Raw genomic sequence first — 233147 nt, forward strand, 5'->3', positions numbered from 1 at the left:
ACAGGGTGTGAGAGAGACAGTATCCCAAAAGTTGGGAACAGCATCTCAAATAGCCCGGGCTAGCTTCAAACTCACTATATATAATAGTTGAAAGGCTAGCTCTGAACTCCTGGTCCTCTTACCTCAGCCTCCACAGTACTGGTATCACAGGTACACACTCCCACACCCAGGCTGAGAGGGTGATTCTTCTCAGAGGAATGGAGAGCAGAAAGGACTGGGTGGGCAAAGCTGAGAGATGAACCCTGATACAGACACAAAGGCTTCTTCCCATCCATTCTGTTATGACTCCCACAGCCCAAACCAAATTCCCTGCTTAGAGAGGGCCATACCTAATACCCAATACCAACTACTAAATCTAATGGGAACAAAGAGGCTGCCTTTTTTTCCGTAGTCAGGAACCAGAACCATGGTTTTTCAGTTTAGTCATAATCTCACTTTGAAATCCTGTACTCTGTGAGCTAACTGGTAAGATTAACCAAATTCAACCAAAATTATAGAACCTCCTGGATTTTGGTCTCTTGGACTCAGTTCTCAAGTCTGGCCCCCTAGGAGTCTTGCCTGTGTGACAGGACCTTCTGCTGGACATGAGAGTGCCAGAAGCACCCTAGGAATCTCCAGCTTCATCTTCCTGCCCAGTGTTATGGCAGCAAGTTTACTTCCCCCTACAGAGATCCTGCTAGCTGTGTCTTTTTTACACAGTGCTGGGGTATAAGGACCATGAAGGGCAGGTGGCTACCGTGGTTCCCAGTTGAGCCATTACTGTATCTTTGAGGATTAGTATTCTCCTTGGGGACCTAGTGGCCATCCAGAGAGGATTTTCTCAGAGCATAATAGTTATTTGTTGACCAAAGCATCACTTGGTTTCAAATTCTGGACACTCCTACCATATTTTTCTTCATAAGGCTTAACCATAAGCTCTCTAGGGCTGCCTGTCACAGGCTCCATGTAATTTCCCAGTGTGCCACAGACAGCCACCTCAAGTACTGTTGGATCTGGAAACCTAGTGGCAGAGCTAGTTATATCAGTAGCTTTCCAGACTGGAGACCTGGCACTTACTCTTTTCCAGACCAGATGTGGCAGCCTTCTTGATCCATCAGTCAAAAACTGGGGCTCAATAGCAAGGAGTTTGAGCCACAGTACGAAGAGACAAGAAAGTAAAATAAAACAAAGGACTATCCTGACCTCAACAGACATTTACACCAAAACATTCTCAAGGAGCAAGTGTCTGCTGCTTGCATTTTCAAGTCATGTATTACTATCTCTGTGTTTTATAAGCACAACATATGATATACACACGTGTGCTTGTGAGGACTTAAGTTTGAATCCCCATCGTACATGTAAAAAAAAAAAAAATGGCATGCACCAACAACTCCCTAATTGGACTTAAAACCAACCCAACAAGAGGGCAACTGTGCCTGGTACTAGAATCCCAGCTGAATACTCAGTGTTAGAGACATCACGGTCATTGGAGGAGCATCTATAACCAACCACTAATGTGCATACTCCCTAACAACAATCTATAAACATTTGTCCTTGTACCCATAGATAAGTGTCTTCACCCCTCATCTAGGAAACTTCTCTTAGCAACAGACAGAGAGTAGTGCTACAGAGAACCACAGCCAATCAAATCGCAGAGCTGTGGAGCCCAGTCCCAATGGATACATCTACAAAACACTTTAAGGCACAGGGAATGCTGTGGCAGAGAAGATGTGGCAGAGCCACAGGATCAGAGAGGTTGCTATGAGCTTGGGTCTCCTAGTAACATCAGCAGCCACACCCATAAGCCTCACCAACATGACAGCCCCAAAGCAAGCTGAGCAGGCATGACCCCAGTGGACGTGTCAAACTGGATGGTGAAAAGCCTGTGAGACCACAACGCTGCACAGAGAACTGTAGGCTAAGCAACTCAGGCTACCGAGGAAATCTGGGACTGAGAGAGGTGGTCTTCCCCAGGGAAGAGCACACCAATTGGTGGTCCAGTGCCCAATGGTCAGCCCTCAAAAATATACAAGTAACACTATATGGATACAATAGGTTTTATTTAATAATATACATGTATATACATACACATATATACTCATGCAATAACAATTTATGAGAAAAGAGGCCATGGATTTGAAGGAGGAGAATGAAGAGGGATACATACATGGGAGGGTTTGGAGGAGGGGAAGAGAAGGGAGGAATGTTGTAATTAAATTATAATCTCAGAAAAAAATTGGGTGTGGTCAAGAGCACCCACCTGTAATCCCAGTTCTTGGGGGCGGGGCAGAGACAAGAATCATTGGGACTCATTGGCTTCCAGCGTAACTCCAGGTTCAGTGGGAGACCCTGTCTCAAAGGAATAAGATGGGGCAGTGATGGAACATGTCACCCAACATCATCCTCTGGCCTCTGCATGCACACTCACAGGGGCATACATATGTGTGCACACCCCCAGAAACCCAAACGACCCTTCACAATTATACAATTAAGAGTGCGTCATGTTGGGGTCACTTGGCCTTTTGTGGCTTTGTAGATGCCACTGTCTCTGGGCAGGAAGAGCCTCCTACTGGTCCTAGAGATCCTGGAATCAATAAAGATTACAGATAGTTTCTAAATGGCAAAGGAGGGAGTGGCTGCTCCCTTACACACAGCCTCCTGAGGAAGGACCCTCACCCTGGAACTGAGACCTGGAGTAGACAGTGGAGTTATAACAGGAGAAGATTATATAGATTTCTGAGCTGAGGTAATGGTCTCAGCCACTACTCCATTCTGCCTTTTAATAATTTAGTAGTAACCTGGGCAGAGGGTTAATCCTCCAGAGACAGAGGCAGACAGGTCTCTGAATTCGAATGGACAGCCAAGTCCATGTCTTGAAAGGAAGAAGGGGTTTCACGTGTGGCATCATGTCTTGAAAAACCAATAATAATAATAATAATAATAATAATAATAATAATAATAATAATAATAATCCAGGACATCACAGAGAAACCCTGTCCTAGCTGTCCTAGGCTTATAGTGAAATATGTTCCTATGAATTTAATCAGCTGACAGTTCTGACCAGATTAAATGCCCTGGTTGCATGATAAACCTTTTCAGTTCTACCAATCCCTGATAAAGATTCTGAAAGGAGCAGCCAGGGCTCAGGGCCTCTCTGGGATTCCTGAGGCAGGCAGGGTCCCCGTGAGAAGAGACTGTCTGGTCTTGGCCTATGTTATGGAAGCCTGTATTCTGCTTCTTGCTCCTAGGAAGCCAGAAATGCCCAAGAAGCAATTGATTTCCATTTGTCACACAACCTAAGCCCCCTTTGCTGTGGACAACCACAACAGAGAAGGTGGTGGCTCACATCTGTTCTTCTGGAAGCAAAGTCACATGGGAGACAATATCAACTCCCTGCCCCCAACCCCCACTGCTGGCCCATGGCTGTCAGAGGGTTTGACAGGCAGCAGGATTTGTTCTACATTTCCCCTGTGTAGTCAAACCAGGGCCAGGCTCCAGCTGAGAGAGTACATTTTGGCTTCTCATCCTTCCCAGATCTGTGCCCCCTCCCCCATCTTCCACTCACAAGAGCCTCCCATCTCAGGCTACAGAGCACGCCTCAGACCTGGCAGGCATTGTGCTACACTGATTCTCTTAGGAACAGAAATGTCACAGGGGCCATCCAGGCAAACTGTGTTCTTGGAGTAGCCGGGGACTTACTCAGGATATTGGGCTGACTGCCCAGTATAGTCATCCCTTGCAGAATTAACACTGGGATTCGCTTGGAAAGACATTCAGGGACACAATGTCCTTCACAGTACAAATTGTGAGCAGAGACTGTAATTCATCATGGGGGGCTGGGAGGCCCAAGTTTGGGCCCAGAATCCATCCTGCCCACTAAGCAGCAGACAACACAGAACCATGTTAGATACCTCAAAAGACACTCAGATTCCCCAAATCCCAGCTCAGGGCACAGCTGCCTGCTCAGTCCGACTCAGGTTGTTTCTCCTCCAACCAGTAGGTCTCCAACCAGTCAGTCTCCAACCAGTCTGTGCTTGTTCCCTGTCACACCTCCGTGGACAGCCAGAAAGACGGTGGCCAGCACCTACTTCACTGAGTCATTGTGACTGAGGGTTTATTGACACGGCAGGCGGAGCTCTGAGGTTGTCACTATCTCCTAGATTGTCTCAGGACTACCCTCCACCCCCCTAACCCCACACACTGGTTCTTCAGTGCCTGTAGGGAAGCAACTAGCAAAATCTCTCTATCCCTGACCCTGAACTTTGACTTTCCAGCTCTCATCTGTCCAGGAGGAAACAGTCAGCTCTGTCCTAGGAACAGAGGACTGGTAGGAGCCACAGGAAAGGCTGCAGGAGCCTGATGGCTACAAGCCGGCCAGTGCTTAGCCCTGAGGTGGCCGGCTTCACCTACACACTCTCCCAGTCATGGAGCTGATGGAGTGGGCTGGTGCGACCTGCCTCTGGAGACATGACAACGTAGGAAGGAGTGTGTCCAAATGGGTCATGTGATCTGGGCACAGAGCTCAGTTGGTAGAGTGCTTGCCTAGCATGTGTGAGGCTCTGAGTTTGATCCCTGGCAGTGCATAAGGTAGGCATGGTGGCAGCCTGTAATCCCTGCCTTAGGGCATTGACGCCAGGAGGTTCTAACTACAAGGTGAGTTCCAGGCCATCATGGGATACTTAAAATCACGTCTCAATTTTGTTGTTTTGGTTTTTTTTTTTTTTTTTTTTTTTTTTTTTTTTTTCAAGACAGGGTTTCTCTGTGTAACCTTGGCTGTCCTAGAACTTGCTCTGCAGAGCAGCTGGCCTAGAACTCAGAGCTTCTGCCTCCCAAGTACTGGGATTTAAAGGCATGTGCCACTCACTACTCCTGGCTCAATTTTTTTTTAATATAATTAAAAAAAAAAAAAAAGCACATTAACCGAGTCTGTAGCACATCAGTCAACTTCTCTCATAGGAAGCAAAGTGAGGGACTAAACAAGAAAGGTATCATTTTTTGAGTCTAACAAACAAAACCACCCACAGGTAGAGAACTCTCAGCTAACAAGGCAATAGAAACCCAAATTAACAGCCACCTCACGTCCTCACCAGTGATGGCAGGAAACTGGCACTCTCAGAAGGATGAGTAAATCCATGAAATCCAGGCACCCCATCCTGGAACCTTCAGAATGGCTCTAGAGAAGGCTGGTCTTGGTTTTCAGAATATCTTAACTTGCCCATGTTGAGGGAAATATTAAAAAAGACATCAAGTTTCCGAGTTACACTCCGATACTCTCTGCCCTGGTGGGCAATGGCTGGCCTGTTCTTATCTCGTGGAGACTCTGACTCAGAGCTCCAAAATCTCTCACTAAGCTCCCACTGGCAGGTCACTACCACACCAGCCATGCTTCAAAACCCTCACGGCTTTTTGTGGTGCACATCTGGCAAACTCACACTTGGCACCGTACCTTCCTTTCTCTCTTGAACTCAGCAGAACCACGTCGGGGAGGAAAACACCACACAAACTTAGTTCAGAAACAATGGTAACTCAATTGCTGGGTGAAACAACTAGAATCCTAATCTCGTAAGCTACATTAAATCTAAATCCTCCGGTGGAGAATCCTGGTGGATCCACCATTGAAACCGGGAGACACTAGTAGCTACCTCTTGTCTTCCCGCTATCCCTGTGAAAAGGCCCTCTCTCCTGCCTTCTCTCTTCCCCTCTCCAACCTGGAAGTCCTGCCTACTCGCCCAGTGATTGGCTCCTTTATTCATTAGTGGATGGTTCACAAGAAGTCACCTGACTCATTCCTCATTCCAGACAACCCCTCCTGGGAAAGCGGAATTACCATCAAAATTCAAACAACACCAGGGCCATCCACGACAAGCTAGGACTGAAGAGGAAGCACCTTAGTTACCTCTCTGTGTGGAGAGTACAAGATAGAGCCAAGCCAGATGGGAAGTAAGACCTGATCAAGAAGCAGCCATTCCAAAGCTCCAGCCAATCAATTAGAGATTTGCAAACAGTGACCTCTAGTTTTGTTTTTTTGTTTTGTTTTTCAAGACAGGGTTTCTCTGTGTAGCCCTGGCTGTCCTGGAACTCACTCTGTAGACCAGGCTGGCCTCGAACTCAGAAATTTGCCTGCCTCTGCCTCCCAAGTGCTGTGGCTGATGGCCTTGACCCTGCAGGGCATGGGACCAGGTGTCCCTGCTCTAACCAGCCCTACACTGTGACTGAGGTCAGTGAGTGGCAGACCGGTTCTTTCCCTTTAAACTGTGGCCATGAACATGCCGAGTAAGAGGAAGGGCTCTTTGCCAGCTCTTTGGCTAAGTGCAGCTGTGAATTAGTTAACCCACTTTGGCTCCTGGTTGGTTGTGTGCATGTTGCACTGGCCCAAGAGCTCTCTGGATTCGAAAGTGAAAGACACACACACACACACACACCAGCTAACTTTGATATGCCTTGACAATCAATGGCTGTGCACTTCTAAATCTCCCCATGGCTAACACACACTCCCCTCTGGTATTCCCGAGTTAACATCTTTTGAAGTCTATATTTCATCTCTGTTAACCCAGACACAATGGGGGAGTGGCTCCTAAGGCTGCTTTCCCTCATTCTTACATGGTGGCGGGCTCTTTAAGTCTGCTCTCTTCCCCATCATGGCGATTCTGCCTGTTCTGTCCTGGTCTCTTGCCAAGCTAAAAGTCCTGCCTCTGTCTCCATGCCCAGCCATTGGCTGTATGGCAATTCTTTATTACTAATTGAAGCCAGCTGGGGGCAGGAACCCTCAGCGTCTGAAAGTGTGACTTTGGGGAGCTGAATTAATACAAAGTATTAGAACCAATTCCCAACAACTGTTTTCCTGAAATGCAGCTAAAGTGCTGTCTCCAAGGAGCATCCCGGGGCTGGCAGTTGGTGTACCAGCAGCTTCTTTGAGGCCGTTGTGATCTCAGGGAGGTTACATGTGTAGTCATCTGATCTTCTCCAAAGTGTTCCATGATCCAGCACCCTAGTTCCTCATGCCTGTGCCTCCCGCAGCTGGCCTGTCAGGGTAAGTGGGACCTCAGAGAACCATTCCCTCAGGAAACAGACAGCAGCACAGGGGGGCTGTGAGGCATTACAGGAAGAAGCAGAAGCAGGACAGCCCACCCATCCTCCAGCTCTCTGTCCTTCCTTGTCTGCATCCCAATCCCACAGTCTCCCAAGCCTCTGTGCCCCAGAGAGATTTGACTTTCTGGGTGAGATCCCTGGTGGCCACTCCATCACTGAGGGGAGCAGCCTGGGAAGAGCACAGGGCATCCTGGGCAGTAAGTGGGGAGGAGGGTGCCAAGACAGTCCAGGATGGGCCTGGGACAGCAAAGGCAGCTGCCAGTCTCACAGCGCTGGGCTCCCTGCCAAGTGCTTGGTTTAATCCTCAATTTGTTCCCACCCACAGCAGTTCACAGATTAGGGAATAAGTTAATTTAAGAGTCCAGGGTGAATCTAGATCTTTGGGCTCCCAGCTCAAGGTTCATCTTGTGACGTGTATAACACTAAATCCTTGTTTAGAAAGCCAGAGCCCCAGAAGCTGCAGTGTAAGGTAAACTGTGAAACAGCCTGCTGACTCAGTGTGCCTCTGCTTACTTCTGGGCAACAAGAGGAAGAAAGGGCGGTGTGTGTGGGTGGTGCACAAGAGGAGCCACTGAGGACAGAGGCATCAAAGCAGATAAGATCCTTTCTCTTCATCGAGACTAGGGGGTCCTTCAGTATCTACTCTGGCCCCATCCCGGTCTTGCTCAAGGTAAACATTTATTCACAAGGGGACCCAATGACCTGAAAGTGGGTATTGTATCTCCAGATGCAATATATGTATACATGTATGTGTATATGTATATCTAGATAAGCAAGGTTTGAAAACCCTGGAACAGGCCGAGTGGTGGTGGCACACGCCTTTAATCCCAGCACTTGGGAGGCAGAGGCAGGCAGATTTCTGAGTTCGAGGCCAGCCTGGTCTACAGAGTGAGTTCCAGGACATCCAGGGCTACACAGAGAAACCCTGTCTCGAAAAACAAGACAAAACAAAAAAAAATTCTTATGCTCTGTATATTTCTATAGCACCTTCATGTTTCATTCCACATGACTGAAGGCCTGGTGTGGAGACACACACCTGTAATGCAGAGGCTGGAGGATTGGGTGTTTAAGGCTACCTTCAGCTCCAAAGCAGGTTCAAAGTCAGGCTGGGCTAGATGTGACAATGTTCCCCAACCCCAATAGAAAAAGATGCTTGCCACGAGCAGGGGGTACCACTATGTCCGGCCTCTTCTTTTCTATTTCTCCAAGACAGCCAGTGTACACCTCTGCGTGAGGAGCATCTTTTGTATCATAAAAGATCATTAATTAGTAAACAGCGTGTATCATTAATTATTAAACCCTGTCAAGTTTGAGGACTAAAGATGAAAGTGTTGTCCCTCAACTTTGCATGTGTAACTCGGGTGTCACTGTAGAAAGAAAGGGGAGAAGGAAATGGTGTGATTTGGGCTTGTTTTTGCAACTGTGTGATGCTTAGTCTTGAGCCACCTCCTGTTTGTGACAGAGACGGCGATTTCTGTATCTTCTAGTTTTGGAAAACAAGTCACCGATACTGTGAGAGAGGGAGGCTCAGCCACAACAGGAAGACACGTTTCCAGGATGTTGACAGAAAGAGGAGGAGGGTGAGGAGATCCAAGGTGGCTTCCTAGAGGAGGAAGACCTGGAGCAAGGCCAGGAAGAGGTTGGCTTGGGAAAGGGCGGCAGACAGAGGCCAAGACCACAGAGGACCTGGCTGGAGTGAGCCAGGTTACCCCATCACATTTTTCTGAAACAGGGCTGGGGTCCCTGCCCCCACGGTGGCCCTGAGCTCTGGGGAAGCCCAACCTACTTCAGTTTTGGACTCTGCCCAGGAATTTCCGCAGAAGTGAACAGGCCAAAGCCCAAGCAGGTTGGACCCAGCCCTCCCCACCGTAACCTGTGCTTCAGTCAGTCCTTCCTGACGCTGCCTTCTCACTGCAAATAAGTGAGTAGTACAGGATCCTCTCCTCTCTCCGTGCAGCTGCGTGTCTGCGAGTGCCCAGGTAGCAGGCATTCCCCAGCTCTGGCTGCATGCTCCACATGCCCTCGTGAGGGTATGTGTCTGGGAAGATCCGCTTAGCCAGCTCCTGTTCGGATAGAGTAGGAAACGCCTAAGGTGTGGGCAAGAGAGGGACCGAAGTGAGGAGACGGGAGTTTGGGCTCCTATTTACACCTGAGCTAACATCTAAAAGCAGCGTCACTGAGAATGAAGAATATTGGGTTTTGAATGGAACAGCCCTGGGTAGCACTGGCCTTCAGATAGATTCGGACCCAGGGGCTGAAACTATGTTTCCAAGATGGATGAAATGAACACTTCCTCCCCTGGCAATGATTTTCACCTGTTGTAGGAAGAGCACTGGGGCCTCTTTTCTGAGCAGTGCCCACTCCAGGCACCTACACCAGTCCCTCTTTCCCTTCCTAGTGACTGGTGACTAAGGGACAGCTCACTATTGGAGCTTACAAGGACTTGCCTCTCCCAGGATCAGGAGTGAGGGCAGAAAGGGTCTCTGTTTCACTCTCCCTCTCCCTCCCCTTCCCCTCCCCCTCCCCCTCTTCCTCTCTGGTTCCTCTTCTCTCACCTTCAGCTTTGGACCCCGTGACTTCTTTGTCTTTCAGCTGAAGAGCCTAGCACATGGCAGACAACACTCGGAGGCAAAGAGAGTCCATTTCTCTCACACCTGTGACCCACGGCCTGGAGAACATGGGGGCTGACTTCCTGGAAAGCATGGTCTGTTCCCTTCTCCTATAGCACCTCCTCAGCTTGACTGGCAGCTTATGGGGCTGGGAAACTGTGTGTTCACTTCACTCTGTCCTCTCTCGGCTCTGCTTGCATAGTGCCTCCCCAGAACAAAGCATCCCCCTGTATTTCACCCCTTAAACATGTCCTAAGTACCCACTGTGTGCTGTACCCACTGTGTGCTGTTAGCAAAGGTCCCAGGAGGGAAGAACATTTGGTCTACAAGATGAGAAGAGAAGCAGATGATGGGGTTGGGTGTCCTTGGCTTTCAAAGAACTTGCAGTCTTGTCTTGGCTCCCCAAAGGCCGAGTGGAGGATTGTAAAGCCTAACATGATGCCATGTGTCCCCCCTCTCTTCCCTAACAAGGCTCCCTCTCCTTTACTAAATGTTCCCCTCCCCAGCTCCCCCAAATAACGACTTGGGTATCAAGTCGCAAGAGGCACCCTGGAGTCATGCAATGGGAGGGGGCCTACCTGGGACCTTCCTTGGAGTACTTCTGGTCTCCAGGAAGTCACAGTGAAATTCTGAGGCAGGATGTGTCTGTACATAGTAGATGCTCAATGCATGCATTGAAGAATTTAATTATGTAGCCCCCTATTTCCCAAGCAGAAGTCCAGTCTCTACCTCAGTCTTCTCACGAGGTGCCTGTATGTGCATGGGGCTGCCAGGGTCTTTCCTGTCTCTTCCTATTTCTTTCCTGTCCCTTCGGCCATAGGGGGAAGGTTGGCCCTGACTGCTCCCTGTTGGCTTTAGGAGGAGGGTCGACTCCCACACAGGCACTCAAGCCTGTCAGAGACTGGAGGCAGCTGGGACAAAGCAGAGCGGAAACCCTTCTCCCGATGGTAGGTGAGCTCTGTGAGGGCACAGGAAAGAAGGTAGAAGTCTGACCAAGGGAAGTCAAGGGGCAAGTGAGCTTTACAAGTCTTGGGGCGAGCCAGTCCAGGTGCTTGTAACCAGCTAGGGTGTAATCCCGATGCATACACAGGGCTTCTCAGGCCCTGACTGGCTGGGTCTCCCTGCATCCTCCTTCATTGGCCTGCTATCCCATTCAGTTGTTGAGCTACTGTGGGAACGCCAGGGTTCAGTTTGTAACACTCCTGGACCCGACCAGACTTCCACTATACACAGAGGTGAAGGGACCAGCCAACAGGGTCTGGTGTGGTCCTGGCTGGAGGAATTCTGCTCTGAGCAGAGCAGGTAGGACACCCCAAGGACAGGGTTGTGACGGTGGTAGGACCTCCAGCTCCTTAGGGGACTTGAGAAGGTGCCCTCTCCCATCCCCTCCCCTGCATGAGAAGCCCTTGCAGCAGCAGCAGAGGGTCGAATTTCATGAACACCAAGTGTGCATCTGTTGTTGCTTGACCAACAGGACCTTCGAGATTTGGGTAGCAGCCCTTCCTCCAGGGACAAACAAGTGACCAATTGACCCTAGGACTAGAGTCCATTCTGGATACTGGAGGCAATGGGGATGGCCAGCTGCATGCTTTTATATGTCCTTTCAAGCACTGAGGACTTGGACAATAAATGTCCCTGTCCAAGGGGAACCAATACAGAGTTGAGAAGCTTTTGGCCTTGCTCAATGGGCAGATGGAAATGAGGAGGAAGAGGTCGGACAGCCACGAATCTGTTCTTCAGAATGGCCATAAGCCTCTACCTATGAGTTGGTTCCTTCCCTCACCCAAGATCAGAGGTGGTCCTGTGGAGTGGCCTCAAGCCTCAACATGTGCAGAACCATGGCTTATGTCTTTGGACTGTGGTTGCTTTTCAGCCTTGTCAGGTAGCAAGGGCAGCCCTGCCTTAATCCATTACCACACTGGGAATATACCTGAGTAGCTTCTACCTGCAGGTTTTGGGGCTCCCCAATGGGGGTGAAAGTTGGGGATGGACACTTATGAATCCTGATGGTCTTCTCCTCAGGAGGAGTCTGCAGCCCACTGTGCAAGCGAGAAGCTTCTGCAGGGAGCACCGGCAGCTGTTTGGGTGGATCTGCAAAGGCCTGCTCTCTACTGGTAAGCATGGCTCATCCTGCCCCATTCAGGAGACAGTTACTGACCCTCTGGTCCCCATATCATGAAGCAGGCTTATTCACTCACCCAGTCAACCAAGAAAGTTTGTGGAGCACCAACTCAGCCAACTCAAGATAGGAGCTCAGGTCTATCAAGCCACACTAGAACCCATTCCCAAGTCCTTCCCCAGGAGTAAGGGAAAGGCCTAAATATGCTCACACAAAACAACAAGCCATCCGGGAGGATGCTTACTTTCAGAGTTCATGGTCTTGGGTCACCCGGATAGAAGGGAGGGCAATGAGTGTTGAGACCCTCCCATACCCCACCCCTCAGAGGACAAAGGTCAGGGAGCAAAGGTCAAGTCAAGCAGGGTGTGGGCTTTGATAGTCTAGTTTAGCTGGAGCTAGGTTTCTGAAGGGTGCCCAGCCTGAGTCTCCTGAGACTGGAGGACTCTGAAAGGCCCGGTAATCAGGAGTGAGGAAGGTAATTGATATATTCAGGAACTTGGATTTAACTCTGAAGTCCAGAGGTTTGCATGGAAGAATTTAAACTGAGGAGTGTCCGGGTTGGCATCATACTGTGAGACCAAAAATGGCTGCAGGAGACAGAAAAGACAGTGAGGCCCCAGTGTGCATGAGAATGCAGTAAAGGGCAGACTGGCTGATCTGAGAATGGAGGGACCAATCAATGCTTGCCGACCCTGGGAAATGTCCGGAGGTGTACAGGATGGAGGAGTTCTTAGGTTAAGGCTGGCCCAGCTTCCTGATGGGATGATGGGGACATGATGGTCCCTTCTACAGAGCACAGGTGAAGGAGCCGGTCTCCACAGGGAAGGAAAGACAGGAAACACTTGCTAGGGGTAGAATGTCTAAGCCATGGGCAGATGAAGTTGTTTCCAAAGGATAGTTGTAGAATGAATTGAGAAATAAGTCAGGGACAGAAAGCCTTGGACCAGCTACATGTAAAGAACTTGCAAAGCCAGTGACTTCAAAAAAGGAAGGGAAGGGCTGAGGGCTGAGCAGTGCCCACTGACATAGGGACAGGGATGTGAGAGGTTCTCGTCTTTAATTCTAATGCTCAGAAAGCAGAGGTGGGCTCATCTCCGAGTTCTATGCCAGCCAGAGCTACATGGTGAGGCCCTGCATTTAAAAAAGAAAAAGAAACTGACAGCTTGGCCTACATAGAGAAACCCTGTCTTAAAAAAAAACAAAACCCCAACCCAAAGAAGAGGAGGAAGAAGAAGGAGGAGGAGGAAGAGGAGGAAGAGGAGGTGGTAGAGGAGGAGGAGGAGGAAGAGGAGAAAGAGGAGGAGGAGAAGGAGAAGAAGGAGAAGGAGGAGGAGGAAGAAGAAGGAGGGGGAGGAGGAGGAGAAGGAGGAGGAAGAGGAGGAGGAAGAAGAAGAAGGGTAGTTTGTTTGTTTTTGAGACAGGCTTACTTTGTAGCTTAGGCTAGCCTAAAGTTCACTGTATAGCATAGGCTAGCCTCAAACTCATGGCTGTCCTCCTGCCTTAGACTCCTAAGTGCTGAGATGATAGGCATGAACCACCATTCCCTGCTGAGAGATTTTTGTTCATTTGTTTTTTATGAGAACAAGAAGGGGCTCCCAGGACTCAGTTCGTGGCAGAGGTGAAGGCGCCAGGTGTTATTAACGGGAGACGTTGAACACATTTTTGAGCTGAGGGTACATTTTAGAAAGAAGATGAAGAAATGGCCCACTGGTGCCTGGAAGATCGAGAGGAAAGGCTAACCTCATCTAGATAGTGGATTGGAGGCCAGCTTGGGTTTCATTAGACTTTGTATCCTAAACCAGCTTGGTCAGGGAGATGATAGCTCAGTGGCTAAAAGCATTTGTCACACAACCCGAGGCCTTGAGTTCTGTCTGCACCACCCAGGTAGCTGTGGAAGGAAGGAACAGGCTCCTAAAAGTTGTCCCCTGAGCTTCCCACCAGCATGCCACCCCCATGATAAACTGCAATTTTCTTTTTAAATGGGCGGGGGCTGTAGCTCTATTAGGTTGGTAGAGTTCTCACCTAGTGTACACAGAGCTGCGTGTTCACTCCTGCACTGCTCAAAACTGGGAATGTCGGCATGTCCTGTATCCCAGCACTCGGGAGATGGAGGAGGCTAGATCAGAATTCCAGGTTGTCAGGCACAGGGTAAACTTTTTGCCCTTATGGTATGACATCCTGGGTTTGTTGTTATTGTTTGGTTGGTTTTATGGTTATAATTCAAGGTTTTCTTGGCTCTGGGAGGGACAGAGGGAGGGAGGGGGAGGAGGGAGAGAGATGGGGAAGGAGGGAAGAGGGAGTCTTACTGCTGGAAGGAGAGCCCTGCTCTCAGGAGCTCCTAGTGAGAGACAAGGAACTTTATCTCTACAACTTGACACAAACTTCAATTTTGTCATCCTTTGAATGATGGCAGGAGCTTGATTTCTGTCACTCTGGACTATCCATTCTTCAGCAGGCCTTAACTACTGTCCCACTGACCTGTCTGCTTCTCAACTGTCCTAGCTTCTCTCAGGGCAGATGACTCTGATGTCCCTTTTCTCCACTGTGCACCTGCCCTGGGCCCCCCATCTTTTCCCTTTCTGCACCCCTTTGCAGGGACAGGGGTGTTTCTCCCAGAGCTCATGAGTTCTGCCTACCCACAGGCCACACACAACATTCCTCGATGAAGGCCTGTGCCCTGATGGTACTTCTCTCAGGAAGCAAGGCCTGGGTTCCTCAGCTTGCCAAGCCACAGAAGCCCTGGGCTTTGTCCAGTTTGTGAGGGTCAAGCTTCAGTCTTCCCCTGGCCCCAGGAACATTGTCATGTCCTAAGTAATGTCCTGTTCTAAGTCATTTGCTAACAGGTGGCAGGCGAGGTGAGACTCATATTTCTATGAACTGCTTCCTCATGTTTTCCTTTGATTGGCTAAGCCCTTTCCACTCTTTGAGGCCCTGGATTCTGAAACTCAAAGGCCAGGAAGAAGCATTCCTCCCCCCACCCCCCTACTCCCACCTCTACCCCCCCCACCCCCACCCCCACCCCTGGCTTCCACCATGTTTCTTTCTTTTTTCTTTCTTTCTTTCTTTTTTTTTTTTTTTTTTTTTGAGACAGGGTTTCTCTATGTAGCCCTGGCTGTCCTGAAACCCACTCTGTAGACCAGGCTGGCTTTAAACTCAGAAATCCACCTGCCTCTGCCTCCCAAGTGCTGGGATTAAAGGCGTGTGCCACCACCGCCCAGCCTGCCATGTTCCTTTTGTGAGGCAACAGCTCAGACTGGCTCAGTGGCTCACAGGAGAGCCAGGCTACAGAAGAGGGAACTCTAGGAAGAAAACTGTCATTGGTGAGGCTGGGAGATGGCTCCATCAGTAAAGGGCTTGACACACAAGCACAGGTCTTTAATACCCATATAAAATCTCCAGCATGAGTCTGATTGTCATTTTGGGTAGGAGATGTATTAATGGTGTGGGGTATTCATCAAAGAAGACTACTCGGACACAGGTTCAAGCCAATAGACCTGGTGACTACTCTGAATGTTTCAGGATCCCAGTGTAGCCCCCCAAGGCATTCTGATATAATTAGCCATGGCCCCGAATAATAGTTTTGTGTTTGATCCCTGGAGTCCATGGTAGAAGGAGAGAACAGACTCCCAAAAGTTTTCCTTTGACCTTCACATGCATGTGTGCGCGCACACACACACCAGTAATAAATCATTTTTAAATGAAACATTCTTTTAATAGTCCTAGAGTACAAGAAATGGCTTGGTGGTTAAAAAAAAAAAAAAAAAAAAAAAAGCTACCACTCTTGCAGAGGACCCTTGTTTAGTTCCAAGCACCCACAGTGGATGGTTTACAACTGCCTATAATTCAAATACTCAGGCCTCAGCAGTGAGTGTTTAAGCACGAACATTATGTCCTGAACTGACATACTTCAGTTAACAAGAACATTTAGCCAGAAGCAGAACTACAGAAGCTAAAAAGCAAAGTTAATACATTTAGAGACTTTCCCAGAACTATGGACTTTGGTGAATTAGATCTTTGTTTTACTTTTGGCAGGTGGTGCTGTCTATGTGCTGAGTTTTATGGCTTGAACGATGCTTCTATCATGGAGTCAGTTATGCTAAGGTCTAGGGGCCTACTAAGGTCTAGAGCCCAGTTACAGCAGAGTTCTTAACTCCATGGGCAGGCAGCATGGCAGGGACTGTATGAGTTCCAGGCCAGGAGACAGAGTCAAGTTCCCTTTCTTAGAGGTTTCAGAGAGAGGAGGATAGTCATGTGCCATGTAGTGAATGAGTAGTTCATAGCAAGTGCTTGTAGTCAGGTTGCCTGGGCAGCAAGGGAATGGGAGAAGCTATCCTCCTCAGTGACCGTGGGGTCACAGCAGGGGGCTTATCAAGTTCCCAGAGGCGTAACCTGAGCTTGCTGAACTCTTAGAAGTGAGGATCACAGACCCACAGACACAGTAGGGCGCCTGCCATTTCTTTTATAGCAGCTGTGAGGATAGAGGAAGAAAGAGGCTGTTGTAGGTTAGTGTGGCCTAACTCAAACCTAGCAATGCAGTGCACATGCAACACACACACACACACACACACACCCCACAGCGCGGGGGGTGGGGGTGTCATTGATTAACACATAGGATGGAGGTACAATCTGGAGTCACATAGAGTCACTGACTTATCCAGTCTGGTCCTCTGTAGATCTACCATGGCTCTGCCAGGCCTGTTCATCTCTCAGTCTCTGCCACCACTTTATAATGTGCAGAGGCCCTTTTCACACATTTGCCAGGGCCTCAGGCATGCTGGGCAAGCCACCACCACTGAGTGGCATCCTCAGCTCCCTAATAACCTTGTGACCCAGGAGGGACAGGTGTTTTCACTTCTAGATTCGGAAAGTGAGGCTGGGAGTGAGTTTCCTGCCCTTAACACACTGGGTGGACAAGGCAGAGCCAGGGGACTGGGCCACAGGGTTTAAGAGCAATGTTTTCTTCTGACGAGCCTGTCAATGACTCCTCCTGCAGCATATATTGGCTTCCTGATCGTTGCCTGCCTCCTGGACTTCCAGAGGGCCCTGGCGCTGTTCATCATCACCTGTGTGGTTCTTGTCTTTCTGGCCTACGGTCTGCTAAAGAGACTTCTGGGGTCCAAGCTAAGGAGGTGTGTGAAGTTTCAAGGCCAGTCTTGCCTGAGCCTCTGGCTGAAAAGGTGAGTACACCCTCAGCCTCAGATGTGTTCCACCCTGCTTGTCCCCTGGAGCCCTGGGCAGAGGTGCTGGGTGACTTCAAAACCATTAACCAGCTCTGTTTCAACAGGTTTTGTTGTTGTTGTTGTTAGTTTCTTTGTTTTGATTGTTGCAAGGGGTAACTGAAGGCTAAAGCCAGACTTGTGAGAATTTCCTATATTCAAAGAGTCTGGACACCAAGCACAGAGGCCTTTCCTAGATGTCTTATAAGGCGGATCCCCTGGGGCTAGCTTAACTCCCCACTACCGAGATTATGGATACCTAGGGACATCCCTGGAGCCCAGTTCAACAGGGTAGGTTGGGCCAAGTGCCAACACTTTAAATTAGCCCCCAGGGCATTCTGATATAATTAGCCATAGCCTGAATAATAGTTTTTGTGTTTGATCCCTGGAGGGATCCATGGTGGAAGGAGAGAACAGACTCCCAAAGCGCGTGTGTGTGTGTGCGCGCACACACACACACACCAGTAATAAACAATTTTTAAATAAAACATTCTTTTAATAGTCCTAGAGTACAAGAAATGGCTTGGTGGTTAAAAAAAAAAAGCTACCACTCTTGCAGAGGACCCTTGTTTAGTTCCAAGTACCCACAGTGGATGGTTTAAAACCGCCTATAATTCTAGCAAACACTCAGGCCTCAGTAGGCACCTGCACTCACATCTCCACTCCTCCCACATACATACATAATTAAAAATAAAATAAATCTTAAAAAAAAAATAGCTCTGGAAACCACAAACCACAGAGATACCATAGAGAGGAAAGAGAGGCTAGAGTGTCAAACCCCTGCCATTCTTTTCTGTTGCTATAACTAAGCACCACAGACAGAACAATTTATAAAGAGTAGAGGTTTACTTTGGCTCGTGGTTCTGGAATCTGAGAAGTCCAAGAGCTCGGGGTTGGCATCTGTTTGGCCTTATGCTCCAGCTCATGGTAGCAGAAGGGCAAACAAGGACTGGTGAAGAGATAAAATACGAGAGGCCGCCTTGATTTATACTACCCTCCTGCTATCCACAGTGACTAATCCAGACATGTGAGTGAGCATTCACTGGGGTCCCCTAGGATTAATTAACCTGTTTCTTCGAGGAAGGACCTAATTATCTCTTAAAGGCCTCTCCTTCTGGCACAGTGACAGTTGAATTTCACCATGAAAGACCAGACATGGTGGTGAGCACTTACAAACCCAGTGCTTTGGAAATGGAAGCAGGAGTTTGAAGCCGGCTTGGGCAGCATGAGACTGTCTCAGACCAAAATAAATTCAACGTGAGTTTTGATGAGAACAATCACACCCAAGCCACAGCACCCCCGACCCCTGGCCCAAACCCTTGCTTCTCACATACACAGCGTGGCTTCGCATCCGAATTGTTCAGAGTCTTTGCTTGGATAGGCATCAACAGGAGAGTTCAGAGTCAAAAGTCTCACCTGACGGTCAGGGCAAACTCCTCTTAGCTGTGAGTCTGTACATGAAAACAAGTGTTCACTTCCAAAACACTGCAGACGGATAGGGACACAGTCCAACAGGGTGAGAGAGATAAGAAGGTGGGGTAACAGGACCCAAGCAAGTACGAAGGTCAAGAAGGTGAGACCCTCATTGTTTAAAAAAAAAAAATTGTGTGTGTGTGTGTGTGTGTGTGTGTGTGTGTGCATGTGTGCATGATAGATGTGGGTAGGTGTGAATGTGCATGTGTTAATGTCAGAAGACAACTTTTGCGAGTCTGTTCTATCTTTCCACCATGGGGGGTTGGATTCAGATCATCAGATTTATCTGCTGAGCCATCTTGCCAGCTCTAGACCTTAAATCTTCAGACTCCAGCGTCATTTTTCACTCTAGGTGCTGCATCTTGGGCACCCTGGGGTGCCTAGACAACTCAGCCTTGTGGCTTGGCTGGGCTCAGTCTACAGAGATGTTCCTATGGGTTGGATTGTACATTAATACCTGTGGCTGTCCTAGGCCAATGTTGCCTGTTTCCCCATAGATCTACTGATATGGGGTCTCCAGGATAGTCTTATTCCTGCCACATGCTTCTACATTCAAGACTGTTCCCAGGATCCCTTGCAGTCTACTGGAGGAAGCCAGCCCCATAGTTTTTGCATCCTATGTATCTAAAGAAGCAGCCCCATGTGGACAGCTAGGATTCCGCTAAGGATTATTATCTGTGCTTTCAGCAGTGGTGGCATATTGAACCAGCTATGAGTCTAAGAGAGCAAACTCCAGAGAGCTGCAAGGTTTCTCTAGCACATCCAGCTGAGTTCTGGTTGGTGAATACCTCTGAGAAAACTATACCAAATAACCACCCAAATGAATGAGAAGGGACTGGGCTTGGAATTGCCAAGAACCAGGAAGATGATCTGTGCCCAACAGAGTAAAGAACCTATAACCTTCAGGGCATTAGGTAGAGTCTCTGGACCACTAAGTGTGTGTGTGTGTGTGTGTGTGTGTGTGTGTGTGAGAGAGAGAGAGAGAGAGAGAGAGAGAGAGAGAGAGAGAGAGAGAGAGAGAGAGGGTGAGGAGAGATGTTAGTTAAGGCTTTTTATCTCTCTTGTCTTTCTCCTGCAGAGGTCTAGCCCTTGCTGCTGGCCTGGGTGTGATCTTGTGGTTATCTCTGGACACTGCCCAGCGGCCTGAACAGTTGGTGTCCTTTGCAGGGATCTGTGTGTTTCTTGCTCTTCTCTTTGCTGGCTCAAAGCATCACCGTGCGGTAAGTGTTCAGCTGGTTACCCAGGCTGGAAGCCAGTGGATGCTCCCTGTGGGCTGGGGCAGGGGTGAGATGGATGCTCCTGCTGGGAGAACACCTGAGGTCCAGCTGGGGAAGAGCAGTGTGCACTGGGATAAGTTCCCTAGGCACTGTTGAGGGACATATCAGGACTGGAGACCCTAAGTGGGAAGTTATCCATCTAACCTTGCATTCTTCAGGGGACAGGGAGCTTTCTGGGGAGGACTGCTATATTTCTCCAAACTCACAGGCTGCTGGGGCTATTTATGTCCTTGGTGATATGTTTCTCAGGTCTTTAGGCTCAGGAACCACCTTACCCCAGAAAATAGGGAATCTAAGCTTCTAGTTCCATTAGAGAATACAAGGTATCCTGAAATCATTAGCTTAAAATAGTAGTCTGAGGTCAGCTTCCCTAACCAGGAGTCACAACATTTCCCTGGAATATACTAGAAACACTAACTCTTGGGCTTGACTCCTCACATATTGAGTTAGAAACTCTGGGGCAAGGCTGGCCCAGCAAGCCCTCCAGGTAACTGGTATACACTGTGTTCTGCCTGTGAGGGAAGTCCCTGCTGTACTGGATGCAAGGGCTCTTCTTCCATTGTCTCCATAGCAACCATAGAGCAACCATGCCCCAGAATCAGGACCCCTGTGTGCTTTACAGCATGGCTGCAAAGGGTCTGATGCTGTCCTGTGAGGGAAGATTCAAGGATTCATTCTGTGCTGAGTGAAAAAAATGCAGCCCTAGGGACTGGGCTCTTCTTTGTCACACAGGCCATCAAGAGACCTGAGGTCAGGGTTGCTAAGAGTTCATAGAGGTCAGACAGTAAGGGTCCAGGCAGACAGAAATCGTACACTGAGCTGGAGAGGAGCTGGGCTTGGGCAGCCTCCTGCCTATATCCTAAGGCCCTGGTCTGAGAAGCGAATACCATGTCATGCTGGAGACCAGGCTAACTACACATCAGCCTGCAGAGCGTTGTACTGTTTCTGTTTCACCTGCCAAGAGCCTGGCCTAGTGAATTCTGTGTAACTGTTGGCAGCAGGCCCAATGCTAGGCAGAACCCCTACGACTACAGGCAGGACAGAGCTCATTGTGTCTTTCCTGCGCCCACTACCTTATCCCATACCCTGCAGTGGACCTGTGGATCCCCCCTAGCTGCTGAGCTCACTAGGACCTTTCTGTTGGCTGGCAGGTGTCATGGCGGGCTGTGTCCTGGGGCCTTGGCCTGCAGTTTGTGCTTGGACTCTTCGTCATCAGAACAGAACCCGGGTTCGTTGCTTTCCAGTGGCTAGGTGACCAGATTCAGGTATGCATGTTAGGCCCTGCTTCTGAGGTGGTAGGGAGAGGCCACTTGATTCAGGGAAGGTCCATGTGGAGGTCACAGAGATGGCTTGGGGCTAGAAAGACTAGGGCCCCATATCTGGGGTTGGCCAGGAGCTTGCAGGGGCCACCAGCCCAAGGACCCCAATCACTCTCATCCTTTCAGAAGTTGGGTCTAGTGATGGAATGGATTCCCAGATGGTGAGGTTCTTAGGGCATACAAACGCAAGGTCATGTGACCTGCTGTGTTTCAGTGCCTTGGGATGTAAGTGAGTTAAAATTGCTAACAACAGAAAACTTTAAAAATTATCCACTTGGCATTTGAATTTAGAAACATTTATTGAAATCATACTTGTTTTTTTTTCTTTTATTTTTTAGCTGGTTTTTAAAGACAAGCTCTCATTATGTATCCATTGCTGGTCTGTATCTCATTATATAGACCAGGCTGGCCTCAAATTCACAAAGATCTGCCTGCCTCTGCTTTCTAAGTACTGGGATTAAAAGCATATGCTGTCATGCCCGGCTTACATCATCTGGTTCTTATTATTCTGAGTCATTCCACTTAAAAATTTTGGGAGCCAGCCTGGCTTAGTTTGTGTGCACATGTGCCTGTGTATGTATATTTTCATGGTGTGTAGCTGTAAGTGTACATGTCTGTAAAGGTCAGAAGGCAATCTTGCATGTTGTTCATCAGGCATTGTCCACTTTCTTTTGAGGCAGGGTCTCTCACTGCTCTGGAGCTTGTCAAGTAGGATGGCTGGCCAGAGATCCCGAGGGACCCACCTGTGCCCACCTCCCAGCACTGGGTTCTAAGCATCTGCCACCACACCTGGCTTTTTTAAAAGCTATAGATTCTGGGGATCAAAATGTAGGTTCTTGTTATGAGGCAAACACTACCAACTGAGCCATCCCCTTAAATTTCAGAGGTTGTTGTTTGTTTTACTTTGTTGTTGTTGTTGTTTTCCGAGACAGGGTTTCTCTGTGTAGCCCTGGCTGTCCTGGAACTCACTCTGTAGACCAGGCTGGCCTCGAACTCAGAAATCTGCCTGCCTCTGCCTCTGCCTCCCAAGTGCTGGGATTAAAGGCGTGCGCCACCACTGCCCGGCATTTGTTTTACTTTTTGAGGTAGTACCACTGCATAGCCCAGGATTGCCTTGAATACCTGGCAATCCTCCTGCCTCAGTTTCTCAACTGAGATTATAGGCATGAGCTGCTACTTCTAGCTCTGTAAATTGTATGTCTGGTTTTGGGGGTTTTTTGTTTTTCTATTTGTGTTGGTGGTGGTGGTGGTACTGGTGGTAGTGGTTTTGGGGTTTTTTGTTTGTTTGTTTGTTTTGTTTTTGACTGTGTCCTATGTAGTTCAGGTTAGCCTCTTTATCACTATGATAAAGATACATAACATAAAGTCTACTATTATGACTCTTTGTCTCCTTAACTTTATGCACACAAGTTGGAGGAAGCACAAAGGGACCGTGATTCAGAGGTATATGTTGAGGCAGGAAGGCCTGTAGCCTTGGCATCCTTCTTCCTGAGCTGGACTGAAGCTCTTGCTCACCCTAGCCTGGGTTCCTGGCCATGGTCCCTGCCTCCCTTCCTAGCCCCACTCCTTGTATTTGTGTTCCCTCCAGGTCTTCCTGAGTTACACTGAAGCCGGCTCTAGCTTCGTCTTTGGAGAGGCTCTGGTCAAGAATGTCTTTGCCTTTCAGGTCAGTTGACTGTTGCCTCAGCAAGGGTTGGCACTTGCTGCTCAGGTCCCAGCTGTGGGAGCCAGCTAAGCTGAGAGGAGGTGAGCTCAGGTGGCTGAGGGCTCCTGTGGGCACAGACGAGTCCCTAGGATAATGATGAAGTCAGAGCTGGGGGTGCCCTGTTTATTGGTTGATGTTTGGTAAAATGTTGGGAAGTTCACTGTTTCTGCATTATTTTTCTTAAGCATGAATCACCACTTGGCATAGCTGCTAGAAGACTGAGAGCAAGAAGTGGAGGGGGTGAGGGATGCTGAGAAACAGCCCCCAAGAAGCCTAACTCTCCTAACTTGCTGCAGGGACACTGAATCCATACATGCAGTTTCCTTCAGCCAACCTCCTCCACAGGCTTTTTCTTTTCTTTCTTTTTTTTTTTTTAAGTTTTATTTATTTAATGTATATTTGCATGTACACCTACATACCAGAAGGGGGCATTTGTTGTGAGCCATCATGTGGTTGCTGGGAATTGAACTCAGGACCTCTAGAAGAGCAGCTCTTAATCTCCAGCCCCCCTCCACAGACTCTTATTCTAGCCGGAAGGCTATAGTGCCTTTCCTCTTTCCTCTCTTTCTTCTCCCTCTCCCTCTGCTCACTCAACACTACATCTACAGTCATGTAAAATATTATAGGAAACATTAAGGATAAAGCCACCCTTCTGTTTTAAAGACGGCATTGTCCCATGGCAGAGCCCAGCCATAGTTTAAAACAGAGCCATTCATGCTGGAGACACTACTGATGTGCCCCACCCACCCCCTCTGCTGTTCTGTATGGAGCTGTGATTCTATTTCTTCTCCCTCTGGTCACCTGGTTAAGCCTCTGAAATACCTTGGTTAGTACAGTCCCCCCCCCCCCGCCCCCTTTAGTATAGCCAGCTTCACAGTCTGTTTAGAGACCCTGAAGCCCACTCCAAACTTACACTGCATTTCCAAAAGGCCGGCAGAGAGAGTGGCAGCCGAGTTCCAGTGTCCTGCCTCTGGTACCAAAGTAACAAGGAGCTGAATCATGGCTGCCTGTCTAGACCACTAAAGCTGTGCACAGGCGATGTGAGGAGGTTCTGGAGTTTCTGCCGTTAATTCTTTCTCTGTCACTGTCCCCAGATCCTTTGTACTTTGCTGGGGATGATTGACCCAGGAGGCTTCCAGCTTCCACTATAGACTTCTGGGCTCACACAGAGACAAATGAAGTCCAGGCCATCCTTCTGGGCATGAACTCTGACCTCTTACTAGTTTTTCTTAGAGCTCAGTGCCTATTGTGCCAGTGACTCCTTGAGGAAGATCCAGCCTGTCCAAAGAGTTTGAATGATGCCAGTGCTGTAGGGAAAGGGAGGGCTCCAGGTTCTTAGAATCTGTCTGGCCCTGGGCAGATTTGCCCCCAAAGAACTATTGTGTATAAAGATATCGAGAGGGCAGCCTTGGCTATCCTACAAGCTCACCCAAATACCGTTCCCATAGGGTGTGGGGACTGTTCTCTCTCTATCTGCATAACCAAGTAGCAGGCACCCAAAGGTCCAAGGGGAAGAGGTGAACATCTGCTGAGGATGACTTCTTGAAGGGATCTCATGGTAAAGCCCGACAGCTTCTCAACTTTAAATAGCGCACAGTGGCTCTACCTCCAGTGTGCAGGGGTCATGTGTGAGACAGACGCAGAACCTGTAGCAGAGAATTTGTGACTAGGAATGGCGAGGAAGACTCCCTAAGGACGTGGAAGAGCTCCACGACATGGAGGATCAGGAGGTCCTGGAGCTGGAAGCAGGAAGATGCAATAATGAGAGCAAAGGCTCAGAGGGAAGCTGGGATGTGAAAACATCTGGAGGGAAGCTGGGAGATGGCCTCTGGGTTCAGCGGGACTCTGTCTTGAACAGTCTTAATGCCAGGTTGAGGCATCTGAAGATCTTTTGTTGAGTCTGTGTTTTGGGTTGTGTTTTGTTTTGAAACAGGTCCTGGATGTAGTTCAAACTGGCCTCAAACTTGTGATCCTCCTGAGTTCTGGGATAACAGCCATGTACCACCATGGGTGTCCTGCATCTGGGCTTTTTTCTCTAACAGAGGCTCCATTGAAGAGTTTTGAGCAGTTTTGACTATGGCATCGGTTGCTTAACATGTCAACAGCAGATATGAAAGACATTAGTAGGATACTGGTGTGTGTGCTGGAGAGAGGCCCAGCAAAGGAGATACTTTGTATAGTCTAGGGATGCCAGGTAAGGGGAAGACATATGTCACCCCTCAATTCCATAGTTGCTGTCATGAGCATTTAACATTTGAGGTCAAGGCATGATCTTACTTTGCATCCTTCACATAGCCTTGAGCCCCACAAAGCCACGGCCAGAGACTCGGCTGAATGAATGAAATAAATAAGTGATGGTTCCGGAGTGGTCATGGAGACAGGGAGTGAGCATGCTCAGTGAGCCCCATGGAGACGGGGTGTGCTCAGTGAACCCCATGGAGACTCAGTGCTGGATATTCTGGTGTAGCTGTTCTCAACCTGTGGGTCTCCACCCTTTTGGGTTTAAGGACTCTTTCACAGGGGTCACCTGCCTATCAGATATTTATATTGCAATTCATAACAGTAGCAAAATTTACAGCTAGGAAATTCCAACAAAAATAACTTTATGGCTGGGGGTCACCACAACGTGAGGCACTGTACTCAAAGGTCACAGCATTAGGAAGGCCAAGAACTGCTCTAGTGGAAAAGAAAAGAAAAGCCCAGGCAAGGGGAAGAAAGTGCTGATGATGGCTACAGCTTATGGAGAGGAGCTGCGGCCAGACTTCATTTTAGTTTTCAGAGAAAACACGATGATTACCCCTTTATAGGTGAGGAGCCTGATCCTCAGGGTGGCTGATGTTTGTGCAAAATCTCGGGGCTAATGAGTCTAGACTGAAGCCCCAGCACAATGTCCTTGCTCTTTTAGTCTCTGTGCCCCGACATTAGAGCCTTTCCTTAGGCAACAAGAGGCTCTGGGTCTCAGAATATTTGTTCTCCTCCTGGCTTATAAGAGGTTATGTTCTTTGCAATTGTTGGCTGAGGGTGGCAGAAACACGCTTGCACCTAGCTTCCCAGGGAGGAGGAGACTTTTTGGCTCACACACTAGAAGGTCAGGTGGGGCCGGCAAAGGCCAGAACCAGGGTCCAGAGCAGCTGCGGCCTCGTCCTCTCCTCTCTGCTTAGCCTTCAGGGTCAGCCTTATCCCTCACACCATGTTTACCCCATCAATCAACACCAGATGTTCATGAACCAGATGTTCATGCTTACAGCACATCGGCTAGCATGAACAACTCTCTTCTGTAGCCAGACAAGTCCCGGGCAGAATTCTGATTGGGCTGCTTAGATAATATGAGCATGCTTGAACCAGTTACCCTGTACCCAGCAACTGGGGTAACTGAGCTCTTGTTCTGAGGTGAAGCTGGGGCCACGGAGATGAGTCACTGATTGAATGGAAGCAACCCTTAGAAATATATCCTTCAGCCAGGCAGTGGTGGTGGTGCAAACCTTTGATCTCAGAGATCAATAGGGAAGCAGAGGCAGGAGGATCTCAGTGTGTAAGCCAATGGCTGCCTTAGCAAGACACATACACACACTCACACACAACCCCCCCACACACACACCACATACATACACACCACTTACACACACCACATACACACACCACACACACTACATACCACACATACACACAACATTACACACATACCACATACACTACATACACATACACCCACCACACACCCACCACACGCACTACATACCATATACACACACTGCACACACACACCACATACACACACTACACCCCACTACACACACTACACACACACCCCACATACATACACACACAGTACACACACACACAACCCCCCCACACCACATACATACACACCACATCCACACACCACATACACATACCACACACACACCATACCACACACACACCATACTACACACATGCCACATATACTACATACACATACACCCACCACATACACACCACACATACTACATACCATATACACACTGCACACACACACCACATACACACACTATACACCCCCCACATATACACACACAATACACTCACACCCCATATATACACACATACACAATAAACACACACACTGCACACACACACACACACACACCACATACACCACACACACCTCTTTCAGTCTTGAGACTTGCCCACAAGGCAGGGTGGCAAGTGTGTTGGGTACTGAGTTGAACTCAAGCCTCTTCCCATGCCTCTCAGACTCTAGTCTAAGTCTCTGGCCAGTGTCTATGCTGGGAAGCCTTCCCTGAGCTCCTGCAGATTTTTAGAACCTAGGCTGTCTCCTGCTGGGACCTAGTCCAAGTGATCTTTTCTCCAGGAAGTAGAATCACCCTGGGACTTTTTAGTCCTCTGCTTCTCCTTGGCCCAGAGCTCTGCACCGTCCATGTGGTGTCCTCCTCCTCCTGGCTGTATCTGGTTGATTAGTCACCCTCCCAACCCTGTCCCCACCCCTGCTTTGGCTCCATCTCCCTTCTAGTAACTTTCCACTGACCCCCCCAGCCCCCCCTCCTCACACCCCCAGCTCCTGCTTTCTTGCTGGGTCTGGCTGACCCAGGATCACACTCCCTCCACCTCTCACAATGGATGGTTCCAGCCTCTGGCACAGGCCCCACCTCAGCTAAGCAATGTTCAACTGCTCCCCATGAGGAGCCCCAAAGGTGAAAAAAAAACCCTTTTTATCTCCTGAGAGTTTGGGGTTCCTGCCTAAGGCAGACCTTAATCCCCTCAGTAAACAGTACTGTTTTCAGAGATGGGGTGGGAAGAGAGCAGAGACTGAGAGGGAAGGCTGGAAAGAAGGACTTGGGATGGCCGAGGAAAGAGAGCCAGTTTGGATAGGTTTGATTTCCAGGCAGGATGAAATTGTTCCAAGGGTGTGGTGCAGTGGAGACTCTGGAGCCATGGTCCTCAGAGCATGGGATACTATGATTAAAAACTGTAAGTGTGCTGGCTCACAAACAACAGGACCCCCACTCCTTAATGTTCTAGAAGCTGGAAAGGAAAGCAGAGTCATGTTCTAATGAGGAATCCCTCTTCCTGGTCACAATCAACTCCTCTCCCACCCTTACATGTTTGAAGACAGAGGGAGACTCCAGGGCCTCTTGTATAAGAGAAACTGACCCCATTTATGAGAGCGTCACCTCCTGATGGTTCACCTAAGCCTGTCATCCGGGCTTTGGTTTTATCATGTGAATCTGGAAGATTCAGCCTCTAGCAGGGACACATGCTGCCATGAATGCAGAGAATCAAGCTTTCTCCAGGGCACACACCTTAGCTGTACAGGACTTTGGCAACCTTCCTGGCATCTGAGTGGTCTCTGCCCATTCTCAGCTGTGTGACCTTGGATGGATAGCCCACACCTCAGAGCCTCAGTGTACCCAGTGGTTAAATGGAAATCATTACAGCCACCTCACTTGCTTTGAGAATCAATGAGCCATCACATACCAATGAGTATCTGGCACACAGTAGGACTTGTTCCAGGCACATAGTAGGAGTTAATAGTCCTTCCTCTGTTGCGCTGCCCTGAGTTACACACACTGCTTGTCTACCATCCCAGGCACTGCAGGCCCAAAGGTAGTTCCTGGGCTGTGAGATCATACTTGCCACAGGGACATTATTATGTACCCTACCTTAGAAAATTGGAGCCTCCCTGCCTTCCCCCTTCCCTTTATCCATCCCTTTCTTCCCCTCCTTTCCTTTCCCTTCTTTTTTCTTATTTTCCTTTATGCTTCTCTTCTTTGTGGTACAATGGTTCCTGGGCTTCATGTGCTAAGCAAATGCTTTATCACTGAGCATCTAGAGACCCCCCTCCCTTCTCGGCTGTCTCCCTTTCCTCCTCCTCACCGTTCACTACTTCACCCCAAATGCAGCTTCTGTTTCACCAACAGCCTCCACCTATAGTTAGAACATGCCTTCTGATGCCCACTCTGCCATCCTGGGCATGTCCTCCTAGCTTGAGCCCGAGGGCTGTAGCCAGCCAGTTGCCCTGGAGTCCCTCACATAGTCAACTGCACCAGCTGACTGGACTCACATCTGGCTTCTGGGAGAGCAGAATGATGTCACCACCTGGGGCTGTGAGTAGTTCCAGCTCCAAGCATTAGCAAGGAGGAGTTATAAGGCAGAAATGAAGCTTCTGAATCCAGGATCTACGCTCCCTGTCATGTGATGCCCCAGCAGCAGGCAAGCTACAGCATTGGTGTGAAGTGGAACAAGTCTAGAGAAGGCGGGTGGTGTTGGCTGGGGAGAGGAAGGGGATCCAAGCCACATCGTTTTCTTTCTCATCCCCACAGCTGGGCTGTGGGAGCAGATCTTTGCTGCCACCTAGGACCATCTACTTGTTCTGAGAGATTGTGCAAGACTCTCCCTTTTCAAAACACAAATAGCCACCTCCTGCCCTTCGGCCCTCCCTGCTAGCCTGGCCTTCCGGTAGTGCTGCCTGTCTGTGCCATCTCTGGGTCTCTTGCTCCCTCTCAATGTTATTTGGCTTCTGGTTGGTGTCCACACCCCTCCTCTGACACCACTCTTACCTAGCAAGGCTTCTTCCTGAGTGCTGTAGTCTGTCTCAAGACTCGTCTTGTCCGAGTGCAGAGGTTCCTTCACAGATGATGGCTGTGCCTGCCGGGTCTTTGTCCCCCTCCCTTCGGTCATTCTGACGGGTGTCCTAGACTCTATTCTCCTCTCCAGAGTCCTGCTCTGCACACTTCAGCAGGGCTCTGTGAGTAGTGTTTGTTCTGTTGCTTCAGCTGGACCACACCATCTTTTTTTTTCTTTTACTTTTAATTAATTAATTTACTGGGTATATGTGTTGGGGGGTACATGTGTGACACAGTGTAAATGTGGAAGTCAGAGGACAGCTTGTGGGAGCTGCTTCTATCCTACCCTGTGGGGCTCTCAAGGGTAGATCTCAGGTCAACAAGCTTGGTAGCAAGCCTTTCCTTACCTGCTGAGCTATCTCAAAGGCCCCAAGTGCATTTCTCATGGGCCAAGTTCCAAATCCAGTCACCATCCAGAGTTCCCTCAAACCCTAGACCCTTTTATCCAGTGGGACATTCCACTTGGAGATTACGTGGACCTCCCATACCCACTAAGCTCAAAACTAAATAGATGATCCCGAGGCTCTCTTCTGCTTTGTTCCCTCCTTGAGAAACATTACAGGAACAGGGGACCCAGACTGAGCATGTAGCAGGTGCTTACAGAGAATGCACTAAGTCCTGGGTTGGATCCTTAGCACCCACAAAATAAAAAGGAAGAAAAAAATATAGAGGAACAGATGGAAAGTTCAGAAAAGAAAGAAAGAAAGAGAGAGAGAGAGAGAGAGAGAGAGAGAGAAAGAAAGAAAGAAAGAAAGAAAACCAAATTCTCCACAGCCCTGGCATACAGCATATAAGTGTTTGGGAATAATGCCTTCTTTTCCTTTTTAAAGGCATTTATTCAGTATTTGTGTGTCTGTGTGTATGTGTGAGAGTACAGGCACACATATGCCTTGGTATCAGTGTTAAAGTCAGAAAATAATGTTGATTCCCTCTTGTACCTTGTGGGTCCTGGAGACTCAGGTGGCCAGGTTGGTGGTAAGCATCCTTATTGGCTGAACCATTTAGCTAGCTCCCTTTCCTGATGTTTTTATATTCCAGCTTTCCCATTTTTGTTTTGTTTTGTTTTTCCAGACAGGTTTTCTCTGTCCTGGAACTCACTATGCATTCTAGACTGGCCATAAACTCACAGAGGTCTGCCTGCTGGGATTAAAGGTGTGCACCACCACCACCTGGCCCAACTTTCTCACTTTTTTGGAAAAAAAAGAATTATGTATTTATTTGATGTATATGAGTACACTGTAGCTGTCCTCAAACACACTCGAAGAGGGCATTAGATCCCATTACAGATGGTTGAGAACCACCATGTGGTTTGCCAGGAATTGAACTCAGGACCTCTGGAAGAACAGTCAGTGCTCTTAACCACTGAGCCATCTCTCTAGCCTGTCTTACCCTTTTTTTTTTTTTTTTTTTGGTTTTGGTTTTTCTAGACAGGGTTTCTCTGTGTAGCCCTGGCTGTCCTGGAACTCACTCTGTAGACCAGGCTGGCCTCGAACTCAGAAATCTGCCTGTCTCTGCCTCCCAAGTGCTGGGATTAAAGGCGTGCGCCACCACTGCCTGGCTCTTCCTCACTTTTTAATGAGAGAGAATTCCCATAGTCTTAGCACCTCTGCCAGACTATTTGAAGTATTTGAAAAGAAAAACATGGGCAGGACAAACACTCCAATGGGAAGAAGAACCCAAGAGCCACATGTCCCCCAAGCCCTGGCCCTCAGCCACTCACTTTCAGATGCCTGCTGTCACTTGGCCCTGCAAACCCTTGAATGATGTCTCTGGTCCACACAGACTTCCAGCCTTTCCCTCATGTAATAACACAGACCCTGTCCATGGTGAGAATCTCGCTTCTCACGTTCCTACAGGGAGCTTCTTTCTCCTTTTCTGTTTCCTATTTTAATTTTCTTTCCAGCATGAGCAGGAAGGAGCGAGAAGGGCTTAGGAAAGTGGCATATACTCAAGACGTGGGTGCAAGCTTCTCAAGAGACTCCAAGAGCTTTCTTGTTCTCCTTTCCTGACAGCTCACCATGGGTGGCCATGCTGTGGGCTACTAAACCAGCCCTCTGTCAAAAGACATGCAAGCCCTGCTACTACAGATGAGCTGCAGCTAGGGCTGGAGAGGTGGCTCAGCAGTTAAGGGCAGACACTGCTCTTGCAGAGGACCCCAGTTTGGTTCCCAGCACCTGTGTCAGGTGGTTCATTGCGACCACCTGTAATCCTAGCTCCAGGGCATGTGATGCCCTCTTTTGGCTTCTGCTAACACCTGTACTCATATGCTTGCACCAAAATAAATAAATTAAAGGGCTATAGCAAGAAAACCCTGGGGTGGGCTGTGGACCTGGAAAGGAAGGGATGGCTATGAAGGTCCTAGCATGATTGAAAAGGAAACAGGGTGACAAGATAAGATGCTAATTGCAAGGCTGGGATACGTCTGCTCCAAGCCTGATATCCCTGAACAGAAGGAGAAAGCCACATGAAGGAGGTTCCCCAGGCCAGAGTCATAGACCAGAACTGAGCTTATGCAGAAGTAGGAGAGTCCATGAGTGTGCTACACATGAGCCAGCTCCTTTAGCCTTCATGACAATCCTGAAGGATTTCTCCTCATGATAGAGATGAAGAAGCAGGTGGTGAAAGGCAGGCCCTCTCACAGCCCAGTGCGGGCTTGTGTTGGGGATCACCTGGGACTCTTAGACAGATCTCAGAGCTTCTCCCTGCACCTGGCAGACCTCTTCGAGAAGGCTTTGGAAGAGTGGGCTGTCACCTGGCCCTGACACACCTCTAACCCAGGACCTTGTCTCCCGGCAGGTTTTGCCCATCGTCATCTTCTTCAGCTGCGTCATGTCAGTTCTGTACTATCTGGGCCTCATGCAGTGGGTGATCCTGAAGGTGAGTCCTCAGGCCTGGGTGTGCTGCTTCTGAGCCACCAGCTCCCGGGCACAGCCTTCCAGCGTCCATACTCTCCCAGAGTTGCATGACTCAAGGTCTACCTCTCTACCCTAGAATTTCTTGCTTTCTGGATCCATGCCTTTCCAGAATCCTCTGCCTTCCCAGAATCCTCTGCTATCAGCGTCCATACCCTCCTAGAGCCTCTTGCTCCTGAAGCCCATACCTTCCTAGAATGCTTTCCTCCCACACTTTACATTCTCTCCGAATCTATTGCTAACCAAATATCCCTTCCTAAGGTCTCTCGTCCTGACACTAGGGAAAATGGCACAAAATCTAGTGCTATCTCTATGGGAGGGAGGGTTGGGGGTCTAGAAGACAACATAGGATTTAGGGAGGAAATTATTTATACCAAAATGAGATTATAATACCAGGCCCGATAGGCCAGACTTAGCTGGTATAAATATGCTTACTTTAAAAAGATTATTAAACCAGGCGTTGGTGGCGCACGCCTTTAATCCTAGCACTTGGGAGGCAGAGGCAGGTGGATTTCTGAGTTCGAGGCTAGCCTGGTCTACAGAGTGAGTTCCAGGACAGCCAGGGCTACACAGAGAAACCCTGTCTCGAAAAACAAAAACAAAAACAAACAAACAAAAACAAACAAACAAACAAACAAAAGGATTATTAAGTTGTTTGTTTGTTTACTTGCTGGATTTATTTGCTTATTGTGTGTACATGTGTGCATGCATGCATACCCGGATGCACATGTGGAGGTCAGAAGGCACCTTGCAGGAGCTGGTTTCCTCTCTCAGCCATGTGGGACCTGGGGATTAAACTCAGGTTGTCAGACTTGGCACTGAGCACCTTTGGCAACCCAACCATTCTTAGGTTTACAAAAGCTGCATATGACTAGAATGTAGGAGTCAGCACTGCACAGCATTTGTCAGCATCAGACCTGGCAAAAGATTCCGAGGTTTTAGGCAACAGAGTTCAGAATAAATCAGCACCTTTGGATGACAGCAAGAATAAAAAGTGACCTATGCTTATGTTAACCTGCAGAGTCCAGAGGAGGTGACTGTCCCTGGGTCTGGAGCATGTGTTCAATCGTGGGTGTGGACAAATGGTGCTATAAGCAGGAAAGAATCCATATCCTCCACAGCCAGGCAGGAGGGATGGAGAACGATGAGCCTGGACCAGAGGAAGAGAGGAGGGAAGGTGCTTATTAAGATGCTTATGAAGGAAGGCTAGCCGAGGACAGGCTGGGAGGCATCAGCAGCACAGAAACATTCCAGAGGAGAACTTTCTAGAAAGTACAATATGTCCCACACCCTTTCCACTAAACTCCAGACCCTGGCGTGCTACCAAATGTTACTTGGAAAAGAAAGTCTCTAGTTAAATAACTGAGGAAAACCAGGTTAGACGTTATAGTGAATTAATTCTTCTATTAATTTACTTATTTATTTGCTTTATCAAAGGCCCCTCCTTCCTCTCCTCCCAGTCCCACCCTTACAAGTCCCTCCTCCAACTACCATCTACCCTTCTCCTCAGAGAAGAAGCCCCTCTTGGGTATCACCCCACCCTGGGACATCTAGTCCCAGCAGGACTAGGCACATCCTCTCCCACTGAGGCCTAACCAGACAGTACAGTTACGGGCAACAAAGTCAGACAGCCCCTGCTCCAATTGCGAGGGGACTCACATGAAGACCCAGCTGCATATCTGCTAAAAATGTGTAGGGGGCCTAGGTACAGTTCCTGCATGCTCTTCGATTGGTGGTCCAGCCTCTGTGAGCCCCCATGGGCCCAGGTTAGTTGACTCTGTATGTCTTATGGTATTCTTGGCTCCTCCAGCTCTCTCAATCCAATCCTCCACTCTTCCACAAGCCTCCCTGGACTCTTCCTGATATTTAGCTGTGGGTTTCTGCATCTGTTTCCACCAGCTGCTGGATGAACCCTCTCAGAGGACAGTTATGTTAGGCTTTTGTCTGTATGCATAACAGAATATCATTAATAGTGTCATGGGGTTGGTTCTCTCCCATGGCATGGGTCTCAAGTTGGGACCGTCATTGGCTGGCCATTCCTTCAATCTCTGCTCCATTTTTATCCCTGTGCATCTAGTAGGCAGGGCAAATTTTGAGTTGAAGGTTTCATGGGTGGATTAGTGCTCTTACCTCTCCACTGGAAGTCCTGCCTCGCTACAAAAGGTGGCCACTTCAGGATCCATATCTCCAGCAGCTAGGAGTCTTAGCTGGCGTCACATCCATAGACTCCCAGAACCTCCCCCTCCTACTATGCCTCCAGCTCATCCCAAAGATGCCCCCATCAATTTCCCTTCTCCTTTTCCCAGACCCCTCTCAGCCATTCTGAGAGGTCTAAGATGGAGTCTCAGAGTCATTTGGATTTGCATTTCCCTGATGGCTAAGAATGTTGAACATTTAATTAAGTTCTTCTCAGCCATTAGAGAGTCCTCTGTTGAGAATTCTCTGTTTAACACTGCCTCGTTTTTAATTGGGTTATTTGGTTTGTTGGTATCTAATTTCTTGAGTTCTTTATATATTTTGGATATCAGTCCTCTGTCTGATATAGGGTTGGTTAAGATCTTTTCCCATTCTGTAGGCTGCATTATGATGAATGACTTTTTAATTTTTATTTATTTATTTATTTATTTATTTATTTATTTATTGAGGCAAGGTCTTATTTTGTAGTCCTGAAACTCACTGTGTAGACCAGGCTGTCTTTGAACTGACAGAATCTGCTTGCCTCTGCCTCCTGAGTCCTGGACTTAAAAATGTGTGACACCATGTCCAGCTAACAAGGTTTTGTTTTTGTTGTTGTTTTAAAATTATTTATCTAGGGGCTGGAACAATGGCTCAGCAGCAGTTAAGAACTGCCCTTGCAGAAGACCTAGTTGAGTTCCCATTATTCACCTTGGAAGCTCATAACTCTTTGAACCTCCAGCTTCCGGGGATCTGATCCCTTTTTCTCTAAGCCTCAGGCACCTGCACACACGTATACATAAAACAAACAAATACATATAAATATGGATATATTTATGCACACCACAGATTGTGTAGCAGTCAGAGGACATCTTGCAGGAATGAATTCTCTGGGGTGTGGGTCCTGGAAATCAAACCAGGTCATCAGGCTTGGTGACAAATGTCTTACCTAGTTTGCTTACTTACCTTAGCTAGTTTGCTGACCCTTCACTTCGTTTTCTGAGATAGGATCTCTCACTGAACCAGGAGCACACTGACTTGGGTAGACTGGCTGGCTAGCAAGCCCCAGGGATCCTTCCTATTTCTGCCTCCCCAGCACTGAGATTACAGGTGGATGCTTTTACATGGGTCCTGGGACTCTACCTGACTGATGGAGCTGTAGTACAGCCAATTTAAGCTTATCCCTGACTAGCTTACAAATAAACAAGACTCAGACTATGGTTATTTTATTTGACTTTGACAATTACTGGGAGTTACCCCTAATCTTTTCTAACTGCTGACCTGGCTACCTCCCTAGCAGTGTACCCCAGATGCTTGCTGTTTCTCCTGGCCACATGCTTTATGGTTCAGCTCCCCTCATGGCAGCTTCCTCCTCTCCTCTCATTCTTTCTCCTTCTCCTCCTCAGCAATCCTCCACCCCTAACCAGGTCACTCTAAACTCACCTACCTCTAATCTCTCCAGTAATTGGCTGTGGCAACTTTATTTAACCAATAGTTTTAAAGCAAGGAACAAGGGTTGCACAACAAAAGCTTTTAAAGAATTCTCTCGTACAGAATTTTAGCATTACAATATGTAGCAACAGATCAAACCTTAACATCGAGCCATCTCCACAGTCCCCTGATCACCTCTTAATACTCCTCCAATGCTAATTAAATTTCAACATGAGTTTTGGAGGAGACATTCGAACCATTGAGGGGGGGTGGGGGGGTGGGCTTTCTGACTCTGTCTTGCTAACATCCACTCATGAGTACTCTGGTTTTTTCCAGATTGCCTGGTTGATGCAGGTTACCATGGGCACCTCAGCCACTGAGACTCTAAGTGTGGCAGGAAACATCTTTGTGAGCCAGGTGGGTACTGCAGCCACCCCAAAGAGACTGGAGGTGGGCAGAGATCCCATCTAATTCAAGGGAGAGCCATTTAACCTGTTTCCAGGTTCACAGAAGGCTGCTGCTGCCCAGGGAAGCTGTGTGTCCTGCCTATGTCATGCCAAACCCAGACATGGTCTATTTGGCACCTCTATCACTTCAGTCTGGACTGTTGTCGTCAGCTTAGATACCGACAGGTTAAGTGGACAAACAAGCTAGGGAGATATGAATGGTTTAGCCAAGATCCTGCCTGGATAAGAAAGGTCCCATTTAGTTGGTTGGTTTTTGTGTTTGTTTGTTTGTTTGTTTTTCCTTAATCAGGCTTCTTCCCTCTCTATCAGTTTGTCTTAGTTTTCCTCTGCCTGAAATGTGTTTCTTAAAATAATATAGTTCTGAAGTCACTTGAGTCTCTTCAGGCTTCACCTTCCCAAGAAGGAAACTGTAGAAGTCGGGGAGTCACTAAGAGATACCGTTGCCCAGTGATTTCTTATTTCATTGGGTAGTTTACAGTTTTGTTGTTCTTGTTGTTTGTTTGTTTTAGAAAATATTGGCCTGTTTTTTGTTATGGTGCAAGATGTAAAAGTAACTTTTATCCATCTGATAGAATTACCATCTCAGAGGCTTACTATCTTATCTGCTAACCTAGGCCTAGTCCTGGAAGCTTCTAGCCTCCATACAATCTAATCTAAGCCTGGAATGTTTTTAGCCCTGAGACTGCTGAATAAGTTCACTCTAGTGAGTTTCCTATGTCTTTCTGAGCTCTGGCTGATCAACTCAGCTGTTCTGCTCAAGTCCTCTCAGCTGACTGATTCAATCTGGCTTGTCTCAGTTTCTCACTGAATTGCTCTGCTTGGCCTCATACTAACTTTGGAAATGTGTTCTAATCTTCTGTCTCTTTCTCATTCTCTGGTCTAGCTTGTTTTCTCTCTGCAGTCTATCTCTCTATGACTGTGCAAGTAAAACTGCCTCCTTTCCTTTTTTCCACTGCTCTCTCTTAAGTAGCTTCCCTTTCCTTTCTCGTGAGAGTTGGGCATATCCTATTCTGTCAAATCTTTCTCTGATTTACCACTTTGTCTGCCACTCATTTAGATGAAAATGGTCATTTTCAACCATGGGTGTTTCTTTCTACAAACTAACTTTACCTTCATTGTTTGTGATTAAAGGTGTGTACTAAGGGCGTGTCTGTTTTTCAGCCAGAGGGATTAAAGGTGTGTGCTAAGGCTGAGCCACACCACACACAACTAGTAGCAGGTTTTTACTGTAAACAACACAATCTTGTGGCTCATAGTGTAATTAAATATCCTGCAACAGCAAATATGTTAATTTCACAAAGGGTTTTATAGTTTGTATATTTGGTGTAATAAAGAGATGTGCTTACAGATAAGTTGTTTCCAAAATCAACCTCCCCCCACCCTGTCTCTCTGCCTCTTCTCTCTCTCTCTCTCTCTCTCTCTCTCTCTCTCTCTCTCTCTCTCTCTCTCTCTCGGCTTTTTTGTTTTGTTTTGTTTTGTTTTTCGAGACAGGGTTTCTCTGTGTAAGCCTGGCTGTCCTGGAACTCACTCTGTAGGCCAGGCTGGCCTCAAACTCAGAAATCCACTCCACCTGCCTCTGCCTCCCAAGTGCTGGGATTAAAGGTGTGTGCCACCACTGCTTTTATTTTTTGAAGAGAGTCTTATGTAGCCCAGATTGGCCTCCAGCTACTGATCCTCCTGATCAAGAGGTAGAGACCTCTTGAGTATTCCCATTACAGGTATGGGCTACCACCCAAATCTCTTTAAAATGTTCAAACAGAGGTGCAAGAGGAGGATCAGTTACTACAGAAGCCTACATATTATGAAACCTTAAAGATACAGCCTGTGTTTGCAGAGAAAACATACATAGCAGTGATGTAACTCTGGCTGCCGTAAAGCTCCCAGAGCACATTAGTGTGTCTACGTTCTTGGTCCGATTGCCTCCTTTCCATCAAAGGGAGAGACAGAATAAGGAGGTTTTCAAGGTTTACTCTGCAGGCCTAGACCACCTATGCAGTCCACACTTCCTTCCCAAGGTTTTTATACCTGCCCCATGGCTGTAAATGCTTTAAATATGCCCTGATCTGGAGCCCTGAGCCCATTCTTCCTCCCTGAACTCTGGACTGGTGGTCTGACAGGTCTGTTACCCCACCAGCTCAATACCTCAGAGATGTCTCAAATTTACCGAACAGGACCTGAAGTCCTTCCCCTGTCGCAGCTGCACATTTCTGAGACTCTGAGGAAACACTAACATCTCCCATGAGTCGTTCAGACCACTCAGAATGCCATCTTGCCTTCCTCAGTCTCCTCTACCCGTGCATCCCACCTGGTACCAGGTATCTCAGCTCTGCCTTTGCATCTACCCACTGCTGGTTCTGCCCTTCTTCCTTGATGTGTGCCATGTTGTCAGTCTCCTGGACCACTGCAATCACTTTCTGTTCTCCCTGCTCCCAACCTCACTCCTGACATTCATCCTGAGACATATCTCTAGTAACCCAATCAAAAACATGTATGAGGACCTAGGGGTGCGACTCAGTGGTAGAATGTTTGTCTAACATGGGCAAAACTCTAGAGGTTCCATCCTAGACACACACACACACACAATATCCCCCATGCCATGTCCTATCCAAACATGTGAACTTCTTCTCCAGAGCCTGTCTATCCTCTTCTGCCTCCATGTCAAACAAGTCCCCACACATGCAGCACTCAGTGACAGACACATTATCCTCCTCAACACTTCTCAGGTCAAGCTTATTCCTGTCTCAGGGTCTTGGTTTTATATGGATGGCTGAGCCACCAGTCTGTGTAGTTGGCTCCTTCCAGTCTCAGTTAACATTGACCCAGTGCCATACCCTCTAGGAGGCCTTTGCTGATATTCCCTGACCACGAGGCTTTTTTGGTCACATATCTTCATAGATTCCATCATCCTCTAAATTGGCATCCTCTAATTGGGGCCCCAGAATGAATACAAAGTACAAAGTTGTAGGAGATGTTAAGTCAATCCTGGGAAGGAAAAAGTGGGATGGAAAGCGAGGTGCCTCAGGCTCCTGTGACTCCTCAAAGACTCCTGGTCTGCTGCACATGGCATTAGATCTAAGATGGCTCCCAGCACACCAGTGAAACAGCAGAAAGAAGTCCTAACTCCTCCCACTTCTGAGTAACCTCATCAGGCAGGACTTTCATTGGAACCCAGTGACAATGTGATGAGATATGATTGGCCAAGGATTTAGGGGCTTGGGATTGGCTCAAACACTGTATATAAGCATATGGGCTGAGCAATAATCCCAGATATGCACCCTGATGCTGGTCTCCAGAGCCTGATTGCCTGGGATTCATCACGTGACTCTGTTGCCTCTCACCCCTTCCCCATCCTCAGTCCTATACCCACAGACAGTAAGGTAGAGCACATTTGTCTCACACCCCTTCCCACAATGTGACCAGCTGCCTCACACCCCCACTGCCATGCCCTCTCTACCATGATAGACTGTACCTCTAAACTGTGAGTCAAAACAGGCAGCTCCTTCCTTCCTTACGTTGTTTCTGTAGGATGTTTCATCACAGAGAAAAGAAAAGTAACCAATACCCAGAAATGACAAGGACGTCTTCCTGGGAGCAGGAAGTATGTGTAGGGATTGACTTACCATCATACCCATCCTGCAAAGCAGTACCGGGAATGCCGGGGGCTCCATAGCTGGACTGGACAAATAAAGAGTGGTCCAGACTTCCCCACAAGCCCCAAAGCAAATGCTCACTTCAAGCCCAGCCCCCCTTTTTGGTGATACTCTCTGGGATCATTAGAAGCTCGGGCTTGCTTCCCCTCCCAAGCTTCTGCTTGCTTCCCTGGAAAATGAGGGTCCTTTCTGTCTCAGGTTGTAAGCACTGAGGGGGAGGTGCCTGGGTGTGAGGCACGTGGTGTCAACACACAGGGTGGGGTGGAGTGGCAGTATGTAGGTCCTGTCACAGAGGTGGAAGGACAATGATTTTCAGAGAGGCTCAGCTGAATAGGAACCCACGCTCTGTTTCCTCCTCTGAGATTCTCCGTTAAGAACTGTGACCATCACTCCCACCACAAGGACAGGGAACACAGTGCCCAGCCGCCGGCCGCTGCTGCAGCTCACTGTTTGCCTTCTGACTTGTTTGTAGACTGAAGCTCCGCTGCTGATCCGGCCCTATCTGGCAGACATGACACTCTCTGAAGTTCACGTTGTCATGACTGGAGGCTATGCTACTATTGCTGGCAGCCTCCTGGGCGCCTACATCTCCTTTGGGGTAGGTATAACCTTTTTCTGCTTGGCTATGCCAAAGCCCTAATGTTGCCTTTCTGGAAGCCCCACATGCTCTTAGTCACAGCAGCAGCCATGGGGTATGCCCGTCTCTGTCTCAAAGCCCAGCTTTGCCTGAGCAAGTCTACTTGGTTAGACTTTTCAAATGGGTGCTGGGACAGATTCTAGAATTACCTTTACTAAGCTCTTATGTATCAGGCACTATGCTGGGTACTTTAATATTCCCATTTTATAGATTAGCAAATTGAGGCTCAGAGAATAAATTAATGGCTAAAGCCAGGATCTGAACCCAGATCTGACTTCAAAATGCATGCTCACTTTCCCATAGTCCCACATGTAGGCTTTCCCTGGGGATCTGCCCTCCTAAATGATATATAACATAGTCCTCTCATGGGACGATCCAGTATTATGAATTGGGCTCTTAATTCTCAATACAATAGCATAGGCAGAAAAAAATATCTACTTCCACATGTGTGGAATTACTTATTTATTTTATGTGTATGAGTACACTGTAGCTGTCTTCAGACACACCAGGAGAGGGCATCAGATCCCATTACAGATGGTTGTGAGCCACCATGTGGTTGCTGGGAATTGAACTCAGGTCCTCTGGAAGAGCAGTCAGTGCTCTTTACCACTGAGCCATCTCTCCAGCCCCAATTTCCTTTTTAAAAAGAGCTGTAATCCTAGCACTTGAGAGGCTTAGGCACGAGGATCAGAAGTCCTAGGTCATTAACTACATGTGGAACCGAAGGCTATCCTGCCTCAAACGTCAAAGAAAAAAACTAAACATACAAAATTTGAAACACCAAACTTTATTGGTAGAACTGTTTCTCACTAGTGACATATTAGACACACTACTTGCACATCTTAAGGTCTTTAAACATCTTAACTTTGCTCTGGGCCTTGTGATCAGTTTTAAGAATCGTCCCCATGTTCGTTCTAGACACATGGGCTTTGTAGACACCTCCAGTCATTAACTAGGACTTAAAGGCAAAGGTTGTATCTTACCACACTAAAAGAAATAAAATAAAGCCAAAGGACGTGGTGGCGTACGCCTTTAGTCCCAGCACTTGGGAGGCAGAGGCAGGTGGATCTCTGAGTTTGAGGCCAGCCTGGTCTACAGAGTGAGTTCCAGGACAGCCAGGGCTATACAGATAAACCCTATCTTATAAACAAACAAACAAACAAACATCAGTCACCACCTGTGATCTCAGTACTCCTGAAGCTGAGGCAGGAGGATCAAAAGTTCAAGGCCAACCATGGTCACATAGTGAAACCCCATTTTAAACAAAGTTAAAACAAAACAAACAAACAAAAAAAAAAAAAAAAAAACCCCACGGATGTACAGCAGGGCTATGCCCAGTGAACACACCAATAAATGTATCTTAAGTTGAAAATACCAGCTCCATCACAGACAGTCCACTGTCAGCACCAAGCTTCCCCTGGCCCTGTGGGCAGTCCTGGACCTGGGGCTTGACTGGCTGCAGCTGCCAGCATCACAAGAAAACATCCCACTGCATTCGGCCAGCCTGGGAAGGATCACAATTCAAAAAGCCAAGTGAAGTTCCTGCAGAATGCTTATCACTTTATTACCACCTTGATGTAGAATTATCCGTTTAAGCTGTTAAGTCAGAGACCGTCTACACTGTAAGACTTTTGTCCATTTTATAGCATCTGGCTTAAAACTCAGCTCCTTCCTTCTCGTCAGTCTGGAGCCCAGGTCCAGCCCCAGAACGTTTCCCTCCCAGGTGACAGCCTGGCTACATCTGTAGGCTACAGGATGTGTGGCCACAGGGCTGGGAGGAGGCAGGGGAGGGAAGCCCCAGGCTGCAACCATAGCAGGGTTTGGGAGAGCACCATACAGTAAGGACCTTCCTTCTCTTCACACTCTACTTCTTCTGTCCCTGGCTGCAGAGAAGCTCTCTTCTGCCCCCTACCCGCCCTCAACTGTCACTGCCTGGCCTCCGGCACTGTTTCTTCTCCCTTCCCAGGGAGCCTCTCAGATTCTTTTTCTTTGTTTTGTACAGCTGGCTTTTAAACCCAGGACCCCATATGTGCTAGGCAGGTCACTGAGCTACACTCCCAGTTCATAGATTCTTTATTTTCAAAACATTTTTGCTATTATCATTTGTGTATGAGCAAGGGAGCACACATGGCAAAGGTTTGCGTGTCACATGTGGGTTAGGGAGGAGTCAGTTCTCTTCCCTCCACCATGGGTTCTGGGGATTGAACAGAATCTTGTTATGACAAATCCTGTTACCTACTGAGCCATCTCACTGGTCCTCAGCCCACAGACTTCTCTTTGTGACTCAGCTTCTGACCCTTTGTCACATCCTTCCTATTGCAGGTATTTGGATAGCAGTAGGACCTGTCCAACACCGTAGTCATGAGCTACTGAGCAGGTGAAACATGGACAGTTTAAAAAGAGGTGTCCAGTATTCTTTCTTCAGTGCTAAAGAGCAAACCCAGGGCTTCAGTCCCAAATGCTAGGCAAGCTCCGTACCACTGAGCCAAGGTCCCATTTTTTTTTTTTTTTAATGTCTAAGTTACTTAGACTGCTCTTGAACTGGTGACCTCCTGCATCAGCCTCCCAAATAGCTAGCATTACAGACTTGTACCCCCCAGGGCTGGCTTTCTTTGCACTTTTAAACATGTGGCTGCTGGCCACAGTAAACGGTTGGTGCTTTTCTGGGTGGTGTTTTATGCCCTGTAGGCCCATCCCGTGGGAGGCAGGGGAGAAGGATCACAAACTTGAGGTCACCATCAACTGCACAGCAACTTTGAGGCCAGCCTGGGCTACACACAACCGTATCTAAAGACTGTAGCAGGAATAAAATTATAGATGTGGTCCCTGTCATGTTTGTATTGGACAGAGCCAGCCTAGGTCCTCTCTTTTGTCACACAGCCACAAGTGTCATTTGACTGAATCGTTTTGTTGTGACCTCCACATACATTTCCAACTTTGCTGTTGTTTCAAAGGCTCTAGGGTAGATACAGGTTTTCACCAAAAATCCAAACAAACTGGTCTCTTGGTGCAGGAGTCTCTGAACCCAGGTCATGGTAGCATTCAGGAGTTGGCCACTCATGTTTCTTATTGAATTGTCCCCAAGGGAAACAAGGTCTGCAAGATCCTGAGTGGGCAAAGTGACTCTGTTGCTTAGTTTCCACATCTGTAAAATGGGCAGACGTACTGGTTGCCTAGCCATAAAAGATAGACTGAAGATGGTCAGGAAATACTTAGCATGGTGCTGAAAAGAGACCATATTAAGATCAGAAGGTGGGCTGGGCAGTGATGGCGCATGCCTTTAATCCCAGCACTTGGGAGGCAGAGGCAGGTGGATCTCTGTATTTGAGACCAGCCTGGTCTACAGAGTGAGTTCCAGGACAGCCAAGGCTATACAGAGAACCAAAAAAAAAAAAAAAAAAAAAAAACAGGCAAACAACCCTCTTTCCCCAAAAGCTCAAAAACCAGAAATCTCTCCTTTGTTTCCTTTCTCACTAAATACCTTTCAGAAAGGTGATGTGTTCTTGTCCTATTTGTAGAGGGTAGAGGGAGGCCTAGGTGGCTGAGATGGAAGGCATTCTTGACTGTGCCCCTGGACGCAGGGCTGGGGGAGGTACAAAGGGGCCACAATAGATTAGTTAGTGTGGGATGAACCAGCACCGGCTTCACCGCCTGCATGCTGGAGTCCTGCATCTCCATCAAGAACAGGAACTGCCACTGTGGCATTTGAGGCTGTGGCTGAAATGGCTCTGGAATATGTGTCCCTCCTAAGATCCAAGCTTACTGAGTGTACTCTTCAAGCTGAAGGAAAAGGTTGGGGGTCTAGGTTGGTAGACAGAGAAGCCCCAGATTCCAGGTGTGACGGTGTCCACTCTGGAGCTGAGCAGCCAGGGAGAAGACAATGGGAGCCCTGAAATCTCTAAGAGGGCATCCACCCAGACTGCCCCTTATCCGGGAGGGATCAGGGTGCTGGGCTTGCCATCTAGTGCTGGTGACAGAGAAGAGGAGCTGGGCTTCTTGCTGGTTTGTTTTCATGGTATGCATGTGAGCTTTCTGTTTTTAGGACAGAGCACCCCAGAGGAAGAGTTAAAACGTGGAGATGTGTTTTATTTATTATCATGCCTTTAGAAGTTTCCACCCACTTTGCCCATCACTGTGGGCTTGTGCAGAGATGGATCATCATGGCAGAGAGGGTGTTGTAGAATAGTGCTGTCTACCTTAGGGCAGTCAAGGACACGGAGAGACAAAGAGGAGGTGGAAGAGTCTGGGTGCAAGATATACCCTTAAAGGCATGCCCCAGTGACCTACTTCTCCCAGCTAGGCTTTCCTTCCTGCAGTCAGTGTGGATGGATTAACTAATTGGTGAACTCAGCTCCCTCCAGGCTCTGAGGCAGCTGAGGACCAAGCCTTTGTGAGGTGAGGGATTCTTCATTTTCACACCTTGGGTGGTTTCTGCTTCTGAGTAAGGAGAAACAAGTAGGGTTTAGAAAAAGAAGGAGGATTTCAGGGCCGAAAGACCTCCAGGCCTTCTTCAGCTGCCACACTTCATGTCTGTTCCCTGTCTGCCCTCTGCCTTTATTAGCCTGAGCCTCTGTAAACCCACTTCCTGTCCTCTCCCTGCTTCCTCTTGAGGCAGGGGGTTCACTGTGTAGCTCTGAGTAGCCTGGAATTATAGATTAGGCTGGTCTTAACTCACAGAGATTTGCCTGCCTCTGCTGAGACTAAAGGTGTATGCCACCATGTCCAGAACTGAACTCAGGTCCTCTTGTGGAATTGTGGAGGCATCTCTCCATCCCCCTTCCCCCCACCCTGCCATTTTAAAAACAGAGTCTCAAGTTTCTAGGCTAGTCTCAAACTCACTACATAACCAAGGATGACCTTGAATTTCTGATTCTTCCATCTTGAGTGCTAGATTTACAGGACGGTACTACCCCTAACTGGGAATAGAACCCTGTGCTCCCTGCACATCAGACAAAAACTCTGCCTGAGCTGCATCCCAGACTGCCTTCCTTTCTACTTAAAATTTAAAAACTGCTCTTGGCTTACTACAAAATTCTAAGGAGAAAAGATCTATTTTGCATTTCTGGTTTTTTAAAAAATAGTATAGAGTTATGTACCTATTTTTTTGTTTTGGTTTGGTGTTTTGTTTTGTTTTGTTTTGTTTTTTGAGACAGGGTTTCTCTGTGTAGCCCTGGCTGTCCTGGAACTCACTCTGTGGATCAGGCTGGCCTCGAACTCAGAAATCTACCTGCCTCTGCCTCCCAAGTGCTGGGATTAAAGGCGTGCACCACCACCGCCCGGCTGTTATGGACCTATTGAAAGATATCAAAAAGCACCAAGAAAGAAAATCACTTCAAACCCAGTTCACCAGGGACAGCCAGTGTGCTGACAACTAGGGGACTCCTTCCCAGACCTCTTCTAGGCAATTTGGTGTTTGTTTTCCTCATAGTCACAGTCCTGTTCTTCACACAATTTTGTGTACATTTTCCCATGTTGCACGACTCTGAGAAGCATCATTTTCAGGACCATTCTCAGGATGGAGTGATGGCTCAGTGGGTGAGAATGCTGGTTGCCCTTACAAGATAAATTTAAAGGAAAAGCTATTTGCACATTGTCAGATGGCTGATTCTGATGTCAGTTTGGTGAGTAGTGCAGTGGAGCGATGGCTGTTCATCTGTCTCTGGAGCAGTGAGGGTATGTGTTTTGAAAGTGTCTCTCTCCCCACCCCTCAGAGTTGGTGGTGGTTACAATCTTGCTGGAGTACTTGTCCAGTGTGATTTCCAGAGTTAGACCCAGTGCCTCCTGGCTGTTGAGGGAGGCTGACTCCTTAATACAGGAGTGAGGGAGACAAGTTGCCTTGAAGTGGTGAGTTCCCTGTCCCCCTAGGTATTCAAAAATAGAGCATAAGGGTTACACTCCATTACCTCATATAAGCTATGCAGAGACAGGGATGGGCTACCTGCTTTATCCATTTTAATTCTCAGTTCTTGTAAAGGAATTTTAATCCAGCAACATGGCTGCTCTGACAAGGGATTCCATCTAAAGACCTCCTAGGTTTGATCCAGCTGGAATAACACACCTTTAATCCTTCTGACTGGAATACAGATACTCCCTTAGTACACACTGTTTATCCCAAAAAATAAAAGTAAAATTAGTTTGTCAAAGGAAGCAGCCATATTTGAAAGTGACATCTAATTGAGGGGCAGACAAAGTGACGAATCAGAGAAAGATTTGACAGAATGTGGCAGAGATAGGATACGCCCAACTCTCTTAAGAGAGGAAGAGGAAGAAAGGCTACTTAAGAGCAGTGCAGGAAGAGATGGGAAGGGGAGACTGTGGTTTTACTGAGATAGTTTTCCAAAGACAGGTTGCAAATGAAGACAAGATAAGCCAGAGAATGAGAAGAAGCCAGAAGATTAAAACATATTGTCAGAGTTAGTTTGAGGCCAAGCAGAGCAATTCAGTCAGAAGCTGAGAGAAGCTGATTAAATTGTATGGAGGCTAGAAGCTTCCAGGACTAAACCTAGGATAGGTACATCAGAGAAAAAACCCCTCTGGTCTTAGCCCAAGCTGTGTATCCACATAGCCTGGGTATGGCTCTCATTTCATCCCATCATCCAAGAAACTGTCACAAACTCTTCAGCCAGAAGGGAATTAGTGGTCAAAGAGAGACAGCCTAGGTGAGGAGAACCTGTGAAATAAGAGCCAAAGGCCATGTTGGATTTTAATTCTTCTCCCTTTATTTTGAGCAAGTCATAGTTATTCCTCTGGGGTCTCAGTTTCTTAGTCACTAGATGGGGTAGTGTCACTTGCTTGGCCTACCTTGCAGAAGTATTGTTTTTAAAACAAAACAGTGACCATTCTTTTGTTTGTTTGTTTGTTTGTTTTTTGGTTTTTCAAGATGGGGTTTCTTTGTGTAGTCCTGGTTGTCGTGGAACTCACTCTGTAGACCAGGCTGGCCTCAAACTCAGACATCTGCCTGTCTTTGCCTCCTAAGTGCTGAGCTTAAAGGTGTGTGCCACCACTGCCCAGTGTGAACCATTCTTTTTTGTTGTTGTTTTTTTATGTGTATTTTATATGTGGTATATATATGTGTGTATATATATGTGTATATGTGTGTATATATGTGCATATATGTGTATATATATGTGCATATATTTATATATGTGTGTGTTTATATATGTGTGTATATATGTGTGTGCATATATGTGTATATGTGTGTGTATATATGTGTGTTATATATGTGTGTATATATGTGTTATATATATATGTGTGTGTGTATGTGTGTATATGTGTTCGTGTGTAGAAGAGAACAGCTCACAGGAGTCAGTTCTCACCTTCTACCATGTCAGTTCCAGAGACTGAACTCAGGTTTTCAGGTTTAGCAGCAAGCCCCTTTAATAGCTCAGCCATCTCATGGGCCCTTGCAGAAGTACTGGGAAATCATCTGAACATAAAAGGGATTATTAATGACCATGCCAGCGAAGAACAGTGAAGTCATACTTATAAGAACATATCACAAACATAAATACATGTTCCTCTGCCACCACATTTTTTCTACCTGTCCCTCAGTTATTTATTTATTTATTTATTTATTTATTTATTTATTTATTTATTTTTTGAGACAGGGTCTCAGACTGACCTTGACCTCACTGTTGTAGCTGAGCAGGACCTTGAATTTCTAGTCCTCCTGTTTCTACTTCCTGAGTATAGGGATTACAAACATGCACCTCCATGCCTGGTCGTGTGGTTCTGGAGATCAAACCCAGGGCTTCATGCATGCTAGGCAAACATTCCACTCTTACCAGCCCCAGACCATCTCTGCTGTTCTTGCAGATTGACGCTGCCTCCTTAATTGCTGCCTCTGTCATGGCGGCCCCTTGTGCTTTGGCCCTCTCCAAGCTGGTCTATCCAGAGGTGGAAGAGTCCAAGTTCCGGAGCCAGGAAGGCGTGAAGCTGACATATGGGTGAGTGTAGCAGAGGGCTTTCTGAAGGGCACTAGGGCCAGGTGTGGGGACAGAGGTGTTGAAGAACAGTGCTGTCCTTGATTTGTTTCTTTCTTCCATGGAACTTGGGCCTGTTCTCTCCCATCTCTGCCTTGGTGCAGCTTCATATACAAACACACACTTTTTAAAAAAAGATTTATAGCCGGGCAGTGGTGGCGCATGCCTTTAATCCTGGCACTTGGGAGGCAAAGGCAGGCAGATTTCTGAGTTCGAGGCCAGCCTGGTCTACAGAGTGAGTTCCAGGACTACACAGAGAAACCCTGTCTTGAAAACCAAACAACAACAACAACAAACAAAAACAAAAAAAGCCCAAAAGATTTATTCATGTATTTTATGTTCATGAGTGCTCGGTCTTCATGCATGTAAGAAGAGGGCATCAGATCCCATTATACATAGTTGTGAGCCACCATGTGGTTGCTGGGAATTGAACTCAGGACCTAGAAAGAGCACTCAAGTGCTCTTAACCTCTGAGTCTTAACACACTCTTTTACACTAATTTATTTATTTAATATGCATGATATTTGCTTGTGTGTATGTATCCACACTGATAGACGTTCATGTGTGGCTTAGAACAGACCACAGCAGACCAAACGGTTCCAAGTGGGGTTTATTCAGGAGATAGGGCAAAGATGGAGGTGGGGGAGAAGAAGAGAGGGAGAAAGAAAGAAGAAGGAGGTCGGGGGTTCTGCCTGCAGGGGTTCTGCCTGGGCAGTGATGTAGCCTCTCCCAGGTGAAGGTAGGGGGTAGCTAGGTGGATTCTGGGAATGTATGGCGGTTGCCTTGGCAACAACGTGGGGGTCGCCTAGATGTGATGTTACTGGGTTCAGAGCCTGATACCAACACACACCATACGCTTGAGGAAGCCAGAAGAGGGTGTAGAGTTCCCTGGCACATGGATGGCTGTGAGCCTCCACGTGGGTGCTGGGAATCGAACAACTTGGGACCTCTAAAATCACAGCTAGTTACTCTTTTTGTTTGGTTGGTTTTTCTTTTCTTTCTTTCTTTTGTTTTCTTTTCTTTTTTTTTTTTTTTTTTTTTTTTTTTTTTCTCGAGACAGGGTTTCTCTGTGTAGCCCTGGCTGTCCTGGAAGTTGCTCTGTGGACCAGGCTCACAGAGACCTACCTGTCTCTGCCTCCTGACTACTTGGATTAAAGACATAAGCCACTCCCACCCTGCTCAGTTACCTTTAATCTGTGATCCATTTCTCCAGCCTGAGCACCCTTGATGAGGTGATTGATTTAGGCAATTGATTCAGTGCCAGCCTGGCTGTATAGCAAGATCAAGGCCAACTTAGGCTACATAGGGCGATTTGTTCAACAGACCAAAACAAAGAAAACACCAGCAGCAACAACAAGCACTGACTTCACTTTTCTAACCAGCAAGAAAAAAGGGGCTGGTCAAGGTTCACTAGGGTGGCTCAGCTTTCCGTGTGGCCTGGTGTTGCTCCCTGCCACCTTCTCTGCATTTCTGACATCTGACCACCAGGTGGCAGCCTCACATTGGCAAGGGGAATGCCAGGTTCCTAACATGCCTTTGTCACAGTCTTATCACCACCATTAACAAACAAACCTTTAAAAATGTTCAGAAGAAGCTGGGTGCGGTGTCATATGTTGGTAGTCCCAGTCCCTGGAGATAGAGGCAGGAAGGTTAGGAACTGGAGGCCATCATGACTACACAGTAAAGTCCAGGCCTGCCCAGGCTCCATAAGGCTCGTCTTAACACTCCCCATGCTCAGACACTGAAAAGACAGCCCAAGGAGTAATCCAAACCTCACACCACCTGAGGCTCTGGGGTTGCTCTGTCCTATGGAAATAGACTTCAAACCATCTTTATCACCCCCACACCTCCTCTTCCCCCACCCACCCCCACTTTTTCTTTCTTTCCTCTTTTTCTTTTCTTTCTTCCTTTTTTTCTTTTTTCTTTTTTCTTTTTTCTTTTTTTTTTTGAGACCAAGTGTTGAGTATCTCATCTGGTCTCAGACTGTAAACTGGCTGTATATCTGAGGACGACTTTGAACTTGTGATCCTTCTGCCCCTCCAGCCTCCACTACTTGAATGTTGGGATTATAAGCATATACTATCACTCCCAATTTATGGGGTTCTGCGGAATCAAACCCAGGGCTTTGCACATGCTAGGCAAGTGCTCTACCAATCGATTTATATCCCTAACCTTTATATATATGCTTATTTCTCTTTTTTATGTATATGAGTGGTTTTGCCAGCCTGTACATAAGTATACTGCATTCAAGTCTAGTGCCATGGAGATCAGAAGGCACCAGATTCCCCCAGAGCTAGAGACAATGTAAGCTGCCAAGTAGGAGCTGGGAACTGAACCTGGGTCTTCTGCAAGCAGCCAGTGCTCTTAGCTGCTGAGCCATCTCTCCAACCCCTAGACATCTTTTTATTGCGTTTTATTTATTGTATGTGTGTGTGGGATGCATGTGTGCCACAGCACTTGTTTGGAGGTTACAGGACAATCAGAGGGGCCCCATTTCCTTTCTGAGACAGAGAAAGAAAAGAGGGAAAGGGGACTGCTGATCACAGAGGTGAGAAAGATGCAGATTTCTGGGCTGACCTATAAGATAAGGCAGCAGTTGAGAGCTCAGTGCATCCTAAAAGCAGGCCAGTCCCAACAAACTCTGGTGGAAGCTCGTTCTCTGCTTCTACCATGTGAGCTCAAAGCATCAGGCTTGGGTTGTTAGCCTTAGCAGCAAGTATCTTCTTTTTTAGACATAGTCTTCTTTCCTAGCTGGCCTAGAGTTCTGCTGGCCCGCATGCCTGGCTTCTGGCCTGGTTTTTGTTTGTTTGTTTGTTTGTTAAATATAAGAGAAACATGTGCTCTTAATAAAATCTTTTGCTTAGTCCAGTATATCAAAAACATTTTCATTTCATCATGTGAGCAATAAAAATAGTAAGGCCAGACATGGTAGCACAGGTCTTTAATCTCAGCATCTGGGAGGCAGGTGGATCTCTGTGAGTTTTAAGCCAGCCTGGTCTAAATAATGAGTTCCAGGATAACTAGGAACCATGATACATGGAGAGACCATGTCTCAAAATAAATAAATAAATAAATAAATAAATAAATAAATAAATAAAACGAAACAAAATAAAACAAAAAAACCAAGATACCCTCTTCTCCTTCTCCTTCTCCTCCTCCTCCTCCTCCTCCTCCTCCTCCTCCTCCTCCTCCTCCTCCTCCTCCTCCTCCTCCTTCTTCTCCTTCTCCTTTTCCCTCCCCCTCTCCCTCCCCCATCCGTCTTCTCAAATCCTCAAAATCTGAGGGTATACTACATTTACAACACGACTTGGTTAGGACCAGCTTGCTTTCAATCGGCCAGAGACACATTGAACTATCAACTTCTATCCTGTAGCACAGCCCAGAAACATGAGTGCTTTCTCATCCGTTGGCCAACAGGCCCCCCTTCCCTCTCTCCTTATCTCAGAAAGAAAGCAAGCCTCCTTGGTTTTGAAGCCCTCTGTCCCAGGTTCCCCTTTGAGTCTGTAAGGTGGGGGCATTCACTGCTTAGAGACATGCTAGTAATGACACCTGTTGATCCCAATGGTAGAGACGCTCAGAACCTCGTGGAAGCAGCCAGTGCTGGGGCTGCCATCTCAGTGAAAGTCGTTGCCAACATTGCTGCCAATCTGATTGCCTTCCTGGCTGTACTGGCCTTCATCAACGCTGCCCTCGCCTGGCTGGGGGACATGGTGGATATCCAGGGACTGAGCTTCCAGGTGTGGCTGTGGTGGAGGGGGATGGTCTCAGGACAGGGAATGATTGGTGGACACCTGGAAGAGCCCTCTGTCCCACCCAACTCTCTTGCCCTTTTATTCTCAGCTCATCTGCTCCTATGTCCTGCGGCCTGTGGCCTTCTTGATGGGTGTGGCCTGGGAGGACTGTCCGGTAGTGGCTGAGCTGCTGGGCATCAAGCTGTTTCTCAATGAGTTTGTGGCCTATGAAGCACTTTCCCAGTATAAGCAACGGCGCCTGGCAGGGGCTGAGGAGTGGCTTGGTGGCAAAAAACAGTGGATCTCTGTGAGTATCCTGATCCTCTCCTTGTAGCACGGGATGGCACAGCGCTACCCAGGCCCCTGACCGCTGTTTTGTGTTTCCTGGGCCTGCCTGAGACACTGAGACACACTGAGGTGGCGCTTAGGCACTCTTATCCTGCTATCCTGGGAAACCAGACAGGCTTGGTTGCCCCGTCTCTCTAGCAGCAGAACTGCACTATGGGCTCCAGAAAGAGCGTTGTCTGAAGCCAAGTTCCAGATGGGTCACTGCTAGCTTTGGCCTTGAGTGAGCTACTGTGCCTTGCCTCTATTTTGAAAAACAGGGGTTATTAGCATTTATTCTAAAAACACTACCAGGAACAAAATTATGTAAGCCATGTAATTATGAAATTGGCCTTTCTAAAAGAATACAGAGTCATAACTTTTCTTTTCTTTTTTTTTTTTTTTTTTTTTTTTTTTTTTTTTTTTTTTTTTGGTTTTTCGAGACAGGGTTTCTCTGTGTAGCCTTGGCTGTCCTGGAACTCACTCTGTAGACCAGGCTGGCCTCGAACTCAGAAATCCGCCTGCCTCTGCCTCCTAAGTGCTGGGATTAAAGGCGTGCGCCACCACCACCCGGCCAGAGTCATAACTTAATGTTGGGAATTTTTAAAAAAAAGTCTATAGTAATCTCGATATCCTAAGATAACAGCTATTGCTTTTATCTGTTTTATTCCTTTTTGTGTGTTGTTTTGGGGATATGGATTCATGTAGCCCAGGCTGGCCAAAGACATATGGAAGAATGGCCTTGAACTCCTTCTGCTTCTGCCTTCCAAGTGCTGGGGTTACAGGTGTGAGCCTTCATGACCAGCTTCTCTTGTTCTTTCTAAGACAGAACTGCACAGCTGCTGTCCACAGTACACTGTAGCCAGCTCCCCCCGTCATTATGATGCATGGAGCTTTTTATTTTCAATGCATGAGGTTGTATTAGGCCCTCATGCGCACTAAACACTGAGCTATACACCACTGGAAATGTACTTTTTTGTTTGGTTGTTTATTTTGATTTTGGTTTTGGTTTATAGAGACAGGGTTTTGCTCTGTGGCCTTGGCTGGCCTGGAACTCTCTCTGTAGACTAGGCCACCAGCCTTTGCCTCCTGAATGCTGGGCTTAAAAGTGTTTGCCACCATGCTTGTCTCCAAAATTCATGTATCTTTAAAATATATGATAATAGTTATTTCAGTGTGTGTATGTATAAGTGTTTTTGTGAGTATGTGTATGCCTGCATCTCTCTCTGTGTGTATGTGTGTGTGTATATATACATATGTATATATGTATATATATACATATGCCTGCCCCTACCTGTGTGTCTGTGTGTGTGTGTAGCATGTCACATGTATAGAAGCCAGACGACAATTTATAGGACTTGATTGAACTTAGAATGTCATGCATAGTGACAGCATTTCACCGGCTGAGTGATCTCACAGCCCATATTTGAGAATCTACCTTATTTATCACTTATTTATCAGCCTTGTGCTGTTGGGTCATCAACTGAACTCCTTATCTGGCTGCACGTATGATGGTGTTGAAATGAATATCTCAGTGTAGAACTTTCCCTACTTCCTGGCTCATTCCTTCAGGAGTTTCTTGAGATGTAGCTAAGCAGAACCTCATGCTGGGCCCTCCTGGAGCAACTTTTCTGTCTATTGTGGTAGTGGTTAAGTGCAGCCTTCATGCACCTGACTGCAGTCACCACCGGAAGTCTGTGTTTGAAGGCATGTTTGGGGGCTGAAGACAGCGCTCACTTGGCAGTGTTTGAATAGCATGCGCAAAGCCCTGGGTTTGGTCCCCAGCATTGCATCAACTGTTAATCCCAGTCCCCAGTTAGTAGAGGCAGGAGGATCGGAAGTTCAGGGCCTTACTTGACTACTTAGAGAGTACCAAGAGGGCTGGAGAGATGGCTCAGCCAGTTAAGAGCACTGGTTGCTCTTCCAGAAGACCCTGGTTCAATTTCCAGCACCCACATGACAGCTATGTATAACTCCAGTTCCAGGAGATCTGATACCCTCATATAGATATATGTGCAGGCATAACATCAAAGCATTTATTTTTTAAAAATGATATTTAAAAAAAAGAATTCCATTCCAGGACAGCCAGGGCTACACAGAGAAACCCTGTCTCAAAAGACAAAAAACAAAAAACAAACAAACAAACAAACAAACAAAAAAGAAAAGAAAGAAAGAAAGAAAAGAATTTCAGAAACACTTTCTTACTTTTAGAAATATTTCCCAGTTTTGTTTTGAGACAAAGTGTCATTAAGTTACCCAGGGAAGCCTGAAATTCACAGTCTTCCTGCCTCCACCTAACTAGGAGCACATTCTTTCTGTTATGGTTTTCCCTATTTCCTCTCCTTCATTTTGTTTGAAAGAATTTAATTTTTAAACATCAATTTTTATACCTATACCAAATCTTTCTCTCTGAAAGATTTCCGTTTTTTTCATCCCCCTTTTATGATCTTATATAGTGGTCATGTAGGTATCAAATTCCAGAAACAATAAGACAAAATGTTCAGACCATGAGCTGAGCCTACAGAACTGGATCCCGTCTCTGACCCAGCTGCTTTGTTATGTGAACTTCAGCTACTGGACTTTGTGAGCCTCAGTGTATTTAGTCAGCCCTAAAAATGCGTAGGACACTACTACCTTGAAGCTGTAGTCATTATTGTCCTATGTATCCTGTGATTTTATGTTTAAAACACTTATTTTCTTCAGTGGTATAAAATTTACTTTATCTATGTTGTGAGGCACAAGTGGCAAGCAATTATTTTTTCAAAGTATATTATTTTTGTTTGTTTGTTTTCTTTTTAAGCTCATAATAAGGAGAGGTTTTTATCTTTTTTGTTTAGATGTGTTTGCTTTATGTATATAAGTGCTCTGTCTGCATGTACACCTGCAGGCCAGAAGAGGGCATCAGACGCCATTGTAGATGGCTGTGAGCCACCATATGGTTGCTAGGAATTGAACTCAGGACCTCTGGAAGAACAGCCAGTGCTCTTAACCACTGAGCCATCTCTCCAGCCCCCAAAGTACAGGTATATGCAGTGACCAGAAAGAAGCAAGAGACTGCAGAGATAGGAGAAAGGGTGGCCTTTGGCACACTGAACCAGCCTGAATTAGAACCCAAAAAGCTGGTAATTGGGCAGGGGATGTAGCTCAGTTGGTAGAGGGCTTGCCTAGCATAAAGAAAGCCCTGGGTTCAATTTCCAGCGCTGCACAAATTGGGCACGGTGCTGTAGATTACTGTCTGTAACTTCAGAGGTGGAAGCAGGAAGATCAGGAGTTCGAGACCATCCTTGGTATAATGAGCCTAAGGACAGCTTAGGACGATCTGAAGTTCTGTTTCCGAAACACAAAACAAAAGGTGGGTCTTAAGGATGCAGGCTGAAGGTCAGCTGAAGAGAGGCTGTGTTTCCTGGTAGTGAAGTAGGAGCTGACGTAAAGAGGGAGCACGTGGCCAGCAAAGCTGCATCACCAGGGGCTCCAAGGCCAAGGCCATAAAGGAACAGAGTGAATTAAGGCCAGGGATGCTTCATGTCCTGCGGTGAGGCCTCCTTGGAATCTGCATTTTCAGGTCAGAGCAGAAATCCTGACGACATATGCCCTCTGTGGATTCGCCAACTTCAGCTCCATTGGGATCATGCTGGGAGGCCTGAGTGAGTCCCTGGGCTGGACAGGAGGACTCCTAGGGATGGCGGAGAGGGGCGGTGTAAAGCAGAGTAAAGGGTAGGAGGTCACAGGTAAATGGAGGACAGACACCCTCACCCAGGCCCCTTTCTGCTACCCTGCTTTCTTTTCCCCCTACTCCCCCAGAAATCTTAGTTTTCTGGCTTACCCCTGCTTTCCACTATGCCCTCACAGCCAGCCAGGGAGTAGAGGGCCCTCGTGAATGTGGCTCTGAATGCAGCAGCCTTTCAGGGTACAGGGCCTGGTTTAGAGAGAAGTGAAGTGATGGCCAGGAGGGGCTCAATCTGTACTTGGTCCTTGATTTGCCACACCGGGACTCATCTTCCTAGCTGGGCATAAGTGACACACACATCTATAACCCCAGCACCCAGAAGAATGAAATAAGTGAATTCTGACTTTAAGCTGAGGCTGGACTTAAAGACCAGACCTTGACACAAACCAAACAATAACACACACCCCAGGGGCTGGGGTGTAGCTCAGTTGCTATTGTGGTTGCTTCACATGCTCAGGGCCCTGTGTTATATCACCACATACACAGTGGCTTGTGCCTGAAATCTCAACATTTGGGAGGTAGCAGCAGGAAGATCAGGACAAAAGTGGGGGGGGGAGGGAGAGGGAGAGGGAGAGAGAAAGAGAGAGAGTGGGGAAGAAGGAAAGGGAGAGGGAAGAGAGGGAGAGAGAGGGAAAGAGGGAGAGAGAGAGAGAGAGAGAGAGAGAGAGAGAGAGCACAACGATCATCTTCTATCCCTCCTCCTCCTCCAGTGGGTGTGGTGAAGGGGACATCACTGGATGCTGTGAGCTGGGCCAGGAGAGCAATGCCAGGAGGGCAGTGTCAGAGCTTCAGGAGGTGGGCAGAGGGGTGGGTGGCCTCCTTGGCCCTAAGCTCTCTTGCTCCCCTACAGCCTCCCTGGTCCCCCATCGGAGGAGTGACTTCTCCCAGATCGTGCTCAGGGCGCTGACCACAGGGGCCTTCGTGTCCCTGGTAAATGCCTGTGTGGCAGGTGAGCGCTGGTCCAGCGGCCTCAGAATTCTGACCCCTTGCTTTCTAGCCTCTCTCAGGCAGGGCTGGCCCCTGAGCCAAGCCTCAAATTACTTCCTTCCACAGGGATCCTCTATGTGCCCAGGGGGGTCGAGGTGGACTGTGTGTCTCTTCTGAACCAAACTGTCAGCAGCAGCAGCTTTGAGGTTTACCTGTGCTGTCGCCAAGTCTTCCAGAAGTGAGTGCCTGCCTGGGCTGTGTGTGAGAGTCATAGAGCAGAAAGCCCAAGTACCCTCGTGCTTTTGGCCCTTGGGGCCAGGATACCAGGGTAGGAATGTTATGGCTGTGGCAACTGTGACCAAGGAAGATATGAAGGCTTTAGGGTAAAGGCTGGGGAGGAAAGCTGGACCAGAGATGTGGAGGGACTTTCCCAGAGCTGCACAGCCTATTAACTGCTACAGAAGTGGCCTGGATATTCTACTTCTTTCTTTTCAGCACCAGCTTGGAGTTCGGCCAAGAGGCACTGGACAACTGCTGTGGGTTCTACAACCACACAATCTGCACATAGCTGGGTCTGAACATCTTCCTGACCTCAGGGCTCGTCCATCCCAGAGAGGCCATGGGGCTCAGCACTACTTCCATGCCACAACTGGGAACGGTGCTACAGTGAATGAAAGATGCTACCCACCCTGGTCCCATCACTGCTCACATGTCCTACCTCTCCAAGTGTGAGTTCTCAGTGTGGTCGGCCCCCTTGCCCTCCGAGAGCCGACATTCTGGTCCTCTCTACTCCTCTTTCCCTGGGACCCTCATGTGCGCCTGGCCAAAGCCTCCTCCCTGCTCCCTCCCAAGCTTCCAAATTGCTGGATGGCCCCAGAAACTGTCTTTAGAGACACCTTCCCATCACCCAATCCCCGAGAGGGCTTTCCAGACTGGTGTCCTGCAGGACATCATCTCATTAGGTGTGGTGTCAGAGTGGCCCAGAATCCACTGGTTTGGAGCACTGCACTCAGTATAGTTAGATGGGGGTTGGTTGGTTTGTTGGGTTTTTAGATGGCTCTCGTGTGGCTCACTCTGGCCTTGAGCTCATTTGGTAGCTGAGGTAACACTATTCCTCATTCCTCCTGCTGTCACCCCTGAGCGTGGGGAGTTCAGGTGTGCACCATCACACCGGGCCATAAGGGCTTCTTATCTGGGCTGTCAAGAGATCTCAGTGGGTGAAGGCATCTGCTGCTAAGTTTGATGAACTGACTCTGATCCCCGGGGCCTCAAGGTGAAAGAGAAGAATAATCTCTGCATGTGTGGGTGGCACATACTCTGCCCCTCCCAACGGAAAACAATAAAATGTAACTTAAAACCTTTACTATTTGTGTGCATGGTGTGTATGTAAGTGCCACCATAGAGGTGTGGCAATCAGAGAACAACTTTTGAGACTTGTCTCTCTTCTACTTTATATGGGTTCTGGGGGAGTTCTTTACCCGCTAAGCCATCTGGCTCCCCAAGAGCTTTCTTTATTGTGTTTTGCTTGTTTGTTTGTGACAAGGTCTTACTATGCAGCCCTGGCTGGCCTGGAACTATATAAACCAGGCTGATCTCCGACTAACAAAGTCCCACTGGCTTCTGTCTCCTGAGTGCAGGGATTAAGGGCATGCACCATTGTAACTTTTTGTAAAAATGTTGCTTTTTGTTTATAATTCTTTGTCTTTATATTCTTCTATCTACTTTGTGGGCCCTTCCTGGGTTCTTCTTTTATTCGTCTCCTAACAATGTCTTCTCTGGCTCAGCTCAGCTTCTCCTGGCTCAACTGTCACCAGCTGTCATCTCTTCATAGTCTGCTAGTTAACTCACTTTCATGTGTCTCTCATTTTCACTCTTCAGAGTCTCTTCTCCTGTCCTTTCCTCTCCCCTCCCTTCCCCTCCTCTCCTCTCCCCTCCCCTCCCTTCCCCTCCCCTCTCCCTCCCCTCTCCCTCCCCTCTCCCTCCCCTCTCCCCTCCCCCTCTCCCTCCCCTCTCTCATCCCCTCCCCCCCTCCCTTCCCCTCCCCTCTCCTGCCCTCCCCTCTCCCTTCCTCTCCCCTCTCCTGCCCTTCCCTCTCCCCTCCTCTTCCCTCCCCTCCCCTCCCCTCTCCCCTCCCCTCCCCTCTCCTGCCTTCCCCTCCCTTCCCCTCTCCCTCCCCTCCCTTCCCCTCTCCTGCCCTCCCCTCCCCTCCCCTCCTCTCTCCTGCCCTCCCCTTCCCTTCCCTCCCCTCCCCTCTCCTGCCCTCCCCTCTCCCTCCCCTCCTCTCCTTTTCCCTCCCCTCTCCTCCCTTCCCCTCCTCTCCCCTCCCTTCCCTTCCTCTCCCCTCCCCTCTCCTCCCTTCCCTTCCTCTCTCCTCCCTTCCCCTCCCCGTCTCTCCCCCCACCCAATCTTCTTCTACTCTGACCCCACTCCTCTGTCCTCCGTCCTCTGCCTGCTGCTCAGTCCTACTACTCTCTTCTACATCTCCTAACTCCATCTCCTCCCAGCCTCTGATGGCCTTTTACATCCTCTCCTGTTTCCAGAAGTACAAGAGCCAACTGTCACTGAGGAGCACGGGGTCATTTTAAAGGGCCAGGCATATAAAATATTTCATACAACATATCATCTCCTAGCTCCAGGACCTTTTCGTGACAGAAACATCTTTTTGAAGGTTTCATGGAATCTACTTGGGCAAATATCTGAGTCACACTGCTTTATTTCCCCCGACTGTGATATAAGCCAATGTTTGCACACACTGGGATCCATCATGGCGCTGGTGCTTTAACTGTTTTCATTCAGTCCTCACAATACTCCTGTGGGGTTGGCACTGTTGTCATCCATAGTTGAAAAATCAGAGGCCCAGAGCAGTTAAGTAACCTGCCCAAAGAAACACAGCTAGAGAGAAAAAGCAGATTTAAGTCCAGGGCATCAAATTCTGTATTCTGTGACATGTAACTTCTCCACTAGACTACTAGTGTTGGAGGAACTCTGATGGGGGAGCAGACTGTTCCTCCTTCCTGCCTCTTCTCAGTCAGTCAGGTCTGGATATTTGTTTCTAGCCTGCGCTCGTTAGTTTTTGTCAACTTGACATAAACCAGAGTCATATGGCAAGAGGGACCCTCAACAGAGGAGTTGCCTCCACCTGCCGTTGGGCAAGTCTGTGGGGCATTCTTTTGATTGTTTATTAATATGGAAGGGCCCAACCCACTATGGATGGCTCCATCCCTAGGCAGGTAGTCTGGGTTGCATAGGAAAGCAGACAGGGCAAGGTGTGCAGAACAAGTGGTCTTTGCTTCAGTTCCTGCCTCAGCTTCCCTGCAAGGGGGGCGGGTTAAAGGCCTATGATTGATACACAAAAACCAAATAAACTCTTCCCAAGATGGTTTTGGTCAATTTTATCACAACAACAAAAGGAAACTAAAGAAACTGGTATCAGAGAGTAGGATTTTGTGGGTTTCAGAAAGGACTGTGGAAATCTTTGGAACTTAATGGGCTGTTCTGTGGGAACATGGAAGACAAGAATATTGAGAGAAATGCAGATGATGGAGACCTGGTTTATGAAGCTTCTGAGTCCCTCAAAGACTATCAGGGCTATTTGTATAATATTTTGAATTAAAGAGTCAATAGAAATAAAACCTTTAGCTTACTGGGACAATCAATGCTGGTCAGGTGGCATGAAAAATCAGCCGAGATTAATACGAAGCCAGCATCATTGAGGCTGTTGCACTGTGGCCCACTGGAGTGTCAAGGCTGAACATCAATATGGCAGCAGAATGTGACAATGTGAGAGTCTTATACATCATACTGAAGGCCTGATGGGGTCAGAGAGCAACAAGGAGTCCATGAGGCTAGGGACGGTGTGGGCTAAAAGACATCATTGGTGAAGGTGCAGCCTCAGTTACAGTGGCAACCTTAGGACTAAAAGATTCATGGAGAGCAGCTGAGGCAAGTACCATATGCCAGAGTCAGAGTCCCTGAAGAGGCCAGGAGAGGACATTGGTGAAGGTGCAGCCTCAGCTGCAGTGGAAACCCCAACATATGGGAGATGCCAGGACTGTGGGATAGGCACCAAGGACAGCCATCAGGGTGGAGTGAACTGGCCTAAGCCTATGAGACAAGCTGTGCATGTTGGAAATGGCAGAGCTGGGACAACAGGACTGCCCAAGCCCTTTGAAACCCAGAAGATTATAAATGAGTCCCAAATGTCAGACATTGAGCTTTGCACGCTGTTGGATTTGGGGTTTACTTTGGTCTGGTTACAACCATGTCCTGTTTCTTCCCTTTTGGAATAAGAAAGTACGCGGTTTATTTTGGATTTTATAGGAGTCCATAGTTAAGAAACTCTGAATATTTAAATTTAAATTTAAATTTATTTATCGCCTATGTGTGTAGGATGTGTGTTTATGGGCACATATATACTACAGTGTGTGTGTGTGTGTGTGTGTGTGTGTGTGTGTAAGTCAGCAGACAACCTTGTACAGCCCATTTTCTCCTTTCACCTTTATGTGGGCTCAAGGGATTAACCCAGGTCATCAGACTTGTGTGCCATGCTCTTTACTTCATGAGCTGTTTTACTGGTTCTGACTTAGGGTACTTTAAAAAATAATTTATCTTTATTTTGTGTGCAAGTATTTGTCTGCCTGTATTTATGTGTACTATAAATATGTCCAGTGCCCTCAGAGGTCAGAAGAAGGCATTGTCAATGCTGGGAACCTGGGTCCTGTGCAAGAATACAAAGTACTTTTAACCTGTGACCCATCTCTCCAGCCTCAACTTGAAGTATTTTAAAGAGATATTAAACTTTTTTTTTTTTTTTTTTTTTTTTTTTTTTGAGACAGGGTTTTTCTGTGTAGTCCAGGCTGTCCTGGAACTCACTCTGTAGACCAGGCTGGCCTCGAACTCAGAAATCCACCTGCCTCTGCCTCCCAAGTGCTGGGATTAAAACGTGCACCACCACTGCCCGGCAATATTAAACTTTTATTTTATTTTATTTTATTTTATTTATTTATTTATTTTTGCCTCTACTAAATAAAGGTTTATTTACAGAAGTTAAAAAGCACCATTTACATTGCAGGAGATGTGTGTGCTGAAGAGATGAAATAGGGAAAACATGTCAGTCAGAGTCACAGGCCTCTTGTTCAATGTTGGCAGCCGCTGCAGAGTCCAGGCTGTCCTCCTGGCCTTTCAGCCGTTCACGGATCAGCTCTGCAATGGCTCTCTGGGTCCGCTTCTCCAGCTTCTCCAGCTTCTTGGCCACATCTCTCTTGAGATCCCTTGCACCCAGCTTGCTCCCGGAAGGCCTTCAGCCATTCTTTCCGCCGCAGCGCCTCTTCTTCCAGGCAGCCCATACCAGCAGGAGCAGCCACCATCTTTTCAGAGGCCCCCCTCCAATATTAAACTTTTAAATGATAGAATTTTTAAAGACTGTGGAACTTTCAAGAGTTGAACTGTATTTTTATTTCAATCTTAATGTCAACATGAGATCTTGGAGACAGAAAATCCTTAAGGATTATGTTTCAATAATAATGTATTTATACATCAAGTTGATAAGGGGTACTTTGTGCTCATTAGTCTTTGTTAACTTGACAGAAATTAGAGTCATCTGGGAAGAAGAACCCTTAACAGAAGAACTGTCACCATCAGATTAGCCCATGGGAATGTTTTCAGAACATTTTCTTGCTTGTTAACTAATATGGAAGGCCCAGCCCACTGTGGGCAGAGCCAACCCTAGGCAGGTGGTCCTGGATTGTATAGAAACACAAGCCGAACAAGCCAGTAAGCAGCGTTCCTCACGGCCTCTGCTTTAGCTCCTGCCTTGAGCTCTGCCTTGGCTCTGTCAAGGATGGACTGTGATCAGGGCATGTAAGACAAACAAACCCTTTCTTCCCCAGGTTGATTTTGGCCAGTCTCTTATCTCAGCAGAAAAAGCAAATGAGGACACCTGTTCTTGCTGCTGAAATTTGTCTCTAGTGCTCCCAACCCTGTCCCTCCTGCTCAGGCTGCTGCCACCTCAATGCTCATTGACCCCAGTAAATGGCTTCAGGGGCCTTTATGCACACATTTCTTCATCCCTACCTGCCACCTCCTCCTTCCCTCCCAGCTAGGACTAGACTCGCCTGAGGCAGAGGGAACTTGGAGTCCTGTGTGGCAGTAACTGGTTCTACTGCATGGCTGGGCCCTGTTTGGCTCTGCTATAGATGTTTTGTTCCAAGGGCACCTTCTTTGCCCTGTAGGCCCCGTAGCTGACCCGAGTCTCAGTCCTCTGGGCCCTTAGCTCTGCAGCATGGAGGCTTGGTTTGCCTCTTGTACCCCACGGCTATGGTCCTGGCCGTTTCCCCTGCAACTCTCCATTCAACCTCCAAACCCCACTCCCACTGCCCTTGAGCACGGCACTCTGCTGACTTTCTGTGCACAGCCATCTTTCCAAGATCAAACCCCTACCTCTTCCTCTCTTACTGTTGGGTCTAGCTGTCCTTGTCCTGATGCTCTGGACTCCGTGCATACTCACTACATAGCCAAGGATGTTCCTGGTAAAATGGCAGCCTCTTGGTAAAATGGCATTACAGTACTTTTATTTTTCTTCAGTACCTAGTGTACAGTACCTAGTGTGGTGCTGGGCTTAAGTCTGTGGGAATGAAGCACAGCTTCTCTGAGAGCTGGTACTTCTTCTATGTGGAGATGGTACTGCTGGTCGGGGGTTTCACACCACGTTCGGGGCTCCTTAGTTGCAGAGCAGTGAACTTTAACATCTCTTACTCACACTGAGCTCTTCATTTGCACCCACAGAAGCCGGGTGCCCGTGAGGATGAGGCCACCAGTATGTACTGCTTAGAGGAGTCATGGCTGCTGATGCCCAATGTCCATGCTCAACCTCATCCTAGGCAAAAGCCTCTAGGCTGAGTATAAAGGTCCATGCCTATAAAACTCACTTGTCAGCTGGGCAGTGGTGGCGCACACCTTTAATCCCAGCACTTGGGAGGCAGAGGCAGGCAGATTTCTGAGTTCGAGGCCAGCCTGGTCCACAGAGTGAGTTCCAGGACAGCCAGGCTTACACAGGGAAACCCTGTCTTGAAAAACCAAAAACCAAACCAAACCAAACCAAACAAACAAACAAAAAACCAAACCTCACTTGTGTGAGGTGGAATTCAAGAATATTCAGGAATTCAGGCATATAATAAGCTAAAGGCCAGCCTGGGCTACACAAGTTCCTCTCTCTCTCAAAAACAAAAACAAACAAAAAAATAAGCTCGGCAGTGGTGGCACACACCTTTAACGCCAGCACTTGGGCAAATTTCTGAGTTCAAGCGAGGCCAGCCTGGCCTACAGACTGAGTTCCAGGACAGCCAGGACTATACAGAGAAACCCTGTCTTGAAAAAACAAAAGAAAAAACAAAAACAAAACAAAACAAAAACAAAACAAACAAAAAACCTGAACAACAGCAACAACAGAAAAGAAAGAAAAACAGAACAGCTTTTAAACTAGGTTGGCACAGGTGCCTTCTCCTGTCCATCAGTCACGACAGGCATTGCTAATGGATCCCAGCATTCCGCTCACTGTGTGCAGAAGGGTTACTGCTACAAGAGCCCACCACCAAGTAGCTCAAGGTTCCTTTTCAGGAGAAAAACATTTTTACCTCAGTTTGAAGAAAATAAGCTAAAACTTGTCACCAAGGATATGGGATTTGGAAAAAGACTCTAGAAATTAGGGGCAGTATAAAGCAGAGAGACGGTTTCCTGCAAAAGATGGGGTCTATGTAGGTGAAGCTGTCTATGCCACATCAATGAACTGTGTGGTCTATAGATTTATATGTTGACATTGTAACCTCTGAGGTGACATTGGGAGATGGGGCCATAGGATGTGCTGAGGTCATCAGGGTGGAGCCCTTTTACAAGAGACCCTAGAGAGTTCTTCTGCTGTGAGGTTAGGGTCAGAAGGCACCACACAGTGAGAATGGGGTCCTCAGGAGAGTTCAGCCATGTGGCACCTTGATATTGAACTTCTGGCCCCAAACCTGTGAGAAATAAATTCTTGTCGTTTATAAGTCACTCTGTTTATAGTATTTTGTAACAGAGACTGATGTAAGACAGAGCCCCACCCTCCTGACCTCATCTGAACCTACTGACCACCCAGAAGCCCCACCTCCAAGTACTTCACACTGGGAACCAGGGCTTTCTCACAGGACGAAGGGGATAGAACCTAGTCCATAGTACCTACTATGCACCAGACTCCGAGTGCAGTGACACAGACCCTATAGGAAGCCAAAGGATTGGATTCTTCTTTAGAGCAGAGGGAGTGGGAGGAGCTGACCCTCTTGTCCCCACTTCCCTCCCGAGTGCTGGGGTTACAACTGTGTGCTGTGTGAGCCACTATGTCTTGACCCAGTGCCATACCATTTATTTATTTATTTATTTATTTAACTTAATTTTATGTGTTATAGTGTCTAAACGTATGCCTGTCATACCTGGTCCTCCAGAAGAGCAGCCAGTGCTCTTAACCACTAAGCTATCTCTCCAGCCCCTGGCAAGCTTTTTGAGACTGATTCTATATTACAAAGTTAAATACTGCTAGATGGGTTATTGAAATTTCATTTATATCAAGGGCTATCTATTTAAACATACAATATGCTGCAATATTTGGATTGTCTACAAGATAATAACAGTATTTATTCATACATTTTTATCTAAAGCCCAATTTAATAATTCAAAAAACTTTTTTTATTTATATCAAATATGGGACTGTGGTTGCAGATTTTCCATAAGCATGTAGGCTCTGTGTTCTTCTGTAGTTGATATAGCAATAATAAATATATGTATTATTTTACATTAACTTGTGGTGGTCTGGTAATTAACTCCTGTTAGCCCCATGACCATATGAATGGCTTACTTTAGAGATCTTAGCAAAAGCTCTATATTGGCAGCCCAGTCCCCTTTTGCTATATCCCCTGCATGCACCAGCAATGCCTCGGGCATCATAAGCTTAGCATGGGCAAGAGCCCTCCAAGACAGACCTGTCAGTGGCCTTATGAGCTGACTGAAGCAGGCTGGAGTGGCCAGAGAGAGGCTGTCCTACTTTGTATGTTGGACAGGACCTGCAAGTGAGAGGCAGGACAAACGCACCCTGGGGAGGAAAGTCACGGGCAAGAACTTAGTGCAGTAAAGCCGGGGCAGTGGCCCGTTGCTGCCTCGATGTCGTATCTAGAGAACAGGGGGCATGTTGGTGAGGTGACAGCACAGAACATCCAAACCAGTATGGGGCACAGCTGGCCTGCTGCCCACAGCTCCCGCAGTGCTCCTTCTCCACCCTTGGTGCTGGAGTAAGTTCCTAGGGAGACAATAGAACGAATGACTGCAAGATATTAACAAAGGCATGTGACGATGCTTGTCAGGGATTGGCCCAAATTACAGACGCTCAAGCTCCTTGTATAAAATGGTGTTGGCTCTGTGGGAACACGCCTCTAATCCCAGTACCCAGCAAGTGTGAGGCCAGCCTGGGTGACATGAGACACAATCTCAAAAAAAAAAAAATACACCAAACTAAATAAAAATAAAATGCTGTTCATTTGCATACAGCCTAAATATATCCTGCTCTGCATCAGCTATAACATGCAACACAACACAGGTGTGTGTAAGCAGATGTGATACTGTGTTGTTTACAGACTCATGACAAGAGAAAGAGGTTTGTGCTCAGTACACACGCAATACCCCCATCCCTTGTAGTTTTGCCTTTTTAGAATGTTTTCAATTTACAGTTGTTGGAATCCACGGGTATAGAAACCACAGATACGGAGGGTGAAGTGTATATGACTCAGTTATTTTTCTTTTTATCGTGTGTGTGTGTGTGTGTGTGTGTGTGTACACACGAGCACAGCACACGAGCATGCCTGCACCTGCAAATGCCTGCATGCCAGAGCTTTGGCAGGGTCAGAGGATAACCTCAGGTGTCCTTGCTTTCCACCTTATTTGAGGTGGTGTCTCTTTGTTGTGCTTTAGTGTGGAATACAGGGCGGGCTGGAGTTTGAGGGGATCCTTCTGTCTCTGCTTCAAGTCTTGCATTAGGAGTGCTGTGGTTATAGATGTGTGAGCTGTTGAGTCGAGCTTTAGATAGGCTCTGGGGATTGAATTCAGGGCCTCGTATTTTCACCACAAGAAGTTCAATCACTGAGCCGTCTCCCCAACCCAGACCTCAGTTGTTTTTTAAAGCCTCAATTCTTAATTGTTGGAGCTAATAAACTTACTCTTTAAATTGTCATGAAATTGTCTGCATATTACTCCCAGTTTCTGTACCTACATCATTACAGATGTGAAACAACTACTCCATGGCCTACATTTCAGTTTTATAAATATTTATTTATGTGGGAGCATGCATGCATTACAGCATGGACATAAACGTCTGAGGACAACCTGAGGGAGTGGGTTATCTTCTACCATGTGGTTCAAGAGAGCAAACTCAGGTTGTCAGGCTTGGTGGCAAACACCCTCACCTGTGGAGCCAGCTCCTCAGCCCCACGAATTACATTCTGCACAGCTTTATCCATAGAGTGCTTTTAGTTAGCTAAAACTACTCAGAGATTTCTGTGCTCAGGGCTGGGCCTGTATTTGAAATTCTCTCCAGAGAGCTGGAACAAGGCAGATTGTGTGTGTGTGTGTGTGTGTGTGTGTGTGTGTGTGTGTGTGTGTGTGTGATTTTTTTATTTTTGACACTGGGTTTTATATATACTGTGCCTGCCTTGAGCTTCCTATGTAGCCAAGGATGAAGTTGAATTTCTGATTCTCCTGCCTCTGCCTCCTGAGCAATGAGATCATAAGTGTGCACCACCAGATCCAGGTCACGTGGTTCTGAGGATCAGAGGCTCTGTGATTGCAAGGCAAGCACTCCTGCTACCTGAGCGGCAGCCGCTTTCCTGTGCGAGAATGTGTACAAGACTTTGAAGACAATGGCAGAAGTCTGAATAATCTATACAAATAAGCCTTGTGGGGACAGCGGCGTGGGCGACACTTCCAAGTCACATGTGGTTCCAAGGAACACAGCATGGAAGCAGAACAGGCAGGAAGGGAAGTTGGCAGAAGAGGGGCCTCCTGGGTATGGTTAACACCAGTGGGGGGGGGGGGGGAGATGAGGTACCTCATGCTCTCCAGAGGCAGTGCCCTTCCCCTCTGTGGTCTCCCTCCCTCAGCCTAGAACCTCAGTCTAAACAGGAGAAAAACATTGAACAAACTCAAACCATGACATAATCTACAAAACATCTAACCACGATGCCACAGAACTGTCAGAGCCTTCGCCCACAAGGAAAACCTGCCCAGTGGAACCTAGGGAGACATCATGACTAAGTGTGATATTGTGGTGGTTAAATTGTGTTGTCGTCCCTCCCCCCAGAGCTAGAGTAGCATCTGCGAGTGCAGCCTTATTTGGAAATAGAATGCTATAGTTTGGACCTAGAGTATTTTCCTGAAGGTAAAATGTGGGAGGCTAGGTCTTCAGCCTGTGAGATGGTGGAAATGGGGCCTAGTGGGAAGAAGTCAGTTCACTGGGGAGCTACTTCGGTGGAGAAGATATCAGGACCCTACTGCCTTCCTATTTCTCTTTCTTTGCCTTCTGATCACCTTGCAGTGACTCCAAACAACAGAGCCACATGACCACAGACCAAAACTTCTAAAACCGTGATCCAAATAAGCCTTCTTCCTAGCAAGTGGGTTATCCCGGACATTTTTGTCATAGTGACAGATGTGACTAACACATAGGTCCTGCAGATGTAAGTTACGGATCTAGGATGAAATCATCCTGGATTTAGGAATGACAGGTATGAAGACAGGGAGATCTGACACTCTCAGACACAGAAACACACACAGAGGAAAGCTGCCCTGTGAATATAGAGGGAGATTAGAGCCCTGGTTCCACAAGCTGGGGTAGGGCTGGGGCCAGCAGGAGCTGAGGGGCAGAGAAGGAGCCTCTGTTCTCTGCGGAGCTTAGCAGATTGCCAACTTCTGCCCTCTAGAACCCCGAGGATACACCTCTGTTGTACTAAGCCAACTTCATTATGGCACTCAGCTAAGGCAGCCCTGGGAGACTGATAAAGGCGTCCTGCATGCAATCCTGGGACAAAACACAAACAAGCAAACAAACAAACCCATCAGTGTGGGAATCTTTCTGACCAGCATGACCAGCAGAGTAATGATCCGCCAGAGGCGAGACGGCAGTTCAGTTCAACACAACGAAGTAGCCGGCGTTGGTTCAAACTTCAGGAATCTGACCTGGAGTAGCTTATTTCAGGCATGTTCAAGCACAGCACAGTTTGGTGAAAGAGTTCCTGGTGTTAATTAACTCACACCCATGTACACAACAAAGCTTAAGATGTGACCACCTCAAAACTCTTTTTGAAGCACATGTGACACCTTCCATAAAGACAAAGGTTACCAGGCTATTAACCTTGTGTGTTTAAAATTCCTGGTTACCGTAGTTCAGTGGTTCTCAGCCTTCCTCCTGCTGCGACCCTTTAACACAGTTCCTCATGTTGTGCCGACCACAACCATAACATTATTTCACTGCTACCTTATAACTACTTTTGCTACGGTTATGAATCGTAATGTAAAATACCTGTGTTTTCCAATGGTCTTAGGTGACCCCTGTGAAAAGGCCATTTAACCCTTAAGGGGTCTCAACCCACTTGATCGACTGCTTATCTGAGTGCAAGGACCCCTGTGCCTCCCATACATCAGGAGAAGATTAATGAAGTCCAAGTCAGATATGGAGTACAGCTCTTACAACATCTTGCTAATGCTTCATTGGCTGTAACAGCCGCAGTGTCTCGTTCTACTTGGGAAGAACACAAACTGCATGGCTTACAAAGCCCAGGAAGTTTCCTCTCACCATTTCAGAGCCTCTAAAATCCAAGATCAGATCTACCATCTGGTGATGGTCAGTTTTTCAAACATAGCCATCCTGCTGCGTTCTCAAAAGGTGGAAAAAGCCAGTGATCTAAGTAGTCCGAGCCTCTTATCGGGATGCCAAGCCCATTTATGGAGGGTCTGTTTTCATTATATAACCACCGCCCAGAGACCCTACTCCCCCATATGATCACCTGGAGGCATGAAATTCAGTCTAGCAGCACACAGTGAAGCCTGGCATTAACAATGGGGAAACTGGGACATATGGGAACTCTGGATTATTTGGTCAACTCCTTTTTGTAAATCTAAATTTCTGAAACTTGAAAGCTTACTTTACTGAATTTTTATTTATATATTTATTTATTTTACATTTTGTTTTTCGGATACACATGTTCTATGTCAGGTGCATGAAGGTTAGAGGACATCTTGCAGGAGTTGGTTCTCTCCTACCACATGGGTCTCACAGATCGGACTCCTGTCCTCAGGTGTGGTGGCAGGCACTTTTTTTTTTTTTAACCTGCTGAGCCATCCTGCTGGCATCTATTTTATATTCTTGAGAGAATTCCACTGTGCTTGTGTTCAGACTGGCTTTAAACTCAATCCTTTTGCCTTGGCTTCCTGGGTGCTGGCATGGTAGCTCTGTGCTGCCATGCCACACCAAGCTCCCAAGAGTCTATTTTTAAATTGTCATGGAGGAGAAACGTGTGTGGACAACTTGTAATTTAGCCTGGAGTCTCTCCAGCCTTGACAATGACACCCCAGGTCCACAGTGGTGTCTTTCTGTCCTTCTTCCTATGGTTCCATTCTCTCCTCTGCTTCCCTCACTAACTCCAGCTCATGCCTTCGGCTGAATATGAATGAGACCTGACCTCTTTCCAACCATGTGGTAAACATCATTTGCACAAGGTTACTGTGACTCACAACTGGTGAGCCCCAAGTTTTTAGGCGGGCTCTTAAGCATCGTTTTAAGGGTGACCACACCCCCGACTTGCAGTACTTCTGAGAACTTTACACCCATGACATGGAGGGTGTCTGTCACCATGTTCTGTTTGGGGTTTTGTTTTGTATTTTAATTTTAAGATTCCACTCCTAAGAGTGATTCACTGATTAAACAGGACCAGTGCCTGACCCAGGAAGAGCCAAGTCCATATTCTTGCCAATGGCCTTTCAGATTCATGAAAAAGAATATGAATTATAAAACCCAGAGACTGCGAGCTGGGAGCTGAGTCACCACCACGGGGCTGTCTGTGAGCTGAGCTCACCCCTGTCTTCCTGCAGCTCACTTGTTCAGCTTTGCTTTGAGGCTGATGAGAGCTGAATTGTTGCTTAGGTTTTGGTTTTGAGACAGAGTCTCCCTCTATGTACAGACTGGAAGGCTGAATTCTTTGCAGAAACTTCCTTTAACCCCAGGAAATGGAAGAAGCCTTCTCTCTGCAATGGAAAAGACATTGTTAAAGCACTCACCTGGTTAGCTTTCTCCATGATGCTGGGAATCACTTGGCTATTTACTCTTTGCTTAAATCCCATCAAAGACAAGACCTCTCAGTGTGACCATCCCACACTGGAGGATTCTTCATCTTAGACCTTGTTGGGCTTGGTTTCACATAACAAAGAGTCCTGTTTTGATCTGTCTTGCTGTTCTGGTTTGTTCAAACTCCCCTCCTGCCTGTAACTTTGCCATTCTTTTTCTCTAGTTACCAAAATAATATTTTGTTCATTAATTTTATTTATTCACTTAAAGGTTTACTTATTTATTTTCCGTCTGTGAGTACACTGTCCCTTTCTTCAGACAGAAGAGGGCATCAGACCCCATTGCAGATGGTTGTGAGCCACTCTGTGGTTGCTGGGAATTGAACTCAGGACCTCTGGAAGAGCAGCCAGTGCTCTTAACCCTTGAGACATCTCTCCAGCCCTTTCTTCATTAATTTTAAAAAGCCAAATCTTATAGCTACCCCTGATTTTATTTATTTATTTATAATTTTTTATGTGTTGAGACAGGTTGTCATTCTGGCCTGGTACTTACTAGGTAGAACAAGCTGTCCTCAAAGTCAGGGCTATCCTCCTGTCTCAGCCTGCTGAGTACTTGGATTACAGACCTCTACTACCACACCTGACTTTTATAGATATACTATAAGAATATTTAGTCTTTTTCTCTTGTGATATTTTTTCAACAGTTTTTGTACAATTTAAAAAATTTAACTTAAATAAAAAAAATACTTTTATCTGTTTATCCATGTGTGAAGGTGTGTGCAGGGGCACATGTGGAGGCCAGGGGGAAATTTGCAAGAGACAGTTCTCATCTTCCACCATGGGGTCAAACTTAAATCTTCAGGTTTGGCAGTAAGCAAAGCTTAGCCATCTTGCCAATGAGTCCTTCAACCATTTAAAGATGGTGGCCATCGAGATTCCCTCTCTCGGAGGCAAGGACCTTTAGTTCTTTCAATTGTTCCTCAAGTAACTCACAACAAAGTTTCAAAAGTCCCCCAGACCTGATTTTACCTATTCTGAATCCCAACACAGGCAGCTTATGAGTCACAAGCGAGTCTGCAATGAAGCCAGGGCATAGTGCGGTAAAGATGACCTCATGGGTGTAACCAAGATGATGTAATGGGGCTAAACACTGGATATGGCCTTAGCAGGTCCTCAGAAGAGCAGACTTCTCAGGAGAAGACTGTGGAGAGGCCACTGACTGCTGCTGAAGCTGCTCAACCCTCGGGCTTTGCATGTGGACAGTGAACTCAGGAGGAGTTGTCATGTGGGATGAAGTTCTGGCTTAGATTACACAAAGGTCTGGAGATATGATGGTGCAGGGATGGAGTGAATAGAACTTTATGTATTAGGATGTCCTGCTTGGCTACCATTCAAGGTCATAACCAATTCCTAATTTACCTGGGAAAGTAGTCATTCCCAAAGGTGGAGGGTTGTTGCCACTTTGGACAAGTTCTGACAACAACGTGGAATAGTGAAGTGGGGGATGGGGATTGGGCCAATAAGGACTTGATTTTTAATCGTGTGTGTGTGCATGTGCATATGTGTACGTGTGTCTGTATGTGTGTCTGTGTATGGGTATATGAACATGAGTGCAATTGCCTGCAAAGGCCAGAAGAGGGCTCTGAATCTCCTTGTGCTGGAGTTATAGGCAGTCTGAGCTACCTAATACGACTCCTGGGAATTGAACTCAAGTCCTCTGCAAGAGCAGTTGTGGGGCAGTGGGCTGTGAGAGGCAGCTGAGTACCTGGACGAGTAGGCCTTGAATCCTGGAGACCCTCCAGAGATGGAAGGAGTTTGGCCTTGCTCCTGGACCCCTGGTTCCTTTCACATAGCAACAGCACCTTCCACAGAGAGGTTTGTGGTCATCAAGTAGCGCAGGTAAAGGGAGTGACACAGGCCACAGAGCCTCAAGACATCTCCATATTCATGAGTTACCTAAAGGTCAGAGGACATAGCCAATTAAGCATTCCTTCCCAGGCCCTCCTCCTTGTAAAAGGTATTTGACCTCAGGCTCGCCCTGAGAATACAGGGTATAGCCTCATCCATTTTCTGCCATGACAATAAATACCATAGCCTAAGACCATGGACTACCTCTCTTCTTCGGGGCCCACAATGGGGAACCATGGAGAAGATCTTCAACTACCGAGCTGCCTTCTAGCCTTCCAACCTCCACCGATGACCTACTGAGGCCACCAACTCAAGAGAGCTAGCCGAGCCAGCCATGACCTGTCAGCAGGGCCTGAGAGCCCAAGGGCTGAGACCAGTCGGTTCCTGGCCCGGGGACCCCCAACCCAAGAGCTCTGGCTCCTTGTGGGACCTTAGACTGTGTTCTTTCACCCCTGGAGCGGAGCCCCACGAGGCTTCCCATAACCTGACCTCTGCCAGGTGCTGTGTGAATTTGAACACAGTCAAATTCCTGTGCCTCTGTCTCTCTGGGCTTCGGCTCCAGACATGAAGATGGCAGACAGAAGACCTACAATTTAACCCAATAGGACCCATGCCCACATGCACCTCACAGCCCAACAAGCAGTGAGTGCTCTTAACTGCTGAACCATCTCTCAGCCCCCAAGGGAGACTTTATAATAGGAAAAGAAGGGGAGACCAGCATGGGTAGGTATTTATTCCACACTTTAGGATATAAGCTTTCAGGAAGGACACGAAGGGAAGCCAGATGTTGCACAGACACATTCCAGTGAGGAAGGAAAGGCAGAAAGGCAGCAGTGACCAGAGAACCTAAGAATTAGTGTGTGTGTGTACACCTTGGTACCCATACCCACCCCTCCTCACAAAACACAAAAGCAAGCCCTACTTCGTCGACCCTTCCTTAGACGGAGGCTCGATGTCCGTACTCCTGCTCTGTCCTGCATCTGTGCTTCACAGAAGTTGGAATGCAGGTAGGAAGGCAAGCCATCTTGTATGAGGAGAAGGACCGAATGCTAGGGATGGAGCAGACTCATGTGAGGAGTCGAATCTCTGAAGTGAGGCTGCCACAAGGATGTGCTCCGAGCTCTTCCTCATTACTCCGCACAGTACCTGAGACACACAGCCTTTGAGGGGAAAGGCATGGAACCTGACTTCAGAGGTGTCTGTCCAAGGATGCTTGGTGTGACTGTCATGGGCTTGTGTTGAGGCAGAGCATGTACCAAAGAAAGCATGGTGGGGCAAAGCCACTTACCTAGTGGCAAGAAAACACAGGGATAGGAAGCCATCAGGGACAAGGTTCACCCATTGCTTTCTCAATGGTGACTCACTTACTCTAATCAGAATCTACCTCCTAGTATCCACCACCTTCCAATAATGGCATGGAATTGGACTCCATCAATGCACTGTTCATTGATAAGGTTAGAGGCCTCTGGATCCAATTATATCTTCATGATTGGCTCTATGTACTGGGGACCAAACCTTCAGCACATGGGCCGTTGGAAGGATAGTTCATATTCGAACCCTAATAGACTACTTATTCAGCCTAAAAGACAGTGTAGACCAGTGGTTCTTAACTTGTGGGTCATGACCCTTTCATGGGGGTCACATGTCAAATATCCTGTATATCAGATATTTACATTACAGTTCATAACAGCAGCAGGATTACAGTTATGAAGTTGCAATGAAGAAAATTTTATGATTAGGGTCACCAGAACATGAGGAACTGTATTAAAGGGTTGCAGCATTAGGAAGGTTGGGAACCACTGCTCTAGACTAACAGACTATCTAAACCTTATTTGAGAGGAATACGTGCCTGACTTGAATTTTGGAATCTCTGCTACGTCTATCCTGCCGGTGGACAAGAAGGACAAACAAAACAGAGAATGTCGATACATGTAATGGACGAAGGGGGAAGAGAATATTATTAACTCAGTGCCCATCTCCCATGCTCTGCTGGTTTTATATTAACATGGGGCTGATGGGGTTAATGGAGGTCCTATATGGGACCACTCTAGTGGTCCATGAAAGTCTGACCCACGAGGGAGGGGATGTGGGGCGAGAGCCAGATGGAGTATAGCTGCTGCTTCAAGCCTCAGACTCACTGGAGAAAGAGCTGGGAAAAGGCAGGTCTACTGTGGAGAACCTTGCAGCATGCAGTGACCCTGGTTAGGGTTACTAGCAACTGGCCATAAATTAGAATCACCTGAGTAGGGAGCCTCATCTGGGAAATTGTCCTGATTGGCTTAATTGATGTGGCAATACCCACAACCAATGTGGGCAGCACCTTCTGTTAGCTGCCTTGATAAATCAGAAGGAAGAATGTTGACCTTTTATATGGTTGGCCTTCTCTCATGTCCCTGAGCTGATTTATCCCATAGCTGCTGCTGCTTCTTTCCCTGGCCTAGAACTGTGTTTCCAGGCTTCTTATGCTAATGAGGACCTGTGGCTCTTCAAAAGCCTCCTGGTTTTCTAAGCCTGCTTGGGACTTCTGAGCAAACCAGTAAACAGCATTCCGTCAAGGTGTCTGCTTCATTTCCTGCCTCCAGGTTTCTGCCTCCAGGTTCCTGGCTTGACTTCCTTCAGAGATGGACTGTGAATTGGTGATGTAAGATGAAGTAAATTCCTTTCTCCCCAAGTTGCTTTTGTTTAGAAGGGTTTATCAGAGCAACAGAGAAGCTAACTAGGCACTGGTCCAATCTAACTAATCAAATATCTGTCATCTCCTTGTAGAGATCAGCAAGATGTCACCAAAAGAGGTACTCTCAGTTCTCCTAAAAAGCCCTCCTACCTGTCAACCCTTACAACCAGTGTTCAAAGCCAGAAGAGAAAGATTGTTTACCTAGAACTGTTTGGAACATTGTTCAATTCCTCACACAGTCATGTTGTCATCTACACAAACACCTTTCCTGTCATTGCAAGGTGAGACTCCTCATCTCTGGGTGTAAGACAGGTGATGTTCCACAGATTGGGGCTGCTCACTGTCACATGCAAAGCTGCAGACTCCTAACGGCCAGGAAATACGTCGCATGACCTGTCAAATGGCTGAATCTGGTGGAGGTCTCCAGGTCACAAAGCTTCCTTTAGACAGCTTCAGCCAGCCAGCTCCAGCTGACACCTAGACATAATCCCCCCCCTCCACCCCCACCCCATAGCTTCTTTCTTTTTCCTGGAAAGACAGAATTCCTTTAGGAATGGGAAACCTGTGCCTGGTGTGGAAGTTAATGCCTGTAATCCCAGCACTCAGGACTTCCAAGAGCTGCCTGGACTACCCAGTCTGTGGATTATGGTGTGTGATACCATCTAACAACAAAGGGCAGAGAGCAGACAGAGATAGCTCAGCAGGGAAGAACTCTCACCTCCAGGCCTGCCTGAATCTGGAGTGTGATGCACAGGACTCACTTGGTAAAGGAAGGAACCTGATTTCTGGGGGTTGTTAACCTCCTCACTGGTGCTGTAATTTGGTTTTTATTCCCTGAAACAGCTTCCTCACTAAGATTCATTTGTACTTTTAGAGGAAACACTTGTTTATATTATCAGTAGTTTTTTTTAAAACTAGGTCTTCTCTGTTTTCTGTCAATGGGCTGAACTAGAGAAGAAACAAACTATCAAAGCATGCTACTTTCAAGGGAACTAACTGTTTTTTGAGCAGTGCCTGGAGGGCAGAGAGCTCTAATCTGCTTTGTTTGTGCCTAGAGCTTGCCTTTACTTTAGTGTCAGCTGCTCGCTGGGAGCCAGAGTTTGGCCCTAGGGTAGGAACAGAAGCCAGAGGTGAGGATTTGTAATGGCCTGTATGGAAAAGGATTGCAAACAGTTTGCCCCTCAGCTAAAGCTGAGATGAGTTTGCAGACAGTTTGTGTTGGTGGCTCTCACCACGCTACTGATTTTCTCTAGTTACACAGAAGGCCACGGTCATTGTTTCTCACACTGTGACCTGCTCTCAGTCACTCCACGCCATGTGGAACATGAGACTTCAAGTCATGCCTTGCCCTATGTCATTCTATTTTCCAAAGCAAGCTTGCTCCCTGCTGAGGGCATGTGGGTTTTGTAAGTGAACATCCATCATTTGGTGAGCATAGGCACAAGGCGCAGACTGGTAACTTATTTATACAAATAAAAATGGCCAAGTCAGATTAAGACCACGTGTACCAAATCAAGTGCACGAGGGCTTAGAGTTTGGCCCAGCACTGCAAGACAAACAAAAATGTTTTCTTATAAAAAGCAACTCTCCTGCCTCTGTCTTCCTAGTGCTGAGATGACAGACTTAGCCACCTTGTAGGCTTCTGTTCCACCTCATGTCATTGAATTAGTTTCTTTTCATTGGTCCTGAATGCTGTGTACCATTTTTTAAATGCATACTGATATTTTGGCTTTGTACACACAATAATGGGTCCCTGGAGGTGATTGTCAGAGTACTAGGGATGGAGCATGGGGATACTAGAGGTATCACTGTCTGGTAATTGGGCTGGGACCATCCATTTCACCCAAGAAGGGGATTCCCTGAATGCCAATGCCTTTAGGTATCTTTTGTAAGAGTGTTGTATGTTTGTTTGTTTGTTCAGCGGACGTCTCCCACTGGAGGGGCATGTTTAGGGAGGAAAGATTTCGGACTCTTTTTTTAAAAATGTATTACATTTATTTGTGTGTGCACATGCATGCTGGCACCGGTACATGTACAGATGACAGAAATCAATCTGGGGAATTGCTTCACTCCTACTACATGGATCCTGGAAACTGAACTTAAGTCGTCAGACACGGCAGCAAGCATCTTTACCTGTTGAGGCATCTTGCCAGCCCCAGGAACAGATTCTAACTTAATCACCTGCATACAAAACGGAAGCAGTCCTCCATAAACCTTCTGCCTCATTCCTGTGGCTGATTCTCCTAGGTGTGCTGCCTCGCTGTCACCCTGACTCTGGGTGCATCCAAGAGAATTCCAACAGAACTCATAAGCTCCCCTTGATTCCTCCCTCGCACACAGTCCTCTCCTCCACTACCCTGCATCGTTGCTTCCACCTCCACAGGAGTGAAGCTGAGATCAGTAGTCACATCCCCTGGCTCCGGGGGTGCCCTTAACCAAGCTCCACTTCCAGTATTCCTTGTATAGTAATAGTTCCCTCCATTTTGTTTGTTTGTTTGTTTGTTGAAGAAAAAAATTAAGGGGTCTGTTGGATGGTGTTTTGCTGGGGCAAACATGTGAAGGAATGCTTCGTTAAAGTGGACACAGGTGTGAAAGGCTAAGGCAGACTTGTGAAGGAACGTTTAGCTGAAGCAGACACAGGAGAGAGGATGTTCTGCTAAAGCAAGCACGTGAAGAGACACATGATGAAGGATTCTTTGCTAACAACATGCATGTATTGGTCTGCCTTACATTGAATAGCTGAGCTGCATTTTTTGGGACTCCATAGAGAGAAACACACTGAAAACCTTCTGGTGGTGTGCTGCAATTTCTCGCCACTTCCTCGGACTCGGGCTGATTGGCAGAGTGATGTCAGCAGAGGCAAGACCCATGGAGGACATGTAATATTTAGAGGGTATATATAAAACATGACAGAAAGTGAGGTAGGCTTGCTTATGGAGCTAGCTGTGCAACGCTTGTGGTCTCCACTTCCCTGATCTTCACTTCCCTGAGAGGCACAGCCCAGAACTTCTCCTGGTGTTCCTGCTGGTCCCTCCTGCTACTTGTGCCAGGTGTAAGAAATCCGACCGACCGCAGTTCAGAACAGACCACTCCAGACCACAAGGTTCCAAGGGGGAGGAGGTTTATTCAAGGGAAAGGGCAAAGGTGGGGAGAGGAAGATGGAAGAGATAAGAGAGAAGAGAAGTAGAGGCCGGCCATGACCACGTGGAGAGAGAGGAAGGTGGGGGAGGGGACAGAGAGGCAAGAGGGTAAGAGAGAGAGAGTAAGAGAGTAAGAGAATAAGAGAGAGGGGGCAAGCAGCCCCTTTTATAGTGGATCGCCTACCTGGCGGTTGCCAGGTAATTGTGGGGAGGAGCATACCTGGCTGTTGCCAGGTAACTGGGGAGGTGGAGTTTAGACAGAATCCTAACACCAGGGCTGAAGCCTGGCTGTCTCTGCTAGGTCATGCCACTGCTGCTGACACACTGCTGCTGTGTTTGCTATCCTCACTCTACCAAACTGACTGCTGGTGTATCTGTGAAGTGTTTGCTAGTGGATCGAGCTGCTGCTGCTGACCTGTGAACTGAACTGCCGATTTCCAGGCAACATGGGAGTTTCTCTAAAGAACCCCTCTTAACAGGTCCACCCCCACCCCACCCCTGTATCCTTTCTCTCCCACTACCTCTGGTGGGTGGTAGGTTAAAAGGGAGGTTAAAATGTTTAAGATCATCATTAAAAATAGGTTTTAAAAAATTCAAGTTACACTTTGTTTGGTTTTGGTTTGTTGTTGTTGTTGGTGGTGGTGGTGGTGGTGGTGTGTGTGTGTGCAGGGTTTCTCTGTGCAGCCCTGGCTGTTCTGGAAAACCAGGCTGACCTTGAACTCAGAGATTTGCCTGCCTCTGCCTCCTGAGTGCTGGGATTAAAGGTACGAGCCACCACCGCTCAGCTAGCTCAGCTAGTTACCTCTGTTTTGGTTCGGGCATTCTGATTTCACAGTTCTACCGCCTCTCATCCCCCACACCCCTACACCCACCCACCCCACCCCCATCTTCTTCGTATCTTCCAGTGTTACACTCTGCCCACTTCACCACTCCTCGTTGCTTCCTTTGCTATGAACTTTCTATGCCTTCAATCTTTTCTAAAGCAGGTTTTTAGAGAGAGAAAGGTCAAATGTATGTGTTCATTGCACTTTGTCTAACTGGCAAGTCCAAAGTCTCTTTTGCAGGAACAGGAAAGTGCGGGTTGGGGGTGGAAGGGTTTCAGAGCCATGCAGAGCTACAGGATGTGTGAACTAATGGAATGACCACTTCATGGTATGGTTAAGGGAAGGTTCTTATTGTACATAGAACAGCCAGAGACATCTGAAGGAGTGTAGAACAGAGAGAGAAAAAAGTAGACTAGACATGGCCATGAGAGAAGCTGGAGCAGAGCAGATGGAGAGAGAGAGAGAGAGAGAGAGAGAGAGAGAGAGAGAGAGAGAGAGAGAGAGAGCTGAAAGTAAGCAAAGAGGAGGAGAGGAGGAAGAGGAGAAAATGAGAAGACAGAGGAGGAGAGAGAGAGATACAAAGAGATATAAAAAGAAACAAAGAGATACAAAGTAGCAGGGTTATGAGTAGCTGGGGGGAGGGACGCAGGTGAGCTGAACAGAATTTAGAATGGGGGGGGGAGGTGGGAAGAGCCAGGATGCTAGCAAGCATAGAGTTTGAGATGTATACCGAGATGTATACTAGGTGCTTGTGATATTGAAGGAGCCTGGAGCCAGTATGCACTTTAGTATGCTACTAGGCACCACAGCCGTTCATCCTTTTGGAACTTGGGGAAACTGAGCTGCCTCTGGACCTGACACAGGTGAATTTCAGTTTCACTTCCTATTCCTTTGTGTCTTTGGGTAAGAAAATGAATTCTGAACCTCCAATGTCTCACCTCTAAAGTAAGAATAATATCACCTGTTGACTCGAAAGAGTATTGTGAACATAGACTCTGATAAAGCAGAAGGATTTGCTCAGGTTTTTCCATGCAAGACCATTGTCTTAGTTTGGGTTTTATCGTTGTGAAGAGACACCATAACCAAGGCAACTCTTATAGAAGACAACATTTATTTGGGGCTGCTAGCTTACAGTTTCAGAGGTTTAGTCCAGTATCATCATAGCAGGAAGCGTGGTAGCACACAGGCAGACATGGTGGTAGAGAAGGAGCTGAGAGTTTTACATCTTGATCCAAATGCACCCAGGAGAAGACTGGCATCCTCAGGCAGCTAGGAAGAAGCTCTCTTCCACAGTGGGTAGAGTCTGAGCATAGGAGAAGCCCACCTCCACAGTGACACACTTTCTCCAACAAGCCACACCTCCTAACAGTACCACTCCCTATGGGCCAAGCATATTCAAACCACCACAGCCATGCTCTAGATTATCAGACTAATCTGCTTAGAGACCAGCATGACTCAGAAACTGGCTATTTTCTCCCTGGATCTTAGGACAAAGGTAATGTGTCCAACACAGCCACCTCGGCTGATTCGGGCCATGAGAAGTGAATCTTGATGGTTGTTAGTGAGATTGCATGGCTTAGTGAAAGTTGACAGATACAACAGTAGTCTACCACTCTGGGAAGATTCTGGGTGAGGAAAACTCAAGGCCACCAAGTAATGTTGCCAGATAGAGGACCAGGAAGTGTGTGAAATTGACAACAGAGTCTGTGACCGTCTGAGACACACCCCTCATCTCACGGCAGATGCAGGATGACTGATGGAGATACTAGCTTTCATCAGCTTCCTAATTCCTCTTCCCCTGACTCTTACCAGCAGAGTCAATCCCTAGGTATTCCTTGCCTTGCTTATCTTCTGTGGCCAGAACCCAGAAACCATAATTGGTGACTGACTTTAGTAATAATCTTGATTCTCTGTTCTGTGGGATGTCCTGGAGGGAGAAAGATGAAGGGTGGCCTGTGAGAGCAGCAAGAAGACAATGGGAGGTTTTGCCACAGAGAGGGGAGAGGTAAGTGCAGTAGCTGCAGCTGGAGACAAAGGGGAAAGGTTCAGGCCCCTGTGGTGATCTGGTGATCCGGCCCCTGGAGAGATCTGTGTGGTACACCCAGGGAGGATGGGTATCAGCAAGGAGCCTGTATCCTCCTCTGCAGTCTCTACATCCCTAGGAGGCTCCAGATCAGTGGAGCCATGCCTGCGCTAGGGTGACCAACTTGTCCCACTTTGCCTGGGGCTTTGTTGGTTTTAGCATTGAAAGGCCTGAAGCCTGGAAAGTTGCTTATTCCTGGGCAAATGTGACTTGGTCACATTCATCCCTTCTGGCTAAACTGAGCATGTGCTGCCCACAATCTTGGCACACTCAGTATACTTCATTCTGATTATTTCTACAGACCTCCAATTATGTTGTTTGTCTAAACAAAAATAAGACGGGAACCAACCGTCTGTCATAGGAAGTTTCTGTCACAAGTTGCTACACATGGTTTCTGGCTCACGCAGAAGCAGCACTAAGCCTGGGCAGATACTGGGTGCTGGGGATTTGCTTTTTATGTTGCCAGCTGAACATGTGTTGGGGAGAAGGTGTTAGTCTTGAAATTATAACATTTTTCACAGCGTTGCCTCTGGAGACTGTACCCCAGGGGATCCAGGGGCTAACATTCTGGTTCAGTTTCTGCCCTGTCCTGGTTGTTATATACAACACTGGACAGAATCTTTGCTGTAATGTAATTTCAAAGCTACTGGGTCTTAAGGTGATGGCAAGGACTCTGACTTTTCCTTCCTGGCAATTCAGCCACCTCTTTCTTATTTATATATGAACTACACACAGTTCACTCAAAGACAAAACAATGAACATAAAGTCCAAAGAGAAAGAGGAAGTTAAGTCCTAGAAAAAAATTGCATAAGCCTAACCCCAGGAGACCCCATACCCGACAGTGTCGACAGTGTCGCTGGCAGCAGTTGGGTATAGGAACTGCTGCTCTAGGGACTCCTCCCGGGCCACTTCGGTAGGGAACCTACAAGACTCAGGGGTGTTACATCACCCCCCAAAGGACTGTTCTTTCTAACAAAGCACAGCAGTTCCTGGAAATCCTGGCCTCAGGTGCTCAAGGATTCTTGCGTTTGTAGATGAGTGTGTGTATAGGGGTGGGGACAAGAAGGCTGCCTGCTCTGGGAACAAGAACTTGAGTCAGGGGGTGTGTGCTGAAGGGGGATTGATATTAGGGAAGCTAGGAGGCAGCACTGCTGTCACATGGCTAGAAGGTCCAAATAGCCCTGAACTTGAGGAACACATCAGAGTAGAGGCACCCAAAGCAACTAGCACAGACCAGGGAGAAATGTGCTGTCTTTCTTCCTCCCTCTCTTCCTCTTCCTTACTCCCCTCTACCTCTGGATAGGGTCTCATGTATCCCAGGCTAGCCTCAAATATGTAGCTGAGGATGACTTTGAACTCCTGATTCTCCTGATTCCACCTTCTGAGTGCTAGGATTACATGTTGCTGTCTGGTGCTGGGGATCTGAGTTCCAGTCCAGCTTAATAAGGGGATTTCTGAAGTACGTGGAGATGCACAAAGCTTAGCTGTTCCCCCCACCCAAATCTTTGAAGAGAGGTCTTTGCTGTCCTCCATCCCTGCACTTTTTATGCCTTGTTTTCCTCTTTTGCAGCATGGAGTAACCACTAATAACTAATAAAGCCCCCTTAATGGGTGTTTTGAAGGCGTGATGTAAAACCTCCATTCATTCTCCAGCGAGGCACAGCTAGGAGTCCCTCGTGGAGCTGCAGAGGAACCCTCAGCAGGCCTGTAAGCCTTAAGGACATTAGTGGCAAATCTTGGTTCACTTGCAGATCTTGATAGGGAGCTTCAGTTTCTGTACCCATGTCTTTGTGACTTCATGATGGGTTGGCTGCTTCCTCCAGAGTGTGGGAAAGGGAGAGGCTGGGTGAAAGCCACAGGTCTTCTATAGCCTACCCATCCGCTGCAATCATGGCCATGGCTGCTGCTGAGCACATTGGGCAGAAGTCCTCACCTGACTGTTACGTCTCCTCAGAAGTGCTTGTGCAGCATCACATGTAGCCCATGGTATCCTGCTACTCCTTCTGGAAAGTTCCTTTTCTTGCTAAAGTAGCCAGACATGGGTTCGGTTTGACCCAGAATCAAAGCCCTTGACTGAGATCAGTGAGGAGTCCCAGACTGTCTGCCTTGTTAAGAGACTAAGGAGAGGGGCCTCCTGGCCTGAACCTTACAAACATGACCCTGTCTCCTAGGGTTCAAGAGCAAGCACTGTGAGGAAAGGGGGGCATGCTTATACATGCTCTTACATATGTAAACAGTCATAGTTAGAAGAACGCCTAACTCACTGATCTAACTAACCCTGCCTGCCACTGAGGCTGGTTCTGTGGCTGAGCCTCAGCAGGGCACAGGGTCTTTTTTTTACTCTGTCTCTCCCTTACTAGGCTTCCTCCTGCTTAACTTTGGGGTTGGGCAAATTTCAACAGAGTCCCGTTGACCCTGCTGCTGCTTGGATGGCTAGCCACAAGGAAACTCTGCAAGGTTGCAAGCATGAGCCAGAAGAAAATTGAATGTACACCGGTTTGGTCTCCTACCAAAAGTAGGCCAGGAAACCAGGGCTCACAGAGCCTTCCGTTGCCTGCATGTGGGTACTGGCGACTGCCCACATTTCCAAAGAAAGAGGTGCCTTTTGAACTCATCCCCTTCTGGTCTTCCACATCAGCTGCAGCTGTGAGCACAGTTGCTGGGTGGCCAAGAACAGCTGGCAGCACTGTGGCTGGCAAGCACGGTAATTATGTGCTGGGAAGGCAGTGCCCTGCCCCCTTTCCAGGCTGGGTCCCAAGGGCACACATGGGCGGGGCAGGCTACAGTATGAAATGATGGAGGGCCACGGTTGCTCCATCTCATCCTAGCCTGCAGTTCAGGGAAGGGATAGGTGCATGAGAAAATGAAGCATTTCTTAGAAACAAGTTCTGTTTAGCAATTCTCTCCAACATTGTGTAAAGGGGGCTTGGGCAGAGGGCTGGGGCAGGAGCTGTGTAGCAGAATGGAGGTTCTGGCCCCGCCATCTTCTCCCCCTGCTGAATGAGCCTTGTTTTCCTTCTTGGAAAAGAGAACAAACTGAATCACAAGGTGGCTCATGTGAGAAGGATCCAGGATCTGTTTGGTGGCCTTATGAGTAAAGGAGAACATTTCTGGGAACAGGTAACAGCCCCAGCTACAATTAGTTTGAACCACAAATGTGTGTTTTACCCCACAACAAGGAGCTCAGAGGCTGGGCGGCTTCACAGTCTGTGGATTTCACAGTTCTGTGGTTACATTTCAGGCAGGATGTCATAGGTTCGCCCGAGCTTTCCACTTGGCCTTCCTTCGGTGTTGACAGACCCCTATCATGGAGGTCAAGTTTCTGAAATAGTTCCAGGTTATTGAAAAAATGGCTTCCTTCCTTCTTTCCTTCCTTCCTTCCTTCCTTCCTTCCTTCCTTCCTTCCTCCCTCCCTCCCTTTCTCCCTTGTTCCCTCCCTTCCTCCCTCCCTCCCTTTCTCCCTTGTTCCCTCCCTCCCTCCCTCCCTCCCTCCCTCCCTCCCTCCCTCCCTCCCTCCCTCTCCCCTCTCTTCTACCGTATTAGAAAAATGATATAGGTGGTGGTGGTGCACACCTTTATCCCAGCACTTGGAGAAAGAGGCAGGTAAATTTCTGAGTTTGAGGCAAACCTGGTCTGTAGAGCAACTTCAAGGACAGCCAGGGCTACACTGAGAAACCCTGTCTTGAAAAAAACCAACAACAAACTAAACTAAACCAAACCAAACAACCAACCAAATGAAGAAGAAGGAGGAGGAGGAAGAAGAGGAAGAAGGAGGAGAAGGAGAAGGAGAAGGAGAAGGAGAAGGAGAAGGAGGAGAAGAAGAAGAAGAAGAAGAAGAAGAAGAAGAAGAAGAAGAAGAAGAAGAAGAAGAAGAAGAAGAAGAAGAAGAAGAAGAGTGATGTTCTTATAAAAAAAACAAAAAACAAAAAAAAAAAACCTCTTTATATCACTTCTTGGCAAACACATCTCCTTGACCAGAGTTGTATCACATGCATACGATTAAACCAATTCCTGACATGGGGTCAAGAATGATGGTTTTTAGCTGAAAGCAAGCAATCCTCACACCTTGGGTGTGGGAAGAGTCCACAAAGCCCAGGAGGAACATGGGGAGACAGCGAGGGGGTGGAAGCCAGTGCCACAGCTCACTTCCTCTTATGCACTGGACTGGGGCTGCCAAGTCCCACAGGGTTCGGTGGCAGCCGTGAACACGGCCCTGCCTTTCAGACAAACAGTTTCATTGCAACTTGTTGCTTTTAGTTTTGATGATCTCCAGCCTGGAACTAAACTTTTGATTCCCTTAAAATAGTCGCCCCTCCATAATCACCCTAAGTGACAGCTAGCCTATGAAGTTTGTATGTCTAAGCTCGGATCCTTAGTGAGGGGGCACAGTGGCATCGAGGCAGAGAGAGCTCTTCCAGCTCACAGTGGTTTCCAGGGCCCCTCTGGCCTCCTCCACTCTCAGCTGATCCATCAGAACTCACTCTGGCGGGCGAGGGTAGCGATGCCCTTGGCTGGTATTGAATCTGTATCATCATGTGCCAGCTGGGAAAATGGAAAGCACTGGAGACGTTTCAAACTGAACAATTTAAAGAAAGGGACTGGTCACAAAAGTATAGGAAAGCTGAGAGGAGAAGGCATGAAAAGGATGTCACCCAAAGATCAGAAAGCCTGTGTGTCTCAGTGCCATCACCAGGAGTCTTGCCGAACACTCCCCTTGCTCTCCTACTGGTGTGAAGAAAGGGCTGTGACATGCGGATCTCACAGGAGTGTTATGGAGGCTCAAGAAGACTGTCACCATGAAGGACTTTAGCATAGTGTCTTACGGTGTAGGAGGGGTGCAAAAACAGAATTAGGATTAGGTTCACCACTACCACTGCCACCATCATCTTTGCCACCATCCTTTCCCTACCATGATTATCATAATTGTCACCACCACCTTTATCATATCACTATCACCACCACCCAACATCCCAGCAGAACAGCAGCACACCATCATCACCATCACCACCACCATCATCACCATCATCATCATCACCATCACCACCATCACCACCACCACCACCACACCACCACCATCATCACCATCATCATCATCACCACCACCACCACCACCATCATCATCACCATCATCATCACCATCATCATCACCACCACCACCACCATCACCACCACACTACCATCATCATCACCACCACCATCATCACCATCACCACCACCACCACCATCATCACCATCACCACCACCACCACCACCACCACCACCACCACCATCATCACCACCACCACCACCACCACTACCATCACCACCACCACCACCACCACCACCACCACCATCATCATCATCATCACCATCACCATCATCACCATGGTCACCACTAACATCATCATCACCTCTCCCAGTAGCAGCAGTCATCCCAATGGCACAGCTCTTACTACAACTTCTCCCTAGGCCCCTTCACACCAGGACAAATGAGGAGGAGCCCATGGGTCTTTTATGAGGACCCCTTTGACTTTCTCCAAAGTTCTCACATGAGACCAGCCATGCTTCCTGTCTTATGACTGAGAAAACATGATGTGACAGAACCTCCCATGAACTGAACTGCACCTTTGAATGACCTCATTCATTGTATTTCCTACAGACTAACAGAGTCCTCAAAGCACTGTCCCCCAGCCGGGGCCACTTCCTTCACATGGGGAAACTTCCTTACTTGGGAGAAAATCCTCACAGCTCTGAGGCCAGAGAGCTTGCCAGGCTGGTGAGGCCTCGCACGGTCTGACCACTGTCCACCGATGTCATCTCCAGGCTCTCAATACCAGGCATACATCTCCCCTTCCCTCCTTCTCTCTCCCTCCCTCCCTCCCTCCCTCCCTCCTTTCTTTTCTCCCTCCCTCCCTCCCTCCCTCCCTCCCTCCCTCCCTCCCTCCCTCCCTCCTTCCCTCCCTCTCTTCTGGTAAGGGTTCACTGTGTTTCCCAGACTGGCCTGGAATCCTTGGATCCAGTGATGCTTCTGTCTCAGCCTCTGAAGTACCTGTGACTACAGTCATGTGCCACCCCTCACAGAGCCATGTTGCCCTTTGGTAGACACACACCCAGCTCCTCCTTCAGAGCCTTCCTCCCATTTCGCTGTCTTTATAATTTTGCTTACCTCTTCCTGGAATGGGCTACAATGTTCTTTCATTCATATATACTCATGTATATCATTACATGACTCACCCTTCTAGCACAGATATTTTGGGTTGTAGTCAATCAAAACCCAGACCCAAAGGGATGTTAGCAAACCAGAAGTGACCAGTTAGTGAAGCTGAGAAGTCTGACTTCAGGTATGGCTTGATCAGGAATTCAAACAATCACATGAATACTTGTTCACTCTGGATTGGGTCATGTGCCCATCTTAACCAATCACTGTGGCCAGGGAAGTGACAAACACTAAAGATTCTACCACAGTAACTTGAGCTGATACTAGAGGTGACTGCGGCCTGCCTTGGTCCCCACAGGTTATTTGACAGTCCTATGATACATTTCTCAGTACTCTGCTGGGGTGGACACAGAAGTAAACGGGGAGAACGGGAGGAGGCCTCTGGCCACTCGGGATGTTCCGAGGTCTGCTCAGGCAGCTCGTGTTGTGGTCAATAACGAGAGTCCTCCCCTCACTGAACCCAGCCCCTGCCCTAGCTTAGCCCTATGCCTCCCTAGCTGCCCTCACTGGGAGGGATTTCAGAACCATGCCCTCAGGAAATTGGCACCAGAAGCACTGTGGGGTATAAAGATGGCACATCAGGGAGACAAAGGCAGGACCCCTACTCCTTCCTGGTGTCTCCACTCAAAATTCTAGCTTTCCAACTGCCCAGACTATGGCCATCTGAAACATTTCACCTGGGTGAGATTTCTGCTGACCATCTGTGAAGAGAGGAGCAGGAGTGGGTCTCCCACCTTAGAGAGGAGAAGCTGTGTGTCAAAAATAGCCCAGGATGGACCTAGGACAACAGTGACACCTACTATCTTTCTTTTCTTTTTTTTTTGGGGGGGGGGGCGTTCAAGCCAGGGTTTCTCTGTGTATCCCTGGCTGTCCTGGAACTTATTCTGTAGACCAGGCTGGCCTTGAACTCAGAAATCCACCTGCCTCTGCCTTCCAAGTGCTGGGATTAAAGGCATGCGCCACCACCGCCTGGCCTATCTTTCTTTAATTCTCTCTCTGTTTCTCTCTCTCTCTCTCTCTCTCTCTCTCTCTCTGTGTGTGTGTCTGTCTGTCTTTCTGTATGTCTGTCTGTATCTCTAAGTGTGTGTCTGTCTCTGTTTCTGTGTGGTGTGTGTGTGTGTGTGTTTATGAGAGAGAGAGTGCATGGGCATACTATAATATATGTGTGAAGATCAGAGGAAAATTTACAGGAGTTGGTTCTCTCCCTCTACCATGTGGGACCTGGGGATCAAACTCAGGTAGTCAGGCTTGCCTTTACCCACTAAGACATCTTTCTCATCTGACACCTGCTCTGTGATAGCACCAGACTCCCTGCCAATCTTATACCATGCCCATGTGTTAGCTCACTTTGTTCACAAAGCTGCCCTGTGACATAGTTACTGTTATCCCTCCACTCCACAGCCCCATCACTCCATTTCCACAGATAAGTACACTGAAATTTTTAGAATATAGGACGCACATCTTTAGTAAGATCTAACATGACCCACCCTTTCCAAGGACCTCCCCCTGCTTACCTTGTAGTGGGGCTTGAACCCAGGGCTTTCTGCATGCTAGGGAAGCATGCTGCCACTGAGACATCCGCCCTCTTTTCACCTCCTTTTATTTTGATTTTAAAAGTCGCACTAAGTTGCCAAGCCTGACCTTTGAACTTGTGATGTTCTTCTTTCAGACTCCCAGGTAGCCAGGATTATAGGCCTGCACCACCAGCCCCAGATACATGGTTTACAAGTAAAAGGGTGCTTCCCAAACACAATAAGGCTATCTATTTCCCACTAAGAGCTTCAAGGTTTTTTAATATGGAAACCTGAACTCAGTCCCACGGCTGAGGCTCACCAGGTGTACTTCTGAAGGGTTGCAACACCAAAACCTCTCAGAGCATTCCTAATGGAGTCAGAAATAAACAGCACAACAGGGATCCCTGCCACATTCCATACTGCCCTCTTGTTCTGAGAAGTGCAGGGAGCCATGGCTGAGTCACTAGGGTATATTTGTAGACACCTTATCATCCTAACAGACGACACAGCCTTATATCCAAGATTCCAAGATAATCAACTCAGAGGTTACTAAGAAAAAATATTTTTCCAGATTCGAAGTAAAATTATATTGCTAGGTATTAGAAAAACAATTTAAAAATGCAATGACGAACATCACTGGGCCTGGTGACACAAACGTGTGACCTCAGCACTGAACGCTAAGGCAGGACAAGCTCTACAATGAAGCCAGGCTGGGCTGCAGATCAAGAGCCTGTCGAAAGAAAGAAAGGAAGAAAGAAAGAAAGAAAGAAAGCAAGAAAGAGAGAGAGAGAGAAAGGATGAAAGAATAAAAAAAGCAGTGAGTTCCAGGTGCTATGTGCACCCTCGGGAGGCAGAACCTCCTTTTCCCTGGCTCTTCCCCTACTTGTTGACCAGCTACTTACTTTGGGGCATGTGAAGGGTGGTGAGTCATCTCTGGCCCCCTCTGCCCCTGGTGGCCTACACCAGGCTGGTGATCTACACCGGGCTGTGTTGGTCTGCACCAGGCTGGGGGTGGGGGATGAGGCCCCAAGCACTGACTCCTGGTACTGGGTAAATTGTAGTCCTGAAGGTTGGGAGTACGGAAGCCCCTCGGGGTTCCAGACACAAGCAAGGGAAAAGTTACAGGGTGGCAAAGGAACCAACACTCAGGTTTTAACACTGTTAGTCTTTCATGTGTTAGGAAAGTCCCATAGTCCCAGACAACCCAAGCTGGTTGGCTACCTTGTACCCCCTTCACGACCTCTCTCTTCTCACAGCACACACACACACACACACGCACAAACACACACACACACACACACACACACACACACACACACACACACACACTTCACATTGTTACCTTGGACAGGAAACCCTGTGTTTTACATCTGGGTAACCAACCCTCCCAGCTCTGTCCACACACCTTCTCACAGGGACTCAGACCCGTGCCTGTGCCCGTGCCTGTGCCCGTGCCTGTGCCCGTGCCACAGGGAGGGGGATATCCACCATTGCATCATAGTTAGAGCCAAAACCTAGAGTCTGTATACGCAGAGACATTCCGTGTAAGTCCCTTCTGGTACGCCATGAGATGGCAGCCAATGCTGCCCTCGCATCATTGAACAGGGAACAGGGCCTCAGAGAAGTTAAATAACCTATCCTTAGTCACACAGCAGATGGCAAAAGCAAGTTACCAGCTCTAATCTGACACCAAAGCCTAATGTATCTACCCTGTATAAGAACTTCTGTAAAAACAAACAAACAACTCCCAGAATAATAAGCTAAATATGGGCAGCTAAAAAGGCAAAAATCACTGAGGCTTGAGAAGCAAAAAGTGCAATATGATATACCTCAGAGCCACTGTGGGCTGCTCTGCTCCCAGGATAAATGCAAGGCAGCATGCTGGTTACCAAAAGTATGTGGTGCTTTTGAAATGTCAGCCACAACCATCATGAATCACTCTTTTTTAAAGCTCTTAATCTAAAGCACCCTCCTTTTTCTCCTGGCTCTTTTCCTAATTTATCAGTTCTCCCCTCTCCAGGTCCTGGGACTCAGGCCTGCCGGGTCTCATGGGAACTGTGTCACCTCTCTGGGAACATGTGCCTATGTGTGATTTCCAAGCTGCTTCACACGCATAGACATCTCACAGAGAGACTGTTACATGCTGTCACCAGGCCCCACATGGGGAACACAGGACAACTAAAGAGCCCCTGCCCCCTAGGAGTGCAGAATGTGGTGGGGGAGGGGAGGTATGCTAACATCAAGGCAGCAATCAGTGCCATGGCATGGGACAAGCTCTACATGTGTGTCCCAAGAGGAAAGGGCTTCATCTTGGACAGGGAAAGACTTAACTCCCACAAGGCCTGCCCTGATGTAAGACATGAGAAACAGCATTTTTAATTCACACCCCCTCACCCTTCTTAAAACTGTATCTGGTTTTCCTCTGAGAAGCCACAGTCACCTCTGGTATCAGCTCAAGTTACTGTGGTAGAATCTTTAGTGTTTGTCACTTCCCTGGCCACAGTGATTGGTTAAGATGGGCACATGAACCAATCCAGAGTGAACAAGTATTCATGTGATTGTTTGAATTCCTGATCAAGCCATACCTGAAGTCAGACTTCTCAGCTTCACTAACTGGTCACTTCTGGTTTGCTAACATCCCTTTGGGTCTGGGTTTTGATTGACTACAACCCAAAATATCTGTGCTAGAAGGGTGAGTCATGTAATGATATACATGAGTATATATGAATGAAAGAACATTGTAGCCCATTCCAGGAAGAGGTAAGCAAAATTATAAAGACAGCGAAATGGGAGGAAGGCTCTGAAGGAGGAGCTGGGTGTGTGTCTACCAAAGGGCAACATGGCTCTGTGAGGGGTGGCACATGACTGTAGTCACAGGTACTTCAGAGGCTGAGACAGAAGCATCACTGGATCCAAGGATTCCAGGCCAGTCTGGGAAACACAGTGAACCCTTACCAGAAGAGAGGGAGGGAAGGAGGGAGGGAGGGAGGGAGGGAGGGAGGGAGGGAGGGAGGGAGAAAAGAAAGGAGGGAGGGAGGGAGGGAGGGAGGGAGGGAGGGAGGGAGAGAGAAGGAGGGAAGGGGAGATGTATGCCTGGTATTGAGAGCCTGGAGATGACATCGGTGGACAGTGGTCAGACCGTGCGAGGCCTCACCAGCCTGGCAAGCTCTCTGGCCTCAGAGCTGTGAGGATTTTCTCCCAAGTAAGGAAGTTTCCCCATGTGAAGGAAGTGGCCCCGGCTGGGGGACAGTGCTTTGAGGACTCTGTTAGTCTGTAGGAAATACAATGAATGAGGTCATTCAAAGGTGCAGTTCAGTTCATGGGAGGTTCTGTCACATCATGTTTTCTCAGTCATAAGACAGGAAGCATGGCTGGTCTCATGTGAGAACTTTGGAGAAAGTCAAAGGGGTCCTCATAAAAGACCCATGGGCTCTTCCTCATTTGTCCTGGTGTGAAGGGGCCTAGGGAGAAGTTGTAGTAAGAGCTGTGCCATTGGGATGACTGCTGCTACTGGGAGAGGTGATGATGATGTTAGTGGTGACCATGGTGATGATGGTGGTGATGATGATGATGGTGGTAGTGGTGGTGGTAGTGATGGTGATGATGATGGTGATGATTGTGGTGATGGTGGTGGTGGTGATGGTGATGATGATGATGGTGGTGTTGGTGGTGGTGGTGATGGTGGTGGTGGTGGTGATGTGCTGCTGTTCTGCTGGGATGTTGGGTGGTGGTGATATCAATGATGGTGGTAATGATATGATAAAGGTGGTGATGCTGACGATTATGATATTCCTAGTGGGGTGGTGATGATGGTGATGGTGGTGACAATGATGCTGATGCTGATAGTGGTGGTGGTCAACCTAATCTCAGAGCCTTTGCTCCATAACTATTAAGAGTTTTCAGTGGGGGTAAGAAGATGCACACCTGTAAACCCAGGACTCAGGAGTCTGAGTCAGGAAGATAGAAAAGTTCCAGTCTAGCTTGGGCTACACAGACAAGATCTCAGAAAAGAGTCAAGGAGATGGCTCAGTCTGTAAAGTGCTTGCCATGCAATCATGAGGACCTGAGTTCTCATCCCCTGCCCTCTCTGTAGTTCTAGTGCTGAGGAGGGAGAGACAGAAAGATCCCTGGGGCTTGCTGCCTGGCTAATCCAGTTAATCAGCTAGCTCCAGGTTCAGCAAGAGAATGCCATCTCACAAAATATAATGGAGAATGATTGAGGAAGACACCCAACATTGACCTCTGACCTCCACAGACACACTCATCTGTACATGTAGCTGCATATGCACATACATGTTTTGTTTTGCCTTTTAGAGGAGGAAAAGAGAAAAAAAAATCTAAAGTAGAGATTGTGGTGGTTGGTTTGGTCAACTAGAAGGACTTAGAATCAACCTAGCAGACAACCTCTGGGCCTGTCTGTGGGAATGTTTACAGAGCGTTAAATGAGGTGGAAAGACTGAATGGGGTGGCTTCATCCCCTGGGCTGGAGTCCCGGATGGAATGAAGAGGAGAAACGGAGCTTAGGATATGCTTCCGTCTTCCTGTGTCCTGACTATAGAGAACAGTGTGACCTGCCTCACACCTCGGAAGCCAGCCCCTCTCTCCACTTGGATCTCTCAAATTATGGGTCAATAAACCCCCCTTATGTCACTTCTATCAGCTTGCCCTAGTTTGCTTTTCTGTTACTGTGATAAACACCATGACCAGAAGCAGGTTGGGGAAAGAAAGGGTTTGTTTTATCTTACAACTTTAAGGTCACACACCACAGCTCGTGGGACTGGAGGCAGGGCCTGAAGCCCATGTCAGGCAGGAATGCTGCTCCCAGGCTCATATGTAGCTATTTCTCTATTTTTTAAAAAGATTTATTTCATGTGTTTGAGTGTTTCATATGCATGTATTTGTGTCCTATGTGCACACCTGGTATGCCAGAAGTTGGAAGTGGGCATCAGATTCCCTGAGATTGGAGTTACAGATGGTTGTGAGATACCATGTGTGTGCTGGGAATTAAGCCTGGATCCTTTAAGAACAAGCACTATTAACAACCAAGCCCTCAGACCCAGACCCACTTGCTTAAGGATGGTGCTCCCCACAGTGGTTTGGGCCCTCATAGATCAGCTAGCAATAAAAAACAATACCCCAGAAACATGCCCATGAAACCTTGCAAAGTACCTGTGACTACCCTGGTCTAGGTATAGGGACAGATACCCCTGTAACACCACAAGTTAAGAATTTGGGGTAGGGAAGTCAGGCATGGTGGTATAGGCTTGGAGTCTCAGCAAGTGAGAGGTAAAAGCAGGGGGATCAGAATTGCAAGTTTACTCTTGACTACGTATCTAGTTTGAGGCCAGCCTGGACTACAAGAGGCCTTGTCTCAAACAACAACAAATTAAAGAGAAACTGGGTCAAGTACTTCCGAGTTGGAGTGGAATTCCTTAGGTTCTAGGGCTGGACAGATGGAGGCTGGGGATTCCTGAGGCCTAACAGAAAAATGTCTTCTGGGTGGTCAAGAGGGTAAGTTTTGGTGGCTTCTGGTCCTTGGCAATGTGCTCCTTTTCCTGTGTTTGGTGTGAGACCTTGGTTTCCTAAGCATCTGCCTCCCGGGACAATGATATTAAGAATGTTGCTTTTTATCCAGTAGATGAAAGACCGGTGAGTTCCTGCCCTTGCAGGAAGGGGTGGATGTAACCATAGAGAAAAGCATGAAGGTGAGCTGTGGGAACCAAAGACTTCTGAGACTGTGAGACTCAGTATGACCATTTTGAGAAATTGAGTCCACATTGAGTTGTTACTTCAGGGTCTCAGGTGAATGACAAGAACCAAGCAAATTGAAAAGGGAACCTCAGGCACACAGGAAAGCCCTTGAGGACCAGAACTACTGGGGTCTTACTCCTCTATTCTGGCCTCCAGAGGGTGCTCCTCCCTCCTTGTGGTTTCTGTTTGAAGGTGGTCACCTGATCCTCTTATCTGAGAAATGCTGGGATAGTCAGGGGATAAGAGACCAGGGGATAACCAAGAAACAATGATGAATCTGAGGGGGTGACTCAGAAAGGCTTTGATTCAGGGGCTGGCAAGCAGGGTGGTTGGTGCGGCTCCTAGTCCTCCCTCAGTGGCAGCTAAGGCTGAATGTCTCTGATTTCATTTCTCTTCACCCCTACTGGAGCAGAGGAGTAGGGTACAGACTTCTAGATAAATTAATCTCACAAAGATTTTTGATATGTCCACTGTAGCCTTCTTTGCAATATTGTAATAGGCGTGTGCTACTTACACAGATACAACATGTTCTGACTAGAAATAGCCAAAACCTTTAACAAGAGTTATCCTTGGAGAAGGGAGAAGGGGAGGGGTTTTTTTTTTTTTTTTTTTTTTTTGTCTTTTCTTTCTGTAGGACAAATTCTCACTACATACCACTGAATGGTCTGCAGCTTACTATGTAGCTCAGGCTGGCTTCCAGCTCACAGAGATCTGCCTGCCTCTGCCTGCATATGGAGTGCCAGGATTAAAAGGCATGGCATGGTGCTGGCCTTTTTTTTTTCTTCTCTTTTCTTTCTTTCTTTTTTTTTTTTTTTTAAACTTTTCTCCTGTGTATACTATATGCCTCTGCTTAGTTCAAGTGTTTTACTATTGTATATTTGTATATAAATGTATAGGATGAACAATTTGAAAGCAATGATAATTAGAGATACTGTCTCAACAACAAAAATGATGTAATTAAAAAAACTCATATGAGACCTTGAAAGGTAAGGGGGAGAACTTGATAAAGTAGAAGCCATAGATTTGTTTGTAAGTCCATTTCTTCTTATTTTGTTAGCAGTTGGTAGCTAGGACTGAAGGAAGGAGTGCTGAGTGAACCCAGAGGAAGGTGGATGCTGAGGTTATAGGACACAGTGGTTATCACAGGCACCTGACATGGGTCAGCCCATCTAATCTCTGAGAGGCAGATATCTTAATCCTAGATCTACAGTAGAGAAAAGCAGCTCACAGAGGTAAAGTTGGCAGTCCAAGGTCTAGGAAAGGGCAAGGCTGGGTGTCAGATCAGCCAAGTCCAACCTGGAAGGAAGGAAAGGAGTGGAGGAGCCTAGGGAAACATCTGCTGCCGTAGTCTTTGGAAATGGCTGGCCCCTGGGTGGAGGAGGAAGGCAGGTTCCAGAACTGCCAAGTGGGATCACCTTTGGGGAAGCAGGAAAACAAAAAAAGGGTTGGGTTTAGACAGCAAAGCAGCTCCTGCCTCTCAGGAACTGAAGATCTTCTCTCTCCCAACTCCCAGGACTGTGGAGTCTCCTGAGAATGGCTGATCTGTAAACTGCAGCCACCAGGAAGGAGATTGGAAGTTACTGAAGTTATCTATCCTCTGCTGGACCTCATGCTTGAGTCCTGGGAGTGAGAACTAAAATGGATGTTCAGTTACAAGTCTGAGCCACTCTGTTCAGAGTTCTAATGCCCACCAAGAATGGGTGGGGATGCTGGTAGATTCTGCTTGTGTTAGAGAGGCTCTTGCTGGCCAGCACTGTTGGGGGCAGGGTGTCTGCTCTGTACAGGACTCAGATAGTTCATGAGTTACCTGGAACTGTTGGTAGAAATTTTTTTTTTTTAGCTTTAAAAAAAACCATGTATGAATGTATATATGTGCACCATATGCATGCCTGGTGCCTTTGGAGGTCAGAAGAAGGTATCTAATCCCTCAAAGCTGGAGTTACAGATGGTTATGAGCCACCATGGTGGTAGGAGAGGAAACAAACCAGGTCCTCTGCAAGAGCTGCAAGTGCTTTTAGCCTCTGAGCCAAGTCTGTAGGCCTCCTTTTTTTTTTTTAAATTAAATTTTAGACAGAGACTTGTTATATAGACTGGGCTGGCCCCAAATTCATGGCAACCTTCCTGCCTCAGTCTGCGATATAAGCCACCACTCCCAGCACTAGTGGGATTCTTTTAAAATGTATTTTGCATGCAGGTCTGTGTATGTATGTGTGCAGGACAGAAAAGGGAACCAGATCCCCTAGAAATGGAGTCACAGGTGGCTGTAAGACACCTGACATGGGTGCTGGGAATCAAACTTAAGTTCTCTGCAAGTACCCCACTGGCTCAAAACCACTGAGCCATCTTTACAGCCCATGGTGTGATTTTTTTTTTTTTTTCTTTTTACCTGCCCAGGAAGTCCTGGGGACATCAGGAAGGTTTAGGTTGTTTCTGTCAGTGTGACCCCCTTTTATAGTCCCATTCACAGGTTTCATAGGTTATGTTAAAGACCTACAGGTGCATATTCCAGCCAGAAGAGGGGTGGGACGAACAACTGTCCACAGCTCCAACACTGTGACCCTGGCTAAGGTCACAGAGAATAAGAAAAATGGGCTCCTTCTACAAGACCCAGGAGTAAACAGATGGCTCCAGTTGCTGGAGTGTCTTTCTTAGCCTCAGGTTCCAAATCTGTGGGTTCCTAAATTGCAGGGCGAGAAATCAGTTTCCAAATGAGAAAGGGGGTGGGGGTGGGGGAGACAGACAGAATCCAACTCAGGATCACAGAGAGATTGGGGAGGGCACCATCAGTCTTTGGTCTCCAGCTAGCCTCCTTTCCTCAGCCCCACCCTGCTATTGACATCAAACTCAAGGATCCCTAAGACAAAGCAGGGCCGTTGAGAGCCAGCCTGTGAGGGGAGGGCCAGGAGGGCCCGGGCTTCCTGGAGCTTCACCAGCAAGGTCAGTGTGGAGTCCTCAAGGCCAGACTTTTGGTGGGCGGAGAGAAGAGCCTTAGACTAGTATGCGCATCAGTGGCTAAGGCAATTTCTCCAGGGATCCAGCTGCCAGCTGAAAACGCTACCCTCTAAGATTGCTAGTCGAAAACACCAGAGTCTGGGTGGAATAACGGGTGGTATTACAAAAGCTTTTCCTGTTTTCAAGACACCTTGGAGGAGCCAGTGATGCTTTTATAGGACAGCGTGCTTTAACTTGACAAAAGAGCCGCGTGCCAATGGCCAGAAAAGACACGTTTCTAAAGCCGCTCCAGCCTTATCCGCTCCGGAAGCCGCCCTGTATCCTCCTTTGGTGCCGAAGATCGATGCTCAAGGACGCTGCAGCTGCCACAGGGACCAAGCACCTGTGTGCGTCTCAAAAGGGACTTCAGCCCGGAGCACATCTCCGGGTTTTAACAATAGCCAGTCCGCAGGCGGGAGTCTCAGCCTCTCAGGGTCGCACCCGGTGCCTGTAGGAAAGGTGTGGACAGAGGAAAGGAAGCTACGGTCCCGCCAGCGTCCCGGTGGACCAGGAGAGCAAAGAAGGGCGGGAAAGCCCCCGAAGCGACTGGCTCTGGGTATCACAATGCACACCCAGGGGCGTCGCCCTCCAGTTAGAGGTTAAGAGACTCATCTGGAGTCACACAAGCTAGCTAGCTGGCAGCACTTGGGGGCTGCAGTTTTAATTCCTGCTGGACGGGCGCACACCTCTTCCCTTGGTTCTGATCCTTGGGACTGTCGAACCTAGGATCGTTCTTTGGTTAAGAGGACCGGCCTCCCACAAACTAGCTTCGAAGCATTGCAGTCGCACCGGTTCAAGTGCAGCCAAAGGCGTGACGTGCCAGGTCTTGGAGCAAAGGCTATCCCTGGTAATAACGCCTGGGACCTGGAGTGTGGTGTTCCCATGGTCTTCTGACCGCTTCGGAGTGAGGTCCCTCCAACTGGTCTCCTAACGAATGATAGCTCCAAATCTCAAACACAGTGATCTGACAGTGAACTAACTCGGTAGCCCCTGCAGCAGAATGGCTATGTATCCTTGAGCAAGTCCCTTCCTTTCCCTGGACGGGCTGGCAGGGTGCCCCTGCGGTCGCGGCCGCGCATGCTCTTGGACGGGCGGTACTGGGAGCAGGCGGCGGGCGCCCCAGCTGCTTTGCATTGACGCCAGCAGCCGCTGGAGGTCACCGCTGGGGGCTGGGCGCGGCGAGTTGCCCACAAGACGCGGTCCGGAGCACGGAGCGGGAGCCTCGGCCGTTCAACTCCCGGCTCGCGCAGGCGCCTCGGCGCTTCTCGACGGCGCGGCCGGACCGGAGCCGAGGCGCTCGCTCCCTCAACGCGCCGGTCCTCACGCGCGCGCGTCTTCCACCTAGTAGCTCGGAGTGCCAGCGCCGAGGGCTGGGCTCCCCTACGGTAGCCCTACTAGGGGAGCTTCCCCAGCCGCCCTCTGGGCTGAGGAGCGGGCGCCGCCAGGCGATCGCCCGTTTCCTCGAGAGTCAGACGAGGCGAGGGCGGCGGTGCAAACGCGGCGCGGGCTCGCGGCTCCCGGTGGCGAGAGCGCAAATCTCCTCCCCCGACATTCCCCGGAAGCGCGGCGGCCGCGGCGCGCGCGGCTATGTGAGGGAGACGGCTCCCGCCTCAGGAAGGGCATGTTCGGAGGGGCGTCCGCGGCGCGCCTCTCGCCCCAGCGCCCCCTCTTCACGGCCGCCGCCGCCGCCGCGCCCGCAGCGAGATAAAAGGGGCAACCGCGCTTCCTGACGCGAGACCCGCGCTCGCCGCCGCCCGCCCGCTCAGGCCGCGATGACACGGCGCCCGCGGCGGCCCCGAGGCGCCGGGCGGGCCGTTTGCTGACCGGATCGCGGCTGCCCGCCAGCGTGTCCGCGGTGCCGCCGCCGCCAGTATGGGCTGCGCCCCGAGCATTCACATTTCCGACAACCGAGGGTTGAGCCACAGCGACGACGACGAGGACGTGGACGTCCCGGGCCCCGCGCCGAGGTCTAGACAGCGATGGTCGACCGCGCCCGCGCTCGTGGAGCCCCAGCCTCGCGACAACGGCGCCTCGAAGGTGAGCCGCACCGGGAGGGCGGGCAAACGCGGGGCCCGTGGGGTGCACTAGGCGGCCGCCGAGGCGTTGACCGACGCCAGCCGCCCGCGTTTGCGGGCTGTCGCGGATCGAGGCTTAACGGGCTATGACGCGGCGCCGCCAGATTCGCGGCGTCCGTTGGTTCCCCGGCCGGGTCGGACGCCGCGAGTCAGTTTTCTCCCAGCGGAGTGGGTGGGAGACCCCGTGGGTGGGGGACCCGGGATATTCTGGCACGCCCCTGACGTGGTAAACCAGGGTGCACTTTGCTCTTGCGGTTCTCCGAGTAGAAAGGCAAGGGTTGTCCGGTCTGGGGCTCTGGGATGCCACAATTCCCCCATCTCACCCCCTGCCTAGCTTATCCCAACCTCTGTCCCCTCTTTGCACAAGCAGTTTCACTTTTCCACTTCTTTGGGGCCATTGAAATGTAACCTGGAACATAGGTTTGGCTTCACTGCACGCGTTATCTGAAGTTCAGGTTTATTAGCGTACGTGTGGTATTTAAAGCTTGTGTAATTAGAAAATACTACTGGAGACGTGATCTTTGAAGGATTCGGCAGGGTATAGTTAATCTTTTATGGAGGCAGTTTGACTGGGATTTGCAGGGTTTTTTGTTTTGTTGTTCGTTGTGTGGCTTCTCCAGTGCCTTTTGCCTCAGCTTTTATCAAAAGTTTCCAGGGCTAAGGTTTTCTGAAGGAAAGATAAAAGTTCACAGAGGCACCCGCAGGAGCTTTCCACTTTGGGCTTTTGGAGTGACGTCTCATGCATTGTAAAACAAACTGGTATGCTGGACTGCAGTGTTTGAACATATATTCCTCGTTACTAGGAAGTTTGAAGTATTTTTGCAATTTTTAAAAGTATTATTGTTTACTGAATACTGCAGATCCTCCCAAATTTGAACAATGTAGTTGATTTACTTAATGGTCTTAAATTTCTGGCAATCATTCTGGTACTTTTTCTGTATGAAAGAGAAGATCTTGTTCAGGTTTCCACACTGGAGTGTTTGCCTGCCCTACCAATACTCTAAGTGAAAATTTAACCTTGTTCTGATTATCCACAGATGAATTCTTTCTCCTGGGGTTTCTTTAAAGAAACCCGCGATGGCTAGAGTTTAGACGGTTAGGCCAAACTGCTTTTAATGGCAACAAGCAGCTTATATAATTAAGTCTAACAGGCTTACAAGTAAACAAGACACTACAGATAAAGTTGAATCAGGGAACCTTGACAACTGTCACATTTCTTACCCAAATCTAACATTGTTTTTTTTTTTCATTAACCAATATTAAATTCCAAAATCATCCTTTCAGTGAGACACCTTTGTTCTTACAGGCCTTTTTGTGGTGGCCTGGATGTCTTAGACTTCCTATTAGGCATCTTGTAAGCCTCTCCTGTGGAGCAGTTCACCTTTCTGCCCTCCACAGAGTTCCTATCCAAGTACTGCTGTGCCGACAGACTTCCTGTGTCAGGACCTAGACAGTGCGTTGGTCCTCATAGCGGCTAGCCTCGTGGCATACATAGACGAGGTGATAAAGAACTGTCGGCATTATTTTTTACTGTTTACTCATTCATACTTCTGTCTCTGCAATTTGTGTCTGTAGAACATTTAAGATAGACTTAAAAGTAACATAGCTACAGAGGAGGAGTCAAATTACAAATTAACAGTAGCACAGCCAATAGGAATGAAAGTCCCTCCCATACTTTTGTCTGTGAGTTGTCCATACTGATACCTCATCTCAGTTACAGATGGGTGAATTTAGGCATATCATGTAAATAGATCAGAGCTAATTACAGCTTTTCTTTAATTCAGGTTTTTTTTTTTTAAATTAAGATCTAAATGTACTCTGGAAATTGAAAAATACATGTTAGAGAAGAAAGAAAAGCTTTAGCAAGATCAAATTACAAGTAATTTGCTTCTTTATTAATCAATATCTTGTGAGCCTATTCTAGTTCATTAAAAATTCTTGGAGCTGGGAACTTGGAGATAGCTTGAACGATAGCTTGGATGGTAGCTTGCCTGTCAGGCAGGAATGAGGACCTAGTTTGGATTCCCAATACCCATATGAAAGCTGGCATGTTTCATCACCCTAGTGTTGAGGCTAGGTTGCATTGGAGACAAGCAGATCTCCTGAGCTTGCTGCCCAGAGTGTCCTCCTATGCAGTCAGTGAGCTCTGGGTTCAGTGAGAGACCCTGTCTCAAAAACCAAAGTAGAAACCATAGAGATGGCCTTTCTGCCTCTACATGTAGGCATGTAGGCGTATGAACACACACACACACACAGACACACACACACACACACACAAGCTTGTTTTGCTGTGTTACTCACAGTGGTCTGGAACTTGGGGTCCTGATGACATAGCTTCTCACCTTTCTGTGATCACCAGGTGGTAGCCCATGTCTTTAATCCCAGCTCTTGGGAGGCAGAGGCAGGTGGATCTGTGAATTAGGGGCCAGCTTGGTCTTAAGTTCCAGGACTGCCAAAGCTACACAGAAAAGCGCTGTCTTGAAAACAACACTATGCCTATATCTATAGATACATCTCTTGTGATCTTCCAAAGGGTGTGTAGAGTTGTATTTCCTAGACCTTTTTGATTATACACCCCTTTCTTTGGGTTCTGTTGTAGGCAAACTATGGTAGGCTCTGATATCTTCTGTGGATAACAGTATTCAAAGTACAAGAAATATGCTTTACAGTAGAACTCAACCCATATGATTTAGTTCTTAATTCCAAAGGCACTTTAAGCTCTGGTAATACACTGGGGAGGTGAGTGTATGAGCCTATTTAAGTATTACTGAAAATACTCTGGCTGTTTGTTTATCCAGGAGGTATATAGCCTATGTGGTCACAGATAATGAATGCTGTGTTCAGCTTGAACACTTAGGCTTTATTTTTAATTGGTGTGAGTTCCAACTGACATTTCAATATTGTCTTGTCAGTTTTTAGATTGACTCTGTTTCCCCTTTCCTTAGCTGGGACTTGAGGTGTCCTTGAAACATTTGTGCATGGGGAAAGGAGCGATAGGGATGTATTCACAGACACCCAGGGGGCTGCTGCTGCTCGGCGGGCGCCTCTGCAGTCAGCCTTCCTCATCAGCTGTGTGATGGTCAGTCTGTTTGCTGTCTCTCTTAGGCCTTCCATAAACAGTTGTTGAATTATAGGATTGTGTGAAACAGACTGTAGAAGTGCAAAATTTTCCCTGTTCATGTAAAGGGACTAGTTTTAACCAGATTGGAGGCTGTGAAACTCAGATTGCTTTTGTGGGAGTCTCTGGAGAATTTTCCCCAGGGGATAAAATATATCCACGATAATGAGAATTGTTGGTTTTTTATTTTTGTTTTGTGGGTTTTTTTTTTTTTTTTTTTTTTTTTTTTTTTTTTTTTTTTTTGAGATCGGGTCTTACTATGTAGCCCTGGTTGTTCTAGAACTCACCATGTAGACCAGGCTGTCCTTGAACTCACAGAGATCCACCTGCCTCCGCCTCCTGAGTGCTGGAATCAAGGGTTTGCATTACTGTCCTTGGCTTGATGTTGGTTTTTACAATTGTAAGGATAGTGCATGCTATGGGCAGCACACAGTAGGACTATGCAGCTGCACACTCACTATGACCAAACGTCTGTGTCACCGTCAGAGCTCTCACAGGAGTCGCAGATGTGCTCCTCTGATTCTCCTTTTCTCTTCTTGCCTTCCTCTGACCTTTCACCATCTTCTTTTCCCTCTCCCAGGTCTTCGACCTTGTTTCTTTGCACCACTCCCTTCCTCCATAGACTGGCTAAACTAGTCATTTTGTGTCAACCAAACTAAACTGGTGTCTTAACTATAGAATAATTAATATCATTTATACTAGAATAAAATTGGGTTGCCTGATGTTAATTTATTAAAAGATTAATTACATCTTATGTTTGTTAAGTAAAAGCAGTTTTCTCCTGGTATGTTGCCTGATTTTGCTTTTTCACTGAAGTCACCAGCAGTTCTCTCGGCAGGTATGGTTGAGAAAGTGAGATTTAACTTTGTGCTCTACTGGGATATGATAAGTCCATCTCTGGAGGGCAGGTGGTGAGTTGCTCACTGTTGTGTTCTGATAGCTTTCCATATATAGAATCTTTTGCCAGGCTTAACTATGAAGAATTAAAAAGATATTTTCTTGAACTCTTGCTATACACATTAAGTGCTTTGCATCTGTATCATCTATATCATAATATGTTAAAAACATTTCCCACTTTCAGAGGAAAGCAGTAACTTGGCAGAGTAAAAAAATCAGATAACACAGAGAAAATTGCTTTAATTTAGGCAAATATAAACACATGTAAATTAAGGTCAGGCAACAAGCTTTACTCTAAAATATGTCTATATCAAGTTACTGTAACTCGAGTGTGTGTGTGTGTGTGTATAAATACAATATTTACTCTCATTACCAACATAAATTTACATGTAATTCTTAAAGAGATATTATGTCAAAATTCCACCAGTTTCCCTGAGTGAACCTTGACCTTTTCCATACTGAAGTAAAGGTTATGACGGGGCCTATAGTCCCGTCTGGTGCTTACATTGCTCTTGAAATGGTGTGGGGACACTGGTTCTCTCTTACACGATTTACTCGTTTGGATTGAGTACTGAACCAGGGAGAGGTTCATGATCGAGGCTGACTCTCAGAATAACCTTAAAGTTCAGAATATTTCAGAAAGTTAAAACAACAAATAAAATTAAAGAGCAGAAGTTAGGATCGGAGGAAGCCTCAGTCTGGCCCAAGGTCAGCGGCTTCTCAGTGGAGTGAGGTACTGTGAGGCGAGGGCCTTATTCTTAGAGTGCAGGCTGTTTCTGTCAGTCACCCTTGTCGTTTCTTAGATGTGCTCTTCTTGTAAGCCTTGTACTTGTACTAGATATGTTATAGATGGTATCTCCTTTAATCCTTGCAACCTTGTGAGAGGGCTCATGCCATTTTCTCTTTTAAAGATAAGGCACCAGAGGTTTGAGACTCACCCAGGGCCATATAATCAAGCTGGGATCAGAACACATTCTTGACTCTCAACTTCTAGACTGCTGCTCTCTTAGCTGCCTATTGCATCCCCACCCATGGATTGGCCTTCCATTATTAGGCCAGCAGTTCTTAACCTTCTGGGGGTCAAACAACCCTTTTACAAGGGTTACCTGAGACCACTGGAAAACACAGATATTTACGTTCTGATTCATAACAGTAGCAAAATTACACTTAGGAAGTAGCAACAAAAATAATTTTGTGGCTAGGTCACCACAACTGTATTAAAGGGTTGTGGCATTGGGAAGGTTGAGAACCACTGCATTAGGCTATAAATGAATTAAGTCACTTTTTTTTGGGGGGTGGGTGGGGGGGGACAGGGTTTGTCTGTATAGCCCTGGCTGTCCTGGAACTCACTCTGTAGACCAGGCTGGCCTCAAACTCAGAAATTTGCCTGCCTCTGCCTCCCAAGTGCTGGGATTAAAGGTGTGTGTGCTACCACTGCCCGGCAAGTCACTTTTAAAAAAAATCATTTGTTTAATGTGTTGTAAGCCACACATTATGGTATGGATGGCTAGGAACTGAACTTGGATCCTTTGACAGATCCTGTGTTCTTAACCATTGAGCCATCTCTCTGGCCCCAGTCACCTGAATTTCTATTATCATGATGTTGTTAGGCCTTCACTTACTGAGGAAGGTGATTATGGCTCTGCTAATTTCCTGTGTTTGTGGAAGTTGTTCAGTGCTGTCCCAGCTATTTACAGAATTGCTCCTTGGGGCCCATGCCTGGAGGATAGGTGCTTGAGGACAAGGTGTCCTATTCTCATGACAAGTTCTATATGCCGGGCATACTCTAAAGTATTGGGAGGCTGATAGGGCTTTTTCCTTCACATTCCTTGGATCTATCTCATTTAAAGTTAACAAAAATTGTTAGGGTGTGTTGCATGTGTTTTAACAAAAAGCCAAAATCTCCTTGAGCAGGTGATTAATCTGTCAGGTTATTAGTAAAGCCTTTCCCAGTTTTGTCCATGCTCAAGGTGAGCAATGTTTCTGGGTCTGCTCTTTCTGTCCTACTTTTGTTCTGCTCTGTTTGGTAGGAAGTGGTGGAATATCATGTCAGAGCATTGTTTTGACAAGTTTGATGTTGCTGTTTCTCGGCTACAGGCATGAAATGTAGTCTGCCCATCCACCCATACAGGAAGGATGTTGCAAATTTCCCTGAACCTTGGTGTGACTTCAGAGGACTTGGGTGGGGGGCTCAACAGTACTTTTACTCTGTTTGGGTTGGAAACATAACTTACTGTTCCTCGAGCTCCTCTGCTTTCATTCTATGTAATCTCCTACATGACGGCTTCAGCTCTTTCCCTTTGCTAGCGGGATAGCCCAATGCCTCTCCCATGCTGTCCTTAAGGTGTTTGGAGTGGATGACAGCTTGCAGGGAGGTGGTATTGAAAGAGTATAGGAGAAGCTAGAGCCATGGCTGACATCCACGTCATCAGGAGTTGGTAATGAATTGATAAGCCCTGATCTTGCATTTCTCAGCTGTTAAGAACAGAGAGGGATAAGGGCACGGCTCCATGGCTCAGTGGTAAGGCAGCTGTCTAGCATGTGGTAGGATCTGGGTTCAGTCTCCAGCAACTCTTCTCACACACAGATAAAGAAAAGGCAAGGAGTCAAGAATACCTGCTGTCTTGGTTAGGGCTTCCATTGCTGTGAAGAGACACCATGATATAAGGACATTATATTATAAGTATATTATAAAGGACAATATTTAATTGAGGCTAGCTTACAAATTCAGAGGTTCAGTCCATTATCATCAAGTTGGGAAGCGTGGCAGCATTCAGGCAGTCATAGCATTGAGGAGCTGAGAGTTGTACATTATCTAAAGGAAGCCAGGAACAGACTGTCTTCCAGGCAGCTAGGAGAAGGGTCTCAAGGCCCACCCCCACAGCGACACACTTCTTCCAACAAGGCCACTCCTAATAATGCCACTCTCTGGGCCAAGCATATTCACACTACCACACTTGCCTTGTGGTGAGATTACTTGGCGTCTTTGAAAGTGTTTTAGTATAGCATGTAAGGACTATTTTCATTTCTTTTTCCTCTGTCAGTGCAGGTGAGTAAACCTAGGATGTTGTACATGCTAAGACAGATTTCCCCCACCCCCTTCAATGATAATAAGCAGCCAAATAGCTGCATTGTGTGTGTGTGCGTGCGCACGTGCGTGTGTGCTTGTGTATTTAATTATTTATTTACATTCCAGTCATTGCTCTCCCCCCTTGGTCCCCCTCCACAGTTCTTCATCCCATTCTTTCTTCCCCTTGCCTCTGAGAGGATGCCCCCTGCCTCCAGGTCTTTCCCTTCCTTGGAGTCTCAAGTCTCTCAAGCATTAAGCTCAGCCTCTCCCACCGAGGCCAGACCAGGCAGACCTCTGCTATATATTTGCTGGGGGCCTTGGGCTGGCCTGTGTGTGCACCTGCTTAGTAGTTCTGTCTCTGGGAGCTCCCTGGGGTCTGGGTTAGTTGACACTGCTGGTCTTCCAATGGAGTCACTCTCACCTTCAACTTTTTCAGTGCTTCCCCTAATTCAACCCTAGGGGGCAGTCCAGTGGTTGGACGTAAGTATCTGCATCTGTCTCAGTCAGCTGCTGGTAGGGCAGCAAAATGTTAAAAAAAATTTTTTTTTCGTGTTTGTGTTTCTGCACACCATGGAATGCTTGTGGAGGTCAGAGGACAGATTATGGGTATTGATGTTCTTCCATCATGTGGACCTCAGGGACTAAGCTTAGACTTAGCAGCAAGTGCAGATGACTTGCGCTCTCTCTTTCTTTTTAAAAGATTTATTTAGGCTAGAAGTGGTGATGCACGCCTTTAATCCTGGCATTTTAGGCACAGGCAGAGGTAGGCATATCTCTGTGAGTTCAAGGCTAGCCTGGTCTACGTAGTGAGTTCCAGGTGTGCCACTGCACATAATGAGACCCTGTCTCAGAAACAGTTTTTTAAAAATTATGTATACATGTGAGTCTGTGTGCACCTGAGTGCGGGTATAAGAGGCAGCCAGAGGCACTGGATCCTTGGAAGCTGTAGTTACAGGTAGTTGTGAGCTACCTGGCATAGGTGATAGGAATTGAACTTGGGTCCTTGCGAGAACAGTACTTGCTCTTAGTTTCTGAGTCATCTCACCAGCCCTTTCTTAACTACACCTTTCTTAAAGATATATATTTCTTCTTAAAAAAAAAAAAAGATTTGGGGGCTGGAGAGATAGCTCAGTGATTAAGAGCATTCATGGTTCTTCTAGAGGTGCTGAGTTCAATTCCTAGCAACCACATGGTGGCTCACAACCATCTGTAATGGGATCTGATGCCCTCTTCTGTGTCTGAAGACAGCTGCAGTGTAGTCATAAAAATAAATGTGTGTAGGTTTTTTTGTGTGTGTAGTTTTTTTTTTGTGTGTGTGTAGTTATTTTGCCTGGATATCTATCTGCTATTTGTGTGCAGTGACTGTAGATGCCAGAAGAGGGTGTTAGATGAAGGAAAAGTTGCTGAAATTCAACTAAATTAAAAATACAGATTTCATCAAAGGAGAATGAAAAGCAGTGCCACCAATTCAAAGATATTTACAATGCATAGTATCAATAAAGGATTAGTATTCAAAATATGTATGCGATTCTTCCAAGTCAATAAGAAAAGATGGCTATTTTGAAGTGGAAACTTCTGGTTTCTTTGGAAAGTCAGTTATGTCAAATGATGTTTTGCTGGGGCACACAGGTGAAAGGATGTTTTGCTAAAGTAGACACATGAAAGAATGTTTTCCTGAAGCAGACACAGGTTAAGGGATGTTTTGCTATAGCAGACATGTGAAAGGACACATGATGAAGGGATATAAATGTGACTCCACAGACAGTGGGAGGTGGAGCTTGCTTTGCTTTGCTCCACCTTCTCTTCTTCATTAACTACACGCATGTATTGGTTTGCCATATATTGTCATTGTTGAGCTCTGCTTTTCAAGGCAGAGAAACTCACAAAGGACTTCTCGTGAGATTCCTGCGGATTCCTCAGCCTTCGGCTGGTTGGTGAGCCTTGTGGCGTCTTCAGGATGAGCTGCTGATGCTGCTGGTTTATGCATGGTGTCTGCCTGCAGAGAGGACTGGACTACAGCTGCTGGTTAGCATTTGGTGTTTGCTCCAAGACTGAACTGCTGATATATCCTGACAACAAAGATTGAGTTCCCCCCCCACCAAAGAACTATATACCCATAAGTTTCCATATGCTGGATTATATGGTAACTCTCCTTAATTTCTAAAGGTACCACCTTCAAATAAATACATATTGTTTTGTATTATATATTTTTAATAATCTGCATATTTCTATTTCATTAATTTATCAAAATAGTATTTACTGTCTATATCATACCTTACTAATATCCTCTATATTCATAAATGTACTGGATTGCATCTGCTTACGATTCTTTACTTCTTTAATCTGGAACATACAACTATTCTTCTTAAGGAAACCCTATCAGTCATGCCCCAAGTTATCATATATCTTGTATTCTACCTCCAGTAATTCTCTTTTTTAGAAACTGCTTTTCTAATTCTTTGTGTGTGCAGTATATGTACATGTGTGTGTGCTGGTGTGCAAGGCTATGTGTGAGCAGACTTGGTGAGTCATTCCATCGAAGAAAGGCCTCTCCCTGAACCTGGAGTTTGCTTTTTTAGCTAGGCTGGCAACCAACAAATCCTAGCAATCCTCCTGTCCCTTCCCCTACATAGCATGGGTTTTACAGCATGTGTGAGACCATCCCTAGCTTCTAGTGGGTACTGGAATCTGAATTTGGATCCTCATAGTTGGCACAGCAAATTCTGCTAACCACTGAGTTCTCTTTTTCAGTCCCATACTTCTGTATTTCTTATAAATTGAAAGTTGTATCTAAAATCGATTAAAGTTAAATATTTTTGTTTAAACTATATTGTTGGTACTTCATGAATTATATCAGAAGGCAAAATCTGGTTGAGCCAGTATTATAGATGCTCAGGTTGAGTGGCTTAGCATGGCTGCTATACATCTTCTACTGTCAAGTCTGTTCCTGTTCCAGTTTGTAAAGCTGCCTCCTAAGACACACTTATTAAAGATTTGGTCAGTGGTGTCTGGTGTTCTTGAAGTGATAGAACCTGTAGGAGGTAAGGATTTAGGAGAAAGGTGGGCAGTGAAGGTGTGCCCTTGGAGGAGATGTTGGACTCAGCCTTCCTTTTCTTATTTGTTCTTTTTGTCTTGGCTACCAGAGGTGAACAGTGTGCTCCTCCTCTGCCACACCGATGTACTGCCTCCCCACTAGCCTACAAGTGGTAGTGTCAACTGGCCATGAATGGAAACCTATCAAACCATAAGCCAAAGTAATCCTTCAACCTTAAGAGTTATTTGTTTCAAGTATTTTGTCACAGTTGCATTTGGCACTATGTGAATATTCTCACTAGCTCCTCACCTTATCGAAAGTAATTCTGATTAGAGTTCATGAATGATGTTTCTTTAATTCAGTTACTTTTCTACAAAGCTTTTTCTTTTTTTATATTTTATCTGTGTATACATATATAATATATTCATATTAATAATACCTTTTATTTTTCCTATGTGTGCATAGACATTTTAAATTAAAATAATGTTGTTGTTTTGGTGCTGGGAAGGCTTGAAGTGAGCTGTATCACCAGACCTACATGTAAAATTTGAGTAAATACTGCTGTGTGGCTTTATGTCTTGGCTTTAAAATTTAGCAATAAATTGCAGCTATAATGTATATCATTATTTTTTCTTTTTTATAAAGTTATATAAGTGTATATGCCTGTATGGAGTTTTTAAAAAATATTTTTATTTGTTTATATGAGTATATTGGTGCTGTCTTCTGACACACCAGAAAAGGGCATCAGATCCCATTACAGATGGTTGTGAGCCACCATGTGGTTGCTGGGAATTGAACTCAGGACCTCTGGAAGAGCAGCCAGTGCTCTTATCTGCTGAACCATCTCTCCAGCCCTCTATTATTTCTTTTTTCCCCCTTCCCTTCTTCTGCTCCCTCTGGCCCCGATTTTGTTAGGTCAAATTTTAAAACATTTTGGTGCAGTCTAATGAAAAACTTTACATTTTATTTAAAAGTTGTATTTGTCAGCTCAGATGAGTTATATTTTATTGGATTATTTCATTTTTATAAGAAATTTATTTTTTAATAGAACCTTTGGCTTGACCATATTTGAGAGGAAACTGAAACTGTAAAGTGTTTAGAATCACACATATCTAGAATCACACTGCATGTAATGAGGAGCTGGGGTAAAACCTCATGCTAACACTGTCTGGTGCCTCCTGGTGCTTTGTGTGTTGATGGGAAATGGACCAAGACTGTTATCTCCTCTCGATCCCTAACATTTCTTTAAAATGTTAGGGATAGAGGGTAGGATGTCAGGCACATGAGACAGGCACTCTGCTCTAGCACCCCTAATAGACCAGGTACTCTCCTATGTGGTTTTTTTTTTTTTTTTTTTTTTTTTTTTTTGGATATAGGGTTTCTCTGTGTGGCTCTGGCTGTCCTGGAATTCAGTCTGTAGACCAGTGCTACCCTGCATTCTTTTTTACTTTTGTTTTTTAAAGCAATGTGAAGACGAATAGCTAACTAAACTCAGAAGAAGACAAGTTTGACTCTCCCCTACCCCTGATTCTGCTCTGTATGTTCATAAATATTGTTGTTACTGTGGTCAAAAAAGGCAGATAAGGTGGAGTTGGAAGACTCAGGTTTGAGTTCTGGCTTTGGCTTATTTAACTGTAGGCTGGACAAAAGCATGTAATTCTTTTGTGAGCCATAGTTTTCTGTATTAAAATGCAGTATGAGAGAGGGTGTGGGGACATACCTCTGATGTGTTCCACTCCATAAAGCAGCAGTTTATCTGTGTGCACAGTCACTGTTGCTGACCAGTGAGTCAGTGGAGAAGGATGCCCGACTGGAACCCTTCTAGTGCTGCTGAATATTCTGATGATGGAAATGCAAACGAGTATGTGCTAGGGTCTGGACTGTAAGCCAAAAAAATAATTTTCAATGCCAACGACTATGTTAGCCTTGAGATGCCAAAACTGTTTCTGCAGTGCAGGATAACTTCAGGCCCCACAGCCAATCTCTGGGTAATCACATGGCTTTGGTTCAGCCTCATTTGTTTATGAAATGAATTTTGTTATGGGCTCCTGGCGTGGAGGTGGTCTTTGGTCAGGGCAAGTGTGAACTGAAAGTGTTCTGTCAGTGTGCAGACCCTCAGAAATCAGAATAATGTACCTGTCCTGGGGCCAGGCCCCAAGCAGGCCCCAGGTGTGTCATGTGAGTTGTGCCTGACATTTCCCTGCCTGGCTGATTTGGAGTCAGCAGTTTCTAAATGGTGGCAATGAAGGCAGCTCTGCTTCTCAGCCACCATGGAATGAACAGATTTTCCTGGGATGTTTCTATCTTGTAACAAACAGGCCTAAAGCAACTGAGTCAGCTGACCATGGACGCAATCTGGACCTATGATCCAGCTTTAACACCTCCTTTGTTAAGGTGTATTTTTATATGTGTTTTGATGCAATGACAGGAAAACCAACATGGGCATAGCATGGATGTATTCTGTTTAAAGAATTTGGAAACATGCTCCAAGAATGGCAGCACTCAGACATCCGTGGTGCAGAAGGAGGAGCTGAGAGTTCTGCATCTGGATCCTTGGGCAGCAAAAAGAACCAGACACTGGGCCTGGCTTGAGCTTTTGAAACCTCAAAACCCATCCCCAGTGGTCACACCCTCTTCCAAGAAGATCCTGCCTAATCTTCAAGTAGTGCCACTCCCCGATGACTAAGCATTCAAATATATTAGCCTGTGGGGGCCATTCTTATTCAAAAAAATCTCCCTTCACTTCTTTTCTCCTCACCCCTCTTCTCTCAGAGTGGAGCTTGAAAATTTCAACCCTTTCGTCACATGTTTGGTTCCCCTGGCAACTAGCTTCCTGTCTAAAGGCTTTTCATAAGTCATCTCCTAACGTAAAATTCAGGTGCAACTTTAAGAGGCTCACTATGAATAACACAAAACATTTTTTATACCTCTATTTTATTTTTTTATATCTTTATTTTTATCAAATTGGGACACACACTTTTATCCCAGCTGGTCTTTAATTTAGGTCTTCTCACCTTAGCTTCCTAAGTGCCGGGATTACAGGTCTTTGTTGCCACATCTAACTTTTTGCCTTTGCTTTTATTTTCCTGGAGCTGCTCCAGAGCTGTTACAGGACAAAAGACCAACCAAATAAAACAAAAGCTATGAACCAGTGATGGCACTCACTCACTCACTTCTCATTATATCACAGCTATACTTTGCTGTGTCTGTCTATATTTTTCACTTGGCTTTTTTGAGCTTTGTGAGATATATCACAGTTTTTTTTTTTTTTTTTTTTTTTTGCCTTGTTTTGAGACTGTTTCCAGCTCACAGTCCTCTCTCCTTATGAAAGGGCATTGGTTCCAACACCTTAGCAGGTCTGTGAACAAGGCCCTTGTATGTGTGTTCCCCCATACACTTTAAATCATTCTTAGATGACTTACATATAATTCAATGTAAGTGCTGTGCAAATAGTTATTATTTGTGTAGGGAGTAACAACAAGAAAGAGAAGTCTGCACATGTTTAGTACAGGTTGATTTTTTTTTTTTTTCATGTAGTTCCTATCCAAGGTTGTTTAAGTTTGCAAGTTTAGAGCCTACAGATAGAGGGGGCACCAACTGTAAACTGATCAGGATTTTTCTGAATGCTAGTGAGGCCAAAGGAGGAACTTGTGTGCCACTGTAGCCTGGCTTGGGTAACTGAAGGAAGACACGGATATGGTATGTTGGCCTCTGACAAGTGATATCATATCTTCTGCCTTCTACACTTGCCTTATGTTATTCAGCAGACAGGGATGCCAGCTCGCTTGTTTTCCATAGTTTTATTAATGGAATGTCTCTTTTCTCCAAATTCCAGTTTGAAAATTCCTAGGAGGAAACAAGATGAGCCTGCCTGGCGTTACTACTTTCAGTGGCCAGTGAGTAGCCTCCATAACTGGCAGCAGTATTCTTGGAAAGTAGGCAGTTGGAATGGGAACACACCTTACAGGAAGAAGGGATGCAGGCCAGAGAGGCCAGTGTTGCCCTGTATTGGGGTTTAGGCCTCCTAGTGCTTGTCAGTTTAAGAATTAATTCTACTTTCATAATGACCATTATTCCTTCTGACTCTGAAGTAGCTTGCATGTTGCGTTGCCAGAGAAACTTTCCATTTAGTCTGTCTGCTAAGAGAAGACTGCATAGTAACAAGGGAAAACTTCATCTGGGGTTGACATAAAAGGAGTGTGTGTCCCAATTTGACCTTTCTTCTTTCTTGGGAAGACCTTAACCCTCCTAAAACATACTCAGTTATTTTTCCTTCCTCCTTCCCTTCTCCCTCCCCACATCCTCCTTCCTATCCCCTGGTGAGCACTGTATCCTCAGCTCTCCTTTTTATTTTGAAAAGAGCCTCACTAAATTGCCCAGGTTCTTTGAACCTACTGTGTAGCCCAGGCAGATCTTGAACTTGTGATTTTCCTCTTAGTCTCAAGAGTATCTAGGATTACAGGTCGTTACTTCTCATTTTATCAGTACTTTCATAGTCACTGCCGGCTACTTTTGCATTCCAGTGGCAGTGTCATTGCATGCTGTGTTCTAATGAATCTGCAGACTGTCATGTGAATTATGCATCTTAATTTCATTACCTGGTAGGCTGGGCTGATTTTTGTGATGGACCAAACAAAACACAAAAGAATCAGCTGTGAGAGAAGTACCCTAAAGTTTAAAATTGATGTTCTTGATTCATGGGGTCCTCTTTTTAAAGTAGATTCAGGAACTAAGCCTGAATCTAACCACTGAAACTTCTATCAGTGGTTCAATCAACTTTAATACGTGGGTGTCAAGGTCACTTCATGTCTCTATTCATGGGCAGACAGAATGAGGAAAAGCCTTGAGGATGATGGGAGAGAGGTTTTCCAGTGTGGGGAAAAGTCTATGGAATGGATCTGTGTTTGTTTGCTTGCTTGTGTTTTCTTGATCACAGTCGCACCTCACATCACCAAAAGCTGGAAAGTGCAATTTTGCCTAGCACCCAGGAAAAGGAGACACAAGATTTGAAGGGGTAGCATGCATCATTAAATTCACTTCATCACATGATAATTTGAGGTTATTTTTTTTTTTTAACTTGCAAGTACAAGCTTCCTAACTGACACAGATTATAGGAGAAAGATCAAGGGAGGGAAAGGATAGAGCCTGGTTCCCCCACCTCCACTGTCTGGCCCTACTAACATTCCTGTGATGGTTTTAGAGCTTGCCCAAGCAGGGTTTGAATTGATGCTATCTTAAACTTTTCAAACTCTTGAATTCCAGGTAGGATTATGGCAACTTCTCTTCTTCTTCCTCCTCTTCCTCCTCCTCTTCTTCCTCTTCCCCTCCCCCTTTCAAGTTTACACAATGATTTCTCTCTGAATTGAATAATACGAATTTCTTTTTTCCTTTTAAAAGGTTTCACATATCCCAGGTTAGCCTCAAACTAAGTGTGTTTGGTTGCCTGTTCTAAACTGTTTTTGAATGGTTTGTGGTGTTTGTTGATTTTATAATTTATAGCACATCCAACTTGAGAAAAATGCTACGTGACACTTCTGAAAGAATACTGACAGAATTATGTGGTGTTCTTTAAGTTCATTGGAAATAACCTGGTAAGTATGTAGGGACTGTTGCTCAAGAGGCTTGCTTGCACAACCGAAAGCTGTTGGCACAGTCCACAGACACCTTATCCACCTTTGGTGACAAATGTAAACTGTGGAAGTCCAGCCTGACTCACTTCTGTCAGAATGTGGAGGAGAGCAGAGGGGTGAGAGCCTCAGCACAGGACTGCTCTGCCTAGGCTGGGTTCAAAGAGTTTGAAGCAACTTAAAGACTATGGAGAGAGAGACAGAGAGAGAGAGAGGGAAGGAGAGGAGGGAGGGCAGAGAGAAGGGTGGGGTGGGCTGGGGAGAGGTGAAATCAGGGCCAAGAGAGCACAAAGGTGGACTGATCAAAAGGTGGAGTGATGAGGTAAGTCAGGTGCCAGGGCATTGTGTGGAAATGCATGCCACAGGGATGTGCATGGTTGCCTGGGGCTGGTCACATACTCGTCTCCAAGCTTTCCACAGACACACTAAATAAGAAAACTAGAAGTAACTTAGGAGAGCAGCTTCTGGGCTGAGGACTAAACAAGTTACTCTTGAGCTCTTTGGAAGGGTCAGGATTCTTAATAATGTTTCCTAAGTTGTGTGCTGGTGAGTGTGTGAGGGGCTGAGGAAGCAGTGGCAAGGACATAGAGGCAGTTGGAGCCCTGCTGCTGTGGGAGGTTTGCATTGAGGTGCCGTCCCACAAACTCTGTGATACCTTTCTCCAGCAGGGCTCCAACTCTTATGTTTTCTTGCCATAATTGGATCTAGATCTAGAGTTTTGTGTTTTACAGAATATCTGTTAGCTAACTATTGAGGTTGCAGATTGAGGGAACAAGAGATAGGTGGGTCTGGTGGAAGTGACAGACATAAGAGGGGACTAAGGGACTACAAGAACAAGTGAAGGAAGGACCAGTAAGCATTATTTAAAGAGGACAATAGTGATGTGCTTAAGAAGTACAATGCCCTAAAAGGTGGAACTGCCCAGTACTGTTAATTGCACATGTGGCGTGTGGCGGTGAAGACTGCAGAAGTCAGCTAGGCAGCCACAGAGGCCTAGCAACAGGCAACTGACCCACGCCCTTAGACGCCAGCATGGTGTGCTGCAGGCAGGGGGAATAACACAGGCATAAATTGCTTCTTCCTCTGGGTGCTGGCTACACAGAGGTATTCAGTTTAGAAGATGCACTGTGAGTGCACTGAGGCTATATGCACCTTGTGTCTATTGAGTGGAGTGTAGCAAACAGAGTGAAATGGTGTGCATTTTGGTTACACATCACTTATTTTTACATCCCAGTTTTACCACTTTATACTTGTGGGATCTTAGCAAATTACTTAACCTTTTTGTGCCCTAGATTTTAGTTCAGGCAAAAAAGAAAAATCTACATCAGCGGAGTGCTCTAAGGATTGAATAAATTAATATTCTTCTAGCACATGAGTGGTGCCTAGTACCTATGGAATATTCCTTGAGTATTACATGTTGCTAGTTACATTTATTCAGACTTGTTCTTATAAATGAGAATATATATTTACAGACACATACAAATGCATATGTATGTATGGATTGAATTGCATATAGACATTTTCCTTGGATGTCCTGAGTGTGGCCGTGCAGTGGGAAATGGTCCACAGGCCCCAGAATTTAATGTAGGGAACTGTGAGGGAGAGCTGTTGCCCTATGAATCTTGAAGTTGCCTGGGTAAAACTTAGAGAAAAGAAGGCTAAGCATGGGGTGCTGAGATCTTTAATGGAACAGGTGACCCAGAGGTCAAGTGACATGGTGACACTGTTGGATGATGTGTTCCCAGAAGACTAGGTTGGGGGGCAATTTGTCTGAAAGCTAGAGTTGGGTAACAAGGAATAGGAGTCTGGAAGAGATAGCTTGGATAGTTCTGGATAGCTGTTCCAGAACTTTCCTGGAAGCCTATGTATGTAGTAGCCTAGTCACTGTGTTGTGACCTTATAATACTGGTTAATTACTGTTTCCATGCTTTTAGAATTGTAGTCTCAGTCTGCTGGGACCTGCTGTGGTCAGCTTGGTTCTTTGCTTCCTTCTTTCTTCTTGAACCTTGGCTGGGTTTGTTCTCCAGACACTCTTTCCAAGTCCTCCCCTCCACTCCCAGTTAAGCTGGTGGAAGTTAAAGTCCTAACTCCACACGCTGGGTCTTAGCCCTGTTCTTAATGCCTGTACTTTGTGGCTGCACACATCCCATGGGAACATCTCCAGCCTTATCATTCCTGTGCCCCTGTCATCTCTGGTCTCCACACTCTTGAGGTTGTCTCTGTGTGTTTGCTAACTAATGTTCTGACCATAGACCTGATGGCTGAGAGCCTGTCACCTGACTTGGAGTTCGTTCCTTTTCCTGACTCTTCTACTTGAGTCCTTCACTTCTTTCTTCATCCCACCCCACCCTATTTATTCCATCCTGCCCCTGCCTGCTAGGACACTGGCCTTTGCTGACTCTCTTTGAGGCCTGTCAGCCCCACTGTCTCCTGTCTGGCCTCCCTTTCCTTACTGGAGTAATTAAGTACCTGCCCACTTCAGTGAGCCTGTGAAGACTACTTGGGCATGTCCTCCTGTGTCTAGCCTGCCCTTCTTCTCCAGAACCTCTGTCCTAACAGTGAACACACTTGAGGGACAGAGTTTCAGTCCTGCAAAAGAAAAGAGAGAGCCAGAAAGAGGGCTCAGCATGTAAGGGTGCTCTTGATGCCCTGAGTTTGATCTCTAGAACTCACTGGAAGGAGAGAACCAGCTCCCACAAGCTGTCCTGCAAACTCCACACATGCTGTGGTAGGCACACACAGACGTGTCCCACCAGCAGGTATATATTGAAATATTTGTTTGGTTTTGTTTAAAGGAAGTGTTTTTCATACAACTTGTTTTTCATACAACTTTCTCCTTATTCTTCTTGTTAGTCATTTTTTGTTTTTTGACTTGCATGATGTTTAGTTAGTATGAAGATATTCAAAGTGAAGAAGGATAGGAGAGCTGAACGCTAATTTTTATTTTATTACTAAGGCAAAGGAAATCTACTCTAGTTCTTTTACCTACTAATATAGAATAGGTGACATAAAAATGACTGTTAGAAAGTTCTTGGGCTTGTAAGTGATATAAAATGGCTTATAATCATATACCACCCTTATGTGTTTAGCCTGTTACCTAGAAATAATGATAGTTCAGTCTTTCTCTGTAATGACAGTTGTTTTCTAATAGCTTACAAATTGTAAAGTTTAGGAAGTGTGGGTGGTAAACATGGAATTTATGTAAAGGAATGCACTTAAGAATTTGAGGCCAGAGAAGGGACCATGGGCCAGTTTTCATCAAAGCTTTAGTTCTCCAGACCATGAGAGATTATCTTGTCTGTTACTTTAATCCTCCACTAACCAGAGAACAGATGTTGCCTGCTATTAGTAGGAATGTATGTGAGTGAAGTTACTTGGGAAAACGGTTGGCATTATTTAATGAACTTTAGCACAGTCATTTTCTCTCACCTACCAGTTCTCTCTGTAGGCATGTAGGTAACAGAAATGTGTAAATATGCTCACTACAAAGTCACAAACTAGAGTGTTAATACACTGTCATTCATACTAGTTAACAAAGCAGAGATAAGCATATGATGAAGTGCCTTATAACAATGGGAATGACAGAACCTTTACACATGAAGGCATGGGTAGATTTTATAAGTGGTGTTGAGTGAAGGAGGCCAGACAACACCTTGTATCTTCTGTGATTTGTTTTGTACACATCTCAAAAGCTGGCAGGTGGTTTTAGGAAGTCAGGAGGCTCCTGACTTTGGGGAGGAGGAGAGGGAGTGAGAAGACACAAAGGCTTCTGGGTTCTGGTAATGTTCTATTTCTTGACATGGTGGTAGTTACACACATGAGGTCACCTAAGCCGTAGTTTAGGACATACTTTTTAACTGTATATTAACCTCCAGGTCAAATTTCTGTTGAAACCGTGTAGTACACACTTCAGCTGGGCTGTTTTCATACATATGTCCCCTCTGTTCTCAAACTCAGCTGCTCTCTCTTGATCATTTTTGTACCATTCCCACTCTTCCCTTGGAAACATTCCCTGGTAAGTGGCCCCTTCCTATCCCCACTGGGATCTGTTTCCCTGATGTATGCCCTATTGACACCGGAGCCCCAAAGGTACCTGTGGTGTGTAGTTGATTTCTGGCTTCCTGATTTGTGAGGCTCAGGAGAGTAGAAGTTGCATGGGTTGTGCCAGTCATTGTGTCTCCTGGTGCTGCCAAGGTGCCAGTGCTCAGCTACTTGTCACAGGGAGCACTGTTTTTCCTCTACCTTTCAACTTTTAGTATGGGGGACACAAGCTTGAAGGAACATTAAGCTTGAAGCCCTATGATGTTGCATAAAGTGTTTTTGAGGATATGGTCATTTTAATAGTCTTAAAATGCAACCTGTAGGAAGATGGGAGTTACAGCGGAAAATGGCTGCACCATCAGTGTTCTGTAACTCGGTTCTGTGACCACTAGGCATGTTCTTATGAAAGAATAATTTATATATAATGACTTCATTTGTTCTGCCTTTGCTCATGACAGTTCTATGGCCAAGACTATTTTAAGCCTGGGAAATATGTCCTGAAAGTCAGTTCTAGAGTCCTTATTTTCTTTTTATTTAGTCTTGGTCATCCTTCCCAACTCCGCCCCTGAAAAAGGTTGTATTATAGATATTCTCTATTTGGATTTTCTTTGCACTTCTGTTTTCTTTTTCAATTAGATCTGGAAAATGGCATATTCTCATTTAGTGTACTTACTTCAAAGAACTGGCCAAAAGACTATTCCAGCTAATACAGTAGGAAAAAGAGATATTTAGATTGCTTTCTTGGGTGGTTTTGTGGGTTTTTTCCTTGTGTATGTGGTTAGTGTCAGGTCAGGGATCAGGTGGTACTAGTCCATCTCAGCCTTACCATGCCCTACTTTTTGCTTTTGGCAAGTCACATAACCCCAGCTTGCTTTTCTTTCTCTCTCTCTCTCTCTCTCTCTCTCTCTCTCTCTCTCTCTCTCTCTCTCTCCCTCCCTCCCTCCCTCCCTTCCTTCCTTCCTTCCTTTTTGTAAAATCAGGTAGTTATAAGATCTAATGAATTAACTTAAATGCTCTGCTCAGTGTATAAAAATTGTAAAAATTTAAGGGAGAAAGTTCAAACTTTATTGTTTTCTAAACAAATGATTCAAATATACAATGTTGAGGCTAGAGATAAGTCACAGTGGCTAACAGCATTTCCTGTTCTTGTGGAGAACCTGGGCTTGGTTCCCAGCACCCACATAACTGCTTACAATTGCTCATAACTCTAGTTGCAGGGGATCCAGTGTCTTCTTTTGTCCTCTTTGGGTTTTACACAATACCCATTTTATAATGCACACTTTACCACTGAGGATGAAGGAAGACATTATATTATATTTATCTATAATTATCTGTATTGATTCACTGCATCTCTGTTTTGCTTTAGGACCAATGGATGGGGAAGCAGAGAGATAATTTTAGAGAACCTTATTCTCTCTAATAATAATAAACACAACCAAAGAAGAGCCCCATCCAGAATTGCAGCCAAAAGCTGAGGATATTCAGTGGAGCCTTGAATTCTTACCAGTTTTTCATTTCTTCAGCAGTGTCTTACAAATAGCTTCATTAGCAAAGACCACACTAAATAACCTTGTATTTTTTTTCAGTGAGAAAGAGGTAAACAACATTGTTTTTCAAAAGATAGAAATGTATATATACATACAACTCTGGCTTTAAAGGACTTGATGGATAAATGAGATCAGAAGGGCTTTAAGATGTATTGGAAAGAACAGGGGTTCCTTTTTCTCTCTCCACAACTGCACAATAACAAGGCACTGGCTTCTTTGAGTCAGCATTCCAATCTCCTCCTTCTGTCTCCCCCTAGAGTAGTCCAGAGTCCAGGTTGGCCTTGAACCATGCCCAGCTTGGGTGGATTAGCATATTCTCTCTCTCTCTCTCTCTCTCTCTCTCTCTCTCTCTCTCTCTCTCTCTCTCTCTCTCTCTTTTCCCTCTTCCCTCTTCCCTCTTCCCTTCCTCCTTCCCTCTCTTCCCTTCCCCTTCCTCTCTTCCCCTACTTATTGCAAAGCACAAAGTTTATTGAGAAGGAGCAGGGAGAGGTCTTAAATGAATTGTGTGGCTTTGCTTTCTTTATAAAATGGAGACAAATTGAGAAGTTTCATTTTATATATTTGTTTGTTTTGTGGTTTAATATATTTGTTTGTTTTTGTGGGGTGTTTTTTTTTTTTTTTTTTTTTTTTTTTTTTTTTTTTTTTGAGACAGGGTCTTTCCATGTAGCTCTGGCTGTCCTGGAACTTACTCTGTAGATCAGGCTGGTCTCGAACTCAGAGATTCTCCTGCCTTTGTCTCCCTAGTGCTAGGATTAAAGGCCTATGCCACCACTGCCCAGCTTTTATAGTTTTTGAGATAATATGATGAATTATACTTCTATAAGAGACGTGAGATTGATAAATATAAAGGAGTGAGTTTTTATTAACTCCTTCATCTATTCCTTTAACTTAGCCTATTGCATACTTTGGCAAGAAAAGACATTTAAAAATTGTTATTAGTTTATTTAGTATTTTGAAGTATTTTATTGTATAGAATTTATAATAGAGACAATATTTTAGTATAAAAATTATTCCCAAATGTGTTGGCTAAAGCAATAGTAACCATTATTTTTCAGTGTTTGTGGGTCAGGAATTTGAGAGTTGGCCAGGCTTGGATTCTAGCTCTCAGTCTCATAATGTTGCTGTCAATTGATACTTAGAATGTAGTTATCCTTGGACTTGGCTGAACTGAAGCATTTTATTTCCAAGGTAGTTAGTTCACTTGCATGACTGGCCAATTAGTACAGGACTCTTGGGAGTGTGGCATGGGTCCAGTTTCTGTCCCTGTGGACTAGATTCTTAGGGTGCTGCATAAATGTTCTCATAGCATGAGCCCCCAGAGGGGCAGGTAAGAGACCCAGACAACTGAGAAGTTTGATATCAAATATTCTGTTGTTCACATAGACTTGGTGATAGTATATACTACACAGGATCTTGTGATAGGGGCTGGAGAGATGTCTCTGTAGTTAGAGATCACCGGTTGCTCTTCTAACTAGTACTTTACTGGGTTAATATGTCTGCATCCTAGTCAACCTCCAGATTGGTGAGTATTTGAGCTGTTTCAGGATCACATGCATTCCTTTTTTTTGTGAATCACCTGTTTCTGCCTATAGACTGTTTCTCCAAAGAAAATGTTTGTTAAATTCTGAGCTTCTTTTTTTGTATTGGAAATTGGAGACAAAGTCTCTCATATAGCCCAGGCTGGCCTTGAATTTCTTTCTTTCTATCTACCTATCTATCTATCTATCTATCTATCTATCTATCTATCTATCTAATCAGGCATGCCTGGAATTTATTCTTTAGCAGTAAAGGTATGAGCTACTACACCAGCTAAGGAGTTTTCAATTAATTATTTTTTTTTAAAATTACATTTGAGTCTAGGTTCCCATGGAGGCTAAAAGAGTGTTTGATTCCCTGACTTGTACCTTTTCCATCAATTCTATTGGGTTTCACAGTACATTATTTTAAAATAGGTTTTTTAAAACCTCTTTTAATGTTTTATTATTATAATATGTATATTTTAAAAGTTATTCCATTTTTCAAAACATTTATTTTATGTGTATGGGTGTTTTGACTGCATGTGTGTCTGTGTACCTTGTATGACTGGTGCATAAGGAGGCCAGAAGAAGGCACTGAATTACCTGGGACTCTAGTTAAATGGTTGTGAGTTGCCATGTGGGTACTGGGAATCAAACCTGGGTTCTCTGCAGGACCAGCACTTAACTGCGGAGCCATTTCTCTAGCCCCTTATAGGTTACTTTTTGAAGATAATTTGTTTTAATGTTGATTACAGGTTTGTGTGTGTGTGTGTGTGTGTGAGAGAGAGAGAGAGAGAGAGTGTGTGTGTGTGTGATGTGTTTGTGAATTCAGGTGCCTAGTCAGGGTTTGGTGTTATCAGTAGAGGTGCAGGGTAGAAGCAAGTGTGTGTCTATTCTGCAAGCAGACTTTGTATCAGTGCCATTCAGGAGTTGTGTAGACAACCCATTTCTTCATGGTTTTGGAGAAAGAAAGGAGTCTGTGCTGGATAAGTCAGCACACTGATTTCCCCATCAGAATGTCTTGCTGTTAAAATTTTACCATGGTTGATTCATATTCTGGCATAAAGGCTTTATTTCATTGTGGACTACTAACATTTGGTTTTTGGACCAGAGAAGCTATACCAATTTAGTACTTCCACTTTAGGGGCGAGCCATGGTTTATTTAACCAGTCTCTTACTTTTGGAAATTTAGGTAGTTAACCTTCATATCATTGTTTTGATATTGGAAATATTGGTATGAAATCCATATATATAATTACATATTTCTTTGATTTCTTTAGGTTAATTCCTGGGAATAGAATAAGGATTTTAGAACAATTTATTTTCTTGGAAGGTCTCATCTTCTACAGAGCCATATTTTAGCCAATACTGAATTTTTTTTTTGACAAAAACTTTGATGGTTTTGATGACAGATAGTAAGTTCTTATTTAAATATGTACTTATCTGATTACTAGTAGGATTATTTAAGTCTATTTTAATTGGTATTTCTGTCTTTGCTAACTGCTGTGCTCTTTATTTTTATTTTGAGGAATAGATACCCTTTACATTAAGGACATTTGCTCTTTGATCCTGTAATAAAAATACTTTCTCTTTGTTTTAAAAATAGAATTTTGTGTTTTGCCATATGTAGAAAGTTGTTCTGATTGGCAGACTCTGATTATTGGAGTATGAGGGAGGGCCTTTAGGCTTATTACTGCCTCTTTTCCCATCAATGAAGAGGCAGGAACTTAAAGTTGGTACATGGTACTCAGGTAATGGCTTTTTGTGTGAAGAATTTAGGACTTGACTTAAAACTTCTTGTGTCAGAAAATATGTATGGGTGTTAGGTAATATAAGCATTATTTTAAATTGTGTTAGGTATAATTATGGAATTGTGGTTGGGTTGGAAAAAGTATGTACACAAGCAGGAACATTTAGAAGTGAAAGTTATCAGAGATTCTCTGGAAAATAATACAGAAAAAAGAAAAAAGCAGATGGATAAATATGATAATTATTGAATTTATGTGATTATGGAGAGTTTAGTATTCTTTATTTTGGTGTGCTTGCAAACTCTCATTTTAAACAGCATCTGGGACTTTGTCGGGATGTGGAGGCAGTTGCTTTTCTTTGGCTTCCCTGCTGGCAGGGTCTCTGTTATGCCCTTTTGCCTGGCACTCTGAGGGTGGGATAGTAGTTTATATCACAGAAGTCCTCATTTAAATGTCCACATTTAATATTAATGCCCACAATTTAACATTGTGAATATTTTATCAGGTGCAAAGTTTTAAGTAGATGAGTTAAAAATACACTAATTTTCTGTATCTTGTATCCATATTTATTTTGTATGAACTCTTCTCTACCACAATGAATGAAACTTATGAGACTGTGAGCTGAGATAAATGTTTTTCTTGGACCAGTGAGATGGCTCAGTAGGTAAAGCCACTTGTCATTAAGTCTGACAAGCTGTGCTCAGTTCCTGTTAATCATGCCAACGCCCATAAGTTGTCCTCTTCCTACTATGTGCGCACTATAGCATTTGTGTGCCCATCCACATACACATGTGTAGGCTTAGATTTTTCAAAACCTACTTTAATAAGGGTTCTCAAATGCTTTGACCTCCCTTCTAGCCCACTGTCCTAAGGTAGGGGAGAGAAGAAGGCAAACAAGGACAAGGGGATGTGGACCTGTTTAGAAGTAGTTCTTTGGGGGCGATTCCAATCTCCATTGTCAGGATACCAGTAGTGCAGTTCAGTAGTGTCAGGATATCAAAAGTCCAGTTCAAAAGTGTTACCAAACGCAAATCAGCAATGGGGGCACAATCCAGCAAAAACTGCCGGGCCTCCACCAAATTGGCAGGAGTCTACAAGAGGGACAGGGCCAGCAGGAATGCCAGGAGTTCTCTGCCATGCCTCTCTGAATGGGGTGAAGATCAGCAGACAGGAGATCAATGAAGAGCTGCACAGTTAACTATTCGAGCACCCTGTCACTGCTGTTGAGTTCTATTTATACTCTCTCCAAACATCCTGTGTTCTCTCATGGGTCTTGCCTCAGCAGAATACCACGAGTCTGCATCACATGACACAACCAGAAACTTCCATTTCACACACATAGGCATATAAATGTAAACAGTTAAATATTTCCTCCATTCAGTTACTTTTCTCTGGTGTTTTCTCACAGTGATGAATATCTAACAGTTGCTAATGGTACGTTTTAGCTCATAGACAACACATTTTGGCAGTTTGTCAGCCGCCTGAGTCTGTCTTTTAAGTCTATTTTGGTTGAGACATAGAGCAGCTTTATGGAAATGAGCAGCTAGGTCTCAAGAATGTTCTAGATACCTGGTGCTTGACAGTTCTGTTGCACATCCTATCCTCAGAGAGGATCTTAGCTCTCAGTGCTTAGTGGATGTTTCAAACAAACTGCTTTTGCCTCCCTGCTATCCTCTAGACAGTAGGTAGCTAAGTCAGGATATTAGAAGTGGTGTGTATGTGTTACCTGTAGCATAGATCATATCAACTAGACTAAGAGTCAAGATTGCTCTTTAAAGAGTGGATGATGGCATGGTAGCAATCAAAGATTTATGAATAATAAAATCAAGAAAAGATTTACTATTCTGAATGGGAGATTTATTAGGTACGTTTCTCATCCATTGCTGATAAATGTAAAAAGAAATTTTCTCCTGGAAAAGAGAAGAATTTTTGTGTGGGAATCATTGTTTGAGAGGTTGCAGCTCATCAAGGGGGAAGGCATGGCAGCAAGCGCTTGCTCACACATGGGTAAGTCATCAGCCAGCCAAGGGATGCTTCCTCCATCTACTGTTCTGCTTTTCCAGAACCCTTTTATCCAGTCTTCCAGCTTATGGATATCAGTCAGATTCATGGTGGGTGTTCCCTCTTTAGTTAATCTTTTTAGGAAACACATTCATAGGCTTCACAGACATAACCAGAGGTATTTCTCCCAAGTGACTCTAAATCCAATCAGTTGACAATGAGGATTAGCATATACATATGTTCACATTCCTTGGTGTTTAAAGAGTCATAGGAGGAGAAAGAAATTAGTGAAATATGTAGGATTAGCTGTAGGAGAAAGGATTTTTTGAACACCTTGGAAGGAAGTGAATACTATTATTTCAATAGGTTACACGTAAGTACAAGTTTAAAGAAGTTGCCTCATCTTAATTTTCCTTGTCAAGTAGGAGTGAGTTCATGCCTTAAGAGTTAAAGAAGCTCAGTCCCTGAGGCCACTATTGACTAGGGAAAGAGTTGTGAGAAATAAGTTGTTTGGGCTCCTTGAAAGATTTTCAGGAATTTGATGATAGACCATGGATTTTTTGTGTCCCACCCCCCTTTAAGGTTATGTGGATTTGTCCAGCAGCCCAGGTATAGACACAGAGGAAATGAAGGTAATTGGATGAGGGGTGTACGGTGTAGGCTTTGGCACATACTGTGTGAGATGGTTTTTAATCAGCTTGATAATAAGCTAGGGCCATCTGTTAAGAAGGAATTTTAATTGAGAATGACTCTTACTAGATTGGTGTGTAGGTGAGTTTGTGGGGAGCATTTTCTTTATTAATAATAGGTATGAGAGGCTCAGCCCACTGTGGGCAGAGCCATTCCTGGGCAGGTAGTCCTATGTTCTATAAGAAAGCAGACAGAGTAAGCCATGGAGAGAAAGCACAGTAGTAGCACTCCCAATGGCCTCTGCTTCAGTTCCTGTTTGCAGGTTCCTGCCCAGTTACTGTTGTGGCTTCCCACAGTGATGCACTGTAACCTATAAGCCATAAACACTTTCTTCCCTAGATTTTGGTCATAGTGTTTTACCACAGCAGTAGAAAGCAAACTAAGACCTTGTGTAAAAGGGAGAAGTGGAGAGAAGGTAGACTAGGAAAGGTTTGAATCAATCATGGCTCAAGATCCCTTGGTTTATAGAGGATGGGGAAGGGCAGGTGAGAGAACAGATGAGGGAAAGGACTGGAGGTCAGGTAATAATAGAGAGGAGTAGGGTTCAGGATTAATGGCAGAGAGGTATGTTGGTCAGAGAGCAGGGTATTGGAGTTTAGCATTTCCAGCCTGAGACACTTGTGGATTATTGAGGTATGAGGAAATTGGTTGAAATTTCTGGGTGTTCACACAAACACGGACAACACTAATTTGATGTCAGAGCATTGGTAGGAGAGCTGACTATATTTCAGAAGTATTCAGGGGAGTAAGAAAGAATGAAATACAGACAAATGGTATGATCATCCTTCAGAAGAAGTGGGCTTCCAGGGGGTCAAGTGTGGCTGGATATTGAGGTTTGCTTAGACCATCTGTCCATAGTCTCTAGCTAATGGAGGGTGGAACAAGAGATTATATGATTTCTTCCTGTGGCTTGGCTCTCCCCTCCCCTCCTCTCCCTTTCCTTCTCCTCCCCCTCACATCTTCTCCCTGTCTCTTCCCCTTCTCTTTTTTCTTCTCTTCTCTTCCTCCCCTCCCCTGCTCAGCTTCTCTGCTTGGCTTACTCTTGCCAACCCTACAAGAACGAGCTATTTCTAGAAATCATTTCTTTTGAATCCTTGTGATTTGTATCTCTATGCCCTTTACTCCTCGGGTGTCCTGTTTATTTATAAGGAAGCATACTCTATTGCCACCATCTGCTGTCCTTCTGAAAAGACCTGATGTATGTGGTCCTGTATTATGTTGGCTTAGTTGTATGGAATTTCCATGTAGTAAGTGAATTTGGTCTCATTTGTTACTAATCTCCCTTAATAGCTGACCCTCCTTTGTCAACTCATCTTTAATGTTCTGAAATCAAAGTCTTTAGTTTGTTTGGCCTTAGTCCTAAATTCCATGTAGGTGAATGAAGCTGCTTCTTAGTTATCAACATGTGTCCACATGGACCATGGTCATTCTGCCTAGATTTTGCTGGGCTGATGTCCCTTTTACTTTTCTCTATAATTGGTAGACGAGTTCAAAAGAAACTACCTTGCAATCAGCTGCCAAAGGTTATTCAATCAATTTTTAATTAAAATATTTTGGAGAATTTTATATATGAGTCCTATATTTACATCAGCACCCCTCCCTATATCAATACCGACATATAAATGCTACTGAGTCCATTTAGTATTGCTCATATGTGTGTGTTAGTGATAACCCTTGGGATTGGATAATGTATTGGGGTTTGTCTCCAGAGAGCCTGACTCTCCCCTTCTCAGCAGTCATTAGTTGCCTGTAACTCTTCATCTCTGAGTTGTCATGTCAGCTGGTGTTTTGTCACTATGCAGGTCTTGTTTAGGTAACTATATTGTTGAGATTTCTGTCTCTCTCTTGCATAATGTTCCCTGAGCCTTAAGTATAGCTAAATAGAACTGCAGTGTGTGTGTGTGTGTGTGTGTGTGTGTGTGTGTGTGTGTGTGACACTTTTTTTTTTTTTTTTTGGTTTCTCGAGACAGGGTTTGTCTGTATAGCCCTGGCTGTCCTGGAACTCACTCTGTAGACCAGGCTGGCCTCAAACTCAGAAATCCACCTGCCTCTGCCTCCCAAGTGCGGGAATTAAAGGCGTGTGTGACACTTTTATTGTGCATTCATCAGTGAAGAACATTTAGGTTGTTTCTGTCTCCTAGTTATTATAAATAGATCAGTGAACATGGCTGAGTAAGTGTCTGTGGAGTAGGATGTTGAGTCCTTTGGGCACATGCCAAGGAGTGGTTGGTACACCTGGGTCATTTGGCAGACCTATTTTTGGCTTTTTGAGAATTCTCTATGCTGATTTTCCTAGTGGCTCCACCAGTTTACAGTCCTGTCAACAGTGAATGAGGCTTCCCTGTCTCCAGATCCTCACCAGCTCTGGTTTTTTGTTTCTCAGTTATTTGTTGGTCATTTCATCTTTCTTTAGATTTCCTCTTCTCACTTTAGATTCTTTTCTTTCCTTCTCTTTCCTTTTCTTCTTTCTTCTTTTTCTGAGTACTGGGTCTCACTATGTAGCAGCCTAGGCTGGCCTGGAATGTACTTTTTTTCTTCTCTCTCCTGGATCTCACATGGCCTAGGCTGACCTTGAACCCACTGTGCTGCTGAGGGCAGTGAGCTTCTGATGCTCCTGTCTTCAGTTCCCAAGTATTTGGAGTTTACGTGATGCTGTAAACCAAGCCCAGGCTTTCATATATACTTGTCAAGCACTGCATTAATTGAACTTTGTCCTCGGATCCTAGTTTCTTTCTTTCTAATGTGTCTCATAGTGGAATCTGTTGGCTTAAATATGGCAATGAGGATACTCTTACTATTGTATCAATAACTCTTTTAAATGATGATTATAGCTTACTAATTATACCAGATAGTTTCTACAAGCCTATAATAGTCTACGGGTGTTATCTACTGAAGAGGACCTTGCAGTGGCATATCCAGACTAAAAATCACACATCAGATTTAGATGATGTCATAGTTAAGTTTTTTTCATGGTTGGATTATCATGCCTTGATAAAATCAGGTATGTCCTTGTCAATTTAGGCTTTTGGAGTAGATTCCCACTTAGCCTTCCTCATCAGTCCTGTTGTCTGGTCCAGAGAGTGTGTGTGTCCATTTGTCTCCGCCACTTAAACTCAGAACTGTTTGTTCTTGCTTTTGTGTTTACTAAGAGTGTAACATGAATATGTTCTTCACATCCCAAGTCCATTTTGTCTTCCGGATGACACCTCTTCCCTTTGCAGTCACCTGAATTCTGATAAAGGCTTTTCTTTTTTTTTTCTTTCTTTCTTCTTTTTCTTTTTTTTTTTTTTTCTGCCCTCATTGCAACAGCTTTTCTGAATTAAGCCTTCTATTTTAAGGGGAATTTCCTTTAGGTCAGTTTCCTGAGTTGACCTGCTTTCCGGAGGACCTTACTTAAAGAACTTCCTCTTCATTGGAGAGTTTTCCTCAGTGCCCCCATTCCCAGGCTGCCCTCCCTGGGAGTCTAGCCATAAATTTTCCTTTTGACCTCAGTGCTAGTTCTTTATTAGCTTGACTAGTGACACTTAAGGAGCCTCCAGTGAATCCATTGCACCTAAGTTCTCTGGTTGGACGTTAGCTGGACACTCTGCCTCTGCCAGAAATATGGAAGGTCCTGAGATGGGATGGCTTATCTCTGTTCCATGACAGCTGATGGACCTGGCTGGTTTGTCACTTAATATTGATGACTAGCGTGTCTGTAGTCTTTCCAAGTGGTTGGAGCCTCCCAGAGTGTGGGGACTGGGTTCCACGAGAGGATCCTAGAAGAACCATTCAGAGCCAGTGTTCTAAGAACAGAAGGTAGATATTTGCACAACGCTAAATAGCTGTGGCATCACCTCTGCTGTTCTTGACAGAAATGGAAAGTACACAAGTCTTCTGCTTTCATGGTAGGGATCAAAGCATTTGGGGCTCTTTTAAAAATCACTCAGACTTTGTTTTAGAAGAATGTTGAATAGAAACAGTGCCTGTGTCGGGAAAGACTAAGGATTATGGAGTGTGTTTTAGCTATAACATACACATTCTGGTGTTTTCCTTCTATTGAATACAAAAAACTTGTAAACATTACTCAACTATAGCTAATTGGCTTATTAATACCAAATTTTATTTGCTAATACTTAATTAGTAGATTTCTACTATGTAATCCCAGTTGTAAAGATGAAAACTTAAGGGATTAATTGTCATTGCCTATAGAAAGACAAAAGGACGCCTTTCCTTTGAAAACTCATTTTCTCACCCACCAGGAGGCCCTCAAAGCCCCATTTAACTGTAGGATAAACTTGGGCAGTCCCTGCATTGCAAGGGGGCTGTGGTCCAGACCAGCTGTCAGAACTTCACCAGAAATGAAGTCTAATCTTTGCAAGTTTCCTGAAGGAGCAAACATGTGAAATGAAGAGGGTGTACTGCTTGTTGCTTTGTTTTGTTTTGTCTTTTTGAGATGGAACATCACTGTGTAGGCCTGGAACTTGCTCTGTAGACCAGGCTGGCTTCCAACTCAAGAGACCTGCCTGCCTCTGCTACCCAAGTCCTGGTATTAAAGGTTTATTTTCATGCCTGGTCATAACTGCATTCTTTATGGCTGAAAAAAATTGTTGCATAACTATGCCATAGTTTGTCTATCCATCCTTTGTTGAAGGACACAGGTAGGTTGGTCTCATGCTTTAGCTCTTGTGAGCAGGGCTGGAATCCACGATGATGTGCAGGTTATCTCTGCGGTATGCTGACTGAGGAATGGTCAATCTGAGTCATATTGTAGGTCTATTTTTAGTGTTTTTGAGGAACCTCCATACTCCCACTGTAGTAGCTGGGTTAGCTTACATCCCTGCCTAGCAAGTGTACAAGAGTTCTTTTTTTTTTTTGTCCACAATTATTGTTTTCTTAATGACTGCCATTCTGATTGGGATGAGATGGAATCTCAGTGTAGTTTAATTTAAATGTTTCTGCTAGCTAATAAAGTTGAACATTTTCATGTGTTTATTGGCCATTTGACTGGAACTTGCTTTTATCATACAAATTAATATTCTTCCATTATTATAAACACTTTGTAAGCTGGGCGGTGGTGGTGCACACCTTTAATCCCAGCACTTGGGAGGCAGAGGCAGGAGGATTTCTGAGTTCGAGGCCAGCCTGGTCTATAGAATGAGTTCCAGGACAACCAGGACTACACAGAGAAACCCTGTCTCGAAAAAACAAAAACAAAAAACAAAACAAAACAAAACAACAAACAAACAAAAAAACAAAACCACTTTGTAGTCTTTATATTCTATAGAAATAGTTAGACATTTAACATTACTGACAACATTTAACTATTATTAACAGTGCTGTTGAAAACATCCATATAACTCCTTAGTCCATACTACAATTATTCTTAAATATTTTGGCTTTTAAATATATAATGTGTACATGGTGCAAAATTTGATCTTTTTTGGATGTTTGTGTAACTTGAACTACTAAACCTAGAGTGGACATTTAAAAAGGTTCATGTGTACAATGCAGAACTGTCCTTTACAACTGTCCCTTTTACGCTTCTGCCCAAAGTGTTATTTGTTCCTAGCGTGTCCCAACTGAATAGAGAAAAAACAAACAAGACTCATTCTTTGCTTGTGAACCTGTGTCATTTGTTTGTACTTATCCTTCTCGTTGACACCTTTTCCTCTCATATCCTCCCTGCCCTTTAAGCCCTGTCTGCACGCGGCCTCCTGTCCCTCACACTGAGTACACAGCAAAGACCCTTCTTGTTTCTTCTGTTTGGCAGTGTGTTTTTCTCTTTTCCACCACAAGTTAGAAGCATAACCAAATCTTAGCCAGCAATGGTGGCTCAAAGCTGAAGTCCCAGCAGAGGGAGACTGAGGCTGAGGACCCCCTAAGTTCAAAGTCAGCCTACCTGGGCTACTGCACAGCAAGACCCTGTCTCAAGCAAACAATCAAAACATTGTGTCTTGCAGATTTCTTCTCTTGTCTTCTTTGCAATGTAGCAACTTTGATAGGTTTAGACTCAGTAAATACTGAGGTGAGTTAGAGTTTGCCAAATTGATAATGGTAGAAAATAGCTTACTGAGAGGAATGTGAGGAATAAAAATGGGCATCAGACGGAGTGCAGAGTATACAGAGCGCTCTCTCTCTCTCTCTCTCTCTCTCTCTCTCTCTCTCTCTCTCTCTCTCTCTCTGTGTGTGTGTGTGTGAGTACATGCAAACCTGAGTGTGTTCATGTTTGTATGAGACCAGAAGTCAGTGGCAGGTATCTTCCTTATGAATTGCCACCTTTGTTTTTTCCTCTGAGATAGGGTCTCTCACTGAAGCAGGAGCTTACTGATTGTCCAGTGAGCCCCAGGAGGCCTTCTAGCTCTGTCTCTCTTACTCGGAGGTTATGAGTCCTTCACTAAGAGCAGAGTTTTACGTGGGTAATTAGTTTTATTTGAACTAATGTTCTTAGGCTTCCATCACAAGTACTTTATATATGGAGCCATCTTTTGTCAATATTCTCATTTTACCTATATGTAGAAGGAGTTCCCTCCAAACCAAGATTCTTTAAATAGCCTTTCTATTACAAGATATTAGCTCAATAAATCAGTATGGGCTATGGTCAGGTAGTTACTTTTCCTATTTGTATTGCCTTTCTTACTTCCTTTTCTCCATGCTATGTTCACTTTAAACTCTTTAGATTACTTCTGTTCTCATGAGCCTTGCCTCCTCCTCCTCTGCTTTTTCTTCTTCTGACTCCCCTTTAAATCTTTTCCCTTCAATTTTTCTCCCTTCTACTATGTAGCCCAGGTTGGCCTTGAAGAGTTGGGATTATAGGTGCGTGCTACCCTGGTGTTAATAACTTAAATTTTAGAATGCTGTTCACACATTTACAGAGATAATGGCTCTTTTACTTTATTATTTCTAACCAAAGGCTTTTCTATATTCGTAATTCAGCTTATGATCCTTCACCTCTTTTACAAATATGTAGCATTTTAATTCCATTTATTAATTTCCCCCTAGTATGTGTGTGTGTTGTTTAGTGAAATTGAGAGTACATTAGTAGCATAAGCTCATTAAACTTGAGATATTCTCTGGTGCCTGACTGCACTGTATAGTTTACTTGCCTAAGCTTTGCCAGGGCCTTTGAAGCTGTCCATCTTGTCATTGCCCAGCCCTGAGAGGTAGACAGTCAGGGCTCCAGTTATAAGAACATTCACTATTAAAAAGCAGCTTAGTCTCTTTACCTAATAAGCAATCTTGAGGAAAGACTATAGACAGTTAGCTCCACAGCCCTAGAATGACTTCTCTTTCCTTGGCTGTGAGACAGCAGTTCACACACTCACATGACAGTGTAACAGGCAGGAAAGGACACTCATCTTCATTTAACAGGAAAGAAGAAACTGCCTATTAAACCACCCCCAGCCCCGGCAGGTCTCACTGCCTATGCTATGTTTCACAGAAGGAATGAGCATGTGCATCTGGTAGTATCCTGCCATCAAAGGAGGGTGCAGGGCAAGAGAGTCTGCTGATCATGGGACACATAGAAGGTGTGCAGGTGAATTCTCTCATAGCTCTCCTTCCTTCTGTGAAGCTGTAGAAATATTAGAAAACAGCTCTGGCTCTCCCTGAGTTTGTCCCCTCCTTGGAATGTCTTTAGCTCCTTGAATCTGTGCTGTGGTTTTATCTTATCTCCATTGACTCAGCCTTACTGCCTCCTTGTTCCCAGCCAATCTCTGTTTCCTTTTGTGGGGAATGAGAATTATTACTCTACCTTAAAACCCAGCTAAACCACTCCTGGGTGTATACCCAAAAGATGCTCTACTGTACCACAAGGACATGTGCTCAACTATGTTTATAGCAGCCTTATTTGTAATAGCCAGAAACTGGAAACAACCCAGATGTCCCTCAACTGAAGACCAGATAAAGAAAATGTGGTTCATTTATATAATGGAATACTAGTATTCACTATTAAAAACAAGGGCACCATGAAATTTGCAGGCAAATGGATAGAACTAGAAAATATCCTGAGTGAGGTAACCCAGATATGGAAAGACATGCATGGTATGTACTCCTAAGTGTTATTAGCCATCAACTACAGGATAACCATGCTATAATCCATAGGCTTAAATAAGTTAAGTGGCAAGGAAGGCCCAAGGGAGGATGCTTGAATCTCACTCAGAAGGAAAAATAAAATAAACATTGGAGGTGGAGAGAGGGAGGAAGGGAACTGGGCGGGAGAGGGGGTAGGGATGGGAACAGGTGTGGGGAGGGGTGGGGCGAGAGGGCTAGGAGACAGAAGGGAAATTGGTATGGGGGCATTTCTGGGATGAGCCAGAGACTAGGCTGGGGAGTGCAGAAGTTAGGTCTGGTTCTTCTTTCCAGCCCCATGTTCTCAGAAATAAGACTCAGACTTAAAATATATTTACAGATACCTTGGCCATATAGCTACATTCTTCTCTGACTAAATCATAACTAAGATAACTCATTTATTTTAACCTATATTCTGCCATGTGGCTGGTTACCTGTGCTCAGGTACCATGAGTCTGTTTCCTCACATCTTCCCAAGAAGATCTCCCATGCCTGACTCTTTCCCAGAATTCTTCCTGCCTCCGGATATCCCACCTTCTATTCTACCCTTTCCTATAGGCCATAGGTTTTAAAATTAATATCCATACAATGCACATGATATTCTCTGTACAGGGGAGGCCCCCGAGAGTCTATGGGGGTAACCCTAGCTGAAACTCCTAGCAGTGGTGGGGTGGGAGGTGGTATGGAGCCTGAAGACTGCCATCTCCTGTAGCCAGACAGGACTTTTAGTGGAGGGATGGAGACACCACACACCCACAAAACCTTCAACCCAAAATTTGTCCTGCTTACAAGATGTGAAGGGATAAAGATAGAGCAGAGATTGAGGGAATCACCAACTAATGATTGGCTCAACTTGAGACCCATTCCATGGTTGAGAGCCAACCCCTGACACTATTAATGATATTCTGCTATGCTTCAAAACAGGAGCCTAGCATAACCGTCCTCTCAGAGGTTTCATCCAGCAGCTGATAGATGCAAAGACCTACAGCCAAACATCGAGCAGAGCTGGGGAGTCTTGTGGAAGAGTGGGTATAGGATTGTGAGAGCTGGAGGGGACAAATACACCACAAGACCTACAGAGTCAACTAACCTGAGCCCATGGGGCTCAAAGAGACTGAACCACCAACCAAAGAGCATGCATGGGTTGGACCTAGGCCTTCTACACATATGTAGCAGATGTGCAGCATGGTCTCTATGTGTGTCCTCTAAAATTGGAGCAGGTCTCTGACTCTGCTGCCTGCTTTTGGATCTCTTTCCCCATCCTGGCTGCCTTGTCTGGCCTCAGTGGGAGAGGATGTGCCTAGTCCTGCTGGGACTTGATATGACAGAGTGGATTGGTACCCATGGTAGGGGCTTTCCCTTTCAGAAGAAAAGGGGAGGGGTGTGAGGATGGGACTAGGAGGAGGTTGGCTGTGATGAGGATGTTAACCAAGTGATGGCTGGCGATAGAGCAGCCTTGCATGTAAGCCGCCGGGTCTATAACTTGTATTTGCACCCCAGTGCTTAAGTGCTCACCTGGCTGAGGCACTGTTAACAGGAGACTCATGGTGCAGCAGGCCCTCTGTCATCTGGCCCTCCATAGCCTCATCTCAGCCACCCTTTCCCATTTACTGTTCTTGAGCATGCCTGGTAGATTCGTCCTCCCATATGTTTGTACATGTTTTCTCTTTCTAGAATGCTCTTCCTGCTTGGCAGAGCTATACTTTTTCTTCAAGGTCTAGCTCTACAGGAATGCTCTAAAAACTTGTATGTGTGTTGTGTTTCCCCACCCCCACATCTTAGGCAGAGTTAATCAGTCACTTTTTAGTCACACTCTGTACAAGTTCTCGTGGTTAAACATTTACAGAATGTTGTAATTGTCTGTTTGTATTTGCCTTCTGTGTTTAGCTCCTAGAAGATAGGATCCATATTCCTAATTCTATATTAATACTCATAATAATAATTCCATATTAACACATAAAAGGTACTCTATGAATGTTAGAGCAAGTGAATGAATGAGTGATGATTTCACAGCTAACTGTGCTAGCAACAATTATCTTTATGATAGCAAGTCTGTATCAAAGCATTAGAAATTATAAAACATATAACTATGTTTATATGTTATATATAAAACATATAACTAGATAACATGTACTATGTTATCTAAAGCTGAGCTTGATAGCCTATACAGTTTTTAGTTGGTAGGCTAGATTCAGCCCAGGCTGTCTGGCCTTCACTCTTCTTGATTTTTGCCTCTTAAGACTTGTCTCTCATTTTCTGTAACAATTTGCATCACAGGTATGGCTATCAGAGACTTGCCTTTGCTCTCCTCTGCTGCATGCTTTTGCGTGTGTGACCCTTTCTCCACCTTTATACTTGCCAGAGTCTTGCCTGCCCTTAGACTCACCTTGACTGTTGCCTTTTCTTTACTGCTCCAGCCCAAATCACACACTCCTCTGACTGTCTTTGCTTTAGCATATGTAGTAATACAGTATAATAAATAACTGAACTTGTCTTGCAAGGCACACAGGCTTAGGTCCAGGTTCCACACTCCAATTAGGAGCAGTGTGATTGATGAACAGGTGAACTCAGAGTCTCTTTCCAAATCCTTACCTGGAAGTGATAACACCACTTCTTTTTAGGGTTGGTTAAGGAGTTCTCAGAAACAATAAATACTCAGGTATGACAGACTGTAGTGTTGCTGTTGGCAGCTGGGTAAGTCATGGTGCCTGATTCCTGGCCTTGAGTTCTTGCTGAATGAGGGCTATGCAGTTTTGTAAGGAACATGTTCTAAACCTACAGGCTACCCTCAACTGCTTGTTTGGATATTTTTGTAAAAATAACATTAATTTATAGTTTTTGTTCCTTGGCATACACCACTTCTTTGCCATCCTGTAGGTTTGTTCTTTTATGTACTAGATGTCTCTTTGAAAAAGTGTGTCTGAGGTCTGTCTGCTTTGAACGAGGACAGGATGCTGCTTCTCTCTGCTTCATAGATATGACCAGCTTTGAGCTTGAGTGTTTGTATAGCTCAAAGTCTCCACTAATTAAAGACATGGATTAGATGAGACAGTTTGATTAAAACCCATGGGCTGTAAGTGGTTTGTACAGATTCTCTTGCTGGATACCATCGTACCAGTTTATCTGTGTATGCTCTCTTCCTGATCAATAGTACTTGGAGATCATACATCCACGACAGAAGACTTGGGTCATTTTGCTGCTTAAATTTTACCCATTTTGTGAATGAGAAACCAAGATAATACAGTGTGTTTATTACACAAGGAACAAAGGTCTTAGAAACTAACTTTTTAAAAAGAGCCCATCATTAGCTTTTAAAGACCTACGCCCGTTTTATTCCAAAATACTTCTGGGATAAATCCCTTATTTCGTCTGTTTTACAAAGAACTAAAAGGTGGGAAATTTGATCTTTAAGAGGCATGGTTCATGGTAGTTTTAAGTTTAAACATTTTAGTGTCTCTTGATACACTTGGTTAAAGGTAGTTCTCTTGAATGTCATGTAGCTACTGAAATATATAATTTAGATCTACATTTACAAACTTAAAAGATTTTGTTTTATTTTTTTAAAATTATGTGTATATGTGTGTGTCGGTGTATGGGTATGTGTACACGAGTGCAGGTGAAGATGTGATATCTTCTGCGGGTGAAGTTACAAGGGGCTTTGAGCTGCATGATGTGGGTGCTAAGAACCAAACTCAGGACCTCTGCAAGAACAGCCAGTGCTCTTAACTGCTGAGCCATCTCTCCAGTCCAACGGTCTCTGTTAAAGGGTAATAGGTTGATTTCTATGTGCTGGGAAGAAAAAAAAGAGGTGCAAGCTCTAACACAAACATCATCTAGGTCTTTCAGTGAGTGTGTATTGATTTATATTAAAACTATTTTAAGGGCATTTTGGTTTGGAGTTGAAAAAATATTGAAAACAATAAAGCCATCCTTTCTTCACCTTGCCAGGGAAATTACCCTAAGCAATGAGACGACAATGAGAACAAATGAAAATTCTAACTTTGAAGAAATGAGGAATGTCTAAAATTCCAGGCCAGAAAATAGACAGTTTTTAAAGGAGTAGGAAAGAAAGTAGACAAAACACTTGAGGCTACAGAATTCAGGAAAAGAGAAACAGTAAAGCAAGATTCCATCTAGCTAAAGGCATTTTCCATAGTGAAAGGTGTACCCTGGAACCGAGAACCAAAGCTCTGTGCTTATAATCGTGGGAATGAGCACATGAGCCAGTGGCCTGGGCTTCTGAGTGGCCAGCTTCATTCCAAAAGGCAGAGGCGGCTGGCTGGCTGGCTGGATTGGATCTTAGACGAGCAGCACTTAGAAGTCTCACTGTATAGTGGCAGGAAGAGACTGTGCACAGCCCACTGCTGTGAAGGAGCTTCATCTTGGGAGAGAGAACAGCTGAGGAATACCTTCCACCTGTGTGCACACACACGGTGCCTGAACCATGACTGGAACTCAGCCAGGAGAGGTACTTGCCACCAACCCTAATGACCTAATATTAATCCCTGCGACCATATGATAGAAGGAAAGAATTGTCATCTGGCTTCACACATGTACTGAGCCAATTTTTAGTAATTGGTAGAACTAAGGGTAGGATCTGTCATAACTGCAAATATAAGTGGGACAGGGTGGGGAATAGGGTCACAAGATGACAGCTACTAATGTGTTGGTTTTCATTGCTGTGACCAAAATACCTGACAAACAACTTAAAGGAGGAAACATTTGTTTAACTCATAACTTGGAGGGTTTAGTTCATGGTTGCTTAGTCCCATGTGCTTGTGCAGGACATGGCAGCAAGATCGTACAGCAGAGGACAGAGTTTGATTCATGACTGAGACAGGAAGCAGCCAGGGATACATCAACTTCCAGGAACACCCCCCTCCCCCCACAGTGACATACTTCCTCTAGCTCAGTCCCATCTCCTGTTTCTACAGTCTCTCTAAATGGTGCTTTTCCTGGGAGCCAGGCATTCAAATCATGAGATTATGGAGGACAGTACATACTCAAACTGTAACAACCATTGATCCTAGGTTGTCACATCATCCAATCTGCTAAGGCAGTTCCCTAGAAGACAGAGGTCTGTAGGAGCACCACCTCACAGCTGGGTGTTCTCATTAAACATCTTTACTCAGCCAACTGTAGTGCACATGCTTAGTATTTGTCTTAAGGTAAGCAGCTTTTCTTTGAAGAAGTTAAAAACTCCCAATTAATAAATGAACAAAAACAATAACCACAAAGGGCTGAGTTATAATCTATTTGAATAGTTATGTTGGAAGTTTTGGAAATTCTTTCCTTAGAAATATGACTAGGTGACAAGGGAACATGAGTATTTTAATTTTGGAAAGTCTTGGAAAATATTTACTTATTTGTGGTGGTGGTGGGACCTCTCTCTCTCTCTCTCTCTCTCTCCCTCTCCCTCTCCCTCTCCCTCTCCCTCTCCCTCTCCCTCTCCCTCTCCCTCTTCTCCCTCTCCCTCTCTCCCTCTCTCCCTCTCTCCCTCTCTCCCTCTCTCCCTCTCCCTCTCTCCCCTAAAGCTAGTGAACTCATACCACTATTGGTCAGCACCCTGCACACACACACGCACCCCCCCCCCCCAAACCAGTTCTCGGCAAGGCTGTGAACACACACTTGGCTCTGAGTATGTGCTGAATCTAGACAGGCTGTTAAGCTGGGGCTGTTCTCAGAGTTCTGCCCAGGATTTTAGCCTACAAAGTTGAGCAGACCCCAGAACCAAAGGTGATGTGTGGTCTGTATGCTTTGATAAGATATGGAGAATAAGCTGAGAAATGCTAGATAAAAGAGACTTTGCTCATCTAATGGGAGTTGTAGAAGAAGGGATAGAAGAATCTCTGGAGAAACCACAAAAATGTACCCCATAAGACATAGTTTTAAAAATCTGCCAGGCTCCAAGAACGCAAATCTACCTGTACTGGTCAAGAACTTCCCTGGCCCTTTCCTGTCTTCCCTACCTCAGAAACAGAAGCCAGTATGTAGAAGAAGCCAGGAAAGAGGGACTCCTTTTCCCCTGAGGGCGGGCTATCTACCCCTGGGGCCCTGCCTACAGGGGTTCACTTTCTACCAGTGAAAATGCTGACAAGATTGAACTGATCATTTTTGCTTAAAGGTGAACTTATGTTTTGAAACTTTAACTTGTAAGAACTGCTATATAACTCATTAATTAGTACAAATTAGTGAATTATTAAAATGTAGTAATCGCTCAGGTCAGGAACTATTCTTGGCCTTCCTATTCTCACAGAATCTTTTTTTTGTTGTTGTTTTGTTTTTTTGTTTTTTTCAAGACAGGGTTTCTCTGTGTAGCCCTGGCTGTCCTGGAACTCACTCTGTAGACCAGGCTGGCCTCGAACTCAGAAATCCACCTGCCTCTGCCTCCCAAGTGCTGGGATTAAAGGTGTGTGCCACCACTGCCTGGCCAGAATCTTCTTTTATTAGCTCTTCTTGATTGAACCTAATTTAAATGAACTGATGTGCTTTAGCTGTGAACTGGGCTGAGTCTATGAGCTGATGATGCCTGTACTGGGGATCCCCTGGAGCTCATTTCCACTAAAACTCAAAGTGTGTTCTTACTTGGAAATGGACCTTTGCCAGTAGTTAAGATGAAGTCATACTGGATGAGGGTGGGCCCTAAGTGGGATGATTAGTGGAAGACAGTGTGATGACAGAGACAGAGGCTGGAATGGCGCAGCCACAAGCCAAGGAAACTGAAGCTAGGACAGGTGCATGAGATAGGTCCACCTCAGAGCTTCCAGAAGACGCAACTCTGCCTATGCTTTTATTTTATTTTATTTATTTATTTTTTTAGTCAAAATGCAATAGGCATGTATCTGTTTCACACCTAGAAACACCATGACTATGCCAAAGGTCCATACGAGTCACATCACCATAAAAACCACTCTGTGCTTCCATTATGGTTTATGCCATTGTGGACATTGTCTATATTGACCATTACGATAACTATGATTACTTTACCTTTGGCAGCTCAGTGTTGCCACCTGGTCCCTGCTACTTTGAGGCCCAAATAAACCTATCACATTTAATTCATCCAACTGAGCAGCAGCATCTCTGACCCTGAGGGCTGGCACAAGGAAAAGAGCAACAACAAAACTCTTCAAATGTGCTGGTGCCCCTTTCACCATTTTGTGTCTTAGGATTAATGAAGGGCCTGTCTGTCTTCTGGGCCTTCCCGTTGTAGAGGATTAGATACACAGAATACCCATTCTAGCATTGCAGTTTTCTTGAACCTTAAAACTCCTTTATCAGCTAAGCCAAAGGATATCAGGCATCTCTAATTCTTTTTTAATAGGGCCATCTTTTGACAAATGCTTCAGCTAACCAAACTTTTGACATCTTTTTAACTGCGAGCTTCCAGATTAAACCTAGACTCATCACTCAGTGGGCCCATGTCAGCACACTCAGGTAGATTTGGTTTCAGGTTCATCAACCATTTTCTCACAGCTTAAATCCATCTCCACACACATTCCCCAGATTTTTGTTTGACTCAGTTAGCAAAATCATTAAGTTCTTTAGTGGTATAGCATACCTCTTCATAGACTACACTTTCTATCTCCCTTCCTGGAGCCTTAAGAAAAGGTTTTATGTAGTCCTGGCTGGCCTAAAACTCAGCTGGTTTGTAAAGTAGGCTGGCCTTGAACTCACAGAGATCAATTTGCCTCTGCCTCCCAGGTGCTGGAATTAAAGGCATACACTATTCATATCCAGTTATACTTTGATTCTTGGATATGTAGGTCTCTTGAACTGCAAGTGAATAATTTCCCTTTTTACAGTCACACAGCTCATACTAAGTTACTGTATGGTCCTAGGAGATGAGTACAAAACAATTCTAGGAGAGCGGGTTAGAAAGAGATGTGAGCTGTGGTGGCTCCTACCTGTGATGTCAGCATTCAAGTTCTGGGGGAGCCTGGGTGGCATAGCTAAACTCTTCTCAGTAAGCAAGAAATGGAGATGTAGCCCAGTGGTAGAGCTCTTGCCTACTGTGTGCAAGGCCCTGGGTTCTATACCTAGCATAGAAAAGTTCTGAAACTTCAGATTTGAAAGTAGAGGAAGCACCAGTCCTACTGAACAGGTTTTGTTTATTTTTTTTAAAGATTTATTATTTATGTCTATGGGTACAAATGTCTGTGTACCACATGCTTGAAGTACTGAAGAAGGTCAGAAGAAAATATAGAATATCTCAGAATTGGAGTTACAGACAGTTGTTTTTGTTTGTTTGTTTGTTTTTTAAGAATTTATTTATTTATTTTGTGTAAGTACACTGTAGCTGTCTTCAGACACCCATATGAGGGCATCAGATCTCATTATGGATGGTTGTGAGCCACCATGTGGTTGTTGGGATTTGAACTCATGACCTCTGGAAGAGCAGTCAGTGCTCTTAACCACTGAGCCATCTCACCAGCCCATGGAGTTACAGACAGTTGTAAGCCACTGTGTAGGTGTTGGGAATCAAACCCAGATCTTCTGGAAGGGCAGACACTGCTATTAACTGCTGAGTCATCTCCCCAGCCCCCTGAACAGGTTTGAAGTAATAAAATCACTTAAAATTAATTTTCAAACCCTTCAAGGACTTTGTTTATCCAGTCAACCAATTACAGAGCAACTCGCCAGCTAACGTGAATATGGGATCCTGAGGGGCAGTGAATGTGAAGCCTTCTCCAGATTTATTTTGTCTGTTGCTATTTATTGCTTAGCTCCTTTTTTTTTTTCCTCTCAGTGAGTCAAAGTACATTCACCTCTGAAGTAGAGAAGTTTTCTGCTCTTACACCCACTGAAGCTCAAATGCTGCCAAGTGATTGATCGCTCTGCCTTGGAGCAGTAGGGCAAGTCAAAGTTAAAAGGTTATAAAAAAACAAACACACACATCCAAACTTCTCCTCAGTTGATAGTCTTTTTTTTTTTTTTTTCCCATATCTCCTCTGATAAGGGGAATAATTCAGCCTACTGTGCTTAGCTTATTTCAGAGTCCTTCCATGGAGGAGAGCAGGGAATCCATGCACTTCCTCATTTCCCTCAGCCACTGTTTACAGAAAAGTGCTTAGCAAAAATTAGCATGTAGTAAGTAAAAACACAGGTGGCCTGCCTCATTTCACTTTCTGAGAACAATTATAACTTTTCTTTTAGGTTTATTACACATTTCTACCATCTATGTTCAATCCTTTATTTCTGATAAGTTCTAAGTGGGAACAGTTCTGATGGCTATTAAATCAGCATCATGAAATTAAAATTATACTGTAGCTTCGATGGATTGTAAAAGCAACTTTAAAGAAAGTGTGTGTGTATGTGTGTGTGTGTGTGAATCTGGGTGCATTTTTGCCATGGTTGTGTGTTTGGAGATCAGAGGACAACTTCGGGAGTTTGTTCTTGCCTTCTTTTTTGAATCAGGGTCTCTCTTGTTTCACCTGCTGGACTGTGTGTTTCAAAGTGGCTGGCCTGGGATCTTGTAGGTAGTCTTGCATCTGCCCTCTGTGTTACCACAGGAGTGCTAGAGTTATAGGTGCACACACTACATCTGGCTTCTACATAAGCCCCAGGGACTGAACTCTGGCAGTCAGGCTTGTCAACTGGTTCTCCCTCCACCCAGACATCTCCCCAGCCTCAGGCCTTGTCTTTTAAAGATAGATGTCTTAAGTATGCATTCATACTTTATTATTAATCCCATAAATATTTGTTCTTTGCTTTTATATTGGTTTTAAATATTTTCCTACAAAATCATGATATTAACCTAACATTTCGATGTAAAAATTGTGCCTTTTATTGAACTGGAGGGCTGATTTTCTATATTGTTTTATTTTTATCTTTCCAATCATGTATTTCAAAACCAATACAGTCTTTCATTTATAGGTTATAATTTAAATGAAAAAAAGGCTTCAAAAAGGAATCCAAACACTTTGTGATCTCTGCCTAAAACTCAGTTGAAAATACCAGTTGGTATGGAAAGCTAAAATGCCCAAAGTTGCAACAAAATAAAAGACTAATCAAGTAAACCTTGAATATTAAGGTAAGTCAAAGTTAAGTCAAGGAAATACTCAACTGAAACAAAAATGAAGAGATAATATCATTTCCTTATAGATTTTTGAGAATGAGATAGAGTATCTATTCAGTAGAATAGTTCAAAGTGAAGTTAGAAATTGAGTAGAATGATTTATAATAGCCTATCTAGGATTGTTTGTCTTAAAAAATTGTATGTGAGTGTTAGTACATGCACTGACAGCCACATGGTGCGTGCTGGCCAGAGGATAACTCCTGTGTTCCACTGCAGGGTCCAGACATCAAGCAGGACTTCAGGTTTGCATAGCTATCAGCTTTGTCTATGGAGCCTCCTCATTGGCCCCATGTTTCCTCCCCTTAGATATTAACTTTAAATGGCAGGCCAGATGGCTCATAGGTAAAGGCACTTGCTGTCAAGTGATGACCTGAGTAATTTGATCCTCAGGACCACAATGTAGAAGGAGAGAATCGACTCCACTTTTCCTCTAGTGTACACACACACACACACACACACACACACACACACACACACACACACTAAATGAATACATGTAATTAAAAAATAAATTTAGAAACATTTTAAAAGCATGGGAAAATGTTAGGAACTTCATTTATTCAAGAATTAATTGATTCTGTTAGTAGCAGCAAGTCTGGGACACAACTCCAAGCTGATGGCAGTAGCAATCTTCTCAGGATATTTACTCAGGAAAGCCAGGAAAGAATTTCAGGATACAAGCCAGAGTTGGAGTTTATTAAGAAGACATTTTAATGTAGATTAATGTGGGAAGCAACAGAGAAAAGAAAGGGAGGGCTTATGTGTCTTTATATAGCCTATATGATTTTATTTTTTAAATTTTCTGTGAACTGAAGTTTATTCATTACAGCTATTTATTTATTTATTTATTTATTCATTTCACTTTATATCCCGATTGCAGCCCCTTCTCCTTTTTCTAGTCCCACCCTCACAACCCCCTCCCCCATGAGGACATACCGTTTGTGTCTTTCTGGATTGGGTTACCTCACTCAGGATATTTTGTAGTTTCATCCATGTCTACAAATTTCATGATGCTTTTGTTTTTAATAGCCATATGTATAAATGTACCATATTTTCTTTATCCATTCTTCAGTTGAGAGACATCTAGATTGTTTCCAATTTCTGGCTATTGTGAATAAAACTGCTATGAACATAGTTGAGCAAGTGTCCTTGTGGTATGGTGGGGCATCTTTTGGTCATATAGTTAGGAGTGGTATAGCTAGATCATGAGGTAGAACTAGTCCCAATTTTCTGAGGGTCTGCCAAATTGATTTCTAAAATGGTTATACAAGTTTGCACTCCCACCAGAAATGGAGGAAAAGAGAAAACATCTTCAACAAATGGTGCTAGTCTAACTGGAGGTCTACATGTGGAAGAATACAAATGGATCCGTATTTATCACCTTGCACAAAACTCAAGTCCAAATGGATCAAAGACCTCAATATAAAAACAGACACACTAAATCTAATAGGAGAGAAAGTAGGGAATAGTCTTGTAACAGGAGATATTTTAAAAACTGCGCCCAGACCAGCTTGTTCCCAGACTGCCACCATTTTCTCACTGCTCCTTGGCTCTGACCCGGGCTCCAGCTAGCTAGATGCGCAGGCCCTGGCACCCACGAGATACCAGCGTGGGGGATGGCTCTGCCAATCCACCATGCTGCATCCACAAAGCTCGGCTGAACCACAGACAATACCTGCCATTCTCGAGGTACCCGGTAGAATGGAGACTCTTAAAGCTTAAAGGTTATCCAGTTGGCTTATATGTTTGGAAATGCTCAAGTAACAAGATGCCCACACGATTAGAATTGTTACCCAAAATCTAACCTTTTGATAAGTTGCTACCCAGGACTGCTCTGAACTATCCGTGGTTCTCCATGCCACTAGCCTCCTTCTCCCTTAGTTAGTCTCCTCCCCTTCCTCGCCTTCTCTCCTCCTGACTCCTCACTCCACCTACCTGGCATACAGCCCAGTCACAGAGCTTTATTACAAATGTAGTGGGAAACCATCCTGCTACATAGCCTTAAATGCATTGGTACAGGAGACAACTTCCTGAACAGAACACCATCAGCTCAGGCTCCAAGATCAACAGTTGATAGATAAATGGGACCTCATGAAACTGAAAAGCTCCTGTAAGGCAAAGAACACTGTCAAAGGACAAAACAGCAGCCTACAGAACAGGAAAAGATCCTCATCAGCTCTACATCTGACAGAGGGCTAATATCCAAAATATATTCCAAGAACTCAGGAAATTAGACACCAACAAATCAAATAACCCAATTAAAAAATGGGGTACAGAATTAAACAGAATTCTCATGAGAAGAATCTCTAATGGGCAAGAAACACTGAAATAAATGTTCAACATCCTTAGTCTTCAGGGAAATGCAAATCAAAACAACTCTGAGATTCCATCAGACCAGTCAGAATGACTGTGATAAAAAACCCAAGTGAAAGCACTTGCTGGAGGATGTGAAACACGTCTGATTTTAATGGCTACCGAAGTTAGATCTCAAAGGGTTGCTAAGGAACTTTTTCAGTAAGTGAGATCATAGGGTGTTTTCTGATGCGGGATGGATAAGATTACAGCTGGTAAGGTAAAACCATAGCTTGGAAGGTTGTGGGACTTTAAGATGTTTTTACTGTCAACAAAAGTTTACTTTGAAGGTGTTATCATGCAGTATCAAATATTCAACCAAGGTCTAATTCTTCATCTAAAAATAAACAGGCACATGTATCTCTTGAAAACAAACAAAAGACATGTTTATCTTCTTGTTGGTTGGATTCCCAGACAGTCTCAGGTTTCACCTCAGCAAGGAGTGAGGCTGGGAAAGCTTAACTCTAAGAATGGGTCACTGCTATTCAACGTTCTTATCTGACACCTCCATAGCATCTCTAGAACTTTTGACTCAAGAGTCTCCTTTTCCTTTCCATGTCCCCTTAGTTTCCCCTGACGTTCTATCCTGCCTCAATTCAACAGATAGCTAGTGAGCACAGTCCTTTGAGTTCTGGTTTTATGCAAGAGAATAAGACAGGAGTTTGGTTTGGTAGGAGAAAAAAGCAACTCGTGATCAGAATCCCACTGCAATGAAAACCAATCTAGGAAACACAAAGGTTGGGACCATAGGCCTAGGAGGTTTCCTCTACACATAAGACCTGAAGGCTGAGGAGAAACTGTGGGGGTGGGGTGGGGAGGAAGAAGACAGGAGTTTTCTAGGCCTGTGGTACTACAGGGTCTTCAAGGAATTTTCTAAGTGTTTTGGGGAAGGTGAATTCAAGCTTCAAGGAGTTCTGAACTTTAAATGCCACATCGTGTCATCTGGGCTTTAGCTAGGGCAGTATGGAGTCCCTGAGGGATTTACCCATGTTGCATTTATGAGTTGTAACATTCTAATGTTTTGTGCTTTGTGCTACACCCAGTTCTCCCTCCTCTGTTGGATCCAGGTGCCAATGCTGAGGAAGCAGCTGGGATCAGTTTGTCTTCTTTCAGATTCTAAAGAATGCTTACATGTATGAGGTGAAATGAGCGGGCAGAGAGAATGCACTGTCCTCTGTTTGCTCTTTTTGGTTGGTATTCTTATACATCCTGTAAGAATATGTCATTTGCTGTATTTTCAGGCATTTGTGAGATTGGGGGTATAATTTCCTTTTAGAGCTTGTGTAGATGTATTATTTCTAACTGTTACTGAAGTAAAGAGGAAATGATGCCATCAGATGTACGGAGCATTTATTCACACTGAACACACTCACTGTTCATTTAAACAAAAAGATCATTTCTCAATTCAAATCGGAATATTCTAATTTAAGGCCTAAATCAGTTGTGTCATAATCTCCATGGAAACAAAGCATTCTACTGTGTAGTAGTTGCATAAGTAACTTCTTTTTCTTTGTAGATGCACAAATTGTTGAAGTAAATACTTTCCCCATTCTTCTCTTAAGAACTGTCTTTAAATAGAGACTTTAGTCAGTGATACTTGCTTAATATGTCTTGGGAAGTTTAAGATTTCCATTCAACCGCACTGTCTGCCCAGTTTAGTTCAGGTGAAGAAGAACAAATTATCTGGTTCAGTTTATATAGAGCTACTGACTCTGTCTGAGGCACTATCTAGTAGGATTGTTTCTTCTTATTGATCTTCCAGGGTCCTTTATATATAAGTCTTTTGTCAGTTTTGCAGATATTAATCTGTTTTTCAGATTATCTTCACATTTGGGGTTCACCACCTTTTCTGTCTTAGGTCTTTTGATGAATGAAATCTTTAATTTAAAGTCTAATTGTCAGTCCTTCCCAAGTTAGTGCTCACTTGTTCGTACCTGGTTATGTATCCTTTACAATGAAAGTAAAATACACACAAATGATTTTTCATCAAATGAAGTATTCTTTTTTTTTTAAGATTTATTTTTATTTATGAGTACTCTGTCACTCTTCAAACACACCAGAAGAGGGCATTGGATCCCGTTTCAGATGGTTGTGAGCCACCATGTGGTTGCTGGGAATTGAACTCAGGACCTCTGGAAGAGCAGTCAGTACTCTTAACCTCTGAGCCATTTCAGCAGCCCGAAGTATTCTTCATAGCAAAGAAAGAATAAAGAGATGACCTGAAGAATGGAAGAAATAGTTACAAATCATGTATCAGCTAAGGTGCTAATACCTAAAATATACGGGAACTCAGGCTCCTCAGTAGCAAGAAAAGAAACAGTCCTAATAAAAAGTAGGCAAGGGTCGCCGGGCGGTGGTGGCACACGCCTTTAATCCCAGCACTTGGGAGGCAGAGGCAGAGGCAGGTGGATTTCTGAGTTTGAGGCCAGCCTGATCTACAGAATGAGTTCCAGGACAGCCTGGGCTACACAGAGACACCCTGTCTCGAAAAAATCAAAATCAAAATTAAAAAAAAAAAAAAAAAAAAAAGAAGGTAGGCAAGGAACCAGAGCAGACATGGCTCAAAAAGAGATACTGAGTAACGGGCATGTGACAACAAACAATGCTGGCTGTAGTGGCACATGCCTTATCTCCCCCACCCCCCTACCCCCACACTCGGGAGGCAGAGGCAGGCAAAGGCTGAGTTCCAGGCCAGCAGCGTCGTCTAAATTGTGACTTCTAGGGTACCCAGGGCAACACAGAGAAAACCTGTTTCAAAAAAATCAAAATAAATACAAACAAACAGAAAACCTTAACACATTGAATTGTCAGGGAAATGCAACCATAGTGAACTATTATTAGACTGGCTATTACCTGAAGGATGAATGGTTAAGTGTTGGCTCAGATGTGGAGGAAAAGATTAGACACTGTTGGAGACATTGTAAATTAGTCTAACACTTTGGAAACACTGGAACCCAGCAGCCTCACTTCTGGATATATACTCAAAGGAACTGGAATTAGTGATTGCTGAAGATAGCTGCATGCCTATCTTCACTGCAGAATTATTCACAGTAGCTAAGGTGTGGAAACATTGAAGGGCCCACTAATGAAGGAATGGATGGATTAAAGAATATAGTCTGTATACACAATGGAGTATCACCCAGTCCTTAAAAAGCAGGAAATCCTGCCATTTGTGATAATATAGATGGACCTAGGAGATAATATGCTGAGCAAAATAAGGCAGACAAATACCATAAAAAAGATCTCACTTCTATCTAAAGAGGCAGAACTCAGAAGCACAGAGTAGAATGATGGATGCTGGGCTCTGTGTGGGGAGTAGGCAGGGAAAGGGAGACAGGCATAAATTCTAGTTTAATGGTGAGTAGGTTCTGGTGATCTGGCATGCAGCAGGGTAGTAACTACTAATGCACCATGTTAGTCCTGTGCATTTGAGGGGGACTGAAAGAGGATGTGCTACCACAGAACCGAGAAGTACCTGAGGTAATGGTTGTTGTAAATCCTGCATTAAAGCCACTTTCTTTTGTTTGTGATTCTTGACTCACTTTCTTTTGTGTTTCCCGTGGGCACCCATTCCAATGTGCTTGGTACAGTACTTTGTTTTAATGTGTTTTTATAAAGTATATCTTAAGTGTTTATGTGTGTGGTTTATGCGTATGTAGGTACTTCTGTGTGTGCACATGTGAGCACACGTGAAGAGCACAGAACTGATAATGGTCTTCACCCATTACTCTGCACCTTCTCTCTCTCTCTCTCTCTCTCTCTCTCTCTCTCTCTCTCTCTCTCTCTCTCCCTCCCTCCCTCCCTCCCTCCCTCCCTCCCTCCCTTCCTCCCTCCCTCCCTCTCCCTCTCCTCTTTTCTTTTATCAGGGTATTGTATTGTCCTCTGGGCCTGGAGCTTTCTGTGGCTTGGAACTCAGTGAGATCCACTTCCTGTTACCTCCCTAGTGCTGAGATTAAAGACATGGTCCACCATACCTGGTTTGACCTTATCTTTTGAGATAGGGTCTCTCACAATGAACTTGGAGTTTGCCAATTTTGATAGACTGTCTAGCAAGCCCTGGAATCCTCCTGGATCACCTTCCCAGTCCTAGGTGTGTACACCACCACACAGAGATCCTCTATAGGCTGCTGGGGATCCAGGCTTGGTTCCTCATGCTTGCACAGCCTTTTACTGACTTAGCCTTTACCCCAGGCCAGTGCTTACACAGTTTTAATTTATTAGATGACATTGTATTACTAGCCTCATTGTTTTTCTTCTTTTCACAAGGCAGTTGTTTTTAAGATCCATGTGTCCCCCCCCCCCCCCCCCAGCTAACTAGACTTCAAATTCCACAACTGGCTGCTGTCACCCATAACTCTGGACAGAGATTTTTGCATGTTCCCTTTTGTGAATAGGCACAGGCTTACTACTTCTGGGTCATAGTTTGGCAATACAGCTACAAGCATTTTGTGTGTGCATGTGTGTTTTGTAATTTGTCTTATTAAACATGTTCTTATTGAAAATTTCAACCAGGAGTCATTTATTATTTTTTTTAAAAACTTTTATTGGTTCCTTGCAAATTTTACATCATACATCCCAATACCACTCATCTCTCCCTCCTATTGTACCCACTCTTCATCCATGTAAAATCCCCCCACAAAAGAGAAAAAAGCATGTCGTAGCGGAAGCTAGAGTGTGTCCCAGTGTGTCTCACGGTATCCCCTTTTGGACACACTTCTTTGCTTACAAATGCTCATTGCAATGACTTGTTAGTCTGGTAGGAGGCCTCTGGCTTCTGCTACTCTACTAAAACTGGAACCTCACTGGGACTCCTGTTGGATAGCCTGAAGTCACCCAGTGTCATGGAGATCCTGTAGTTTTGGATCCGTAGGACCAGATTCTTCTTTGTACATTTCAGCAGTTATCTGTGGAGTAGACTTGGGTAGGCCAATTCAAAACCCTGGATTTGGGTTTGAGAGGAATCTGAGCTAGTCAGCCTGACTTGGGACTGTTCACTGGCAATCCCCCTAACACACACACACACACACACACACACACACACACACACACATACACACATACACACACACACACACACACACACACACACACACACACACACACACACACTCTTCCACTCCATGCCCTGCAGTTAGGGCCAGCTCTACCCTGCTGCCCAGGCAAGATGCAGGGTCCACTCTACAGAGTGTTACATCTGGTGAGGGACATGGCCAGTTCTCCCACTGTCATGGGCCAACTCTCCCAACTGCCATAGGTGGCAAGGGATGAGGTTAGGGGAGGAGGACATTTCTCCCTCATCTGTGCTACTGCCATGGCACAGCAGACATGAGAGCCAGGGCCTGCTCACCTACAACCTCCACATTCAGGGCCACTCTCTGTGTAATCTGCCTTGTATCTCATTGAGCCTTATTAGCTAGCCTTGAAAACCCCAGGCTCCCTTTGCTGTCAGAAGGCTAGGGGTTTTGTAATTTGTCTTAAACATATTCTTTAAGGTGGGTAGCCCGCCACTGTAGAACCTTGTGAGTGAGGCTCACTGCTGTATGGGAAGTCTGTTGTAGGATGACCAGATCCCCTGGCAGTAAGACCTGAGAATCCTTGATTCAATAGTGGTTCATATACATGACTGACAAGTGTAAATGTGCCTGAAATCATGAGGCAGGGGGAGAGAAGAAAATGTTTGTTTTTTGTTTTTATTATTACCATTCTTTCTGTTGTTTGGAGACAGGGTCATTGAAAGCACTGTGTATCTCAGATTGGCCTCGAATCCTCCTGTCTCAGCTTCACCAGTGCTGAGATTACACGCTTGCACTACCACATCTGGTGCTGACTTGTGAATTGACTATCAGGAGTATGCTCCTTCAATATCCAGACGGTCTATTTCTGCTGTGTTCTGTTTCCCTTGGTGAGAAATCCATAAATAGCAGGATTTTCCATCTCTGGGGGGACCTGTAAATTCTTCTTTTTTATCTGACAAGACCATAAGCCGGTGACCCCTTTGCACTTTTTAGGGATCATGGGTAGCTTCTAGGCTGCACTTCAGGGCATTGCATCTCAGATTCCCCTACTGTATCTGAGCGTTCTCAGCTCTTACTGTCATGGGATCTGATCATCCTACAACAAACTTCCCATTTTTTGTTGTTTGTTTGTTTGTTTGGTTGGTTAGTTTTTTTGTTTGTTTGTTTGTTTGTTTTTCGAGACAGGGTTTCTCTGTGTATCCCTGGCTGTCCTGGAACTCACTCTGTAGACCAGGCTGGCCTCCCAGAAACCCGCCTGCCTCTGCCTCCCAAGTGCTGGGATTAAAGGTGTGTGCCACCACTGCCCGGCTGTGTGTTTGTTTTTAAAGATTTGTTTATTTTATGAGTATGGGTACTTTGCCTGTCTGTTTGTCTGTGCACCATATGTGTGCCTGGTGTCTATGAGGTTGGGGGTTGGCATTGGAGGCCCTGGAACTAGAGTTACAAATGGTATGAGTCATCATGTGGTTTTCTGAGGTCTGAACATTAGTCTTCAGCAAGGCAATAATTGCTTTAACTGCTATGCCGTCTCTGTAGCCCTGCTTCCATTTTTATTAATGGGTTCATTCTTAATAGAAAAATTTACTCTCGAAGCTGATTTTACTTTAATATTTCTGGAAAGCCTTTAGTTGTCTCCTATAACAAATGCATTAACGTTTCTAAAGTTGAGATTCCATTTTGTATAATATTCCACATTATGAACTTAATGGCTTTTATTAGAAGTTATTGCCTTAGTCATAGAAAAGAACTATCTCTCTAGGAAAATACTGTTTATAAAATGCCTTATAATGTGTTTGCATAAAGAATTACAGTTCATAGCCAAACTCTCTTAGAATGTCTTTGCTGTAAATATTCAGTTACTCACTGTCAGGCACTGTGTTGAGCACCTGAAATAATTCATTTAATCCAGACACTTTGTTTGCTCAGCACTGTAGCTTCTAGGGGAAGGACCTGAATGGCTTCACTCTAGCATGAAGTTCTTTGAATCTGAATTTGAATGAGATGACATAAAAGACTTGCAGTAAATATTTGCCATTGAAGTTGACTGAGAGGAAAAGTGGCAACAGGTAAATGGAGAAAAAAGGAATTAGGGGGACAGGATGGCTGTTAAGATGGGAGAAGGTCCTGGGAAAGCACCTGGAATTTGCCTCAGGATAGTTCTTATGCCATCTTGTGGGTAGATCTGGCAAGGACCAAGGAAACTCACATCATCTACTAGGATGCCTAGCAGAATGGCAGATTTCCACACTTTGATATCAGAGCTTTGGTCTAGGAACCAGTGGTTTCAGATCCTGTATTTTCATCAGCAAGTCCTGATTATGTCAGTTCCACACCCCAAAGCCATACCATCTCCATGGCAACTGCTAGGCCAGGCCCCCACTTCCTCTCTGGTCGCCTCTCTGGTTGCCTCTCTGTTCTTACCTTCCGACAGCCTATTCTCCATAGACAACCAAAGGGACTTTTATTTTGTTAAAGTCAGACTATACCATAGAAGGACAAAGAATATGATCGATATATTGCATGAAAAAATTAATAACAAATAGATCAGACTGTATGGCTACTTTATAATAATATCCTGTAGCTTTTCATGAAATTTAGAGTAAAATGCAGATGTCTTGGCTTACAAAGCTCTGTTTGATATGACCTCTGCTTACCTAGGGCCTCATCTCCTGACTTCTAGTGCCTCACCCGGTTCCCATACGCCCTCTCCCTGCTACTCTTCACTGGCTGGCGCTTGGTCATTCAGCTTTCACTTCCACAGCATTGTCCCAGGGAGGCCCTCCTCAACCTCTCATTCATTATAGCAGCCAAGTTCTCAGAAGCACAGCTCTCCCTGTAGAGGTATTACCTATCCACTATGGTCTCTGTTGATCTCCAAAGCCTAGGAAAATCCTTGGGCACAGTACATATGCTCAGTTACAATTTGTCAAATAGGTAAGGGCTATAGGCCAGTTTCTTATTTCATCTTGATATAGATTAGGTGATTTAAGACCTTGCCCTATAGAACATGAAAGAACTACAGAAATTAAATGCAGACAGAATTAAGTTTTGTTCCTGCAATTGTTGCTTCCCAGTTACTTGCTTGTTCAGTTCTAAACTTCAGTTTCTTCATCGCTAAAGTGGAGTTAATGAACTTAACTTACAGAGTAAGAGTTTGGGCATGGGTTGTATTTGCCTAGTATGTATGAAAGCCTCTGTTCTGTCCCTGGCATTGGTAATCTGAGCACTTAGGAGGTTGAAGCTTGAGAATCCCCAAGAAGCTCAGGGTTACCCTTGGCTACGTACTATGTTCAGAGCATAGTAAATGCGTGCTGTCTCAATGGTGATTGGGACCTAAGAAGAAAAAATAAAAGCAGGCAAGGGATAGGAGAGAAAGTTACAGGAGTAGACATTTCTAAAGCATTGGGATTACTGTCTTCCCTCCCGCTCCCTGCTTCCCCTTTCCTTCTCCCACTCCCTCTCCCTCTCTAGGATCCTGCTATGTAGTCCACCCTGGCCTCAGACTTCAGGCAATCGTCCTGAAACCTCCCAAGTGTTGGGATTGCAGGTGTGTGCCATACCCCTGCTTTCCCTTTTTACTTCAAGTCCTCAACTCATAACAGGCTTGCCTTCAAGTGTCACATGTAACCACTATTAAGTCAGTCAGATATTCAAAAAAACATCTGATATGGTTCATCAAAACTAATAATTATTTTTGTCATTTAAAAAGTTTTATTTATGTATAATAGCACTTTATTTGCATTTATGCCTGAATGACAGAAGAGAGGATCAGACAGAAAAGGGCATCGGATCGTGTTACAGATGGTTGTGAGCTACCATGTGGTTGCTGGGAATTGAACTTAGGACCTCTGGACAAGCAGCCAGCACTCTTAACTGCTAAGCTATCTCTCTAGCCCAATTCTTGGCATTTCTAATCAGGCATATTTGTCGAAAAATATTTTAAGTTGTTAGGATACAAATATATGTCTTTGTTTTCTGACACTCTAGTATTACTGTGTGTGTGTGTGTGTGTGTGTGTGTGTGTGTTTATAAGTAGGTATGTATTTAGAAACAGGGCCTCATTATATAGCTCTGGCTGTCTTGGAACTCACAGAGATTTGCCTGCTGCCTCCCAAGTGCTGGGGTTAAAGGCATGTGCCACCACATAGTCTTAAATTTTAATTGTGTGTATTTGTTTATGTGTCATGGCATCCGTATGGAGATCAAAGGACAAATTTGTAGATTCAGTTCTTTTTCTACCTTTACCTGGTCCTGAGGATTAAGCTCAGGCCATCAGGCCTTCAGGGTATGCATTTGACCTATGGGGCCATCTTGCTGCCCCAATTTTACAATCTTTTAAAAACAAATCTTTTTTTAAATTAAAATTAACTAACTAACTAACTAACATTACATCCTGATCACAGCTTCCTATCCCATCCCTCTGCCCAGTCCCTTCCTTTCCCTTCCCCACCTTTCTCCTCAGAAGGGGAGGCCTCCCATGGATATCAACCCACCTTGACATATCAAGTTGCAGTAGGACTAGGCACATCTCCTATTGAGCGTAGACAAGGCAGCCCAGTCAGGGGAAAGGGATCCAAAGGCTGGCAACAGAATCAGAGACAGCCCCTGCTCCTGCTGAAAACAATAAATCTTAATAAATTAAAAAATATTTAAAATCTAAAAGACTAAACTCAAAAATCTGATTTTTGTTTTGTTTTCAGACAGGGACTCCTGTAGCCCAGGCTAGCCTCAAACTCACTATGTAATCAAGGCTGGCTTTGAACTCTTCATCCTTTTATCTCCTGAATGCTTCAGGTTACAGGTGTGTACCACCACACTTGTCTTCAGTAACTTGTATAATTAATCATATTAATTTGTGACTAATATTTTGTCAACTTGACACAAACTGACAATTTGTGTCTGGGAAGAGGAAAATGCCTCTCTAACACTGGCCTGTAGGGAAATCTGTTAGTGGTGGTTTTGACTGATGGTTGATGTGGGAGGGGCCAGCCCACTAGGTGGTTCTTCCCCTCAGCAGACGGTCCTGGGTTGTTTGATAAAGTAAGCTGAGCTAGCCATGGAGAGCAAGCTGGTCGATAGCCTCCCTCTATAGTCTCTGCTGCAATTCCTGCCTTGAGTTCCTGCCGAACTGCAAACTTCTTGGTGAACTAAACCCTATCCTTTCCCCACAAAGTACTTTGGTCATGGTTTTTGGTTTTTTGAGACAGGATTTCTCTGTGTAGTCCTGACTGTCTTGGAACTCACTCTGTAGACCAAACTCACCTCGAACTTACAGAGATCCACCTGCCTCTGCTTCCCAAGTGCTGCTGGGGTCAAAGGGGTGTGCTGCCACCACCACAGCTGGCATGTTTACAGTTTGGATCACAATAATAAAACACAAATTAAGACACACTCTTTATTGTTGTTAGTAGTGGTTTTTAGAGATAGGGCTTCTCTGTGTAGCTCAGGCTGTCCTGGAACTTGCTCTGTAGCTGGCCTCGAACTCAGAAATCTGCCTCCCTCTGCTTCTCTGCTACAGTGGTTAAAGGCATTGTAGGACACAACTCTTGAACATACTGTTGTTTCTTATTATCTAAAAACAATCTAAAAGTGTCAGCTACATTTGAAGCTGAAAGATAAAATGAAAACTATGTTATTAAAATTGATTTGGAAAATGACTATTTTATTATAAGTAGTAATGTCAAACCTAAATTAAAGGGGCTGTGACCTAAAGTACTAAGTCAGTTTGATTTTGATTTTGAGGCTCGAGAAAAGGATGGAGGCAGGAAATCCAGTGGTCCCTCCCTTTTCTGGAGCAGACAGGAAGGTGTTTATGCTGAGGACCTGTCCCTTACATCTGCTTACTGAGTGATGTCATCAGATTTGCTGGTGGAGGTTATTTTTTTGTTAGGTGGTAATGGTGGGGAAGGAGATGGGCACAGGGGTGAGTAGTTGTCTGATTGTCTGGCTGGACTGATATTCTGCTCACAGAGGGCCTAAGATCCGGACATTCCCTGTAGACAGGATGTAGAGCTAAACACAGCCTAGTTAAGTCAATAAGTCAAATGTATTTGCTGAAACATGGGCCTTTTAAAATGATGCTGCTAGAACTTTAGAGTGTCTGAAATTTGATCTTAAATCTTTTAAAGAGTAAACATATTACTCTCTTTATTTTTCAAAGTTACTCTGGTGGATGGGTTAGGTTTATAAGTTGAGACCATATAGTTATGGCTTCTTTGATAAAAGTTATTTCACCAACTTTTTCAAAGATTTTTATAAAAAATGTATGTTTATATATGTGAGTGTGTTTATACATTTATGTAGGAGCCTACAGAGGCAGGAAGGTGGTGTCAGATCCTCTGAAATTGGAATTAAAGGCAGTTGCAAGCCACAATGTGCTAGGAACCAAATCTAGGCCCTCAGTAACAAGAGCAGTAAGCACTGTAAACCACTGAGCAGTTTGCTTTTGAGACAAGGTTTCTCTCTAGCCGTGGTTTTCCTGAACTTGCCTGTAGACCGTACTGGCCTGGAACTCAGGGACCTGTCTGTCTGTCTGTCTGTCTGTCTCCCCATTGCTGCTTGCCAGCTTCTGGAGTGGGTTGTGCACTCAGTGTCATTTGCCTCCATGCTTCTATCTTGACTCTCAGCTTGACTTATCAAAGTAAATTTATTTTATTTTGTGTTTTTTTGTTTTGTTTTGTTTTGTTTTTTTTTGAGACAGGATCACACTAAATAGGCTGAGCTGGCTTGAACTCTGAATCCTACCTCCCTCCTAGGCCCCTAGGTACTAGGATTACAGGCATGACATCAGGTCCAGCTATGTGTTTTACTTATGCATTTTCTCTAAGCATTAGCACTTAAACATTTTATTAATTGATAACTTTGATTTTCTTATAATTTTCTTAAGCAATCTGCCTACCATCCTCCTCTCACCCTTCCCCCACCTGTCCCCCTTACCCTTCCTTCTTCTTTCTTCCCATTTTCTTTTCTTTGGAATGCAGGGGATTGAACCCAGAGCCTAAAGTATCTAGGAAGCCAAATTTTTTAACTTTTTACTTTTTTTTTTTTTTTTTTTTTGAGACAAGGTTTTACTATATAGCCCTGGCTGGCCTGGAAATAGTGATGTAGACCAGGCTAGTTTCGAACTCATAAAGATCTGCTTGCCTCTGCCTCCCCAGTGCTAGACTGAAGGTGTGTGCCACCACACCCAGCAGCTTTTTTCTTAAAAACATACATTTACTCATTAGCTATGTGTAAGCACATGTGTGGCACAGCACACAGGTGGCGGTCAGAGAGCAGCTTTGGGAATCAGTTCTCTCCTTCCACCACGTGCTTCCCAGGGATTGGGCTCAGGTGGTCAGGCTTTATGTTTACATAAGCATAATCATTACTTAACACCAATGTTAGTGCCTTTACCCGGACCCATCTAGCTGGCCCCAGTGATCCGACAGCTCAGTGTGCTTACTTATTTAATACACTGAGTTTCTCTGTGTAGACCAAGTTAGCCACAAACTCACAACCCTCCTATCTCAGCCTCCCAAATATTGGGATTATAGGTGTGCACCAACCATACAAAGCTAGCTCTAGAAAATTTAAGTGTGATTATTGCCTCTGAATGTAATGTAATAATTTCCTATAAATTTTATTGCACAATGTTTTCAAGTAATCTCTATGTACATATTTCCCACTTTCTGATTTAGGAATAGTTAATGCAAATCAATATTTTAAATGTTTACGGTATGGGTGTTGGAGTGATGGCTCAGTAGTTAAGAGTACTTACTATTACAGAAGACCCAAATTTGGTTCCTAGCACCCAGACCACATGTTATACAGCTTACAGCCACCTGTACTTTCATCTCCAGAGTATCTGATGTCCTCTTCCGACCTCCATAGTCCCCTGTATGCCTGCACACAGACACATCAATATGTAGTAAAAGAAATCTCTCTTCTTTAATTAAAAATTTATATTTTATATACCTGGCTGTTTTTGCTTGTGTGTGTTTGTGTACCATGTGTTTTCAGTGCCAATGGAGATCAGAAGGAGGGGCATTGGATCCCTAGAACAGCAAAGCCACCATGTGAGTGCTGGGAACCAAGACAGGGGCCCCAGTAAGAGCAGTAAGTGCTTTTAACTCCTGAGCCACCTCTCTAGCTCCAGTAAAAGAAATCTTAAAAATAAATAATAACAAAAAATAAAAGCCCAACATTTGGGATCCCAACATTCTGGAGTCTGAAGCATGAAGGTCATGAGTTTGAGGCTACTTAGGTTGAGAGTTTCAGGCTGGCAGGAATGGTCTAGCAAGACCCTATCTCAAAAACAAAGCTAATGCATGGCTGCCATAGTGGTGAGCATAGTTGCCTTCTAAAACAAAATAAAGCTGTTGCATCGATGGAGGTTTGCTGCTTTTACTTAGACTCATGTTTTTGTGTACTTCTTTTGGAACTAGTATTGAGACCAGACCTATGCTTCCTCACAGAGTTGCATCCCTAAGTCCTCAGCCTTCCTTCTTAGTTTCTGGTTCACTCCACTGTGGTTGGAGAATAACCAGAGTTTTGACTTGATGACTGTTTTTAAGGTTTTAGATCATCTGTTACAATCATCATGTTGTGGAGAAATTACACACACACACACACACACACACACACACACACACACACACCTGCTTAAACTGTGTTTCTTTACTTGACCCTTTATAGCAGAATTCACCAGCACTGTCTGTCAGGGGCTGACAGCTGAAGCACAGGACACAGAGCTTGGTAACTGCTCTGCCTTGTGTAGCAGAAGCATCTGTGCTATTGGTGCTTTTGTACTTTGTTATGAAACTGCTCTATCCTGTAGAGCATGAAGGTGACCTCTGTCTTTACCCCTGCTGAGTAGTTCCTACACAGCTGTCAGCATGTCAGTCTCTGTTGTTTGTTTGTTGGCCTTTCATTCATTTCTTGCTTTAAATTTCACTCGTAAAAAGCAACAAATAAGAATTCATTATTCACACTGGTCTCTGGCCCTTTGCTTCCCTTCTTACTGTGTGGAGAGAGTAACTGCATAAACTAGTCCCCCTCCTCTGGTTTCTAAAAGTGTCATAAAACAGCCATAAAACTTATTACTTTATTTTTAAATGTGCAGTTCAGAGGCATTAAACAAAATTCATAATATGCACTCATCACCACCACCCATCTTCAGAACTTAAAAACCTAATCCATCCAGTATCAGTGTCCTATTCCCCACCCCCAAGGAGCCCTCCCTTGCTTTCTCTGTGGTATTGATTGCTCCTAAAAATCTTGTAAGTATAACCATGAAGAGTTGATCCTTTCATGACTGTATTTCACTTACTGTCCTATCCCCAAGGTTCTTCCATGTTAAAGCATGTCAGCATTTCTTTCCTTGATCAGCTTGGACATTCTGTTGCATTTATGTGCATCTATCTGCTTGTCCACTCACCTAATGGCTATTTAGGTCGCTTCCATGTGTCAGCTATGCTGACTGACTCTGCTGTAAACATGAGTGCACAGTTCTCTGTTCCAATTACTGCTTTCAGTGCTTTTGAGCATAAGCCAGAAATGGAGCAGGTAGATCATATGATAGTCCTATTTTTGATCTTTGTGGAGTTGCCATACTCTTTTCCACTGTAGCGGGGCCATTTTATATTTCTACCAACAGTGCTCAGGTTTCCCACATTCTCTACACCCTCATGGACACTTAGTTTTTGCTTTAAAAACTTGTTGCCATATTAATAAGAGTGAGGTGATATCTTGTACTTTTAATTTCCATATTTTAAGTCAATTTTAAGATTTATTTCTGTTATGTATGTGTTTGCTGCCACACATGTATGTGCACCACATGTATGCCTGCAGAGGCTCAAAGAGTGTGTTGGATTCCTTAGAATTGGAGCTACAGATGGTTGTGAGCCACCATCTGTGGCTTCTGGGTATCCAACCTAGGACTTCTGGAAGAGTAGTAAGGGCTATTAACCACTAAGACAATCACTCTTTAAAAATTTACATTTTAAAAATGATTGGTAATGTTGAACATCTTTGCTTGCATTTCTTATTTTTATATCTCCTTTGAGAAATGTCTATGGGAGTTCTTTACCCTTTTTTAAAAGAAAGCTTTTATTAGAGTTACTGACTTTATTTTACATGTTAGTGTTTTGCCCACATGTATACATGTTTGGTGCCTGCTTAAGTTGGAAGAGGACATTTTAGTCAGGGTCAGTTGAACTGTTGTGTTCCTTATGCTTTGGGTCTCAAAAATCTTATCAAATGATTTGCAAATATTTTCTCTCCTCAGGTGAGTCACCTACCTGACTCTGTCAGTATTGTCTTTTGTTGCACATTTTTCTTGCTGCTGCTTGTTTCTCTAATGTCACATCTGACACATTGTTGCCAAATCCAGGATGGAGTGCTTTTGTTCTGCTTTCTTCTATGAGTTTACATTTTGTATCTTACTTAGGTCCTTAGCTTTGTTAGTGTTTGACCATGGCTTTAGGCAAGCACCAACTTCCTTACTTGTGTCTGAGTGTCCAGTTACGTCATCATTTGTTAAAAAGACTGTCTTCTTTCCTGTGAGTTGTCTTGGCATCTTTGTTAAAGATTTGAGAATGTGTGCTAGATCTCTCTCTAGCCTCTCTGTTCATCTCAGTATCTGTCTACGCCAGCATCACTTCACTTTGACTGCTGTAGTTTTGTATTAAGTTTTGAAATTAGGAAATATCAGTCTTGTAGGTCATTCATTCATTCATTTGCAAGATGGTTTTGGCTATGAGCAATCTCCTGAGTTTCCATATGAGTTCTAGAATGTACATTTCTCTTTCTGCCAAAAAGAAAAGAAAGGAAAATCATTGAGATTTTAATAAGGACCCTGATGACTATGTAGATTGCTTTAGGTAGCATTGGCATCTTAGTAATGTTGTCTTTTAATCTATAAACATGAGATGTGTTTGCATTTAGTGAAAAGTTTTTGGTGTGTATGTGGTGTGTGTGATTGTGTGTGATTGTGTGTGTGAGAGCGTGCACGAGTGTGTATTTGTATTAACACTGGAGGTCTCAGTTGGTACTGCCTCTGTCACCCTCCTCCTCTTCCTACTCCTCCTCTTCTTCCTCCTCCTTTTTCTCCTCATTATACTGTATAGCCCTGTATAGTTCTGGCTGGCCTGGAACTCACTGTGTAGAGTGGGATTGATTAAAGGTTTGTGCCGCCACACCCAGCTTTTCTACTTTTTTTTTTTTTTTTTTTTTAAGATGCTGTCTCCCTGAACCTGGAGCTTACTATTTCAGTTAAACTGGTTGGCAAGTGAGTCCCTAGGATCCACTTGTCTCGCTGTCCCTACCCAGTACTTGGGTTATCAATGTACGCCACTTGCCCAATTGTCTATGCTACAAATCCAAGCTGAGGTCCTCAGTCATGGCACAGAAGGCATCTGCCAGCCCAGCCATCTCTCCAGCTGAATGTTTTTTTCACTTCTCTATCAAGTGTGTCCTTTCCGGTTACTAAGTACAGTAACGTATTGATTTTTACAGCGTGTATGCTGCTGGATTCCTTCACTAGTCCTAGCAGTTTTCTTGTGGGATCTATTTAAGTTTGTGTATCTGTGAGTAAAGATAACTTTCTCCTTTTCTATTTTGAATGGCTCATTTATTTTCCTTGCCTAATTGTATTGTTTAGAAACTTCAGTGATCGTTGAACAAACGTGTAGAAGCAGGTTTCTCTCCTTGTTCCTAACTTTAGAAGAACTGCTTCCTTTCTCTTCCTGCTGGGTGTGCTTGCTGTGGCTTTATCATGGCTGGTTACTCCAGGTTAACCAATGTTGTCATGAAGAGGTCAGTCTCACTGTTTTTCTTCAGGAGCTGTCCAACTTGGGTTTTGTTTGCTTGTTTGTTATTCTTTTTATTTGCTATTTGTGTGTGGGCATGCGCACATGGGCAGAGGCAGACATTTAGCTGTCTAAGAACTATGTCATAGAACAGTTCAGCAGACTGTACCTTTCTCCTTCTGCCTCTCTGTGGGTTCTGAGGCTCCAGCTCAGGTCACTGAGTTGTGTGGTAACATCTCACCTTATGAGATAGATTCATCAGTTTGTCTAGACCAGTGAGCACTAGGGATTCACCTGTCTGCCTTTCCAGTGTTGGCTTTTTGTTTTTTAAGGAGGATGCTTGGTATCAAACTCAGGTACTCATGCCTGTGCAGCTACCACTTTACCCACTGAGCTGCCAGCCCAGGTATGATCATGTGACCAGACTTTGGGCTACTTTGTGGGTTCCTTTTCTACCACCTTTCTGCACCCTTACTCCACCTTTCCAACATCCCAACACTAAGTAGGAGAGGAAGAAGGCTAGAAGGGAAAGGGAGTGTTGATATCTTTACTGATTAGGGACTTTGAGTTCCTTGGGGCAAGTTTGGTCTTTGCTGTCAGGATATCCAGTTTCTTCTTATCCTCATCTCTTTGTACATGACCACTAGACAAACCACAGCAACAGCAACCAGCAGTTAGCAGTCACCATCACCATCTTCACCACCACCACCACCGTCATCAGTAGCAGCAGCCATTGCTGTTGTACCCCTCTCCGGGCTCTAGCATTTGTATAACCCTCTCAAGAGACCCCAGAATTTCAGATGTCATACACTTGCAGAAACTATCTGCAGCTGAAATCATGTTCCTGCTAGAGCCTGAAGCAAATCATAGTCAGCTGCTGTGGACAATTTACGGCAGCCTCATAGCCCACACCTGGGATTAAAATGAAAATACATTTCTATAACATTTCTGTGTTTTTAAAGAAACCAAATTTCTCACTCTGTTACCAATTTAATATGCTACTGGTTTGAGTTTGCTAGTACTTGTTGAGAATTTTCTCGTATCTCTGTCTGGTTTGGGTGTCAGAGTAATACTACATTTATAGGATAACTTGGGAAATATTTCCATCTCTTTCGTTGTTTGGGAAACTTTGAAGAAGATTGGTATTAATTCTTTAAATGCTAGAATTCATCCATGAAGCCATCAAGCCTAGGATTTTTGTCTATTCAGGTTTTCTGTATTGATGTAATTTAATCTCAGTAGATTTTGTGTTTCTAGAAACGTGTCCGTTAGATCCAGGTTATACATAATTAAATAAAGGTGCATAATTCCTCATTGTATTTCTATAATCATTTTTATTGCCAGATAATTTCAAGTGATATCTCCACTTTCATTTGGGATTTAGTAATTTGAGTCTTCTCTTTTCCTTTTGTCTATCTAACTAAAGGTTCATCAACGTGTTTTTTTCTTAATAATCATATCTTGACTTTATTGGTTCCTTCTATCGTCTATTCTTATTTCACTTTATACCTACACTAATCTTTATTATTTGCTTTCTCCTGAAAGCTTTACTAATGTATTTTTTAGTTCCTTAAAAATATAGTTTGATAATTTGAGATCTACTGTGATATTTAATTTTTAAAAATACTTTTAACACTGTAGCTGTCTTCAGACACACCAGAAGGGGGCATCAGATCCCATTACAGATGAGCCACTATGTGGTTGCTGGGAATTGAACTCAGGACCTCTGGAAGAGCAGTCAGTTCTCTTAACCACTGAGCCATCTCTCCAGCCCCCGATACTTAATTTTTTAAAAATGTGGGCATGCGTGCTTGTGTAAGTGCAGGTGCCCGTGGAGGCCAGGGCAGCATATAGATCCCCTGGAGCTGGAGTCACAGGCGGTTGTAAGCTGCCTGATCTGAGTGCTGGGAACCAAACTCAGGTCCTCTGCAAGAACACTATGGACTCTTAACCCCCTGTGACTCTTAATGTAAATGTATATAGATAAAAATGTGCCCATAACAATGTTTTTACTGATACCTGGTTGGTCAGAAGTCAGTGATCATAAGCAACAGTTGTGATTGGAACACCAGTTTCTGAGATTTGCAGGGAAGAGGCCTGTATGACCATGCTCTTTCCTGACATTTATATTCAGATTGGTCCAGAAACCTGTGCACACTGCCTGCCAAGGAGTTAGGTCTGGCAGGCTGGCACTACGAGTGAAATTGACTGAAAGTAACTGTACAGAATTATCCTAGACACATTTTACCAGAGCAGTATTGCTTAGGAAACAGCTTCCTGCTGTTTCCCACACTGCCATGTTCCCCTAGTCGGTCATTTAGGCTGTCCTGGACCATATTCTCTTTAAAAAAAAAAAAAAAAAAAGGCTTATCATTCATTTGTGCCCGTTGTTACCATGGTATCCCATGGTGACACGTCCCAGGACAGTAGATGGCTCCTCCTGCACCTGGGCTCCTTACCTTTCACTTTTCCAGAAGGCTTTCTGTTCTTCAGTCTTAGGTCTGAAATAGTGATCTTTGCTCCTCCAAAAGGAATTACCTTTTGATAAACAAAATTATCACAAGGCAGATCAGGAACTTAATCCGTGGTTCATAATTAGTGAACATTGGTGTCCTAGTTAGTGTTTCTACCACTGCGATAAACACCATGGCCAAAAGTAACTTGGGGAGGAAAGAGTTTGTTTTACTTTACAGCTTACAAGTCCATCATTCAGGAAGGTCAGGGCAGGAACTGATGCAGAAGGCATGGAAGAGCACTGCTCATTGGCTTGCTCACTCTTGGTTTGCTTAGCTTGCTTTCTTATAGCACCAAGAACCGTCAGGCCAGGGGTGGTACCAGCCTCAATGGGCTGGGCCTTCTCACATCAATCACTAATTTAGACTTGCTGCCTACAGGAGGCATTTTCTCAATTAAAAGTCTCTTCCCAAATGACCTGGCTTATATAAAATGGACAGAAAGCTAGCCAGGACAATCAGCTTTTCATAGTTAAAATTATATGTGGGTCACTTAAGCATGTTTTGTTATATATTTTTGTACTTGGTTTATGGCTTGAGAAGAGTGATTGGCAGGAGATACTTTATAGAAGTATCTAGTTTTTAGGTGGTTGTTATATATATGGAATCACAGCCTCACCCAGGGGGTGGGGATCTCTTCAGCACAGAGAACCTCAGGTTAGATTCTAAAGTCTATCTCTTGCTCTAGGCCAGGCTTTGTTTCTGGACAGAAGTCTAGTATAGAATATGTATTAGAATATATATGTCTATATTTTTTTTCTAGAAGACTTGTACAGTATATATGTGTTTGTGTGTGTGTGTGTGTGTGTGTGTGTGTGTGTGTGTGTGTTTCAGCCTCAACTTCTCCCACTCTTAGGTTTCTTTGTGGAAAGCATAGACTACACAAACCTTTCAGTGACTCTGAGTTTGCATCTTGGGGTCTGGAGCTAAACAGAGAATGGCAAACATGCCACATCCTAGCCTTGTGGCCTTAAGCAAAGGACTTAGTACCTGTTTCCTGCTGTATGCATATTCTGCCTCCCCCAACCCCCTTTCTGGCTTTTGGATTTTTTTGAGACAGGGTTTCTCTGTGTAGCTCTGGCTGTCCTGGAACTCACTCTGTAGACCAGGCTGGCCTCAAACTTAGAGGTCTGCCTGCCTCTGCCTCCCAAGTGCTGGGATTGAAGGCATGTGCTACCAATGCTCAGTAATTACATCCCTTAAAGTTGTAGCACTCTAGCAAAAGACAGATATCAGATAGAATTTTTTTCTCCTTTGCTATTTTTTCCACAATCTACAACTTACAAAATATCCTGTGTTTGTGTGTTTGTATGTGTGTGTGTGTGTATGGGAGGGGCAGATACCATCCCATGTCACATCTGTAGAAATGAGAGGACAACCCTGTGAAGCTAGTTCTTTTCTCATTTACATGGGGCCAGGGATCAAATTCTGTTTGTCAGGCTTACATAGCAAGTGCCACCACCCGCTGTCATAGTCCTCCACCTTACTTTTTTGAAGCAATAGTTCTCAATGACCCTAGAGCACATTGATTCAGCTAAACCGGCTGGCCAGTGAGCCCCAGGATTGCCTGTCTCCATCCCTCTGGTGCTGGTATCACAGACACATCCAGAGTTTTATGTAGTTGCTGAAGCTCTCAGGTCCTTATTCTCTTCCAGCAAGGAGTTTACTAACTGAATTATCTTCCCAGGCCTGATGCTGTGTGTATTAGTGTCTGATGTTTAAAGTCAGTCTCTTCTATAGTTAAGAATGGGTTAACCCCTTGGTTAATGCTCCTCTGTAAAAGAAGAGTCCACTATTTCTCAGGAAGCTTCTTTGACATCCATTGTTCTGATTACTAGATTGCATTAGATTCATGTGCCATTTTGGATGTAAGATTTCATTTTCCTCCAGGAAAAGGTGGGAATGGTCTATAAGAGCTATCAGTGTTTATTTAGTATCTACTCTTGTATTATAATCTTTCTTGATCTTTGTAACAAATGAGAAACTGGCTGAGGAAGGATGAGTAATTGTCTGGAAGTTCCACCGGGCCAGGAGATAGCCACCCTGGGATCAGATACATTTGCATTCTGCTTTTCTGTTTTAATTTCTCCTAGGAGTCTTCAAGTGTGGTTGCAGTTCTTCTTAACTTAGCTAATATTTATATAAATTTTAGAGTAGATATTTTACTTTTGTCTGTGACACTGAGTAGAGAGACTAATAGAAGCAAATCTCTTTCTTACAGGTATCAGTAGCTGATGTGCAGTTTGGCCCCATGAGATTCCATCAAGACCAACTTCAGGTATTATGCTGTAGTGATCACAGTTCAATTTTCTCTAATGAGGAGGGTATTTAAAATGATACATTTAAGATAATTTGTTTTTCTATTTAGATACTAGCACTAGGTCATAGTTAAATCTCTTGGACTTGGTAACAATGTTATAATCCTTTCCTCAGGAATACACAGTGAGGTTAAAATTTAGGGTTTCAATAGAGGGGGAAGTGTATAATTGTGCATGCACTCACGTGTGTGTATACATTGAGAGAAGGGAAAACCAAAGTGATGAAAGGCCAAGGGCTGATTAATCTAGAGGAAGACTATTTAAGGCATTGTCATTCAGAATTTTTCTGTAAGTTTGAATTTTTCCAAAACGAAAAGTTAAAACACAGCCTCTTCCATTACACCAAGTTTGTTGTTTTGGGGACAAGGTCTTATATATCCCATGTTGGTATCAGGGGACTGGAGAGACGACTCTGTGGTTAAGAGCACTTATTGCTCTTGCAGAGGACCTAGGTTCAGTTCTAAGTGTACACATAGTTGCTTACAGCTGTCTGTTACTCTGTGCTAAAGGATCTGACACTTTCTTCTGGGACTCTGTGGGCACTTTTACAGGTGGTGCACATATGTACATGCAGGAAAAACATCTGTACCCAGTAATAAAAATAAAGAAATCTTTAAAAAGGGATCAAATGCATCCAAGTTCTTTGAAGCTTCCTGCACATGAACTATTTTTGCTGTTGTATTTCAACCTTGTGAAGGAGGCTGACAGAGGCATGTGTTCTTGGTTCCTTACATCTGTGGTATTTGAACAGTTGGGCAAACTTTGAAGGAAGTAAAGGATATCTTTCAAGTTTATAGTCAACTTCTGTCTGCAAGGCTGCTGTTCCATCACCATACAACCTCTGTCTTCTATGGAGTCCAGCCCTGGAGAGTATGAAGCAGAGATGCTTTGAACCTGATGTGGCTGGGAGGCCTGGTTGAACAGGGGAAAGGCAAGCAGATCCGGGCTTTACAGGGTGTAGGCCAGGCACCAAGACAAGCAGTCATCGGCCTGCATTGGCACAGATGGTATGCAGGTTGTCTGAGCTCTGTGGCCATGTCACTCACCCAGCAGACCTTACCTGTAACATTGTAGTCCTCAAGTCTTCTCTCATCTTCAGATGACTTTTCAACATGGAGGCATTGCGTAACATTTGAGTCAAACATGTTAAGTACATCACTTAAGGATTATGTGTCCCAACAGTTTCACTAAAATACTTGCATTTACCATCTGAGGTATTTCACTAGAATACCATCCTTGTCAGACTTAGTTAACTTTCTGTTTGCTAACGTAGATTTGTATTTTGGTTCAATTTTAAAATAAAATGTTCTGACAAGTCTTTATTGAGTCCTATCAATGGCGTTATCAGCAAAAGGAATAAGCGTATGTTCCAAGTGCTTGGACTTCCAGCCTAGACATTTTAGCATTGACTCAGCTATTTGAATGCTAATGTCCCTGAGTTATATGTAAGAAAAGAATATGTATTTACTGATGTTATGTTCATATCTTGTGTCCTAAACATTTAAGAATTTTTGAGGCTTCTTTAAAAAATGACAGTATAACAAGATTTTTAAAAATGTGTTTGTGCTCTTCTGATCCAGGTACTTTTAGTGTTTACCAAAGAAGATAACCAGTGTAATGGATTCTACAGGGCATGTGAAAAAGCCGGGTTTAAGTGCACAGTCACCAAGGAGGTGCATGCTGTCCTTGCCTGTTTCCAGGACAAACTCCATGACATCATCATCATAGATCACAGAAATCCCCGACAGATGGATGCAGAGGCTCTATGCAGGTAAACCAGCAGTCCAGCGATAGTCCCGTGGGTCCTTATGACAGTAGATGCAGGCTGTAAACACACTAAGTTAAATTCAATCTCCCTTTCCTTGTATGCAACATAAGCAAGGCATTATAATTTTGTTGTTTCTAGGACTAATCTTTACTTTTCAATTGCCTTGCTTACTCTATTTAAAACAATAAGAAATTGTTTTGCATACACAAAGCCCTGGGCTTGCTCCCCAACTTTACAAAAAAAATCAAACCAACAACAATAAAAAAACAATACCAGGCTGGTGAGATGGGGGTGGTTAAGAGCACTGACTGCTCTTCTGGAGGTCATGAGTTCAGATCCCAGCAACCACATGGTGGCTCACAACCATCCATAAAGAGATCTGATGCCCTAATATGGGTGTCTGAAGGCAGCTACAGTGTACTTACATATAATAAAACAAATGGTAAGAAAATATAAATGACAACCATTAGGGTTAAGATGAAACCAATATTTATTTAATCCAAACTACCACTTGAATATTACTTAAAAAAGGAATGATTATCATTTTCTAGACCCAAACTACCACTTGAATATTACTTAAAAAAGGAATGATTATCATTTTCTAGACTATTTTAAAAGAATCTTTTCATGTGGTATATATGTGTATGCTCGTGTGAAAGTATCTACTTGGATGCCTGAGGTCAGCATAGGTGTCTTCTTGCATTTGCCACTTGTTTTATTATTGAGACAGGATCTCTCACTGGCCCTGAGTCTCATCTTTTCAGGTTGACAGTCCAGTAAGTTCTAGGGATCCGCCTCTTTCTACCTTTCCCAAGTTCTGGGCTTATATATGCATGCTGTCATGTCAGGTTTTTATACTTGGGTAGTGGGGATTCAAACGTGGGTCCTCATGATTATATGACAAGCCCTCTAAAAACTGGTAGCTCTTGGGTAACTCCAGAACTGAACAGTACACAGCAGGCTTGACTGGCCAGTGAGGAACAGACCTTTAAAAAAATATGGTCTCTGATCATATTATTTTTTTTCTGACAGGCTCTGGCCAAGAATCTCGTGTCTTTCTTGTTAGCTTTCTACCATTTTATCTTGTCGGGTGACAGTTTTGGGGGGGGGGGGTCTTTGTGTCATCCCTAGTGACTTTCCTAGAGGCAAGAGCAGGCCCTGATGGTTTTTTATACCAGCTTCATATTGGTTTCAACCTCTATCTGGTTTGTCTCTCTTAAGATCATCTCTGCAAAGGCACCTGCCAAGAATGAACTGTTTGATCAAGAAGTTTCTCCAGAATCCCATTCCTCAACTGACCCTCCTTGCTTTCAGCAGATCTTTGAAGCCCATGAAATCTTAGCCTGACAGGGCTCTGTTCTTCCTTTATCCTCTGTTGAAAGGTACTTATGCAATACCAGCTTGTGAAAAGTATTCCATTAGTGGCTGACCTGCCCAATTTATCATTCACCTGTAGCTCTTTACTGGGTGTTTGGAACTCCTTCTATTCCCGTGCAGTATCTTCTTGAAGGCCAAATACTTTTGTCAGTTGCATTTTCAAAGCCTGTTTCAGAGCCTTACTTTGTGAGTATTGGTTTGGGTACTACATGTGGTACTATAGCCGTAAGGATGAACAAAGCATGCATCCTGCCTCCGAAGGACTGATGATCTAGTTGCAGAGTGTGGTGGTAAATTTCAGCCTGTCAACCTGTCAGCCTGACCCAATTAAGGCATGCTGTGGGCATTAGTAAGTTATCTTTGTGAGTGTCGGTGTGGGCATTTCCAAAAAGGATTAATTGAGAGGGGTAAGACACACTCTGAGTGTGGGTGGTCCTGTGGCCTGGGTTGGAGTCCTGGAGTAAGTAAAAAGGGAAAAGGAAGAGCCACTGAGCTCTAGAATTCCTCCTCTCTGCTTCCTGATTTGCAAGATGTAAGTTCTCTTTGCCACAGCTCTGATGCTCCTGCACAGGCTCCCCACTGTGATGGACTGTAACTTCTGAACCATCAATAAAAATGAACCACTTTTTCCTTAAGTTGCTTCTTGTCAGGTAATTGGTCATAGCACAAGAAAAGTAATTCATACATAGAGTATCTTTGTTTCATGTGACTATAACAAAAAACTTGAGACGAGATAATTGATAAAGAACAGAAACTGGGCATTTGGAAAGATGGCTCAGTGGCTAAGAGCACCTGTTGCTCTTCCAGAAGTCCTGAGGGTAATTCTCTGAACCCAAGTCAGGTGGCTCACAACTGCTCACAAAGTTCCCCTCACCCCTACCCCACTAGAAACAGAGTCTCACTGTGTAGCTTTGGCTGTCCTGGAACTCACTCTGCAGACTAGGCTGGCCTTGAACTCACAGAGATCTGCCTGCTTCTGCCTCCATGTGCTGGGATTAAAGGTGTGTGTCACCACGTTCCTCTGACTGCCTGTAACTTTAACTGGGGGATGGGGTGGGGGAATCCAAGCTTTTTCTTGGCTCCACTGTCTCCTATGCATGCATGGCACACACAAGATACACATGTATACACATAAATAATAAAATAAAAACAAGTAATAACAACAACACAGAACAAAAATTATTTTTTCATAGTTCTCAAGACTGAGAAAACCAGGCTAAAGGTAGTACTAGTAGGTCCAGTTGCCTGGCTGCATCCTCTGGCTATGTGAAATCTCCTTTATAAGGGCCTTGATCTCGTTAACCAGAGAGCAGCCTGAATGGCTAAAGTGCTTCAGGCCCTACTTCTTGATACTATCGCATTGGCAACACATAGATTTTGGAGGGCATGTAGTCAAGCCATACAGAGACAGGCAGGTGAGTTCACAGAAGAGATTTAAGAGGGAAAGGGAGCTGGAGAGAAGACATATGAGTTAATAGTGAGGGTGGACAGGAGCTTTGAAAAGAATAATGGTGGAGGAAGGGCAGCAGGAGGAGCAGCAGCAGGGTGCCTAGGTCCTCCTCAGGTGCTCATAGCTGCTGGTCAGACTACTGTTTGGTGGCTCAAGCGAGGTCTGGGCTGCAGAGAAGTTGCAGATGCAAAGGCCCAGTGTGCTGAGCCAGTCTTTGGACTCTACTCTAGGTAGTTAAGACACTGATACTCTGGCATGGTAGCACATGCTTCTCATCCTCCATGTAGGAGGTAGAGGCAGACATTCAGAATTTTGAGCCCAGGCTAAGCTATGTAGTGAGCCTCTGTAACTGTCTCTGCTGTGTTGTAGAGACCAATCAGGAGCAACCTGTACACGTTGCTCAGCATACACAGTCTCTGCAGCTAAAGTACCAACGAAGGGAGGTGGGGGGAAGGAGCTTTTATTCCTTCCCACTGCTGTCTGCTCTACTAGGATGCTGAGGTGCATGTGCTCTAGCTCCTGATGCCCCTTCAAGACAGGCCGATCAGCTAGCTGTGGTTTCCCAACCATGTTGGCAGGAGGGACAGAGTAAAAACTGCTTCACACTGTGCAGTTGCAGTTCAGCAAGCCATGATTCTAGGTGTGGTTTGAGAGCTGAGAAACAGGCCAGGTGCCATTTGCAGCAGACACTACTGCACACAGTGCATTCCAAGCCTGTTGACCTGAGAGGAAGGTGGCTCTGTCAGGTCCCCAGAACCTATGTAAATGCCAGCTATGCATGGCTCACCTGTAATCTCAGCCTTAGAGGGCAGAGACGGGATCCCTGGAACAAGCTGGTTATCTAGTTAAGCTGAAGCAGTGAGCTTCAGGTCCAACTGAGAGACCTTGCCTCAGTGAACAAGGTGGAGAGTGACTGAGGAGGACCCCCAGCATTGGTTTGGGACTACACACATCCCACAAACAGAATTGTGTTCCTCACCTCAAAAAAATAGGACAGTGTCAGACACATTCATACAATTTCTTGATTCACCTTGCTCTGAAGATCAAGATCATTGTGTACCTCCACCAGGTAATCTTTTCTTCAGTGTTAATGCTGTGACCGTTATCAGAATCATTTGGAGTTCCCTCATGTGACTAGAGACTGGTAGTTTCCCCAGTACACATTTCTCGTTCTTTACATAATAACATATTCTCAGCTATTTTCACAGGGCATGTAGCCACCTAAAAAGTAAGTTGTCTTCTTTAGCTTTTCTTATAGCTATCCATTGGAACTATTATGTGCTTTCTAGAAAGTATCCCTGACAGGAGTGGGCATGCTGTTTTTCCTAATGTCTAGAATGTGGACATTATGACTAACGTTCAGATAATTGTAAACCACAGAGACTAAATCTTATATAGACAATAACAGTGAAAAATCCAGGTTCCTGGTTCTGCAGAGTTCACGGCAGCTCTGTGTGAACAGGAGATAGATCTATCTCCTGAGGTTTTTGGTATTTAGAGTCTCCTGACTTTGAAATCTGTCTTCCTAGTGTCCATTTTGACTATGCCAAGTCATTTCTTTCCTAGTTTCATGATTTTTGATGAAAGAATATTAGTTTTTAAGGCCATTGTTTTTCATGCCAGGTTCTGTGCCTGCTATTTCTATTTCTAGCCAGTTGTTCATTTTCACTAGAGAAGGTCAGATGTTTACTTCTATCTTCATATGCTGCTTTGATGGGCTTGTGGCTAGGTGGACATGCTCCCTCTCACGCTTCTTCCTTGACACAGCCCTTTGTTTCCTCCAGCGGTGCGCAGGTTGTCCAGAACTCCTCCCTTGTATGTTACTTGCATGGTTGCCTACTTGCCACTATATTACTGTAACTGTTTCCCCCACTAAAATGCTGAGAGTGTATTTAACATGGCCGGCTGGAAACTTAAGTCTCTCTTTCCCTCTCCATCCCTGTTCTGATAAAGGGCATGATGGGAACCTGTAAGAACAGATGCAGGGTCCCTAGAGTCACAGGCACAGGATGAACAAGTCTGTGCTCTTTCTTCACCACTGGAGATTAGAGTCAGCATGGGTTTTGTTACCAGGAGTTCACTGGCTTTGTACAAATGAGGGTCTGCTGCACCCATGACCCTTCTGGACCTGGGAGACTCTTCCCTGGCCTTTCTCTCCAGAAACTGAGTCTGGTCTTCTCCAGGCAGGAAGACCAGGGTTGGACTCCTAGCCAGCGAGCCCTGCAGTGATCTGTGTGGAAAGTCTTTTCCAGCAGTGTTCCACAGTGTCCTTTAGGTTGGCTTCTGTGGAGAAGAACAGATGAGAGCTAGTGGAGTCCAGTGGACACTAGGAAACACAAAAAATGTTGAAAACGGTGTGGAGAGCTGCGTGCCCATGAGAGAGATTGGCTGGGCTTAAGGCTGCTTTTCATTTTGAGCAGCTCTCACTGAGAACCAGTCTCACCTTCAAGCACACAGGAAACTGCAGGCCGAATGCCCCAAAGTAAGGGTAAGCAAAGGATAAAAGTTTTGTCTATTCTGTGATCACATTCCTGCTCTAAGGGTAGGGTATTATTTTAGTTTCATTTCTGTTGCTGTGATAAAATAGCCTGACAATAGTAATTTAGTGGAGAAAGGGTTTATTTCAGCTCACAATTCCATGTTATAGTCTATCACCGTGGTGAAGTCAAGGTGACAGGAACTCGAAACAGATAGATACATTAAACCCACAGTCAGAAGCAGAGAAAAATGAATGCATATTTGCATGCTTGAGTGCTTGCTTGCTTTGTGCTCAGCACTTAAGACAAGCCCCTACAGACAAGGCTATAGGTTAACAGAGTGTACACAATCTCTTACTGATAAATTTTCTTTCCAGGACATTGTGGGTTGTGTTGAGTTAACAATAAAGCTAACCATCACTAGTGGTTAATTGGGACAAAATACACATGGATACAGATAGCCTGCAAATGTTAAAATAGTTGCTCTCTGGCTCTTTGCAGGAGAGTTTGTGAGGATCAACACACCTGCTGTATATTATAATTCCCTCATAGACGTCTAGAGTAGCTGTGTTATGTACCATCTTGGGAGAAATTGGGAAGTAGCCGCTCAATTTTTTTGTGTTCTGTGATTCAGAAGTGGGTCCGCCTTTTTTTTTTTTTTTTTTTTTTAAATAGAGCTGAAGTCATGTAGTCTGCCTTGGCTGGTTTCTGTCCCATCTTGAATACATCATTCTCCAAGAGGCTAGTGTGATTCTCTCTTAGCTAGGACAGCCTGAATATGGCGTTCTTTACTGCTCCCATCCAAGACCCCTCTTCTTCTTCCAGTGGCTGGGTCTTCTTAGACAACTCGCCTTCTTCTCAGTGAAAGATAAGTTCAAAGCTGTGGTATGCCTCCAGCAGAGTGTTCCTTTTGCTACCCCTCTGTATCTCATATATACCTTCTTTCTGATCTCTTGGCTAGATTGTCATCACTCATGGTCTATATAACTGCTTCCCCTAAAGAGTTGTATTCCTGGTTGGGTAGAGAGCCTCATACTTCTTGGGTGATGTCGATGGAACAGTGTCTCATACTCTTCCCCACCAAACCTCCATCTTAACCTTCAATCACAGGTGGTGGTTCTCTTCACTGTGACTGACAGCAGTATCTTGTATTTTCTGGTCTTAGTTTTGTGGTGGTGTGCTTCTGTCTCCAGTTTATCTTAGAATTCTTCATTCTTGTTAGGGAACCCACATGGAGACATTTGTCACATATGTGCAAGGGGCCTATGTCTAGCCCGTGCATGCTCTCTGGTTGGTGGTTCAATCGCTGTGAGCTCCCATGGGCCCAGGTTAGTTGACTCTGTAGGTCTTCTTGAGGTGTTCTTGACTGTTCCGATTCCCTCAGTCCTTCCTCCACTCTTCCACAAGACTCCCTCTGGAGTGGGGGCTTTGACTCTGTTGCCTGTCTTTGGATCCCTTCCCTATAGCTGGACGTCCTTGTCTGGCCTCTCAGTGGGAGAGGATGCACCCAGCTTGATGTGCCAGGGCAGGTTGGTACCCACGGGGGCCCTTCCCTTCTCAGAGGAGAATGGGAAGGGGAACTGGGGGTCTAGAGAGGAGAAAGGGGGGACTATGATTGGGATGTAAAGCAAATGAGTAAATAAGGAGAGAAAAAAAGAATTCTTCATTCTTTGACAAGCTTACCCCTGGTTGCTGTGACCCCCACAGTCTGCACAGGCAGGAGAAGCTTGCACTTCCTTCCTAGGAGGAGACAAGTGATTGTGGCCCCTTTCTAGTAAGTACAGTGTAGGGGAGAGTGTCCCCTGGGTTGTTACTGTTCACTGATGAGGAGTTTGTCCCCAGGAAAGATCAAGTAGCTGAGACGGTGAATCCACAGTGTAAAGGGAGCCCTTCCTCTTCTTGTTTCCCTCCCTACTGTAATTAATTGTACAGCTAAAACTATGAAAGTACATTTATTTTTAAGAACTGTTTTTATATTTATTTAAAACTTTGTTTTTTTAAGGTCTATCAGATCATCAAAATTCTCAGAAAACACAGTTATTGTTGGTGTAGTACGCAGGTAAACATTTTTTTAATGTTGAAATTTATATATCAATGCAGTGTTATCACCAGATGGCAGAATAAGGGCTTGCCTGTGACAGGAGAGCCCCTTTGAAGTCTGGCTTTCATCACTCTGAGCATTTTATTTTTCTGCTTTGCTTGGCCTCAGAGAGGGAGTTCAGCTCTCAGATTTAGTTTTCTGACTTTGAACTGCCATTTGCAGGCAAACTATTAAGAAAACTCCATTCTCTTAAGTGTGACGGTTGTGAAGAGGGGCCTTTGTAGGACCTTTAATTCAAGTATCCATAAGGATTCCGGTGACACGTAAATGCAGGGAATCTTCTCAACTTATAGCAAGGAGAGGGGACTACACAAGGAAGAACAAACCCTTAAGTGTGCACGATTTCTAATCAGTATAGACAGACGTGCTTCCGTGACCTTTAGTCTTTTCAGCGTGGAAGAGAGGAGAATTTAATAGTTTCAAAATAGACAGATTTATATATTAAGTATAGGCCTGGATACTATTCAGTTGTTAACATAACCTTTGTATTTAAAGTATTAAAATACCTAGGTGTAACGCAGGCACCTGTGGTTCAGTATTCAGGATGTCCAGGAAAATGATTGATGGCTTGAGCCTAGGAGTTTGAGGCCAGCCTGAGTAACAAGCAAGCCTCTATCCCCACTAAACAGGTTATAAAATATCCTGCCAAAAGGCTAAATACTAAGAAAAATACAAGAAATTCATTTTTAATTTAGTATGCATATATCCAATTCATTAGAAAGTATTTGTTATGTGACTGTTGAAGATTATGTAAATTAGTGAACACTACCTAACCCTTAGAATCTTCCTTTGAAGGGTGGACAAAGAAGAAGTGTCTTTAATGCCTTTCCTTGCTGCTGGCTTCACACGGGTATGTACCTAATTCTTAGATGTACAAGTGTAATTCAGTGTGAGAAAGTTTTACCTCAATTCAGTGTCCCAGAAAAAAAGTTTTAAATTACTTTGAACAAAAAAATTGTTCCTGTTCTGTGTCAGTTTGTTTTGATTTTGAAATCTGATAGTCTGATCTGTAACACTTCCTCTCCTTAGTCTCAGAACTATGCTTGCCAGAGTAAAAAACTAACCTGCAGTGACATACTCATTTACAAATGACAGTACAATGCTTTTATGTGAAATTGAAATTTATGAAGTCAGTTCAGTGATTCTGGAAAAGAAGCAACCCAAGCCCTGGCTCCTCACTCTCTACGTCCATCTTAGTCTACTGGCTTCTCTTAAACCAAAGGCTTCTCAGAATTTTAGCCAGGTGATTGTAGATGAGCTATGGTAGGTGGGGACATGGCGAGTGGAAGAAAACTTGCTTAGTATGTAGAAGGCCTTGGCTTTGAGCCCCAGCACTGAAACACAAACAAAATCAAAACGAATGGGAAGAATAGATGGGTGCAGGTCACATGCCTGTAATCCCAGCACTGGATAAATAGTTAAGGGTGAAAATATTTTGGTAGCTATGTAACATTTCTACCCAGTAAAAAATCTGGTTACATGGTAGGCTGTTTATTGAAGTGGACAAACAGACATGATTTCTGTCTCTGGTAGACAGAAGTCTAAGAGCTCCGTTTCTTCCTCAGAGTTATCCCAAGGTCTCACTGGCAGAGCAGATTGGTGATCCTTGTCTGTCTCAAGGCCTCAACCCCATCTGGTTGAGCAGCATGTGCACTGTACCCAGAAATACCCTCCTTGCTGTCCCTGGCTAGTCAGTTGTAGGCACCCGTATGTAACACCGTCCTGGGTGTTCCCTGAAGTCCTGGCTGCTATGGGCAGAAGGTTCATGCTCTGCATCCGTCAGTAGGTGAGCACTAGAAGGAAAGTCATCCCTGACCTCTGGGTGAGAAGGGCTTAGCCTATAGATGTGCAGTCCGACTGTGTGCCCCGGCCTCAGTCCTTGCCCCTTCCCTGATATGGTAGCACTGGCTTTCTTTTCTTTTTAAATGATTTCAATCTCTGTGTTATGGGTGTTTTGCCTGCATGTGTGTCTGTGCACCGTGTATGTATGTACCTGGTGCCAGCAGAGCAGAAACAGGGTGTCAGATTCCCTGGAACTCACAGATGGTTGTTAGCCACCATCTAGGTGTTAGTAATTGAAATTGGGTCCTCTGGAAGAGCAGTCAGTGCTCTTAACTATGGAGCCAACTCTGTAGCCCCACTACCTGATGTTCATTCCTGTAGCAGTTTGGAGGCAGAATGCTTCCTCCTGCCATCTCTGTCCTTATGGAGGTCTGTGGTGGGTAGGAACAGTATTACTTCTCATTTATAGGTGAGGAGGCAAGCTCAGGAAGTGTCTCATTAGGATTATACAGCTTCTAACTGGCTGTCCACATCACCTAGATTGCTTGTCACTCAGACAAGACACAGATGATGCACATCTACCTTCACCTTGGCAGCAGAGGGCCTTCTCAAGCAGCCCGTGTCCCATATTGATCTGGCTGGGACTGGTAAGCGCTCAGTCTCCCCTTAGCCAGAGTTGCTATTCATTTACTATGCAGGTAAAAGCAAAGAACTCTTTTCAGAAACAGGAGTGAATCTGCTCATGAGTGTCTTCTGTCAGAATGAAACTATAGTTAGACCATTAGCCATGAGTCCCCTGTTAGCCAGTTCTGTACCAGTAGAATCATTGTAGACCTAAATAAAGTATTCAGGAAAGAACATTCCACAGGTGAATGTGTGTAGACTTTTTCTTGTTACCGTCCCCAAAGTAATACAGTATGACAACTGTTTATACAGCATTTACCTTGTGTTTGGTGGTATACATATTCTAGAGGTCATTAAAGTATACATGAAGATAGCATTTATATGTAAATACTGCTGTTTTCCATAAGGGAGTTATACCCTCTGCAGGTACCCTGAGACCTGTAGGTATGTGACAACATAGTGACTTCTAAGATACCATATGAAATTATTTGATGGTGGAATGGATCCAATTTCTTGTAACTATGCAGTCTGCTTTGTTATGATATATTTCCGTGATGTAAAGGTTACCATATAGAATACTTAATGTCTACAGCAGTAAGAGACACTGGGCAACATTCTCACCAGTCAGCTCCTTCGGCAGTTAGTGGAAAATGTCACTCAGGTAGGAGTTCCCTCCTTGAGCCACAGATGTAAGCAGAAGTGTAAATGTGCTTTTGTGTATAGGAGTTTGTCTATTATTTGAGAAACTCCTTGAAAATTCTATCAGCAAAACTTTGGTGAATAAATCGACATTCTACATACTTTAACCCTAGCTTTATAAATGGCAGGGAGGTAACCAGAGAACCTTAGTATTTCTAATTTTAAAGCTAATTTGGTACATTTAACTTTCATCTCTCATCTTCTGTTGAACATTAATGACTACAAAGTAGTTTTAAATTTTTCAGTAGCCAAATTGAAGGCTTGTTTAGAATTTCTTTTGTGGCATACATCAAAGGTGCTTCTTTATCTACAAAGCTCCCCTTTCTGTTTATAGAGGTATGTAGAAAACCCCAACGTCATGGCCTGTTATAATGAACTGCTCCAGTTGGCATTTGGAGAGGTGCGATCACAACTGAAACTCAGGTAATTCTGTCCTGCTTTTAAAAAAAAGCTTAAAAAAAAAAAAAAAAAAAGCCTTCTAGTCCCCAGGGCAAAGTTGCAAGCAAAGGTTTTTGGGCCATCACTGATAGCAGTTAAAGTAGAAGTGTAAGTTGGCTGTCGGCAAAGGGCTTATCATGCAAACATGAGGACCCAAATTCAGAGCGCCAGTATTCACATGAAAAGCTAGGGTGCCTGTAATCCCTGCACTGAAGATACAGAGGGCCCCTGGGGCTTACTGACCAGCAGGTCTAGCTGACTCAGTGAGTTCAGGTTCAATGAGAGACTCTGACTCAAAAAATAAAGTGGAGAGCAATTGAGGAAGACACCCAGTGTTGACCTCTGGCCTCTGCACATACGTCATGGTCATTGTTGTTGTTGGTTTTGTTCTGTTTTGTTTAAGATGTGATAGATAGTGGGCTGCCAGTGCTTCTCAGCAGACTTTCTGGAATCCTACTCAATGTCTGATGAGTGACTCCCATTTAAACTTGAGTCCTCAAAGCAGTAGTAAATAAGAAAAAAGTAAGATATAAAACCATACATACTGGATTTTCTGTTTTGTATGCTAAGGGGAAAATACTTTGAATATACCATACCCAATATAGTGCCATTTTTCTCTGGCAACTGATATTTTTTCCTACTCTACATCACCAATTTTGTTAATAATTCTCTTTTTGTGGTTGAGACAGGATCTCATGTAGCATAGATTGGCCTGGAACTTGCTGTGTAGCCAAGGTTGACCTTGAACTTGAACTTGGAATCCTCATTTCTTAGCCTCCTGAGTGCTTGGATTATAGGCCTTTGCTATCATGTGCGGCTGAGACTTTGTTCTTTTTAAATAAGAAACAATTAGAAGCCTAGATATTTGTAGATCAAGTAAGAAAAGGTTTTTAAATGCTCCTAGGTTTGCAGAAGAATAAAACCAGCCATTCTCCTCATTCCATATCTCTTCTGTGTCCAACTAGTTAGCATTTTTTATTGGGGATCAAAGAGAGAGGCCATTGTTCTGTATGTATATGCCTAAGGCAGATAAAAAGCTATCGAAATTGGAGTGTTACAATTTGTAGGAAGTAGTACAAGGCCCCATATATAGGAAAGACATGCACATCTTAGAATGAAATGAATTACTAGAATCAGTATAGGAACAGAAATATTTAAAGGCTGGGTGAGAAAAGTCATGTGACTCTCAGCTAAGAGCCCACAGTAGTCACCGGCAGTTAGTTCATTTGTCTGTGACTCACATTCACTTATATATGTGTCTATTCTGAGTCAGGGTCTCACTGTCTATCATAGGCTGGTCTTGAACTCAAAGAGATCTGCCTGCCTCTGCCTCCTGAGTTGCTGGGATCAAATGTGTGCATCCAGCACACCTGGCCTGTAATTTACATTTCTAATACTATAGAAGTTGATAACTTCAAACTTTCTTCCTCAGTACCTTAGTGTAGTGAATAGTGAACACAGTAGCACCAGCATATGGTCCCGCACTGAAACCCCTGGGTCTCCTTTACCCACTCCTGAATCTTGTTCTCACTGCGTCCCGACTCTTCTGGGTTTCTCCAGACTCTAGTCAATTATTTTTGTCTTCACTTATTCTTGGAGTAAGGTCACTGTCTTTTGCCTGGATTATTGAATTCTCAGTCTGGCTTCCTCCCATTACCTCAGACCTTCTCCTGTCTTCACATGGTGTTGTTGCTGTCTTGCAATCCTCCACTGAGTTCAAGGCTAAGTCCAGATTCCCAGATGTGGCCCCCACGACTCTCCTGAATCTACACTCACTTTCTCATCTCCTGTCATGCCTGGTTCTAGCTGACAGCCAACAGAGATCTACATTACAAAGGAAAAGAGAAAAACTACAAAGGGGAAGGGAAATGCAGGGCTGGAAATGATGACTAGAGGGAGACCTGGTCTGCCAGGTGCTGGAAACAGGAAGCAGCAGCCTTGTTCCTAAAGACTGCAGCTGATCAGCATGGCAGTTCAATCAACACAAAGAAGTGAGCTTTTCAGTGCATAGGACTCTGACAGCTGTCTTAATTATTTAAAAAAGAAATGAATGTACCCAGTTTCACTCCCTACCCCAAATTACTACCAGTGAATTAAAGGGTAAATGTAGAGCCATGCTAAATGCTAAAAAATATAAGCAAGATATTTGATTGGATGATGAAGTAATTTTAGAGTCACCATGGCATAAAGACTGGGTTCCACAAAGGAAGAGAAACCAATCAAGTAACAGAAAAACATTGGGCTTTTATATCCTTAAAAGGAAACAAAATTATTTGTTGCATATCCAACAGACATTAATTAGGTTAATATCTTAAATAAGGAGCTTTGATGAATCAAATAACAAAATACTCCAGTAAAAAATATTTGAAGCTATGCACAAGCAATTCACAAGTCAGAAAACATGAAAAGGTCATTTGAACTAGCAGTCAAAGAAGTAAAAAAACGGAGAAGCAGAAGCATAGTGTTTCCTTCCACCTGGTGTTCTGCTCTGGTTGAGGAAGAATGAGGGTCTCAGTGGGGCTTCCTACAGGCCCAAGTCCTCTGAGCTGCTCACCTCAGAGGTGGGAGCTTATGTCTGTGCTTTGTTGTTTAATTTTGAGGCTGGATCTCACTATGTGGCCTTGACTGGCCAGGAACTCACCACATAGACCAGGCTGGTGCCTGCTTCTGTCTCCCAAGTACTTTTATCAACTGAGCCAATCAGCAGCTGTTTTTGTTTTGTTTTGTTTTGTTTTTAGGGCTTTCTTTTTAATTATGTGTATGGGGGTTGAGGGTTGGGTAAATAGTACAGGTGTCAGTAGGAACCAGAGGCATCAGATTCTCCTGGAGCTGGAGTAGCAGGCACTCATGGCTGCCTGACCTGGATGTTGGGACCTGAGCTGATGGCACTGATAGAGCAGCACATGGTTGCAATGCTAAGCCATCTCCGTCCCCTTCATTTTAAAAATAAATATTAATTTTATTATTTTTAACTAGGTGTATATGTGTGTGTTGTGGCGGGGTGGATGGGCATTGTGCATCTGACCACAGCTGTCTCAAAATCCAGAGGGAGGTGCTAGGTCCCATGGAGCTGCACTTACAGTCTGATGTAGAACTGGACACCAAGCTCAGGTCTCCTGGAAGGGTAGTAAGTGCTCTTAGCCACTGGGCTCTCTCTCCAGCTCCTTGATTCTAACTTCTTTTTTTATTGAAAATGGATTTATTTATATTGTGGGTTTGTGTATATGGATGCGGGCATACATAATGTATGTGTAGTGGTCAAAGGACACCTGAGGGAGTCTTTTCTCTCTTTCTAGCTATATGAGTCCTGGAGATCTTACTCAGGTTGTGGAGGTTAGCAGGAGGACCTTTACCCTTGCAGCCATCTCATGGGCTCCGTTTGTTTTCAGTAACATCCTTTTTGAGCAAGAAGAATGAAAAAGCATTGTTGCTTTTAAAGTTCTCACTCATATATTCTCTGTACTTTGTGTATAAGCAGGCAGTTACTTGTGTTTTTAGTCTCGTGAGGCAAGAGAGCCTTGTGGTTATGCTTTGGAGATTCCTCACCTAAGACAGCTTGGAAGCAGCCTGTGGGCCCCATCATGGGGCTTTGTTAAAAATATTTTGGTGTAAGCTTACAATAAAATATTATGGTGATTAAACACGGCGATAGAGAGCTGTGATCACTGATATGTTCAGTGAGAAAAAGAGATGCTGAAGCGGTAAGAACGGTTGCATTTTTATAGATGTACATGTTGACATGCACATTTGTACAAAAAACTTCCTAGAGTGCTTGATGTTGACCTCGAAGCTCTGGGTTTCAGATGTTTCCACTCCTTTATTAAACAGCTTATGAGATAGCTGTCACGCGCCATCCCATTTACAGACTGAAGGGTTACTCAGTGGTTTTCTTATGTCCCAGAGCTGTGCACTCACTAGCACACTTGTAGAACATTTTTACTAGCTCCAGGACCATACCCTTATTTTGCTTTCTGTATTTGGATTTGATGGTTTTAAACATTTCATATAAATGGAATCATACAGTGAGTGTGTGGTCCCTCGTAACTTACTTCTTGCATTTGAGTATCTTTTTAAGGCACATCTATACTATAGCATAGATAGCAGGACTTCACTTGGTTTTTATATCTGTATAGCATTCCATTGTATGCATATATCACACCTTATTATTCATTCTTTGCTGGTGCACATCTGAGCTATTAGTATTGGCCAGCTGTTATGAACAGTGTCCACAGATGTTCTTACTTTTATTAAGTACAAAGCCAGCAGTAGATACCACTGCATCATATGATCATTTTATGTTGAACCATTGGAAGAATTTCTAGACTGTTTTTCAAAATGGGGGCAGTACCAATCTTACATCTCTACAAGCAGTGCATGATGGCATCACTAACATTTGTCACCTTATTCTACAAGCAGTGCATGATGGCATCACTAACATTTGTCACCTTATTCTACAAGCAGTGCATGATGGCATCACTAATATTTGTCACCTTATTCTTCTAGTGGAGTGATGAGCTATTTTATTTATATTTTCTAGCTTCTGTCAGTAAACATTTGTTACCTATATAATTAAGAAAGCATTTAAAACATGAGCGGGGTGGGAACATGCTCACAGGGTAAGAGAAGAGAAGAGAAGAGAGCAGGTAACAAAGCTGAGCCCAGTGCCCCACACTGTGAAAATAATTATTCAAACTAATACTTCCAAATGTAGCCGGCTACCTCCCCTCTGCCAGTCTGGGCAGCAGTCTTGCTGCTCTTCCCTCATTTAGTCTTTGAAGGTTCTTTCATGCCCAAAAACCTTCCTGGTGCTCAGGGAACCGTGGCTATAGTGGTGTGTGAGCGTCCTGGTGTACGCAGTGTTAGGGCTGTTCACAGTACTAGGGCTGCAGAAGGTCTTCTTAATGTTGTCAGCTATTTCTTCTTTCTGAATGAGCGTGTTCACCTCTGTAAGCCAGGCTCTAGATACCTAAGTAAGCTACTGCAGTATGCGCGATTGTGTTGGACTTGGTAACTGACTAACGTAGATATGTTCATTAGTCCTTTTGTTTTATCCATAAAGGGCTTGTAACTCAGTATTCACTGCGTTAGAGAAAAGTCAAGAAGCAATTGAAATTACAAGTGAAGACCACATTATACAGGTTTGTTACTTTGGAAATCAATGCTCTGCATTTATTTTGTTTGTTTTCATCTTTAGGATTGTAGCCTCACAATTTAATTTTTTTTTTCTTTTGGAAGTCCAAGAGCCCATTTTATAAACCCCCCCCCAGATGATTGTAAGAGCAAAATCAATAAAATATGTAATTTAAAATAAATTCTCTAGAGAAGAAAACAGTTTCTTATGGAAGCAGATATGTAGCAGTGGCTGATCTTGTCTCATTATTCTCTCAATGCTGTTCTAAGTAGGAGAGACTCAGGAGGTGTGTGCCAGGCTGGCCACACACAAGCTTTCCTCACTGTGTTTACATCGTTCTCACTGTTTTTGGAGGCAGTTTAAACTTGTAAAAATTTACTAAAAACAGTTAAAAATTCAGAAAATAACAGACTAGGCTACCGTTATTAGCAAAGCTGGCTTCTATAAGAGATAAATGGATACCTGTAAAGGTAACATAGCTCTCACTGTTCCAGGGTAGCTGTTCCAGGGAAGGATCCCTTTAATCTGAGAGTGAACTCCATTTTGATTGTAGTTCATTGAATCTTAACTTATGGCTCCTTCTGTTACTGGTGCTGGTGTTTGGGAGTCGGTGGGAAAAGGCAGCTCAGGCCATGAGGTGAGGGCCCCGGCTTCTGTCCACCTTAGACAGTGGTGCATCTTTGGGCAAGTCACTTAATCTAGCTGAATCTGCTTTCTCTGAGTACAAATGGGAGTGACAGTAGTATCAGCCACCCAGTGCCATGCTACGAAGCAGAACCTTTCATAAGGTTTTGGGGATTTCCTGAGCTCATGTGTGAAACGTGTTTGCTCAAGTGTCTAGTGAGGAGAACAGGCCCTGCAAATGACTGCCAGCCACTGCTTTATCACCACCCATACATGCTCAATGTTCTGGTGGATTTTTCTTACCTTTTAATTCTATTTGAAACTTATCGTCACACTTTTCATATATAACTATTTCTATGTTATAGCTGCTCTCCACACCAGAGAGGCATGTTTTATTCTCCCCACCCAGATGAGCACAGGGATGGAAAGAGTCTGGAAGGCTGGTACATTATTTCACTCTAGTTCCATCTGGGCAGCTCTGGTGTAGCAGCCTGGATTTGTGCTGAGAACATGCCTTCCTTGGTCCTCACTGAAGTTGGAGTGAGCCTGCTGTCACTCTGGAGTTTCAGAAGGACACAGCAGAAAGCCTAGCCATGTGTCAACTAAGCAGAAGCTTCCCAGAATGCAGTATTCTCATGGCTATAGAACACTCATGATGAAATCCAAGCTTCTGGGTTTTCAGGAGATGGGGGTGGTACTTAGGTAGAAGACAATTATATTTTTAAAACATCTTTAAGTTCACTTAATTTTTCTTTTGTCTCTTTCCAGTATGCAAATCCTGCGTTTGAAACAACAATGGGTTATCAGTCAGGAGAATTAATAGGGAAGGAGTTAGCACAAGTGCCCATAAATGAAAAGAAAGGTGATTTGCTCGATGCCATAAATTCATGTGTCACAATAGACAAGGTAAGTAAGATGCTAGTACTGTTATCACTTCCAGGTAAGGAGGGAAGACCTGGTGTTCATTGAACGCCATGTGTAGGAGTGGCCTTGGCCTTACCCTGTTCTCAGATGTCCTGTCACTCTCACTTTACAGATACAGAGCTAAAGCCAAGGATGCACTGTGATTAGCCAGCAAGCACAATTATTGGGATTGACCTTAAAATCGGTGTTCTTATCTGAGCAATGTGAATAAGTTGGTGTGTGTGTGTGTGTGTGTGTGTGTGTGTGTGTGTGTGTGTGTGTGTTTTGAAGAAAGGGTTTCTCTGTGCAGCCCTGGCTGTCCTGGAAAGTTGGTATTCCTGATAACTGATCTTTTAAGTGGTAGATGCTGGCACATAGTTCTGGGAAAGGACTGCCAGTGAGGCAGGACACCCTTAGAGCATGTCTGAGCCTCAGTCACTCACTGAGCAATTTTCAAATACCAGCTGTGTGCCAAGCACTGTGCTGAATTCTGCCACAGAAGGATGGTCAAAACAAGAACACTTGCCTCAGAGAACTCAGTTTCCAGAGTTGGAAACAAGGGACTGTTGTTGACTGTGAGAAGTATAATCAGAGTGCTAAATGAGCAGACAGAAGGAGCAGGTGCAGTCAGCCAGACCTTTCCTGTGGTCTGTCAGCACCACCCTGGTGCCAGGCTTGGGGTATAATGAGAGGAAAGAACTGTAGGTGGGCACGGCTTAGATCCTACTTGCCTTTAGTTTTGAAGTTCAGGGTGGTGTCTGTCTTACTGAAAGGAGCAGAGGGTCTTCTGAGGAGAGAAACAAAGACTGAGATGAGCATAGAAAGACCTCAGGGCCCTGACATGCTGGGTTGGAAGATGTGTCCTCTTTGGGGCTTTCTCATGGCATGCAAGTCTGTCTTTTTTTTTTTTTTTTTTTTTTCATTTGGTGATATTCGGAGCCAGAGGTTTGTTTTATTTTGTTTTGAGACAGTCTCTCTCTATAGACCAGGTTGCCCTCAAATTTAGAGACCCACAAGCTTCTGCCTCCCCAGTACTGGGATTATAGGGGTTTCCAGCATGCCTAGTTTTTTGTTTTGTTTTTTTTGTTTGTTTTTTTGTTTTTGTTTTTTTAAGCAGTGATTTTGTTGTTGGGTATAAACTAGTCTGGACCCCTGACAGGCAAGCTGGATCCCTCTTTCTGAGGAGAGCCAATGGTGACAGGGCATGTGGTTACTGTATCAGGTTTGTGTGCAGTGTCTCACTTCTGCTGGAGTAATGCTGTTGGGGATCAGTGGCAGAAGCCTCAAGTCCTAATAGCAGAAACTCCTCTCTAGAGATGTAAAATGGTTATGAACAAAACCCAGAAGACTTTCATGTTACTGGCCTATTCGCTACTCTATTTCTAAAAGGAGTCTGGCTGTTTATTTAGTGTATTTCAGAGTTTTTAGGGAGTGTGAAAAGGTAATTCTACCCATTTAGCAGCCTGCTGGTTCACTGAGGTGAGAGGACAGACATCTGTCCAGTTCCATCTCTGTAGGGGAAGGGCTACTGGAGGGGTCAGTGGCCTTCTGGAACCATAATGCTGTGATCAGCAAGGAAAGTTCAAATGTTCACCAGGGACCCAGCATGGCAGAAGAGAGGAGACTCAGCAAATGGTCAGCTGGCCAGAACTGTAGGCATTAGAATGTCACCATTTGGAAACTCTGGGCCAGAAGAGAGATCCCCCTTCTGTTGGGGCAGAGTATTGCAGACATTTATCACCTCACAGCCCTTTCTGCCTGTTGCCCCTTTGGGGTAGATAGAAATGTTAACTTGAATTTTTATGTTCACATCCGTGCCTTTCTGTATACTTTTCCTTCTTCCCCATAACCCCCCTGTCGGGGACTTATAATCTCCTATCTTCCAGGGAGCTAGATCTTGTCTAGACAGTTTGACTTTTCCTCTTGTATTGTCCCACCCCTGAAACAAAAGCACACGCACACACACACACACACACACACTCAGTGCAGGATAAACATTGGCTATTCATATGCCTGTCAGTGCTGATATGTGGCCTTAGGACTCTTTGACCTGCTTTATTTCCTGTGATCCTCTTCCTTCCTCACTGACAAGGTCCACTTCCCTACTCCACTTTCCTCTGTTTCTTCCACAAATTACCTGGACTCTGACCTTTGTCCCCTTGTTCTTGTTTCTCAGTAGCCTGCTGTCACTTAAAATTTAATTGTCAGAGAATGATTTTCCTCTTGCCTTTCATGAATAAATCCCAGTATCTCTTTAAGTCATTGTCTCTGTTCATAGGCTATCTTCATACCTTGTCTTGATCCCTGGAATAAACTGACCCCCTCTGCCTTTTGTCTTCTTCAGGGTCATCAATCCTGTTGGCTGCTAATTTGCTTGCTTTGTGTGTGCACTGTCCGCCCCTGACCTGCTCCAGGTCTTCTTCACATCCCACAGTTATGGTGGGCAAATCTCATCTGGTCTCTTCATCTTGCTCCGTTAGTATAGTGTTCAGATTGCTTAGCCTGGTGACCAAGATTCTGTAGTTGACCTCAGTCACTAAACAAAAGCCTCCTGTGTTGTTTGATTGTTTACCATGGGCAAGCACAGTACCAGCCTTGGTGACAGCACAGCTGGATGACAATGACTTAATTTTGTGACAATAATTGCCAAAGGAGACTACATCAATAGCTCTGGAAGCCCAGCCTGGCATGCAGCTTTTGTCAGACAGCAGCAGAGAAGTGAGAGTCTGACAGTGTGCAGTGGGAGCTCGTGTGGGGACAGGGCTGTGCAAAAACACCCACACCCCACATGGGCTGGCTCCTGAACTGCTGGGTGTCACATTTACCAACTAGAAACCTCATGGTCTAAGGCAGTATTCTTCCTCTTAGGAGTTCAGCCTCAGTGATACACAGCTAAATGTTTTGTGTATTCATAATTAGTAAATATGGTTCATGCTAAATACATTTTTGTTTATATTGGTGACTGGAAAACTTATATTTAACATTGTTCCACAAGCCAGGACACTGGCTTAAACACTACTCTGTTTGGGAAACTATGGTGGGTGCTCGAATGGCCTGTTAGACCCTGTCTTGGGTCTGTCAGTTGTCTGAGTTTCTTCAGAAAGAGCTAGAGAAGGGCATTCTGAATCTGTCTTTCAGGTGGCTTGGTTCTGTTGACCTGCTGTTTCTTTCTTTCCTTCATTCCCTCTTTTCTTTCTCATGTAATGTAACAGTTCTATTGAGACATAATTCTCACGCCATACAGTCTACCCATTGGAAGTGTATAGTTCATAGCACTTGGGAGGCTGAGGCAAGAGGGTCACTATAGGTTAGAGACCAGCCTAGTCTGTGTAGTCAGTTCCAGGCTAGCCAGAGCTGCATAGTAAGAGCCCACCTCAACAAGCAAACAGAGCTATACAATCCATGATTTTAAGTCTATTCTGTAGTTGTAGCATGGCAGAGGAGGACCCAGTGAACACCTTCCCTTGGGGTGATGAGGGTAGCTAGGGACTTGTCACAGTTCCCCACATTGCCTTTGATAGTCCTCTTAGAGCTCTCTGTTTCCAGGGTGACCGTGGCTGTGGAGATGAGGACCGCCTACTCCTTCCTGCTAGGAGATCCCTGGTTAGTCTTTGGGCACAGCCTATCCCTGGGCTAACTGCACGCAGAACTAAGCTGTTTATAACCTGCTGCAGTTCAGTACTAACTGCAGACAGAGCTAGCTGTTTTTGACATGGTCTTCTTAAAAAATCATTGCTTTCAGAATTATATCATCCAGTAATCAGACTCAGTATCTACTGGGTATCTTAGAGCTCTGGGTTCAGAGTTCTAAAGGGCCAAGAACATTATGGGCGCCTCCAGTTCAGCATTCAACAGGAGGTTTTGCAGATTTTCATAGCTTACCCCCAAGTGACTTGTCAGATGAACCCAGATCCTTGGCTGGCTAATAAAGACAAGTCCCTAGCTACCCTCATCATCCCAAGGAAAGATGTGCCCTGTTTCCTCATCAGCCATGATTTTCTGTTGTAAGGCACCCTGCCTCTGGTCATGTGAGCTCCTAAAATCACAAACCCCGGGCATTCGAGCTTCACCTTTGTGATGTGCTGCTACCTGAGCTCTAACCTCACCGCTACAGCATCCTACCTTCAGAAGGACTGAACCCCCAGGTCCAGAAGGGCTAAAGCCACTCACAGTAAGAAGCTAGTAGCGGCCTAGCATAGTAATGGCCACACAGGGCTCTCTGTGCCCTAGTTCTGAGTACACCTGCACCAAACAACAGGGCAGAGTGCAGAGTGCGAAGTCCCTCTTTCATGCCATGAGAGTCGGGATCAGTGCAGTGAAGTGGGGGGCGTCTTTCTTGCCAACAGATTGCCATGGGACACTGAGGTGACTTTAGTCAAGTGACTTGACAGAGCGAGGAAGAATCTTACTTGAATTGCATTTGTGACATTTTTTTATCCTAAGTTCTTTCATGGTGACTAATGAATCAGAACTAAAATGGAAAATGTTCCTGGATTTATGTTTCAAACTCAAAACGTAATGATATGTACATTCTGTTCATAGGAGTGGCAAGGAGTTTACCATACCCAAAAGAAAAATGGAGATAACATACAACAAAATGTGAAGATAATACCTGTCATTGGGCAGGGAGGGTAAGTGGGGAAAATGTACTTCAATCAGCAGTCTGTGTTTCAAATTTGCTTTGAATACTTGAGTAAAACTCCACATGGCTCCTAGAAGTGCAGACGGTTTAGAGCAAGGTCAGGGTGTTACAGGATGGCCGTCCAGGGTGGTCGTTCCCTGAGGACTTCACTTGCAGTCCAGAGCCACTATACTTGAGACAGTCTTCTCTATGCCATGTAGATTTGCAAGAGACTCAATGTTTATATTCAAATCGTGTGTACCTCTGTGTTTATACGCTTTTTATCTAATTGGAAGTAGCTATTTCTGCAAAGGCCTATCACAGAGAAAAGTATTTCGAATGCTAACAGATGTGTTAGGGGCTGGAGAGCTGGCTCATTGAGACATGTGCTCACTGTGCAAGCAGGAGAGCCTGGGTTCATATCTCCAGCACCCCCACAAAGGCCAGTGTGGCATCATGCCTATAACTCTGACATTGGTGGGTAAAGATCTGGGGTCTCATTGGCAGCCAGTCTAGCTGTGGAATGGTGAGATCCACATTCAGTGAGGAGCCCTGTCTTAATACTAATGATGAAGAAGATGATGATTAATGTAGAGAAGCAATTGAGAAAGATGTCCTCATGTCAGCCTCTGTCTGATTCCACACATGGCCACATGGCTAAGCTTGCATGTGTTCATATGCACATACTGTGAATTTATTAAGAGCCTAAAATTTTTGGAGGTCTTGTCTCAGACCTGTTCAAAATAATAAAGTTTTCAGAAAATTCTGAGTGTGAATTATAGAATACCCAACAGTAAAATACATACTTTAATAAATGATGATCATAGAAAATTAAACTGTAAGGAAAGACCTTACTATGCAAAACATAAAGTCAGACCTAATGTATGATACCTTCACAAAGGGAAGGAGGCAGGAGGAGGAAGTGTGGGCCGATGGCATCAGGAGCTGCCTGTGTTCTAAGCACTTCCCCTCTGGCCAGGCTCCTGCTACTGGGAGATGACATTTTATTTCATTCCAAATACAGCCCCATTTAGTCATCACAGTGATGTCTCTCCTTTACACATGGGGAAACTGAGTCATTGAGAGGTCTGGTTTCCAGCCCCAGCTCTGGCTGCCATGTATGATGGTGCCTGGTGTGGCCCTCAGTGCCGACCACACAGCTTGCATGCTGTGTCAGCCGACTTTGCTGCCAGTTGGTGCCGGCGTCCGGGAGGCGGGTCTGTGTGTCTCTGTTCTGAGTCTTTGCTCTTTTATGTTCTTTTCAATTGTTCTTGTGATAAGTATATACGGATCTGGTTATGGGGCAGGGAGAAAGAAACTGAAGGGACAGGAAATAAATGGAGCAAGCCAGCAGCTTGTGTGCTCAGCCCTTGCCCTTTGTCTTAGACATTGGGTAGCCAAGGCTAACAGGAACCTCAGCCTGTGTGGCCTCTGTGGCCTGTGGCTCTCTCCATGAGTGACAGTAAGCAGACTGCTGGAACTCAAGAGCATCGGTGTCAATGCTGATCAAAATAACTCATTAGGACACTAGAGGCTAACATGTAGCAGACTGTTAAAAGCAGATGTGTGTTTTTATTGTCTGTTGTCAGAACTAGGGAAGTGACTGCCGAGCTCCCTTCTTTTTTCCCCAAAGACATAAAAGGATGTTTGTAAAGTTTGGTTCATTTATTGGTGGCCTTGGCCTATATATAAAATATATATTTTTTAGAAGATAAAATGTTCTAAAAGCATTTCATATATTGCTAAAAGGAAGTATTCTTTTCACAATGAAAAGTTACTATATATCCACCCAATTAGAGTCAGGAAAAAAATAACCTGTTGTTTTCTACTTACAGAAAAATCAGACACTATGTGTCCATTATCAGAGTGTGCAATGGCAACAGTAAGGTAGGTAAGGGGAGCCAGGGATGATCACTCAGGCAAGCACTCTGCGTGATCAAAGCTAACGGCTTGTGCAATTCATTTCTAGGTTGAGACCACAACCGAGTGTGTTCAGACTGATAGTCAAACAGGTATGAGGCTCTGTTCATTGTCAAGGCTGAGCGTCTGGGGGAAACCCACAGATCCTTTCTATAATTGGCCGATTTGTACAGTGGTGGGGCCCTGCTCTCCTGGCCCAACCCAGCCCCACATGGTTTGAGGACTTGTGTGCCATGGGCATCTTGACCAGTGCCTGGGCTGGGTGCTAGCCTGTGTGGAGAGAACTGACTGATCTAATGCCTGACGCATGTACAGACAGACATGTCTTTTGGATGAAGTAGGATTTTATAACCAGAACTGAGCTTTAAGGGGCAGACAGGGTTGAGTGGATTACCAAAGTACATTAGCAGAGACACTGTCAACTGGGCTAACAGTGGTCACTGTAATCCTATAGGTAGCATCAGATTTGCTTCATCTCGTGTCTTCTAATCAAGCCTCAGACACCGTTTGCCCTACCACACAGGCTTTTCTCTGGCTCAGAGGGCTTCTTTCCTTCAAACATGGCTTTGGCAAGCTACTGTTCCTCTTGCCCGCACAGATAAGGTGATGGTCTGTGAGAACTCTCTGTCAGATGCTGCAGAAGAGGGAACAGTAAGTGTAGACCGGAACAAAGAGTAAGTCAGGATAAGGTGTTTGAATTAATCATGGTCCTCAAAGGCCAGGGAGGAAATCAGCTTTTTATCCAAAGGCAATGGGAGTCTCTGAGGGTTTCGGAGAAGTGGGTAACTTGAGTCCTAAGAAGTTCTTATATTGTGTCTGCAGCTGTTCACATGGAAGGGTGTGTTGCTCACGTCGTGACTGAGAGGAGAGAAAACATTGGCTGGAAAAAATGAGATGACAATAAGGAGGAGAAGGGGAATGTGGTGACACAGGGCTAGAGAGAAGACAGAAGAAAAGACAGACCAAAGAGCTGGTCTGAGCCAGGAGAGCTAGGGGTGGCCATAGGCCTGGGGAGATGAATATGGACCTCTCCACCTGTTATTGGTCCTGTTATCAGTGATTTACAGTGAACATCACTGGTTCCTAGGCTCTTCAAAGCGGTAAGGACTAAAGATGCAGATGTTTCTGACCAGAAAAGCATCAGCACGTGCTGATGATATGTACTGTTGAGGTGGAGCCCAGGTGTAAAAGGAAGAACATAAGGTTACTGTGGGAGCGAATGACAGACAGAATATGAGGCAAATCCCTATAAGTGAGTGCCTAACAGAAGAGGAGGGGTTAAGCAGAGAAGGACTGGATGACACAGAGGGTGCAGGGCAAAGAGATACTGAGATCTGTCAGTGCTCAGGCTCAGAGAAAAGTGAGGAAGAAGCCAAGCTGCAGGGTACTGTGGAGCAAAATAGAAGTGGCAGACAAGGCCTGCCGTGCAGTTCTGTGCTGCAGGCTCACAGAGCACATCACTTGGTTTTGCTGTTAGTGGTATTTTGTTTTAGTTCTTCAGAGTAGTCCTGAGAAGTGGATACGACTGTTATCAACACTCCTTTATCACAGACAAAAAAACAAGTGTCGAGAGTTAAGTGACAGCTTAGAGTTAGGCACAGGAAATGTCAGAACTGGGCTTGGGAGGCCATCAGTGGATGGCCAGGGCAAGTACAGTCAAGGCAGTAGTCTCCCGCCTCACACACTACACCATTTGTACTTTTGCTTGATGAGTGCTCCCTGAGGTGCTGCTGCCATGACCCTGACGAACCACCGCCTCATCCATCTGCATTCCTGGGCAGCAGAATAGTTGTTTGTATCCCTGAAGGTGTGGAGCTGTTTTACCACAGTGGGGCAGGTCGGGCTATTAGGCCCACAGCACAAGTCCTCAAGCAGAAGTGGGGCTTATTGGAAGGAGATAGAGCACCTTACAGAGGAGTCAGGAACCAAAGGGTACTGGGCAGCTGTCTCCCTCTGAGCTGGGCATGCCACAGGACGCCATGGTTGGGCACCACTGGCTCTGGCAAGATCCAGGCTTCTAGTAACTTGTTGCAGAGAAGACTCTGAGCAGGTGCTCCTTTTGTTGGTCCTAGGCTACCAGCTACTCATATGTGGAGCCAGCAGTCCCTGGATTCTTCTCTTCTTTAAAGGGAGGTCCTGGAACTCTCCAGCCAAGAGAAAGGACATTGAGAGTCTGTGTGTGTAGGAAAATTAAATAAAGTCCCCACACGTTACAGTTTTCTTAGCTTATGTGTAATTTTCAGACAGTGCAATATCTCACTAAAGATGTCACAAAAATGGTTGTAGTGACAGAGTATAAACTTTGTTCTGGCTTGCTGTCACATGATAAGCTCTGGTACCATTGCCTAATGTTGGAGGTAGCCAGGGAGCTTGGGGCTAGCAGGTTGGCACTTCTCACAGGCCTCTTTTCCTGGTGCCTGAGCATATGTGTTAGCAATGTGCCAAGATCACAGCACAGTAACCTGTGGGTATGTTGTGTAAGATACCTGGCTTCAGCTTTCTTGTATTCATACTGGAATTCCTGCTTCCAGGCCAAAGGGTTCATGCCATTAGGGTACTGACTGGAGACATTGACTTCCATTGCCCAACACTGCTTCTCCAAAATCCCCTGGGTTGTCCTATCAGGCTACAAAAATATTAATGTCTCTGAAAAGATGAGCAGAGTTTAAGGATTCCATTTTATAGAACAGAAATCCAAGAACAGAGTTGCAGATGGTGTAAGCCCATGCCCTGGCATGGAGGCCTATTTGTTTCCATGAATAGGTGTGATACTACATCAGAGTGGTGTGTTATCTGTTGAGAATCCACTACTGTGTGAGCCCCTGGACATGGTGCTTCTTCAGAGCTTGCAGTCTTTTAGGAATGACCTGCATGCTTGCTCATTGGTTCCCTGGATGTGCCTGCCCTAAGGGCTACATCTGGGAGCTGGGCCAGGTCAAGGCATGTCCGGCCCACCTCCAGCCTGCTGGGTGAAAATTACCCAAGAGTCTCATACAAAGAGCTACATGGACACAGTGGAAACAGCATTCCTGACAGGGCTGTTGGGAGCAGAGGATCTAGGATTTAGGTAGATACATAACTTAGTGTTTCAGTGGAAGTCGGATCTCCTCCTCTCTCCTTTCTCTTTTGCCACAGCCCCATCCTGATCTCACCCATGATGTCACTCTCTCCTTTCTCCTTCTGCTATGCTCTGCTCCAGCTCTTCCTTCACTGCAAATCATCACTATAATTGTGTTCCCTGCCTTGCTCCCCACTAGACCCCACCACCTTTCGAGGATATAACTCTGTCCATTATCATATCCCTAATACTGCAAAGGATTATCTGAAATAACTAACTTATAAAGAGAAAAGGCTCATTTATTTTGGCTCACCATTTTGGAGGGTTTGGTCAGGCATTTATCCTTGATGGCTTTGGGCTTCCAGTGAGGGAACATGTTGTGGTAGAGTGGAGGGGGAGTGGGGGGAGGTCAGGGGGGAGGGAAACCACTGCTTCTTGGCCAGGGGCAAAATAGAGAAAAAGGAAGGGGCCTGAGCATGTATCTCAGATCACCTAACTCTTAAAGGCACTCTGCGTACCTTGACCCTGTGTCTCATTCCCTGGCTCTCAGAGTCAATCATCAAGAAAGACATAGGGAACAAGTGAGGTGTAAGTTCTTAGACCCCAAAGCACCATCCTGGTTGGAGGGGCAGTCTGTTAACACTGGTACTTGGAGGGATAGTCAAGATCTGAACTACAGCTCCAGTCCTAGCTGTTGCTACAGGGTAAGTGCTTGGTAAATATTTGCTGAGAAGGTGATGAAAGGGAACAGAAACAATTCATTGCCCAGAAAGGAGAGACACTTATCAGTACATATGGCTGAGGGGAGGTGCGCCACTTGAAGGAGTAAGCATCTGGGGCCAGTCACTTCACAGATGTCAAGGCTCTCCCGAGAGTGAGTAGAGCAGTTGGGCTGAGCTAAAGGCCAGAGAGAAATGCAAGGCAGACTACACCTGCCTCTGAAGGCCAGGGAGTTAATACTCTGGTAGATGTCAAACAATGGGGCTAGACTCCGAATGATTATGCTTGACAGTCCTTTCATCTGTGCACAGGATAACACAGGTATCAGGCGAAGCGGGCATGTGTTTACTGAGTATTTGCTGTGTGCTAGGTATGTTCTTGGCCATCCAGGAAAGACTTGTTCATGGACAAGATTGTTCAGTTGGCAAGACAGATAGTAAAGCCAGTTGTGATTGGATGGGGAGACATACAGGGAAGGTTTCCCAAGGTTTACAGTATCTAAACTACATCTTCTAGAAGAGCAGAGTTAAGGAGGGACAGGAGCAACATGAGAACTGTGCATTCTGAAAAGCAGTTTGTACCAAGGTGTAGATGTTAGGGGATGGACCGACACAGCATAAAGACTTGATGGGGTCTAGAGAGTCAGGCCTAGCTCTGTAGGGTTCTGAATGCCAGCCTGGGGGAGTCGAAGCTGATCCTAAGGATGATCAGAAAGGGCTGATGATATGGTTTATTTAATTCTGCTGGTTGTGATAGAGCATTGATCAGGTGGGTAGATCCTGTCTAGTGCTTGGGTATACACTTGTAGAAGCTGAAAAGTGTCCCAATGGAGATGGCCAATGCCCCGTCAGGATGTAAATCTGATGCTCCAGAGAAGACGACAGAGCAGGAAGAGGGGAGAGGGTGATGTTTGTTATAATTTAATTTTATCTTTTTTACTTATTCACTTTACATCCCTATCACTTCACCCTTCCCCTTCTCCTCTGAGTGGGTGGGTCCCCTGAGTAGCCCCCCAACCCTGGCACTTAAAATCTCTGAAGGAGGTTGTGTTTGCCTAAAACAGAAAGGAACAAGGCCAGAAGGGTTGGAATCCAGCGTTTGGAAATGCTAGGGGCTGAGGAAGAGGACAGCATGCAAAAGTGGAGGAAGGGATAGTAAGGTGGACAGAAAGCCAGGAGAACACGGCTTCTACAGATCGAAGTAGCCAGAAAAAGGGCTCCCTGCGTCCAGTAAGATGCCAGCAACAAGAAGGTACTCATCAGTAGCCTTTGCAAGTCCACACACTTGCAAAGTGTAGAGGAGAGACTCCAGCTTCTGTTGGGTCAGGAAGCTAAGAGCAGAATTATGAACCTAACTATGTGGTAGTATGCTTGCCGAGCACACTCAAGGCTGAGTTCCAGTCACAGCACCACAAAACAGAACAGGTGACGAACCTTTTCCATGGTGTGGTGGGAGAAATGGGGCCTGAACTGGGATCGTGCCTTGGGCAGAGGAAAAAGAATCTGTTAAGGGTGCCTGGTAATTCTCCACATCCTGAGAAGAGTAGACCCTGCCCTGCTGCTCTCTGCACTCACCTGTTGGTTGCCCCGTTTCCTTTTCTGTGAGATGGGATGTAAGTTGTTCACTAAGCTCTCAGCCCCACACAAGGCACTCACAGGTACACAGAGGGGCAGACAGGAAGTGACTGTTTGGGGCAAGGGCTGGAGAGGAGTTCATAGCAGTGAAAACGGGACTCAGGGAGAAAGGCAAATTATCCCAATGCTGTACCCCACACAGTTCCACATGGGACCCCAGGAAAGAGAGAAACATTCTCCTAGGCTGTTGCTGAGAAAATCAAGGTTTTGTTTTCTTTTGGGACAAGGGTAAATGAGGGGAAATCCCTCTGTTTTATTTAAGTACAATAGGAGAGCCTCTGCTAAGGTCATCTGGTCTGATTACTTCCTCATGTCTGTGGACTCTGTAAAATTTGGACTGTGAGAAAACGAAGCCCCTCAAAGCCAAGGTGTGTGTGGTCCATTTCTGAGCACAGGTCTGGCTTCCGTGGTGTGGTAAATGCTGTTCAGGTTCCAACCTGTGGACGTTTACCATTTAGTTTGATGTCTTTGCTGCTGTTGTCACTAACATCTCTGTAAAGATGTAGCTTGATTGTTTCCACAGATAATCAGGCAGGCAAACATAAAGACAGGAGGAAACATTCCATGGACGCCAAAGCTGTTTCCTCCAGAACAAGCGATGGTGAGTGGTGGGCTGGATTGTGTAGACCCGAGCGCAGGATGCCCAGCCCCATAGCTTTACTTCCTGGTCTCCATGCATTGCACATTCACAGGAAGAGAAGGCCCCTGTATGAACGCTCCACACAGGTAGACTCCACTGTGAACCTTTGAAATGAGTCAATAATAAGGAAAAGTTGAAGAAATGGGCACTATGCATTCTGTATGGTTTTTAAACTCTTAGCAGCAGATTTGTCCATTGATCTGCTGTCCTGATAGGAGTCACATATTTGGTAATTTTGAAGAATTGATTCCATTTAGTTTGCAGTTTATTGTGGAAACTTACCCTTTGGAAGCGGTAAGCTTAAATTGGAGATTCAAAAACTCTCAGTAAGAAAACATTATTTAGCCTGGAGGTGGTGGTACACACCTTTAATCCCAGTATCTGAGAGGTAGAAGCAGGCAAAGCTCTTAAGTTTGAGGCCAGCCTGGTCTACATTAGAGTTCTAGGCTAGCCGGGACTAAATAATGAGACCCTGTCTTGGGGTGGGGGTGGGGGGAAGGAAGGAAGAAAGGGAAATATAATATTTATATAGTCCAGGCTGGCACCAAACACCCTGTATAGTCCAGGATGACCCTTGAACTCCTAATTCCTCTGCCTCCTCTCCACCAGATGCTGGTGTTATAGGTATGTGGCACTTTACTCAGCTGAAATATAGTTTTTAAGACTATGTAGGTGCATGCTGACAACCTGGTTTGGGGTTTTGTTTTTAACATGCAGTCACCATGCCCCTCTTCCCCCATGCCCTTCTCCCACCATGCCTCCCTCTTACCTTGCCCCTCTGTCGCCGTGCCTCTCTCTCACTGTGCCCCTCTCCTACCACACCTCCTCCCAACTTCATGTCCTTTTTTTTCTTTTAATGAACGCTCTGAGTCCATTTAATGTTGGCTGCATCTCCATGGTCAGTGAAGTGGGGTAACTTCCAGGGCCTCATTCCATCCTCCCTTCCCGTCAACTGCAGCAGCTCCTCAGCAAGGGCTCGGCCTGTGAGCTCCCCCTGCACAGGAAACTACTTCTACTTCTAATTAGGTGACATCAGTATATAGAGATGCAATGGATATTAGTATATTGGCTTTTACTCAGCAACTTGGTGGACTTATTTACAGAATCTAAGAACAGAACAGTGAGTGCATTTGCAGATTCTTCAGATCCTCTGTATACATAGAAATTTTTGTGTCTTTTATTTATCTCTTACTTCATTGTATTTATGCTATTTGATTTTTCAAATTATTTTTAAAATTTTCTTTTAGTTGACAAATTTTAGAATTGTGTATATTTATCATAGACAACATGCTATTTTAGATAATGTATATATTGTGAAATGACTAAATCAAGCTGGTTAACACATGTTTTACTTTACATTCTTAAAAATCCCTCTTAGAAAGTTTGAAGGGCAGTGCCCGCTGTTCACCAGTCTGTTCTTATCCTGATACGCACTTTTACAATGTTCCTAAAGAAGAGCAAATCCTTTTCTGACAGTGATAACATAGTTGGGGATTTTGTTTACTGACTTTATTGTATAAAATGTAATGTTAGTAGCCATATGCTAGTTACTAAAATTAGATTAAGTTCTGTTAGCCCTCCAAACTGACAGCATTTGAGGCTTCCTGGTGTGGTTATCCTTGGCCAATATCTCTCTTTGGGCCTGTTTCTTTGATGACAAGTTGAGGCTGAGTCACCATATTTTTGCACAGTCTCTAATCCTTTCTGGCATTTTGGAACCCTGACAGTGGGGTGTTCTCGAGACACAGGGCTCTGGAAACATCCTTTTCCTGCCTGTATACTGTCTGGGCTTCCTGAGGAGCCATGCCTGGACATGACCAAAAGAACCTGGCTGTGGTGGTGTTGCCTGATTAGTCTAGATTAAACACCAGAAGAAAACACTAGAGAGAACCTTGGACATTTGAACCAGAAATTAATTGATAAGGCTTAATCCAGTGCTCCTACCTTATATGGTATGGAGCTGTCTTCCAGAACATCTTGATTCCTGGGGAACAGCATAACAGAGGCCTTATTGTTGTAGACACAAGAAGGGGTTGTTTGGCCTTGACTTGCCAAACTGTTTCCTCTATCTTCTGGCCTGTGACATCAGACATTCAGTCCATGGGGTCATATGTGCGTCCTAGCACCTAGAAGTGAATGAAGCAGAGCAGTGCTCTGCAGAGCCCAGGGGAGCTCAGAAGTGTACAGTTACTTCTATGCCTCTGTATGCAGCTGAGCGCACTGATGCCCGGGAAGGGAGGGTGTGAAGCCCAAGGTTGGGCACACCCTGATTTCTTACTCCTTTCTCCACAGTTTCCAATCAGAGAAGACATTCCTCTTTGGCCCGGATACATTCTATGATGATCGAAGCACCCATCACCAAGGTTGGTCTTCACTGAGCACGCAGGCCCCTGGGACCCCCAGAAAATTGTTTCTCTGACAGAAAAGCAACAATAAGAGTGTTCTTTCAGTTGTATAATATCGTCTGCTCCAAGGAAAGGATAGGCAACAGAGACAGAGAAAGATGGGTACCACACAATCACAGACTATTGTCAACCTGACTCTTGACTGCTCTGTGTTTTGAAGGTTACAAAACTCAAGTCTTCTATTTCCATGATGTAGGTAATTAATATTATCAACGCTGCCCAGGAAAACAGTCCTGTGCCTGTGACAGAAGCCTTGAACCGCGTGCTGGATATTCTGAGAGCCACTGAGTTGTATTCACCGCAGTTTAATGCCCAGGATGACCCTCATGCCACTGACCTCGTTGGGGGCCTAATGTCTGTAAGTTTACTTGCCCAGGCTACTGTAGCCTGTCTGTTCCTGTTTGTTTTCTCAGAGATTGTCTGAACGGGACTTTGAAAAGACAAGCAGAACAGAGAAACCCTGTCTCGAAAAACCAAAAAAAAAAAAGGGGGGGGCAAGCAGAGCACTTCTGTAGGGCTCAGTACAGCCCATCTTCTCCACTGGTTTGTATTCAGCTGTGCTTGGATTAAGGGGCCGTTTGCTGCTTTCCTCCCAGGGAATCCTCAGCTTGGAGCAGCAGAAAGGAACAATGTTCTAGACAGTCCACTGACCCTGCTCTCCAGTATCCCTTAGGGTTTTACAAGTCATTTATTTAAATAAGACATTTCAATTGTATTAAAGTGTTTTTTTGTTTGTTTGTTTGTGGCAAGGTTTCACTATGTAGCCTTTGCTGTCCTATAACTTGCTAGATGAACCAAGGCTGGCCTGAACTCATGGAGATCACCTGCCTCTACCCCCTGAGTGCTAAGATAAAGTGTGTACACTACCATACCTGGTTTGTCTTAAAGATTTTTAAATCTGGGAAAAAGAGCAACCATTAAGGGTGTCACCCAGTGGTAGGGTGCAGACCCTCGAGCTCTATCTCCAGCACAAAACAGAGCCAACAAAGCAAACAAACACCACACACCTTTGTCAGAGTGTGACATGATGACCTGCAGAGCGGGAGACCATCTCTGGCCTTATGTGTTTAAAAAGGGCCAAGGGCTCAGCATCACCTCCCTATAGAGCTCCCCACTAGCCTTTGGATAACTATTTCCGGAAGAGGGCATTAAGGATTGTCACTACCTGGAGACAGTACTTGAGGAGCCCAGGCGTGACCTCAGCCAGTGCAGAGTAGCGCTCGCACAAGCGAAGACAAATGCCATTGTTCTGCCAGCCGTCTCAGAAAGAAAAGTTGCTCCCTCCCAACTTTGCTCCATTCGAAGTCACGTGGGCAGTGAGTTCTAGAAGGTAGGGTCCCAGTGCTAATCTCTAACTCTGGTCAGGGGTGAGCATGGGGAATGTGGGGTTGAGATGGTACCACGAGAGCAGACAGGGCACTGAGTGAACTGAGTGGTCCTCAGGAACGAGGGTGGAATCTGCTTAGAAGGTGAGAGAGAAGTGTTCCCGAGATAGCTAAGAAGAAAATGGGGGTGACCTGAGGGTGGAGGGTGGTTGTCACTAGGGCAGTAGTTGGTCCTGGAATGAGGTAGGCCTATTGGTGATCCTGCCTGACCTTGGTTCCAGCAGTAGAGTCCAGCACCCAGGAAGTGACTAAATTTGGAGTCGGCCACAGTGGTTAGTCTGCTAGACTGGGCAGCCTTGCACTGGGCTGTCCTGGACTATCCTCTGGGGCTGACTGCGCATGCAATTAAAGGAAGACCATGTGACCACGCTTTTTCTTGTCTCCTTGATTTTCACCAGGATGGCTTACGAAGGTTTTCAGGAAATGAGTATGTTCTTGCAACAAAAAGTAAGTTCTCTGTTTTTAATCTCTTAGATCACTATAACACTGTGGTCCAGATTAAATGATGTTCTCATCTGGGTTTGCCATGAAGCCTCAGAAACAAAGCAGCCATTTCTGATACAGCACAGCCTACCCCAAACACCAAATGCCACGGACCTGCTAATGTTGTTTTCCCAATTCTCTCACTTTGCAGACTTTCAGCCATCCTCCAGCAACATGGCCGCCCCCATCTCCCTTCATGATATCCCACCACAGATTGCCCTGGCCATAGAAAACGAAGAGCAATGGGACTTTGACATCTTTGAGCTGGAAGCGGCAACCCAACATAGGTACCTGGAGCTTGTTTCCTGGGGCCTGGACAGGGAGCTGTCCAAGCAGCAGAGATATGTGCAGAGCCATTCCTTGGGTGGGGACAGAGGCTGAGGAAGGAGGAGTGGGACTTCAAGTTGAGTCAGTAGGCCCCAGGCAGAGATTGCCTAGCTATGATAGCTTCCTTAAATAGCGGGGTTTCCTGTGACATTAGTCCTAATTTCTCCAGTATGTGGTAGCAACAAAGAGTCTCCTCCCCAAAACATAGAACCAATGTGATTAGTTACACATTTGATAAAACTAGCCTCAAATCTTGGTTGCCATTTTGGTGGCCCACACAGAGACTCCACCCTAGTTATGTTTGTCGGCTTATGGTTGCAGACTGGGAGTTTGGGTTTGAGGAGTAAAAGCTGTTAACCACAGGATCTCTGCACATAGGACTGGGCGTCCACAGCCAGTGCCAGCCAGAGTGCTGTCCCATTTTGGGAGAGGTGACTCTGCTGAGCTGTGGGTGATTCACCAGGTCTCACTGAGACTCCAGTTCACACAGCCCAGCAATGGCTAGGCATACTCCATAACAGGTGAGCCCTGAGCCCCTGGTCTACATTCCAGAACCATCACATCTTCGAAAGTGTGTAAGGCAGGCCAGGTTGAGTACTGGGATGACCTCTGAGATGGCTTCTGTGGGGCTGGTTTCTCAACCTTCTAAGCAAAGCCAGTAAATCTAAGTGTCGTCTAAGGAAGGCCTTGCTTGCTGGCAGCTGGTCACATTCTCAGGGTCAACTCCTTTAGACTATAGCACCCACCTTCAAATTGTTGGGGTGATCAGTCACCTGACGTGAGTCTACGTCTGGTTTGTAGTCACTTTGGTGTTGTTTCCTCTAGGTAGGGCATTAGTAGCACATGAGGATAGGATTACGGGTAGCATGTTTAGTCCAGGAAAGGCATGGTTCTGAAGATTCCACTCATGCAAGCAGGGTGGGAACTTTACCCCAGCAAATCAAGATGCCCAGAGAAGGCTACGGCAGAAAGAAACTGTCATGTGGCCTCCAGTCCACATGGGATGCAGCACAGCCAGGCCAGTGCCACCCAGCAGTGCAGATGAGAAGCACTGCTGCTCTGCAGTCTGGCTGCAATGGGCTTGTTTTACCTGAGTCTCTTCAGAACTCAGGTGACTGGGTCTTTGCCCTGTTTTATATTGTGCATATTTTTCTTTGTAGGCCTCTGATTTATCTGGGTCTCAAAATATTTGCTCGTTTTGGAATGTGTGAATTCTTACAGTGTTCTGAGACAACACTGAGATCATGGTTTCAAATTATTGAAACCAATTACCATTCTTCTAATCCCTACCACAATTCCACACATGCTGCAGATGTGCTTCACGCCACCGCATATTTCCTTTCCAGAGACAAAATAAAGGTAAGCTAATGTGTGTGCTCTTCAGTTAATAGCAACAGTAGGCAGAGGCGGGGCTTCTGCCTCAGCTGCCCTCTCTGCATGGTAATATAACCACTTAGTCCACACAAGGAAACCAGCTGATAGATTAATCTGCAATCTCCGACATTCTATGAGTCCTTGGGGAGAAAGCCAACAAAGACAGAACAGGGCTGTCACTTTGGAGGGGAGGAGGTTTCAGTTTAAACCTAAGGGCAGGCTGAGCCTCTTTTAGGACTCTCACCTGTGCTGTGAGCCCTGACCATTCCTGCCCTCAGCCCCTCCCCGGCTAACCATCTGACTCAGACAGAGCTTCTCATTTTCCTCCCTGGGAGGTCACTCCTCTCCTGGTCTCTCTGTAGCATTTGCACAGAGCTGCCATTGTGTTCTTCCCAGAGCAGCAGTCTGAGCAGGACTGCCGTGAGCAGCCTTCTTCTCCCACAGGGGCTCAAGCTTCAAACACTATGGCTGCCGAGGCTCTTGAGACATACTGCTATGACCAACTCCCCTTTCTTCTTCCCTCCCTGTGCCTAGGACACACAGGCAAACCACTCAGCTCACACTATACCACTTCAGTGTCTGAAGCGTTTGTCTGGGACCAAGGATGGCTACGGCCACACAGGACCAGGCTCATCCACCGTGATCCCACATAATCTTATCACCATGGAATTTGTGTGTGGAAAACAAAATGAAGGATGTCCTGGTACAGGGCAGGACCAGCAATGATGATTTCTCCCCATGAGGGTTGGACCTCTTAGATCTGAGTCTTTTGGGTCCTTCTGTGATACCACCAGTTTCTTGTTGTTTCTAATATGGAGTTGGGCATTTGTACCAGTTAGTCTTTGTCAACTTGACATGAATTAGGGTCATGTGGAAAGAAGGAACATCAATAGAGAGATTGCCTCCATCAGATTGTCCAGTTAGCATGAATGGGGCATTTTCTTTAATGATTGACATGGGAGGGCCCAGCCCACTGTGGGTGGAGCCACTCCTGCACAAGTAATCCTGAGGTGTATAAAAAAGCAGGCTGAGCAAGCCAATAATCAGTGTTTCTCTGTGGTTTCTGCTTCAAGTTCCAGCCTTGGCTTCTCTCAATGATCTATCTGTAAGGTAAAATACACTCCCTTGCTCCCCAAGGTGGTTTTGGTCAGTGTTTTATCACAGCAACGAAAGAAAAACTAGGACAGCGTCAAACCCAGGCTTTGTGCTTGCTGGGCAAGTGACAGTGCTGCCCTCGAGCCCAGTTCCTTTTTATTTTAAAGATCAGTATCAAGACCAGAGGTGGGGTACAAATGGAGAGAGAAGACAGTTTCCTCGAGCAGAGACAGGTGGCGAGGGAGGGTGCGGGTGTGTGTTGGGGATGGGTGTCTGGGTTAGAGGGACAATTTTTGCTATAGTTTGTTGCCTTGAACAAATACATTCTAAGTGGGTCTAAAACAGTAGATATTTTGAGATAGGATCTTGATCTTGTGTAGCTGAGACTGGCCTTGAATTCACAGTGTTGTGGAGACTGGTCTCAGATCCTCCTGCCTCTAGCTCCCAAAGAAAGGAAAGAAAAATGACAGATGGCGTTTTAAAAAAATTTTTTTTGAAACACAGTCTCATTATATGGACCAGGTTGGCCTTAAGCTCAGAAATCCAGCTGTCTGTGTGTCCCAAGGGCTGGAGTTAAAGGTGTCACCACCATTCCTGGGTCCAGCTTTTTTTTTTTTTTAAGTATAATTACAACATTTTTACCTTCCCTCTGCTCCCTCAAGCCTTCCCTTATTACCCTCCCTGTTCTCCTTCAACTCCACGGTCTCTTTTTCCACCAGTTGTTATTACATACACACATGTATTTTATATGCATATATATCTCTAAATATTACCTGTTGAGTCCATATAATGTTACTTGTATGCATGTTTTCAGGGCTGACCATTAAGTATGGGACCACCAATTGGTGTGCTCTCCCACGGGCAGACCACGCCACTCGTTTCCAGCTTTCCTCTGTTGCCTATGGTTTCTACACAGGGTTGAGGCCTTGTGGGCTTTTCTACATCCAGTTTGGCACATTCGTAGGGTCATCCCTGATCAACTCACATTTGAGTAGCCATGTGCTTAGATAAGTTTTGAAATACAATGAAAAGTCTATTAAACCTATAGAATGGTCTGTCTGAGAGATAGCTTAGCCAGCAGAGCACCTACAGACAAAAGCCGGGCTTGAGGTGTGGTCCATGCTTATAATCCCAGCACCACTAATGTTGCACCCGAGCTGCCCCACACTTGGGGGCCAGAAATGTTGAGAACTGCTCTACCCCACGTTTGGGGTCCAAAATGTCTTGGACCGTTCTGTCAGTGTTGGAACCGGCACTGCCAAAAGCCTTGGGGACTAACTTGTTAGCCTGCACTGCCCCAAGCTGCTCCAGTCCGTGGCTCGGGGTTCAGCAAGAGAGAGAGTGAGGACGGATGCAAGGAATGGAGACCAGACAGAGTGTGATTCAATCTCATTTATTCTTCAGTCTCTCTTCTTCTCTCCAAGTCCCAAGTCTCCAAGTCCAAGTTGAGTTCCTTGTCCCTAGTTCCTAGTCCCTAGTGCCTCCAAGTTCCAAGTTTCTTCTTCCAAGTGCTAAGTGCCTAATACCTAATAATAATCTTCTGAGTTCTCTAGTCCGAGTGTCTTCTTCCTCAATGCCTAATTCCTACTCCAAGTTGTACTGAACTCTTCTGTCTGCCTCTTGCCTTTTATATGTCTCACTTCTAAGCCACGCCTTTAAGTCATGCCCTTAGGCCTTGTCTCTAAATCTGATCTCTAAGTCGAGCCCTTAAGTCACACACCTTTAAGTCTCACATACCCAAGGGAAGATCCTGGGTATCTAAAGCAAGATGTTATCAGAGTGTGCTCAGCTGTTGCAGGCTAATGCAATCAAGTCTCTTCTCAGGGTATATGGCTCAAGATGGCTGCAAGGGTGATAGCTGCCTTCTGTCAGCTCCCCATACACTAAGGCCAGCACAGGTAGATTCTTGGGGCTCACAAGCCAGCCAGCCTCACTTCGCTGTAGAGCCCCAGGTCCCAGGGAGGGAAATGTGTCCCCAGAGAATAGGTAGATGCTTGTGACAAACATCTGAGGTTGGCCTCTGGCCTCCACATACATGCACTCATGCATTTACACTCATTCACATACATGTACATGTGCACACAAGCTACACACACAGGCACACACACGAACATGAGTGCACACGCATGCATGCACACACATGAAATCTGAGCGTGATCTATGCCTGTAATCCCAGCACTTGAAAAGAACTCCAGAAGTTCAAGGCTAGCATAGGCTATATTGTGAGGACGTGGTGAGCCAGTGATAATTCAGAATGGCTTTTGGAATTAAGACAACAGGTTACCAAAACTAGAAATAAGGAAAACAGTAGTAACACATACATTTGAAAAAGTAAATGACAGAAAAAAGTACCTCCCACATCTATATTAACTCAAAAGTATAAAAGCTGATAGTTCCTTTGTTTTTAAATGTATATAAATTTATAAAAGTAGAAGAATTCTAGCTGGTCTACCAATGTATACCTGTAATCATAACTTCAGAAAGGTAAAGTTGTAACAAGAGTTCAAGGCTAGCCTTAGATACATGGAGAGACTCTGTGTCTAAATAAGGATAGGAAGGAGTCAAACCTTATGTCAGCTAAACAAGATAGCACCACAAAGGAGGAGAAAAAAAAGTAAACTAACTCCCAATTAATGAAAGTAGTGTTCATTTTGGGTTATTTATTTTGACTGTCTCTGGGCTTGTTTGTGTTGGTTCTGGAGAAAGACCGGCATCACACCCGTGTGTTACGTGAGACTGACGGTCAGCGAGTTGTTCTGTCAGCCAAGCAGAGAAGCACAGAGGAGGGAAAGCAGGGCCTGCTCAGTGTGATTCTCTCAGGAATCAGAGATGGTGAAGGCTTGCTTGGGTGCTGCAGACACTGGTTCTCAACAGAGCTCTTGTTTTCAGAAAACTTTAGACCGCATTGACGAGGTTGCTGCCCTCATCGCTGCTGCCATCCACGACGTGGATCACCCCGGGAGGACCAACTCCTTCCTCTGCAATGCGGGAAACGAACTGGCCGTGCTGTACAACGACACTGCTGTGCTGGAGAGCCACCATGCAGCACTGGCCTTCCAGCTGACGCTTGAGAATGACAAATGCAATATCTTTAAAAACATGGAGAGGTGAGAACAGAGACCGTTCGCTCTATAGCTCACCAGGGAAAAGGCCGTAGGCAGGTGTGCATGGAGCACTGCTGCTGTCCCCACCATCCACACCCAAACACCCCATTACCCACAGCACCTCACACCCCAGTGCTGACCCACGCTCACCCCATCCTGGAGATGAGCGGAAGGCCTCGAGCATGCGGGGTGCACATGCTCTACTGTTGAGCTCCATCCGCAGCCCTTTTAACATGCTGTTTTGAGGTAGGGGCTTGCCCAGGTTGACCTACACGCCTCCCTGGCACACTGCTCATGGCCTGTACACAGCACATGCTTGTCATTGTGTGTTTACAAGCCACTCCCCTGAGGAAGCTTTCCCCCTGAGTCACGAGTTCTCCAGCACATGTCCCATGGCCTAGAGGTGTAGCAGTCGCCTAGCACATACAAGGCTTTGAGTTCTGTCCCAAACTAATGTTTAATGTCCAGTCAGGTGTCTTGAGCTGGGCTGACATGAACTTGAAGCCCTCCTGCTGGAGCTCCACGGGGGCTGGGATTACAGTCACCACGTCACCCAGCTCAGATTACATTCTTAAACACTGCAGAGTCTCAGGCGGACCTGTGCCTTTGTTACTCAGTTCACCCTTTGTGTTTAGCCCAGTGCCTGATACATAGCAGAGCTTCACTGAAGAGAGAAAACGGCATAGTGAGAAATACTTTAATTTGGATTTCAAAGGAAATTTTTCTATAGGATTTTAAAAAGAGTGTCTTGATTTCACAGAGCTGCTTTGTAGGGTGTCTGAGAATTCCAGAGGTGGGCTTAATGAGTTTTACTCATATTTGCCTGTAAATACATGCTTTACATATGGAAAATGCATAAGACCTGTCTTTGCTAGGGCTTCTATTACCCTAGCAAGTTTTAAAAATCATGACCAAAAACAACTTGGGGAAGAAAGGGTTTATTTCATCTTACACAGGCAGGTAACAGTCCATTGCTGAGGGAGGGAAGTCGGGGCAGGAGCCTGAAGCGGAGGCCATGCAGGAGCACTGCGCACGGTGCTCTCTTTAGTACCCAGGGCCAGCTGCCCAGAGATGGTACTGGCCACCGTGAGCTGGGCACCCCCCAAATAAAATACCAATCAAGAAAATGCCCAATAGGCTTGCCCACAGGCCAGTCTGGCAGGGACATTTTCTTAGTTAAAGTTCCCTCTTTTAAAATGCCTCTAGTTGGTATCAAGTTGACATAGGACTAGCCAGTTCAAGACCCCACTGACTTTGGATGTGTCCAGAGAAAGGAGGACCGCAGAGAAGGGATGGCTGCAGAGTCCATTTCATACTCTTTTTAAATTATATGGACCATCTTCTCAAAAAGTAAAGACTTGAGAGTATCAGAATAAAAACAAGACTTAGTGGAAAGGCTGTAAGGCCTGCCCTGACCGTCCTCGGGGTCTCAGAGGACCTCCATACAAGGCTCATTATAGTGGATTTGGAGATCGTGGGAATAAAGAGGATAGTCCTGCTTGCATACTATAGGATAGGATAGGATAGGATAGGATAGGATAGGATAGGATAGGATAGTATGCAGTTGCGTACACCTATAGTCTCAACCCTTAGAAGGCTCATACAAGGTCTTGAGTTTGAAGTTATCCTGAACTACAGTGTGTCCTTTAGTGAGGGAGGAAGACAGGGAAAGGCCTTTGTTCGTCTCTGTTACAACCTGAGAACTGTGTGAATTGTACTGCAGTTCTCACTAAGATATGAAGCTATAGTGTCCTGCCTGTTAGCTGATTGTCAGCTTCCATCTGGTGATGTAGGAAGTATAACTTCCAGTGATACTAGACTGATAGCTACAGCAGAAACAGGCTGTGTGTGGGAGAGCCTCCTGGTCTGAATCAGTAACCTGCAGCAACCTCTCTGTCGTCTGAAACAGGAATGACTACCGGACACTACGCCAGAGTATTATTGACATGGTCCTAGCCACGGAAATGACAAAGCACTTTGAACATGTTAACAAATTTATCAACAGCATCAACAAGCCTTTGGCAGCAAAAGAAAATGAGGTGAGAAGAGCTGATTCTGAGGCCGTGCATCCGGGCGTCTCACTCGGCAGTGCTGTGAAGATCTCAGATAGCAGTGCCCTCGGTGGGCAGGCGGAAGTGGGTTTTCCATTTTCTTTCCTTTCTTTCATTTGATTTATTTGTTTGTTTGCTTGCTTGCTTGTCTATCTAAACTATCAGTCTTGTATCTAATCTATCATTTATCATCTACCTACCTACCTACCTTGCAGCCATCACTGTGTAACCCAGGCTGCCTAAGAACTCAGTGATCTTTCAGATCTCAGGTGCTGGATTAGAGGAGCGAGCATTGGGCTTGGTGAATTTCTTTTTCATTGGTTTAAAAAAAAAAATCACTAACATGCAAAACTCTGGCAGGAAGAGAAATAAGCGATACAAGTAGACGTGTGAACAAGCGTGTTCACACTGGCCATCTTGTGCTCTGTCTCAGAGTGTCCCCTCCCTTTGAGTAGTCAGGGCCAGTTGGAGCCCAAGAGGGTTCTTTTTTTCTCTCTCCCTCCCTCTGTCCCCCCAATTTTTTTTTTTTTTTTTTTTTTTTTTTTTTTTGACAGTCTCTAACTATGTAGCCCTGGCTGGCTTGGAATTCAGTAAGTAGACCAGGCTGTCTTCATACTCACAGAGATGTGCCTGTCTGTGCCTCCCAGCTGCTGGGGTGGAAGGTGTCACTGGTGTGCACGGCCACCCTGGCTCCTAACAGCCATTTTCATGAGTGTGTCCACGGTGGCAGCAGCTGTCTTGGCAGAGGGGTTGGGCTGGGAAGGAGCTTCTGTTGGGATCACCAAAGTGACATTATTGTTACTGCAAATTTCTGGATTTGGAGTATGGCGTCCCCAACTTCCCAGCAAAGGTGACATTGATGTCATGCCGGCAGGAGATGCCTGCCGTGGAGCAGGTGTTGTTCCCGCCATCCTTCTGTACCGGTTCCTTGTCCACAGGACAGTAGAGCTCAGGCACAGGTCAGTGTAGAACAGGAGGAGCCAAGCACCCCCAGCACAGCTCCCATTTGTCTGTCTGCTGGGAGGCACTGGACACATCGCCTTGCTCTGCACCCTGCCCTTGTTTATTAATGTAATAGGAATGGTTCTTCCCACAGATTCTTTGTGAGTACACATAAAAAAAAAAAAAAAAAAAAAGGACTTGGTGTCCTTCATATGTCATCAATATTGAGGCAGTGTGAGGGACTGTCACTTAACCTTGTCTGGGTTCACTGAAGGCTGAATCTCCAAATGCCTGTCACAGAGCCTGCTGAGGATTTGGCTTTGGGGACTGGTAGACCACAGACCACTTTTGTTGTGAGAAGAAAGAATTCTATTTTTCCAACTCATTTTGTTTCTCAGTAAAGATTCTAAAAACAAAACCAGCCTTTAACTTCTTACCAATAGGAAGAGACAGAAAAGAAAAAAAAAAAAAAAAAAAAAAAAAAAAAAAAAAAAAAAGCCAGGAAAAGCCAGAGCAACTGGGAGAGGAAGTAATCACAGGGAAGGAACAGCAAGGAAGAGACGGGTGGGGTTGCCAGGCCCAGTACCCCCTGTGTCCTGCTGAACTCCTCTAGAGAGGAAGCACCCAGCACTCGGAGCCCCCACAGCGTACTGCTGATGTCCTCAACTCCGTAGATCCTGGCTAGCTTCCCTGTGCTCAGAGCCCCCGGGAAAGTAGTTGGGCATGAGAGCCTGTTCTGATTGCTTTGACTTCACTCATGGTTCAGGAAGTTGGCAGAAGTCTGGAAGACATAGAAGCTATGCTCAAGACTCCAGAGAGCCGGGCTCTCATCAAAAGAATGATGATTAAGTGTTCCGATGTGTCCAACCCCTGCCGGCCCCTAGAGCACTGCATCGAGTGGGCTGCACGAATTTCAGAGGAGTATTTTTCTCAGGTAAGATGCTGCATCTTAAATATACACACTCATAGACACACACACACACACACACACACACACACACACACAGACAAGGACTCGGGGTAGGGGGACACTATGAGGCTACCAACTTAAAACTAGGAAAGAAAATGCTAAAAAGAAATCCTGTCTTTGAAAATTTATCATTTTGTACATTTATTGACAACAATAAGTTGTCATCAAATTGTTTTTCTTTTTTTAAGATTTATTTGTTTATTTATTTTATATGAGTACACTATAGCTGTCTTCAGCACAACAGAAGAGGGCATCAGATTCCATTACAGATGGTTGTGAGCCACCATATGGTTGCTGGGAATTCAACTCAGGACCTCTGGAAGAGCAGTCAGTGCTCTTAACCACTGAGCCATCTCTCCAGCCCCCCCCCAAATTGTTTTTCATTATCTGTAAATGTGTTACATTTTTTGGTCCTCATTCTTGTAGGACATCTTTGCTGGGTTTGGAATCCTGGGTTGGCAGGTTTCTCCTAAAACACTGTCACTCACATCTTCCTGAGCAGCAGGGAAACAAACTGCTCAAGTGTGTGTAGATGTGGGAGTGATGCATGCAGAGACTAAAGAAGGGCAGTGATGGGCGGGGCTGGGACAGTGGCAGGGCTTGGCCTGAGCTGTGGGTCTGCCTTTAATCCATACACTTATGAGGCAGAGACAAGGCAAATCTCTGTGAGTTTAAGCCAGCCTGTTGCCTGTCTACATTAGAGAGTTCTAGGCTAGGCAGGGCTACAACGTGAGACCCTGCCTCGAAAAGAAAAGAAAGAAAAGAAGAGAAGAGAAAAGAAAAGAAAAGAAAAGAAAAGGCATTTTTATATATCCTAATTTCCTGTCAGAAACTTTGAAGGTCAGAAGATAGTGAGACATCTGTCATGTTTAAGCTGCTGTTAGAATAAACTGTCAATCCAGAACTCTGTTTGTAGTGAAACACCCTTCAAGGATCAGGGCAAGATAAACTCATTCTCAGACAAGGGAACGTTGTGAGTTCATACCCAGGAAGCCTGCAGTGTAAGACATGCTAGAAGGGGCTCTTAAGGCTGAAAGCGGGGGATCACAGATGTATACTTGACTTTCCAAAATGCAAAAGAAGTACCCCTAAAGGTCAATTTCTGGGTATACAAGACTCTTTAAATTATCTGTATTAAAACACGGAATTATTTTGAGCAAAGGTTCTCGCATTACACTATTGGGTCTATACTCAAGTAACAAGATAGACAAGGCAGCTAGGTGGTGGTGGTGCACACCTTTAGTCCCAGTACTCAGGAGGCAGAGGCAGGCAGATCTCTATGAATTTGAGGCCAGCCTGGTCTACAAAGCAAGTTTCAGGACAGCCAAGGTTATACAGAGAAACACTACTAGAAAAAATATTTTAAATATGAAGGACAGATGGCTGGTGGGCCCATAGGAGCAACATGCACATTGTAAACCGGCCATGCCAATTAGACAAAGCCATCAAGACACGTGTGCTCCAGAAACAGAAGGGCCCATAACCATAATGTGTATGCATTTAATATCAGCAGAGTCAAAGTCAGCCATAGTCAGCAGCTGACAGAACTTATTGAAGACATGATTCGAATGTTAATGGCAGAAACAATGCCAGCCTCGTGAATTACATGAGAAAAGAAAGGGCAGCACACTCTTTAGCCATTTTCAGTGCCCAGCAGGTAACGCCATGGGCACCACAGTCTGCTTCTCGAGAACATAAGTGCAGGGAAGCAGAATCAGACAGTAGTTGGAGTCCATTTGTTCCCAAAAGTGCAATGTTGGTTGAATACTAGCAAAGTCACTTATTTTAATAATTTGCTATATCCCTTGAATAATAGAGGAAAAATCTTACAATCATTGCTTCAGTTACAGAAAGGGCATGACAGCTCATTATCCGTCAGTCACGGGAACTCTTAGCAGACTGGGAATAGAAAGAAATTACTTTGTTGGAGACATGGTCTGTATAGCCCTGGCTGTCTAGAACTTGCTATGGAGATCAAGCTTACCTTTGGCTCCTGATGCTGGGATTAAAAACATCACATAAGGTGCATCTAGCCACATGCTGTTGTCCAAATAATGGAACCAAAGCCCACTCCTCGCTCTGCTCACAAGGGATGGACAGTGTGTGTGTGTGTGTGTGTGTGTGTGTGTGTGTGTGTGTGTGTATGAAAATAGTACATCTTAAAATTTGCAGATAACTTGGTGGCTTTTTGTTTGTTTGGGGGTTTTGCTTTTGTAGTTTGGTGTGTGTGTGTGTGTGTGTGTGTGTGTGTGTACGTAAAAATTCACAAGATATATAGCATTGCACTAATAATTAGATTTTATTAGAGCATAAAGGACAATAAGCTCAACATATAAAAGTCAAGTTGGATTTTATATACTAACAACCAGAAAATAAAGCTTAAACACTGCTATTATTTTAAAACTTAAAGTAGCAATAAAAAGCACAAATTGCTTAGAGTAAATGTACTGATAGATAGATGGTCGACCTCATAAAACATTGCTAGAAACTTAAAGAACACATGAATAAGTAGACATTCCTTGGTCATGTATTAGAAGGAACTCTCCCAAGATTTTCCAGTTGGCATTGGAAAGAGAGCATCCATCCATTCTCAGCGCCCTGCCTTGTTCACAGACCTGTCTGTTCACAGCAGGATCGTCAGCCGGACTACAGAAGCTAAGCCATGCTGCTCCTGGAGAAACTACGGCAGAATTTCCCCAGTCATTCTGAAATGCACAGACTTTTAGTTCAGAAAGCAACAGCTATGGAAAAAAGAAAATATACATTACTGTGGTGGTTTGAATAGACTTGGTCCAGGGAGTGGCACTATTAGGAGGTGTGGCCTTGTTGGAGGAAGTGTGTCCCTGTGGGAGTGGGCTTTGAGACCCTCCTCCCAGCTGCCTGGAAGCCTTTGGATGGAGATGTAGAACTCTCAGCTCTTTCTCCAGCACCATGTCTGCCTGGATGCTGCCATGCTTCCTGCTGTGAGAATGGACTGAACTGAACCACTGACGCTGTCAGCCAGGCCCAATTAAATGTCCCTTATAAGAGTTGCCTTGGTCTTGGTGTCTTTTCACAGCAATGGAAACCCTAAGACAATTAGATGTCATCAAAGCTTTAAAAAGTGTGCTAAAAAAATCAGTAAGCAGGACATGTTGTGAGAAGTACAAGTCAATTCTGACAAAGGACTGACCTCAATGCATAATGAAACTATGTTAGAGTGGTAATCCAAGCCAACCAGTTAGACATAAGTAAATATTTCAGTAGCTATTTCATAAAACATAGTATAAATTGCAAATAATTACATAAAAAAGCACCTTACATCATCAGGTAAATTAAAAAAAAAAAAAAAAAAAAAGAAATTCTAGCACATACAGAAGAAAGGTTTAAATTCCAACTACCGAGGCCAGCTGTGATCTGTACAGCTGGAATCCCAGCACTGGGGGCTGGAGGTCATGTCAGCTGTAAACTGAGTCCCATTATAATCTGAGCTAGAAATGAGATCGTGTACACACACACACACACACACACACACACACACACACGAGAATACCTAACAAGATGAATGACATCAGAAGCACAGCTGCCACTTTGGTGACCAGATGAACAAACTCTTGTGTTGTGACATTTATAACATATGATTACCCTTTCAGATCATATAGAACTTTTTTTTATAGAGTCTCACTATTAACATTAAACCCACAGTCTTCCTGCTTTCTACATAATTAAATCACACATGTGCGACCACCCCGGCCTGGTATTGACTTCTGTTACCTGAAGCTGACCCTCCTGTCCTCTGCTTCCTCAGTAGTGGGCTTAAAGGCACCACCATGCTTCATGTATTCAGTTCTGGGGATTGAATCCAGGGCCTTGTGTACTAAGCAATTGCTCAGCCATCCAAGCTGTGAATCTAAGACCTTATTTGGTAGCTCAGGCTGTCCTGGAACTCACTAAGTAACCAAAGCCTTGACTCGGAGTCCTCCTGCCCCAGCCTCCTGAGTGCTAAGGCTTCAATGCCCCACCCCCACCCCCACCCCACAGTGGACCCCTCGAGTGAGCACGCCTGTACTCAGGAAACCCACAGCTATGCCCAGCTCCTCCCACATGCTGAATTTGTACCAGTATCTTGTCTGGAAATGTTTTAATCAGTCTCCACATGGATATTGGTCTGTAGGGTTTGTTTTCAGTGTCTGCTGTTATTAGGGTATATTGGCTTTCTAAGATGAATGTGAAATGTTCTCTCTGGGATTTTTTTTTTTTAATTTTGAAGAGTCTGAGAAAGATTTTTGATTTTATAAACTTTTGTGAGGCATTTCTCCTGCCCTTTCTCCACTAGTTAATAGGTGTAGTTACAGTCCTACACGACAGCACAGCTGGAGCTGAGAAATGGCCATCAGGCCCGTCCAGGGACAGGGCCATGTTTCTGCTCATGTTTGGCACCCATGCGGGCACATTGGGCGTTTGTGGGTAGGAGGATGGTGGGTAGTGAGTGACAGGACCTAAGGTAGGTGACTAGATACTGCTCTGACCCGAAGAACATTAGCAAGGAAGCTTCCAGCTATTGAGAGTGTTTGGGATGTCCTCAAGGGTTTTCACTCTGAAAACAGCTCGCTGTCTGGCAGCTCTGGTTTGCTTGGCTGCTGCTACATTGGGCTCTCGAGCCAGCCTGTGGGGTTGTCTCAGGTACTCTGGGTGGGGATGCTCCGTGGCAGGCCAGGATTCATGTCTGAGATCATGGGTGTTCTGTTTCACAGACCGACGAAGAGAAACAGCGGGACTTGCCTGTGGTGATGCCAGTGTTTGACAGAAACACCTGCAGCATTCCCAAGTCTCAGATCTCCTTCATTGACTACTTTATCACAGACATGTTTGATGCCTGGGATGGTAAGGAGACCAAAACATCTTCCTTAGGGCGATCACTAGTTAGGAAGTAGCATGTGGGGATTAGACTTTCAAGATGGAGAGAAAGTAGCCACTCCAGAGGGTTGGTACCCAAAAGAGGAGCCTAAGGATGTCTCCAGCTCCTCTGGGGGAGGTGCTGCAGAGCGACACCTGCAGATGGGGTGGGCTGAGAACAGGTTTCCCTGTACTCCAGTCGTCCCAGACTTTGCCATCACTGCTGACTCCCTTCTGTCCCTTTAAAAATGCTGGGCCAGGGCAGGGCTCTGTGGCAGAAGGCCCAAGTTCCAATCCCAAAAAGAAAGTGGGGAAGCCTGAACCTTTCATACAGAAGACTGCAGACACCGCGTCCCTGTTTCTCTCGCCAGCCTTTGTTGACCTGCCTAACCTCATGCAGCACCTCGATGACAACTTCAAGTACTGGAAAGGACTGGATGAGAAGAAGCTGCTCAGCCTCCGGCCCCCTCCAGAATAGTGTGAGGTGCACACCTGGCCCCGGCTCTGTCCTTCCTGGCCTCTGCAGTTTCTTAGCCCTTTCAATGTTAGGCAGAGCTGGCCCCTCATCTGCAGAGCCTGTGAAAGCACATGGGGTGACCACCTTCTGTGGCCACCCTCTGACGCCATAGCTTGCTCCAAGGTTCTTTAGTGAGGCACCCAAGAACTGTGGTTTATATCAACTCTGTTACCACAGGCACGGCCGGGACCCTGCAGAGGTGACCCATGGCTCTCCTGGCAGTGACAGCGACCATGTGTCGTAGCTCCTTGAGCCACAGAGCAGATCTCAGGCGCAGCCGCTGGTTGTGGAACACTGCTGCACGGGACTTCTAAGTTGACTAGCAAATGAGACACAGACATTTAAGGTTGATTATCCCAATTATTACATTTTATTTATTTTATTAGACATTTTATGTTTTCTATGAATTTAAAAAGACTTCAAAGCCAAAGCCAATTTCAGACACCTTGACCAGATTCCTGACTGTGTGTGCGTGATTTGGTTACAGACTTATTTTATAATGCAGATTTAGAATTTTAAAATGATGCATTTTCCCCACACTATGGAATATGTTAAACTCTTCTCTTTGATGTTAGTAGGAAAGGCTTTATGTGGTGGGTCTCACTCTAGTATGTCACAGAGAAGCCACGTCTGTGCAGACCCGGTTCTGAGCAGCAGCTGTCATGAGTTTTGCAGGTGTCTTCTCAGAGAAAAAGTTGGATTTGACCATTTTCTCCCTAAAATTTTATAACTGAATTTCTAAAAGCCTGCCTCATTTTATACCATTTCTATAAAATATGCCCGATAAAAGCAAAGCCAACCTGGGTACCCAGCGGCTGATATTTTACAACTAACATGGGATACTTGACTCTAGAAATATAAAGGTTCTATCTCCTCACATTTTGAAGAAGCGTAATACTATAAAGATGATATCCAATGACATGTCAAAATATTAGTCTCATTTTAAACTTGTATTTTTTTCTGGATGAAATTAAACTATTTGTTTTTAAGAAATCATTTGTTGCCATGTTTTTGTATTGTATAATAAAAAATCTTTCTAAATTCGATATAGACATCTCTTTTGTAGAACAAACTAGCAACTAAACAACGTTGTAAGGTCCTGTGGATCCAGAAAAGTACGGTGGCTCTCGAGTCTGACCTCAGACTCTGCTGTGGAGGAGAACACGGGCTCTGCTGTCCTGCATGAAGATGCCTGACCTAAAATAACTGAGCTAGGGAGAGACATCTTACCCCTCCCAGGGCCGTGAAGAAAAGGAGGCTGGTCCGCCACAAGAGCCCCAGCCAGAACAGAGAGAGCAGACTTATGTATGCCTGACAGTTTTGAGAGCTAAAAGCTATAAGAATGACAAAGTAGACAAGATGGTTTTTAAAGGAAAAATGTAGAAAAGAGCCACACCAGACATTGTAGAGCAGTGGTTCTAACCTTCCCAGTACTGAGACAGTTCATACACTTCTTCATGCTGTGCTGACTCCCAGACATAAAACTACTTTTGTTGCTACTTCATAACTGTTGATTTTGCTACTGTTATGAATCATAATGTAAATATCTGTTATGCAGGATATCTGTTATGTGACCTCTGTGAAAGGGTCCCAAAGGCACAGCAACCCACGGGTTGAGAACCACTGCTCTGGAGTCTGGGAAACAAGTAAAAGCCTGTGTCTGCCTGGGCCTCCTAGAAGACCAGACATAAACGAAAGGCAGGGCATGTAAACAAAAGCCAGGGCGTTGCTGAGTGACAGCACAGAGGTGTGCAGCTCCACACCCCTAAAATCCGGAGATGGAGGGGATGCTCCCCACTGTCACTAGGAGATCCAGGACAAAGAGCAAAGGGAAGAGGCACTAGGCAAGGCAAGGTTTGATGAGCCTGGTCCAATTTGACAGACCCAGCCCTTGGATGTACCTTGCACTCTGAATCCCAAGTAGAATACTCGTGTTGTCAGCTTTCCATTACAGTAACAAATGCCTGAAACAAAGGGAAGGGTCTTGGGCTCGCTGCTCTGGAGGTTCCAGTCCACCATCTGCCATGTGCTGAGACATCGGTGGCGAAGACTGAGGACGGAGGATGGAGTTCCACCACTCTAAATGTTCCTACCACCTCCCAAAGTCCAAACTGGAAACTACGCCTTTAGCGTTGACACTGTAGGAGACCCCCACACTACAGCACCCCATAAAGTAAAAGACAGATCTCTTGAGTGAAACTAGACGCTGCCACTGGGAGTTTCAGTGGCCAAAAGACAAAAGGCCTAACATGGAAGGAAGCTCCCCTCCCGACCCACTTAGCTTGGCATTCAAAAGGAAACTCAGGTAACTCAGACCAGCACAGTTCACTACAGACGCCCTTTAGCGGTCAGATCCAGCAACAGGGGTAAATGGACAAGGGGGGGAAAGGGGCTGGCAGAGAGGAGAGAAGGAGCAGGAAGCTGGCTTCCCACTTGCTTCAGAGGCGGCTGTTGGAAGAAGCGCTGCTGAGTCACAGGGAAGCCTTTTCCCTGGTGGCTGCAGAAACAATGGACCGGGAGTGGAGCCCCATCGGCTCGCACAGGCCAGGAAGAGGCAGAATCCGTGAACAATTGTCTCATCCTGCTGTGCCCAGAGGAAACTTGAGGCCCCTCACAACTGTCACGCCGGAGGCTGTGCAGTCTGTTCTGTGGCTTCCAGTCAGAAAGGAAAGACTCCAAGGAAACAGAGCTCCCTGGCCACCGCTGTCCAGAAAAGTCTGCATCCCGCAGCCTTGGTGTCCCAAGGAAGGCGCGCACATCCCTGCCTCTCGGCGGTGCCACCCTTCCGGTTTCCTTTAACCCCGCTGCTCCACAGCCTCCAACCCCACATGCAAGGCCAGGTTCCTGGCCGGTGGAGGTTCCTGGCCGGTGGAGGTTCCTGGCCGGTGGAGGTTCCTGGCCGGTGGAGCGGGCCCTGTTTAATCTGGAAGGGAGGACGTAAACTCAGCCGCCAGGAAGCAATAGCATTCAGTCTGGGGCCAAGAACAGCACTGTGGGTGGAACAATGAGGGAGGGTCGGGGCAGATCAAGGCTCCGTGCCATTGTCCAGGAGAGAGTGGAAATTACACAGCCAGGGGGTAGACAGATCAGGCTTTCTAAAAATAGTTTAGGGCTTGGAAAATGGCTTGTTGGTCAAGGGCAACTGCTCTTCCAGGGACCAGGATTTCGTTAGTTCGCGGCACCAACAACCACCTGTAATTCCAGGGGCTCTAACTCCCCCTTCTGGTCTCCAGGAACACTTATACGTATGTGTACCCTTCCACAAGCATACATAAATACAAATAGTTTTAGTATATCTGGTTGTTTAGTATATCTGAGGATGAGAAGACAAAAATAATTTGGGAGGGGGGCGGGGAAGTAGGGAGATGGTTCTTGTGAACGGAAACTCCTGAAAAGAAGCTGTGTCTACACTGACTGGTAGAACTGCAGTCCTGGGGGGAGCCTGGAACGCCGCAGGTCCAGAGGCTAACGGCCTTATCCCGGGGTCGTTCTCGCCTCAACAGTCATTCCTTGTCCACCTGCATCAGAACTAAGCTAACATCCTGTGACTATGAGAGGCATCTTCTAGAATCCATTGACTTAGTGGGCCACTGGCTTCCACCAACCCAAAAGCTAAGATGTCACGGGACAGCATCCTGGGCCTGGAGAGAAGCTCCATCTCACTGTGCCTGTTCCCGGATGTATTTGCCTTGATTTTTGACTTTATTCTGTAAAACCATAAAAATCTCATTAAACTGCTTCCATGTTAAACATGGAATTTGGGGGTAACCTGCAATTGCATTCCCAGGCCCTGGTCACTCAAAAGGGCTCTAGAATAAACTAACTCTTGGTCTCTTAAGACGGTGATGATGGTGATAAGGTGTGTGAGTTCTCACACATGTGCATGCACTCGTGCACACACATACACGGTAGGGAAGAGCACTTACAAAAGTATACTAATTCTAGAGTTGGGATTCCCTGACCCCACGGGTCTGGGGGCCTGCCTGTAATCCCAGCATACAAGAAGCAGGGCAAGCTGCTAGCCCAACTAGCCTACAGCAAGCTCCAGATTCAAGGAGAAACCTTGTCTCAATAGCCAATGTTGAGAGCAATGGAGGGAGGCACCTAACTTCAACCTCAAGCCTCCAGTCACTCAGGTACCAGTGCTCCCCACACACGCATATCCACTCACCAGTGCCCTCCACATGTATATCCACTCACCAGTGCCCCCCACATACACGTATCCACTCACCAGTGCCCCCCAAACACGTGTATCCACACACATGTGAACATGCATTCTTTTCCTTTGTGACAGAGAATTACCTTACATAAAGCACCAGTTTCTGACCTCATTGTTCACCTCAGATCAGCCGCCAAACACTCAGGGTTTTTTGTTGTTGATGATCTGTGTTTGTTTTGCTTTGGAGACAGGGTTTCTAGCCCAGGTTGGCCCCTAACTTCCTTATGTAGTGTTGAATCTCCCCCCCTCCCCCCACACCCCCAAAGACAGGGTTTCTCTGTGTAGCCCTGGCTGTCCTAGAACTCACTCTGTAAACCAGGCTGGCCTCGAACTCAGAGATCCTCTGCCTCTGCTTCCCAAGTGTTTGGGTTGAAGGTGTGCACCACCACTGTCTGGTTAGCCTTAAATTTCTGAGTCTCCTTCCTCTATCTCCCCAGTGCTAAGAATTGGGTTTTGGTTTTGATTTTCTAGAGATGGGGTCTCCATATATAGCCCTGGCTGGCCTAGAACTCCCTGTGTGAAGCAGCCAGCCATGCAGCACCCAGGGTTAAGTGTGTATTATAAGTCAGCATTACTGCGCTGGGTTATGTGGCACCTCCTGCACGCTAGGCAAGCGTTCTGAACCGAGGCCCAGCCCCAGAACCTTTTGGTTGTTTGGGTTTTGTCTTTTAAAGAGTCTAATACAGCTGAGGCTGCCCCTGAACTCCTGAACGCCACCTCACAAGGGCCGGGGTCCCAGGCATGGACCACCATACCCAGCTGTTGAGCCTAGTTTAAAGTCACTGTCTAGAGGTAGCATGGGACCTTCAGCAGGGAAATCTTTAGAAATTGACCGTTTTCCTTCCCAGTGATTTTATGAGGAGTGCACACTTAGATATTTCTTAAGAATGGTAACATTAGAAACATTGATTTTAGCATACATTTCCCCAATAGCATAAACCCACAGATGATACAGAGTTAGAGCAATCAAGATTATGTAAGGATTAACCTTGCTACAATGTTCCACAATTACAGGAAGAGAACAGAACTTAAGCTTAGCGCTTCAGAGTTACCAAGTGACAACTAAGTCAAATCAGCTCTGTAGTGACATCAGCTGGTTGTCCACTACTTTGATCATGGAGGGGATTTGAGAAAATTTTCTCCTGTGGGAAACTAACATAAATTATACTGTATGCTGTTGGTCTTGCTGAGAGAGAGATGGTCCTCCTCGTCTCAGGCTCGAGCCTGTTGGATCTAGGAGTCCTCCAGACTCCCTATCCTGGGCAGGCCGGCCCCTGGCCCTGTAATATGGACAAAGAGTAATCAGCTAAGGGTGTTGAAAACACTGCCCCCTGAGAACTGCGAGAAGCAGAACCTTTTCCAACAGCAGCCACTCCAGCTCATCCCATGGTATCAAGGCGTCTGTGGTGGGAGCGGCTGCCAGCCGCTGTCTGTAGAGGGCATTCAATACCGCGGTGTCACCATCATCCAGCTTTATCTATTAGCTGCTTGATCTGTGTGCAAGTCCCATCAGAGGGGAAACCCTCTGGCCCGCCTGCCTCCCCTCCCTCTCCCTCTCTCCTTCCCCCTCACCCCCCTCTGTTGGAAACTTGATGTCATTCTTCTCCGCTGCTTGCTATTCATCCTTTTGCTTGCATAATAAACCTAAGTTGTTGAGAACTGAAAGCACAGCTATCCCAGATCATTCTCTGGATAAAACAGACTCTAAGGTGGCCCTGAGACACAACCACAACCAAGTACAACCTGATGTACTTGTAGAGAGACATCAGGTTGTACTGAACAGAGACCCAAGGCCACATCTATGTTGGCAGTCCCTGTTCACAGACCCCACAAAGCTATGCTGTTCTCCACTGACTTCCTTGCTTACAGTTCTTGAGGAAAACAAATCCTGACAGAAACAAGAATTTTAAACTAGCTGTTTAAAAGAAGCTTGTGAGGTGGGTATGGTGCCACATGCCTTTAATTACATCACTTGGGAGGCAAATCTCTCTGAGTTCAAGGCCAGCCTGGTCTACACAGCGAGTTCCAGAATAGCCAGGGCTACACACTGAGACCCTGTCTCGACAAACAACAAAAAGAGGTTTATGTTAATATCACTTGTTATGTGACATTAATTATAATATCAGGAACAACCATTAAGAAAATAACTAGAGGGCGAGAAGCTCACCAGTTAAAAGCACTGGCTGCTCTCGCAGAAGACCTAGGTTAGATTCCTGAATGCACGTGACAGCCTAAAACCACCTGTAGTTCCCGTTCCAGAGGACCTGGCGCCCTCTTCTGGCTTCTGTAAGCACTGCACCTACACTTGTGCAGCCAAAACAAAAACATCAATATTAAAGAAAGCAGGCAGACAGCAATGGAAATAAGACAGTCAATGCTTAGAGAAGCTGGGCAGTAGCTGACATACTAACACCGCAGTAAACAGACAACTAAGTGTCAAGTCTGAGGCTAGCCTGGATTACAGAACAACAGGAAACATGGGAAATATGCAGCTTAGCATTTTAGTCTTCCTGAATCATATAAGCATACATGGACTGGAGCTGGGTTAAGTCCCAGTGCAGGCAAAGATTGTCAGAATGTATTTCCAATGTAAAGCAATGCTCTATACAAGAGATCTTTCATATTCAGACACACACAAGTTGAAACTAAAAGGATTAGGAGAAACAGTTTAGGCAGTGCACAGGGAGCAGATATGAACGCATGAACCAAGGAAACCATCTTAAACAAAAATTGACAGATTGGGTGTACATGCCTGTAACCCAGCGCTCAGGAGGCAGAGGCCCAGGGACCAGGAGTTCATCTCTTCTTGGCTCTACAGCTGGCTCCAGACCAGTGTAGGCTACACGAGGCCCTGCCTCAAGAAACTGACAAAATACTGAACTGCTTAACAGACAAAGCATGGAGGAGACCTGTCAAACACTAGTTAAACAAGAACAGCATACACAGTCCTCTATGGAGTGCATCGGTGTACATGGATACACTCCAAGACAGAATCGTAGTCAGTAGCTTCAAGATTAAGGCAAAGGGATCCGTGGTGATATGAAAATCAAACCCGACTAACGACTGCCAGACACGAAAAGCCTCGCTTTGGGAAGAAGCACAGCTGGGATTGCACACTGAAAAAGAAAACTCTCAGATCGGTAACACAGGCTCCACTGGGGTAAACTTAGCCAACAGCAGTGAAATGAAGGCAGCAGCGACGGCCCTGGGCCGTGACTCCCCTACGAGAACAAGCGTCTGGGTTCAGTCCCCAGCACCAGAAAAGAAAATAATAGCAGAAGTAAAAAGAGTAAAACAAAATTTAAAAAAGGTTTTAAAAAATGACCAATGACATTTGGCTAGAACAAAGGAGTAACTTCAGGCCAGAATCTAAACCTTAGTCTAGAACAAAGAAGTAGGCTTCAGACATGAAAATGACTTTGGGCTAGGACAGGGAAGTAGGCTCAGATACTTTGGTCATCCTGATAAGCCCTTAGAAACAGTGATCGTGGGAGTGTTTGTTGCCTTGCTTGTTCCTTGATTGTTTGTGTTTATTGTATTGTTTGTTTCTCAACCTGGAACTGACTTTAATACTTGCATGTAATTTAAACAGTATAAAAGCAAAAAAGGCCAGGTAGTGGTGGTGCACTCCTTTAATCCCAGCACTTGGGAAGCAGAGGCAGGTGGATTTCTGAGTTTGAGGCCAGCCTGGTCTACAGAGTGAGTTCCAGGACAGCCAGGGCTATACAGAGAAACCTTGTCTTGAAAAACAAACAAAAAGAAAGCAAAAAAGGAGGAGTGATGGGATGGGGGTTAATGGGGGGGATTGGGAAAGGGGGTAACATCTGAAATGTAAATAAAATATCGAATAAAAAACAAAGAAAAAAAGATGACTAAATTAGCAAACCCTGATCTAAACTGCTGAAGTCATCAGTGAAACAAGACCCATCAACATGCCTCTCAGGCAATACCGCTGTGTGCTAACAAATCAGATAGCCAGGATAGCCCAGGTAAACGTAGAAAGTCCTAGAAAGATGGAAATGAGTAAACTGAATAAGAAATGCAAAACTCTTTCTAGAAGAGAACATCTCTGAGTTCCTTTTGTGAGGTCAAAACTACCCTTATACCAACACAGACAAAGGTATCATAAAAGAGTGGGTAGGGAGGCTCAGTGGGTAAGGGCATTTGTTGCCAAGCCTGACCACTTGAGCTGGATTCCTGGGACACACTGCTGAGCCCGGCATGGCCCTGGTGGGGACAGAGTGGCATGGCTCCTGCCCCTGGGATAGGGCCCTGGTGTATTTGTGTAGTAATGTACATATTTTCATGTCCTTCCTGTTAACATCAGTGACTCCATGATAATCAGACAGCATGAGTCCAGGAGCTGAAGGTATGGCTAATGTCTCAGCAAAATGGTCAACGCTGGGACCTTCAGGACAGCCCTTAAGGCTATGGAAAAGAGCTCTAAATACATGAGTTCAAAATATACATCACTTCACAACTATGCAAAAAACAAGGATGCATGAATCCAAAGGACCAAAGGCATCTGCACTAATGAGCCATCTTGTCTGAAAGATAAAGGCAGGCAGATACAATGGCAGGAAGATTCCTGAGTTCAAGGTCAGCCTGGGACATAGCAAGGTTAGGCCCAGGTGTGGTACACATAGTAATTTCAGGACAGGGTCCAACTAGCTTATCCTCTGACTTAACAAGGCAGGAAGATCTCTGAATTCTTTTGCAATGTTAAAAGAAAAATGTATGGGTGCTAGAGAGATGGCTCTGTGGTTAAGAACACTGACTTCTCTTCCAAAGGTCCTGAATTCAATTCCCAGCAACCACATGGTGGCTCACACTCATCTGTAATGTGATCTGATGCCCTCTTCTGGTGTGTCTGAAGACAGCTACAGTGTACTCATATACATAAAATAATTCTTAAAAAAAGACTGGAAAAGCTGTATCAAACAAAACAAGGTTGTCAGCTTGTATCCATGATTTGACTTCCAGTAGTTATTTTCACTGGCTCCCAGACACCCCTTCTCTCAGAACTCCTCTCCATGCCAAGGCTGGTCTTTGACAACCCATATAGAGGAAAGAAGCAACTCCCAACAAGTTGTCCCTTGAGCTGTGTGCCTGCCACATCCATACACATATATATGCACACATAGAAAATGAATAAAAAGTTAAAAAAAAAACAAAAACAAAAAAAAAACAAGGAAACCACAGACCAATGTCTTATGAATCCTGACATCAAAGCCTCCCTATACTACCAACCGACTATAGCAACATGTAAAGTGACCAGACCATAGGTAAGCTTCATTTATCTCAGCAATAGGTTCGTTCTACATACAAAAGTTAGGGTGCCGTTGTTTTAGCTTAGATCTTATTTAGAGACAGGGTCTCTTGTCTCAGGCTGACCTTGAACTTGTGATCCTTCTGCCTCTATTTTTGTGCTAGGATTAGAGGCATGTAGCATGAGACTTGGCTTATGAAGTGCTGGAGGGAACCTAGGGCCTTCTGAACATCAGGCCAGCACTGACTACTGAGCAATATCCCAGGCCTAGTTTGAATCTTCAATGCCCCACAAAGCCTGTGTGTTAAGGGTTTTATCCCCAAGTGGTACTATTGGGAGGTGGTGGAAGGAGGTCTTAGGTCACTGGGGGGAAACTCTGGGTGGAGACTGTGGGGCCTCAGTCTCCTCCTTTTCTTGCTTGCCCCGTTCTGACAGCAGAAGCTGCAGACATAAAAGCAGCTGGACCATCTTGAGACTTCTAGATTTCAGCTGAGATGAACTAGTCACATGACCATCTCAGGTACTGTGGCCAACAGAGCAAGCTAAGAACTGTACTGTAGAATAAGAAAACCCCAAAGACAACAAAGAACAGATTTGGAAAAAGCATTAAACAAAATCCAACACGTGAGGGTAGGAAACATCCATGATGCAGTCAAAACTCCCAGTAGACGTACAACACTACACTCTGTCTTCAAGAGTCCACAGCAAACACACTCGATAGTGGAAAGCTGGGCGTGTTGGTTGGTACACACCTGTGATCCCTACACCTGGGAGGATCCAAGGCCATCCTTGGATATACAGTGGGCTACAGCGGCCCTATCTCAAATAAAAACAAGTGGAATCATCCCTCTAAGTCAGGATGGAGGCATTGCTGCCTGCTCCAACCACTTCCCAGCATGGAGGAACTACTCAAAGCAACACCCAGGAGCTAGCACTCACCACGGCATCAGGAAAGACAAGGTAGAAGGAAAACCTTCAACTCCCTCCCACCTAGCCCACAGAGCATGCTGAAGAGCCAGGCAAAAACCACAAGGCTATCTCACTGTAATGGGATGATTAAAACTGGTCCATGACCCCACTTCACTGGAAGGCTATGGTTACTGGGCTTCCTGATGGTCCATCCCAAGGCAGCAGTGTTTAACAATTTTTCTACAGAATAACTCAAGCCACCTAAGTTATATATACGTAAGATTCTATCATTCAAGGTCTGGAGAGATGGCTCGGTGGTTAAGAGCACTGGCTGTTCTTGCAGAGAACCCCAGTTCAATTACCAGTACTCAAATGTAACTGAAAAGTAACATGACTGCCTGCCAGGCCATGGATGATTGCTGCTTAGTGGTTTGCTCAGCCTGCTTCCTCAGAGAACACGGGACCAGCATAGGGATAGCACCACCCTCGGCAGACTGGGCCCCCTCCATCAATCACTAAGAAAATACCCTATAGGTTTGCCTACAGCCAGACCTTGAGGGCTCCTTTCCTAATCACTCTGGCTCAGTGGTTTCCAACCTGTGGTCTGTGACCCCTTGGATCAAACACCTTCTCAGAGGTCACATATCAGGAATTTATGATTCCTAACTGTAGCAAAATTAGTTAAATGCAGTAGAAATGAAAATAACTTTATGGTTGGGGGTCCCCACCATGAGGAACTGTATTAAAGGGTACCAGTTTCAGGAAGGCTGAGAACCACTGCTGTAGTCAGTGCCAAGCTGACTTACTTAAACTAGCCTGCACAATCCCGTACCTTAATGCCAAGTAAGACTGTACACACATATAACATAGAAGCCAGGTGTGGTGGGGCACACCTTTAATCTCAGCGAGACCTTAACACACCCACCCAAGAAATAACAGTGCATCTGAGGAACTGACTCAATAGTTCACTCTAT

General features: G+C 45.2%; 2 protein-coding genes across 9 annotated transcripts; both read left to right on the forward strand.

Annotated features, from left to right (window-relative positions):
- The first annotated feature begins 7546 nt into the window (after positions 1-7546).
- On the forward strand, positions 7547-58725 carry Slc28a1 (solute carrier family 28 member 1). 4 transcript variants are annotated; one of them, XM_076936792.1, is made up of 19 exons: positions 7547-7738; positions 8556-9098; positions 9661-9772; positions 10536-10624; positions 11700-11791; positions 16790-16973; positions 19564-19705; positions 20914-21027; positions 22670-22747; positions 32209-32289; positions 36267-36347; positions 40520-40645; positions 48500-48630; positions 52235-52403; positions 52507-52704; positions 56284-56365; positions 57299-57397; positions 57502-57613; positions 57871-58725. In XM_076936792.1, the coding sequence occupies exons 3-19, from the start codon at positions 9677-9679 to the stop codon at positions 57941-57943; spliced, it is 1947 nt and encodes a 648-aa protein (XP_076792907.1). In that variant the 5' UTR covers positions 7547-7738; positions 8556-9098; positions 9661-9676; the 3' UTR covers positions 57944-58725. The 4 variants fall into 4 exon arrangements, with proteins under 4 accessions (XP_076792907.1, XP_076792920.1, XP_076792915.1 ...); XM_076936805.1 differs by having other exon boundaries at positions 8556-9047; XM_076936800.1 differs by having other exon boundaries at positions 8556-8989.
- Positions 58726-100537: 41812 nt separating this feature from the next.
- Pde8a (phosphodiesterase 8A) lies at positions 100538-222822 on the forward strand. Of its 5 annotated transcripts, none has more exons than XM_034505813.2 (22): positions 100538-100842; positions 170185-170241; positions 171862-172052; positions 179356-179412; positions 180250-180304; positions 182894-182982; positions 188057-188135; positions 189521-189658; positions 194198-194286; positions 196112-196163; positions 196246-196288; positions 202132-202209; positions 204541-204611; positions 204850-205011; positions 206437-206485; positions 206673-206808; positions 208009-208207; positions 212207-212424; positions 214331-214556; positions 216181-216348; positions 221118-221247; positions 221631-222822. In XM_034505813.2, exons 1-22 carry the CDS (start codon positions 100678-100680, stop codon positions 221735-221737), a joined length of 2559 nt encoding a protein of 852 aa, XP_034361704.1. In that variant the 5' UTR covers positions 100538-100677; the 3' UTR covers positions 221738-222822. The 5 variants fall into 5 exon arrangements, with proteins under 5 accessions (XP_034361704.1, XP_076792930.1, XP_076792927.1 ...); XM_076936815.1 differs by having other exon boundaries at positions 214331-214460; XM_076936821.1 differs by lacking the exon at positions 100538-100842 and adding an exon at positions 146091-146249.
- The last annotated feature ends 10325 nt before the right edge of the window (positions 222823-233147 follow it).

Source organism: Arvicanthis niloticus, chromosome 1 (assembly GCF_011762505.2).
Source record: "Arvicanthis niloticus isolate mArvNil1 chromosome 1, mArvNil1.pat.X, whole genome shotgun sequence".
NCBI lineage: Eukaryota > Metazoa > Chordata > Mammalia > Rodentia > Muridae > Arvicanthis > Arvicanthis niloticus.

Bases quoted from the DNA above. Each gene is read 5' to 3' on its own strand.
- Slc28a1 (XM_076936792.1), top strand. From the start codon at position 9,677: ATGGCAGACAACACTCGGAGGCAAAGAGAGTCCATTTCTCTCACACCT. The intron at 21,028-22,669 runs GTATGCATGTTA...TGTTCCCTCCAG, and splicing joins GGCTAGGTGACCAGATTCAG to GTCTTCCTGAGTTACACTGA. The intron at 57,614-57,870 runs GTGAGTGCCTGC...CTTTCTTTTCAG, and splicing joins TGTCGCCAAGTCTTCCAGAA to CACCAGCTTGGAGTTCGGCC.
- Pde8a (XM_034505813.2), top strand. From the start codon at position 100,678: ATGGGCTGCGCCCCGAGCATTCACATTTCCGACAACCGAGGGTTGAGC. The intron at 180,305-182,893 runs GTATGTACCTAA...TTCTGTTTATAG, and splicing joins TTGCTGCTGGCTTCACACGG to AGGTATGTAGAAAACCCCAA. The intron at 196,289-202,131 runs GTATGAGGCTCT...TTGTTTCCACAG, and splicing joins TCAGACTGATAGTCAAACAG to ATAATCAGGCAGGCAAACAT.